The sequence below is a fragment of the Prionailurus bengalensis genome, chromosome D1, assembly GCF_016509475.1.
Source record: "Prionailurus bengalensis isolate Pbe53 chromosome D1, Fcat_Pben_1.1_paternal_pri, whole genome shotgun sequence".
In the NCBI taxonomy this organism is placed as follows: Eukaryota; Metazoa; Chordata; class Mammalia; order Carnivora; family Felidae; genus Prionailurus; species Prionailurus bengalensis.
Genome location: NC_057346.1, coordinates 19,751,443 through 20,038,888, shown reverse-complemented (window position 1 = coordinate 20,038,888; position 287,446 = coordinate 19,751,443). Strand labels below are relative to the sequence as shown.

Here is a 287,446-nt window from a genome sequence, read left to right as displayed (position 1 = left end):
TTAGTAACTTGGTTATAATCCGCTTAATCATCTTGATAAACTCACAGGATTGTAGGTGATGTGAATTTAAATTCTGCTTTGTGAGGTTCGGAACTCGCTATTTACTAATTTAACACAGTAAGCATCCCAATTTTGAAATAAGCCAGAAAGGAACTGGTGGTGGTCTCCGAGGGCATTAAACCCCAGGGCACTGCGGCGTTAGCATTTCTGGCGGGGACTCTGCCTTTAATGGACACAATCTATGCCCACGCACATTCTTTACTTTTGTCTCTGACGGCTCATCCGTCGTGATGGCACCCTGCCTTCCCGGGGGAGGGCACCGAGGTTTAACTACAGCAGAGTTTCTGAACAAGCGGATGAAAAGAAAACAAATGACTAATACCTACGGCAGAAAGTCACTTCTCTGATAACAGCCACTCCCACGTGATCGGAAACAAACAACAAAAATGCTAGTAGCCGCTCCCCCAAATACTGTGTGGAGTAAGGAAGGCAGTGTAATATATTTCAAGTGGTCGGCCAACCGATGTCCTTAAATTGAAAATCTATCCAATAAAGTCAATAAAAATGAACATGGGTGAATGTCTCTAGAGACCAATAGGGATGAGTGGGCTCCTGGAATCTCTCACAATGTTCTTAGTAACACTAGCATGTTAAACGTGCCCTCGGGTGTCATCCTTACTCTACTAACGGGGGGCGGGAATCTCTACACCACCTGTCAAAGAAAGTCTGCCCTCAGCTTAATATTTCCAGTGTGTTCTCCAAAACAGCCTGGGAAATTTGAGGGGAAATGAAATGCTGAGTTTTGCTCCTTTTTTTTTTTTTTAACATTTATTTATTTTTTGAGAGACAGAGCACGAGCAGGGGAGGGGCAGAGAGAGAGGGAGACACAGAATGCAAAGCAGGCTCCAGGCTCTGAGCTGTCGGCACAGAGCCCGATGTGGGGCTCGAGCCCACAAGCCATGAGATCATGACCCGAGCCCAAGTCGGATGCTTAACTGACTGAGCCACCCAGGTGCCCCACTCAGTTTTGCTTTTTACCAAGCCTCTCTTTACCCACTGTCTCTCTTGGTTCTTCAGTACTGCTCTAAGCCCTCCACCTGATTCTTGTATTAGTAATCAGAAATAATACCTATGAAAGCATTTGAGGGGAAGATCCTATAACACCACAGCACGATAAAAATGCAGATTATTACTGAATCCATTTCTTGCTTTTAGACAGTTTTGAGTATTACAGGGTAAGAATTCCTCATTGTGTGTGTGGGGGGGCACCTGGGTGGCTCAGTTGGTTAAGAGTGTGACTCCGGCTCAGGTCATGATCTCCTGGCACGTGAGTTCGAGCCCCACCTCGGGCTCTGTGCTGACAGCTCGGAGCCTGGAGCCTGCTTCGGATTCTGTGTCTCTCTCTCTGCCACTTCCCTGCTTGCACTCTGTCTCTCTCTCTCTCATAAATTAGCATTAAAATAAATTAAAAAAAAATTCCTCATTGTGCCTGTCTCCTGCCTGGTGATTTCTGGTATGAGGTGGTTTATTAGAATATGGGATCTTTGGTGAAGGCTTTCATTCCCAGGTGATGCAGAAGACACCTACAGGCCTTGATGAATGAAAACATTTCTGTTTCCCGGGACACATGCTGCGGCATATAGGCTACAGTGACCCTGCCGCCCAGAGCAAAGTGCGATCAATGTTTGTGCGTTGCAAAGGCACAGTATCCTTGAAAAAAATGTGTGTTACTTTCCTAAAATGTATAACCTTACATACATATTTACTCTGGCCTCCATTTAGTCCGTATCGAGATTGTTATAGCTTTAATTTTTGCTATCAGCCCTGATCACCTATCTAGATAACCGATAATTAGAGGATCAGGCTTTGGTTAGGAGAGCTTTCATTCAGTTCAATTTCTGGCTCTGCCACTTAGAAACGACATACACCTACACGACTCTCAAAGCCTTGCTTCCTTATCTGCAAAATGGGGATAATAGTGCCTAAGAGGCTCTCGTAAGGATAAATGAGATAGTATATATAAAGCAAATAGTTCTACAAATGGTAGCTAATTACATTTAAGTATTCTTATTAAATACATATACTAGGTATGGTACCGCTGCCCCCTGACTTTTTTTTTTTTTTTTTTTTTTTTAACATATAAGGTTTCAGAGGCCCCAGGACTGAAGAGGCTATTTCTAATGCTCTAGGAATTACATTGATCTCTTTCTTTGCCATTGCCGAGTTTCCTATGGCTAGTTGTGGAGTGGGGTTTAAGGATTATCACGTGGAGATCCTCTCTCTCTCTCCACTCTCGATTCATTCACTGTAGTCAATGCCGCTCCAATTTCCATTAAGTAAAAGGTTTTCTCTAATCCATATACATTGAACTATGGCTTGACTTTGGTGAGGTACAGGAGAGTAATTGCTTTGAGGAGGTTCTGGGAACATCAAAACAGAAGAGTGGGGCTCAAGCGATTTGTCAGGCAGCTTTTAAAATTGTTGCTTATAACAGCAAGAGGAAAGAGATGTTTCATGGTTTTAAGGCACGGCTTTGACTAATTGTTTTTGAACTACAGTTCCCAGAATACCGTCTACCTCGCAAAAATGAAAGCCTGCTTGAATTTCATAGGAGAGCCTGGGATCGATTTGTCTGTTTCACGGCTAGCAAACTACCCAGGGCCAAGCAACAACTGCACACAGGAAAGGTTTCTAGGACTAAAGTGAAAAAGGCCAATAACTAACCTGAATAATATTTTTGAGGCATTATTTGGCTAAATGCTTCAGTTCTGTTTTCCTTTGTAGTGGAGAACTGGCCCTCCTAATGTTCAGTGCACGGAGCACTACACCGCCAAACAATTACTAGGGCTAAAAGCCATTCTAACCCCGGGGATGACAGTCTGTCATTAAAGATTTCGAAATGAAATCAGTCTACAAAAACCAGCAATCTTCATGGATCTCTGAATCAGAAGACGAGGGCCCTGACCATAATTTTGATTTCTATAAGTAGTGGTCTTTATTTTGAAATATATTGAGTGGCATTTACATTGGCCTGGGGTAAAGAGCAAGGGAGAAAAGTCTGCTTCCTGAGCACTGGCCTCAAAAGAAGAAAAACTCAACACTGGGGAAATGAGGTCACTTAATGGATCCTTGCTTTGGTTTCTCCGTTGTAAAAGCACCGACAAGAATGCCTATCTGCCGCAAAGATCTGTCCTTTCCAATGCCCTCGTTTCTGGAGGAAAAAAACCCCCAAAGAACTACCATTTATTACCTAGGAGACTCTGACTCTCTTAACATCAGAGCTAGGATAAAAACACGGCTTAAGGCACAGAGACTGTGTGAGTTTTCCACTCTACCACTCAGCCGATGTAATCAATGTATATAATGACAATCCCTTTAAGCGTCGTGGGCAGCCTTTAAAATGGGGATCAGGGGCGCCTGGGTGGCTCAGTCGGTTAAGCGGCCGACTTCGGCTCAGGTCATGATCTGGCGGTCAGTGAGTTCAAGCCCCGCATTGGGCTCTGTGCTGACAGCTCAGAGCCTGGAGCCTGTTTCAGATTCTGTGTCTCCCTCTCTCTGACCCTCCGCTGTTCATGCTCTGTCTCTCTCTGTCTCAAAAATAAATAAACGTTAGGGGCGCCTGGGTGGCGCAGTCGGTTAGGCGTCCGACTTCAGCCAGGTCACAATCTCGCGGTCCGTGAGTTCGAGCCCCGTGTCGGGCTCTGAGCTGATGGCTCGGAGCCTGGAGCCTGTTTCCGATTCTGTGTCTCCTTCTCTCTCTGCCCCTCCCCCGTTCATGCTCTGTCTCTCTCTGTCCCAAAAATAAATAAACGTTGAAAAAAAATAAAATAAAATAAATAAATAAATAAACGTTAAAAAAATTAAAAAAAAAATGGGGATCATTGTAGCATCTCCTAACAGGGCTGCATACAGATTAAATGAGACAATATGCATAAAGTGTTTAGTGCAGGGATGGGCTCATGATAAACATCCTATAAATGCTGGCTATTGTTACGAGAACCTTAATAGTGACCTTTGGTTTCTCTTCTTCCTTCAGTCACCATGTCTAATGTGTCAACAGGCCCTGTCAACTCATGTTCTCATTCTCTCTCTAAATTACCTATGCAGTAAATGAATAAAGGATTGCTAAGAAGGATACACATCCACGGAAGGGTACATACTGGTTCTCTCTGAGGAGGCACGTGGGGGAATGGGTTTGAGAAGGGGAATTAGGACACTTTATCTGTAACATTTTAGGTCTTTAAAAAAATATACGACACACATATGGCAAGAAGGGTTAATCTGTAGATTAGGATTCTTGTCATATTTTTAAAAATATTTTGAGAGAGAGGGAGAGAGAGAGGAAGAGAGAATCCCAAGCAGGCTTCACAACGTGGGCCTTGATCTCAGGCATCATGAGATCATGACCTGAGCTGAAATTAAGAGTCGGATGCTTAACTGACTGAGCCGCCCAGGCCCCCCAGAATTTTGTCGAAATTTAAATCAACATCAAGAACAAAACCACAAGTATCCTCCCACAGCACTATGATGTTCAACAAGTTACTTGATCTCTGTTCACCTCATTTTCCTTATCCATAAAATGGGAATAGCAGCATTTTCTTGCAGGATGGCAATGCAGAATTAAATTACAGATGGGCCTTTAAAAAGAGATACTGTTGTCATGGCTATAAATTGTTACTATTTGGTAGTCTCTTTGTCCATCATGAGTTTACCCTCTAATTCACGATGCACCTGCTTATGGTATAATCTTCCTTACACATGGCTTCATCTCCCAGGTGTCCCCAAGAGCCTGTATTCTCTCCCCGTGGTGTACCCAACCCAGGCCACGCAGGGGTGGCTGGCTGGCTGATGCCTCCCTGAGCCCCTCTCTCTCCCCCAGCGCCGTGGCTGCACCTTGGTCACAGCACTTACTGCTTAGAAGCAAATGCACTTGATTCTGCAGGATGTCCGTAGAGAAAGAAATAAGGAAGGAAAGCAGAAAGGAAGAAAAAGACTCAGGACTGGGCCCTCACTGTGGCTCCCGCAGGTGCCCTTGTTAGGACGGTGTTGCTGGGGCTGGTTGTTGGGTTCCATGTTCAATGCCCGGTCTGGGGGGTGGGCTGGTTGCATTCACTGTGGTCCCTATAATCAGGGCCCTGTGCCGTCCTCTTTCTCTATGCTCCTCTGGGACCAAGCGGGGCTTTAACGTGTCACGTGTTCATTCTAATTCTGTTGTTGTCAAATTTTACCTTCTTTCCAAAACCCTGCCTGCCCAAGTTCTAGGCCTTCTATAAACTTTGTTCAATATATTTTACCCATTTAGGGGCGCCTGGGTGGCTCAGTCGGTTGAGCGTCCGACTTCGGCTCAGGTCATGATCTCACAGCTCGTGAGTTCGAGCCCCGCGTCGGGCTCTGCGTTGACAGCTCAGAGCCTGGAGCCTGTTTTGGATTCTGTGTCCTCCTCTCTCTCTGCCCCTAACCCACTCACATTCTGTCTTTCTCTCAAAAATAAACAAACACTAAAAAATTTTTTTTAATATATTTTATCCATTTAGAAAAAAAAACCCTGATACCTATATAACTTACAAAGCACTTCATTCTACACACTCTGTGTATATTGATTGACTTTCACCTCAAAACTCCGTGAAGGGACTATTGTCCCATTTCAGTGATGATGGAACTGAGGCACAGGGAGATTAAGTGAACTTGGCCAAGTCACACAGCTAGTAAGTGGCAGAATCTGAACCCAGACTGTTCGTTTTGGACTATATACTTCATCACCCTGTGAAAACCTCTTTTCTAACCAGTAGCTTTTAACTTCTTCCATACTGTGTTAGAAAATTGGTATTTTTCTTTAAAACTGAGTACTGTACTCATTTATATTCTCTTAAATTATTTGGTAGCTCCCACATAGCATTATGTTAATACCCCACAAATACAGTTTTCTAGAAATTAAATCCTTATACGATTATATAAGCCCCGGGAGGTAGCTAGGATTCTACTCCCAGAATGTATTTACTGACATTGATAGCCGTCCTGGGAGATATAGGCAGGCCAGATCAGTTTGACCCGTGAGAAAAATGAGTCGCAAAAGAGTTAAATGATTTATTCCAAATTATAGCAGTGCGTGGACTAAATCAAGACCACCTGGTTCCACGTCCTGGTGCTTTCCTACATAACAGGCTTCCTGGAATTTCTCCAAGGTCAGGTCGTAGCAGTGGAGGCACTTGGAATATGGACAGGAAATAAGGAGTGCATAGCCCTTATTAATACCCGTCCTTGTCTTTTGCATATTTTTTAGTTAAAAAACAACCAACCGACCAAACATGGCAAAAACTGGCTTCGAGCTGTCCTTAGTTGCTTGGGACCAGTGCCAGACACATTACAAGGTGTTCGTGACTCTAGCCTGTCCTTACTGTTGCTTGTAATTATTTAACAATACATTTCAGAACCCACTGGTATCTTACACAAGCCAATTCCTTACCTGGAATATATGCCATCGTTCTGGGTATGGAGGTTCTCCTTGCCGTCCTTCTGGGCTGCTCTTCTGCTTGCTTCCTCTTCTGTCTCACTCAGGCTTTCCAGTTGAGGGCTTTCCTCCTCCAGGCTGTCAGGCTCCATATTGTCCTGGGTTGGATTTCCAAGTCCAGACTGGGACTTGCTCTCTTGAGTGAAGCTTTCTGAATCGGATTCCAAGGAGTCTTTTGAAATCAGGTGTAAGTCTTTCTTAAAAGGTGGCTCTGTGGACTGGACTTTTAAGCTGGTGTGGTGGACAGGAGACCGAACTGAGAGCTTGGGAATTAATTTACTATGACTCATCTTGAAAAAATAGACTTACGAATATGAATACAAATGTTCTCGATAGGAGCAGTTGGCTTGAATATTTAAAGCTGCGGTTCACCCAAGCATCACCTAAAAAACAATGAAGTTTATGTCACTTGGCGACTCCTGAAAGCTCTTTAATTCCAGGGTTACTCAAACGTTTAAGTTGAGTAGAACTCCGTTATGTTATCTGCAGCCTTTTTGTACCCTTTTGTGGGAGGAAGGTCTATTAGAAAAACTGTTGTGTTTTTCTCTCTACGGAAACACATCTGATGTGGAGCTCATAAATAGCCTGAGTAATCAAATTTCCTTCCTGTGCCTTCCAAGGGCCTGTTACAGACACGCCTGGACAAAAGCTAAATGATTAATTATTTCGAATGCCCAGGGCACCAATACAAATATGCCAGGTTCAGGAGTATTCATGAATAGAACAAAACAGGTTCAGGGTCTACCTTTTGAAAAGTAGAGGAGAAAAAAAAAGGGAAGAATGTGTTTTGGAACTGTAAAGAGGGAAGGCTTTTGTGCGTAGACCTATATTGGCCGGTCTTGCCATTTAGGAGACATGTTGGTACCCAGCTTGCTACTGGGTAGGAATGTGTAACTTAGGTGGCCATCACATGGAGGTCAACCTCCGGTCAGTATATATACCTAAAAAAGCAATGATTAGAACCGTTTAACAAAATATTTGGAGGCTTTGTGCATTCGGCCACTAAGCGACTCCTAGCAGAGGCTGGACATCTACCTACCTGAGAGGGACGTTGTCCCGGAGAATGTTGGGTGGGTGGGAGATTGGCCTGAGTAACAGCGAGGGTCCCTTCTAACTCTCTTAAGTGTGTGGTTCCAGGCGAGCCTTCCCTGTCTCAAAGGGCCGTCATAAAGACCCATGAGACGGTTTATGGAAAGGGGTGCTCTGAGTTCATATCAGATTGAAAGGAGATGATGATTTTGGATTGTGCTCCCTTTCATCTCCACCTAGCATTCCTATTTTGCTCTGTCTTCTTTCTCCCCGCCTTTGTGCCATTTTTTTCCCCCTGTAGGTCAGGTAACAGAAACTTTACCATCAGAGATTCCTGTAACATTTTTTTTTTTTAACGTTTATTTATTTTTGAGAGAGAGAGAGAGACACAGCATGAATGGGGGAGGGGCAGAGAGAGAGGGAAACACAGAATCGGAAGCAGGCTCCAGGCTCTGAGCCATCAGCCCAGAGGCCGACGCGGGGCTCGAACTCGCAGACCGCGAGATCATGACCCGAGCCGAAGTCGGACGCTCAAGCGACTGAGCCACCCCGGCGCCCCTCCTGTAACATTTTTAAGGGCTCTTGTTATTTTGGCTGACCGCTAGCTTTAATTAAATAAATGAACTTATTCGGATTCTTTGCACTGCAATCACGTGGAATCTGGTTGCTAACGTTGTCAGCTCCTTAGAGGAAAATACCTTAACAAACAAAACGGACAAAAGGCAGCTTTCAGATTTAAATACATTATGAAGTGGTTTTCTTTTTAATTCAAAACCCCCCAAGGGGGTAGACCTAATATATTATCAGTTTAACTGTACAGACTAGTTTGCTGTATCAGCTCATTTTAAAAATACATAGTGTGCCTTACCTTGTTAGCTCAATATTGATAAGCAGATTAACTGTTGCTCTTCAGGGTGTTTTTATTTTTATTTTTTAAAGTTTTTTTTTAAGGTTTGTTTATTTTTGAGAGAGACACAGAGTGCTAGCAGGGAGGAGCGGAGAGAGAGAAAGAGACAGATTCAGAATCTGAAACAGGCTCCAGGCTCTGAGCTGTCAGCACAGAGCCCGAGGCGGGGCTTGAACTCATGAACCTGAGCTGAAGTCGGAGGCTTACCTGACAGAGCTACCCAGGGGCCCCTCGGGTGTTTTTAGAAAGCAGCAAATCCACCAAGGACTAACATTTTAATGGAAAATTTGTATAAACATCTGTTAAGAGTTTGACTGAACGGAGTTTAAGCCTCTGTACTTGGGATCTTATAGACAAAGCTTAAAATAATCATTCTGTTTCAATTTGGAATGGCTCATGAAATCCTTCAGTCCCCTCAGTAGTTCTTAAATGAAATAGGCTAAGGTTTCTGAGATTTAACGAATAAAAAAATAATGTCCGTGGAAGAAGATAATTTTGTTGTTAATGAAATCTGGGATAGTGGGGAGAGAGCAAAGCCAAACATCACCAGGCTTTGGTGGAGGCCTGATCTCATAAAGGCGTGAGATTAAAGAGGGGAAACTGGTATCTTGAATAAATGAGCACACGGGCATTTTAAACGTAATGAAAGTGGCTCCCTAGTGGCACAGTTGTTTTTCACTGAATTTCTGACCTAGAGAGGCTGACAAATCTCGTTACAAAGTAAACAAGACAGGCTGGGATGTCGCCATTGGTATCCAGGCGCTGAGACTCGGCCAGTTCCCTAGGGTTCTCTTCAAGACCTTGAGTCTCACATACAGGGAGGAAGGAATTTCCTTCTGTAGGTGAAAGGGAACTCTGCGTGTTCTGGCTAAGAGGAAAAGTAGAAAGTTGTCCTCTTGTGGAACAGCCTGGAAACTGCCCCTACGGGGCGGCCGGTTTGTTTTCTGTATTTGCCTTCCCCCCCCCTCCCCCCCCCCACTGATGGACAAGACTGGGCAGCAAAGGCGGTTTAAGATCAGGGAAGTGACGGGTCGTGCCCTGCACGGGTCTTAGTCAACAGAGGACAGGGCTGCTCTGGGAGTCGGGAACCGAAGCATTTCCAGGGGCCCTTGTCCCTGCCTCGTCACGGTCCCCCTTCCCGCCTGGACCCCAAATGCTGTCTAGCACGGGCTCCTTAGGTGTCTCCTGGTCCTGATCCAGTTTCCTCTGGAGGTTTCCTGCTGTCCCCGTCCCCACCAACCCCCCCCAAGTCTCAGCTCTTCTCATTTCCCTCCCGGGCACGCGCACCCCGCCCCCCTTCAGGAGGCAACCGCTTGTCACCTGCCCAGCGCTCCTCGGAGACCGTGACCCCCGCAGCCCGCATTCTCCAGTGCCGCCACCAGCCGGCCTCCCTCCCGCCGCCCGGCCCCGCCCGCCCGGCCCCGCCCCGCCCGCGTCGCAGGTGCTGCCCTGGAGACCGCAGCCAACAAGACCCAAGCCCCGAGCACAGCTAGCGAGGTGCCGGGGGCGGGGCCAGCGCCGGGGGCGGGGCCAGCGCCGGGGGGCGGGGCCAGCGCCGGGGCCGGGGCCAGCGCCGGGGCCGGGCGCTCGCGCGGTGGCGCCCCCCCTCGCTCTTGCAGAGAAGGATGGACCAGTTGTGATGACTGCGTTCAAATGCAATAGAGCAATGCAGAGAGGGATCTTAAAAATGTTGAGGAAGAAAACCCCCCAAAATACGTACTGTGTGATCTTGTTTATAAAGTTAAAAAGAGGAAAAACTAAACTGTGCTATATTTATGGATGCACAGTTTGTGTCGAAAACTAAAAAAAAAAAAAGTAGTGATTCTCATAAAGTTAGGATTGTGGTTAGCTCTGGCAAGCAGGCTGGGGGGGGGGGCGTGTTGGCGTGAGAGACAATGGCTTAATAAGCAGCACGGCAATACTCTGTTCTTCACAAATTCCTAAGAATTAGCACATACAAGGAAAGCCATAAAGTGCATTATAATACCAGCGATACTTTGTGTATGAGTGACACTTCCCAGGGTTTGCAAAGTGCTTTTCCGTGTATCATCTGCTCAGAATTAAGCTGTCAACCTGACCATCACCAAAACACAAAGAAAAAGGAGAAAGATAAGGCAAAAAAATCATCAATATAGATAGGTTAGCAACGCCGGAGTGATTTTCATCCTTCCCCACCCCCACTCCGTCCATCCCTTCTCCCTACTGTTTTTTTTTTTAAATTAATTTATTTATTTTGAGAGAAAACACAAGCAGGGGAGGGACATTAAGAGAGGGAGGGAGGGAGAGATAAAAAGAGAGAGGGAGGGAGGGAGAGAATCCCAAGCAAGCTCCACACCATCAGCACAGGGCTCAACTCGGGGCTCAAACTCATGAGCTGTGAGATCATGACCTGAGCTGAAATCAGTAAAATCCTCCACTAGTTCTCCCCTCCTGGACCAACTTCTACTCAGTTACATGACCTTGGTGAGCTTCCTCTCCTACAGGAAGAATTTTCAGACAGTCCCCTGACACTGTCCTCATGACCCTTGGACCCGGGTAGTTCTCAATCCTGGGCGGTATTGTCCTCCCGGGGACATCAGTGGTGTCTGGAGACATTTTTTATGGTCATGACTTCCAGGAGTGCTTCTGGCATCTACTGGCTGGAGGCCAGGGATGCAGCCAAACAACCTGCCAACAAGTAGGGCGGTCTCCACCACCAAAAAACCACTTAGTTCAAAATGTAAATAGGGCTGAGGTTGACAAACCCCATGCTAGACTAATGGCCCTTGGTCTGTGGCCCCATGGTACCCAAGTGCATGGTTTTGTCCTTATACATGTCCTTATGTAGGTATGGTAGTGTATTCCTTATTAGTCACTTGTTAATGATTCTGTCACCTCCTTACTACAGGGTAAGCTCCTGGAGAGCGAGGACTAGCATTGTGCATGACACTTAGTAGATGCTCAATAAATGCTGAAAATCCCCAATACCTTGATAATTTAGCCCTTGCATGGAGGGTAGATAAGCTCTTTTAATAGAGATATACTCTTATTTGGCACATAACTAGGATGATTACGTCACTTGTTATTTAAGCCCAGGATGCACTCAAGAATAAAAAATATAGGCTATTAATAAATAGCAACTGAAATTTTCACGGGTAGCTGGAAAGTGCCGTCATTCTAGGCATAACTCTAACAAGGTTAATTGTCTGGTTCCATCGCCTATATGTTAAATTAGAAGCAGCACGTTAGAGATCGATAATGAAAGGCACCCAGAGGACAGAGATGGGACACTACCAGCAAGTGAAGAGACCAGAGTATTACAAAAATAAGACATGTTCAGGAAAACAAAGCAACGTGCAGTCATTTGGTGTAGACACCCGGGAAACTTGTAGCTGAAAACCCTGTGTGCCAGTCAGGGGATGATAGCAAGTACACGATTAATTTCCATAATGATTATTTATTTTTACAGTGTCAACATTTTTATTTTCCATTCGTATTTAAATTCATAACAAACCCACAAATTTGTAAAAGTATGCAATGAAAAAAATGGTGTGACTGAGCATGGAAGTGATCACTCTTTTTGCCGTTAATAGATACTTAGACATAAGTTATTAAGAACAGAAAGTTCAGTCGAGAAACCGAAACCCAAAGAGCAAGGGACTTGGCCAAGTCTCAGGCTTTGATAATACAACTTGAAAAACAGCCTAAATTCTCTTCCACATTCTAGCACACACATATTCCGTTTCCATGGCTAGTTGGTAAGTTCCTTGGTATTGGAGATCTAGCTTCTAGCCCAGGCAGTTTGTCTCTGATTAGCTGTGTGACCTTGTGTGGGAATTAGACCATTAGGTCCCATAGTCCTCATCTGGGAGATGGAAAGGGTTAGATGAACTGTGGTTTTCACACTGTGCTCTTTGGTACCCTGTGGTTCCCTGGGGAGGGCAAGAGGGCAGCTGTCCGTTTACCAGCCTCTCCCAGTAGAACAGCTCTGTTTTTAATCACTTTTTAAAAAATTATTTATTTTTTAATTTACATCCAAGTTAGCATCTAGTGCAACAATGATTTCAGGAGTAGATTCCTTAGTGCCCCTTCCCCATTTAGCCCCTCCCCCCTCCAGCAACCCTCTGTTTGTTCTCCATATTTAAGAGTTTCTTTTTTTTTTTTCAACGTTTATTTATTTTTGGGACAGAGAGAGACAGAGCATGAACGGGGGAGGGGCAGAGAGAGAGAGGGAGACACAGAATCTGAAACAGGCTCCAGGTTCCGAGCCATCAGCCCAGAGCCTGACGCGGGGCTCGAACTCACGGACCGCGAGATCGTGACCTGGCTGAAGTCGGACGCTTTAACCGACTGCGCCACCCAGGCGCCCCCATATTTAAGAGTTTCTTATGTTTCGTCCCCCTCCCTGTTTTTATATTATTTTTGTTTCCCTTTCCTTATGTTCCTCTGTTTTGTCTCTTAAAGTCCTCATATGAGTGAAGTCATATGATATTTGTCTTTCTCTGACTAATTTCGCTTAGCCTAATACCTTCCAGTTCCATCCATGTAGTCGCAAATGGCAAGATTTCATTCTCTTTGATTGCTGAGTAATACTCCATTGTGTGTGTGTGTGTGTTTGTGTATATATGTACATATATGTGTGTATATATACACATATATATATACATATATATACACACACACTTATACACCACATATTTTTTATCCATTCATCCATTGATGGACATTTGGGCTCTTTCCATACTTTGGCTATTGTGGATAGTGCTGCTATAAACGTTGGGGTGCATGTGCCCCTTCGATGGATGCTGTTATCCTTTGGGTAAATACCTAATAGCGCCATTGCTGGGTCATAGGGTAGTTCTATTTTTAATTTTTTGAGGAACTTCCATACTGTTTTCCAGAGTGGCTGCCCCAGTTTGCATTCCCACCAGCAGTGCAAAAGGGATCCTCTTTCTCCGCAGCCTCGCCAGCATCTGTTGTTGCCTCAGTTGTTAATGTCAGCCATTCGGACAGGTGTGAGGTGGTATCTCATTGTGGTTTTGATTTGTATTTCCCTGATGATGAGTGATGTGGAGCATTTTTTCATCTGTCGGTTGGCCATCTCAATGTCTTCTTTGGAGAAGTATCTATTGCTGTCTTTTGTCCGTTTCTTCACTGGATGATTGCTTTTTTGGGTGTTGAGTTTGATAAGTTCTTTATAGATTTTGGATACTAACCCTTTATCTGATATGTCGTTTGCAAATATCTTCTCCCGTTCTGTAGGTTGCTTTGCAGTTTTGCTGATTGTTTCCTTCGCTGTGCAAAAGCTTTTTATCTTGGTGAGGTCCCAATAGTTCATTTCTGCTTTGGTTTCCCTTGCCTCTGGAGACATGTTGAGTAAGAAATTTCTGCGGCCAAGGTCAAAGAGGTTTTTGCCTGCTTTCTCCTCGAGGATTTTGATGGCTTCCTGTCTTACATTTAGGTCTTTCATCCAGTTTGAGTTTACTTTTGTGTGTTGTGTAAGAAAGTGGTCCAGGTTCATTTTTCTGCATGTTGCTGTCCAGTTTTCCCAGCATCACTTGCTGAAGAGACTGTCTTGATTCCATTGGATATTCTTTCCTGCTTTGTCAAAGATTAGCTGGCTGTACGTGTGTGGGTCCATTTCTGGGTTCTCAATTCTATTCCATGGATCTGAGTGTCTGTTTTTGTGCCACATAACTATTAACTCTTAAAAACTCATAGAGTAGATCAGTTAAGTAAATGCTGAGTAGAAAGGTAAAAATCATGCAATATATTTTAGAAAGAAAAGATTTTTTTCCCAAAAATATTCAAATGTTTTCTTCTTTTTTTATTTGAGAGAGAGAGAGAGAGAGAGAGAGAGAATCCTAAGCAGGCTCCGTGCTCAGTGTGGAGCCTGACATGGGGCTTGATCTCACGACCTTGGGATCATTAACTGAGCCAGAAATCGAGACTCGGATGCTCAACTGAGCCACCAAGTTGCCCCTGAAATGTTTAAAATTTCAGGGGACAAACTCTCAATTATCCACCCCCTCCCCCCCGCCCCCACAAAGCATTTCTTTAGAATAACCAGTCTTGAGAATTTTAGAAGACTGAGATTGTAATCAATGTATGTTTATATAGACCATGCAGTTCCACAGACAGAAGTACAAGTAACCCTAACCCTGTTCCAGAAGACTGAGTTGAGTGCTGGGGCCCACCAGAGTGGAAGAGGGGGATTCTGCCTGGCTGGAATCAGAGGCTTTAGGAATGAGATGATCCCATAGGATGGCTCTTATGAATATAAGTAACAAGTCATTAACATCTGTCTTTTTTTCTTTTTTTTTTTTTTCTTAAAAAGAATTTTAAAATGTTTATATTATGGACATTTAAAAATATATACAACAGTAGAGAGGAAAGTATGAGAGGATACATGAAGGCCCTTCTCCAGCTTCAGCAAAGACCAACATGTGATCAGTCTTGTTTCTAAACATACTGTGCTCAACTCCCACTAAATTATTTAAAGGCGAATCCCAGCTGTCATATGGTTTCTCTGTGAAGTACTTAAGGATGTATCTGTAAGAGATCATTTTTAAGTAACTGCAATAGAATTATCACATGTAAAATAAAATTAGTGACTCTTTAATATTGTTTGTACTGAGTCAGTATCTTCTAGGTATCCTTTTCGGGTTGGTACGTTTGAATCAGGATTCAAACAAGTTATACAAAGTGGTTTTTGAAATAACAGCTTTGAGATATAATTCACATAACACACAGTTCACCCTCTAAAAATACATAATTCAGGGGCACCCGGGTGGCTCAGTCGGTTAAGCGTCTGACTTCGGCCCGGGTCACGATCTCACAGTTTGTGAGTTCAAGCCCCACGTCGGGCTCTGTGCTGACGGCCCGGAGCCTGGAGCCTGCTTCAGATTCTGTGTCTCCCTCTCTCTCTCTCTCTCTGCACCTCCCCAGCTCATGCTCGCACCCTGTCTCTGTCAAAAATAAATAAACTTAAAAAAATAACTTTAAAAATACATAATTCAGGGGCGCCTGGGTGGCTCAGTCGGTTGGGCGTCCACCTCTTTGATTTCCACTCAGGTCATCATCTCATGGTCACGAGATCGAGCCCTGCGTCAGGCTCTGCACTGAGCATGGAGCCTGCTTTGGGTTCTCTCCCCAACCCTGCCATCTCAGCCCCTCTCCCTTGCTCACACACTCTCTAAGATAAAAAAAAAACAAAAAAACAACTACACAATTCATTAGTTTTTTGGCATATTCACAGAGTCTTGCAACCATCCCAACCGTCTAATTCCGGAATGTCTCAAAGCCCCACACGCATTGATCCCTCCTCATTCCCCAGATCCTGCCAGTGGCAACCACTAATCTACTTTGTCTCTATGGATTTACCTCTTCTGGTCATTTCATATACATGGAGTCAGACAATATGTGGTGTGTGTGTGTGTGTGTGTGTGTGTGAGAGAGAGAGAGAGAGAGAGACTGGCTTCTTTCACTTAGCTTCATGTTTTCAAGTTTATCCATGTTGCAGTTTGTATCAGTATTTCATTCTTTTTTATGGCCACATCATATTCTACTGCGTGAATATGCCACATTTCCTTCATCCATTCATCAGCTGATGGACACTCGTACTGTTGCTATGTTTCTACTATTACGGACAAGGCTGCTATGAACATTCATGGGCAAGTTTTGTGTGGATGTATGTTTTCACTTCTGATGGGTATGTGCCTGGGGGTGGGAGTTGTAGTTCATATGGTAACTCTCTGCTTCACTTTTTTTTTTTCTTTTTAGATTCTTATATTAACCTTGTGTATTTAGTAATATACATATTGTACTCTACATAACTTGGTTTTCTTCCTAAAATTATCTTTTTTTTTCAATATATGAAATTTATTGTCAAATTGGTTTCCATACAACACCCAGTGCTCATCCCAAAAGGTGCCCTCCTCAATACCCATCACCCACCCTCCCCTCCCTCCCACCCCCCATCAACCCTCAGTTTGTTCTCAGTTTTTAAGAGTCTCTTATGCTTTGGCCCTTTCCCACTCTAACCTCTTTTTTTTTTTTTTTCCTTCCCCTCCTCCATGGGTTTCTGTTGAGTTTCTCAGGATCCACATAAGAGTGAAAACATATGGTGTCTGTCTTTCTCTGTATGGCTTATTTCACTTAGCATCACACTCTCCAGTTCCATCCACATTGCTACAAAGGGCCATATTTCGTTCTTTCTCATTGCCATGTAGTACTCCATTGTGTATATAAACCACAATTTCTTTATCCATTCATCAGTTGATGGACATTTAGGCTCTCTCCATAATTTGGCTATTGTTGAGAGTGCCACTATAAACATTGGGGTACAAGTGCCCCTATGCATCAGTACTCCTGTATCCCTTGGGTAAATTCCTAGCAGTGCTATTGCTGGGTCATAGGGTAGGTCTATTTTTAATTTTCTGAGGAACCTCCACACTGCTTTCCAGAGTGGCTGCACCAATTTGCATTCCCACCAACAGTGCAAGAGGGTTCCCGTTTCTCCACATCCTCACCAGCATCTGTAGTCTCCCGATTTGTTCATTTTGGCCACTCTGATGGGCGTGAGGTGATATCTGAGTGTGGTTTTGATTTGTATTTCCCTGATAAGGAGCGACATTGAGCATCTTTTCATGTGCCTGTTGGCCATCCGGATGTCTTTAGAGAAGTGTCTATTCATGTTTTCTGCCCATTTCTTCACTGGGTTATTTGTTTTTCGGGTGTGGAGTTTGGTGAGCTCTTTATAGATTTTGGATACTAGCCCTTTGTCCGATATGTCATTTGCAAATATCTTTTCCCATTCCGTTGGTTGCCTTTTAGTTTTGTTGGTTGTTTCCTTTGCTGTGCAGAAGCTTTTTATCTTCATAAGGTCCCAGTAATTCATTTTTGCTTTTAATTCCCTTGCCTTTGGGGATATGTCGAGTAAGAGATTGCTACGGCTGAGGTCAGAGAGGTCTTTTCCTGCTTTCTCCTCTAGGGTTTTGATGGTTTCCTGTCTCACATTCAGGTCCTTTATCCATTTGGAGTTTATTTTTGTGAATGGTGTGAGAAAGTGGTCTAGTTTCAACCTTCTGCATGTTGCTGTCCAGTTCTCCCAGCACCATTTGTTAAAGAGACTGTCTTTTTTCCATTGGATGTTCTTTGCTGCTTTGTCAAAGATTAGTTGGCATACATTTGTGGGTAAGTTCTGGGGTTTCTGTTCTATTCCATTGGTCTATGTGTCTGTTTTTGTGCCAATACCACGCTGTCTTGATGATGACAGCTTTGTAGTAGAGGCTAAAGTCTGGGATTGTGATGCCTCCTGCTTTGGTCTTCTTCTTCAAAATTCCTTTGGCTATTCGGGGCCTTTTGTGGTTCCATATGGATTTTAGGATTGCTTGTTCTAGCTTCGAGAAGAATGCTGGTGCAATTTTGATTGGGATTGCATTGAATGTGTAGATAGCTTTGGGTCGTATTGACATTTTGACAATATTTATTCTTCCAATCCATGAGCAGGGAATGTCTTTCCATTTCTTTATATCTTCTTCAATTACCTTCATAAGCTTTCTATAGTTATCAGCATACAGATCTTTTACATCTTTGGTTAGATTTATTCCTAGGTATCTGCTTCACTTTTTGAGGAGCCGCCAGATTGTTTTTCCAAAGGGGTTGAACCATTAATTCCTACCAATTATCTATGAAGATTCCCATTTCCCTATATTCTTTCCAGAACTTGTTATTGCTTTTTTTTTTTTTAATCATAGCCATCCTTGCGGGTATGAAGTTCTGACTCATTGTAGTTTTGACTAGCATGTCCCTAATGACTAATGATGTTGAGCATCTTTTCATGTGTTTATGGCCATTTTTATTACACAGGGACTGTAATGATGTATTTCAAATTTCGTATGAAAGATCTGATGTCTGAGCAGTCTCTAAAAGTGACGAATAAGTTTAAGTGTCACGAGTTCATGAATTTCAACGTATTTAACATGTTACAGGTGATCAATGAATTTTTAAAGGATTATTATGAACTCATGGGTTTTAATGTATTTAATCCTTTACAACTTTTTCTCTTTTTGATGCTTGAATTGTTTCATTTTGAGCCAGTGGAAGTCCCTGAAGGGCATGCACAGGTTGGTTTCTGTGTCCTTCAACACAGCCCTGGAAGAGTCCTTGCTTTCTAGTACAAAACGTTCCAGGCTTGTCTTCATACATTTCTCGCTCCAACCTGAAATTAGCCATTTCTGCAAGGAACCTTGGGTCATTTTAGTGAGAATGCTATGTAGAGACCACAATCTGGGCACTAAGGATGCTTATTGGTGCTGGAATGGTTATGGTCTCCAGGTCTGTTCAGTGGAAGAGGCTAGGAAATACACTTTTGTTTCTTTTTTTTAAGAGAAAGATGCGAGTGCGTGCTTTTGTTTCCAATTTAGACGTAAGAACACAAGGCTTTTACTGAACTTCCTTGATTTGATGTTTATGTCTCTTTCATGCTGAGAGTCTTAGGGCAGCCATATTAACATAATTAGTTTACATGCTTCATCCTACACAATGTGTATTATACTTTCAAAGTGGCTATGCTAATACTGTGACTAACAATAGGGCTACTGAAAGTAATTTAAATTTTTAAGAATTTTTAAATTACATTTATTTTTGAGAGACAGAGTGAGACAGAGTGAGAGTGGGGGAGGGGCAGAGAGAGAGAGGGAGACACAGAACCCCGCGCGGGGCTCGAACTCAGAACCTGTGAGATCATGACCTGAGCCGAAGTCAGACGCCTAACCGACTGAGCCACCCAGGCGCCCCTGAAAGCAATTTAAATTTTATTTGCAGTTCTTCTTGTCATTGGGATTTATCCTGATGATATATGCGCTCAAACGTCTGTGTTTGATTTTATTTTTTTTTGAGAGAGAGAGAGTGTGCACAAGTGAGTGACGGGCAGAGAGAGCGAGAGAAACAGAGCTCACCTGAAGCGGGGCTGGAGCTCACTGGAAGCCAGGCTTGTACTCACCCGATGTGGGACTTGAATTCAAAACCATGAGATCGTGACCTGACTGGAAGTCAGATGCTTAATGACTGAGCCACCCAGGTGCCCCAAATGTCTGTGTTTTAAAGTAACCTGAGCTAATCCCTCTCTGTGTTGCAGTTTTTGTAAGGAAATTAATTTTTAACTTTGATTTATTTTTGAATTTTTTAATGTTTGTTTATTTTTGAGAGTGAGAGAGACAGGGCATGTGTGGGGGAGGGGCAGAGAGAGAGGGAGACACACAATCCAAAGCAGGCTCCAGGCTCTGAGCTGTCAGCACAGAGCCGGACGCGGGGCTCGAACTCACAGACTGCGAGATCATGACCTGAGCCGAAGTCGGCGGCTTAACCGACTGAGCCACCCAGGCGCCCCTTGATTTAATTTTTAAAATGATTAGGTAAGTCCTTTATGTAGTTCCAAAGTCAAAACTATAAAACCAGATGCATTTATAGAAGTCTAGCTTCTATCCCCATCCCTTGACTCAGTCCTCTCTTAGGTCATAGAGGTGATGATTTTTGTCAGTTTTTGGCTTAGTTATATTTAAAAAAACGTAATGCAATATGTACACGTTTCTAACCTCTCCCCTTTCTTAGATTAATGGGATATATATCTTCCGCACTTTGCTCTTTTTTCGTTCAATAATGCATCCTGGAGATGACTCTGTAGACCTATACAGTGAACTACCTCATTATTCCTTGGTATAGTTGTGTAATACTCCACTGTCTGCCCCAATCACCCCCTACTGATATATACTTGAGTTATTACAGATGGTACTGCAATGAGTCGTTGTGATGTTGTGATATAATACGAAATATATAAGGGTGTCTGAGTGGCTCAGTCAGTTAAGTGTCCTGACTCTTGATTACGGCTCAGGTCATGGATTCCACGATTTGCGTGGTTCACGCAGAGCCTGCTTGCGATTCTCTCTTTGCCCCTGCCCCACGGGTGCACATGTATGTGCTTGTGCTCGTGTGTGCATGCTCTCTCTCTCTCTCTCTCTCTCTCTCTCTCTCTTTCAAATCTTTAAAAAAAAGAAATATATATTTGGTAGGCATCCTGATACCCGGCACAGAGCTCCCAAACCGCTTGTCCTTTCCTGATCGAGAAGGGTGATAGGAGCTTCGTTTATTATAATGTTTGGTCTTTGTCTCAGGTTTCTGAAACAAGAGCTGCTGAAACCCTTGGAATATTCTGAGTGATAAGTGTGAGAGGAGTATCTTTTGTTATTTATAATAAACCCCTTGCAGCCATATCGGAGTTTATGCTGATGAGGTGACTCCTGGTGGACCCTCAGATAGCTTTAGGATGGCAGCTGGTTGCCATAGGAACCAACCAGGTGCAAGGAACTTTGGGCCCCAACTCCGGAGAGGGAGGGGCTGGAGAATGAGTTAATCACCAATGGCCAATGACTTAGTCACGCCCACTTAATGGAACTTCAATAAAAACCCCTAATAGATGGTGCTCAGGGAGCTTCTGGATTGGTGAATGCATCCATGTGCCAGAAGAATGATGCAACCCAACTCCACCGGGACTGAAGCTTCTGTGCCTGGGAATCTGTGGTGTATAGCTGGTCAGTCAGAAGTACTGGTGGCCTAGAACTTACGATTAGCATCTGAAGTGGGGGACAGTACTGTGGGACTGAGCCCTAAACCTGTGGGGCTGCGCTAACTCCAGATAGTGTCAGAATTGAATTGAATTGAATTGAATTGAATTGAAGGATAACCAGTTAGCATTTAGAGAGTTGGAAAATTGGTTGGTGTGGAGGAAAAAAGCCACACATTTGTTGTCAGAAGGCTTGTGAGTAATAAACAGTTCATAAACCTTGTGCATGAGTCAAATTATGCTTTTGCCATTTACCTTTGGGTTTGATTCCTGAAAGTGGGATTATTGGATCGAAAGTAAGTACTAATGTAATTTTGCTAGATTTTGACAAATTCCCCTTCAATAGAGGCTCTATTATTTTCCATTCCCACCAGCAACAGAAGAGAGAACTTGTTTCTCTACAGCCTGGCCAACAAAGCATGCTGTGAAATGCTTGAATTTTTGCCAATATAATAGACAAGAAATAGTATTTCAGTGATGTTTTACTTTTGCATTTCCTTTATGTGTGGTTTTTATACATTTAAGAACAATTTGCCCTTTTTTCCTGTCTTGTGTGTGCAAATTTTTTTCCCACTTTGTCATTTGTTATTTACATTTTTTTTTTGTCCACCAGAAGGCATTATGTAGTCAAATGTAGTCAAATTTATCAATCTTTTGTGCCTCTCCACCCCCCCCCCCCCACTTCTGGATTTTGAGTCCTTATGAGGGAACTTTATCCCAACTGCAGGTTATGGAACGATCAACCTATGTTTTCTTCTAGTGTTTCTGTGCTTTCATTTTGTACATTTCAGTGTTGCGTCCATTTGGTTTTTATTTCTCATCGATGGTGTGAGCCACGCTTCTAATTTTACTTTCTTCCGTATGGATGCCCAGTTAGTAAAATGTGTATCTCTTCCTATCGATTTGACATACTACCTTTATCACGTATAACATTTTTATTTGATAGTCAATATTAAAACATATTCTCATAATTGCTACCGATTTCTTATGAGCTGACCAAGATCATCGATAGTCTCCAGTACCACTGAGTCTTTCTGCGTGCCTGTCTTCAATAGCTGTTCCTTTGTGCCCTGTTAGCTTTGAAGTTAAAATTCTACATGTTCAGTTGTCGGGTGTGCCCAGGAAGGACACCGAGACTCTGTGGTCTCCATGCCGTTGTCTCAGACTCACACAAGCAGAAGACAATCTAAAGTAGAGGAGAGGGGAGCCTGGGCCCCTCAGTCGGTTAAGTGCCTGACTCTCGATTTTGGCTCAGGTTATGATCTCACAGTTCTTGAGTTTGAACCCCAAGTCGGGCTCCACACTGACAGTGTGGATCCTGCTTGGGATTCTCTCTCTCTGCCCCTCTCCTGCTCACTCCCTCTCTCTCAAAAATAAATAAACTTAAAAAAAAAAAAGAAGAGGAGAAAAATACTGACATTTGTTACGTATTTATTATGTGTCTAATACTGGGCTAGACATTTTTGCCGGTATTATCTCATTTCATTTAATCCTTACACTAATCCTCTGTGAGGAGAATTGTTATCCTCACATCACAGATGAGGAAATTGAAGATCCAATAGGTTATTCGTGACCAAAACCAACTAACCACAATTTGGGAATAAGGAATTAGAGGGAGGCAAAAGAGGGAGAGCAGTTTCTCATTTTAAAGAGAAATATTCGGGGGCGCCTGGGTGGCGCAGTCGGTTAAGTGTCCGACTTCAGCCAGGTCACGATCTCACGGTCCGTGAGTTCGAGCCCCGCGTCGGGCTCTGGGCTGACGGCTCAGAGCCTGGAGCCTGTTTCCGATTCTGTGTCTCCCTCTCTCTGACCCTCCCCCGTTCATGCTCTGTCTCTCTCTGTCTCAAAAATAAATGTTAAAAAAAAAAATTAAAAAAAAAAAGTAATAAAGAGAAATATTCGTTTGTTTTATGTTTGTCTCCAGTAAAGGGGGTAATTCCATTAAAAAATTTGGTCTGGATAACTGAGGCTTAGCCTTCCTCAAACGACGTTGGAAATCCCAGAGTTCAGTATTTTTCCAAAGAGATACAATTTTTATTTCACGGATGAGGACCCAATTCAAAAGACATGTTCTGTGTTAGTGAAAAATTGTGACCCACTGTTTCGTGGGATTTGCAGAAGACCTGGCAGAATTTTCTTTGTTTAAATGTCTATATATGGTGGTCTCACAAAGTTAGATCTTTCTACAGTTAGGCAACATATCTCTCCCCACCCCACCCTTTTTTTTTTTTTTTTTTTTAGGTAAACTGTGAGACATTTGGGGAGAATACGTTTTTGCTGCCTTGCTTTCGGTTTGCCTCTATCTAAAAATCAGATGTAGAGCAGAAAAGGTAGGAAAGAATTCACATATTCACCAGGTCTAGAGTAATGATCTGTGATGACACATTTGCTCATGAATGCATCACAGGAAGGAAAAAAGCTCTCTCTTCGAAGGTGTGGCGCTGTAAAAATAGAACTACATTTCATCTAGATCAAAACCCCATTATAAATATAGCAAATTACCATGACCTCAACCAGAGGAAGTAACAAGAGATTATGTTGTTAGGTTAAATTAGTGGACTTGTGAATGATGGGCAATTCAATTTTCAGTTCAATAGTATAATCTTGCTCTCTCTTCCGTTTACCTAATAATAGATGGTACAAATGATGCTTGGAGCCAGAAAATTTGGTTTGAGGTTTTTGTTTTTGGTGGGGTTTTTTTGTTTGTTTGTTTGTTAGTCATTTTTGAGAAAGTAATAGAAGCATCCTTTTGACTTAGTTCCCCCAAATGAAGAAGTTCATCTTTTAGTTCCCCAAGATGAAGAAGGATCATTAAATGGAAATGTCTCCATTGTTCTTTAGCTCCATCTCCCGACGAGCAAGAAGATGTGAGCATGAAGTCCTCTGTTGGTCATTTCAGTTCTGTGTAAGGAGAGGAGCAGGGTCCTGTTTTGGTCTCTTTAGGAATCAAGATATCAAGGTTCCAATCCCCACCGTCTTACTAATCAGTTGTGTGGTCTTTGATGACCGCGGAAACCTTTCTGGGCCTCAGAAAGCTGTTCTGAGGCCTCGTCTATCATACAAAAGAAAGCTCTAGATCAGTGTTTTTCCAAATCGTGTTACTTACACTAACGTTTCGAAAAACAGTTGTTTTGTACATCAAAAGATGCCCCATTTTGGAGCTGAAAGTAATTTAAAATCCAGTTCACCTCGGGGCGCCTGGGTGGCTCAGTCGGTTGAGCGGCCGACTTCGGCTCAGGTCATGATCTCGCGGTCTGTGAGTTCGAGTCCCGCGTCGGGCTCTGTGCTGGCAGCTCAGAGCCTGGAGCCTGTTTCGGATTCTGTGTCTCCCTCTCTCTGACCCTCCCCCATTCATGCTCTGTCTCTCTCTGTCTCAAATAAACATTAAAAAAAATTTTTTTTTTAATAAAAAAAAAATCCAGTTCACCTGGTTAAAATAACACTATGGGGCTTTCTATCTTGAGAAGTTCTGAAATATTTAGCAGCTAAACAAAATCATCAAAGAGTCCCTGTCATTTTGTTCCTTTTCTAAATTGGCATCCTCACCACGTTGGCTCAGATTCCTTGACGGGCTCACAATGGCCATAGCCATTCCAAGCATCGCTCACAGTTAAGACAACGTTTGGGGGTGAAGAAGATCCTTTCATTCTGAGCATCTCTTTTTATCATTAAGAAACAGCTTTCCCAGAAGCCTGCTAGGAGCTTCCAGATAAGTCCCAATGGCCAGCCTTGTTTTATGTATCCAAGTAGAAACTGACCACCAACAAAGGGAATGGGACCGTGACTGGTTCGGACCAATCATAAATTTCTCTTTTTGGCTGGGGGTGAGTTTCACCTACCCCAAAGCACAGGACTACATAATAACGTGGGGTAGGTACTGGAACAAAATCACAGATCCGTTAGTAAGGAGGAAGACTTTGGCAAAAGGTCACTGGGTGGGCAACCATCATGAATTGCTCTAGATGGTTAAGTTTGAGCTTTGCTGGGTTAAATAAAACTTAAGAGATTCCTTTATGAGAGGGCTTGTCAGAGCCTTTGCTATGCTAATAGGCATCACCTCTGTGGGGGAGTTAAAGTATTTGGCTTTTTTTTTTTTTTAAGTTTGAGAGAGAGAGAGAGAGTGTGCGCACATGTGTGTGAGCGGGAGAGGGGCAGAGAGAGAGAGAGAGAATTCCAAGCAGGCTTCACACTGTCAATGCAGAGCCCAACGTGGCTTGCAAGCTTTGAGATCATGACCTGAGCTGAAACCAAGAGTCAGATGCTTAACCAACCGAGCCACCCCAGCGCCCCGTGTTCAGCATTTTTCAAACTTATTTGAGCCCAGAAATCTTTAATTTTCCTGTCTTCCCTCTGCTATTTGCCAAATCTAAATTAAGAAACTTCCCTTGAGCTAGGCACTGTACAGATTGGATGCTCTTTGTCCACAGAATGTGTTTGGCCTTTGTGTTGGGGTGTAGCTGTACATCTAGGACTAGATGTCTCATAAGGTCCCTCTGCTTCCAGAATATAATATTTTGAAATATTATTCCTAGTTCAGCTTTAATGATAGTACATCTTCTTTAGCTATGCTTTGGAAGATTCTGGTTTATGCTACAACAGGGCACCTTCCCCTACTGGAATCACTCAGGGAGCTTTAAAAACTTGCAAATCCCGGGGCGCCTGGGTGGCTCAGTCGGTTAAGCGTCCGACTTCAGCACAGGTCGTGATCTTGCGGTCCGTGGGTTCGAGCCCCGCGTCGGGCTCTGTGCTGACAGCTCGGAGCCTGGAGCCTTTTTCGGATTCTGTGTCTCCCTCCTTCTCCGACCCTCCCCTGTTCATGCTCTCTCTCTGTCTCAAAAATAAATAAATGTTAAACAAAAATAAAAAAAAAACACAAAACTCGCAAATCCCAAAGCTCTGTCTTTGGGATTGCCGTGACCAGTCTTTGAGGACAAACCTGGGAGTCCCTGTTTTATGAAATCCTCTCAGGTGATTCTGACGATTGGCTAAGTCTGCTTACCTCTGCTCTGCATGGTGCTGTAATGTTGGCACCTTAGTTTGGTCTCTTGCTTCAAAGGCACCAGGGCAACAGAAACAGTCCCAGCCACCTTAGCACCAAGAGGGAATCCAGATCATGGAGGACTTGAAGGGGTGGGTCTGGGGTTTCTGGGGGTTGCTCATGGCCACTGCGGGTCTCCCAGCGTGCTCACAGGCAGCAGGCGTGACCTTCCCACCAGTTGTCTTCAATTTGGTCTTGGAACTGGCGTGGGCAGCTGTAAATAAATGCCCTTTGGCTTTTGCTGCCCACTCTTAAAAAACAAAACTGTGTGTAAGTGGACCTGGGAAGTTCAAACCAGTGTTGTTCAAGGGTCAAGTGTATGCATACTTCCTCATATATTTCCTAGCTCTGTCTACTGAGATGACTTGAGAACGATGATAGCCCCAAAGCAATGAGTACACCTTGCCCCTATGTTTTGGCTTCTACATATCCCTTTCCACTGAAAGGAACCAGGGATCCTTGGAGAAATGGCTCCTTAAAGGGCTGAGGCAGGAAAAGTTTAAGATGAGCGTGGAATATTTTGTACCAGAAAGGAAGAAAGTGCTCACAGGCTGAGGATAAGAAGGACACAAAAGCCTGTTTTCACAATTTGATCACCCAGTTAGCAAGACATTAATTTGAGGGTAACATTATAACCCAGTGAATGAGAGACTAGTAACAGATTGTGACTCCTTGGATAACAGGAAACTGTGAGTCCATACAGATATAAATAAATGAGTGGCTTGGAAGGGGATGAGGAATAGGTATCTACATATTTTTAAAGCATCTCTGCACAAAATATTAGTTTACATGGGAGGAAAGAGTAACTTTGCAGTGGGGAGGTCTGGCTGACACCGCCTTAATCAAGTGATCAAAGTAAACATCATCAATAAAGGGGTGAATAAAATGCAGCAAGAGAAACAAAACCTCACTTCTGTGACAGTCCTGTCAAAGTTTCATAACCTGAAGCTAATCACGAAAAAACAATCAGACAAAGGCAAACTAAGGGATAGTTTGCAAAATAAACTAGCCCACAATCTTCGAAAGTATCTCAAAACATCACGAACGTGAAGGAAAGATTGAGGAACTGTTCTAAACTTGAACGAGACTAAAATGAAACAAGTGGTTCTCAACTGGATCCTCTGGATCCTCTGGACAATTGGAGAGACTTGAGTCTGAAGACTGTTAGTAGAAATCCATCAATGTTAATTTTGTGATTTTTGTTAGTTACCTTGTAGTTACAGGGGCAGTGTCCTTGCTTGTAGGATATATACACGCAAGTGTTTGGGGTGTGGTAGGCAGCATGTCAACTGACTCTCAAATGGTTCAGAAAGAAAAATGCTGTTTTATTTTTACACCTTTCAGTAATTTTATCATTCTTAGAAAATTTTTTTGGGGGCTCCTGTACGGTTCAGTCAGAGGGCATGCACCTCTTAATCTCGAGGTCCTGAATTTGAGCCCCACGTTGGGTGAACAGATTACTTAGTTTTTCTTTTTTATCAAGAAAAAAAAATCACAGCTGTATCTGGTTCTGTAACAAATTATAAACTCATATGAGTGTGTGTGATAGGGTGGGGAGATATTATTTTAGAATTAGTTTATTCAGGTCCAAATAATGAGAAATGTCATAAGTGAATGCTTATTCAGCGTTTGCTATATCTTAAATAAACTGATGGGGGGGGGTGGGGAAGACATGTCCCTTTCCCATAGTAAAATAAAAGGAGGAAATACAACTTGGACCATAACCACTAGAAAAACATTCAGCTTTTTATTAAATAATTTTTTAAAGCATTAATTAGGTCATAGTAAGTTAAACTCGTTGTTGTTGTTGTTGTTGTTTTGGTACATGTTTTTGTAATGAAATGTCCTGGTGAAAACTTGGCCAGATCCGCTCTTGTGATTTAGCAAGAAAACCTTCGAAAATCGAATCTTTGGGCCCGCCTTGAACTAAAGCTACATCTTCTTAAAGCCCTTCTTGAAAGTAAGCTCCTAGGATTGGAGACCTTCTTTAGGTCCTTTCCATCCCAAAGTTTGTTATTTGGCGATCAGAAGGAAAGATTTATTAAAAAAAAAAAATTTTTTTTTTTTTTTAAAGTAGTTCTGCTCAAGCCCAGCATCTAAAAACTCCTTTTCCCTTCATGGTAAGATGCTAGCTGGCCCAATCAACCCTGATCTCCAAGACTTAAGAGTCTCCTCCTTCTCTGAAGTAGTGTCAGGCATGATAGGTTTTTTCTCTTCTTTTTTCTTTTCTTTCTTTTCTTTTCTTTTCTTTTCTTTTCTTTTCTTTTCTTTTCCTCTTCTCTTCTCTTTCTTTTTTTTTTTGTTTTTAAACTATGAAGCTTTGTGTCCATGGTCTGGTTCTCATTTCACAGCCCTGAATCCAGGGCAGTGTGCCACGGGAGGCTACCATGTTGCATTGCACTCAAAGTATATTTTTTCTTGTGACCCTAATTATGCTCCTTCCCATAGGCTGCTCCACTGTGAGGCCTGCAGCTGCACCGAAATCAGTATTTGCTGTTGCAAAGAACGTTACACGATGCTCAATATTTGCTTGTTGCAAAGAACGTTACACGATGCTCTCTGGTATATGAGCGGGCTCTCCTTTGAATTTCGAACTCCGTGAATCGTCCTTCCGCTTTGTTTTTGCTTCAGAGTACAACCGTGTGATGTAGTTCATGTAGCTCTTCGAGTGGAAAGCTGAAAGAAAAGCAGGTCAAAGATGAACATTCCTTTTGAACAACAGTGCACCCGTTCGTTTGGGACACGTTGACTGCACGTGGTCTGGCTAGGTCCATATGTTAATGTCTTAAACATCAAATCAGAAATCGATGGATGCATATCCTATAAATGGTCTGAATGCATTGCCAGAGCCTGATTTTTAAAAAGTCTTACGTAAACAATACGCTAACCACCCTGAAATAAAATATGTAGACATTTCTGCTGTAAAACCCAACAAATAAAAACACACGTTGCATTTGGTAAATTTTATACTGAAAGTCACAGGGCTTACGGGCAACAGGACCACTCAAAGCCCGTTAACTATACACAGAGGCTGGAGACAGCTCCAGAGGATGCTTTTTAAGTGAGCGAAAACAGCGAAGTTGAAATGTCAGGTCTGAGGGAGCCAAGGGAAGGAGGATGGATGTAGAGGTTGGAGCCCAGGGGGAAGTACCACCTCCCACCTCTGTGGCAAGCCCCTGGGATTGGACCTTTCTGGGGAGGGAGCCCTGAGTGAAAGTACTCATTTTCTTAAGTTGAGATGCAAAAGGCTTTCCTGAGCTCAGGGCATTTTTTTCTCCTGCTAAAAGTTACAATTCAACACCCACTGTTCTAGTGCCCCTCACTTGGGAAAATTGGCAGAGGAAACAATCCAACTTACGCCTCATCCTGACGTTATTCTCCTACTGGCGGGTCGAGTACACAGACATTGACGTTATAGAAACACATGCGATACAACAGACTTTCTGCACCTCACACACACTTCCCCTCACACCCCCAGTTCTCACAGTCTGCCCTCTTGTTCCCCCCTCCCAGCCAGTCAGCGATTCTTCCCACTTCACACCCTACTGGGTCAAAGCAAAAAAAGGGCAGAGGTGTTGTGAAAGACCGGCTTCCTACAAAAACCTCAATAAAACCATTAGAAACTAGCAGCAAAGCTCTTCTGCATGTCTTGCAACTCTTGGCAGGGGGAGGAAGTTAATTTGCATGGAGGAAACAAAACGGTTGGAAGCTATAAGATTCTTTACCGTAGCGCTGGTTGCTGTCTACTGGATTTTTGTCAAACACACACACACACACACACAATCTCCTTTTAGACCCTTCCTTTCACTCTTTGGAAACATATTTTGCTTGGGAACCTGCAATGGAGTGCTCCAAAAGCCCCCAAACATTTCTGCTTGAATCAGTTAAGCCTTGTGTTCATTTATTCAACACACATTTGTCAAACACTCCATTCGCATCAGGCCCTGTGTTAGAATCTGCGGACACACTGAGATCAACCCAGCTGTTCACCACCCAAAGGAGATCTGTGGTGGCTAAATCAACACATCAAAAATGACCAGTTGGTGCGGGAAGTGCTGGACTGTCAAGGTGTCTGTGAGATACCCCTCAGCACAAGAGGGACATACAATCTACGGGTGTGTCTGGGTGTGACAGTCAGGACACAGAGATGGCTTCCCAAAGGAACTTAATGGTCTCTACTTTTCATTTTGGAAGATGCACTTGTGTGCTACACAAGACGATTTAGGTGATTGACTTTCTAGTGCTAAAAATCAGACTTGGCGTTTCACCCTCCTCCTTCAAGACAACAAATTATTTTTCAAGTTTTAGGTCATGTAGGTGACTCACTTTGGTCCTTTTTCTCTTGGGATGATGTTTCTTCATTATTTGACCTCGATTTGTAACTTTCCAGCGTGTGTTCTGAAATTTCATTCTCTGCAAGAAAAGAAAACTGTGTTGTTAGTTTCTAATGTCACACATCACCTATGTGTAGAGATGTATTTTGAATAAGATGATCCTTCTGTCTACACAATAGTGGACTTACCCCTGCCCCTCCCATACATCATGCCCTCATTCATTTAGAGAATTGTTTTTGTTCTTTGCTATGATTCCTGCAGGCACTGTGCTAGGCAGTGTAAGAGTTGTGGAAATCAAATGACCACAGATTAGAATCAAGTATTGTTCTTTGAGATGGAATGATTCCAGGAGGCCTTAACGAACCCTGGGGGTGAAGCATTAACGGGGGGACTCTGCAACTATACGATGACATTTGCCTGTTGCGCAGGTACAGCCGAAAAGCCAGGCTTTGTCTCTAGGTCTAATTATGATGAACGTTGGCCCAGCTGAATATATATAGAGAGTGACATCAAACCGGAAGTTGTACTTTTAAGAGGGTGAGAGCCATTCAAAGAGGTAGTGTATTTTGCCTTGGGACATAATGAGTTCTCTGCTACTGGGGATGTTGGAGCCACATGTCGCTAAATGATCCCGGGCCAGCAGCGCCGTAATGCAAGTCACATGTGTAATTTTATAAATTTTCTAATGGCCATGTTGAAAAAGCAAAAAGAAGTAGGTAAGATGAATAATTATTAACAATTTATATTTTATTTACCTAGTAGATCTAATATGTTATTATTAGAAATGTATTTGTGTGTGTGTTGAGTTTTCTTTTTTTTTTTTTTTTAACTTTCTTTTAATGTTTGTTTATTTTTGAGAGAGAGAGAGAGAGAGAGAGTGAACAGGCAAGGGGTAGAGAGAAAGGGAGACACAGAATGTGAAGCAGGCTCCAGGCTCCGAGCTGTCAGCACAGAGCCCGACGCGGGGCTCGAACTCACGAACCGCGAGATCATGACCTGAGCCGAAGTCGGACGCTTAACCGACTGAGCCACCCACCCAGGCGCCCCCGTGTTGGGTTTTCAAAGTGGGGTGTATATGTTATCCTTGCAGCACATCTGGAAAGCAACTGGCAACATTTTAAGTGCTCAATAGCCATGTTGTGTCTACTCTGTTGGGCAACACAGGTCTAAATAATCACTCAGAATTAAAGAGGGGATATCACCCTGGTACACATTTATAGAAGGAACTGAGTAGATAGTTACTCTGGATAACTTCTGAAGTCCTTCCAGCCCTGATATGTGTTGAATCTATGCATTTCAATAGGCTGAATTATATATATATATTACATGCTGGCTGAATTATATATATATTACATATATACATAATATATATAATAATCTTTATGTAATACTATTATATATGATACTATTATACTATTATATATGATACTTTTATAATATTGTATGTACTATTATAGTATATATAATAGTATTATAATAGCATATATAATACTATTATAATGTTATATATATATATATATATATATATATATATATATATATATATATGTTTTCCCCCATTGATAACTTTTAAACCAGAATGCTTAGCAAAAATTACTAACATATTATGGTTGAGGGAGGCTGACTGCATTATTTCAAAGTAAGAACACAACTGGGACACCTGGGTGGCTCAGTCCGTTAAGCATCTGACTTTGGCTCAGGTCGTGATCTCGCGGTTCGTGGGTTTCGAGCCCCGCATCGAGCTCTGTGCTGACAGCTCGGGGCCGGAGCCTGCTTCGGATTCCGTGTCTCCCTCTCTCTCTGCCCCCGCCCCTCTTGCGTGCATGCTCCCTCACGCACTCTCTCTTTCTCTCAAAAATAAACAAGCATTAAAAAAAATTTTTTTTTTGAAACAAAAACAAAGTAAGAGCACAACCAAGACAGTATACATTCAACCTTTGATTGACCGTCCCTAGAATATGAACTCCTTGAGAGCAGGGGTCTTGTTGACAGAGGTATCCCCAGTGCCTCAACCGCGCCCGGCGCATGATAGGTACTCCATGAATAGAGGGCATGAATGAATGCGTTTTCCACCTGGCGTACTTTTGCGAATGGCAGCTTTTATAATTTAATGTCAATCCCCGGAGCTACTCTATTTTCTCTTGGTTATACGCTCTTTGATTAGAGCCCCTGGAGATTGCACATCCCGTGTTTACTACGAAACAGACCATGGCGTATTTGCGTGACAACACTTCCCAAACAGATGGCTGAAGTATCTAACAGAAAAGCTTTAAGTTGGCAGAATTTCCTTTTGGCTAGCCAACCGTTTCTGCGTCTTGCAGCCCCCCCCACCCGCTCCCCCGCCGCTCACCTTTTTTCCATATCACGTGTGCTTTCCGAAGCTTCATTATGAAGAGCTGGACGATGATGAAGAGGATGAAGATGAGAAAGGAGACCAGGGTGAGCAGCAGAATGCCATTTTTCCTCCTTATCACCCCCACGTACTGAAGATTTGTTTCTGTAAGGCAAACGAGAGGAATTCAGCTCAAGGTCGGTTTGCTTCCGTCCCTGAGGAATTTGCAGGCTGCTTCCCAAATGTCAGATAGGCGGATAGGCCACTCAGACAAAAAGACGGAGGACTTTAACCTGAAGAGAAAGAGATTCATACTATTTATTCTCCAGAAACAAGCCAACAGGCAGACAGACAAACAAGGCCATTCTGTGAGGCGATTGGAAAAACGCTCTTATGTGCTGTAGGTAGTGAAGCTGTGATTTTTCATTTCTAGAGAACGCAGGCAAGAATATTGACTTAGATTAGAGTCGGGGGATTTAAGTGAGCTGTAAGGAATGAGTTTTTTTAGCAACATGTGGTTAAGCAGCAAGAGAGGTTGTTAAGGAGTGTGGAAAGCCATGCAAATGCAGCGAACATTCATGAATGTTGGCTTGGTTAAAGGTGGTCCTCCATGAAGGCATTCGGAGATCAACGAGGTGAGGTCTTGAAGATCTTTCTAAACCTCACACTCGGATTCGGCCGGCTCTGATTTTGCCCGAATGTCCTGCCCCCTCTAACAACAAGCAGTTCAGGAGCACCAGCTCCGTGTGGAGCTGCTTGGAGCTCATTAGACACAATCTCTGTGCTTTAGGGCATAGTTCTCTCTCTGTAGAAACAAATAAATTAATGAAACAGAAGTCAGAGTGCGCTTTATGGGAGGTTTGAGGGTCCTGTTCTGCCCCGTAGACTGTGGGAGCCGCAGAGGTCTTGTGAACACAGGTGTGAAGCATGCAGAGGGGTGTTTCGATAATAGAGTCTTAAAAATGATCACAACTCCAGCGAGTCACAAGACTTTGTGCAGGAGACGATGAGAGTCTGGACCAGGGAGGTGGCAGTGATAGTAGACAAAAATCTGGAAGGGAAGACTCAAAAGTCCTTGGAGACGGACTGATTTTGTGTGTGTGTATGTGTGTGTGTGTGTGTGTGTGTGTGTACACACGTAGGAGTGAAGGATGACACCAAGGTGTGGGGCTTGTGTGATGGTTTGGACAAGCTGATTTTATGGGAAAAGATGCTGTTCGGTTTTTAGTGATGTTGAGTTTGAAGAGATGGCAGAAAATCCAGCCATGGGATACGTAGGAGGTGGAATGCAATAGGGATTCATTCTCCAGAGAATGTTCTGGAAGCATAGGTATGGAAACCTTCTGCGTAGTGGCAATAGGAACAATCCTGGGGAGGGGTAAACCCTTTAAGAATTAAGGGAGGAATCAAGAATAGAGAAGTAAAGTCAGAAGTATATCCACATATAAGAAGCCAGAGGAGGAAGGGAGGTTAGCGCATGGACACAGAGAAGGACTGATTAGCAAAGAGTGACAGGACCAGGCAGAGTATGTCAGGGAAGCCAGGGAGACCCTAAGTCAAGGAACAAGGGAGGGATTAACCAATAAAAAGGTCAAGGAAAGTAGGGACAGAAAAAGGCCATTGGATTTATTGGTTCAGAGGTTAAAATGTCAAGTGTTTATTCTAAATGCTGTAGGGGACACTTACCAGTGGTTAAGTCAGGATCTTGAGCGGTTTGGTTTTTCTCTTCCTTGTCAATCTCTGTTGTATTAGAATCTTCCACTACTGCAACTAAGTTGAAAGAAGTTAAGACATGATATATACATCTGACTCTCTGTGAATAGCGTGTATATACACATACTAATCCCCAAACAGCAAAGCATCTTTGGGAACCAAATTAAGTAGTCCGACTTAAAAACAAACAAACAAAACAAACAAAACACAAGACTATTTCTGAACTACTGACTTTTTCCAAAAATAGTTGCAAACGGCCAGGCTCATTTTGCTTTATTTTTTAAAGATACATGTTTACCGAACACTGTGCTAAGCCTGAAACTGAGCATTTGGTATGTTTCTCACGGCAGCTCTGAACAGAGGCTTGGAGAAGCTAAGTAAATTGTCACGCAGCAAAGAAGTGACAGAGCCTATCCGGAAATTCAGAATGCAAAATTTAAACCGTTCTTTTATACTTCCCACCTGAACCAGGCCTGTGAGCGAGAAGGTCTTTAGAAAGGTGCAAGATAACAACAGAACACTGAAGGGTGACATCCCGAGCTTTATGGAAGGATAAGCTAGCAGCCTGGAAAGCAATGCTTTTTATGTTGAAAAATAGGCTCCCTTGTCATTCAAACCTGTACTGGCCCCTCCCCCTTAGAAGCAGGGTGTTCTGTGATGGTTTTGCTAGGTGAGAGAAGTCATAGAAAGAAGAGATCTCTTCTTCTGATTTTGTTGCTCGTCCTGCCTATTCCCACCTCCCCGCCTCCCCCTCCCAACCTAGTCTCTTGCTTTTTTAGCCCATTGCACAGCGCCACTGTGTGGATCCCACGGGGAATGAGACCACCCATTCTACTGAAAATGGCTATTATTAACTGTAATACAATCATAGGAATTGAAAGCTGAAAGGAAATTTAGAAACCATATTAAATCTTCGGTTCTATATGAAAAAGCAGAGCAGAAAATTGGGTTGTTTAGTAGCTCCGTAAGCCAATTTAAAGACAAGTCGATTCTAAACACGTTTAAAAAAATTGGATTATTAAAGCAAGTGACGTGACCGCTCCACTTCAGGTTATTTTCAATTTCCATCGCCCTTCAAAAAACCGTACGGTACATATTGCTTCTATCGGTGTTTAGAAACCCCAAACATTGACTTTTTAAATATTATTCCAGATAAAAGTTGTAGAAAAATACGATCTGATACTCAACCATGAACATACATGCTAATGATACGAAAACATTTATCCCATCAAATGAAATTATTAGAGACACACTATTTGAAATAGGAAGAGGACACGTAGGAATTTCTGCCCTTTCTGGCTGAGGCTGTTTTGCTCAAAACATCATAGCAAATGAATGTATTCATACACGTATATATTCGCACTGCGTTTTCTGAGTACCTCCTAGTGCCAGATACTACGCTAGTAAAATACAAAGATAAACACGTGATTATTCCCCCCAGTTAACCCCCCAATGGGTTCACTGTCTAAAAAGTTGGTTATAATTCATTCAGGCTTTTTAAATTCTGCGTTTAGGGTTCAATCCTGTCATCAAAAACTATCTGAGTTCTTGACAACCAAGTAACTGAGGTGTTTTCAAAGGTGATTTTGTTCTTCTGTGACGAAGAGCAGCAAATCTCCAGATCCTGTTTCTTTGCCCTTTGCTGAAATCAAGTCTTTATTTTGTGTTTAGTCTGTTCTGGATGAGAAAACAATGAAACGAGTCTCTCCATAAATGAATACAACCTTGCCCTTTACCATAGAGGAAATTCAAAGGTCACTATTGCGTGCGTGTGTGTGTGTGTGTGTGTGTGTGTGTGTGTGTGTGTGTGTGTGTGTTTATCAAGCAACATAGCACTGAATTTACAAGGCATTAGTGACCCTAACCCCCCCCCCCCCCACTAAGGGAACATTCTACCACAAAGCTGGAACCAGCAGAGGGGGTCCTGCATAGTCTTATTAAAATTTTTTAAAAATCTGAAAATTGAGAATTGGAAAAGTGACCTTCCCGAGGAGGCTTTTTTTGTTTTTTTGTTTTGGTCTTAAGTTGTAATGGGTTGACACTTACCAGTGCTAGTGGGCTGCTGAGGGTCTGCAGACGATGGAGAGTTTTTCTCCAGGGCATCTGAAGCTGTCTCTCGATCAGTAACTAGGAAAGGGGAAAAACAGAATTCTGCAACCACGGAGAGCAGTTTTACCCACATTGTGCTCAGTACAGTAGGTTGGAGAATGTATTTGGCTGCTACCTGCTCGTGGAGGTTTTTGCAGAAACCTCAGCGCTACGTATTCTGCAGCTCTTGCTCTGGTCTTTGAATCTGTATCCTGCTGGCTGCCCATCTGCTAGGCTGCCTGGCTTAGAAGTGCAGCATGCTGGACTTGGAGTGGTACATTTGGCAATAATAGGCAGAGGGTATTCGCTGTCTTTCTCTCTCTTTCCATCTACTTGCCTGCCCCTCTGTCTGTCTATGCATTCACCTATCTCCCTCCTTATTTATTAGTTAGGTGGCCTTGGAGTCCGTCACGGAGTGGGTCGAATTCCAATGCCGTTGACTTGGCTTGTGCTGAGTGAGTTTGAGCAAGATGCCTAATCTCTTGAACGCTCAATTTTTTCTTACCTGTGTAATGGAAATGCTAAGCTTTGCCCTTGGGGGGGTTTTTTGTGTGTACGTGAGAATTAATGAGTTCATTCATACAACACGTTCAGCCCAACGCTTTGCTGTTTATAAAACATAATGCTTACAGTATAACATAAAACGATGTTTAGGGATGTCTCCAGACATTCAGTGTAGCGCGGATTTGACCCCTGAGCAGTCCTGCAACCAGTGGGTGTATAGGAAAGGTGCCTGAAATTTTATAAATAGGGATACGTGACGGGTAGGTAATGTCTTTTTGGAATCTGTGAGTGCTTCTCAGCTTTTTATTTAATGGCTTTGAACGTTTCTTTTTTAAAAAATTTTTTTTTCTCAACGTTTTTATTTATTTTTGGGACAGAGAGAGACAGAGCATGAACGGGGAGGGGCAGAGAGAGAGGGAGACACAGAATCGGAAACAGGCTCCAGGCTCTGAGCCATCAGCCCAGAGCCTGACGCGGGGCTCGAACTCACGGACCGCGAGATCGTGACCTGGCTGAAGTCGGACGCTTAACCGACTGTGCCACCCAGGCGCCCCATGAACGTTTCTTTTCTTAAACATGTAAAACTTTTGGAAACGATACAAATGCCAGAGTTGCATGCGAGAGCTCCGAGAAGAGGAAGAACCACCGCTAAGGAAACAATAGAGAAATAGTAATTTAGACTGTCAGGCTAAGATGAACTCTGTGACCACAAAGATGTCAGGGAAAATTGAAAAGACAGCTGCTAGCAATGAAAGGAGAGAAAAAGCTTGAAAGCTAGTAGGATGGAAATCCTGGAGGCAAATGATGAGACGAGTAGATGGGAAATATTGGGGGCACATAGAAAAATTATCAAGAATGATCAAGATCTTCTGGAATAATGTATATGATACTGTGTGGATTCAGATAATTATATATTTTTGTACAGAACAGGAGATATACACACACCCATGAGTTTGTATTTACTTTGATTTGTTCTCCCAGTCAACAAGCTAGTGAGTAGATTCAGTTAGACCAAATGTTAATTTGATTAAATGGGTACTGGTGCTTTATGATTTCTGTCCCTGCTTGGTTAGAATGTTATAGACTTGTGCTATTCAATACAGCATACACGGGCTACACTATTTAAGTTTAAATTAATGAGAGTTAATATTAAAAATTTACTCAGTTGCACCGGCCACATTTCCGTTTTGAAAAACCTGTACCCACCCCTGTGAGCTTGACAGCTTCTAAATACTAAGACTTCGATGAAATCAGTGACGATATTCATGAATGGGATTTTGATGCCGAAATGTGTCAACATTTGAAAATTCTGTATAAATCAATATATTGATATTTTCCAAATGACCAAGGCATGATGCTACAAATCATGCCTGGCTAAAAGATTTATCCAAAGTGCAAATCTGTTCAAAGAATTTAATGTAACAAGGGCACGAAAAGTTCATTGATAGGGTTCCAGAGTCCACATAGCAATTAACCTTTAAGAAGTCACCTCTTGTTGAGTTTTAGTATAGTATCAAAGAAGAATATCCACAATTATCTGAAAAGTTATTAATATCATCTTCCCTTTCCCAACTACGTATTTGTGGGAGGCTGTATTTTTGTATATATCTCAAGCAAAACAACATATCGCAAGAGAAAAAAACGCTGAAATTATGAGAACCTAATTCTATGAAACCAGATACCAAAGAGATTTTCAAGATGAAAAACAATGCCATTTTCCTCGCTAACATTTTGGCGTTGCAAAATACAGGTTTTTTTTTTTTTTTTATACAAGTGTGTCATTTCTATGTATATGTAGTGGATTCATTTTTTAAATAAGTCAACTTTTTTTAGTTTTAATTTCTAATGCGTAAGTATGGACAGGTACGATTCACATAAGTAAAAATTCTTTGGGGTCCTCAAATATTTGTAGGAGCATCGAGGGTTCCTGCAATCGGTGAGTGTGAGAACTGTCGCTCAAGTTTTTTGTTTTATCTAACCTCCAGATAAGTAACAGGAAATCAAGATTCCTCATTGGGAATACTAAAAAGATGAAGTAAATCATTGTGAAGGTGGCCTGATCTATTCCTGTCCTGTTTTCCTTCTCCAAGCATTGCGTTGTGAGTTTTTCAAAGGAAGACGTTACTCATTCCAGTACCTTCCCCCCCTCCAGATATGGTGCTTGCCTGATGTTCATTTTCTCAAGTCCTACGATGCAGTGTGGGGATGAAGGGGGTCAGAATCCTTACTTGTAAAATTATTTTATCTTATTTTATTAAAAAATGTTTTTTTTAATGTTTGTTTATTTTTGAGAGAGAGAGAGAGAGAGCACAAGCAGGAAAGGGGCAGAGAGAGAGAGGGAGACACAGAATCCAAAGCAGACTCCAGGCTCTGAACTGTCAGCACAGAGCCTGACGCAGGACTCGAACACACAGATTGCAAGATCGTGACCTGAGCTGAAGTCCGAGGCTTAACGGACTGAGCCACCCAGACGTCCCCTTGTAAGTGTGTTTTAAAGCATTCTCACTAATCCACCTTGTAAAACTCATGGGATGAACAAAATGGGTGTAGTATCTGTACGTCCATGCAGTAGCTTGCCACAGGGGAAAGTCATAAACACATGGAAGCCACCAACAGCTGATACTGGAATTACTCTTTGAATACTTAATGAAGATCTGGCAGTGGGGGCTAAACAGTCGACCGTTAGGTCATAGATAAAAGTCAAGTCGTGTCCCATTACTGTTAAGAAGCATTGGATGGCTAGGATTTTGAGTCGTAGAGAACTACGGCCATAATGGAAGAGAAAGAAACTGTGATTTCCCCTCAAGAGTAAAGTTTTGTAGGTGGCCCGAACAATAGCTGAAGAAGTCAACATAGATTTTTTTTCGACATGGTTGGTTCTCTTATTTAAGACCCTGAATGACTTTCAGAAGCGGCCCCTAATAACCCCCCCCCTCCCACGCATGCGCTGTGCTCCACTGACAGCAGAGGCTGGAGGGGGAGGAGTCATCAGGAGGTAGGAATGTTTGCGTCAGATTATAGTACCCAGCCGTGTCTGCGGGGGCTTAAGTCTTCTAAATGCAGCTTCCTCAAGACTTGCTACTTTTGGTTTGACGAGAAAGTGACTGGTGGAAAACCTGTGGTAGTGAGGGGGGGACCTGTTAGCCACAGCACGGCACCCCCACCCCCCACGGGGCAGCATGGCAGTTTTCCCACCATGGTGTTCTCCTTCACCAGCGCCTTTCATTAGCAGTAATTTCCCAAAGAGCTTTTTCAGCAAACGCGTCCTCATCCAACAGCTTCCTCCTTCCCTAGTGTGAGTGGATCCTTGTACTTCAGAAATTCTTCTGACACTGAGAGGTACTTTATACAACAACGAAGGTCAGAGTCTTGTGATTCATGCTACCTCTTACTAGATACTTCTTGACTCAAAAATTTTCTAGAGTTTTGAAATCACTTTTTTTTTTTTTGCATTTGATGAAGGAATGCATTTTTCCACTGGAAAAATGGAGGCGACTCCTCTTCACAGTTACGATGTGACGTTTCGTTTGTTATTTGTTCTGCTCGGAATGTTAACCTGGTTAAACTAAAATCCGCAGAACGGTCATAACAAAAGAAATCTAAAGAGTAACCATGACTTAGTTTGACTGTGTGAGTGTTTTATATTAACGTAAAATGATATGGACAAGTTTAGACTTATTTCAACGGCAATTATCTCCTTTTGGGTATGCTTCAGATAACCTCTTCAAAATCATGAGTGCAATCAAACGATTCAAGGCCAAGTTATGTCAGCGGTTATTATCAAAAAGCAGGCATGATGCTGTTTGCATATGGCGCTCTGCTAGGCTTTGTGCACAACTGGGGTTCCCAACGTTGGGACGGTCGCATTCTGACGCCCAGCTGGAGAAATTTCAATCATTAAAGGAATCTGCTGTTAAGGAGAGCTTTGTTGACTGCGATCTCACTCTGAAGGACTTTTCCCATTCCATTTAATTTTGTTCAAAAGTGTACTATGAAAGTAAATTGAAAATGATTAAAAGCAATCATTCATCCCTCTTACCCATATCTTCAAATCGGAATGGTGCCACCAGTTTTCTTCCTTGTAGACCTTTGTGTCGGATAATGCAGTCCACTGTTGAGTTTTTGCTGTACGTGTGGACTCTGAGGATGCTGCTGCTGTTACATTTCTTCCCATCGGTTTCAAACTCATGGTGGGTTTCACCTATGGAGCGAGTTAAAGAGGTGTTTGAAGTTGTGGCTACTTAATACCATTGGGTGGTTTGGTTCCCTCAGAGACCAATTGGCCTTGACCTCTTGGCAAAGCTGTTAGACTTCTAACCTCATTCTGACTTCAGCCAACTCCCTTGTACCTACGTGGCCCTAGTCACAGAGGGGAGCAGGTGAATAGCAATGAATAGGTTTCTGTAAACCCATCACTACTGGGGGAAAAAAAATCCAAAGCTTATCGTGGTTACAACAAGGGCAGCCCGATGTTGTCAAACACAAAGACCCACGACTTTACTCAGTTTGGACGAATGAGGCAAATTAATGGAGAGGTCTTGGAATGATGTAGAATTGGCATTGGAATGAATCTCTCTATGATTAAATAAAATTGAATGTAACCTGTGTTACAACGTACACAGACCGTAAACAGGTCCCAATTGTGACAGTTTGTTATCCTGCTTAGTCAATTGAACGCTGCTTCAGTCTAATCAAAGTTCAGATTCTTTGGTACCATATGATATTTTTATCTGTCACTGAGGGTACTGCACTTTATAAGTGTTCCAATATACAAGCGTTGTGGTAAATGTATTTTCAATTTTGTGTCTGCTACACAAGTCATGCTGAGGTAATAGCTGTTTTCCTGTTTTATGAAATTTTGTTGAATTTTAAGAAGCCATAATAACTCTATTTTAGGTTTCTACTTTTTTTTTGTTGTTTTTTTTTAAATTTTTTTTTCAACGTTTTTTATTTTATTTTTGGGACAGACAGAGACAGAGCATGAACGGGGAAGGGGCAGAGAGAGAGGGAGTCACAGAATCGGAAACAGGCTCCAGGCTCCGAGCCATCAGCCCAGAGTCTGACGCGGGGCTCGAACTCACAGACCGCGAGATCGTGACCTGGCTGAAGTCGGACGCTTAACCAATTGCGCCACCCAGGCGCCCCTCTACTTTGTTTTAAGCACAAACAGGCAATCATATTATTTGTGATGGGTTTTCAAGATGAAGCCATAGTATCGATTGGTTATAAAGATAATTTGGAAAAGAACTGATGGGTTAATGAATGTTGTTTTCTGGCACTTGGTGCCACCAGAGGGCGCCAGAGGATTGAAGACTTCCTTGGAAATGTAAGTAGGAAGGAAAACAAAGGAGGAAAGAACCATCTCCCCTACTTACCGTAGAGCTCTATGTCGTTCCCTAAAATCCAAGTTATCTGCGGAGGGGGCTTACTTCTCACGGTGGAGCATGTAAGCGTAACGTGTTCTTTTCCATTTTGCATTCTGGTAACTGAAGCTTCCAGGATTGGTGTGGAAGGAGTTGCTGGAAGAAAATTGTTTTTTTTTTTTTTTCATGCTTAATTAGCTGGTCTACGTATCCCAGTAAAGCACGGAGTCTGATCATCTGTAGGGATGATTGTAGCGTATGGTCTCAATAATGGGATTTTTTTTTTTTTTTTGCTCGACCTTTTCCAGAATACTGTTAAAGGGCTTTTATGTACTTGTAACGCTACCTTGGCTGTAGTCACATTGTTTGTTACCCAGTGTATGATTAGTCCCCGAAAATCCCCAATGTTTCAATGGCAATTTTTGCCTTTGACAAATGACTGTATTTGATTAGTGACATGAAAGGAGTTGGTTTATGGCTGTTTCCGTTCTAAACTTTCACGAGTGTATGATTCACGCCAAGGTAAGTTAGTTCCGTCCCCTCCTTACATCAAAAGGTGCATTTCTTTCTTTCTTTTTTTTTTTTTTTAATTTTTTTTTAACATTTATTTATTTTTGAGACAGAGAGAGACAGAGCACGAACGGGGCAGGGTCAGAGAGAGGGAGACACAGAATCTGAAACAGGCTCCAGGCTCTGAGCAGTCAGCACAGAGCCCGACGCGGGGCTCGAACTCACGGACCGCGAGATCGTGACCTGAGCTGAAGTCGGCCGCTTAACCGACTGAGCCACCCAGGCGCCCCAAAAGGTGCATTTCTTTTATAAAGGACCCATTTGTCCTTTTTCTTCCTACTCCTGTCTTGGGAATGGAATTCACCCTTGAACAGTGTGGCGATTAGGGGCACTGACACCTCCCTCAACCCCTGCGCAGTCAAAAATCTCTGTATAACTTTTGGCTCCCCCCAAACTTAACTAAAAGCCTGCTGTTGATGGGAAGCCTTACCGATAACAGGAACACCTGGTTAGCACGTTTTTGTATGTTCTACGTATTTTATAGTGTATTCTTACAGTAAAATAAGCTGGAGAAAAGAAACTGTGAAGAAAATCATAAGGAAGAGAAAATACATTTATAGGACTGGACTGTATTTATTGGCAAAAATCCACGCGTAAGTGGAGCGGCACAATTCAAGCCTGTGTGGTTCAAGGGGCAAGTGTGATTTTTAGTTAGGCTAACTTCTTCCTCTTTCCCGTTCTACTTCACACTTTGGTCCAGAACCCTACTCTTCCGCATTTATTTGCTGATTTGTCTGCCATCGAAACATGGTAAAGTCAGCCCCGAGTATGCAGCATTGGATGCCGGCAGTACACATATGAAAAAATTAGCTATTTGAGGAGCTCACAGTCCGGTGATAGACTCAGCCCCTAAACTGTCAGTTGAAAGATCATGTATTAAGTGCAGCGAGAGAAGTACGCGTGGAGAGTTCTAAGACCCCAGAAGAGCACGCAAGCAGCGTGAGCCAGAGTGCCACGAGGGGTGGCCAGTAAGGTGGGTGAGTCACATTGGTTCTTAAAACCCGAAGGGAGCTATTCCTTCCCAGGTACTTTGTTACCCCGCAGGCACCACGCTGTATTAATTCAACCGAAGTCTAAGAAATCCACTTGTGGGATATGTGGAATTATGCCACTTAGAGATCGACAGAAAGCAGTGTTTCGAATTGATCTGTTCCATCACAAAAATCGGAAAAGTAAAGACAGTAAGACTCAGGCTGAACACAGCTGACCGTCCACAGAACCGGGCAGGTCCCCGGGCGATCTGGACGCTGTTACTTCCTATCCTCGTCTCCCAACCCACCTCTCACTGGCAGAGAGGGACTGGTTTGGGCAGAGGATGCGAGCCGTTGCCCAGTGCAGTCACCTCTGAATTCATCCCATCTTAGGCTATGCAGTCGTGAGGTTCTACTTTTTTTTTTTTTTTTTTTTACACACTGCTTTGCCTGTCTAAACTAGCATGCCAACTCCTGGCGGGCACGGATTGTGTCTAATCCCTCGTTGATTCCCAGGAGCTTAGTACAGTGCCTGGCACACAGTCGTGGCTCATCAAATATTAATTCTCCTTCCTTTTAATTTCCCCAGAGAGGAAACTTCGCTGATGCCAGAGACACGTTTCACAAAGTCACATTTTAATCTAGAGCTCGCCGGTCAACATGTTCCTTTCTGCTTCCTTTTGACAAAGGATGGCAGAGGTCCCCTGGGAAATGCCTTGCTACAGGCGCTGTTTCTAAACTCAGATGTTAAGCGTAAGCATGATGTATCCTGTTCAGAGGCCCGTCGCTCACCCTGCTGGGTGTGCTGGCTGTCAACCACCTACCTGTCACGATCACTTTTACTTCCTTTGTTCTCACGGAGCTGCCGTATCGTAAACACTTGTACACGCCTTCATCTTGCTGGCTGACATTAAGCACGCGGATGGAGAGCTGATGGGCGGAGTGATTCAGAAGCTGGTATTTGGGATTTTTTAAAGCTGGACCAGAAGGTAAAGGAAGTGTTAGGAAGCAAACTAGCAGATGCATACAGACTCTCTGCCCATTGGCTCTTCACGGGAATGGCCTTTGAATTTCACACGTGGACGGAGCAAATGTCACATCTTTGATTGAGCTGCCTTCCAAATTTCTGGTGTTACCAGCTGGATGCCTCTCAACAGCTCCACGTTCGTTTAGGAAACAAAATATTTTGCTACTGGGATCTGTGAGATAAACCGGTCGCTTTATTTGCACGTGTATGAAATTAACTGACATTAACCCTGTGCTGGCGAAGGGTTCAGGCTGCAGGAGGATTACATCCCCCCCCCCTTTTTTTTACATTATGAAAAATGCCCCATTGTAATTACCTCCTCGAAATCTGATTGATTTGAGGCTGTCTTGTCACAAAGGATGTGAAGAATGGAAGATCAGTGCACGGCTAGTCATTACGCCCGTTGGCTGCTTTATCTTTTTATGTTTTTTAAGGGCTTTTAAAAAAAATTTTTTTTTTTAACGTTTATTTATTTTTGAGAGAGAGAGAGAGAGAGAGCATGAACGGGGGAGGAGCAGAGAGAGAGGGAGACACAGAATCGGAAGCAGGCTCCAGGCTCTGAGCCGTCAGCCCAGAGCCCCACGCGGGGCTCAAACTCACGGACCGCGAGATCGTGACCCGAGCTGAAGTCGGACGCTTAACCGACTGCGCCACCCAGGCGCCCCATTAAGGGCTTTATTTTTGAGTAATCTCTACACACAACGTGGGCTCGAGCTCATAACCCGGGATCGAGAGTTGCATGCTCCATCAACGGAGCCAGCCAGGCGCCCCTTTTGTTTTTAATGTTTTAGAAGTTGGTTATTATTTGAAGTTTCCTAAAGATTTTAGCAAGTGGTTTTTGTTTTTATTTTTGTTCTGTTTGGTTTGATTCTATACTGACCTGGGATGTCTATCTCAGACCATAGGTCCCTTAGCAAATCAGAGGCTCCTGAAATGAGTGGGTTTGTCTTCCTTCCCTTCCTTCCCCTCCTTCTCCACCGCCCCCCCCCCCTTGCTCTCCCTGCTTTCTTTCTAGATTTGTAACACAAACAAACCTAAAATAGTTGTGCTTTGAATGGCTGCCCAAGGAAGGTTGTCTCTCATCTGAAATAATGGTTGTATGTCCTGGGACACTACTGTTACCCGGGCTAGAACCCCTGAATTGTCAGCCTCAGCACTGTTGACTTTGGAGTCCATAATTCCTGGTTGTGGGGGCCCTCCTGTACATTATAAGATGTTTAGCAACAACCCGGGCCTTTCTACTCACTAGATGCCAGTGCCCCTGCCTGTCCCCAATTACAACAACCAGAATTCTTTCCAGACATTGCCCTATGTCCCCTGGAAGGCAAGAATGACCCCCAGTTGAGCATCACCGAGTTCAATCAAGGTACTCTGCTAGAAACTGGGGAGTGCCCATCTTATCCTGGTTTGCCAAAAACCAAGCCAAAACAAGAGAAAGCGTGATTTAACGGCAATTATCTCTACCCAAAGTTTTTCTCTCAAAACTTGTAACAACCAATATCTACTTTATTGGAATCTACTATTGATAGTTGATTTAGTTTGAAATATGTGGTTATTTTACATTGAACATAGCAATATTTAAAGATTTTTTTAATGTTTATTTTTGAGAGAGAGAGAGAGAGAGGGAGAGAGACCGCATGAGTGGGGGAGGGGCGGAGAGAGAGGGAGCCACAGAATCCGAACCAGGCTCCAGGCTCTGAGCTGCCAGCACAGAGCCCGACACGGGGCTCAAACTCCCGTACTGTGAGGTCATGATCTGAGCCAAAGTCCGATGCTTAACCAACTGAGCCACGCAGGCGCCCCGAACACAGCAATATTTAAAAAATGTTTCATAGCTGCAGAGAAGAATAGCATGGCCCCTGTGCAAGGATGACCTGCAAATTCGTGAAGCATTCCATATTTTTCTGGGTGTTGTATGGAAACCAATTTGACAATAAATTTCATATTTAAAAAAAATTTTTTTAAATGTTTCATAGCATATTAAGTTTTTTAGGGGCTCTGCTTTTACAAGGCAGAATGCAATTTGCTGTTTTGGAGACTTTTCCAAGTATTTGGCAGCTGAGAATATTAAATGGAGACATGCAATGGTCTCATTATCTAGGGGAGGGTTTAGTAAAATTCTGCCCAAAGAGATGAACTAAATAGACTTTTAAGAACACCTTTCCTTGGGGCACCTGGGTGGCTCGGTTTGTGAAGCGTCTGACTCTTGATTTCAGCTCAAGTCATGATCTCACAGTCCGTGAGTTCGAGCCCCGAGTGGGGCTCTGCGCTGACAGTGTGGAGCCTGCTTGGGATTCTCTCTCTCCCCTCTCTGTCTCTCTGCCCCTCCCCTGCTTCCCGGCTTTCTCTCTCTCTCTCTCTCTCTCTCTCTCAAAATGAATACATAAACATTAAAAAAATCCCTTAAGAAAAAAACAACAACATTGTGACTCTGTGCGGTGATGGATGCTAATTAGATTTACTGTGGCAATTGCTCTGAAATATATACATAATACTAGATCATTGTACACATCAATACAGGGTGACATGTCCGCTGTATCTCAATAAAACTGGGCGGGGGAGGGGGTTGCGGGGAAGAATCCCCTTCCGTCTCAGGCATCCAGGGCTCATTGTGTGCTTGTGAAAAGGAGGAATGACTGTCCTCCTTTCCAAAGCGGCATGTCCTGTCAGTTGCTCGGCGACCTTGCTTTTGTGCTGAGGCCAGCAGAAGAGGAGATATTGGGAAGGGAGTTTTGTGATGTGACTTTGAGCTGCTCAGATGGAAAACGAAGCAGCTGGCTCCAGACGGGGGGGCGACGGTGTTAGCTGCCGGGGGACAAAGGGCCTCTAGTCAGTCTCCTGCCTGCCTGTCATGGCACTGCGGAGAGTGAAAAAGCGAGGTGGGGGTCAGGTGCGGGCATGGAAACGTGCTTTGTAATTTGAGCCCCCTTTACCAATCATTCTGGGGGGGCTTTCCATTTCAGACTTCCTGTCAAAAAAAGCAGCCGTGTGTAAAATGGTAGGCTGCTGGGTGTGATCCCCGCGTAATCGTAGGTGGGCCAAGCCCATCGTTGGGGTGACTCATGCTGGTTTCTATCCCCCACCAGCTTGTCTGTCTGGAAAATCCCTCAGGTTGCGATCTGGTGGCGATTGTTTTTTTTGTTTGTTTGTTTTTTTGTTTTTTTCACTTACCAGGATGCTCATTGAAAAAAATGGTGAACCCTGATGGGGCCAGCCACTGCAGGGATGTGGTCTTCCCCTGAGAAACGACACACTTGAGAGTGAGCGTCTGGCCTTCCTCCACGGTGACCGTTTCTGTGTGGTTGGTCAGAAGGGCTTCTGCAGAGGAAGAGATGTGGAGACAGTCAGGCTGGCAATGGGGCAAGGCACTCCCAAGCTGAGGCAGGGTCAACGCAACCTCCTCCTCAGCACAGCCTCCTTCGTTCATTCAGTCATTCATTACGTACTTTTTTTTTTTCCCAATAAACATTTTGAAAATTATTTATTTATTTATTTTGAGAGAGAGAGAGCAAGCGGGGTTGGGGCAGAGAGCGAGAATCCCAAGCAGGCTCCACGCTGTCCGCGCAGAGCCCGATGTGGGGCTCGATCTCACAGACCGTGAGATCATGATCTGAGCCGAAATCAAGAGTCGGTCGCTCAACCAACTGAGCCCCCCGGGCCCCTCTCATTACATACTTCTTATAGAAACAAAACCTAAGTCAGTACAAAGGAGACAGCACTGTAGGTAGCGACAGTAGGATGTGTCCTGAAGGGGTGCGATTTTGATAGGAAATAAAGGAAAACGTTGAACAACATCCATCGGGCGCCTGCTCTCTGTCGTAGCCCAGAAACTCAGCCAGGCCACGTCAAACCTATATTTAATTTAACTTTCGAAATAATCCTATAAAGAGCGAGTTACTTCGCTGGCTCTACAGATGGAGGGAGTAGAGGCTGATGGTCACACAGGTCCTGGAGCTGGGATCTGGACCCATGTCTGTGGTCCTCCAAGTCCACGGTCATGTAACTAGGTCAGACTGTCTCCATGATGAGACCAGAAAACTCAGCCTCTCTGGCCTCCGTTTATGAAGCAAGCTCCTTCTGGCTTGAAGTATAAGCAGTGTGTCTGGAATTCTAAGCGGCGCTCTTGTGAGTTAGGAAGCTGCCCTTCACAGGAGCAGGGAGGCCCCCCCTGCAAAAGAGCTGCTGTGCCGGAGGAATGATGTTCTAAGATCTCTTCCAATTTAATTTTCCACAGCAGCACTTTCTCCAGGCAAACACGAGAGACTAGTTTCCCGAATCGCAGCCCCCAGAGAATGGTAAACAATTGGTCGTAAACAGCTGCAAATGTATCCTCCCAAAAAAAGGAAATTGATAAAAAAAAAAAATTATAATAATAAATTGGATTTACTGCTGATTTGGCTGCCATCGGTTCTTCAAGTTTTAAATAAAAAAAAAATTTTTTTTTTTTTTGTTTTTAAGGACAAGACAATTGTTAGCAATGAAAGTACAAAACACTTCCGTAGACAGAAGAATACCGTGGGGTTATAAATTATGAATAGCAAATGTAATGAGTTTTACTCCATCATCTGAAACCTTAAAAAAAAAAAAAAAGAGGGAAAGGAAAAAAGGAGTTTATTTCCTTGTGATAAATTTCAAGTATTAGGAAAAGTGCTTTGGAGAGCCCTGGGAATTAATTGGTGCAGACTTTTTAGTTTGTTCCATTTCTAGGTCATTAATTTCCAGCTGGCCCCTGGCAATAATAACCCAGAATTGTTGTATTGCATTTGTATTGACTTCCATGGGAAAAAAGTTTGCTCGCGTTCTAATGGAAAAATACCCATATCATCAGTCAATACTATAATGAACAATGAAGAGTCAATAAAAAGATACTGTGTTTTCCTAAGAGCGTTGAAGCATAAGCCCTGAATTCTGCTTAGGTTGGGTCATTTGGAAATATTTTCATCTATAAAGTCAACCCATAATTGAGTAATAGGGATAATATTAGTAGAGATGCTTTGAAATGACAATGGAACTAAGGTGAAGCAACTTCTGAGCCAAGAAATTGAATCTGAAACTGTCTACCTTCTATCGCTTCCATAATCATTCCATTATGATTCTCGCTTTACTTTCTAGTTCTTGTGTTAGCCTGCTTCCCACAGGTTGAAGTTTCTAGAGGGCAGTGACTATGTCATATTTCTCTAAAATTCATTCCTTACAGAAGCTATCACAGTGTGAGCTTGAAAAGTAATGGTTTATTGCCAGCTTTCATGATGGCACCATAATGCCGGCGATGGGCAGATGTCTTTGGTCTCCTGTTGTTAATAAGAATACTGAGAGACAGGAGGGAAGGCACTACGTTGAATCAATGATAGAATAAAAGACCGCTGTTAAGCAACATGCCCTGATTTCATCCTTCAGGCCAGAAATTGATACTTGGAAGTTTTGCCCAAGTTCTTATCTTTCAGTAAAGTGATGGTCTAGACAGGAAGCCTGTATTTGGGGGAAATAGAAGCAGTGATATGTATCGGCAGCCTGTTGATGAACGAATGGCTTCCATTTTAAAGCTATCTTTTTCTCGAGATGTATGCTTTTGAGTGAAATTGCGTTATTTGATTCTTACAATGTAAAAAATTATAATGAGGGGCGCCTGGGTAGCTCAATCAGTTAAGCGTCCGACTCTTGGTTTCAGCTCAGGTCATGATCTCTCGGTTCGTGGGTTCAATCCCCGCGTTGGGCTCCACGCTGTCATCCCTGCTTGGGATTCTCTCTCTCTCTCCTGTCTCCTCTCTCCTGTCTCCTGTATCCTCTCTCCTCTCTCTCTCTCTCTCTGCCCCCCCCCCACTCCACATACTCTCTCTCTCTCTCAAAATAAATAAATACATTAAAAAAAATTGTAATGAAATACAATACGACTTCTTAGCATATGCTATAAAGAATTGTATCTCCTAAGATCGGTTTACTCCCGTTGAGAATGTAATATCGGCCAACTGACCTACCACAACTATAAATGCCTGGGTTTCGGATGGAAAGGGCTGCGTTGGAGACATAGGCTGTTTTTGTGACTCTGCTCCAAGCCTTGCCTTTAGCTTGACCAGCTCATTTCTCTTGCACTGTTACCAGTGGGGGACCCCTTGTTTAGTTTTGAGACAGGAAGTCTTTGTAGAAAGGAAGAATGGCTCCAGTGAGAAGCCACAGGCCCACGCTGCTTCAGCTGCGGTGCTTAAAGATACTGTTCACTGTGTCAAGGGCCCGCCGAAGGGTAGAAGAGGAAGACACCTGTACCTGACTTTTCGTGGGACGCCTTCTGAGGGAAAGTTCCCCAGGATTCTCTCATTGCCACTGCACGCTGAGGGGGAACTCTTCTTTTACATTTTCTTTTTCATCTAAGTTTTGGAGTCCAACTTTCACCTTCTTTGTCAGAGGGATGGGGTGTGGGTTACCTTCTTTGCTCACCACTTCCTCCCCCGTAGGCTCTAAACATGTCTATGCTTGTGCACCCTTCCTTGGCCTTTCTTATGTAGATCCTGAGGGCTGCGTCCCCTTCCTAGTGCTCCCCAGCCGGGCCTCAGGGTTCCAGTCTGCAGGTGAGCGCGCCGCACGGCTCCACAGATACCGGGGAGCAAAGCTTGGCAGTGAATGGCTGTGGAGTTTCTCCTGGGAGCTCACCGCTTACTGTTAGTAGGTCGTGTCTACTGAGTGGATTATTGACTTCTGACCAGATCCATCCATCCATCCATGTGAGGCCACGTGTTACGAGGCTGCTAGTTGACTCTGGGCTCATAGATCGGGACTGGTTTATATATGGAAGTAGAACCTGTGACCTTCACCGTCGTCTCCACCCCCAACCTCACGAACTAATTGTCCTATCAGTGGAATGGCCACACACCAAAGCCTATGCGACCGGGCCTCAGGCAAAAGGGCAAGCATCAGTGACCGCCACCTACGCAGGCATCCACGGATAAGACCTGTGCAGTGCCTAAGATTCCTTGATGTCCCCCCAAGATTTTGGGAGTTGCCACGTCTGCTCTCCCCTTTACTAGGGGCTATCATGGAGATCGAAGAACGAATAAGATGTTCTTTCTTGTTCTTACCTTAGTAGGCCAATTATCGCGTGCGGCACATTTTAAAACTCCAGAACCGTGCACGTCTGTCCTGCAGGGACCCAGACTCATCACGCCCCATTGGAAATCATCATCTCTCGCGTCCCCCTATGCTCCAGACGCGTCCTACACAGATACGCCACCTGCTCTGTCCCAGCTCTTGCTTGTGTTAACTAATGTCGTCGCCAGCCACTGCCAGGTTCAGGGTCAAGAAGATACTTTACCTTCATGCTGTTCTGTCATCCTGGATACATTTCTTATCCCCGCCAGGACTCAACTCAGATTATCCGGCTTTTGTCGAACCTGCCTAATGAGTCTTTAGCCTCCTCCTTCCTCACAATGACCTGCCCTCTCCTCCAAGACCCTCAAAGGTTCTGAATGGACTCCTGTTATAGCACTTGGCACATTCCTTTATAGTTATTTAGTTACAAGTATGTCTCTGTGTGTAGATTACAGACTTCTCGTGGAAAGGTTGTTTGCCATTCATTCATTTTACAGTCCCAGGGCCTTACACAAAGGAAGATTTTAAGTATTAGCTGAGTCAGTGGCTACAAAGATGAAGAAATGTATATATTCATGACTAAACACTATAATAGGATATAAGCTTAGCTCTGTTATTGTTATGTTGCATAGAAAAGCTTGAGTTAAATTAACACCAGAGACACAGAATGAATTGTCTCAAATCAGAGCCCTATCTACACGACTATTATGCGGTAGTAGACAAAAAAGTGCTTCAATTTAGATCGTTATGAAAAATGCTTACTATCATTTTTTTGAGATATCATCAACAGAGAAAGTTACGAGGGTGACAATGAATCTGGCTCGGCCCAAATTAAATTATTTCCAATATGGCTTTCTTTTCTTTTTTTTTTTTTAAACGTTTATTTATTATTGAGAGACAGAGAGACACAGAGCATGAGCAGGAGAGGGGTAGAGACAGGGGGAGACACAGAATCCGAAACAGGCTCCACGCTCTGAGCTGTCAGCACAGAGCCCGACGCGGGGCTCGAACTCACAAACTGCAAGATCATGACCTGAGCCGAAGTCGGTCACTCAACCAACTGCGCCCCTCCAATATGGCTTTCAAGAAGACCTCTCAAAGTATCCACACACTTGGGAATTATCAACAGGTGTATCAACAGAACCTTATATTTGCAACTGTTCTTTGCTTCCTATATCCTACCCTCCACTAAGGACCAGAATAGCGGGAGTCTCATCATCCACAGTATAGGTGAATGGGATGAATTTTGAAAAATTGTTCGTTCTTGAACTGCGTTTTACCCATCCCAAAGGCTCTTTATGTGAGTGGTAGCCTTGAAAAGAGGGAGGCTCTGAGATTATGGGACTTTTCTTGTCTATAATTCTTGGCGGCCTTAGTTAGAAGTTGCCCTGGTGGAAGCAGGTGCAGTGATCTTCCCATAGTTCATAGCTAAAAACAGCCGGCAGTGTCCAGTGTTGCCAGAATTGATGATTTGCTGCCTTTTTTTGCCAACAGGAAAGCAACACGCCCAGCCCCTTTCCTATTTGGGACTCTGATGGGCCTGAGCAAGGTGAGGTCAGAGGGGACAGTTTGTGCTTAATACCATTAAGTCTAGATGCCTTCTGGGTGGCCCTTTGGGTGAGTTTCCAGGTTGGGATTTTTCAATTACACATCTTCCAAACTGTATAGATCAGTGGCTATCAAACTTTTGATCTACATTAGGAAACACTTTCTATCACAGCCTGGTAGAAAGACACACACACACACACACACACACACACACACACACACACTAAATGTTTCATTAGAAAATACATAAGTGCTGTGTAAGCTGATTGACTACCTGTGAAAACTTAGGCGGGTTATCTAACTTCTTTTAAACTCTCTATTCTCATGTAAATTAGGGATATTAAATGTTTGTTTATTTTTGGGAGCGTGCAAGTGGGGGAGGGGCAGAGAGAAGGGAACAGAGGATCTAAAGCAGGCTCTGCACTGACAGGCCGAGGGCAGGGAGCCCCATGTGGGGCTCGAACTCACGAACTGCAAGATCATGACCTGAGCCGAAGTCAGAGGCTCAACAGACTAAGCCACCCAGGTGCCCCAGGGATACTAATACCTCAGTATCTTTGCTAGGATTAGATGTAACTGATAAAAGTGCCCAGCACTGTGCACAATGAATAGCTTTTTCTACCGTCTTTATAAATAGTATTTGAATAATTTACATTCTAAAAAAGTTGTCTCAGGTTTACCTTAAGACGCGATTATTACTGCCTTTAAAAACTTTTTTTGGGGGCGCCTGGGTGGCTTAGTCGGTTAAGCGTCCGACTTCAGCTCAGGTCATGATCTCGCGGTCCGTGAGTTCGAGCCCCGTGTCGGGCTCTGGGCTGATGGCTCAGAGCCTGGAGCCTGCTTCCGATTCTGTGTCTCCCTCTCTCTCTGCCCCTCCCCCGTTCATGCTCTGTCTCTCTCTGTCTCAAAAATAAATAAACATTAAAAAAAAAATTTAAAATAAAAAAAAATAAATAAAAAAAAACAAAAACTTTTTTTTGTATGGTACTTTTCTGAGGCAATAACTTGAATCCTCAAAAAATTAAGGTCTCTTAAAGGCTTCAAACTTTGGAATAATTGAAAAAACATTCTAATTTTATCTATCTAAATGTACTTCTGAATGTATGAGCTGTTCTTTAAGCCACTTATTGAAGAAACTAATATTATTACCAATATTGAATTCATATTATGTGCCTCAGGGTAGAGGGACCAAAAAAGAAAGCACTTCATTTAATTGTATAAAGTAGGAAATTGAAGGACTATGTAAAATAGGAAATCGAGTTTTTTAAAATAATGTCATTCAGATGCAGTTGTATCGTGAATGTAGATTTAGGACAGGTGCGTTACCTGAAACATAACTACAGTTCAGCTCAATATTTGCAAACAAACACAGCCAGCAATACACTTCTGCATAGCTTCTTTTGCAAGAATTTGGTACAACTTGCAATCAGAGATTTAAAGACACCTATATCCTGCCTCCCGTTTGAGCAGGCTAAAAAGGTAACAAGAGTTTTAATTTTCATATTGCTACATTAGAATTAAGTGAGCATCAAAAATCAAAATGGGAAATCATAATAAAATGTAGAGTATAATAGGGGCACCTGGCTGGCTCAATCGGTTAAGTGCCCGACTTCCGCTCAGGTCACGATCTCGCCGTCAGTGAGTTCCAGCCCTGCGTCAGGCTTTGTACTGACAGCTCGGAGCCTGGAGCCTGCTTCGAATTCTGTGTCTCCCTCTCTCCCTGCCCCTCCCCCACTCATGCTCTGTCTCTCTCTCTCTCTCAAAAATAAAAACATAAAAAAATTAAAAGGTAAAGTATAACTGACTCCAAAAATAAGCAGGAACTTTTCACGAGGCTCATTAATATCTCGGAACTAATTAAGAGTTGTATAGCTAGCCTTTGCCATTTTCAAAGTGCTTTCACGTTTGAAATTTGATCCTTGTAAAAATGTGAGTTGGTTGGCCCAACATTTTTAATCATTCTTCGTTTCAAGATACAGAAATTGAGTTTTCTTTTATTAAATGTTTATTTATTTTTGAGAGAGAGAGCGCGAGCATGGGAGGGGCAAGGAGGGAGGGAGACACAGAATCCGAAGCAGGCTCCAGGCTCTGAGCTGTCAGCACAGAGCCCCACGCGGGACTTGAACCCACGGACCGCGAGATCATGACGAGCCAAAGTCAGACGCTTAGCGGACTGAGCCTCCCAGGCGCCCCCAGAAATTGAGTTTTTAGAGCAATTATCTGGCTAAGGCTCATTCAGTGAGGAAGTTTTTAAAATCCAAAACTGATGCCCTTTCAACTGGTCGACCCTTACAACACAGAGCCTAAGGAACCTGTTTGTTACATTTTGCCGTAACGCAGATCCCACAGAGACACATGCTACAGTGACCCTTTTCCATCTCGGTTAGCAATTGAACAACAGGTTAAATAAAGCAGTAACATCCCTCCCTGTGAGATCTTGGTGTCCCTTGGAAAGCATTAACATATTTACCTGGGTTGCCTTCTGTGGTAGGTCCGCTGTGAACGCAGCTGACTGATGGGTAGATTTGGTAACATACCAGGTCGACTGAGTGGCATAAAAAATGAGCTCTAAGGGCTTACCTTGTAAGGGGAAGCAAGCCAGCAAGCTGCAAAGTCTCCACCACATACTGTGCCGTGCTGTTGTCATACTTTGTCAACTTCCTCTAGATTCTGAAATAAATGGAGCAGAGTGGTTTCTTTTGAAGGGGGAGAGGCAGGAGCTTTGTGACCTCACGTGTCTCACCGCCCCCATTGGCTCTGGAAGCCCCCTCTTAGTTCGCTGCCCCCAAAATACCTCCAGGTGGAACATTTAGGGGACCACATGTGTCATCGCGATCGTGGAGAGGTGTGAGTGATGTGTTGGTGGCACAGATCACTCTGCCACACGTGGGAAGTACTGGTAAATCTACTAGTTGTGAGGCTTTTTGGGGGAGGAGGGGTGGGAGAGAGATTAAAATTTCCCCGTGTAGTGACGTAATCTTATTTTTACTTTTCTGGTGTATTGACGGTGATAGACGATTTATTTTATTTGTTTTTATTTATTTATGTTAATTTACATCCAAGTGAGTTAACATCTAGTGCAACAGTGATTTCAGGAGTAGATTCCTTAATGCCCCTCCCCCCTTTAGCCCATCCCCCCCTCCCACCACCCCTCCGGGAACCCTCTGTCTGTTCTCCATGCTGAACTTTTGTGAATATTTTGTTTCTAATTCTGACAATAATGTGTAATGGTCTTCAGGGGCTAGAATTCAGTCACGTTATTTGATCATTTAAAAAATCTTCATCCAGCCAGCCAGCCATCTCTACATCTATCCAGCCATCTATCTAGTATGTATTGTTCCAAGATATCGCATATAAAAGATAAATTCCTTGCTTTCAAGGAGAATATGATCTCGTAGGGGGTGACAACTGGCAAATGAACTATTTTAGTATTGAACTGTCATTAATTGGGCAAATTGAGATACGTTATTTCATTTTTTCCAGGACACACAGCCAAGTACTTATGGTTAGACTTATGGTTCGAAAATAGTCTAGTCTGCAATGTTTGACAAATTATAAAGGAAATAATATTTTCTGGTTTGAATTAAAATGAGTCTTGATGGGATGCCTGGCTGGTTCAGTTGACAGAATATGCGACTCTTGATCTTGGGGTCATGAGTTCAAGCCCCACGTTGGGTGTAGAAATTACTTTAAAAAGAATAAAATTTAAAACCAACAAACATGAGTGCTGCTATTCTGTAAATGTGTTGATACTTTGGGGAGGGAAAATTCTACCCACCGAAAATGTTTTTCAAATATTTAACCTATTTTAACGGGTAGAAACAGATTGAAAAGAGGAGAGAAAATTGTATTTTCTTGTAGGGCGTAACATGATATAATGGGATGTTTCTCGAATTGCATGATGATAAAAATGCCTTGGGCCTCTAGCCAAAAAAGGCAGTTTGCTAGGGTCAGCCCCAGACCGATTAAGTCAGATTCTCACTTGAATCAGGAGCTACCTGTGTGTTTAACAAGCTCTCCAGGGTATCGTAAGTCAAGTTTGAGCAACACTGACAGTGTTCTGGAACAGAAATCAAGACATGTGGGAGCTAGCCTTCACCCTGCTACTAGCCGGTGTGGCTAGGGTCCTAGACGATTCTCCATAAATTGCTTGTTGACTATATTGACATATATTGACTTGCTTATGGAAGCAGGGAATGGATAGGTTGCCTTGTACCATTTTTTATTTTATTCTTTTTAAAAATTTTATAGGGAGTACGGGCAGTGGAGGGGAGCAGAGGGAAAGTTGGCAGGCTCTGTGCTCAGCGCAGAACCCAATGCAGGGCTCGATCGCACGACCCTAGGATCACGACCTGAGCCGAAATCAAGAGTTGGACGCTCAACAGACTGAGCCACCCGGGTGCCCCTTATTATACCGTTTTTAAAATAGAGAATTAAGGAGTTTGCTAGAAGGGACAGTCAGTGGCAGAGCTGAGAAGACAAACCAAGACTTAAGTCTTTGGTCTGATTTTTATTTTTTTCCCACATGAAATTCTCTCCAGTTACTTCCAGTTTTTGTATTTGAGGCTGTGTGGTGTCTGAGCATCTGGTTTTCCTGTTGCTGCCATGTCCTTGCTTTAGGGTGATGCCTTATTTTTGTACCCTGTCTCCTACCCCCTTAGGAAAGCCCAAGGAACATGTGTAAGGCTCTCTGTGGACCTCCCATGGGAGGTGTGAATTGCTTATGGTTAGTTTCTCACATTTTCACCTGGAAAAGTGCTGTTCCTTACAGGATTTTCTAACACTTCCTGTCAAAGCACAGAGGGAAAGAAGTTTACTTCCGGTCTCGTGTCACATGGGCCACCATGGAACCAGCATCATGTCTGGACCTAGATACTGATTTTCCAGATCATGAACACACCGTCTAACATGAATGTGTGAGGAGGGCCAAAACCACTTTTACAGGAAACAAGTAAACATGTCATCATGGGACGTTTCATTTTAAGCCAGTGGAAAAAAAAAATCATGGTCCAGCTCTGAATTAAATTCAGGTAGAATTAATCACTCTGAAGGGTCACTCTGCTTCTCTCTTTCCCAGGGGTGGTTTTCTGTAATTTTCTCTGTTGGGTAAAAACGTATGGAAACATGGGTGAAAACAGAATGAACATAGGACTCAGGTGACCAGAGAATAAAATATCCTGACATTGAAACTAAAATTACAGTGTAGTCCAAAATATACTCATACACTACATTGAAGGCCATTCACACCCTGGCCCCAATCTACTTTTCAACCCCCTTTTCTACCTTGGCCCAAAATAATACTCCTAGAAAATTCTTGCTGTATTTCAGGCATACAATACATTTTTTTGTAGTCGTAGTCTTTTTTATTTTTTTATAATGTTTTTGAGGATACTAGCTTTATTTTTTTAGAGCGAGAGACAGAGAGAAAACACCAGTGGGGGAGGGGCAGAGAGGAGACAGAGGACCAGAAGTAGGCTGACAGTGGAGAGCCTGATGTGGGGCTCGAACTCCCAAACTGTGAGATCATGCCCTGAGCTGAGGTCAGACGCTTAACCAACGGAGTCACCCAGGTGCCCCTTTGTAGTCGTAGTCTTACTGGGTCAGAGTTCATACTGCCCTCTCTGCCGAAAATTGCCTTTGTTCTCTGGGGAGATTCTGGTTATCTTCCAAGGCCCAGATCAAATCAGGGAAGAGTAGTGATAGCGATTAAGAACATGGATTCTGGAGCCAAAGCCTCAGTTTCCTCACCTGTGAAATGGGTATAATGACAGCACCCACTCATATGGTTGCTGTAAGAATTAAATTAATGTACGTAGTGCCTGGCACATAGTTAGCCATTACTAGCCTCAGTACTCCTAGAAAGAAGTCACCTCTCCACTTTTCTTTGCCCCATAAGAGCTTTTCTTTTTCTTTGTTCTTATACTGGTTTTTATCATGACTTGCATCATGTGTCTTTGAATGCGCCTGTCTCCTTTGGTGGACTCCAAGCTTCCCGAAAACAGGGTTTGTTTCTCTCTACCTTGGTGTCCCTGAGGCCTGCTGGCATGGGTCCTTTCCCAGCAAAAAATGTTTTTAAAAATAGCCTTCTTGGGGCACCTGGGTGGCTCGGTTGGTTAAGCATCCGACTCTCGATTTCAGCTCAGGTCGTGATCTCACGATTCGTGGGATCGATCCCATGTTGGGCTCTGCACTGACCATGGAGCCTGCTTGAGAGTCTCTCTCTCCCTCTCTGCCCCTCCCCCACCCATGCCCTCTTTCTCAAAAAATAAACAACAAAAATAATAAAAATAGTTTTATTGAGGTGTAATTGACATAAGGAGCAGTATGTATTTGAGGTGTACAATTTGATAAATGTTCACGTGTGCATATGCCCGGTCAAGATAGCGAACATCCCCATTACACCTACAAGTTTCTTCCTGCGTGTTGTAACCCGCTCCCTTGTCCTCCCCCCCCCCCCATCACCTCCCACCTTGAAGCCGCCACAGATCTGCTTTCTGTCTCCATCAATTAGTTTTAATTTTCTAGAAGTTACATAAATGAGATCATACAGTGTGCACTTCCTTTTATCTTTTGCTCGGCATATTTTGAGGTTCATCTGTGATGTTAGCGTGTGTTGAGGGTTCATTCATTCTAGGGCTGAGAAGTGGCTCATTCTATAAATGTACCATGGTTTGTTTCCCTGTTCACCTGTGGCTGGATTTCAGGGTTGTTTGCCATAGTAGAGGTTTTTTTTTTTTGTTTTTATTTTTAAATTATTTTAAAGTTTCTTTATCTTGAGAGAAGAGAGAGAACAAGCAGAGAAGGGGCAGAGAGAGAGAGGGAGACAGAGAATCCCCAGCAGCCTCCGTACCGCCAGCACAGAGCCCAATTTGGGGCTCAAACTCACGAACCGCGACATCATGACCGAGCCGAAGCCAGGAGTTGGATGCTTGACCGACTGAGCCCCCCAGGTGCCCCATCATGGTGTAGTTTTTAAATAATTATTTAGAGTCACCCCAGAACTGATTCAATGTAATAGACAAAGAGAACCTAGTATATTCCCATATTTGCTTTTCATGATCTCATTCAGACCAAAAAGTTCAAGTTAGTTAAATTAAGTGCTGGTCCTCAGTTGGCACTTGGGGTGTATACTCTGACGTGCCCCCCAGATTCTCCCTTGATCCCCCAGCAGCTGAAGGGATGGGACATGCCAGCTGGGTCTGGGAATTGCTCTCGGTGGGATAGACCCATCTCACCCAACTTCCTCCCTCCAGCATGGGGCACTCAGGAAGGGACTTAGCGGTTCTGTCCTCTTTGTCCCAAGACGGAGCCGCTCCGAAGGGAAACATTCTAGCTCCTCACCTCTCTGCAGGATCCGGATCCGGAGAGGCCTTTGTCGTCCCAGTGTTTCACTCCAGTATCTTGCTTTGCTCGATCTTGCTTCCTTCACAAGTGTCCTCCCCAAAAGCATCTCCCATAAACCTGTGCGCACAAATCTCCTTGTCAACACCTGACCTGGGGAACCTGACCCCACGACAGCACTTGAAATAAATTGTCAAATGAGTGAGCGAATGAAAGGTCGGACTCTCCATCTGAGATGTTCTTTTTGCTCTCAAACCTCAAAGGATGTTTGACTTCTCATTCTTCTGGAGCATTAAGGGAGACCCCGCTTTATTTTTTTAACGTTTATTTTTGAGAGAGCAGGGGAGGGGCAGAAAGAGGGGGACAGAGGATCCAAAGTGGGCTCTGTACTGATGGGCTGACAGCAGCGAGCCTGATGCGGGGCTCGAACTCACCATCCGTGAGATGATGACCTAAGCTGAAGTTGGATGCTCAACCGACAGAGCCACCTGGGCGCCCCTAGGAGACCTTGCTTTAAATTGCACTGTGGGCGATGATGAGTGTATCTTTTTCACCCACCGGTGTGATATCTAACTTGTCACAGACCTTGACACACGTCACCATAGTCCAGTGGTCTGAGGTTTAAAATGGTCCGTGGGGGCAGTGCCGGAAGGCAGGCTGGTGACCCTGAGTGACACACAGTTGTGGTTTGCTCGGTTCTTTCCACCCCCTCGCCACCCCCACTTCACCCTGCAGCCCACAGGGGGTTCAGCAGAAGGTGGCTCTGGTGGCTGCTTAGCCGGGTGGAAGGAAAAGGTGAGGTTGGAGTGCGGTGGTCATGGGGTGACCTGTTATCTGTACTCTGATGGGACAGGGTCTGCTGGCCACCTTGCATGTGGGAGGCCTTGTGACTGACAGCCAGCGGGTCATTTTGATCTTCATTTAATGAAATCCTCCTACTGTGTTCCAGCACTAATAGGAAGTCACATTTCAGGGGGTGGGGGCGTGGGGACAGATTTTAGAGAAACAGACAGACATCTTCCCTTTCCTGCCATCGCCTTGGTCAACATCGGTTGTCAGAGGGAGGGGGAAAAAAAAACTGAAAAGGGAGACATTGATGAAGTGCGTGAAAGGTGGCCTGTTTAAAGGGTCAGAAGCAAGATGGGATTTCCCCACGTGTAAAAGCCACCGGGCTTTTTGTTGCAATTAGCAGAGGGCCTAAACTTTCTTGACATTTCACGGCTGCTGGGAGGAACCCATGGCCTTTCCCAAGGTCAAGGCCAGAAGTGGCCTCACCTGCGTTTCCCAGCAGATGCCTTGGGTGGGTAGTTCACACCTAAGTAGGGAGTCTACAGCTCTGTTGTAGACACGCAGGGTAGCTGCGGAGTTTCTCAAGTTGGGCAGCAGCCGTTGTAGTTGAGAGAAGGCTTTTTATAGCAGCAGCAGAGCTTAGTGGGATGGGGTGGGGGTGGGGTAGGAGGCAGGCAGACAGACCTGGACTGTCTCCTGGGCCCCGTCACTAGTGGCTGTGGAGCCCTGAATAATGTACTTGCTTCTTGGCGTCAGTTTCCTCATCTGTAAAATGGGAAGAATTATAGCATAAGGTGACTGTGTGGTATGACTCAGAGACGGTATCCCAAGTGCCTAGCACAGAGGCCCATAAAAGATCTTCCATCGGTCTGGAGACTGCAGGGGGCTGGGGCTATATTCCATGCCCCCAGGAACCACGGGAGGTTAGATGCAGCTGCAAGAGGAGGGAGTCTGCCAAGCCTTTGTTCTAAAGACTTCTGCCTAGAATTGAATCACGTGGATCATTTCTGGAAACACACACACGCATACACACACACACACAAAACCCAAGTAAGAGTTGATTTCACAAGGAAACTGTGGTTTGGGGGAATGCACCACCGAACAGCCAGTGTGCCAGCTTTGGGCCTCAGCTCACATCTCTCTCCCGGGACAAAGGAGTTCCCTGGGGGTCCTTGGTCCCACAAATGAGGGGATTGAATGAGAGCAGTGGTTCCCAAACGGTACTTCGAAGAAACTGCGTATCTGCTAGGTGCCTCCGGGCCGGGCAATATGTTCTTTAAAGTTTCTTTACAAAAAACGTTTTAAGCGATTAGTCCAGGCTTCGGAACCAGGTTGACTTGGCTCGAATGTCAGCTCTAACGTGTACTAGCCATGGGACTTTGGGTGAGTTACCGCACCTAAGACTCCGTTTCCTCCTCTGTAAACTGGAAATAACAGAAGATTGAAGAACGCTTACGTCTGGTCAGTACTTGGAAAAGTGTTAGGTACACATAACCACTCAACAAATGCTATCATTTTGCCAGCCTCTGAACACCACCAATCCATTAATTTGTTATGCCCGATAAACTAGTTTCTGGGCTGGATTCCTTGGGCTTCGAATCAAACCCAAAGATTTCACCGTGGTCTACGACAGGCGTTGGCGAACTTTTCCTATAAAGCACCGAGCAGCCTTAGGCTGTAAGCGAATGAGCATTGGCTGTGTGCCAATAAACTTTATTGATAGGCCCTGGAATTTGGATTTTATATAATTAGCATGGGTCATGAAATAATATTTCTCTTTTGATTTTTTTTAAGTTTATTTCTTTTGAGAGAGAGAGAGAGAGAGAGAGAGAGAGAGAGAGAGAATATCCCAAGCAGGCTCCATGCTGTTAGCAGAGCCCAGTATGGGGCTCGATCTCTCGAACCATGACATCGTGACCTGAGCCTAAATGAAGAGTTGGATGCTTACCTGACTGAGCCCCCCCTTCCCCCCCCACGCAGGGGCCTCTCATTCGATGCTTTTTAACCACTTAAACTTATAAAAACATTCTTGTTTCTCCCTACTTTCTGCCACGCTTACTAAGTTTTAAAGCTCTCTGACCCCTTGTGTTCGTTCTCACCCAGCTAACTCCTTTTTACTTGAGGGCACCTGCGATCCTTCTGTCTTCCTGGAGCCTCCTCAGTTAGCTCTTGACCATGACCAGCTTCTACTCAGCCTTAGCCAGGAGTTTCATTGCCAGCTTGCTGGGGGACCCCATACGTGACCTTATGTGACGTATGCCTTGCCCCACATCCCTCCCGGAGTTACTGTCGTATAACGCAGGTTTCTTCTTAGACAACATCAATCAACGTCTGTAATTATCTTGTTTATGTATTAAGGGTCTATCTCTCTGCTCCACAAGAGCAGGGATCTTTGCTACTGTAGCACCAGCCGGCCACCCTGCTCAGAACGTAGCATCTAATCAATATTGTGGAACGATGAATGAACCTATCGCCCCAGTGTCTTCGTTTCTTTCACACAGTGAGTTAATAATGCCTGATTTCATTACCTTGTAAAATTATGAGGCTCCAATGCCAACGTGTTTGTTTTTAAGACTATAAAGGGTGACACAAAAAAGGAAGGTGGTAAACCATTAAGGCAGCCTCTTCGTCAAACTCCAGAATTCAACCAACACACCCCCTTGCACCATTCTGACCGCGGAAGCCAATTTACGGGGATAACAGTAACGTGAGACTGGTATGCATGAGGCTACTTATAGTCCTTGCCCCCGATATTTTCCACAGATATGAAAACGGCTACATGTGTGATTTCACTTTTGGCTTTAGCAAAAGCAATTGTTTATTTATTAGCAAGTAGTGTCTTCTTCTTAGCATGTCCTGTTAGGCTTTTAATTTACCTAATTTTTTTAATGTTTATTTTTGAAAGAGAGTGAGTGTGAATGGGGGAGGAGGAGAGAGACACAGAGAGACAGACAGACAGAGAGAGAGAGAGAGAGAGAGAGAGAGAGAGAGAGAATCTGAAATAGGATCCAGGCCCTGAGCTGTCAGCACAGATCCCGATGCGGGGCTCGAACTCGTGGACTGTGAGATCGTGACCTAAGCCCAAGTCAGATGCTTAACCGACTGAGCCCCCCAGGCGCCCCTAGGCTTTTCATACTCATTATCCCATTTCATACAACCATGCCGTAAAAACTTATGTGCCCATTTCGCAGGGGCAAACAGTCCAAGGGATCTAGCAAGCAGCTAAGCCAGGATAGCAATAACCCAGCTCTGACCCCAGAATGAGGGCTTCCTCTGTGGTACAGCGTGCCGTTCTTCTCCAGTGATAGGCTGTGTTGATTCTCCTTCTCAACGTACGACTGGCACCCGGTGATCTATCTAAACCTGTTTCTTTTCATGGTCAGGAGCAAGCCATCTGGGTTTTACAGGTTGATTTCTGGCAAAATGAAGTATTCTGTTTCTTCAGGAGGAAGACTGTTTTTTAGTCTTTGAAGGAAAAAAAAAAGACATTTCGTTGATTGCAGCTTAAATCAATCCAGAGCATACGGATTCATTTTCTCTGGATGTGCAGGCAGCCTTTCCTTCCATCACAAGAGGGCAAAATGAGTTAGGGTGTCCGTCAAGCAGAGAACGACCGAGGACGAGCCACGAGGCTAAACACACCCGGTCTTTTGTTGTCCGATAGCAGCAGGAGCTGCTGTTTCCTCGGGCAGTAAACCGTGTCAGGGGAGTGGCTGGCTGTGTCCGTGAAAATCTGTGTTCGTGTCGGAGTATAAATTGGTACACGTGGCTTGTGGCTTGTTCTACATCAGCTTAATATATCCGTACCTCAAAAATGGGCTCTATTACGGCTTTGGGGAGTGTGGAACCTAGCTTGAGCTGGATTTCCCCTCTGTCTTACCAAATTCCTTTTTGATGTTTATTTATTTATTTTGTGTGTGTGTGTGAGAGAGAGAGGGAGAGAGAGAATCCCAAGGAGGCTCCACGCTATCAATGCAGAGCCTGACACGGGGCTTGAACTCCTGAACTATGAGATCATGACCTGGGATGAAATCAAGAGTCGGATGCTTAACTGACTGAGCCACTCAGGCGCCCCTCATTTACCCAAATTCTTAGTCTATGGATCATTCCTGGAGCACTTACGTCCTCAAAGTGAGCAGGGGTGAGGGGTGAAGGCTCGCCTGTGGGCAGTGGGAGCATTTTGGAGCTTGTTTTCTCGCTCCTGGGCGTCCCCTCTCCAGCCTGGGTGACTCGGAGAGCAGCCTCACCAGAGGGGACCAGAGAGACCCACAGTGCTGCTGGAGCGTCATCCCTCCATTTCCATCAGCAGCAAATGCCCCTCTGGCCCTCTGAGCGAAGGACCACACTCTTAATGGACATTGATGAAATAGTAATGACCACAGCAGCATCGAAAGACATGAAGGAAGAGAGACCACTCAGAATTTAATAGGAGACGGCTCTGGATTGACTGAGGACACAGCTCCTCTTTATTAAATCATCTATGAACCACTTCAACGGAGATGCTCGTGGAATGGAATGATCTAATTACAGCAGTATCCAGAGGAAGAACACACAGCCAGGAGAGCACGGATGCCACAGGTCGTTTACAAGGAACTTGGCGATACAATTTGGTGCGGGTTTCCTTTTTTAGAATTACAGACCTTTTTCTTCAAATAAATACACCCGAGTCACATAGAATAAAAACAAAACCAAACCCCCAGAAACCGAAAAAACAAAAACAAAAACAAAAACACCGCACACGATACAATAGCCTTATAAATGAGAGTGAAACGGATACACCTCCAGAAACAGCAGGTTGAGAATGGTCTATGCAGAACCAGAATGCTTTGGGATGGTGTTCCCATCTTGAGTGACAGAGAAAAGAACCAGCACACATTTCCCATTATACGATTGTATCCTGTACAAAGTCCAAGAATAGTTCAAAACAGCTATAAAATTCTGATTTTTGTGGGGGCCGTGGCAGCTAAGTGGTTTTGTGTAATACATTTCTAAGAGCTGATTGTGTATTAAGTCTGACTACTTCCTATTATTTTAAGCTTACATAGACTGAACACAACATTATATGTATTTAAAGATCACGTTATTTCCTCTGTATTTCACGGCAGTTCTTTCCTTCTCTTGAATTTTCTTTCTAGCTAGTTGCCTTTCCTAGGAAAAGTTCATAATGGTGAAGTGTTAAAGAGAAGTAAACCCAATTTGAATCCTACGTTTAAACAGGAAAAGCATCTGCCATCACCAAACAAAATATCCGCCCCCCCGCCATCACCTTTGTAAAGTGAATATTAACCTACGTAGATGTTAAATAGCTCTTTTCGCTACCCTCCAAGGCCAGGCTCATCATCCCTCCTGGCAAGGCACCCGGACTAAGCTAGCACCTCTCAGTTCTCATACGTGCAGGACTACAATTTAAATGCAAATAACCCTGTGCCTCATTATCTGAGAAGTTCGTGCAGACACAGTACAGTTGTGACTTTGCCTGTGAAAATAAAAGGAGGTTCATCTGTATTCGAACACACGCATTACTTAGAGTAGATTCCAAAGAGCAATTCATCACTGGTCTCAAATTAAACACTGGAGTTGCGGAGTGCCTAGGTTACGGAGGAATGCCTTCCTTTTTGCTACACAGGAGACGCTTTCCTACAAAGGCAAGGAGATAGGAACTTCTCTGACCATCGCTCTTCAGTGAGTACCCAGTGACACTGGTTAACTGGCCTTTAATAGGAACACAGCTAGTTGAGTGGAAAAGATACATTTATGGTAACGCTAAGCACAGCTGGATGACGATGTATATGCCTCCAAATACCACTGACGGGAAAATGACCACATCAGCTTGAAATGCGGGAAAATTATCCACAGTGATTTAGCAAACCGACCTCACTCCAGAAGATAGTATTTTTTGTTTTTTTTTATGTTCATTTTTTGCAAAATCATCTTCTAAATACAAGGTTATTCTAAAATAATTCTTTGGTTAAAGTATACTTCAAATAAAAAGTAGAAACTCCTCCAAGCCTTCCACTACAGGGTGAAAAATACCCCCCTCTTTTAGCCATCAGATGGCCATTTAATCAGCCATTCAGATTCTATGAATCTAAATGTAATGGAAAACACTGTATTCTAACTCCACACTGGGGTAAAGCTCCTAGCTACCGACGCAGCGATGGAGAAGAGGGCCTGGGAAAGTAAGACTCCCAGCTTGTGCATTAAAATGTGCCAATTATTCTAGTCCACAAGGAATAGACGTGGCATGTTAAAATCACCGAAACCCAAGTCCCATCTATGAATAAACCTGGGGCATTAGCCGATTGATGTGGCCCAGTAGGGCAAGCAGCAAACTGTTGCAGAGTTTCAGTCCCAGATTAAATCCTTCAGTTAATTTCATCTCTGTTCATTTCAGGTAACTTTCTACATTAAAACAAAACAAAACAAAACAAAAAAAACCTCTCTACCAGAAACATTTGATTCTTCCTCTCTTGCATGTCTGTCCTTCCTTCCTTCCTTCCTTCCTTCCTTCCTTCCTTCCTTCCTTCCTTCCTTCCTTCCTTCTCTCTCCTCCCTTCCAGGTTTTGTTCTTAATAAATATCAGCCTCAGATCCAAAAGAACCACGCTGAACTTCAGGTTGTAATATCAACCTAGGATTTGTGGATGAAAATGAAATCAGGTAATATACTTGTGCATTCCTCTTACTACACATAGATTCAACATGATTTTCAGAGAACTTCTCAGTTGGGAGTCCGAGTTTAGTTTTTTAAACAGGTATAGGTGAAAAGAGAATTTAATAGGAATTCCAACCATTCAGACCATTTTGATAAACAATCTAGAGGATTCAAGCAGAGGAATAAACTCTCCAATTCAGGGTTTTCCACCTAAATTATTCAGAAAATGATTTCAGATCTGTGCCTCCTGCTCACGTAGATGACAGCCTAAGACTCTGTCCATATTGTGCTAAGGACAATAGATTGTTGCCCAGCTAACCTGGCCTATCAGGTCATCTAGGACCAAGACAGCCAAGAGCGAGGGAGGGCATGGCCTATTCTAAACTTTGTTCAGTTCAAGTACAGACCCTGCCGAGAACACACCGCTAAAGCTTTCAAGGAAATCGGACGTGAAGTGTTCAAGCATTATTCTGAGCATTGCAAGTCCATGAAAATTTGTGGAGAATCTAATAAATGTGACAGATCTGGTTCAACAGTGGATTCATTTCATGACAGATAAAAGAACGAACAGCAGTGATGTTACATCGGCTGTAACGTGATTTTTCTCTTAAAGCCTTTTAAGAGAAAGGAGTATTTCCCCCATTATAAGGTTAAAACTTTTCGATTACTCAATGGTATCTGCCCAGAGTACTTTTTTTTTTTTTTTTTAATTTTTTTTTTTAACGTTTATTTATTTTTGGGACAGAGAGAGACAGAGCATGAACGGGGGAGGGGCAGAGAGAGAGGGAGACACAGAATCGGAAACAGGCTCCAGGCTCTGAGCCATCAGCCCAGAGCCTGACGCGGGGCTCGAACTCCCGGACCGCGAGATCGTGACCTGGCTGAAGTCGGACGCTTAACCGACTGCGCCACCCAGGCGCCCCTGCCCAGAGTACTTTTATACCCAGTAGCGGGATCAGTGTTTGTGCAGTGCTGGAAGAAATCAAGATTGTTTCTTAAAACGTAAAATTCATGACCTATGTGTCCAAGTGACTTAAAAAAGAAAGAAAAACCAACTGTAAGCCTCTTGCCGATTAACATACATAGCCAGCATCCTTGTACTTCTTTTTAGGAATCCTCAAATGCCAGTTTCAAACAGGAGCATAGATCTATTTTTACATACTGGGTTTTACGTCTATTTGGGTTTTGAAGCTTATTCAAGTGCTACGACGCCTATTGATTTGTTTTGCGCTAATGTTTCCTTTAAACGTCTGGGACTTTTGCACACATACTCTGTCTAGTGAACTACACTGTACCAGACCACTGTCTGTTGCCAACAGTCAGCTAGTCACACAATTAAATACACACCGATAGCTGATGTTTTGGTTTGATTGTCATTTATTTTTCTTTTCAATAGACTCCCTCTGAATTTGGGAAGCAAGGTATGAGGAGAAACCACAGGACATGGCTCTCCCACCTTTTCTTGAGTAGCCCTACCTACATATTTTAAGTTATAGAAAAACACACAAACAAATAAAAACGACAGCACAAACAGGGATCGTGACTGTCATCCTTTAAATTAGTTCCCTGACTTCAGTATACTTCCCTGGTATAACCGACCCATTGGTGGATGCTCTGCTATGTTTTTTTCAACGTTTACTTATTTTTGGGACAGAGAGAGACAGAGCATGAACGGGGGAGGGGCAGAGAGAGAGGGAGACACAGAACCGGAAACAGGCTCCAGGCTCCGAGCCATCAGCCCAGAGCCCGACGCGGGGCTCGAACTCGCGGACCGCGAGATCGTGACCTGGCTGAAGTCGGACGCTTAACCGACTGCGCCACCCAGGCGCCCCTGTTCTGCTATGTTTGACAGGTACCCTAAGTGTACAATGACCTGACCCTTGGAATGGTTTGTAAAGATGTCCATATTGCACAAGAATGAGCTGCTTGCTGACTCCAATAATGTATCGAATGTACATGCTTTCAAATCGTCGACATCCTTAACCAGTTACCACAGTCTAGACTCTATGGGCAAAGACAAGCAAATCATGGCCATTTGGAAGTGCTGTGACATGGAAAATTCCAGGTGACTTTATATTTTGCAAGTTCTTTGCTCCTACAGCTGCATACTTCACACGTTTATCTTCCTCCTGAGTCTCCAAAAGTGCTTTGTCTCCCGTTTCACAGAAGCAAGGGGGAAGGGCTGTAGCAAAAAGCTGTAGCCAGCTGTTCTAGAGACAGTGTGGTGGTACCGGGGTGGATGTGAGTCCTCAAGCAGGCGTCTTGAGCCAGCAGCACTGGTGGGTGGGTCACGTTGAGGGTAGAATTTGATGGGGAATCTAAGAATAACTCTGCAGGGGCATGTTTTCTAAGAACGGTCAAAGAATTCTTCAGCTTGGCTTTGCCTCACTGGAACATGGAGTTAAAAAGAAAATCCCATCACCAAAATGGCAGCTCAGTGTCCCTCCAGCTGGATTCTGGACTTACTCCCTCATCCTGAACCTTCCCTTAGCGCGAGCTGACCGCTCCCTTTGGGAGCGCTCTGACTCCTTGGCCATGCGTAGAAGGAAGGAAGAAACCCATCCTTTGCCGTAGCAGCTGCCTCGATTTGTGAAGACAATTCTCGAAAGCCTTGTTAGCCAGGTAAGCATCCAGAGAGAATGAATTTTATCCCTGAATCAAGTCTTTTTCTCCTTCACACAGTCTCATCATGAGAGCTTTAAAGCGTGAAAGGAAATATGCTAAATTATTCTGAGCTGTCCACTGAGAAGGTGGTGCAGACTTTCCCACTGTTACTAAACACACAGAAAGACCCTTCTCCCAAAGGCTTGCTAAAGCCTTTCCATCTCATTCACTGGTGTGGCTTATTCCTGTAGCAAGGTCTCTCTCCAGTTAAAGCCCCCAGTTGGTCCATGGGTAAGAGGAAGGATAGGTGGGTCTGTCAGCTGCCATATTCCAGTTTCTCCCAGTTCTTCACAGGAACAAAACCCCAGGTATGGGATCTGAAGTCAGAGTAGTAAAGATAGGGAAGAACAGAAAACAGAGGTTTAATGCTTTAACTTTTACCTAGACACAAAGATCTTCAGGTGGCCCATGAGAATAAAGAGTATTCATTGGGGCGCCTGGGTGGTTCAGTCGGTTAAGCATCTGACTTCGGCTCAGGTCATGATCTCATGGTCCGTGAGCTGGAGCCCTGCATCGGGCTCTGTGCCGACAGCTCAGAGCCTGGAGCCTGCTTCGGATTCTGTGTCTTCCCCTCTCTTTGACCCTCCCCCCGTTCATGTTCTGTCGCGCTCTGTCTCAAAAATAAGCAAACATTTAAAAAAATATATTCACGGGCATTAATAGGGGCTCGGTAGACCTGCGTCTCTTCGAAGAGTCAATAAAGACAAATGAGATGGACAAAGCTGACAAATTAGAGGGAAGAGTATTTACACTGCAAGGGGATTCATCGGAAGGCTTTATTAAATGGTGAGCTCCCTAGTGTAATTAAGTAATTGTTTATAGATTGCTTCTTGATTGTGTGGGAGGAAAGAAGACAATAATGCAGAAAGCTGAGGTGCCCAGAGTTGATTCTTAATTGCAAATCAAGCTAAAAATGCAGCTTGGACATTTCAGAAATAATATTTGGGCAATGAGAGAGAGGATGCTATTTTTAAAAATATTTCACCCAGTTTTGTCCTTTTTTTTTTTTTTTTTTGGCATGGGCACCTATAACATTCAAAGCGGAAGCTGCGCCATTCCTAAATTCAGCTCGAAACGTATTTTTGTGTGTCACCAGAGCTGCCGTTATACACAAAAGCAAAAATCTCTGCCCTCAAGCAGCTTACGGAGTCACGGGGAGACGTGGACGCATAAATAAGCTTTTAAAAACGGAGAAAAAGAATCGCAATTGAGTTTGGATCAGGTTCTCCGGGGGCAGATACAGGAAGCACGTAAGTCAGCCTGGAGGGAAGCGTGTGGGAGGGCGACTGACAGGAAAGCCTCTTGCACAGCCATGAGAAGGAAGAAGCCAGATGTGTTGGTCAGTCTCATGGGTTTTGTCTTGTGGCCTTGTTCCTGGTTTGCCCAACAGCCCGATCGTTTAAAAAAAATTTTTTTTTTTTTTTTTACATTTATTTATTTTTGAGAGACAGCACAAGTAGGGGACGGGCAGAGAGAGGGAGACACAGAATCCGAAGCAGGCTCCAGGCTCCGAGCTGACAGCACAGAGCCCGACGTGGGGCTCGAACTCACACACCGTGAGATCATGACCTGAGCCGAAGTCGGATGCTCAACTGACTGAGCCACCCAGGCGCCCCCAGCCTGATCGTTTTAAATCACTGCTTGCTTTGGCCTACCTGCCAGGCCCTCTCTTCTGGCTGAGGCTTCAGATGCTCCGTGTTGGTCCACTCCCCCCTCTTCATCCAATCCATGGCCCCCCGAGGGAAATCCAGACAGTCTGCTGATAATTCTTAGCTCCTTTCTAAATGTGCACTCTTAGCAACTAAAACCAGCTCAAACACATCTCTCTTCCACAAGGCCTCATAAAGTGCCTTACACAGAGCACCACTCAGGACATCTTGGTCGAGTGAATCAATATGTGCGTATTCCCAGCTCAGGATAAACTCGTGCTGCAAACAACTTAGCTACTGGCCAGTCATCGAACTGCTCTGAGACTACTTGGCACCACAGGCCTCCGAAATGTAAGTGTGAATTACCTTTCGGACCATTTGTACAAAGTCCTTGGAGTTCTGGGGTGACAGACCCTGGAGCTGGCAGGTACATGCTTCAAGGGAAGATGCGTGAGCCACAATCAGGATGTTATTTCCTGGAGAAGAGAAAAAAAAAAAAAAAAGGCAAGGGACTGGGAAGACCATTTCTATAAAGACCTATGTTAACTCCATAAATACTGGAAGACGAATGTTCCAGGGAGGGACAAACATTCTCAAGAATGAGACAATTTGGCTAAGCGATTGTTAAGGCAGCCTAACATCATTAAAAAACAAACAAACCAACCCTTTTAATCTTAAAATAATTATAGATGCACAGGAGGTTATAATTATGTATATATACAATATATAAATATTTACAATATATTAAGTTATATAATGTATATACATATATATGATTATACATGTATGACCTCTATATTGTGTAACGTGTACATACACAAACATATATTGTGTGTGTGTGTATCGTATATATACTATATACTAAACTGTATACTATATACACACACACATACGCACGCCAAGGAGGTCCCATATTCCGGTCATCCAGCCTCCTCCAGTGGTAACATCTTGCCTAGCCATGGTACCCTAGCTCAATCAGGATGTGGATGCTGATACAACCTACTTGGTTTATTTTGGTTCCACCAGGTTTAACCAACGATCTCCTGTGTAACTCTTCGTAACCTCCACAATCAAGATACAAATTATTCTGTGTCTGTAGGGCTCTCTGCCACTTCTAATAACAATTCTCAATGTCACCACTATAGAATTGGGTGAGCACTTCATACTTTCTGGCTGATAGAATATGCTGATGAGTATCTTTACAGTGGGTGCCTAGGAGTAGTAATGAAGTGAGTGGTTTATCAATGTTTAAAAAATTTTTATTTTTGAGAGACAGAGGGAGACACACACACAGAACCTGAAGCAGGCTCCAGGCTCTGAGCTGTCAGCACAGAGCCCGACACCGGGCTCGAGCTCATGAACCGTGAAATCATGACCTGAGCCGAAGTCAGACGCTTAACCGACTGAGCCACCCAGGCGCCCCGAAGAGAAGTAACTTAAAAAGGAATGGTAATGCGCAGACGCTTTTGTAATCCTTTTTTATCTAAAAATTTAGAGTGAATTGTCTTATGTATCACTTAATATTTGAGTTGAGTGTTTATAAGATTCAATAGGGAACATACTGGAATCTTCCAGAACACTACTTTTGGTCAGTGCTAGCAGTGACCGTGTATTGGCGAAGGTGTGTTTGTGCGTGGGTGCCTGTGCCCCTGGATCAAATTATAGGCAAAATAGTGTTATGCAGAATTGTAAACTATTTCATACAGTAACTAAGTCTGGTGTATTCCTATGGAATATGTGCCATTTTAGCTACTCAAGAGAAGATATTACAAATTTAACGTGAAAGTATCTACATGAAAGTCTAGAACTACTTTTCTTTCTCATTAAGCAAGTTAGAATATCTTGAATAGCTTATTAACCAGGATGGAGAAATGATCACATATTTAACATTTGTTTATTTATTTTGAGAGAGAGCACAAGTGGGGAAGGGGCAGAGAGAGAGAGAGAGAGAGAGAGAGAGAATCTCAAGCAGGCTCTGCACTGTCAGCACAGAGCCCGACGCGCAGGGCCTGAACTCACAAAACCGTGAGACCGTGACCTGAGCTGAAATCAAGAGTTGGACGCTTAACCAACTGAGCCACCCAGGCGCCCCTAAATGATCACATTTTAAAATATGGAGTCCAAAAGAATACCACCTACCTTTACTTTTACATTCACTTATTATTTCTTTTGTTACTTGGAAACTTCTACTAATATAAGTGTCATAGGATTCTGAAACCACTAATTTGCCGACTGGAATGTGAGGTCTGTAATAGAAAAATGAACAAAGGCAATGAAAACATTTTGATCCCAAGACAAAGCAACTGATATTATTCTAAACTTTTTCTTTCAACACCTTTCTGGAGTTCCATGTTTCTGTTCACCCATTTCCCTAGAAAGGATGGAGGTATAGGGAAGAGTATTTCCACTACATGGAAGTGGGGTCCAGACGTACACAATGCACAGAAATAAAGGCTGTGCATGTGTGGTGTTAGAGTGACCGGCTGCAAAATGAAACATTTTTCATTTGCAGATATCACTTGCAGGATAACTCGTAAGCAGTTTGACTAATCTTACCATCAGTGCTAGGTCACATTGCTAACGGGAAGCAGAGGTTAGATTGATTTCTTTCTTTCTTTCTTTCCTTCCTCCCCTTTCTTTTCTTTCTTTCCTTTCTTTTCTTTCTCTCCTTCCTTCCTTCCCCTCCCTTCCAACATGTTAACTGTTCTTTTCTTTTTCTTTCATGTTTTATTTATTTATTTTCTGAGAGAGAAAGAGAATGAGCAGGGGAGGGGCAGAGAGAGGACAGAGACAGAGAATCCCAAGCTGGTTCTTGGCTGTTAGTGCAGAGCCTGAGGCGGGGCTCGAACTCACCAACTGTGAGGTCATTCCCTGAGCGGAAACCCAGAGTCGGATGCTTAACCGACCGAGCCACCCAGGCGCCCCCCTCTCTTTCTCTATTTAGATCACTGGAGATTTCCTAAGCCTCTCTTCTGTAGCCTTACCCATGAGAAGCTGTAAGGATAGGTTTTATTTATTTTTACATTGTTTCCAGCTTTATTGGGATAGAATTGACACTTACCGTCATGAAAGTTTAAGGTGTAAAAGTGTTGATCGGATACCCTTACATACTACAAGACGATTTCCACCGTAGTGTTGCCTAGCACTTTCGTCACGTCACATAATCAGTTTCCTTTTTGTGGTGAGAACATTTATGTTCGACCATCTTGGCAACTTTCAAGTATGTAATACAGTATTATCAACTATAATCCCCACAGTGTGCATTAGATCCCCAGAACTTATCAACTAGAAGTTTGTACACTTTGGCCGACATCTCCCCATCCCTGCCCCCGCTCCCGTTTCTACCACATTCTACTCCTGTTTCTTGGAGTTTGGCTTTTTAGATTCCATAAACGAGTGATATCATGCGCAGATACCTCTTTGAGATCCTGTATTCATTTCCTTTGAATATTTGCCCAGAAGTGGGATTGCAGGATCCTACGGGAGTTCTATCTTTAATTTTTTAAGGAATCTCCGTATTGTTTCCCATAGTGGCTACGCTGACCTACATGTTCACCAACACTCAACAGCTCTTTTCTTTTTGATGACAGCCATTCTGACAGGTGTGAGGTGGTATCTCATTGTGGTTTTAAATTGCATTTCCCTATTGGAGAGTGTTATGCTAAGTGAAATAAGTCACACAGAGAAGGACAGATTCCATATGTTTTCACTCCTATGTGGATCTTGAGAAACTTAACAGAAGACCATGGCGGAGGGGAGGAAAAAAAAAATGGTTAGAGAGGGAGGGAGCCAAAACATAAGAGACTCCTAAAAACTGAGAACAAACTGAGGGTTTATGGGGGGTGGGAGGGAGGAGCGGGTGGGTGATGGGTATTGAGGGCACCTGTTGGGATGAGCACTGGGTGTTGTATGGAAACCAATTTGACAATAAGTTTCATAATAAAAATTGCATTTCCCTGACCACGTGATATCGAGCATCTTTTCATGTACTTGTTAGCCATTTGTATGTCATTTTTGGAAAAATATTGGTGAAGTTCTGCCCATTTTTAATCGGATTTTTTTGGTACCAGTTCTTCATATGTTTTAGGTATTAACCCCTTATCAGAGGTAGGATTTGTACGTATGCTCTCCTATTGTGTAGGTTGCTTTTTCATTTTTTAAATCCTTTTGCTTTGCAGGAGCTTCTTAGTTTGATGTAGTCTCACTTATAAATTTTGGCGACTGTTACTTGTGCTTTTCGTGTCCCATCCAAAAAATTGTTGCCAAGAGCAATGTCAAGGAGCTTTTTCCCTACGTTTCCTTCTGGAGGTTTTATGGTTTCAGTCGTTACGTTTTAAGTCTTTAATCCATTTTGAGTTAATTTTTGTGACTGCTGTATCTGCAGGCTGTTATACTATTTTCCCAACACCATTTATCGGAGAGACTATCCTTTCCTCACTGAGTATTCTCGCGTCCTTTATCAAATGTTAGTTGAACGTATTGGAGGGTTTATTTCTAGGCTATCAATTCTGTTCCATTGGTCTGTGCCTATTTTCATGCCAGTACCATACTGTTTGGATTACTATAGCTTTGTAGTATAATTTGAAGTCAGCAAGTGTGATGCTTCCAGCTTTGTTGTTTTTTGTTGGGTTTACTTTGGCTATTTACGATCTTTTGTGGTCTCATACAAATTTTAGGATTGTTTTTTCGATTTCTGTGGAAAACACCGTTGGGATTTTGATAGGGATTGCATTTAATATACAGATGGCTTAGGGTAGAATGGACATTTTAATATTATTAATTCTTCTCATCCATGAATATGGGATATCTTTCTATTTGTGTCCTCAGTTTCTTTCATTAGTCTTGCAGATTTCGGTATACAGATCTTTCACCTCTTTCGTTGAATTGATTTCTAAGTCTTTTATTGTGTTTGATGCTATTGTGAATGGGATTGCTTTATTTCTCCTTCAGGTGTGTTGTTGTTAGTGCATAGAAACACAAATGATTTCTGTACGTTGATTTTGTATCCTGCAACTTTACGGAGTTTGTTGACTAGCTCTGACAGCCTTATGGTAGTCTTTAGGATTTTCTATATATAAAATCATACGATCTGCAAACAAAGACATTTTTACTTCTGTGTTTCCAGTTTGGATGCCTTTTATTTCTTTTTCTTACCTGATTGCTTTGGATAGGCCTTTTCAGTACTTTGTTGAATATGAGTGGTAAGAATTGGCCTTGTTCCTGACGTTAGAGGAAAAGCTTTCAGTCTTTCGCCATTGGGTTCGATGTTAGCTGCAGGCGGGTTGTATATGGCCTTTATTATGTGGTGGTGTATTCCTTGTACACCCAATTTGTTGAGCATTTTTATTATGAAGGGATGGTATATTTTGTTAAATGATTTTTCTTCCTGAGGTGAACATACGATTTTACCTTTCATTCTATGTAGTGTATCCTATATGGATTTTTGTATGTTGGACCATCCTAGCACCTGAGGGATAAGTCCCAGTTGGTAATGCTGGCCTTGTAAAATGAGCCGGGGAGTTGAAAGGATAGGTTTTGCAAGCAGCTATTAGGTCCACTGGGCCTGTGAGCTTATAAAATCTTCACCAGTCTTTTCTTTCTTACTTTGAACACAGACCGTCCGCCTGGAACCGGGAAAAGCTCAGGGAACACAGAGACAAAGAGGAACCGAGTTTCTGTGCTTGAGGAGCCCTCAGTGTGTGGTCGGGGTGAGCCGGCTGTCGATGTAAATGGTAATTATGACGCATTGTACGAAGCCATATGAGGGCATGATCAGTGCAGGGCCCTCCCATCTTGGTGACCCTGCAGGTCTTCAATCTCGGCCACTTCTGCCGCTCCCCTCTCCGTTTACTACTTAGGGTTGCTAGCCTAGGAGACGTGTATCTTGTTTTCGAGTACAACTGTGTCATATTTTCTGTCTTATTTGATCTTTCACTGTTGGTGTTTAGTGGAGGGTTGATGGAGGTGGTAGTGAGTTATCCAAGTGAATTTGCGTGGCGTCTTGATCAGAATACATTACTGCTACCACTGCAAAGGTTTACTAAAATACTCCCACGTGTCAGGCTCTGTACAAAGTGCCTTACTTGCATTCATTGAGTATAGCCCTCCCAGCGACCCTTTGGCAAATCCCGTTCATGGTTGACAAGACAGGCTCAGAAAGTTTAGAGATGAGTTGCCTATACTTAACATCGTTAGCAACTCTTAGGGCCTGGATTTGAACCTGGGTCTGAGATTAATACTGGTAAACTTATCCTCCATTTTGGATGGCTTCTGAAAGTGCCTCCCTTCCCCCACCCTGCGAAGGTTGCCCTTCTGTGCACTTGGGTTTACTGTCCAGAGAGGAAGGATGCTATTCCATTTGAAGGAAACCTGCCCGCATCGAAATCCCATTCCCTCAGCAGGCATACTTCTCCTAGGAAACAACCTTCTGTGTCTCACCATACCCTGGGGATAGGGGGAGACATGAATCACCACTTTTAGGGATGCACCTCATTGTTCTGAGCAAGCTCTTTCTTCCATCATCACCTCTCATCTAGTTCCGTGGTCTCCCGGGAGCCCCAGACAGTGACAAAAGGTCACTTCGTGTGGTCTAGGAAGTCCTTTCCAGGGTGAGATCACATTGTAATGTGGGAGATTTGTGTAAGTAAAGAGCAGGTAGATGCTGGGATCGAGTTCCTCCTGGCTAATTTCCGCCTTTGTCTGTTCTTGCCTTGAAGTTGAGCCCATGAAAGGCTTACCACGTTTGAACTAGTTCTGATGGGGGTAGGACAGAGTCCACGCTTCCTCACCCCTGTCTACAAGCACGTGCCATGCCTCCAGCCACAACCGCAGGACTCACGGACTCCACTCAGAGTCAGGTAGGCCTCCAACCACCAGCTAGACCTGGAACCCAGGGAACCGGGTACTCGGGTAGCCTTCCTGGAATAGTATTCTTCCCAGTACGCGCTCTGTTCCACACTTTGATCTAGGCTATAGGGTGGACTTCTGCTTTGAGCCCCACACCAAAGTATGATTCGTTGCCCCTCTAACACTCCAGACTCATGCCCCATCCACACCTAGTCAGAGCCCTATTCTGAAGCCCTACCCAACTAGTGTATATTTTATTTTTCCTGCCTTGGTCCTTCTGGCCCAGCTCCCTAAGACTGGGGCTGCTTTTTACACCCAGCCCCCAGGCTCAGTCTTGGTGCCTGTGGATGATGCTTGGATGTTAGTCACCAGGCTGGTTTTCCTTAACCTGTTTCCGTCCCACCTCCTTCCTGTTCCAGAGTGACGGGGCTCTTTCTCTTTCAGTGGTGCCTTCTTGACTGATAATACCCTATCCGTCCTCGCCCCTATGCCCACCACATTTATTCAATCATTTAGGCATCACTACGTGCTTTAAAAGGCCTGCTCACTTGGCATGATTAATTTCAGAGGGAATTTAGAGGCCATGCCTCTCACGTGCTTTACTGTTGACTTTTACAGAGTTAGAGGCTTCATCTCTTTCTCTCCCCCTCATATACAAAAATGATCGGATGGAATTCTGATTTTCTGTAGGGGAAAAGAAAATCTGGAATAAGGATCACGTCCTGGCCCCCAAGATGGTGTGTGGGTCTGCGTGTGCATTGCAAGGCTCAGACAGGGTGATTCTGGAAACTCTGTAAAATCAGCTTGGGAGGAACTGCAGGATGCATTTAAGGGGAAACCTAAGACATAGACTTGCCCCAGGATGGCCTGGGAGGTGCTGCGTGGTGAGTGAGGAAAATCATTTCACCAATGTTGGCAATCACTCACCCTCTTTCCAGCCCGCAGGGATGAGGGCTGTTGGACAACAATTTATTGCATTTCCCCCAAAGGACAGAAAAACAGTTGCCACAGGGTAGACAGGACAAACTGTGAAGTACAGTTCAGCCTTGAGCAATACAGGTTTGAACTGCATGCGTTCACTCATACGCATGGAATTTTTTTTTTTAAATAAATACAGTACTGTCCCTTTATTTTCTTTGATTTTCTTAACATTGTCTTTTGTCTTCCTTAGAACATACAAAATATGTGTTAATTATTTAGGTTACCAGTAAGGCTTCCAGTCAACAGTACGGTGTGAGTAGTTGAGTTTTGGGGAGATCAAAAGCTCTACGTGGATTTGACTGTGTGGGGGTCAGCTCCCCCACCCCCTGTGTTGTTTAAGGGTCAACTGCCTATTAGTAGGGGATCTGATGGATTTAACTGTATTTTTGAGGAATGCTAATTCCGTTAAGCAAGTAGCACTTATTAATTAATTTAGGGGGTAACCTGAAGTTTCATTTACAGAAGAGGAAAATGGATATGGAAAAAAGGCATTTTCTCCTATCTTGGCCAGAAGTTCACATTGCTTCATTTGTGGTTGGGGTAGGTATTTGAAATGAAACGTCAAGGGACACCACAAGGAGGACATTTCTGCTTCAGTTGGTCACTTGCTTCCAATTCTGCCTTACGAAACATGAACTTAATTCCCCACCACAATGGTCGTGAATATCCCTTTCTCAGGGACATTTTACAAAATGCCTGAGTGGCGTTTTGATAGTTAATTGTTTACATGTGGATTATTCGTTTGTGATCAATCTGCAAACACTTCTTTTTACTCCCCGCACAGACTGGTCTAATGGCAAGAAGCAACGAACTAGGAATGGGGAAGACGGTAAAGCAGGTTATACAGTTCCTGACATGCAGAAAATGATCAATAGAGGTTAGTTGTTGTAATCATTGTTAGGTGTGGCCACTTAAACATATGACTTTAGGCAAGCTGCTGGGACTCTCTTATAGATTAGAGTGGCTTGCCTACACTCTGGGGGTCCAGCAATAATAAATGAAGATAAAGACAATTAGAAATACTTTGAAAGAGGACAATCCAAGGCAAGACCTTGTGATTTCCCTTATCACCCAACAAGCTTCTGGAACCACATCGTCACTAGCCGGTGCATAATCCTGGAGTGCAAAGTGGTTTTATTATTCCCTGAAAGAGATATAATAAAGTCCGGAAAGTCCAATGTGTGGGGCTTTCCTAAATATAAGGGAACTATATATATATATATTATATTATTATAATATAATATAATAATAATATAATATAATATAATATATAATATGTAACACATGTAATATATATGTATATATTATATATCATATATATGTATATATGTGTATATATCATATATATGATATATATATGATATATATGGATATATATGTATATATACACCATATATATGTATCTATATATATACACACATATACATATATATGTATATATGTATATATATATGTATCTATATATGTATCTATATATGTATATATATAGATACATATACATGATATGAATATCATATATATGTATATATACAGCATATATATGTATCTATATATATACACATATATATACACCATATATACATATATATGTACATACATATATATGTATATATGGTGTATATATATAGATATATATGATATGAACAACATATATATATGTTATATGTATAACCTTAAATACAAAGGGATGCTGGCTTTCTCCAGTTGTGGTTTTTCAAAATCAGAACTTGACTTCCACCAATATGGACAACTGCCCACAGGCTACATCTAGTCCTTCCTCTTCGTGGTTAGCCTGGCGTAGAAAAGTGCTTCCGCATCGACTCTGGGAGGTAGCAGCGCGGAGGGTTACCTGTAGGTTGTATCAACACTCAGGTTGGCTGCAGCTAACTCTGATGGAGGTATCCACGCAGGTAAGGTGTTCCCAGCAACCCATTTTGTCCACTCAAATAAGCCAGGCTCTACACGGATCTTCAAGTGATTTTCTTGTTGTAAACCTTAGAGGTAAAATGAAATGCAGATGAAGGCAATACCACTGTGTTCTCAGTGGAGAAGTAAATCAGAGGCCAAGTTGCTATAAAACTTCGGGTAAATCTGTTCTCTTTTACCCGTTGCTCTACACGGCGATAAGAAGGTGGAAAGCATGTGGGTTTGGACAAGGGTTTTTAATTTCCATGTGTGACAGACATTCGAGTTTAATACTCTGGCCACACCAACAGGATGTATGCTGGCTTTGAGTGGTCTCTGACTTAAGGAAAAGAACACAAGTCCTTCCCCCATATAATGTATACACTTCTGTGACTACAATTCCTTTTTCTAAGGTAAGTCCCAAGATTGCCTTACTAAGGAACCTAAGGGGTGCCTGGGTGGCTCATGGCTTGAGCATCCGACTCTTGATTTTGGCTCAGGTCATGACTCCAGGGTTGTGGGATCGAGCCCTGTGACTAGCCTGCTTAAGGTTCTCTCCTTCTCTCTCCCAGACTCTCTCTCTCTCAACAACAAACAAAATTTCAGAAAGTCTCGTAGCCTCCACTACTCTACAATAGCTTATACTGTATTTGAATATCATATAAATTACTCATTTTCTCTACCAGAAAATCCGATGTTGAATATTTGCAAGTGCCAGTGCACAAGTCTTGTGTTTTTTCAAAGGGTAATTACCCACAGAGTAGGACTGGTCCCTTTTCAACATTCTTTGTATTGCCTTTTGCCCAGTTTTTCTGTGCAAATTTAGTACATACGGTATTTTAATACACACATGCATTCTGGTTTACTTAAGGAAGTCTCAAAGATAGTGTAAATTCTTCATTGGCTTGGCTATTTCTGGCTCTTTTGTTTTTTTGGTATAAGTGAGTAGTTCCCCTCTGTTTCTACTACTCTTCCTTCCCGTGAAATGAGAATGGAGATCCCTGCAACTCAAGCATCCCGAGATTTTCGGGTGAAAGTTGTGTATCTTTATAGCAATGGTACTTTTAAAGTCATCCAATTAACTAAAGAAACAAGGATGATTAAGATTTGTAGACACTTAGGAGCATCGTTGCTACTATAAACGAGAAGCAACCAGAGCAGAGTGGGAAGAAATGATTTCACTGTTTCACTGCAAAAAAGGGATCACTCTGTAGGCTCCAAATGATTGCTAGACAACGATATTCTACAAGGCTACCGTTCATCCAAGAGGCTTTGCATTTTCAAGAGAAAAATTGTTTATCCTTTCATCTTATTTAGGCCGCCAGAGTATGATTTGGGGACTCTTTGCAAAGACCTCTTCCATAGGAATCCTGGCTAAAAATTCCAAAAATTTTTAAGTTTTTCTTTTCTTTGAGAGGAAAAGTACAAGTGAGAGAGAGGCAGAGAGCGAGAGGCACCGAATCCGAAGCAGGCTCTGAGCTGTCAGCACAGGGCTCGAACCCACAAACTGGGAGATCATGGCCTGAGCCGAAGTCAGATGCTTAACCGACTGAGCCACCCCTAAAAATTCCCAATGTGAAGCTCTCAATTGGCTCATGTCCCATGAGTCCAGGGTAATTTGGGTGTAGGGCTGCCTAGAGGCAGAAGGGTGGAGTTAGTCGACCTTTGTCGAGTCTAACCTTTCAAGATGTTGTACGCAGTCTGAACACAACGCAGAGATGGGGAGCAGTAGACGTGGTCGATAATGGTGTTGCTCTCTAATAAGGCTTCACCTGCAAAGGAAGGCAGACCGTTTGCTGGATTCACTCAGCCTCAGCTGGACCTCCGTGTGGGAGGGGGTGGCGGGCAGAGCCTGCGAACCCCTTTTTCAGCGGGGGCTCACACAGAGCCGGCGGTATCAGCCTCGTTTCTGGCCCATCCCTTCATCTGTGTTCCCATGAAAGAGCCCCAGTGGAAGACCCCCGCCTCGTCTTTTTCTCTGCTTCTCTCTGGTGCTAACGAGCAGCAACTTACCCATCTAGGAGAGACCCCGAAACCTGACCGTGCTCTGATTTGCCCCTTGTGATGTAAGCGAGATGGTTTCTATTGTGACCGTTAGGTCTTGTTTCACACTTATCCCGTGCTGAACAAGATCTCAACCTGTCATCGTCTTATTAGAGAACAGAGGTAGATCCCAACACCTGCTGCTTCCACACTTCCTCACAGAATACGCTTCTTTTCTCTACTGGATAAAGTCTAGATGCCTTAATATGGGGGGCAAGGTCTTCTGTAAACTTGTCTTTATCGGCGTCACCAACCTTCTCTCCTGTGTGGCTCACAAGCCATGTTCTAGAAAATGAGAGCTTTTTCCTAAGTACTTTTGATATTTCTCACATCTGTGACTTCGTTTTTCTCCCCTCTTGGGAACACACTTCCCAACTTCCCACTCTTTCTCTACCCAGCTGACTTCCCTTCTCTTTGTGTGTGTGTGTGTGTGTGTGTGTTTTAATGCTCCCATATTACTCTGTACACAGTTCTATTCCTGACGATACCAGACTGTATAGGTTTGTTCCCCTGAGGGCGGGGACTCTGCTTGCGTCCCTGGCACCTAGCAAAGGACCTCGCCCCAAGTGATCAGTGAATATGTTAAATGATTGAACAGGACGAGGCTGCTGTCTCTGCCTGGCAGGTATGGAACAGACCGGCAAAGAACGGACCGTCTTCAAAGGATCAGTTGGCCTGTCTACATCCAGCCACTCCAGGATTCTCCTCCCCTGCGCAGTAGACGCTGACCTTGCCCCATCACTGGGCCACACAGCCCTCAAGGGGTCACACCTGCTTCACTTTGGTAAACCGGCCTAGCGCCCAGCACAGTGTCCTGAACTTAATGGTTATGTAATAAATCCCTTCTGAATTGGAGAAATACACTACTTGTAGGAAAGTTGGAGGAAGCCCTGGGAAGTGTCCTGGCCTGCCCACTGGAACCAGTCTTTGGAAGGAGCAGCCAGGAGAGGCTGTGCAATCACCCCGGGACACTCACCCACCAGTCTTGCTTGCATACATCCAAACACGGTGATCGGAGCGTCTTTCTCATAGTCCCGGAAACCACCACTCCGCTGAGGTAAGCTATGAGGCATGTTCAGGTTGGTGCGTATGTAGCGGCCTGGAAAGAAAAGAAAAAAAAAATCAGACAAAAGACGACTTTCTGTTTTCCTCAGGACTTCTGTTGCTGCTCCCGACAGCCCTCCACTTCCATTCCTTGTTTGGCCAAAGACACCGAATTGAACTTTCTAGAAACTATTGAGGCTGACGCTTTTTCTGTGGTAGAGTCTTGGAATCCACCCCTCCGTTCTACTGACAGAAAACTACCTCTTGCCACGTCTGTGTGAAAGTAACAACCATACACTCTAAGGCAGGAGAATTCTGCGCTACACCAGCCTTCTTCTCTTAGACATGTCACTCAAAGGGAACTGGAACCAAAATGAGCCAGGGTGATTTAATGGAGGGAATTCTGGCCACAGAATCAGGACACCTGTCTCTGCCTCTGCCAAATGACCACGGGCGAGACATTTGTTTCTTTGGTCCCTGGTGTCCCAGTTTATGGAATAGGGGACAAGAACACTTACTTACCTCTTCGCTAACACTCAAGACAATTGGGAAGGACTTAGTTTGTAACACATTCTAGGCATTTCCTATGTAGCACGGGAACCAGGAAGGACTCCCGTCTAGACGAATGTAGCTTGACTGTGCCCCCTAGAGGCCATAAAGGGTACGCCGATGCTAAGCAGGCCAACGCAGCACTCACCTTTGGCATCAAAGCACTGGGATAGCCAGTACTTCCCAAACACAACATCCATCCTCTCACCGTGCCGACACACAAAGAGGCATCTCTTCTGAGGGCCAGGCTGGCTATTGACCCTCAGGGGCTGCAGAGCAAGAAAGGCCATTAGTGGGGGGGTGGGTGGGCGGGGAAAGCACAGAAGAAAACGGACACGTCCTGGAGCCAGGTGCCAGATGAGCAGAACTGAGCTCTAGGACAAGGGCCCCGCAACGATCTTGGATTAACGTTGGCAGGTCTGTAACACAGTGGGGGCAGGAAGACGCCTCCTACAGACCTCACAAGTTAGTCTGAGGCCCAGATGAGATGAATGGCACGCGTTCTGCAAAATCAGAAGGGCTGTGAAAATTGCCTCACCGTTGCGGTTGCCGGTGTGGGACTAGCATTTGGCCGGTAGGGGAACGGGCAGACCGCTTGGGCTACCGCTCAGAGGTACCTCCAGCCAGTACGTGCCTCTAGTCATCTAGCCCCCCCTCTACAGGGATACTTCATCAACTTCAGAGGGCGAGGACTGTTAATCACAACAGTGCCTGCCTCCCCTCTAACACATGGTGGGTAGACTGAATGGACGGTCTCCTCCAGCAACAACATTCTTCTCTGGCTATTCTAATCGTACTTTTGGCTCTCTTGTCTGGCTACACGCGCGTTGGTGTTCCCGCAAATGGTTCAGGGAGGTCAGCGGTGACGAAATAGGCCAGTCTAGTCAAAGGCGTGTCCAAATGACCTTGGGTTCTGGAAGTGCTGGGTGGATCCTTCCACATGTTTCTATATTCCTTCCTTCTGATGGTCAGCTATTCCCCGTTTGCTTCGTGTGGTCACCTTCATGTGGGCTGGTACTTTACACGTGCTGCCCGTTAGTTGCCCCGACAGGGTTAATAGGTGGGATAATGGCATGATCTTTCCTGTTTCTTCTCCTGCTCGTCCCTAATTCAGGCCCTGGGCTCCAGCCAATGTGATCTAGTCTCTTGATCCTCCACTTGCCTTTGCCTCTCTTGTTCCAAACGATCCCCACCCCCACACTCTCCATTTTGCAACATTTCTGGCATCTGTTGAGCACTCAGACATACATACAGGTGCCAGGCACTGTGCCGAGGGCCTTATTTTCTTTTTAATCTCACGATGGCCCGTGAAACAGAACTATTACGACTTTACGGGTAACATGTCCTTCCCTCTGTAGAACCTCTTCCTCTGCCAGCCTAGACCCAGATGCCGGTAGGTGCGATCAGTACCACCCACCCGACTCTCCCTGGCCTTAAATTCTGTGTGTCTTTTATAAAATTGTGCGTCGTCGCCCCCAAGAGACCTAGGACCCTTGGGGGCACCAAGGGCAAGCCCTCACACTCCGCAAAGACGTGCTCAGTGAATCCTGAAGTAGAGTCGAGGATGCGGCCCCAATGGTCAGCCTTACCTGCGTGGGCTGGCAGATGATAGTCAGGGGAGCCGTCTCCCCCAGGCCCTGGTCCTCATACTGCTGTCTGTCCACCACACCATCGCCAAATGAGAGGGCGTTGGAAGACGCCGTGTTCAGGATGGAGTGAGAACTGTAGGGGAAGATGAGGACGTCATTAGCACGTCACCCTTGGGCTCAAGGGGGAGCGTGGGAATTCGCGGGAAACACGCCCAGGGCGACGGGTGGGAAAGCCGAGGAGGCGACACCCCCTTTCGGGAGGGGAACAGCTTGTTCTCTACTTAGGTCTTGCAGTGGCTAAACTAGGGGAAGATGGATTTCTGTACTTGGAACAGATGTGTTCATCTCTCTGGGTAGGGATGGGGCCCTGAGTGCGTGCCAATCAGGATGCCACCGCCGCGGCGGGCGCCGAAGGCATGTTAAAGAATGAGTTTTCAATTTTGTGCCATTGTTTCCAGCTATTTTTCTGGCTCCAAAGAAGAAAACAATTCCTGTTGCCTTTAATCTTTTCCATGGCGATTTCCATCCGAACTGACAAACGAGAGGGAGGATTTGTACTGTCTCCACCAGTGTGCCTGTGGCTCTTAACTGACGGAGGAAACCCGATGGCCATCATCCTCTCTTCCACCTTCTTCGGTGGCCCCACCCCCTCCCCAACTCAGTAACACCTCCAACACGACGATTAAACACAGAATTCTCTCGGAGGAAGCCGTTCTCGCCAGATGTATGGAGCCGTGGGCCGAGAGCTCTCATTTCTGGGTTTTACACCGTAGCTACAGAAGCCCCAAAGAGGCCTCGCTGACAGCGAGGCAGCAAATTATGCCATGTTTGAGTTACTGTGATTAGTAAGTCCTCCAAAAGGCTTTATCTAATAAACACCGCAATTCAACTATGGTCGCAAGGCGAATCCAGTGAACATCTCTTTCTGCCTCACTGAGCGGCGTTCAAGGGAGAGCATTTGCATTTGAGATTTCTCGCTTCTTTGCGGCCAGGGTAGCCGTATGTTTCAATCTGCTCAAACCCGAGTCCTGGTCTGTACCTGTTGACCTACTCTGTTCAGGAATATTTCATTTTAACACAGCAGTATTCTTCGAATTTCATTTTGGAAAAGCCCTTTTTATAGTCAGCGATGTAACAAAGCTAACTGGCTGTTAGGAAAACAGTTTTTTTTTTTTTAAGGCTCTTAAGAATTTTAGGATCCCCTTCCAGTCTCTTTTTTTTTTTTTTTTGACTGTAAATAGACTCCTCCTACTGACAAAGGCTTCAGAAGCCTCACACCCTGCAAAAGTGGCCTTTCAGCCCTAGTGCATATCAGAATCGCCAGGAGAGCTTTAAAAAAAATACACGGCTGGGCCCGACTTGTCACAGATGGTGATTCAGCAGATCTGGGCGCGGAGGGGGGTGGGGGTGGGGGATGGGGGGGGTGGCGGGAAGCTGTCATCTAACAAAGCTGCATCAGCAAGTGTGATGTGCAGCCTGAGAGACCAACTGGAAAAATTAAGCAACTGTAGACCAAGAAAATCTAGTGCCATTCACAGTCGGAGAGACAGGCTGTTCTCCTTTGCAAACATCACAGTTAAAGAAAATTTGGTTTCGCTGTCTGATTCATCAAAGCTTCGGGGCCTGAGGTGTCTGGATAGACAGAATCGGCTTGATGTCCTGCTTGTACACGTCCCTTAATTTCTTTATTACAGCTGTGAAGACACTGGCAGAGTCCCTCCTCTCTCCAGCTCGGTTGGCAAGGAGAATGCCAACCTTCTTCTCAACTGTCACTGTAATCAAAGGACCGGGCTCACTTTGAGACAGTCTGGTGCTGTCACTTCCATTAAGACAACAGTCAGATGCTTTGTGCTGAGAGATTGCGTAGGGAGGAAGCTGAGCCTGATACCCAGGACATCTTCTCAAGGACCAGGGCCGGGTGCTGGCACTTTCCCAGACACAGCAGTCCTGTGCGTAAGCCCGGAAGGACCGGCCAGCCCCCACCCATAATTCAAAGGACACAGTGGGGCTTCACCAACTGACAAGTACTGAGAGACACTCAGAACCAGGCGAGATGCCCCTAATCAGGGTGGCAGGAAAAGATTTCCTCAGGGGCCACCCGGGTGGCTCAGTCGGTCGAGTGGCGGACTTCCCCTCGGGTCATGATCTCGCGGTTTGGGAGTTCGAGCCCCGCATCGGGCTCTGTGCTGACAGCGCAGAGCCTGCTTCAGGGCCTCTGTCTTCCTCTCTCTCTCTCTCTGCCCCTCTCCTGCTCACGCTTTCTCTCTCAAAAATAAACGTTAAAAAATAGATAAAAAATACTTTCTTATGAGTGACTTAGAACTGAGAAGAACCGGGCAGAAAGGGCGATGAAAGGTCACTCCTTGTGGCCTGAGTCCCCTCTGCGACCTGCCATCGGGTCAGCCGGGTCACTGAAGGAGCATCTCCTGTGGCTGTACCTCCTCAAGGCTAACTTTAGTTGGGGGAGAGAGAAGATCCGTCTTATCAGGAGCCTCCTTACATCATTTCTGCTTCTGGAGTTAAATAGGAAAGTACAGTTCTTCTATAGGATCACCTCGGGAAGAGACATTTGATTGGACAAGCATGTAAGAGAGGACTGGAAAACACGAGGTAGAAAAATCAGAAAGCTGACAGCTTTTTAGGTTCAGTGCTATTACGGGTGTGGCACTTATCCGTGTAAAGCTAAGTCCTTCACTGTGGTCTTTATAAGGCTCCTGTGAGGTAAATGCAATTATCCTCCCCGCCTTATAGAGTAACAGACGGGGGCTCAGAGAGGTGATGTAACTTGGCCAAGGTCACACATACAGCTTTTAAGTGGGAGTGTTAAGATTTGAACCCAAGACTCGCGGCCTAAAAACTCAAATTCTTGATTACGGGGTCCTGACACCTAACACGAGCCTTTCCCCACTCTCAGCAGCACTGGCTGCGGAAGCTGAGAGTTTCAGATACGGTTCCAGGGCAGTATCAGCGGTAGGGACCTCTCCAGAGAAAAGGAGGTGGCACGCGAACGTCCCTGTGGTCCGTGGACCCATGTTTCCGCCTGAGCTCCAATTTGGACAGCAGTGGGTCTGGAAACAGTACTCTGGAGTGGGTCAGCAGGCCTTCTCCCACCTACTCTGCTCCAACTTCTAGCCCGACTTTTTCTTTTTTTTTTTTAAAAAAAGGTCTGAGAGCTGTGCATCATATCATCTTAGTGTTCAGTGTATCCACGGATAATATGCTTCACTCGTTTTTCTAAGGGATAAAACGGTGACTGTGGAAACACAACGTAGATGTTCAGAAGCCTTTCTGAGAACGCAAACGTTTGGGGAACACGAGGCAGCTTTGACCTTCCGACTGTGCCCCGAAAAGCTGGATGTTCCCGGGCGGGGGGTGGAGGGGGGGGGGTGGACCAAAAGGAAGCGGAAGGAATTGCTGGGTAGAAGGAATTGCTGGGTAGGGGGTTGTTAAGGAGGAAGGTGTTCTCTCCCATCTTTGGGTTTGTGGTTTGCCTGCTTGCTGCTAACTGGGGGGAGAGAACCTTTTCTTTTCTCCCTCCGGGCAACGCACTCCCTGAAAGTGCCCCTCTCGCCTTCTCTTCCATGGCGGTAATAACAATGTTAGACGCACCACGCAGCTGGTGCTCAGAGCTTCCGGCTCTCAGCCACGCTGGCACAGAGCAAGAACAAGAGAGAGGAAAAACAAATCAGCATGCGCACCCTGGCGAGACGCCTGCATGTGCTAGGGAAGGGCTGGCTGGCTTTGAGCGTCTCCGATTAAGAAAGAGAAGGTGCCTCCTGTGCCCGTTTCATCTGCCGAGGCAAAGCTGGCCCTACAGCATGGGCCACGCTGACCGAGCGACCAGTTTGGTTTGGGGACAAACCAGTCGTGAGGGATGGGTGGAAAGTTCCCACTCTAGAGGACACTAGGGGCACCGCGTGTCTTTTTACGGTTCTGGCAGTTGCCCATTTCTTTAGACGGTCTCTCTCTCTAGGTGCTTATGCGCCACGTCGGAGGACTCGCTCAAGGCCACCTAGCAAGCGAGGGGCAGTTAGGTCTCCTGACCCTTGCAAAGCCTTCCACTGCCGGTCTGGCTGGCTTATTGGGAACCTACCCAGCGGTTCTGGGGAGTCAGACCACTCTTGAGCAACGGCCCAGGACAGAGCGGACAGGAGACCCAAAAGCACTGGGATGACCCACGCTTCACAGCCAGGGAGATGGACCCCCATGCGTGCCCCACCCCCCCCCACCCCCCCCAAGCTGCCTCAGTTGAGTCTCTGACCAGGAACTCCATCCCATCAAATGGGGCAGGCAGCGAGAAGCAGAGCAGACCCATCCCTCATTTTGCCATGCCCCAGGTCGGCCCTTCCCTGAGCGTCCTGAACCAACAGCTTTCCTCCCATCTCCTGAGCCCGTTTCCCCACCGCCTGCCCACAGCCCGTGGTGGTCTCCCAAGGCAGCAGGTGAAGGACGTGAGTCTGCGTACCCGTGAAATATCCAGGTGCTGCATTCGTCGGCCTTGGTGATGTAATTCTCCGGCAACAGTCCGGAGCAGCCCGTGGTTAAGGACGTGCCGTAGATCCAGCCCTCGCTGGTGCTGGTCTGCTCCATCGGAGACATGAAGACGAAATCCCCAGGGACCAGCTCTAGCTCGTCGTCATTCTGTGGGGTGTACGGGTAGATCACCTGGAGCGTCTGAGAGAGGAGGAGAGGGAGGAGTGAGGCCCAGTCTGAGCGCCTCCGGGGCACGTCTGCGTGTCCCGCTTCCAGATGTGGACGTTGCAGGCGCCCCTGGGGTCTGCAGGCTCTGAGTAGATTTGCACTCCGATCCGAAGGCATGTCTCCCCCCCGCCCCCCCCAGGGTATTGTAGATGTGTGCCTGGTCCTGCTGGATGGTTCCAGACTTCCCTTCAGGCAGGCCTTTCTTCCTTTCAGGATTCAAAATAGTTTTCTGAAATTTATCTGAAAGCCCGTAGGCGCTCTATTAAGCTGCTATACAAATGGGGTTGGACCTATCTCCCCTTTTCCATCTGCGGTAGGCACCCTAATAGACACCTTAAACCCCACTCATGGAAAGCCAGTCTTCCGTATGGGGGTTACAGAGGGTCTGGGTGCAGACACTCTCCTGTAGGAAGGCTTTGGGACTGACGCATTTCCCCTTCTAAGTCACTCTGGGGTTTAAACAAGGCAGTCTCTGCCTTCAAGGAGCTTTCTTTAAACCTACATTAAAAAAAAAAATTTTTTTTTTAATGTCTATTTTTGAGGGGGAGGGGAAGGGGCAGAGAGGCAGAGGGAGACACAGACTCCTAAAGCAGGCTCCAGGCTCCCAACAGTCGGCACAGAGCCCGACGCGGGGCTCGAACTCCCAAACCATGAGGTCATGACCTGAGCCAAAGTCCGATGCTTAACCAACTGAGCCACGCAGGCGCCCCTAAACCTACGTTTTCAACAAAGACCTTGAAAGAAAAATATCTTTCACAGCCATCAGCGTATACAGTACGTCTGTGTAACCAGCTTTCACCGGCAACCAGATGGAAACCACATGTTTCTTCTCTGGGCTCATAAAGAGCCTTCAGAGCCAACCAGAGGCCATACCGCTTGGCTGACGTACTTGGTGTTTTGCGTCCTTTCCCGGTAGACACAAACAGCATGGGCACGAAGATATTTTGGAAAAACATCTTCCTGATTCCTCATTAACAGCAAGGGTCCTCAATTGTGAGGAAGACATTTCTATCCTATTTATCTCACATGGGACACTGAGATGGAGATACTTTAACAGACTTTCCTGAAGTTCCAAAGTCATTATTGGCAGGCTAACCATTCTGCTTCCACCTTCAGGCTTTTAACTTGGGCCTCTGTTTTCTCATCGGTAACCTAATGCCTGGATTATAACAGTTAATGAGACCATCTAAGGAAACTCTTTAGGACGGAGCCTGTATCCAGAAGGCGCATCATGATGTCTGTTGAACCAGGACACCTGATCTCCCTTCTCGCCTGACCCCCCGGACTGTGTGCCCGTGAGCTAATCAGCTCTCTGTGTGTCTGTCAAGGTGACACATCGGAACATGTTTCATGGACCTTCCTTCTGGAAGTCTCTAAGGAAGGGCACTGGCAAAAAGGTGATTTTTTTTTTTCCTCAGAGAATGCAAATAAAAATGCACAGGACTCCGTGGTACCGCTGGATTCTGATTTTCCTTTCGCTTGGGGCCCCCGTTTCTTTCCCTATTTCTTTTCCAGTATCTTTCAGCTCCAGACCGTTGGCCCTGGTGGCCTCCTGCTCCTTCCCCTGTCCTCTGCCACGTTCGTGCTCAAACCACCATTTCCAAACTAGCCAGGGAGGTAGTTTCTGCTTCGTTGTGAAAACAGCTTGCGGAAAGAAAAGAAGAACTCTCTTAAGCTAGGTATGCGATGCTCCACCAAAAGGAACACTCCTTTTCCCGGAACAGGGTGGAGAGAGGCACCGAGTCATGGGGGAGCAAGTCGAAACTTCTCTTAGATCCTCAAGCACAGCATAGTTTTGACTAATTAATTATGCCTTTGGCCCAGAAGTGTCTTTCCTTCGAGAAACTCAAAGTGACTTCAGAAAACTCATTCCCCCTATCACTTGGCGGGGGCAGGGTGAGTATTCTGTCTCCAGGTTACCTCCAGGGAAATCGAGGCCCAGCAAAGGAGCATAGGAGACCTTGTGTCCTAGGACCTTGTGTGCTAGACCTTGTGTCCTAGGGTAGTTAGGCGACAAGGAGCTTCGATTTACTGAATAAGCAATACGATAATTAAGATATTGCAGCACATCTAAAATTATAACTCGTGCCCATGTCCCCACAGCCCATGCAAAAGCTCGTGCAAAAAGCCTACGTTTGAGAGATACCAGGAGACATGCCTAGTTTTGCACTACATCATACTCTTTTTCAAGTTTTTTTTTAAGTTTCTTTGTTTTGAGAGAGAGAGACGCAGCACGAGCGGGGGAGGCGCAGAGAGAGAGAATCCCAGGCAGGCTCTGTGCCATCAGCGCAGAGCCCGACGCAGGGCTCGAACCCACGAACCGCGAGATCAAGACCTGAGCCGAACGAAGCCAAGAGTTGGACGCTTAACCGAACAAGCCACCCAGGCGCCCCTATACTCTTTTATGTTTACCACTGACCTGCAAGAATTGTGGGGTCTATCTCGAGTTTGTGCCTCCCCTCGGGCAGGGCAGCTGCGACCCTACGTGGGGTAGGAGCCTAACACCCTTGCCTTTGAAGCTCTTTATGCTCCTAGCACAGCAGGAGCTGTGACACTTCTGTCTTGCACCCACCCGGGGCTACGTATTACGGCCCTTCCATCATCTTCTTTTGTAGCCTGCACGACAGCAACAGTCCGGCAAAATACTATCGCCGTTGTCCGCAGGAGACAACGTAGGACGGGAGCGTTCTAGAAGCTGTGAAAGTGAACCCAACAACTGCCGAAGGGATGGAGCCACGTGTGCTTTTTTGTCCTTCCTCAGGTTTCTGTCGCTCGGCATATAAACCGGGCACGGCCCAACGCAGTCCCTAACACGGAAAACTACGCGAAGCACAGACAGGCATTTGCAGGTCGGAATCAGAGGGAGAACCAGCAGAGGGAGGAGACCGAGGAGTTCTCCCGAGCATGGCTTGCTGCGTGCTCTTGTCCAAACCACTTTCCTTCTCTAGACCTCTGTTGCCTCAGTGGAACCGTGAACGGTCCTGGGGACAGAAGGCAGGCAAGAAAAGGTATGCAGGGGGGGCTCAGGGAAAGCCAGATGACCTCAGAGAGAGAGAGAGAGAGAGAGAGAGCTGTATCAGAAGGAACAGTAATAAATGAGCTTTTACAAATCAGAGATAAAAGCGGCCAAGTTATTTTTAGAAAATAATTCGTGTGGGCGCTTGCTGCCTCTTTCCCTCCGTGCCAAGTGCGCAGAATGTGGGTCAGGCAGAAAAGCAATTACCCTTTGATTTAACTGGAGGGCAGTGTTGATTAGAAGATATTCCTGGTAAAATTCCATTGCCACCTTCCCTCTCTGAGAAAGGTGACTTCTCACAGCCCATCTGCATGCAACCCTTGACTTCCTTTTTCTTTGTCCTTGTGGGGAGTCCGGTCAGCCACACCGCTCTCGTTATATTTAGGGCTCATCCTGAGCAATTCCAGGAGATGTCAGGATTCTTAAGCAAGATCAAGCCCCGTCTCCTTGGTGTGTCTTTCCAGAAACTTCCATCAAATGACTTGGAAGGAGGGCAGGACATTCTCGTCAGTGGGGTCAGACAAAGCTGCATGTCCCTGACGCTCGCAGGCCCCGTGGCCTGGCCCGGACCTCTGGTTCATGGGTCAGCTCTTCTCAACATTCCAAGACAGTGGCGAGATCAGCTGGTCTAGACCCTGAGATTTCATTCAACCGTGTTTCGTATTTTACAAGAGGGTAGGAGGATGGTTCAGTCAGCTGAGCGGCCGACTCTTGATTTTGGCTCAGGTCATGATTTCACGGTCGTGGGATCGAGCCCCACGTCGGGCTTCTCTCTCCCTCTGCCCCCCCCACCCCCACCCCCGCTCACACATGTGCGCTCTCTTTCAAAACAAACTTAAAAAAAAAAAGTCAACAGAGATATTAAGAGGCTAGATAACCTGCCAAAAATATCAGCCCTTTTACTGTTGAAAAACTGGAAGCAAATTCGATTTCATAAATGTATTTACACTAGATGACAAGTTTCTCATTAAACTGTGTGGTCTTTTTTTTTTTTTTTTTTTTTTTTTTTCAGATGGGCTGCTTGTTTGTATTGGTCAGAATCCCTGGGTTCTGGCTTCAGCTCTGGTCCTAAATTGCTAATTAGGTATGGACCAGCCACTTGCCACTCTCTTTGTCTCAGCTTTTCCTTAAAACAAAGGGCACTATTACTCTTCAGAGTAGCATAGGCTTGTCTTGGAAATCACTATCGATTCCCTCAAAAGAAGGATGCTAGGATTATGCCAACCTTCCCACATGCACTGGGAATCAGTGGTCCCACTCAGGCCTCCCAGGGGATGCACGTAATTGTCACAACATGTCGCCTCTGTTTTTTATTTCATGTGTCTGCTCTCTCTCCCCTGCTGGACTCAAACTCCTTGAGGACAGGACCACATTTAAAAATTCTAGGGGCGCCTGGGTGGCGCAGTCGGTTAAGCGTCCAACTTCAGCCAGGTCACGATCTCGCGGTCCGTGAGTTCGAGCCCCGCGTCAGGCTCTGGGCTGATGGCTCGGAGCCTGGAGCCTGTTTCCGATTCTGTGTCTCCCTCTCTCTCTGCCCCTCCCCCGTTCATGCTCTCTCTCTGTCCCCAAAATAAAATAAAAAACGTTGAAAAAAAAAATTCTAGTATATTTCTGGGAATGCAAGCTGGTACAGCCACTCTGGAAAACAGTATGGAGGTTCCTCAAAAAACTTAACATAGAACTACCCTACGACCCAGCAATTGCACTACTAGGCATTTATCCACGGGAAACAGGTGTGCTGTTTCGAAGGGACACATGCACCCCCATGTTTATAGCAGCACTATCAACAATGGCCAAAGTATAGAAAGAGCCCAAATGTCCGTCGATGGATGAATGGATAAAGAAGATGTGGGATATATACACAATGGAGTATTACTCGGCAATCCAAAAGAATGAAATCTTGCCATTTGCAACTACGTGGATGGAACTGGAGGGTATTACGCTAAGCGAAATTAGAGAAAGACAAAAATCCTATGACTTCACTCATATGAGGACGTTAAGAGACAAAACAGAGGAACATAAGGGAAGGGAAACGAAAGTAATATAAAAACAGGGAGGGGGACAAAACAGAAGAGACTCATAAATATGGAGAACAAACTGAGGGTTACGGGAGGGGTGGTGGGAGGGGAGATGGGCTAAAAGGGTCAGAGGCACTAAGGAATCTACTCCTGAAATCACTGTTGCACTATATGCTAATTTGGATGTAAATTTAAAAAAAATAAAATTAATAAAAAATAAAATTCTAGTATGTTCCATGGTAACTTACATGCCATAGATACTTAGCAAGTATCTGTTAATTATGTGTTCAGATATATATATATACATATATATATGTATATATATATATTTGTATTTCTGTGTCCTCCTTACCTAAGATCTGGATGAGGTCTTCTATTAACTCCATGAATTTATAGAATTAAAATCTTTTCCAACATACTTTTCTACTCTCCCTTTTCACTTCTGCATCATTCCAGTAAGGTTGGCAGGGCAGACAGGACAACGGGGCTATTACACAGATGAGTCACTTGGGACCCGGGGAGGAGGGCTGCGAGCTCAGAACTTCCCAAGGAAGCAGGCCGAGCCCGGAGGAAATTGTGGTCCGGTGCTCACTCCACTGCTTGCCTTTGGTTCCCATCTCCCCGTAGCAGGGAGCTGCCCATGCTCCCGGTTCTGGCCGCACCCCCTGTGCCTCCGGTAGGGTCAGGAGCCACAGTGAGACATTACCTCATGGTTGGCAAACCGGATATCTCGCGAGAATATGGTAGCCACCCAGTCACAGCCGAGTTTGACATCGATGTTCTGGGCTAGTTTCTCCAGGGTGGGTAAGTGGCTAGCTTGGAAGTGGTAAGCCAGGGTTACGTGCAGCTGCTTCTTGTGAGGTTCCACGTGTACTTCTGGAAACAAAGGAAGGGAACCGTTATTGGAACGTGGTCAGCAGAGCAACGGTGGAGGCTCCAGGAAGAACACGGAAGGATTGCCCTCATAAATCCCGCCTCCCATGTGACAAAGGAGGGCGTCCCGTGGCCGGACAAGAGCTGCTGCTGTCCTTCACAGCAGCGGAATAAGGGGACAGGCAGGTGCAACAGATCGCGAACAGCCTACAGTTCGAGAGGGAAAGGGCCACACCTGGCTCCCGACAAGGGAAGCGGAGAGGTCATTGTTTGGGTCGGCGTTGCCTCCTAGTAACACACGGAGGATCACCAGCCCGAGGAGACCGCGACCTCAAAGGATGAGCTAATTCACGCCAAAGCAGAGATCCTGCGACGGCGTGCGGGCCAGGGCCGATCACCGTCGTTTTGAAATCGTGTCTCTTGGCTTCTGGGCGGCTCCGACAGAGGAGCCAGGAGAAAAGATGGAATATTTTCAAGGTCCAAGACAGGGTTTTTCCAGGGTTTAAAACAGAATGATTCTCTGTTGTGGGGGCTGCCCCGTGCACTGTGGGGTCTGCGGCCCCATCCCCGGCCCCCACCCACTAGATTCCGGTAGTACAACCTCAGAAGTTGTGGCAACCAAAAACGACTCCAGACACGGCCACGTGTGCCCCGGGGGATAAAATCTCCCCGACTGAAGCCACTGCTTTAAAGTATACAACGGACTGGTGGGGTGCCTGGGTGACGCGGTTAAACGTCCGACTCTCGATTTCGGCTCAGGGTTCATGAGTTCTAGCCCTGCATCGGGCTCTGTGCGGATAGCGTGGAGCCTGCTTGGGATTCTGTCTCTCCTCCTCTCTGCCCCTCCCCTGCTTGTGCTTTCTCTCTCTCTCAAAATACATAAGTAAACTTAAAAAAATATATATATATATATACAGACTGTGCTTCTAAGACACTGTAAGAAACAAAACAAACAAAACGGTGAATTATGTTTCTCTTTTGTACATCTTTACATGGGGGAGATCCATCTACTGTCCAAGCTAGAACAGCGCAGAAGATACAACCAAAGGGAAGGTAGGGAATTTGCGAAGGTAGGGAATTAAGGGGCTTGTTCATGTCCCAGGGAGACAGATGTAGCAGTTGGATATTTTTCTGTTACACTACATCGTATTTTTTTTTGGGTGTAAGCCCCGTGAGGCAAGGTTTTCTGTGTCCTGTTTGCAATGAATCCCCAGTGCTCAGGACGTGATATAGGCTTTTAGGATTCGGTCAATGATCGAACATACATGCATGATGAATCTCCTTAAGCCACCCAGGACGGAGGAGGACAAGAAATCTACTTGCTGATGGACTCTGGGTCTGCAGAAAAGTCTAGAATATCGAGGCATAGGTTCTAGGGCCAAGACGGGATGGCCAGCCATCCACGTAAGGAGGCAAGAAGCTGGACCAGCTACCCAGGGCAGCGCCACCCGGTTCTCCCGGTCACCACCAGGGGGCCGCACAGGGGCAGAGATGGAGCGGCCGAGTTCTTAGACAGAGTGGCCAAGTGGAGAAGAGCTGGCCCTCCCTTGCCTACAAGGAAAGCAAGCAAGGGCCTCGCAGCCTCTCACTCATCATGCGCCTTAAGAGTCTGGCACAGCCCTGGCTGAGACCCGCTTTACACATTTGTGAAGGATTTGAGTTTTGTGGCCACACCACCAGTTTTGGGTCTTGTGGGAGTTTTAGTGGTTTTGGTAATAGCTACTGTAGAATGAAAAAGAGTCATTTTCCTGAAGTGGAGGGATAGGAACAGGAAACAATTTGCCTCTCTATTATGTCATTTCTCTGAAATATTAAGCCATGAAATGGCAGGCCCCAGCGAAGTCAGAAAGCAGAGCCTGGTCCTGGGAGAAGAAGGGGTGCCTGGGGAGGGGCTCTAAGGAGCCCCCCCCTTCCCTAAGTAGAAGAGGTATCTTAAGGGTCACAGCTCCTCTGAGAGGGGAGACCTCCCTGCAATCCTGCTCAGTGACGCTGAGCCTTCGCTACACTCTTTCTAGAATCCTGAGCCCTAACGGGGGCTTTTCTGGTAAAGAACACTAAGCAAAATGGCAGGTGAGTTATAGGTCAGAGGTTCGGAGACCAAGGGGCAAAGCAGGGGTTTTACTCAGGTCTCTCCCGTGTCCATCCCTCCTTGAAAGGGGCGGGGTGCGGGGGGTGCTGGCCAACTCTGGGCCTCCTCCAGTTTGCATGCGATGCTCAGATTCAGCTGTACCGTTCACGCCCAGCTCTGCTCTGCTGGGGGCTCTGCTCCACACAAGCCTCTGCACACACTTTGTTCCTTCCTGCCTGCAGGGCCCTTTCTCCACTGTAGGGATCCACATCGCCCAGCCCAGCATGCATTTCCTTTTTTGCGAAGGGGGAGCCACTGCATCCTATGATGGCCTTTCTCTTCTCAGAGCTCTCTGTGAGCACAGGTACTTGAACCTGTATCTCGGGCCTGGAGAAACCACTTGTCACGTTGCTTTCTTCACGGATGAACGCATCGCGGTCCCTAAGAAATACCCACTGATGGTGATTTCTCAAGGGAACCAGCAGAAACTGCCCCCTGCCAACTCTTTCCCCCAAGACCCCACTATCTGTCTGTCCCACTGCAGGTAAGGCTCACCTTGACCTAAGTGAGCTCGTCTGTACCTATAGGCAGACCGGAAAGCTCTGGCAACTTCTCCCACTTGTCCCCTCTTCGTGCTTCCTGCCTCTAAGTCAACACATATGCTGAGCATCTTTTAAGCTAATTCCTTTGGTGGGAAATCTCAGCTGACTTGAACTAAGACCTGCCATGGAAAGAGCAAGAAACAGCTTGAAGGGGTGACATTTCTGGACAGACTGTTGAAGCTTCGGGACCCCTCTAATGGGTTTCGGGGAGTTGCGGGACATGGGCCCGGTGGATCTATTATCTGACACTAAGTGGCTCCACTCTATTCTCTGTGCTGTGCTACCCCGCCGAGCACAGCCCTGGGTCCTCACGGAGTGAGCTGTGAGACCCCGACAGAGGCCTTCATGGCAGGGAGGCTGGCAGGGAAGGAAGGCTCATTAACTCTGAACTAGAGAGAGGCAGTGGTGCTACAGAGGATGCGCTTACGGCTTCAGTGTGAAACAGTGAGTTGTGAGCCTTCAACTTGGCTGTTGAGGGTCGACGCTGGACATTCTCCCAGGAGGCTTAGCAGAACAGGAGTCTGCTATTTTTAAGAGGGAGCCCACAGGTGCTGCAGGAAAGGGCTGTGCTCCGCGCATCCCTGCAGGGCCCTCCACCTGCCGGCCCCCGCCCAGCCGTCCATAACTCCCGATCCCTTTCCTTCCCCATTTTTGATGAACGGGACCCACGCCTGGCCTGGCAGCTGTCAGCTCACCGGTTTTGGACGCAGCCTCCGCGGCAAAGTCCGCGGCAAACTTCTTGAGGACCTCCGCGCTGTCTTCCTTCACGAAGAGGCCGATGAAGTTGGAGGAGGTATAGAGCTCCAGGGGCAGCGGGGCCGAGAACTTGCATTTCCAGCGACTGACCGTGGTCTGGAGGGCTTCCCCCAGGGCGTCCACCTTGCTGTCCTCACACTGGCAGGGGAAAACAAAACGCTCCATTCAGAGGGGGGCGGAGGTCTACCGCTACTGAACATTTGACATCCTCTGCCCCGGGGCTGGAGGCCGAGGACGCCATCCCTAAACCCTCGCTTCTGTCTGTGAGGACGGAGGAGAACTGCAGGCTCCCGGTTATCCGGACGTGGGCCGTCTAACTGGTAAATTCAGCTGGGGCCATGGGACCGACACTTGCCTCCCGCCCTGCCCTGCTGTGCCCCTGGGCGCAGCCTGGTCCAGCGGGAAGGAAGAATAGGGGAATGTGCCCGGAGAAAAAGGCATCTCAGGGTAAAGGATGTGCTTTCCCCTGCTCTCACATCATCTGTGACTTTTCTGTTCTCCTTGGATGATCAGAAGTTGACTCGGCTGCCAGTCTCACGCTAGCTCAGAGAGCTATGATATCATCTCCCCACCCGCTTGGAGCACTGGGGGGAAATGAGTATCTCTAACGTTCGGGATGCTTTTGAGAAAGATCCTGGAATGACTGGGCGGAAGTGATAATCATTATAATTCTCAGAGGGAACGGTAAGAAAGAAGGTGTGAGGCACACGGTTTTGTTTTGTTTTGTTTGTCTTCAAGAGGCAGAGACAATCTGGAAAAAAAATCCTTCAAAATACTTTTTGAAAATGTTGTCTAAAAGTGCTACCATTCTGCCTCATCTCGAATACACCTGGATAAGCCAATTCTGCTCTATCTCCACAGGGAACTAAAGTAGATGAAAAGTATTTATATTTATTACACGGAGGGGGATTTAATTTAGTCATTAAGTAAGCCCTGTGATAGCTAGGATTATGGAGGTTAGGTAACTATGGCGGGTCACAGGTATCTTTGCTGTCTCTAGAAAGATCTGGTGAGACAAAACTCGTGGCCAGAGGGTCTATGAGGCTAAAGTCCCCTCCCGTGTCTGTAGAGCACATTTCTTGTTCCTAGCTCCCTAATTTCTACTCTTACCCGTGGACCAGGGTGGAAATGCTTTAGTTTCAGTGTTGGGGCCGCCCATCCAGGTCCTGACTCAGTGGGTCAGGCTTGTCCCTAGAGTCCTGAGGAACAGCAATCATCATGAGGGTGCATCCGACCCGGGGTGCTCCTGGGCCCCGGCAGATGGGACCTTACTCATTCCTTAACGGTCCATCCAAGCCCAGGAGCCCGTGACTCCTTCGGCCAGCTCCCCAAGGCTGCTGACTCTGACTCCAGGTCCCAAGGCGCTGGCTGGGGTGTGGCAGCCAGGCTCCCCGGGCAGGGGCTGAGGGGCTGGGGGGCCGGGGCAGGGTCTGCGGCTCACCATGAAGAACTGGCAGAGGGTGATGTGGGGGAAGATGTTGTGGGCTTTGTTCTTCCCGCAGATCTGCTTCGACTGTTGCCAAAAGTCGGAGAGCTTCTGTGCTAAGGGGCCGGTGGGTCGGAGGTAGAGGACGTACTCCCGGGGCAGGGGGTCATCCAGGAAGGGGTCGCCGACGTGGGAGAACAACCTGCCAGAGAGGAGGGAGCCAAGCAGGACCCGCTTGAGAACAATGGAAGGGAAGGAAGACCCGAAAGGGACAGATCCGCCCTCCAAAGGCTCCATACCCCAGGCACTGTAAGGGGATGGGTTTTCGTTTTTGTGCTTTAAAAATCCATCCTGGGGCGCCTGGGTGGCTCAGTCGGTTAAGCCTCCGACTTCGGCTCAGGTCATGATCTCACGGCTCGTGAGTTCGAGTTCCACATTGGGCCCTGTGCTGACAGCTCAGAGCCTGGAGCCTGCTTCGGATTCTGTGTCTCCCTCTCTCTCTGCCCCTCCCCCACTCATGCTCTGTCTCTGTCTCTGTCTCTCTCTCAAAAATAAACATTAAAAAAAAAAATCCATCCCTACGATTAAACCCACATGCCTCCAGACAGGAGCGTAGGGACCTGCCCTGGGCAGTGATGTCCCGCAAGGTGTTTTTGTTTTGTTTTGTTTTGTTTAAATCGATTCACCCAGCACCCACGCACCTAAGGTGTATCTTTGAGTGAAGTCGGGGGACAGATACCGTGTTAGGGGCTGTATCGTGGAAATGCTTTGAATTTCTTTAAACAGCTTTAAGGAGAAGCACGCCCTGGAACCAAGACCCAGGAGGCCATGAGCTTGATAACCCTGTCACATGTCACATGGCTTGTCACATGGTCTTTTGCCCCCCACCCCCCGCCCGGTCCGTTAGAGAAAGGCTGCACATCCCTGCTCAACCACGTACACTTAGAGTTAATTATATGCTATTTTCCCTATTTATTTATTTCATACCAACCAGTCACATGCTGCCTGAACACTTCTCCCTCCTGTGGATGCCAAGGCTTTTTGTCTGGAAGAAGAAATCAAATTTCTATTGTTAGTATTTTTAGCCTCCGATCAGCCTTTCTCACTGCTGTGGCGACAGTGTGAAGGAGACGACATCAGAGCCTCCTCAATGGCGTGTGGGGGTGGGGGTGAGACCAGACACCTGCAGCAAGGACGCCCCCTCCCCCCAAGGGTCCTAGCGAGGCATATGGAAATTAGGACTTGTAATTAATTTCCATGTAATTAGCACTGGATTTGCATGCAGCCCGACAGCCATGCAGTCTATTTTCAGCAGTTTCCACATTAGAATTTTATTTTTGCTTCCCTAAAGGTTGCCTGTCTTGGTCCGTCCTCCTTCCTTTTCACCCACTCTCATTGACCCAGATCCCCGGCGGAGCAGTTTTGTGTTTGCAGCCCCTTGGCAAAGCGTGTTAGAAGCTGATGCCCACAAGGATGCTTGCTTTGGTCCAGTTCAGTGACCCCTCCCACCCATCTCCAGCCACCACCCACACCCTCAGGCTAGATCTATAATCTCCCCGCTATTTTAGACGCCTCTGGGGACAAAAGACAGGTTGAGTGTGGCCCAGAGCTCTGCCTCCATCACTCCCCCTGCTGGAGTCAAAACTCTATTACTGGACGGGGCGGTGTCACAGGAAGGTGACAGCGGTGAGGCCCTTGGGCACAAGCACGCGAGTAAGAGTGTCTCAAATCTCAGGTCTCTGAGAGCCAGCCAGTCCTGGCTTTGTCACCAGCTTTGCCTTGCATCCATTCGTTCTGCATTCATGCTTCCGTTTGCTCGAGAAATACTTCCTGAAGTGCAACGATTTTGTCAGCACTGTGCTAAGCTCCAGGAATACGGTGACAAAGAAGACTTCTACGGTCCCCACCCTCATGGAGATTTGGGTGGAGCGGGCATGAAAACCTTGACTGTACAGATACTTACATTGGTGGTGAGTGCAATGAAGGGAAAGCATGGGGAGCCCTAAGAACGTAGGACGGGAACACTGAACTTGGGCTGGTCAAGGGGTCAGGGAAGGCTTCACTGAGGAAGCATTTTGAGTGGGATCCAAATAGTGTAGACGCCTCTGGGCAGGGGTGGGTGGGTGGGAAGGTTGTGGTGGCAGCCACTTAGCATATCTGCTCCATAGGTGTGTACCTAAGGGGCCTTGAACTCTCATCTGACCCCACGGAGTTGATCGATAAGTGGCCGTTCCCATCCCTTGTAGTCTACAGATCCCGGTTCTTTGGAAGAGGGAGGAAAGGGAAGGGAATTCTAGCTTCAGTTGATACTCTCCAAACACCCTTCTTCCAACTGGCCACTAAAGCCAGCTTCTCTGTCCATCGCCTGGGCCCTCTGTGGAGCAACCAGAAGGGCTGGTGCTGTGAATCACAGGGGTCAGCCTGGAAGGACCTTCAGATCATCTGTGAGTGAGCCCAACTTCTTCACTTTACCCCGGGGGATCTCAGGTGAGGGCTCAAAGCAGCCTGTCCCTACCATTGGCTCTGTAGCTCGGTTCCACAGCCCAAAGATCAATTTAATACCTTCTCCCGTATGAAATTCTGAGCATAAACACCATATGATCAGGATTAGGATATCTACACAGCTAAGTAGAACAGCATTACAGAAGCAAGCCAGACAGCCCCCTCTGAACCCCTCAGAACAAAAGCTGGTACAGAAAAGGCTGGAAACCCAGGGACCCCCCTCCCCCCCCCCCACATACTCGCCCCAGACCTTAAGGTGCTTAATTGCTGCCACGTTGCCCACTTATTAGAGGCACACATCGTATGCTTTTTTTTTGGATGCAGAACCCACATACCCACGAAAGAATGCAAATCATGGTCTTTTAGGTTAGAATCTCTGAGGAATTAAATTCACCAAAAAAAGACCCATTGTTTCAAAAACCCGGGGAAGGAAAAACTCATTTGTGATACAATGTCCTATTTATATAAAAGATCCAATTTCTTTCTTTCTTTCTTTCTTTCTTTCTTTCTTTCTTTTCTTTCTTTCTTTCTTTTCTTTTCTTTTCTTTTCTTTTCTTTTTTTACAGGCCCTTCCCCCAGTGAAATATATCTGACTGAAATTTAATTCATTTTTCCTTAAGCACCAGGAGTATCATCTGGAAATGAGAGATCTAATTAAGTTATGGTCCCCATAACTCAAAAGACAGGTTTTGGAGAGGGCTCAAAGATATAATTGAGAAAGATAATGAAAGGTTTGGGTGACAAGGCTCCGATGAAAGGTTAAGAAAACCCAAATCTTTCTGAAGAAGACAGGTCTGAGAAATCTTCAATTTTATGGAAGGTTCTTGTATCTGATGTACCTTCTCTAGCAAGGGCCAAAGTAAAATAAGCTTTGGGGCACCTGGGTGGCTCAGTCAGTTAAGCGGCCGACTTCGGCTCAGGTCATGATCTCACAGTCCGTGAGTTCAAGCCCCGCGTCGGGCTCTGTGCTGACAGCTCAGAGCCTGGAGCCTGTTTCGGATTCTGTGTCTCCCTCTCTCTCTGCCCCTCCCCTATTCATGCTCTGTCTCTCTCTGTCTCAAAAATAAATAAACGTTAAAAAAAAAAAAATAAGCTTTGGCTAGAGCACAAAGGGCTCACGTTAGACACCAGAAAGAACTTTCTGGGGGGCGCCTGGGTGGCTCAGTTGGTTAAGCATCTGACTTCGGCTCAGGTCATGATCTTGCTGTTCATGAGCTCGAGCCGCGTGCCTGTGCTGACAGTTCAGAGCCTGGAGCCTGCCTCAGATTCTGTGTCTCCCCCTCTCTCTCTGGCCCTCCCTCGTTTGCACTGTCTCTCCCTCTCTCAAAAATAAATAAACATTAAAAAGAAAAACTTTCTGGAAGGAAGGTGTTGTGAAAGTGAGGTGCTCTGTTTTTTGTTGTTGTTGTTGTTGTTGGCGGCGGTGGGGGGGGGGAAGTAGAGAAAGTTTCTAGAAAGCCATTACCGATCTGAAACAGAGGAATGGGATTCTCTGGGCAGCGGGAGTAAAAGCACCACTTCCCTAGGGTCACAAGCCACAGGCAGGGCTCTGCTGCTCCTTCACACACTACCAGGCTGACAATGGTTTGGGTGGTGTTCCCAGAACTCTGCCCACAGAACAGACGGAACATGGGCAGTGGCACAGCACATCTCCCCGCTCCACCCTGCTGTACAAAGACTGTTGCTATAGAGCTCCCACCTCCACGGCCCATCGATGGGGCCAATGCCAAGAACAGCGGGGTGTGCGGGGTGGACCCCAAACACCAGGCTGAGCCTGTACAGCTGCTCCGCTCGGAGTGACTCAGAAGTTGGCAGACTGTCGGAGACCCTGGGCCGATCAAGGCGGAGTATCCCTTTAAACTCAAAGGCGAGTGGTCTAGCCATTGGATTATAGCAGCCGATTATTCAGATGGGATCTTTGTGGTTGGACTTGGCGGGACACGGGAAATGCTGCAGCTCTGTTACGTGAGAACACAAATGTCACCTCTGATCCTGGTCCTAACCTTGCCCATTATGTCTAGGGTTCATTTGTAGCAGAAGGTGGGGGGAAAAAAACCCCAAAAACCAACCAAACAAACAAACAAACAAAAAAACCAACTCAAACTCTGATGTCCTACTCATGGTGGTTTGAAAGAACAGCACCACTCAGATCAAAGCAATGGCTCACCGACAGATCAGGCAAGCGTCTGTGAGGACACTAGCCCACACGGGAGGAACCAGCAGCCCCCACTGATGGCCTTGCTTCGCTCTCGCTGGGATCCCTCCCACTGTCTGCCCTCAGCTCTCCTGAATTTTAGGTTCCAGGTTGGTCTGGCCCCAGGGCCACTGCTCGACCCCACCACCACGGTCACGGAGAGGCCCTCAAGTCTTAAAAGGGCTTGGGAAGGATATATTCCTTTCTGGTTTGCCTAAGACAAAGTGGCATTCTTCCCTCTGCGTCTTCCTCCCTTCCTTTCTTTCCTCTCGCCTTCGCTTCCTCCCCAGGAACTCTTACCAGGAAACCAAGCGAAAACCAAAACCCAAACCAGAAGTTTAGCTCAGAAAGCTACACTCTAATGGAGTTTGGCCCGGGTCCTTTTGGGAGACCATCGCCTCTGGGTCCTGTGGTTGGGTTCAGGCCTGCCTGTGTGGATTCAGGCCGGCCCCGTGTCCCAGTGCAGCATGATTCCTGCTCCCTCTCAGAACCACAGGTTTTGAGCTGGACTGGAATGTCCTGTTTAAGGGCCACCCTCGGCCGAACACCAGCCGTATGTCAGGCGCTGGGCATACAGAGAAGAGGAAAGGGAGTTTCTGGGGCTGGCGTTCTTAAATTGTAGGCCAAGCGACCCTAGGCAGTATAGTACAGATAAGTCTGTGCATGGTGAGCGCGAACAATTTCTGTTACGTTCCATGAGGACAGCTAGACCGAGAGTCCTCGGCAGACACCAGGTCTCGTTGTGGGAACCACATTCATAAAGCTTCTTCTGTTAGCCTGTGATTCCATATCTCTTTCTGTTCGTAAGCCAGACACTTCTTTTAGGCTACCCAGTGAGTTCCGATTCCCTACGGAGTACCGTCAGCTCCCAAATCACTCAATACTGGGATCAATAGTCAAGGCATCCCTGGCTCAGGTAGACAGGTTGGCTCAGACTCCCAGGTTCTCCAGGGTCATTCATCTTTTACGTGCCTTCAGAAGAGTTCTTCCCCTATTTTTCTGCACCTGACAAAACTCAGATATCTGACACCGGAATCTTTTAAAACACAAGAAGCAACACACATACTACTAGAAAAGGAAGGACATTCCCTCAAAGTAGTAAGAGCTTGATCCAAGCAAGCCGAGCTTTCCAATTACTTGAAGTTGTTCTGTCCTTGGCTTTGGATTGCTGGTCAGCACATCTTGCGGCCTCCAGATCGTGTACGCTCTTGCTTTGGTTCCCTGTGACCGAAAACTTCGTTATGTAGGGAAAGAGAAGACAGGAGGCCAAGCCTGTAATCCTGCAAGTGGATGAAACTCCCCATGCGACGAAAATTCTATCATTCCTTCATGTAGCTAAGTAATCTCAAATATTAGCAATATTTAATGCTCACTGTAGGATTAAAAAAAATAAGTTCTCAACCTCCAGGATACCAGTTGTTACATTTTCCACATCTAATACTTTGAATTCAATTAAAGGATGACCTAATTAACCAGATACCTTATTCTCTTTCCTCACAATTAGCTTAATGATCTGTGCTAGACTGGGGAGCGAGCAAACTTAGAGGGAACCCAACTTCTGTTTTTCCTGGTTGGAAAGTCCAGCCCTATCAAGGGGCCACTGGTTCCACTAAACAACGTTGAGGGATTCTGTTAGGGTGTATTTGAAAAACGGACATTGTTTTGTAGTGTGGTTTTAGGGAGAAATACCAGAGGCTTTTAGTGTGCTGGGTGGAGAATTGCCAGCTTAATGCGGACCTTCTTCGGACCTTCTTCATCAGAGAATTGGAGGCGGCTTAACGACTTGCCTGAGGCTGACAGCTATCCTGAGAATAGAGGCAAGCAGGTGACTCTGCACCCACAGCTTGCTCCAGCAGGAGGAAAACAGTCAACACAGTCAATAATGATTGGAGGCCTTCCTTGCACCGAGAGCTTCACAGACTTTAAACGCTCATGAAAAATGGTCAAGCTATATTGTCAAGAAGCCTCCTCTCTGGACCTGGGCAGCTCTCACCTGATAGGTCAGCTGTCCGGTCATTTCTGTGGTTGTCCCAATCCAGGGGCTGCTCCCACAGGCTGTGGCTAAGCTCTGAATCAGTGAAAGAAGTATACTGAACAGTTGACGCCCTGAGCCTAGAGCCCTGGGAAGCATTTCTGCTAACTGCCCCCAAGCTTCCTCTTCTCTGGAAACCCAGGGTGAAGTGGCCCCTACCCTTCTGGTTGGGAATGGTCGTGGACACCTGCTCCTGCCTCCTGGGTGCCTACCTGCTCCTGCCTACCAGAATGGGGTTTCTTGGTAGAAGAGGGAGGTGGAAATGTTGAGAATATTAGCACCTGTCTGCCTGTGCATTTACCTCTGCTCAATCAGCACAGTCCTCCCTCTTATCCTCCACATAAAAGTGAGTAAAACCAAACCTATCCTCTGAAGGAGCAAGTCTAGACATGAAGAAAGCTTTTAGGACTAAAAAAAAAAAATCAAAAAATGAAAAAAAAAACCCACAAAACCCCTACTAATCTCTAAAGGAGAAGTTCTCCCTACCTTATTATCTTTTTTCTATGCATCAGAAATGACTTGTTTCTTGGGCTTTTGCCTAATACCCACTTCCTCTCGGATTCCGACTTTCTCCTCTGGTGAAGGTTTGCTTCCACCTCAAACTATGATCAGCCTGCTTCTGCTTTCTCTTCTGTTAGGTTGGGTAGGGTTGTTTCAGCAATGAGGCATCGCCCACGTGCAGAGCAGAAAGGTGTGAGGACGGGTTGGACACAGAATATGGGGCAGACATGAGTCCAGACACTTCAGGGGCCAAGGATGGGAGATGCTTCCAGAGCAACCAACTTGATCCCCTGAACGTCTCATCCATCGCTGCCCACTAATCGATACTTCATTTTCGGACATAATTACCCTCTCAGCTACCAGTGGCCAATAAGACCCATACAAATTTGGTCCCAACTTTAACTGATGGTCAGAAGGCAAATGAATGTTGGGGAGCATTTGAGGAGCATCTAAGAACCACACAAGCCAAAGCAGAGATGGTTATTTTAGCCAAAACTTCTTGGCGGATGTAAAATCAAGGAGTGGCCAAATGCTGTTGCCCCAGTGGGTCCTTGCAGGAGCTGGGACGCGGGCACAGGTTCTCAGGTGCTTTTTCCCCAGAGGAAGTTGTTTCCCAACTTGATGCTTTAGTTTTTCGTCTTCAAAGAGAAAGTGATGAATGCCCACCCAGGGAGTTTGAGAAAGAAAGGTGTGACATCTGTAAAGTCTTACGAGGTCCTCAGAAGCCACCATAAGTACTAAACCATGATTCTGTGGTTACAAAGGATCTAGAAACTGGCTGGTCCATTCTTCCTTACGGCCAGACAAGGCTGTCCTTCCTTCGAGGTTGCACCTTTGAAGGAATCTTTCTCGTTCTCACAGATCTTCAGGGGAATCCGCCATGTCTCTTGATTATAGAAAGTAATGGCCCTTGAGCTCAGAAAGTTCTTCCGTGTGTTCAGACTCTTTCCAACTGTGCCCAAACTCATGCCACCTTTCCTGTACCTGGTAGGGTCGATCACTCTTTCCTACATAACAAAATAATGTATTCTGTCACTTTGGCCCAAGGAATCCCAGCTACTGTTTGTCACCAAAGGCCAGTAAGGGAGGCTTGCAAGAGGCTGGGCAGTTCAGTTTCACAACCTCACCTCCGAAGTCTCTTGACTCCTCCCTGTGAAGCTGGAGAAGGCCAGTGGAGAGGCCTGTCAATAAACATAAACCATAATGGTCCTACCCATTTCCTTTGGAGGAAATGAATCTAATGGAGAAAGATATATTGATCATAAAGACCCAATCTCGGAATCAGTCTCCTGGCGGTGAACCCTTTCAGTTAGCTGGGGCTAATGGCCTAGGCTTTCAGCTGCTGGGGACTGTTTGAGAGCTGTACATCTAACAATCGATGGGATCTCAAGCCTGCCAGGGGGCCGGGGACGCGACCACCAAAAGGCTGGCCAACAGGAAGGAAAGTGCTGTGGGCTTCTTTATAAGGCTAATCAGAGAAGGGGAGCGGGGGGAATGCTGAGCTGTTTGGGAGCCTTAAGGAGGCCTTCCAGTTGAAGAAACCCAACCTGTGGTGACACCCCTCTTTCTCTTCTATCAACAAGACTCTATTTTCCAACCCAGAAAGAGCCCATTAAGCCGCTCTCCGCAGGGGGTGGTTAGCAGGGAAAATGCTGCTTAGGTTCCCTGATGTGTTTATGTGGCAGGGCCCAGCGGTCCAGATGGAGAGGCCTTGTTTTGTTCTTGTGTAAAGGGGGCTGAAGCCCTGGCCTCTCTGGAGTTTGTAATTGGGAAACCAGCCATTAGACCATGGGTGGTGACATAATAAAACACATTGCTTTCTGCCTCTGTTATAAGTCTCCCTAGGATCCAGACAATAGCTTTCCTCCCCCCAAAATCGAAGACTTTTTGCACAGAGACACAAGTGGTATGCTCGTAGTATAAAACGAACTTTATAGTTCATTCTTGGGAGCTGACTAACTGTGGGACTATGGACAAGTTAATTATCTGAAGAATAATTTTCCCAGTCTCTTAGGTGGGGATAACAGCACCCACCTTGCAATGCAGAATGGCAATAAATATTGGTATCAGATCCTGTATCTGAAGAGTTCAGCACGGCGTCCGGCATCTACTAGGCACTCAAAAATAACACCTGCACGTACACCTCTCCATGGTATCTAACGATCTTCGCAATTTTCCCAGAATAAGTGTAAGTTCTGCACTAATGGGAATATTTCAAGACGGGGCATCGGAAGACGCGGATTCGTTCTCTGCTAAAAACATCCTCAAACCATCTAGCATGGTCTCGAGGAGTGTACGGGATTTGGGGCAAAAGGAAAGCTGTCTAGACACGGCCACAAGAAAAGGCGCGGAGGGGAAATCGGCCAGTGATGTGGAACTATTGTCACGGGAAGTCTACAGGAGAAGGGGACACAACCCAGGAGGCAGGGGACTTTAGGTCAGCTCAGGAGAGAAGTTGGAAGTCCCTGAGAGGCTCTGAGCATCAGTGGGGGGGCAGTTTTCACTCACTTATCCAAGGCAGACCTAGGCGGAGGGTGGGGGGTGGTCAATGATCATCATGCACTGGGGAGAGTCTGGCCAGGGTTCCCCCTTTTCCTCTAAGATCCTAAGTTACTGGTGCTCCCTGTGGGGCTGCAGAGACCCACTCCCCTCTCTCTCTCTGCCTGTGGTACTTCCCAAGAGAATGGGATCAAAGTTTCAAAAGTTCAACGCACTGCACCTGTTGAACCATAGTTATTCCCCCAAGAAACAGGATCAGAAGTTGCCTCTGTTTTGCTCAAGGACACACAGCCAGCCAGGGACACACCGATCCCAGAGACAGACTGAATGTATCATGAATGTTATAGTAACACTTGGCCCCGCCCCCTGCCTATAATAGGTGCTCGGTAAACACGGCGGTGATTTCTATTTTTATGACCAGCTCCCTCTCCAGAACGTCACCATTTCTGCATGTTTTCATACGCGCTTCCTCCCCTAAGACATACCTGCGAATGGAGTGTGGGTTAGTGCCCTATCTAGCTGCTTGGCTCGGTTTCACATTTAAGGCGGCAAGTCTCTTGTGTTCAGTCCAGAAGGTTCTGTTTTTAGGTTACGGGTTCTATAGAAAACCACGGAAATCAGGCACCCCTGGAGGGGGAGTGTCTGTTGTGTAGAGTCTCTGAGTCCCTGCAGAGGAGAGTCCAGCCGGTTGAAAGCAAAGGTGTCCAGCGGATAAAAGAGGGTGTGTCCCTGGGGGGCACTGGGGAAGGCGGGAGGTTAATCCAGAGCCATGGGCGGCCCCCGGACGCCTGTCAGGCTGGCAGCCCAGGCAGGAGTGCTTGGAGACGTGCGGAAGGCAGGATGTGCCCAGGAAAAGGATGGCACTTACTGATAAAAATGATGGGTAGCCCCAACGCCATGGTAATAGAGAAGCTTTTAAGACTTTTATGTAATCGTTCATGGATCCTCTAACAGCCCTGAGAAACAGGCCGATCATCACTGGTTTTGTTTTTGTTTTGTTTTTTTAAGTTTATTTTTGAGAAAGGGAGAGAGAGAATCCCAAGCAGGCTCCATGCTGTCAGCAGAGAGCCCGACGTGGGGCTCGATCCCACAAACCGTGAGGTCATGACCTGAGCCGAAATCAAGGGTCGGACGTTCAACCGACTGAGCCACCCGGTGCCCCGTTATTTTCGTTCACAGAAGAGGAGAAGGAGACGACGGAGAGGGGAAAGGATGTGTTCGGCTCACACAGGAGCCTAGGGTGGAGCTCGGAGGTCACCAGGACCTCAGGGGGTGAAGGAACAGGGCGGGTCTGGGCTCCAGCAATTGGCAAGTGGGATTTCAAACGCAGACAGGGGGCAGCGCCTTCCCTCACTACCAACCCCCCCCCCCCCCCCATATCTGGGTGAAACAGATGAAAACGAGGAGTCGTTTCGGGTTGCTGGGCTCATTTTTTCTCCTCCCGTTCCCACTACCTGTCTCCCCGAGCCCCTGGGATCAGCTAAACATACTTAAACACGGGTGGTTTTTAACACTTCTGAAATGGTTTCAGCTCAAAGCTACATAAGAGGCTCTGACTCAACACTGGTGGGTCAGGGGAAAGCACACAGACCAGATCCAGCCATTGTCATTGTCACCGTTCTGTGCCTCTCCACACGAGTGGCGTACTAGCTAACAGGTACCGAGCGTGTACGAGGAACCAGGCACTTTACTACACGTTGTAAATAGAAATGGTCTCCCTGGGTCCTTACTCAACCCTGTGAGGCTGGTGCCATCGTATCCCTCACTGAGCAGGTGGGGAAAGCGAGGCTTAGCGGGATTATGGAACTTGGTCCGGGTCCCTCTGCCGAAAAAAGGAAGGCGTGGCACTCAAGTGTGTGCTCAGCCACCGGGCCACTTGTCCCCCCGAGCGGATGGATGTCAGCACCAGCAGTGGCCTCTGTTTCTGGATCACGGTGAGGGGAAACACAGTGACAGTCTTCCACGGGAACTTTCTCTAAAACCCAACTCCTGACGGTTCACGCGTTTGCTCATTCAATGAAACGTTCCTTCAACAAGCACGTACTGTGGCAAGCTCTGGCACTGGGTTCGGGGCTGTGAACATCAGAATAGGAAAACATGGCCCATGCCCATCAGGGAGCTTGTCATAGGACCACTTCAGCAAATGGATGGAGGGGCGCCTGGGTGGCTGTCAGTTAAATGCTCGACTTCGGCTCAGGTCCTGATCTTGCGGTTTGTGGGTTCGAGCCCCGTGTCAGGTTCTGTGCTGACAGCTCAGCATCTGGAGGCTGCTTCGAATTCTGCCTCTCTCTTTCTCTCTCTCTGTGCCCCTCCCCGACTTGTAGGCTCCCTCTCTCCCTCAAAAATAAATACATAAATATTTTTTACAAACCCAAAGGGATGGGTATTTGGACAGAGAAGGAAGCGAACATTAATGGAGTACCTATTATATGCTGTGCAATTTACAGGTTATCTTACTTAATTCCTGAAGTCAGTTCGGCGAGGTGGATATTACTGCCTCCATCTTATACATGATGAAGCTATGGTGTAGAAAGATTAAGAACACTGTTGAAGGCCTACAGGTAGTGACAGTTCCGGGATCAAAACAGGTCTTATTTAATTTTTTATAAGAACATAATATTTAATTTCTTTCACAGACTGCTTCCTCGTGGGTACTTAGGCTAACACTAAGTGAATTGCTATATGCTAAACGTTCACATTTCCTGGAAGAAAGAAGCCATACATGTTGTCAGTTAGTGGCAGAGGCAGGGCTGGGAATCGTCAGGACAGAAGATCCAAATTATAGTTATCAAGAACAGGGACTCTGGGGGCGCCTGGGTGGCGCAGTCGGTTAAGCGTCCGACTTCAGCCAGGTCACGATCTCGCGGTCCGTGAGTTCGAGCCCCGCGTCAGGCTCTGGGCTGATGGCTCAGAGCCTGGAGCCTGTTCCCGATTCTGTGTCTCCCTCTCTCTCTGCCCCTCCCCCGTTCATGCTCTGTCTCTCTCTGTCCCAAAAATAAATAAACATTGAAAAAAAAAATTAAAAAAAAAAGAATAGGGACTCTGATTTTGATTATTTAATTTTTTCCCCCCAAATAACTTACCTGCATCCACAGGGTATGATACTGACACTTGTTTATGAAATAAATGATCATACCTATAATTACAATTGCCAATTGGCACACATGCATCGGGGCGACAGTCAGTTAAGCGTCCGACTTCGGCTCAGGTCATGATCTAACGGTCCGTGAGTCCGAGCCCCGTGTCGGGCTCCGGGCTGACAGCTCGGAGCCTGGAGCCTGCTTCGGATTCTGTGTCTCCCTCTCGCTCTGCTCCCCTCCCCTGCTCACACTGTCTCTTTTTTGTCTATTTTTATCCTTCAAAAATAAACAAACATCAGGAAAAAAACGGGGGTCCAATCAGTCTTATCAACTATTAAGTTATTTCATAGTGATGGCATCTAACCTTGTCCTGCAAGATGCCGATCAATTACTGGTTCACGGTTGCCCAGCACATGCGCAGCCCAACCTGAACTCCCCTCTGACTTCACTTGAGCTTTGTTTCCAACAAATTCCCATTTAGTGAGGTCAGAACAGGGGTTATTTTCAGACTCACGTGCCTGTCTGCACCCCGCCTACCCGCCCCTTGTCTCTCCCTCCACTGAACGGGGTCAGTTTCAAAAGGAGGGTATGTGGGGAAACAACAGTGAGTCCAGGATTTGAAGAATTCAGCTGAGGGTCTTCTACCGGGAGGACGGATCGTTACCACAGGATTCTTGGGTGCGCTTTGAAGGAGAACGTAAGGCAAAGGGTGACCGCGGAGTCTCACGGGGGTCCCAAGCGCGCGAGAGCCAGCGCCAGTCTCTCCCAGGTCGAATCCCATTCTGCCGACCGCTTGTTTCAAGAGATTTGTGGAGACCAAAATGCAAGCCAGCAAAAGAAGCGGGCAGTCCCGGGGCTCTGAATGAGGCGAGGACCAATAAGTTCTATACGCGCCGTGAAGGCGCAAAGAGGGGACTCGGAGCTAAGTGGATTGGCTGCTGTAGACACCTGCCGCCATCCGGGATCCAACAGAAACCATCCCTGTCCGATTCTTAAAGATCTTCCTCTCCGAGAACACGTATAAACGCCTCACTGTGCACACCAAGCCCTCCACGGACTCTGCCTCACCCTCAAGCACTCGGTTCCCCGACTCTTGTCTCTTAAACCTTTCTCCTGTTTGTTCCTTTTCCTGCAAGGTCAACTCTACCATCGGGTACCTGGCTACTGCTTACTAACCCTTGACACTCCCCATAGGTTTTCTCCCCTGCAGGAAGCGGTCTTTGGCCTGGCCCCGAACGCCCCGTACGTAACTATATCATGGCACCTTCCGCATTCTACTTAAGCGTCTGCGTTTCCCCACGAACTGTGAGCTACTTGAAGCAGAGACCATTTTTTAATTTTCTTTGTAGCCCAACAGCGGTCGTAGTATTTGGCACAGAGTATGTTTCAAATACATTTTGAAAAAACGTATTTATTTTTGGGAGAACGAGAGAAGAGAGTGAGCCGGGGAGGGGCAGAGGATCCAAAGGGGGTTGCACACTGCTAGCGACGAGCCCAATGTGGGGCTCGACCTCACGAACCGTGAGAGCATGACCTGAGCTGAAGTTGGACACTCAACCGACTGAGCCACCCAGGTACCCCTAAATACTTTTTTTTTTTTTTTTAAGCAGGAACTTCATGAAGATGTTAAAGATATCGATATCCAGCGTGGTGGATGGGCTTTAAGCTGACACCCTAGCAATCACTGCCTTCTGGTATTTGCTCCCTTGTATTACCCCCTCCCACAGCGTGCGGATGAGACCCAAGGCCTGCCCCTGTCCCAAAGAATACGACAAAGGTGCCGGGTGCCATTCCTGTGACCCCATGACGATGCACATGTAAGAATCCCCTTGGTTGCCTTGGGCTCCACGGTGAGGTCTGCCGCCCGGACCCTCCCCCTCCTCACCCAGGTCCCACTTCCCTCCTTGACTTCCTCCCCCCAGGTTGCCCCGGGCCCTACCTCAGCCCTCCACACACTACGACCTTTGAGAACAGCTCAGAACCACCCCTGATGTGAAGGCAGGGGAGCGTGCCAAGAGCCACACACACCCCTTTCCCTGGGTTCTAGGAATTAGACGCTGGAAATAAATGGTGTGCGGGGCGGGTGGGGCACGAGGAAGGAAAAGAAGGGGGTGCAGGAAAAGACTGCGTGTCTGTCACTGGCCTGGGCACCTTTGCTCATGTGACAATACCTTCTCCGGCTTCAGGGCAGGTCTTTGAGGTTTTTGTTTTTTTTTTTTTAACGTTTTATTTATTTTTGAGAGAGAGACAGAGCCCGACGCGGGGCTCGAACTCACGGACCGTGAGATCATGACCTGGATGCTCAACCGACCGAGCCACCCAGGCGCCCCGGAGGTATTTTTTAAAGCCAAGGAAGCTGAAACTTGCGGAGGGAGGCAGATATCGTTACGACCACACAAGAGTCCAATCTAGTCACTGGCTCCCGTAACTGAGACACCGTCCGGAGTGTCTGAAGCACCAAGTACGCCTGACTCATCTGTGGGTTAACTAACTGCATGGGTTTCGAGGCCGCAAGCGCTGACGAATCTCTCACATGGTTCATTCTTCCTGCCACCTTCAAATGTCAGCCCAGGCTGCAGTCAGCCTCGAGCCGTCTTACGCCAACACACGGTATTGCTCTGGCCCAAATGCCAGGCTCGATTCCTTCCGTCCTAACCGACCGATGCTTTTCCTTAACCAGCTCGGGAATTGTGCAGGAACACCTGTCTCCTGCGTCCGGCGCCGTCCGTGGTGACAGGGAGAGGGGCACCGCAATGGCTGGTTACAGACGATTCCTCCAATTATCTCCAAACCTGGGAAACGGACAATCAAATGCAACCAGGGAGGAAAAAACCAAAAGCCGATTATCACGAAGTACCCACGTTCAGACCCGGGTTGCCGTTAAACCACAGATGTACAAAAGTGCTTTCTGGTCTGTTTTCTTTTTTCTAAATATAAATCCCGTCTTAGAATCGTAGTGCCTTGAGCCTGAGTTGACAAAGGCTGAACTGACTGTCCCCAGCTCAGAAGAGGACCCTGGGAGGGAGAGATCAGGAGGTCAGGGTTGAGAACTACTTCGGCATCATTCAGCTGCGGAGGGCATGCCCTTCTTGGAGGAATGATCCTTGTTGACATTGTAGGCTCTTCCGAAGCTGGCTGGCAAAACCCCCTAGGTGCCAGACCATCACCATGAGCGGCCACACTCTGTAACCCTAGTTGCTTCCCCCCCACCCCCGACCCATAGCCCGATCCTCATTTGTCTTAAAAAAAAAATTATCAAATGTTCAGCCCCTTTCCACAGAAGGGTCAACTGATACCTAAAGTCATCTGCGTCTTTGATTTATTTTTAAATTATTTTTTAAATGTTTATTTTTGAGAGAGAGAGAGAGAAAGCACAAGCAGGGGAGGGGCAGAGAGAGAGGAAGACACAGAATCCAAAGCAGGCTCCAGGCTCTGAGCTGTCAGCACAGAGCCCGATGCAGGGCTCGAACTCAAAAACCATAAGATCGTGACCTGAGCCGAAGTCAGACGCCAAAACGACTGAGCCACCCAGGCACCCGTATCTGAGTCTTGTGGACAAGGTGGAACTCAAGAAGCTAGGAGGGGAGAAGACGCTGCATTTTCCTTATGCTTAGGTATTAAACTGTATGCACAGCATTAGAAAGAAGCCCCAAATGGAGTCCCTTTTGCTAATTCCCACCAAGGCTTTCCTGACAGTTCCAGCCTCTCCCAGCAAGGAAGTTTTAAACCAGTCTGGAATGCCCTGATCAGCACTACTGAGGTAATCAGCCTGATGAGACCCCCTTCTCCTAAGGGAAGGTGACTTGGCCTTGAACAATCCTTTCTTTTCTTTTGCTAATAAACCCAGGCCCGCGTCTGCCTAGAAACCCCTTTCAGTTTGTACAGCTCCTGGGTACCCCTCTCCACTGGCTGGATGGGACGCTGCCTGGTTCATGAATTGTTGAATAAATCTGATGAGATCTTTATTTTTTTTTCATGTTGATTTAATTTTGAGAGAGAGAGAAAGAGAGAGAGAGAGAGCACGAGCAGGGGAGGGGCAGAGAGAGAAGGAGACAGAATCCGAAGCAGGCTCCAGGCCCCGAACTGTCAGCACAGAGCCCCACGCGGGGCTCGAACTCACAAATCGCGAGATCGTGACCTGAGCCGAAGTCACTCAGGCACCCCATGATTAGATCTTTAACTTCACTCAGTGGAATGTTGTTTTCCAACAATGGCGATGTGCAGTTTGGGGTGACAGCGGGTATTAACTTCATTAAATACGCTTAAGAGCTTTGGGGCTTTGCTGGAGATGGTCCCTGTTGGACTGGGAAGGGGGCGACATTGTGCCGTCTTCCCCATTTTTATAGAGCAGGGGACTGAGGCTTAGAGAAGAAACATGACTTCCTTAAGGTCATGGGGAGTTGGTGCAGAGCTTAACGTAGAGCCCAGGACTTACATATCCTTGTCATGTACCCCTCCCTCCACCACAACCTAGATCTTCTTCCCCCCACTTCTGGACGGTGCAGCCCTCGGGCGGGGAAGGACGGAGGTCAGCTAAAATTAGGGTCCTAGCTCTGTCACCAGTGTGCCCCCGAGCAAGTCCCCTGACTCTCCAGAGACTGTGGAAAAATGCAAAGAGACTTAGATGGATGGGGGGGGGGGGGGCTTCCAGTTCTAACAGCCTGTGTGTGCTGTGGATACTCTTTTTCTAGCCACCGGGAGAGGACGCCGGGCTCTGTGCTTAACCATACCAGGCAGGGGCGCCTGGGTGGCTCAGTCGGTTAAGCGGCAGACTTCGGCCAGGGTCATGAGTTCGAGCCCTGCGTCAGGCTCTGAGCTCAGAGCCTGGACCCTGCCTCGGGTTCTGGGTCTCTCTCTCTCTCTCTCTGCCCCCGCCCTGCTTGCGTTCCCTCTCTCAACAATAAATAAGATTAAAAACAATTTTTGAAACCTCACCTTACCAGGCACAAAGGATAAAGGGGTAAAGCCGAGATGCCGGGTACGGGGCCGATGACGAGAGGTGGCCTGACCGTGAGGGGTGGCCTGCGAGGGAGGGAGGGTGCAGGTCCCGAGAGAGTCCTCGGTGGGAACTGACACCAGAAACCGAAGCCGGAGTCGCACCTACAACAGCCAATGCGACTGTAAAGCAGCCACACAGCAGCCACCTTAAAGTGCTCTCCTCTCTTGAGGTGGCAGCCCCAAGCCCCACTCTGCTTTGTCCCACCCCGGAGGCACCGTCTACTCTCCCCAAGCCCCTCAGGCTCGGTCTGACCCCTTCCGCTGCTTGCCCGTAGGCGACACTGGCCGGGTTCCCCTAATTCCTGTTCTGTGTTCAGCGGTTAAGACCCAAAGAGAATGATTCTTCAGGAAAGTGAGGTGCTATTTTTAGTTTATCAGCAAGGCAATTTCCTTAGGAAGAGAGGAAGCTTCTGGAGTGGCAGCGACATGCTCGAGGGACAGGCTCCACTATCCCCAGAGAAAGGCTTCTTCCCCTTGGACTTCGCTTTTCTCAGCAGTTGAGCACGCGGTTGGAATCCCCCCTCACTACCGTGTGTAAAACCGTCCCTCGAGAACGGGGGACATGCTCGCCACCAGCCACATGTTACCTGCCACTAAAACTTCAGTTCCTGGCCACACTAGCCACGTGGCAAGTGCCCGTGGATGCCATGTTGGCAGTGCAGACGTGAACATTCTCATCATCACAGAACATTTGACTCCAGGATGTAAGCTCCGCCGAGGCCAGGGACTTGGCCTTGGTCATTTCCGGATCTCAAGTACCTAGGCAGTGCCGGGCACATAACTAGCACTCAACCTGTTGCATGCATACATTGAATTCAGGGATAAGCAGGTTGGAAGAAGGTACCATTGGGCTAGGAATTCAAAATTACACAGCAGATTTCTAAGAGACTCTGCCTGCTCCCAGCGTTCCTTCTCTAAGAGGTTTCTGAGCGCCCATCGGTGCTCCCCAAGGAAGGACAGGAACACCACCACCGCTAAGAGAAGACGCAGTCAAATGTAATAGAAGAGGCAGAGGACGGGGAAAGGCAAGACCCAGGCTCTAGTCCAGATTGCATTCAGAAGGGCGAGTGGGGGAGAGTCAACCCCCTTGAGTCTCAGTCTCTTCAGCTATAAAAGGGGACTAATAATACTGTCTCCCAGGATTTGTTTGTAGGAAGGAAGGAGAGAACAGAAAGTGCTAGGGGAACTGTAAAGAGTTGGATGTTTGTATTATTAACCTTGACCTCAAGTTGCCTTTGAGCCTCATTGCCACGGCCTTTAAGAGTATTTGCCTTCTCCGAATGCCACCCCCCACCCCCGCCCCGCCTGGGGATCATTACTTCACCCCAACTAGCTTTGTACGGTAGACTGTTTTTCCTTCAGTGGATTCCGTGGTCTAGTATACACATTTCAAATATCGTGTGTTTATAAGTAATAATTCATTCTTTTCCCCCTTTGTTGTACTTTAGAGCTTGTTACAGTTTCAGGAACATAAAATTGTAGTTAGTTGAGGTTTGACTCTATAGAGACTGGGCTTTTTTTGGGTTGTAGCAATTGGTCCCACCCTGGATCAAAGCTCTAGGACCCCCATTCTTCATCTAGAAGCTTCTCACACTGGTCTAGGAGGAGGGATAGCAACGGTGGCTGTCATGTGGAGCTCAGTGACTGAAGACGGTATTCTAGGGGAAAGCAGAGCGCTGTCATTAGGCAAGATCATCCCAGACGACGATCCCAGGCTCCCAAGCCACTGCAGAAGGCCTGGGTGTGTGGCCCCGGATTTCATCCCCTTCATAATAAATACCACCTCCCCAGGGGAGAGCCGGGATTATAGCCAGGCAGCCACTGCCTGTGTGAGGCCCACGCCAGCACAACAATTCTGGCTGAGGATAAACAGAGGGCCCAATTAAAACACCTAATTACAGGGCAGGCTGGAACCAGGAGGGGGACTTTGTTGGTGGCCCTGAAGCCTGACGACAGACAGGCTCCCGGCATCTCCCCGATCGGCCACAGCCTGAAATGAGCTTCCATGGGGACAGATGGACTGAAGGACAGAGAAGGCAGAGAAGGAGCTTCTTAGTTCCGAGGGCTGTGGAGAATATTCTGCCAAGGAGCATCTAGGCAGCTTCCTGGAAGACGCTCCTGAGTGCAAGAGAATTAGGATTTTACATTTTGGGGGACCCTGTTGCCTCATCTATAGAATGGAGTATCTAATTCACAGGATTACGAAGAAATAAATGCTGTCGGGAGTAACTTCGAAACTTTCTGCCCTTGGCTAAATGCTGCAATAGATTATATACTTTCCCCCAAAGCGGGGGGAGGGGGGGCAGCAATGTTGTGAACAGCAGTGGCCCAAAACCTGGGCACAAAATACAATTCCCCCACCAACCTGGGGGTGCTCGTCCCTCTTGTCAGGCACAGAAATACGGCCGTTCAGTCAACTCTACCTCAATCGTGGCATACAGTCAGTGCTTAATGTATGTCTTTCTCAGCGTTACTCTATAAAATGGGTTTCTGCGCTTTCGTCCTAGGGTCTCAAAGCAGGTTTATACAGTTGTCTGTTAGTCCGACCTTCCTAAGAGGCTGACGAGAGGGACAGACATCTGTCTGTCTGATGGAGAATGGGGGGCTCTGTGTCCAAGTGACACGCCCCAGCCCCCCTAGAGCTGGGACGGGGACCGTAAAAGACAAGCATCAGGATCACCTCCTCTTGGACTCGCCCTCAAGGCGCTGTCGAAAGTGAACACTCCGGAAACGGAGAACCGAGTAACAAGCCCCAGGTAGAATTCGGATGGAGCCTGGGTTCTAAGCTTCTCTGGAATCATCTCACGGGGCTCTTTTGGCAAGGATGCTGCTTCTGCGCTATCAGAGGACGGATGGGTTGGGTCCCTCGCTCCATGGAGGGTGATACCATCGGTCTCACATACCACTGGCTGAGGGCAGGTCTTTGGGGCCTTCGAGGTTTAGGTGAAAGCCACAGCAACAATGGCGTGTGGCTGTAACTGAGGCTCTGTTGTGCCTGGGAGTGGAGAAAACACCTTGCCCCTGCCAACCAGCCTGAGCAGGAGGCCAGAAAGGGGGCCCTGCAAAGGAGCCCCATCTCAGCAGTGGGCATCCACCCTGGCAAGCGTGTTTCATCAGCAGACCGGCATTCTGACCGGGGGACGGGAGTCATACTAACAACTACGCTGAGCCCCAGGTCGTCAGAGGCTCTGGCTTTGAGCCCTGGCTCTGCTATTTAACCACGATTTGGGGGGAACCTCTTTGGGCCCTTCTATCTCATCCGTACAAGCAGAATGATAGTGAGGACTCCACGGAGCTCCTGTTACAGTGTAGAGACCGTGTGGCGTAGGGGTCAGACCCCTGGCCTCGAGAGACAGACTTGGATTTGAACCCTGGCCCGCCACTTACTCGTTAAACTTCACTGCAGAGGGCTAACCTCTAGTCTTCCTGCCTGGCACCAGGGGATGGTAGTAATACATCAGAGCTGTCTGGAGGCTTTCACGGACGGTGCCTGGTGCGCGGGGGGCACTCTGTAAAGTCTGGCCGTTAACGTTGCAGACCTAAGACGCAAAGCACAAATGCACATGCAAACGATCGTGGTTCTTTTCCAGGCTTTGGGCAAGCGTGGCCAACATGTGCAGCGCTTTGCAGAGCGTAAGTGCATAATGAGTATCTGCTCCGCGGTAATTACGGCAGCCTTAGCAGCAGCTTTGCTCTGGAATTCGGCTCAGAGATAAGTATCGTTTGCAGTTAACTACATTCCAGGCTGCCAGCCCTACAAATTAGACCGACTAAAGATATGCCGTGCATGATCGGGCTGCAGCCCAGGGGAGGGTTTCTGGTGACAGTGAAAGCCACAAGGGATCCGACCTCGGGATGGTCGATGTGTCAGCAAAGACTAGTCGTCCCACAGGGAGGAGAAACATACCGCCGTGTGGAGCTGGGGCGTGCGCTGTGCGGGGACCACTCTGGGACCAGGAGGACACGCAGCCGTCCCAGGCTGTCCGGCAGCAAAGAAAGCCGAGGGCAACCCCTCCCTGCTCTCTTCCCCGTGTCTCCATCCCTCAGTGCCAGCCAAGAACTTGGTGGGTGGCAAACGGGGTGCGCAAGTGACCCAGGGACCGGGGACCCGTGGCGTGGGGCTGCTGAGAAAGGGGCGGTAGCTCCTCACCTCCAGCCATCCTCCGACCTGCAGGATGGGAGTTCAGAGCTACGCACGGCCTTCCGGAATGAGGATTTCATCAGCTGCCAACCACTGCGTGTGAACGCTCTACCTTCTCTTATTTGCCACGTGCATTCCTTCAAGCACATTCTTCCCCCCATCTCCGCGATCTGGGGACTCACTGAGCAGATACCCTCTTCCCAGTTAACATGAAAGCCGTCAGGAAGTGCTTCTCATGAGTCACTCCTCGCACAAAGCTCTCTACCTTCCTGTGTCATGCAATCCTTACAACAAACAGCTCAGGACGATCATCCCTTAGACAAGTGAGGAAACAGACGCTCAGGGATGCTAGGGAGCTCGGCCAAGCCAATAGGATTTTATTTTATTTTTTAAAGCCTATTTATTTTTGAGAGAGAGAAAGAAAACACGAGTGGGGGAAGGGGAGAGACAAACAAGCAGACACACACACACACACACACACACATACACACACACACACAGAATCTGAAGCAGGCTCCAGGCTCTGAGCTGTCAGCACAGACCCTGACACGGGGCTGGAATTCACGAACCGTGAGATCATGACCTTAGCCGAAGTCGGACGCTCAACCGACCGAGCCACCTGGGTGCCCCTGTTGTTGTTTTTAAGTAAACCTCTATGCCCAACTCATGACCGGGGGGGATCAAGAGTCCCATGCTCTACTGACTGAGCCAGCCAGGGGCTCCAGTAGGCAGCTTTTAAATTATAGAGTCGGGATTTGAACCCGGGCAGTTGGTCTGTGTCTCTGTCCACTCCTGTGCTGTAAAGCCTAAGCCTGGCAGACTCCCTTTGTTCTTCCACACTGGGGAGTTCCAATGTTTTCATCACGTCTCTATAAAGAAACCTTTCTAACCTCTTGGTTGCCCCAGTGCCCTTCCCTGGACTTTCTCCAGCATTGGTTTTTATCTCTCAATGCGCAGGAGCCCAAACCACCCAGCTGCTGACCCTACTGTTTACACAGAGCTTGGCGATAGGTCATCTCACTTTGTTCTCCCAGCACTCCTGGTAGGGGCTCAGGCCAGCCAGGTCACAGAGCCAGGCTCAGCCCAGGACCCGTGCCTCCGGCACACCCTTCTCCCCTCCCAGCTAAGGCTGCTTCTAGGTGCCGGGCTCAGCACTGTCCCCCCAGGGTACCCTGCATGTCTAGAAGGAGAATAACATTCCCAAAGCTTACTGGCTGAGGTCCCAGGCCAACTCCACCCCTGAAGTCACTCTGGGTCCATTCCTTCCTTCCTTCCTTCATTCATTCTATTCTCAGTGCATAAGCTCTCGCTTGGATGATTTTAGAGGTTCTCTTGGCTGCGGTTTTTGTGCCCCTGCTTTCCATTCTCCAATTACCAGCCCCCCTCCCCCACCACAGAGGCCACAACAATCTTCCTAAAATATTAACCTGGATCATGCCATGGTCTCGCTGACCCTGAGCTCCCACTGGCTTTACCTACCTCTCCCGCTGCTCCCCCCGCACCTGTTACCTTTCTATGACGCAGCCCTGCTTCAGCCACCGGAACCCCGTGGTTGCCCGAAATACCCTGAAGCCCCCTCTGTCGAACCTTTGTCCACTTGGCTTTTTCTAGTGGGACTGTCCATACCTCCTCTTTTCTGTCTAGTGAACTTAAAATTAATCGAATGGAGTGACTCCCAGGTCCCTGCTCTTTCTTGCCAATGCTAATCAGAGAGAGGCAGCATCTTGTATCTCAGATAAGCCCTGCCTAAATGCAGGGCCTTAAATTTGTTCGCACTGAAGCACGTCAAGTCCTATCTTAGGAGTTCCTCCAATGGTCTACCCCCCTGGCAGGGCACTTCCCCTCCAAAAGAGCTCTGAGTCATCTACAGATATGCAAGTTTCACTCCGAACTTCCTTTTCCAGATCATTCACAAATATGTTAAAGAAGCCCCGTCATGGGGATGAAAAGTACATCACAGGCAACAAAGTCGATAATGTTGTACGTACGTCGCGTATGGTGACAGACGGTAATTACTACATTTGTTGTGCCGAGCATAACGGACAGGGTTGTCCAATGATTATGTTGTACACCTGAAACTAACATGGCCCTGGATGTCAATTCTATTTCAAGTTTTTAAAAAAGGATAATCTTGGGGCGCCTGGGTGGCTCAGTCGGTTGAGCGTCCCTCTGACTTCGGCTCAGGTCACGATCTCACAGTTCGTGGGTTCGAGCCCCGGGTCGGGCTCTGTGCTGACACCTCAGAGCCTGGAGCCTGCTTCGGATTCTGTGTCTCCCTCTCTCTCTCTCTCTCTCTCTCTCTCTGCCCCTCCCCCGCTCATGCTCTGTCTCTCTCTCTCTCTCTGTCAAAAATAAATAAACATAAAAAAAATTTTTTTTTAAAAGGTGAGAGAGGGAACGTTCATTCATCCATTCATCTATCCCACATGTGTTAAGCATCTGAGAAGGACTGGGTTTTGTGCCAGGCTCTGGGAAATTCAGCGATAGAGAAGACATAATTCCTGGCCTCAAGGAGCTCAGGTGGGACTGAAGACAATCGCGGTGCTCAGTGATGCATCTACACGGTCATTTACAGATTAACTTTGCCCCCAGAGGGGGCAGGACTTGAACTGGGCCTTGATGGATGAGTGGAATCTGCCATCCAGACGAGAAGGGAGAAGGACACAGTGTGGGAAAGAGGGAAGGGGCTTGGAGGTCCAAGGTGGCCAACAGTGGGCTAGGGGAGGGGGCACGGGAGGAGAGAGGCACCTTACCCTTGTTCACGTTCTCACATGTTTGTTTCCAAAAGACTGTGTCAATAATATTACCTTAGTGATAACATTCAATATGAAAAGGCATATGGACTATGGCCTTCCCTCTGCCAGTAGCCAGAAAAAGCTAGAGCCTCAATTAGAAAACTAATGAAAGAAAAGGAATTTATTCTGTCATCCTACGCTAACAACACTGCCATATTTCCATACATAGTTGTGGGATCGCGATGGTATCCCCCCAGCGACTGTAAGCTCCCCGAGAGCAGAGACTTTGTAATGATCTGCATTGACTCTCAAGAGCCTTCACTTCCTGGTACATAGTAAGCACCCCATGAATACTTCCTGCTGGTTGCCAGGAACCAGCGTAGGTCCTTGGGGTAGAAAAAGAGACTTAGATGCACTGCCTGCCATCCAAGTGAAGGGCTGAGTCTGCTCTACTGTGTTCTAGTTCCGTAGGAAGCCAGTTTTGGACTGGTAAGGAAATTGTTTCTGTTTTACAGGTTGGGGAAAAAAAGACATTGGGGCGCTTGGGTGGCTCAGTCAGTTAAGCATCCGACTTCGGCTCAGGTCATGATCTCGCGGTCCGTGGGTTCGAGCCCCGCGTCGGGCTCTGTGCTGACCGCTCGGAGCCTGGCGCCTGCTTCGGATTCTGTGTCTCCCTCTCTCTGTCCCTCCCCTGCTTGTGCTCTGTCTCTCTCTCTCTCTCTCAAAAATAAATAAAATGTTTAAAAAAATATTTAAAAAGCATGTCATATAAATAAATGAACAAATAAAAGGGAATAATGAAATAAAGTTGTTCTTAGACCTACAAAAGCTGAAAGAATTCATTGCCAGCATACCAGCAACTACAAGCAATGTTAAAGGTTGCAAAATAATTTTTTTTTTTTTTGCAAAATAATACTTTAGGTTATGTATGTAACTATTCTTATTGTCTCTTTAAATAATAGACTTTAAAAAATAATAATGTAGTTTGTACATAAATGTAAAATGCAGGGGGGCGCCTGGGTGGCTCAGTCGGTTAGGCATCTGACTTTGGCTCAGGTCATGATCTCACGGTTCATGAGTTTGAGCCCCGCACTGGGCTCTGTGTTGACAGCTCAGAGCCTGGAGCCTGCTTCGGATTCTGTGTCTCCCTCTCTCTCTGCCCCTCCCTCACTCAAGCTCTGTCTCTCCCTCTCAAAAAATAAATAAATGTAAAATAAAATAAAAAATAAAATAAAATAATAAAATAAAATAAATAAAAAGATCTTTCTACAAGCTAAGAGAGGAGTTCTCCAGTTGACAGGAAAGGCCCCAGCAGCCCTCCTGGGCAGGCTCACAGACACTGATCTCACAGCGTGCCTTCCTCTGGTTAGTCAGGCAGCCGGGTGTGCTGGGAGGGCAGGAGCACTGGCATCCCCTGTGGGGGCGAGCCCTCCGCCTCAGCTGCCTTCCCCAGGCGGTGCGACGCACCCATGCTCATACACACACACACACACACACACACACACACACACACACGCGCGCAGCCTGAGCTGTTAAAGTGACAGCACTCACATTTTCCATTTATTGGTGATTTCAAAACAGGAAGCCTCGGTGGGGAGCGGGGAGGAGTCGGCAAAGGGAGAGCTGCTGCAAAGGGGCCCAGGTGCATAGGCGGGACTCAGGCGGAGATGTCGCTGGCGCCGGTCTCCACGGACAGGAAAGGCCCCGGGCCCAGCCCAGCTCCTAAGCAGCATCGGTCTGGGGCCCGGCTGGGACTGTCCAGCGGGCCAGGCAGCAACAAAGACGCATCTCTCCCTGGGGCAGGGGTTTTCTGTGAGGAAGAAGGGAGCACCCTATGCCTTCCTGTCTGCCAATGCAGAGCCCCTTCTGAGGAAACCTCCTCGGGAGCCCTCCAGGACTGACTCCTGAGGGCCGCTGTCCCCGGCCCCTTAGGCCCTCTGCGACTTAACTCGGCCATGCCCCTTTGCAGTGGAATATTCTGTCTGATGCCCTGTCCCCACCCCACTCGAACATGCAATTCGCCAGGGTTTCTAGTCTCAGCTCCTTGCGGCACCTCGCGTTTTGCAGAGTTGTTTCATCACCAGCGTGTCCTTTTATCTTCAGGACAGCTCCCCGAGGTGGCAAACAGCATGCCCATTTAACAGAGGCGGAAGCTGGGAGCAAAGAGAGTAAGCCGCGTGTGCCGGCGTTCCAGAAGCAGACCTTCTGATCTCAGACTCTTCCTTTTCAAGGAAGTCCCAACTCCTATCTCCTACCTGCCTCTGAACCCAAGGTGTGTCGAAGATGGCCAGGGACGCCAGAACAGCCAGGGAGAAGAGTGAAGGTAAGAAGGGCTGAAAGGCGAGAGGGCATAAAGCGCACCCACGGGCTGGCGTGGCGAACAACCAGGCACAGCCTGGGCCGTGGGGGCACCAGCTTTACCCCGTCTCTCCTACGTCTATGTGCACCTAGAGCAAACCACACACGCACACACACACATCCTAGCTGGCCTGGCACCAGGAAGGGGGTAGGTCCACACACACACACACACACACACACACACACACACACACAAATCCTAGCTGGCCTGGCACCAGGAAGGGGGTAGGTCCATTTCCACAGTTTAATTGCCTGAGGGGCTTGGGGCTGATTTCCACAACTTACATTTCTGGAACTTTGCTTTCTCTGGCTCTCTGAGAGAAGGGGTTAAAAAAATCATCATTTCCCTCAGCAGTGACCTTGCAGAGGAAGCTGCATGCTGTGTTTCTGCCAGAGGGTGCTCTGGAGGGCAGAGGAGGGGTGTCCACAGGCTGTGGCCAGCCCAGGACAATAAAATCTGGTGATAGCATGACAGTGGCTGGAAGGAGACAGGAGGGGACAAAAAAAAAAAAAAAAAAGAGAGAGAGACCAGGCTGGATTTTTCCGCCAGGCTAGCGTTTCTGTCAGACCACAACCTCCTTTTCCTGGCGCCCTCCCCTTTCAGGTTTCACAGATTGAACAGCCGGGACCCATAAAAGGGGACATTGCGGGTCACAGGAAAAAGGATGGGTTAGACTCAGGGGAAGCCCTGGAATTTCCTTGCCTGGAGATCTTCAAGACTCAAATGAGAGTCTCCTGAACCCGGGAGGATTTCTTGCTCTTCTCCTTGGCCTCTTTCCCTTCCCCTGTCTGGAATGCTCTCCAAATCTCTTTCTCGAAGTCCCGCCCTTTTCTTAAAAGCCTCTCCTGACCCTTCCAGGCTTCAGGGCTCCCTGAGGCCAGAGACCATGACCCTAGAGCCTTGCTGACCGACAGTGAGAAAGCAGACGCCCGAGAGGACCCTGGGTCCCACCCAACTCTGAGGGTCTGTCATCACGGTCTTTGACGAGGGTGGGGAGCGCCTTCTCAAGGTTGTGCTCTCGCGTCTGACAGGAGAGGTTAAACTCCAGCTTGTGTGGGTGGCGAAAAGATCTGGGCCAGAGGGGAGGACGGTTGTCCTAGAAGAATTGGGTTGGGTCACACACCAAGGAATTGCTCAAGGCTGGTTTCGCCGGTCAGCAAAAGGGTCCAGGAAGCAGAACCCGTGGGAGGGAAAAGAAACTGGGCTGCTCACTCCAAAAGCCTGGCCACCCAAGTTCAGCAAGTTCACGTTCCTGGGGCCTTGTGGGAGGGAAGGGGAACAGCTGGGCTCCTTGCTATAGGTCTGTGCTTTTCCAAGCAAAGCGTCACGGAGCCTCATCATCCAAAGAGATCAACACGCCTACTGGGAGACTAACGAAGATCTCAAATCTGGAGTATTCGATTACTAACGCAGGTCCTGGGCACTGGGAGGTTGAAAAACCACCATACGAAAGGAGTTAGATCTGAAAGCAAGGGGCTTGATCTCTCACCACACACATCAGCTGAACTGTGCCGTGAACCTGATGTTTGTTTATTAGTAAACAACCAGCACCAGTGTGCTATTTTTGTGGTCGATTTCTTTGTTTGGGTTCATTTCCTTTTTGAAACATTTCATGAATACATTTGTACCACAATCAAATTCATGATTCTTAAAATTCACTAGGAGGCAAAACACAAAACAAAACAAAACAAAACTCAGAGCATGAAAATATTCTATGAAGGGAGAGTAAATGGAACAGATTTTTTTTTTCTGTGCAAGTTTCTTGTAGAAATCTGAATCCCGTCACTTTTCGTCCTTAAACTAACTGGAGGCTAAAGCCTATCTTTATTCCTTGATTTTTAATTGGAGAATACATTTCACCATTTTTAAGGTGAAAACAGTAAACGACTTAGAAGTACTTTTTTCTACCTCGTTGGAGTTTACTTTGGTGACTGAAAATCAAGGGTCTCAGGACGCTGTTTGCAAGTAAGTAGGAATCAAAATTTCTAACAACAAGCTTTTAAGTTAGGTCTCTTATCCCAAACCTCCTGTCTCATTTACACAATTATCTCCCACTAAAACAGGGCTTATGCTGAAAACGTGCGTGGGGGCACCTGGATGGCTCAGTCGGTTAAGCGTCGGACTCTTGATTTCGGCTCAGGTCGTGATCTCACGGTTCGTGGGTTCGAGCCCCGCATGAGGCTCTGTGCTGACAACGTGGCGCCTGCATGGGATTCTCTCTCTCTCTCTCTCTCTCTCTCTGTCTGGCCCTCCCCACTCGCTCTCAAAATAAATAAAAGTAAACTTAAGCCAGTGTGTCTAAATAGGGTCCTATCTCACTTTAAAAGGAATGCAGTTACATTTTTATAAAAAAATAAACATGCAAAGATGAATCTACTAATGCCACATCTGGCCTCATCCCCCCAGAGGCATCACCCCCCACTCTGCCTTCCACTTTGCTACCCCACTGCCCGCAGGAGCCAGCGCCCAGCTCGCCTGCCATGATGCTTCAGAGTCCACAGACCCTCGAGTAGGATGGTCTGTGTTCAGATCCTTGCCGTGTCATCGGGTGATTGCGGGCAAGTTACTCAAGCCCTCTAAGCATCGCTTAGCTCCCGTGTGAGATGGGGGCAGTCGTGGGACCTGCCTCTTCAGGTTGTTCTGGGCCTCAAACGAACTAAAACAAAGCACTTAGCACCCTGCCTGGCCCATACTGGACTCTCAGTGAACATTTTGTGGGCATTCTCATCCTGGAACAACAAATGATTCACGCTTCTCGGGGCCAAACGTCCTCTTTCAAATTACGTGCTGGTTCCTCGAGAAGACAGGTCAGGAAAGCCCGTCCCCTTTTTCTTCACCTGGGAAAATGAAGCTCCCACATCAGGAGTCCATTCAAATATCAGCTTTGCTAAAGTATTTTCTTTAAAAAAGATTTTTTTTTAATGTTTATTTTTGAGAGAGAGAGACAGACTGTGAATAGAGGAGGGGCAGAGAGAGAGGGAGACACAGAATCCAAAGCAGGCTCCAGGCTCCGAGCTGTCAGCCCAGAGCCCGATGCAGGGCTTGAACTCATGAAGAGTGAGATCATGACCCGAGCCAAAATCAGATGCTCAACCAAATGAGCCACCCAGGTGCCCCTGAAGTATTTTCTTGTAGCTGCCCATCCCCCACCCACTTTGAGGCTGGTCGGTAGCTCCTACTTAACTGAGCCATAATCGACCGAACCTATTATGTCTTTGGGTCTTGCTTTGCCACAAAATCTGGGACCATTTAGAACGCAGAACTGAACGTTGTTCCTCTTTGCACTATGGATGCCAAGCGCCCAAGCAGACACTCAATAAATATTTATTGAATGAATAAAACAAAATGGAATCAAATGACATCTGCATGGATGCCAGGATGTATAGAGCATATGGCTTTAGAGAAATGTAATCCATATTACATCTTTTCCAGAAACCAGTTATTTCGGGCTGGAAATGAATTTAACCAAACCAGATGTTGTGGAAGACAGGAGAAAAAGAGAAACTGGGAGAAAAATGAGGGGAATGGTTTCAGGGTTTTGCTCTCTTTCCAGGAAGGATGTGTTCTCCATCTTGTAGGTAAATGCCTTCGCAGCTTTATGGGAAAGGGCTACCCTTGAGCCACTGCCCAGCCCCAAACACAAGCATCCGTGCATCAAGACACATTGGTACAAAGCACGTGAAACACATCAATCCTCCAAATCAGGGAGGGAGCGGGGATGACACATTAGCCCTATTCTGGAAAGGAAACTTTTTGGAAGATGAGATTGTTGTTTAATTTTAGTACCGTACAGAACCACAGGAAGCAAAACTAGCTCTCCTGAAAATCAGGCGAGAGCAAGGCCTTCGGGTACGCTACCAAGAGTGGGAGGGGAGGCAGGACGGGAATGGGAAGGACATTGACCGAAGAGTTCATTGTACGCTAACCACCATCCTGGATACTTGACATAAAATATAATGCGCCAAAGAACCTTAGAGGTAGACAGTACCACCCCCACTCTCTTGATGGGGAAACTGAGTCTGAGCCAGGTTAAATGACCGAGGCAAGGTCGCACGCTCCCAAGTGGTTTTTTGCTCTGTCTTAAAACTCTTGCATCGACAATCACAGTGTGGATAGCTTTTCCCTAAATCCTCCGCTAGAGCCCATCCCTCCCTCCCTCTTCTGTTAATTTTCCTGAAACAAGGTGAGCTAAACGTATTCCTTTAAAACTGCCAGCGGCTCCCTTACATTCATAAAACAAAAACTCAAAGACGCCAACTCCATTCATGGTACATTCTTTATAGGCTCCGCTCCCTCCCGTAACTCGTCCTGCCTCTTCGTAGCCATCACACTTGACCGCGGTCCCCTTCCCGCCAGCTTCTTTGGCTCATGCCTGTCCAGTGTCGTTCCCTTTATCCCCACGAAAACCAATGCATCTTCTGCTGCACCTTCCCCTTCTTCCTCCCTGTGAACTCCTCCTCACACCCCACCGATCCGCCCCCACCCTCCATCTCACTTTCCTTCCTAGAAGCTACTGTAATCTGGCGCCTCGCCACTAAAACCGGCTCTAGAAACAGTGTGAAAAATAACGGGCCCTGTTTACTGAGCCTTTAGATGCTGATCTGAATACGGAACAATCACGCCCAAGTGTAGGCGAGGCTCCGTGTAAAATTCAGTGACTTGTCTAAGGTCACTCAGTAAGTAGCAGTGAGCATCTGGGTCACCAGGGTCTGGTCCACCGGGCTTTTCGCATTTCAGTCTCTCGTGACTTCTCATGAGCATTTCACGTCACTGACGCTCCCTTCACCGCTCTCTGTTTTTTACTGCCCTGACTCTACGCTTTTGGTTTTTCCTCGGATTTCCCTAGCTATACCTTCTCAGCTTCCTTTGTAAGCTCGACTCCTCTGCAGGCACTTTGGTTGCTGGTATGCCTCGAGAGACTCTGTGCGGTTTTCCTTTACACATTCTGTGCCTTCTCTGTAGGAGATCTGAGCCATTCGCTGGGCTAAAAGTCCCACCTCTCCATTCCAATGTTGCCCTAATCCCTAGGTACCATCACTTTCTCTTTCTTAACCTTTGGGCTTCCATCACATGTCCTGGAAGGTATAATCAGTACTTGAACATCTTGCTTGTACCGAAGCCTCGTGTATTCAAACACCAAACTCGCCTTGCCCCCTCCCAACCTGCTTCTTTCCAGATTCTTTTGGTTAATGCCACACCATCCACCCAACTTCCCAAGTTATAAGCTCCAGATCAACCTTGACTTCTCCGCCCTTGCTTCCTTCTCAGATGCAATTAATCGCTAAGTCCTGTCCAGGTCTGCCTCCGAAATCGCACACCTGTTCTCTCCAATCTGCTGTCCCCTCTCGGTGCTAACCCACCGTCACCCGTCTGACTACCGCAACGGTGTGTCTGTCCTAACAGATCTGTTCCTTCCAGCTTTGCCCTGTGCAGTGTATTCTCCAGTTATGCAGTAATCTCACCACTCTTCTGCTTACGACCTCGATAGCTCCCTATACCCTTTGGGATAAATCTCCAGAACCTTAACCTGGTAAATAAGCCTGTGTGATCTATTCCGGCCCCTCCCGGCCTTCCTTCAGGCCACTCCCCCTGCTCTTATGTGCCATTCACATTAGATTTCTTTCAGTTCCTTGAACATGCCTCATTTTCCCACCACTGAGCAAGCGGACGCGTACTTCTCTCTTCGGGAACATTCCCCTACGCTGGTATCTCGACTCACCTGTCATGTCTCAGCTTAAACCTTCTGGGTTTGCTTTCCCTGATACCTCAGACTAATCTCTCCGTTGTTTATTCTCATGACAGCCCGTATTTCTCTTTTCCAGTATTCACCCTGCTTATAATTCCTTATTTAATGTTTTTTCTTCCTCCTTCTCATGTATATGTATTTGACTGCTCTTCTCAGTGCCTGAGACCGACATGGCATGTGATAGATGCTCAGTAAAAACGAACAGCCTGGTGCAAACCCCCGGTGTGAAATCCTCCCGAGTCCCCCCCCCCCCCCCCCCGGCTTCTTCTATGCCCTCACAGCCCTTTGGTTTTCACTCAGCCTTGGTTAATATTTACTGTTTTACAGGTCTTCCTCCTCCATGAGTTTATTATGAGCTTCTTGAGGAAGAAGACCAGCTCTTCATCCTTCACGGTGCCAACGATGTTTGTTGAATTGAAGAAGAAAGAGCTAAAAGCCTAAGCCCTGTACAAGTCCCCAGACAAAAAGGTCAGAAACGTGGAAGGAGGCTGTGCTTTAGCAGATGTTAGCTTGTAACTGTCCACGTCAAACACTGGCCATACCAGTGAGATAAACAGAAATTAGGAAACACTCACGGCTCCCTCATCTTCCTCACGCCCAGTCCTCAAGCAGGAACCAAGGCATCCTGAGTGAGGCTGACTGCACTTCCTCTGCTCCATCCGCATGCTCTCCTGACTCGGGCCAGCCTGTTTCTCACCTGTCGAGTCCACTCTGGTTTCCCCTAGCCTTTCCTCCCTCTTGTACACCATCCTCATTGCTGGCAGGGTCATTATTCTAGAACTTAGATTTGACCGTATTACCTCTGCTTAAGCCTTCGGACTCCCTGTTAACTGAAAGATATCATCTTTTCCACATGGCATCCGAGGTGCTCCATGGTGGTCCCCAAATCCACCCTTCTAGACTCAACCCTGCCATTTTCCTCCCAGGCCCCCTACATCTCAACAACCCTGAACTCTCTCTCCCCCTCAATACGTTGTTTTCCTTCCTTGTCTTTGTGCATGCTGGGCCCCTCTGCCCGGGAAACTGCTCCCCCTTCTCCACTCATACATGTTCTCTACACATTTTTCTATATCCAGCCCAAATAGCTCTCTGTGCAACACAGTGGAGTTAATTGTTCCCACCAAGGCCTCATAGATCTGTTTGGGTAGCCATTAAGCTGTGTGTTCATTCACAGAACCCAAAGAACAGAGGACGATGTCTTTTACTTCTTTGATCTCCAACACCTATCCTATACCGGGTGCTCAAGAAATGTTGAATAAATAAAGGAATAAAGTCTAGGTCTTTGTGAGGCAGGTTGGTGGAACAGGACTTCCTATCTGTCTAGGCTTTTGTTTCTTCCCTTAACTACAAGACTGTGTATTTAGCCTCTCTTCATGACAAGCTGTTCTCGCTAGAGAAGAGTTATATTATTCTAGCTTTCAGTCACCCACTGGCTGATGGGTTATCCAATGGAAACTCTGTTGCCCGTCTACTATATGGATAAGAATTGCAAATGAAAGCAGCTTAGTGTGCTGAAAACAAGATCTTAAGTACATTCGAAGGGCAAATAAACAAATGGGGAATGTATGCCATTGGTATTATGTGTGATTGCTTTAATGTCATTTTGCTGATAATTTATGCAGATCCCCTTCTCTAGTCAACCCCTTAAGTGCAAATAATTGAGGGTTGTCAAAACATTTTCAATAACTCTGACCTTTGCACATATATGGTGAGTAAGAAGGTGTAGAAAAATTGCTGGCCTTCAAAAAGGGGAAAGGTTCACTCCTGAATTGCTTAAGAAATGACAAAATGAGTTCATATAAAGCTTGATAGGGAACAGGAAGTTAAAAAAAAAAACTGTGATAAGGAAAGAGAAATGCTGACCCAGAAAAGATGATCTGAAAATGCAGAGGGAAACTTTTTTGACACAGATGTAATATAAGATCATTGCTCTGAGGTGTTTTTTTTTTTTTTTTTTTAAGATAGGGCTATAAAAGTGAGAATTGAACTCATGATTCTGTAAGACAAGCATGTCTGATGAGCGGGGGGAAATGGTTATTCACTCTACTGGAATTGCTTTAATGGAAACTTCTTGATGAGAGCTGTGTCTTAAAATACTCATCCAGTGATGAGGAGTTATTTCAAGATGTGAAGTCAAGGAGGTGGTTGCAGTGAGGTTCATGTGTGAAGCACGCCATGTCTTCAGGAGGCCGAGTGGAGCCAGATGAACAGTGTGCCAACAACTGTTCCCACTGGCCTTTTTGGACAGCTGGTTCCCATCCCAGGGACATACTGGCAGCCATCAGCAACTAGTAAATCTATGAATGCCGCCCAAGCAAAAGGGCGGGGCGAGGCCTTGAGCTCCTTCCTTTCTCCTTGGTAATCCCCATCTGCCCAGCAGAGTCCTTCCCTCTGGCTCAGCCGTCCTAAACTCTTCTCCATTCTCGCTCTCTACTACGACAGTAGACAAGGCCCCCAGTAGACCTCCGGGCCTCCAGCCCGCTTTCTGTGCCCATGAAAACCAACAGCTTTTGAAGTGCAACTCTCAAGAGAGGAGAAATTAAATTTCAACTGTCCAATTCGGCCGTCCCTGTTCCGGTGCGTCATTCAAGACCCAGGTCAATGTCACCTCCTCTGATGCTTCTTCCAGTTCTCCCAGGCAGCAAGACACTACTTCTCCTGTGTTAATACGTTTCTGTACATGCCTCCACTTTCATAGACTCCTATCGCTACTATGGTGATCTGGTTGCACACCTTGGGTGCCCTTAAAGTCAAAGACTCCAAGTCTCCATTCCCCCAAGCCTAGCACAAGGCGTCTCAGTATGTGCTTGTGGAATGAATGTCCATATGAATATACTTCCGAATGAAGAGCAACCGTGGGCACATTTTGTCTGTTGACATCCTTTTGAAGACAAGAGCCAAACATGTTGAATGGCAGCCATTGCCCATGTGAAACTTGAATTTGGAGTGAGGTTTGGTGCAAGGTGCCTGAGCCACATAAACAAGCAAACTGGAGGGCTGGGATTGGTTTCCAGTAACTTATCAGTGACATACTTGGGGATGTGAACACTCCCCTTTCCAAAGTCAATACCCAGTCCTTGCCAGACATCTTCTCCTGAAGCACTTATTAAACGGGGCGCCACGGAGCTCCAGAAATAAAGGAGCTTGAAGAAAGCACTTTGCATTTATGATGGTTTGGATTAAAATTTAATTGGGACTGAGATGGACTGAGTGGGAAGCTAAGGTGAGTTTCCTAGTGCAAAGGGGAGCTCATTTTCTGTTTGTGTGAGGTTACCTATGTGTTCACCCCACCCCTACACTTGCTCCCCATATCCACAGTCCTTTCTCAATTCCTATTTAGCACAAGGCTTTGGGTCTCTAAAGAGAGGAAGGCCAATTATGTAACCCATGTGGGTGGGAGACATTGACCCTGATATGCCACAGGCCTTTAAAACCTTCTGTTTGATATGATGTAGGTACAGTGGTGGGTACACCATAATAGGTCAGAAATTTCAATACTATTCATTGGAAGAGATGGAAAGGTTTCACGGGCGGGAGAGAAGGAGGGAAGGTAGAATTCTAGCACTAATTTGAAGAGAAGGAGCCATTTGGGGAAACTAGAAGTTTAAAAATAGCTCACCTTTGGGGCACCTGGGTGGCTCAGTCAGTTAAGCGGCCGACTCTTGATCTCTGCTCAGGTCATGATCTCACAGTTTGCGAGATCAAGCCCTGTGTTGAGCTCTGCCCTGACAGCACGGAACCTGCTGGGGATTCGCTCTCTCTCTCTCTCTCTCTCTCCCTCTCTCTGCCCCTCCCCCACTTACTTGCAAGAGCTCTCTCTCAAAAAAACTTTAAAAAAATAGCTCAACTTTTTAGGTCTTATGGCTAATCCTTATCGAATGGCATCCAGAACGCTGTCAGACCCTTTGAATGGGCATAGGAAATTTCAGGGGAAGACTTCTAGGATAAAGTTGTTGGCATACCCAGGCAACCCTCACTTTAAGGCTATTTCAAATGGGCTTATCGGCTTATATAATTGAGGCTTGTAGGGAGCTGGAAGAGGGGTGGTGGGAAAACCATGATTTCATCTCCGTTATAAACACAGGAAATAAGTGTGCCACGAAAGGACTTCATAGGTTGTGTTTTACAAGCTGCGGGAAATGCCATGGGAGAACCTAAGCCTACCATATGGTGAGATGAAGTCCAGCCAGGAGCAAAATTCCTGAGTCTCAGTTAAGATATTGATACCTAAAATGTGAAGAGTAGAAAGGGAAGCCTGGGGAAGCCTGGCTGGCTCAGTGGGTAGAGCCTGTGATTCTTGATCTTGGGGTTGTGAGTTCGAACCCCATGTTGGATGTAGGAAAAAACAAAAAAAGGGAGGTCCAGATAGCCCCTGTCTAAATGTTTGAAAGTAATAAATCAAGTGAACAAACTGGTCAATTAAATAGGTCTTACCCTCCGACTTGACAAATATCCCTTCATAACGGCCCGATTAGATTTCTCAAGCTGCTTGGCATTCTGTGCAGGAGATAGCAGCCAACAACCCCGGATTCCTCTCTACCTGTGGTGTGCCCCCATCCACATTACACTCTGCCCCTGGCTTCTTTGGGTACCAAGAGGGGCCCCACATGCACGTGGATGGACACCCCAGGAGTATGTCAAAGCTCTGTCTGTACCTCCATGAATAGCTGCACCTTGGTCATCCTTAGGGTTAGAAGTATCTGTCCTCAGGAGGCCAGACATGAGGAAGAAACCCAAGAACCGGGCTCTCAGTCATTTGGGTCTCCAATACCCCATATGTAGCATTTTTGTCGGGAGCGGCGAGGGGATACCTGGGAGGACACGGGCTCCAGGCAAGCAAATCTCCGTGAACCTAAGGAGTCTTCATCTATACTAAAGGGCATGGCCATAAGAAGCCCAGAATGGAGACTTCGGGTCAAGAGCAGGTCCAGGTACAAAAGCTTCGTGAACGAGTCACGTGAGAGAGAACAAAGGGAAATGAACTAGGAAGAGTGACATCCCTACGTTGTACAGGCTGTGCGTGACTGCAGATCCTTCCGTAGAACTATCGGTGGGCAGAAGTAGCGACAGGGTCACGGTTGGGGGTGTGGGGGAGAGGAAAGGGCCAGATACGGACCGAGGGGTGAGTAAGGAATCAGATACATGTATCGCAACGCGCTGGAGAGATAAGTTCTGTGGCACAGCGTTGGTAATGCATTTCGTGACGGGTGAGCGACAGAATCTGCCTCAGGATGGGCCTCTCTGGGGGAGCCTGAGGGGCCAGCCTGCGGCAGAAATGGAACCAGAGATGACACTTGTGTCCACCTGGCAGCCGCTTCCAGAGACAGGGGTGAGCTGGGCACCGGTGACATCACAAAGACAGATGTGCTCAAGAGGAAGCGTTCCAGTCCTTCTGGGTATCCTCTGAGATAAGTAACCAGGAACTCAGGCCAATTACTCTGGGGCCTCCGTACCCTCATCCCGATCCGGTCAGCCACGCAGTGCCAGGCTCCGTTCTGTCAGGAAGGGGTCTCGCTGTAAGTAGGGAGGGCAAGGGTAGACACCCAGGCCCTATTTTTAAAGAAGACTGTTTATTCTGGAATTTTCCAGACACATACAAAAGCGGAGGGTATTGTATGACAACCCCACCCCGACCCCTTCAACGATTAACCACGGTCAACGTTTTGTCAAACCGTTGGTCTATTCCCCGGCTTTCTCCCCCGCTGGAATATTATTTTATTTTGTTCTACTTTAAATGTTTGCCCATCTATTTTTGAGAGAGAGAGAGAGAGAGAGAGAGAGAGAGAGCGCACAAGCAGGGGAGGGGCAGAGAGAGAGAGAGACGGAGACACAGAATCAGAAGCAGGCTCCCAGCTCCACCCTGTCAGCACGGATCCCAACGTGGGGCTCAAACCCCCAAACCGTGAGATCATGACCTGAGCTTAAGTCAGATACTTAACCGACTGAGCCACCCAGGGGCCACCCCCCGCCCCCCCGCCAATATTTTAAAAACAACCCAGACACCAGTATGCATCGCTAATGACTGTTTTTGTCTTTAACACAATCACTGTGCTATTATCGTACCTAACATTCACTATCATTCCCTAATATCACTGAATGTCACATCCACATTTATGTTTCCCTAATCGCCTCCTAAATGTCTTTTTACATTTAGTTTGTTTGAACAGGAGTCAGACAAGGTCCTGGCCATATTTTAGCAGAATGGAAAGCCCCACTTTTTTTTTTTTTTTTTTTAGTGTTTATTTATTTTTGAGAGAAGAGCGTGAACGAGTGGGGGGCAGAAAGAGAGGGAGACACAGAATCTGAAGCAGGCCCCAGGCTCCGAGCTGTCAGCACAGAGCCCGACGCGGGGCTTGAACCCACGAACCGTGAGATCAAGACCTGAGCCGAAGTCAGAGGCTTAACCGACTGAGCCAGCCAGGCGCCCCGGAAAGCCCTTCTCTGTGGTTTTATGAACTAGAATCCCTCATACACCTTATCCCGAAAACCATTCAGCACCTCAGCTGAACAGAGCCGTAAGGTCAAAACTGATGAGCCTTCATCTTGAGAGTTCTGGACTCTCCGGAAAGATGTCCCCAGTGGGCGCTCGCAGGCAGCTGAGCCCTGGCTGCCTTTGAACAGCTCACTCTGCAGTCCGAGTGTGAGAACCACTGTCCAAAGCTTCCGAGCACTTGCAGGATTTGGGGCACGGAGCATCAGCAGACGTTCGGTGAGAGTGTGCTCCCGCGTGCTCTGGTACCGCCTTCCGCTTTTCAGGATTTGCTCTTTCTAGTTAAAGGGCAAAAGCAAGCCACATGGGGTGCCCCAAAGAGCCAAAAACAAGGACTGGGGACAATTCTCACTCTGCTTCGCCTGACTGTGTGGCCATGAACGCAAGCCTCTCACCCATCAGTCTCTTCATTTCTGAAATGAGAGGGAGGGACTCTGAAATCCCGAAGACACTCCAGCTCTATCATCCTGCAATCCTCAACTCAGAAGGCACCAAGCGGCCTCTAGATTTCTGGCACTGAGATAGACGGGAGGAGTATGCAGATGCCTCTTCTCTTAGACTATCAACTCTTCAACGTTTTTTATTTATTTTTGGGACAGAGAGAGACAGAGCATGAACGGGGGAGGGGCAGAGAGAGAGGGAGACACAGAACCGGAAACAGGCTCCAGGCTCCGAGCCATCAGCCCAGAGCCCGACGCGGGGCTCGAACTCACGGACCGCAAGATCGTGACCTGGCTGAAGTCGGACGCTTAACCGACTGCGCCACCCAGGCGCCCCAGACTATCAACTCTTTATGGGCAGGGGCTGTGTCTTATTCTGGCATTACCGGATTCCAGCAAAGTGCCACGCACGTAGTCAGCACTCAATCGATGATGTCGTTGAGTGAAAAACAATCCAACGACCAATTACTGAATATTCACGATGAGCCTGACGTTGCGCGGGGCTAGGGTTCACAAATATCTCCCTGGAGAGGCTAATGTTTCGAGGGGGAGCCGTTCAGTGGAGAAGGAAAGTTATCTAACTAACGGAAGGGGTTGTGGGCCGGAAGGGCTCAGACCCAGAATATACACATCGCGCCGGTCGCCCCCATATACGGGTTTCCGGCTCCTCACACTGAACGAACCCCACCGAATCCAACAGGAGCACAGTAGAGAGTGGTCCCAGCAAAAAGGAAGCGCAGAAAGCCGTCTGTGCCAATTGACGGAGGGGAACACCTGCCAAGCAGCACCCAGAGCCCTTTTAAGGGTCAGTCTTCCCAAAGGGAGGCCCACAGGAACGATGCAGATCGCTAAACACTCCATCAGTGAACCCAAGGATTCTCGCGTCCTCCTGAAAACTGAGGACAGATTCACACAGGACAACTGTGTAGTTCCTGTTCGCCACGAGCGAAAACTACCAGGCAGGAGTGGGTCCCGACTGCGAGGTGAGGGCTGGGAGCCCTTGGCACAGGGAACGGGCCTCGCTGGGAGAGGAGGGTGAAGAAGAGACTATTCCAAGTCCCTCCGGGTCCTTACGTAGGACAAGGATTTCTTGAATTCACAAAGCTGGCGCTGGTAAGGTTTGAAATCATGATCCAGCAGTAAGGTCCTCAAAACCAGGTCCACGTCTGGGAGACAGCGGCTTTATGTGCTACCTAAGCACCAACATGAACCTACTGCCTAGAAAAGACCTCCAGGAAGCTTTCCAGTAAAACAAAACCCAAGTCCCTTTCAAAACATTGACCAGGCTCTGTGGATTCCAGGCAGTGGCATCACCGACCTTTCTCGCCTGGTCCGCATCCCAGGGGCCTCTCCTCACACCGTCCAGCCAGCATGCTGTGCAGAATGGTTAACTCCTGACGTTGGGACCGGGAGTCCCCGACGGTGTCACTAAAGTGTGATTTTAGAACCAAAGAGATCTTCAGAGATCATCTAATCTAGCCCCTCCACCATTTCACAGACAACTTCCTTCCTGAGTCTCTCCCGCAACCCTAGAGGACGCGGGAAGTTCTCTCTACAGGAAGCAAAGGTGCCCTGTCTTTCTGGCCGGGAAGAGTTTGCCATTCTAGCCAGTTAACAGCCAGCTCTGGCTCACCGCTGCCCTGTGATTGGGACTCTGGAAGTTTCTGTGCACCTCAGCACACGCAGTGGGAAAAATAAAGAACTTTGCCAACAGATACCACGAAAAACACTCGACCCTGGACGCAGGCAGGTGGGAGGACCCAGCAGGTTGGAGTTTAAAATCAGATACACACGGCCCCCAGCAGAGACTACGGCTGCCAATTGAGACTCAGAAGTTTGGCGAGGAAAAGCTGGAGGGGAGGAAATAAATAAATAAATAAATAAACTAACAACTTGTTAACAATTTGCAGTCAACATTAAAAAAATAAATAAATAAAGGATCCTGGGATTGGAGAACAAGAGGAAATATTTCACTGAGAAATCAAAACAGAGCCAGTGTGAGAATCCCTTCCACCAGAAAGCTCAAAGCTGTTTATGAATGTGAAATTGATTATGACTTTCCCCCATGGGAGCCAGGGCGGACAGAATATGGCCTCTATTTTACGTAGCAGGGAGACAAAGTCACAGCACAGCCTCCGCTCCCCTTTGTTCTGTTCTAGAAGGAATAGCCGGACGAGTCCGAAATTCCTTAACAAGTACAATTTTTGTGTTTCAAAGAGGTCGTTCATATTCTCCCTGGAGCGGATACATATTCTAAAGAAGAAAGGGGGGTACAGGAAGAATCTAAGCTCGTATTTGCATAGATACATGCCAGAAGGGTACCCAAGAAAATGAGTAAGGCTGGTGTCTCGTGGGGGCGCCTGGCTGGCGCGGTCGGTTACGTGTCTGACTCCTGGTTTGGGCTCAGGTCGTGATCTCACAGCTCGTGGGTTCCAGCCCCGCACTGGGCTCCACGCTGTTAGCACAGAGCCTGCTTGGAATTCTCGCTCACTCCTTCCCCTGTTCCCTCCCTCTCTCAAAATAAATACACAAACTTAAAAAAAAGAAAGAGCGGTTTCTTGTGGCAGGGCTGGGGACAAAAGGATGGACGGGCACAGGAGCGAGCCTGGCCACGCGTAACTTCTTCGGTCACTTTGCTTTTTGAATGACGAGGACACTCCCTTCGTTAAATAATAAGGTTAAGTGCAAATGTATTTGACACAGAGAGAAAACCAGCAATGCACGGACAGACACCCAGCTTTCCTTTCGAGTAGGCTACATTTTGGGGGGCTGGAGTATATAGCACACGGCTCCTACGTTACCTACAGATGAGGTAGGGAGAGGGGCAGTATGTCCTGCTCGAGGTCACCCGGAAGGCCACGGGAGATGGCCACTCTCCACAGCCTTGCCTGCCGGCCACAGTGGGCACTGGGCGCTCTCCGAAATGGTGGCTGCCCAACACCCACGTTTAACGAGGGTGAGAAACTCAGGTCATTCAGCGGCTTTGCTTCCTTTCTTACTGTTCGGTACTCCTCATGGCAACCAGAATGATTGTATTAAAAGGCACACTTGAGGGGCGCCTGGGTGGCTCAGTCGGTTGGGCGGCCGACTACAGCTCAGGTCACGATCTCGCGGTCCGTGAGTTTGAGCCCCACTTCGGGCTCTGTGCTGACAGCTCGGAGCCTGGAGCCCGCTTGGGGTTCTGGGTGTCTCTCTCTCTGTCCCTCCCCTGCTCACGCTCTGCCTCCACCTGTAATGCCTTGCCCCTTTCTTCTACCTGGAGGATTCCTGCTCATGCTTTGAAATCAAATGCCGTCGCCTCTAGCTCGGGCTTAGCCCCAGCCCCTTCATGGCACACGGTTCTCCGGACGTCCCGTTACTGCACTTCCCACCCGCCTGGGCGACTTTACGTGGCAATAATCCATTTCTGTCTGCCTCCCAGTGAACTGTGAAATCCTACGAGGTGGCGCCCATGGTTGTCCTTTGTGCCACAGTGGTGGCCCCAGAATGTGATGTTTGCTGCGCAGCAGAGACCCTAGCAGCCCCTTTCGCGCGCCTGCCTCCATTCTAAGTACTCCGCGATGCTCACCATTATAACCCGAGGCAGTGGGTACCAGCGTCAGCGCGACCCTACAGATGCGGAAACCGAGGCACGGCCACATCAAAAAGTTACGAGGCCAGTAGGTGGCAGAGCCAGATTTTGAGTCCAGGAAATCTGCCTCGAGGGCCCTAATTTTAACCAGGATGCCATAATGCCTCTAAGGAAATAAATGAATAAAGTAACTGGAAGTCACTGGACTCCTCCTAAGGCCAAGGTCCTCTGGGTTTCAATCCCCAGCAGCCACACTGGGGATCGGGGCGAGGAGGGCACCTGCGAAGTCAACCCAGCCTTTCGGCGGCAGGGGCTCAAAATGGTACAGGCCCGGCCGGAACCAAAGAGCCCAGCGCTCTGGTTACTTTTCCAAGCTGACATGTCCTCACCCACCAGAACCAGAAAATCCACTCAGAGTTTCCCATACCCACCCCCCAGGGCCACCCTGCATCCTTCCCATTATAAGGAAACTTGAGATTCTGAGGTTTCTTCCTGATGAGCCAGCTCCAAACACAATGCACATGGAAAAAGAGGCAAGATTTACCACCAACTCTCCACGCCAGTGGTCAGTGGTTTCTGCCTATGCACTTCAGGATTCTTTCTTGGGACTGGGCTGACGGATCTGTGTGGCCATGAAGGCCTGTCTGGGGCCCCCACCCCACTCAGCTGCTGATGGTGCGGCGCCTTCAGGGTGAGGCTGGCCTGTATACCATCGATGCCTCACAGCCCAGATAACCAATATGGTCGGAAGCCCCAAAATGCTGCCTCAAGGGCCTGTACTCTCACTCAGAGCTGCTCAGAGCTGCCCTCGGGGAAGAAGAGTTGGATCCGGTGAGTAAGACTGCTGGTAAGCAGTCAGAATATGAGGAGAAACCAACACCCCCCAGGGTAACAGAGAGATGGGAGAACGAGTCTCCAGGGGGCGAGCACAGAGGAAGGTCGGACTCCAGCTTGGGGACAAAGGCCGTGGGCTGGACCCCACCATTCCCTAACTGAGAGCCTCGCGGTAAGTTATTTACCGTATTGGAGCCACATCTGCAAAAGAGGTTAACAGCTTCCTCATGTGTTGTGAGGAACAAACGAAATATTATATACAAAAGGCCTTTGTAATCTAAACAGTGGTTTCCAAGCCTCATTAATTGTCAGGATTGCCAAGGATTTTTTTTTTTTTTCCCTCTTAAATTACAGATTTCTGGATCCTTCTCAAACCTACTGAGTTACATTCTCCAGAGGAAGCGTCCAGGAATCTGTATTTTCAAAGACCCCCCCGCCCCGGCCCCGGATGCTTCTGAAGCACAACCACAATTATACAGCGCCGTACAAAGGTTGGTGTTGCTGCGATTCTGTGGAGAGATAGCAGGTCTGAGTACTATGCTAAGAGGGAACCCTCTAGAGCTGCCTGACTTCCAAGTGGAGGATTTCCAAGGGGTGTCACTTCACGACGGAGGTCCAGGGAAGAAGTCCGATAAATTTAGGGAATCCGTGAACTTGGGGAGTGCAGCTCTCCATGGAGGTATAGATGGTTCCTTCTGCCTCCAAACGTTCTCCTGGCAAGAGAACAGCCCCCTAAATACACAGAGACACGCAGACAGTGCCCCTCTGTCTCAGAACCTGCAGAAGCTGTAAGTTCCAGAGGGATACCCACAGTAGAAGCCAACCGTCAAGTGTTTGAGGCTATCCAGGAGTACAAGGGAGAACCAGGCGGGCACCTGTCCCTGCTGAGGGGAGCGCCCGATGCCGAAGCGAAAGTCCCGCATAGCCAGGAAGCGAGAGCAGAAGCCCTGGGACCTGGAGCCCGCCGGGCCCCCCACCAGGACCAGCGATGAGCAAACCACTACCCTCTCTTGTGCCTCCGGCTTTCATCTGTGAAGCGTGGACACAACTTGTCCGCTACAGGAAGCTTCCGTGAGCATCAAACGAAATAACGGATGTGAAGGGTCGCGGAGCATTACGAAAAGCCGTGCAAATGCAACACAACGCAACGTTTCTGTTCTTCCAAAGAGGCAGGACTACCACACCCTCCCACAAACACGAAACTTTCTCCAAAGGACCAGAAGTCTGTGCAACCGATTCGTTCGATACCAAGTAGCCTCTGTGAGTCTCATGCTTTGCCTCCCCGAGGAAAAGAAGCCTCACTCCCCTAAGAGACCGCCCCAAAGAAGCGCGTGGCTTGCTTCTGGATCTCCCCCACCGCGGGACCCCAGTGCAGGTGGAGCGCGCTAACCGACGTGGGAGGGGAGGGGTGCTGCAACCTCAAAGAGGTTATGTTAGGTGACTTCGCAAAGAAGGGTTAAAAGTGAAAAAGATCCTGGAAGGCTTTTCAAAACCACTAAGTAACAAATGTAGCTCCCACCTCCCACCCACGCACCACTGGAAATAACTTTAAATAATGCATCTGAGAATGTCTGCAGAACAGGCAGTCTGGATTAAGGCCTTTTGAAGGGATGGCGTTCCAACAAGGATACTTTCAGGCGCATCGTCTTGAGAGCCACTGAATTCTCAGGCAGGTTCACCCTGACAAGTATCTTTAGGCAAGCCTGGCGACAGAGCTGAGATCTTGGCGTGCTGACTCTCCCCGACGTGGAAAAAGAGGGCTGGGAGCCCTCCCGGCCACCGCGTTACCCCAACTCTTACCCCGACAGTGTTGTGTGGAAGGCTCGCCTACTCCGTGTGACCAGAATTCCATAAAGAGCCTGGCTGGTCGCTGGGATGTTGTAGAAACGCGGCCATCGCCATTTGCTCTCTTTAACAAGCATCGATCGAACCCCTACCTTGTGCGCCGGGCGCTGTTCTGGCCCTTGGGGATGCAGCGGGGAACAAAACACACGCAAATCTTCGCCCTCGCGCAGCCTGTGTTGTTGGACAGAGGGCGGACAAGAAATACGTAGATAGACGCCCGTGCCTTCCAGCAAGTATTTTGGACAGGAGTAAGGAGGGAACGGTGGGAGGGAATCCCTGTTCTCTGCAGGGTGGTCAAAGATCACGGGTGAATCCGGGAGGGAGCGAAGCATGCGGCCATCTGCGGGAAGAGCCTTCCTGGCAGAGATCAGCGGGCGCAAAATGCTCCCGCCAGTGGCACACTGAATGCACTCCAGCAACAAGCAGCAGGGCCTGAGGCTTCCGTTGACTGAGCAAGGAAGGTGACGGGAGAGAAGATTCACAGGTAGCAAGGGAACACCCCCGGGAAGGACTTGCAGCCTTCAGATTTTTACCTTGACCGTGATGGAGAAAACATGGGGGGCATTTGGGGCGGCGGAGTAGTACAATCTCTCCTACGCTTTAGAAGGATCTCCGTGACCGAGGTGCCTATTTGCACCCTAAGGAGATGCTGAGCATGGAGGCTGGAAAACACGAGAGGGGCCTGGGCTGGGGACGGAATGGAGGGGCTGTCAGCCCATGGCTGGTATTCGAAGCCAGGAGTCTGGATGAGACAGAAGAGAAGAGGTGCGTGTCTCGGCCGGGGGGCCCTCCAACTCTCACAGCGAGCGGACAGAAGCCTGCACAGGGGTCAGGGCAGAAGCAGCCAATGGGGGGTAGGGGCACTCAGAACTGACTCCCGGCTGCCCCGGGTCTGCCGCAAGCGTCTCTCTCTCAAAATAAACAAAGGTTAAAAAAAAAAAAAGTTTTTTTCATGTTTAGTTATTGTTGAGAGACAGAGCATGAGCGGGGGAGGGGCAGAGAGAGAGCGAGACACGGAATCCGAAGCAGGCTCCAGGCTCCGAGCTGTCAGCGCAGAGCCCGACGTGGGGCTCAGACTCACGAACCACAAGATGATGACCTGAGCCGAAGTCGGACGCTCCACCGACGGAGCCACCCAGGCGCCCCAGAAGATTAATTCTTCTTCAAGACTCCGTTCTTAATGCTTTAGGTTGTGCAAGAAGAGAAACAGCTAGAATGATCTCTCTAGCTGCTAACGCTGTCACTGCCTTTGCTTACAGGCTCCCTGGCTCATACGATGGGATAGATGCTGGGTTCTGATGAGCTAATGCATGCTACAAGTCTTTTGCTCTCAGAGACTTACTTGGAGGAGGTGGAGGGAGAAGGAAGTCCTTTTAAGACTTTTAAAGACTTTTTAATCCTTTTAAGTCCTTTTAAGTCCTTTTAAAGACTTTCAGGTGAGGGGCGCCTGGGTGGCTCAGTCGGTGAAGTATCCGACTTGGGCTCAGGTGATGATCTCACATCACAGCCCGTGGGTTTGAGCCCCGTGTCAGGATCTGTGCTGATAGCTCAGAGCCTGGAGCTTGCTTCGGATTCTGGGTCTCTCTCTCTCTCTGCCCCTCCCGTGTCTCTGTGTCTCTCTCAAAAATAAACATTAAAAAAATTAAAAAAAAAAAAAAAGACTTTCAGGTCCTTGAAAGCTTCCTCAGTGGTTTCTTTTCTGCCACCAACGTCACTAAAGTGACTCTCAGATTCCCACATACTCCAGAAAGTTTCCCGGGTCAATTTAGCACAGACACAGGCTCGTGGACATTAGTGCGCATCTAAACCAAGCCCCTGAGGAGGACAACGAAGCTCAGAGAGAGGAATGACTTTCTGTCCCTCCCCATGATTAGCTGTGTGGTCTCGGGCAGTTACTTTCAACCTCAGTGCGCTAGTTAAGGCATCTGGAAAATGGGCAATAACAAGAACACCCGCCATCTTGGGTTCTGATGAGAATTAAGATGGTCGTGCCGTGCACGATTCTTGGAACGGTGGCTGGCACGTGCTACGTGCTCAACAGTGTCATTCTTAATTTCTATCGCACAAGTCCCTCAGAGGGTTTGTGTTGGAGGAGCAGGGTCATAAGGCAGTCCGACCTGACACAAACCCTGACACGGAACCTTATCCTTCCCTCCACAAAAGGCCCAACTACGGTGAGTGAGCTTTTGATCTCTGCCCCTCTGTGATCGCTTTATCCACTCTAACCGAAAAGATTTTCTTTATCCCACACTACGAATTAAAAAGGACTATTATCGGGGCGCCCGGGTGGCTCAGTCGGTCGAGCGGCCGACTTCGGCTCAGGTCACGATCTCGCGGTCCGTGAGTTCGAGCCCCGCGTCGGGCTCTGGGCTGACGGCTCGGAGCCTGGAGCCTGTTTCGGATTCTGCGTCTCCCTCTGTCTGACCCTCCCCCATTCATGCTCTGTCTCTCTCTGTCTCAAAAATAAGTCAACATTAAAAAAAAAAAATTAAAAAATAAAATAAATAAAAAGGACTATTATCAAGGGTCTGAGGAGCGTTTTGCTATTTGCTTTTACATAGATCATACTCAAGCCTCACACAGTCCCCTGAGGCAGCTCAACTATCCCATTTCCCAGGTCAGGAGGGTTCAATCTCGTGCCCAAGGTCACAGGGCTGTAGGTGGCAGAGCTGGGAGTCAAACAAGTCCCTGGGACCCCAGAGCCTCTCTCCTTCCACAAGCCCGCCCAGCACTGAATGGCGACACCAGGTACAAAGGGGTCAGTGATCCGCCCACAATGTGAGGCTCTCGGGCCTTGTTAGGTTGTTTTGAAACAAGCAAAGCTGGTCCGCCTGACTAGATTCTGTTTTTTATTTATTTTTAAAAGGCTGTGAGCTTTGTACTTATTTTTTTAATGTCTTATTGATTTTTAAGAGAAAGAGAGAGAGCGAGCGAGCACGTGAGCAGGGGAGGGGCAGAGAGAGGGAGGGAGAGAGAGGATCTGAAGCGGGCTCTGCACCGAGAGCCCGACGCAGGACTCGAACCCACGCACTGCAAGATCGTAACCCGAGCCAACGTCAGACACTTAACCGACGGAGGCACCCAGGAGCCCCCTGCGCTGCATTTTAAAGCCCTGACTAGGCAGGCACGTATGCGTCTCCTGTCTCGGAGAGGTCTGAGACCCAGGTGAGAAACCCGCTTGCAGCTGTATTCATTCTCACCGCCCAGCTCACAGGGAGGGGCCGGGCTGTCGCGGGTAGGAGGGGAAGGGAACAGGAAATCATTTGCTGGTGGTTGACCAGGCCCGCTGTGACTTCTCTGAGTTACAGAAGTGCCACCAACAGTCACAGCAGCTCCTGAGAACCACGAGCATCTTGGGGTCAGCCAGAAGGCACCTGTGGTGACAGCACGGGGTGTGGCAGTGGAAAATAACACAATCTCCAAGGGCCCGTTTCCCGCTTTGTGAACACCAGAGTGCTAGAAATGCTAATTTTAACCGCCATGCCCCCCAGCCCCCTCCGAGGGCGACCGACATTTATAGAAGCGTCTTTGCTATTTGTAGGGTTTCTCCCTCTACTGATCTGGAGCCACAGCCGTGCCCAATGCACATGGTGGAGGCCACAGGGTCCAGACGGCCTGGATGGGGGTGAGGCCACCCCATCCCCACCCCATCTCCGCTGCGCTGCTGCTCCCGAGATATCTCGCTCCCCTGCTAGATTCTAATGGGATTATCTCGTTGGGCTACAGCGTCCAATCACTTCTCTAGGGGTGAAGGGGGGCGGGGGGGACCCGACAGTCCCACTGTCAGCCAGCCTCGGGTATGGCAGCTCCAGGGCCAGACAATGAGGATCCGGAAGGTAGGCCTTCCCAGGAAGCGGAAGAGACAAGTTCCGCGTCTCTGGGCCTCCCCCGTCTTATGCTAAGACTCCAGGGAGTCTGGCTGTTATTTGCAGATCATTCTGGGACCCGGGGGACAGGGGTGTCTGCCATATGGAGGCAGGCCATAGGGGAACTCCAGGAGATGGGGCTGGTCCCAAGAAGAGCCCCGATCCTGAGCTGCTGGCGAAGGTTGCACAGTTTGGGACGCGGGAGCCTCAGCTGTGCTATGGGAAAATGAGGCAGGAGGGGGAGGGAAGGAGAGGAAGCTGTAATGGCCAGGACCCCACCACCACACGGCATTTCTGCGTCTACAGAGGGCCACTGTGACAGCAACAGGAGACCCCACCTCCGGGTCCCCTCTGCACGGTCCCCATGCCGCTAACCCCCATGCGGAGAGGTGAGGGAGTACCGGCGTGGAGAACAGGGAAAGAAGCCTTTGCCATCTCCCCCACCCTTGGAACATTTTCAAAAGAGAGGAAAATGGAGTTTTGACTACAGTTCAAGGGGCTGAACTCCACGACCCCTAGTCTTCGAGGGAGGGGCGCCGTCTCTGTCACAGATGGTCCCGCGGCTGGGGGGTGGGGAGCCACCCTCTCTTTGTGGTTTGCAGAACCTGGCAATGGCTAGGAAGCCATATGTTGTGTTCTGAGACTCCAGCATAAACTTCTGCTGGATGTTTGGATTCGGGTTGTTTAATTATTCCCTGTTTGGGGAGAGAGAGAAAAAAAGGGGGGGGTGTGTCCATGTGTGGGCTTCGAAGGGGGTGGGGACGAGGAGGGACAGCCCTTGCCGTGACGGGCTTTCTGAGCAGGGTTTCGCCAGCAAGGTCCGCGGTGTCCTCTAGGGAGCCGATGGGGTAAACGGCCCTAAAGATAATAGTTCAGCTGATACGACACCAGTCACGGGGGGGGGTCTACTGAACCACAAGCTGTCTGGGGGATCGCTGCGGAGCTTAATAAAGCAGCCCGTGTGCCCGCTTCATTCTTAACAGACACTGACAGGAGCGCTCCGATCGGTCCCAGAGATGGCAGCGACGCAAAGTCTTTCCAGATGAAAAAAAAAAAAAAAAAAAAAAAATCACACCCCCAACTGCCAATCAGCGATGAGAAATACCATTTCTTGCATGTTAACTGATCTCCCAAGCACCACTTTCAATCATCAGAATTCTGTCATAGAGCTGCTATTATTCTACATACCCACTTTCCAGATGAGCAAAGGAGAAGGTAAGTCATCTGTACGAGGTTATGCCCGCAGCGTGTGGGATCTGCGCTCGAACTCAGGTTTGCCTGCTACCTCTGCTCTTGGCTACTATCCTACCCTGCCGTCCCATCACCAGCTGGCAATTTCCATGCTGGACTCCGGCAGCTGGCACAGCCTCACTTGTGACCCAAGGCTAGAGGAGGAAGCACACTTATGAAGGGTTTAAGCTTCATTCCTACCGGCCATTAAGATCTCCAGTGTTAGGGGCGCCTGGGTGGCTCGGCTGGTCAAGCATCCAACTCTTGATCTTGGCTCAGGTCACGATCTCGTGGTTCATGAGTTTGAGACCCGAGTTGTGCTCTGCACTGACAGTGCGGAGCCTGCTTGGGATTCTCTCTCTCTCTCCCTCTCCCTCTGCCCCTCCCCTACTTGTGCACTCTCTCTCTCTCTTTCAAAATAAATAAACATTAATATATATATATATATATATATATATATATATATATATATAAGAAAGTCTGGGGAATAATAAAGTTTAAGAAAGAAAAAGATCTCTGGTTTTATTGATGAGGAAACAGAGCGTCACAAGTAATTTGTTCAAAGGCACACAACAAAGCCACAGCCCAGCCAGGAATCAGCAATTCAATCAGGAGTTCGATCCTGTTTTCTCCATTTTATCGCCCGGTCTCTGGACCAGGTGCCTGGAGGAAGGGGTCTGCCTCTCTATCGCTTCACACAGTAAAGCCAAGGTAGGAAAGGAAGCTCAGATTTTCTTAAATGTTGCGTAAATATGTTTAGCTGGGATCTTGGAAAAGACTTGAACCTGAAGCCCGCTGGGTTGCAACTTCAGGGAGGCAGATTTGCGAAGAACTTCCTAATCATCAAACATGTCGACGAAAGAATGGGTTGCTTTGTGGGGTGGACAGCTCCACAATGATGGAGAAGTTCAAGCACAATCTTGGTGAACCCCTGGTGATCCTGGAGAGGAAATCCAGTGACCAACTGGTATTTTAGCTGTCCAGTATTTGACCACCAGTCTTAGGGAGCATCCCATATAAGTGAGAGGGGAGCCCCAGTAGGGAAGCCAATGGGGCAGGTGTTCTCTCCTTCAGCTTCCCGCCAGAAAATACCCAGGTGTGTGACCTAGACTTAGCCACTCAACTGCTCCCATCAAGGTCTTGGAACCTTAAAAGAGTGACCCAAAATGCAGGGGTGGTGGCCACGATCCTTGGTTCCTGTTTTCAGAGCCTGGCTATCCAACTTCCAGGTCAGATACATGAGTTACCTAAAATCTTCTAGGTTAGCCAGATGTGGTTTCTGACATGGGATACGAGCACCTAATGCAAAACTAGATTTAGATCAGGTCACCACGCTGGCCACACAGGTCCGGTGCAACAGTAAAAATACAGATTCCAAGTTCCCAGGTTCAATGGAACCCACTCAATCAGAAGCTTCAGAGGTGTATTGGAAAAATCTACTTATTTTAAAGCTCCCCAGATGATTCTGAAATGTAGCCAGATTTAGAAGAGGCTGGAATAAATAATCTCTATAGTTCCCAAATGAAAGTACTAGGATTCTTGAAAAACTCTTACCAAGAACTTGGGCATGACTCTCAGAACAATGAAAGGGGTCTATTCAGTGGATTCTTGAACAATGCAAGGGTTAGGGGCACTGACCCCTGCACAGAAATCTCACATGTAACTTTTGACTATCCACAAGCTTAACTACTAATAACCTACTGTGGACTGGAAGTCTTACTAATAACAGACACATATTGTGTCTATGCGTTATGATTAACCCATATTTTGTATGTTATATGTGTTCCTTTCTGCATTAAAAAAATTTTTTTAATGTTTATTGATTTTTGAGAAAGAGAGATACAGAGTGAGAGAGAGAGAGAGAGAGAGACAGAGACAGAGAGTGAGCAGGGAAGGGCAGAGAGAGAGAGAGGGAGACACAAAATCTGAGGCAGGCTCCAGGCTCTGAGCTGTCAGCACAGAGCCTGATGCGGGGCTTGAACTCACGAACTGTTAGATCATGACCTGAGCCGAAGTCACAGGCTCAACCAACTGAGCCACCCAGGTGCCCCCTCCATTCTGCAGTCTTACAATAAAGCTAAAGAAAACATTCACAAGATACACTTATAATGCTGTACTGTAAACAATCTGTGTATAAGCAGACCCACCCAGTTCAAAGCTGCATTGTTCAAGGGTCAACTGTAGTTACATTTGCTAACAAGAAGGATATCTCCCTGGATCATAACCTTCACTCCCTAGAGGCTAAAGCTCAGAGATCCCTTCCATTTCCACAGGACATTCCTTTCCAAAGGCTTTCACATCTACAGATCTTTACCACTGCCTACCATTGTCCTATCCCTTCCTCAGGAGGATAAGATCTGTGTGTTTGTGCACATGTGTTCGATCCTACGATGTCTGTGCACCCCAGACATCTGTGTCTTCTGTGCACCCCAAGGAAAACCCCAGCCCCATTCTGAGCCTTAACGTTCCTGCCTGAAGTGAGGAACCCCAACACCAAGCTACTCTGTCTTGGTCCCACCGCCTAAGAAGGACAAAGGAAGGCTGAGAGGTTGGCACATCGTCACCCCTGGCTTCTGGTTATGAAGGCTCAGAAAGTTGGCATTTAAAATTTTTTTTTTCAACGTTTTTATTTATTTTTGGGACAGAGAGAGACAGAGCATGAACGGGGGAGGGGCAGAGAGAGAGGGAGACACAGAATCGGAAACAGGCTCCAGGCTCTGAGCCATCAGCCCAGAGCCCGACGCGGGGCTCGAACTCACGGACCGCAAGATCGTGACCTGGCTGAAGTCGGACGCTTAACCGACTGCGCCACCCAGGCGCCCCCAGAAAGTTGGCATTTTAGAGCAGGAAGACGAACATCCAACTTCCTGCGGCTCACCATTGCTCATTCATCCTGAAGCAACATCCCCATTTCTGCTGGAAACAACTGCTTTTCAGAAGCTGTGCTTGAGGCTATTGATACTTTACATATTTCATGGGCTTCTTGTGCATGCGTGCGTGTGTGCGTGTGTGTGTGCGTGTGTGTTTATTTTTTTAACACCATAGGTAGGAAGGGATGTGCAAAGCACATAGCCCCCTCCCTTTGCATCCCAGCACTTAGATTTAGACAAGGTACTTTCTGGCACCTTCTGGAAATTCTGTAGCCTCCCTTGGTAGCCTTCCTGGTACTCAACAAGGCTAGAGAATGCAAGAGACTTGGGCCAAGTGGATCCCAGCAGTGACAAACCATCACTCGGGGGCAGGATGGAAGGAGGCGTGGGAGCCTCTGGGTCCATTCAGCCTGCTGAGAAAGCCCATCTCGTGTGACCACCCCCACCCCCTTCTCTGGAGGATGCTTCCAGGTCCACCGTGGGCATGTATCTGCCAAGGCGGCCCCTCAGGAAAGTCACCCAACCTCCTACTTCCTCACCCTAGAGCTTGAGATCAGCCACCATCCTCAACAGGACCTTGAGGACAACTTGGCCATCTGGTTTCTGTACAAGCTGCATCCATACAGTGCACATAAATTTATCTTCCAGAGCCTTCCAAATGTACACAGCTGAATTCTACTGCTGACTTTGGCACTTGCTCCTGGTATCTGAGAAGAACAGATTCAATTAAAAAGGAAGTAACAGATGCTGCAAATCACTCCCTCATTTTGAGAGAAGGTTTTTTTTTTTTTTTCTTTTGCAAATGGCCCGAATTACTTGATGATGAACAGCAATGCAGCAAAAAAAAAAAAAAAAAAAAAAAAAAAAAAAGCTGGCATGACAACTTCCAGCTTGGCTTCAAGCCAAGGGGAAGCTGTGGGTTCTTCCTCCTAGGTGGTCTTTATGCCCTGGCACATTCTTTTGTCTGGCCTGGGTATTGTGCAGAGAACTTGGTCGAAGGTAGGGGATGGACAAGATGAACTCAGCGTGCCTTCCTAGCCTTGGGATTCTTTGCTCTTACCCCCTTGTTTTCACAGTGTCCTCGCGAGGGCTATGTGTGGACATCAGAGACAGAATTAGTATCCCTATTTTAGAGGTGGGAGAAGAAAGGCCCCAGGAAAGGAAGGTATTTCCCCAAACGTAAACACAGGAAACCAGTGCTGTCAGGCAGGAAACCTCGGTCCTTTTCCCACGTGCATCTATGCTCAGTACACAGAGTGACGTAGCAATGAGGCCGAGGCCAGACTGAAGTGCCCCAGAGCAAGCTCAAGAGAATCACACATGTAGGTATTCCCGTGTCCTCAAAAGCCACTTGACGGTTGGTTGCCAATGCTCTGCCTTCCCCGCCTGCCATTCAGACCTGCTCAGCAATTGCACGTCCTGGCCTGAGCTCAGCTCCTGGCCGCCTGTGACTCCGGAGGCCATCTTGTCATCGATGACTTGCGATAGAACCCCCCTAGCTGGAGACTCAGGTGAGGAAAAAGAAAGGAGTTGGATTTTTGCTTGGAATCCTGTTGCCTCTCCTCTTTTTTCCTCCCCTAAGTCCTGGAACACTAAAAGGATTAAGAATCCCAGGGTTTAGACAGAAGATGGGGTGCCCCCCACCAAGAAAAAAAAATGACCTCTGCTGAAGAGAGTTTGGGAGCCTGGAACAGCAAGGCTGAGAAGCTTCCTTGCCAGAGATTTTGAAGAGGAAGGATGGGGCTCCCTTTGGGGGAACTGGCTGAGGGGATCCTGCCTGGATCCAGAGGCACAAAGTCAGGAGTGCTCACACTTTTTTCCCCATGAATCTTGCCTCCGACAGTCCTCAAGCGACAGGGCTCCCACAATTCCTAACCCCAGGATTTTACCGGTGACCTTAGTGTCTGAGACAAGAGTCAACGGCCTGTCAGTGAAAGGCGTGATTTGAAAATTAGGATTGTTCCAGAAGACTCGAGATATGCTTAGCTATTCCCGTGACCTCTCCACCACCTCCCCTCCCCACCTCCCAAAGCCTACGCCTTGGGCTTCCTTTCCCTGTGGAACAAGAACACAAAAACTCTAGGGAGGCGGTGGGCAGCATGGGCAATAATGGCCTCATCTCCACAGCTACCAGGACACTCCCAAACTTGCTCTGCCTCATGGTCCTGAGCCTTCTCTAAAGCACATCTATTTGTGTCTTCTAACTTGACTTCCGTTGGGCTCATCTCCCTTCGTGGTGGGGAGCTGGAAGGCCAGGCCTTCCATCATCTTAAAACCATGACTGAGAATACACTTTCAATCCCAGGAGAAAGAACGAATGAACGAACGAATGAATGAACCCAAACAAAAAATGGCTTAGAGCCCTAGCTTCTGAGACGCTGATAATCTCTTCCCGGTCTCTAGGAGAATGAACCAGGTGGGGACTTTACAAAGGTGGGGACTTTACAAAGGGGACTTTACAACACCCTTAGACTAGACAAGGCCACCGAAGGTATCAGGTCCTGATGATTTGAAACGTTTCTGCTGATCACAGGCCCACACCTGGAAAGAGTTAACCATCAGCTGCCGGGGATATTTTCCTGGTCTTTAACAAGGGGATCAAAGTAGCAGGACACATGTGCATTGAATCTCTAATTTTTCCACCACCCACACATGTTCCCCTTCTGATTTACTGAAGTTCATGCTCACTTATCAGGCAATACACTTGGTGGCTTCCACTGGGGCCGACCCACAAGTGATGAAATCGCAGGTCTTCCCCAAATCCTTCACTCCGGAAATCCCTCCTACAACGAGGCTACTTTTTACAAAGTCGACATAAAAGGTGGGGATGGGGACAGGCGGGTGAAATTTCAAGTGTGAATGAGTTTCTCACGGTTAAGTTGGCTGGCTCTTGGGGAGACATGAGAATGCTCCCCGAATTAAGGAAGGTGACGTGTTGAACACTTACACCCCAGACACCAAGCTAGATGCATCACCTACCTGTTCTCCTTTCCTACCCAACAACTACGACAGAGGGATTATTCACATTCTGCTCATTCAGGCCCAGAGTGGGGGCTTGTCCCACGTCCCATGGCTCCTGGAACATAAAGCCAGGACTCAAACAAACACCAAACTTGGAGATGTTCTGATTCTAAAACCGGTGTAAGCCTTCTGAGAGACACAAGTGAATAAATTTGACAATAAAATGGACAACAAAATTTGTTGGAAGAATAAACATATAGGTTACCAAACATCAGAGTAAAATGAACTGTGAAATGATTTAGGGAAACACCCCAGAGGAGGGTCCTGCGTCTCACATCTGAGGCCCTCTCTCCTTTGTAGGAGGAGGAAGATGAGAACCTTGGAGATAATTTCTCTGGATCCTTTTCCTTTATAGAGAATATGGAGGCTTCAGAGGATCCAGAGACAGATCTAGAGCCCAGGTTTCCAGATTCTTGGCTCAGTGCTTCTCGACTAGTATTATTTTAAGCCAGGAGAAGAGATGGCCAAAGAGGGAATCCATTATGGTAGTTCCACATCGTAAGGATTATTATGTAGGAGTTTAGCTGTTTATTTCCACTGAGGGAGACAAAGGGGACCATAAGCTTTAACTGCAGCCTGAGATTCAGGGTTCCTCTTCACTCAACAAAATATATTGATCAAGCATTGTGCTTAGACATTATAAAAACTAAATAAAATAAAATAAAATAAAATAAAATAAAATAAAAACAAAAATAAAAAGATAAACTAGCAGGGACCACACAGCTTGGTGAGAAAGAGGTTCATTCAAATAATGATCTTTTATCATGGTAAGGTTATACCAAGGTATGGACAAGGTGCTTAGACAGCCCCGAGGAGGAAGATGTAAATTAGCTCTCTTGCAAGAGATGGTTTCAGAGAGAAGGAAGAGAGGACATCAAGCGGAGAAGGCACGGGCTAGCAAAAGCCTCTACTCCGCATCAGGGGCAAGCAAGTCTTAGAAAAGCCTACATGGGGCACCTGGGTGGCTCAGTCGGTGAAGCGTCTGACTTCAGCTCAGGTCATGATCTCACGGTTTGTGAGTTCAAGCCCCGCATCAGGCTCTGTGCTGACAGCTCAGAGCCTGGAGCCTGCTTAGGATTCTGTGTGTGTCTCTCTCTGCCCCTCCCCTGCTCATGCTCTGTCTCTCTCTCTCTCTCTCTCTCTCAAAAATAAATAAACAATTAAAAAAAAAAAAGCCTACAAAGGAGAGTCTTCTCTTAGGTTAGGAGCAGAAAAGTCTCATCTGCCTGCTGGCTTACAAGAATGTGGGTAGATCAGTTGGTCCCAGATATTTGCACGGAGAGCAGGGGCCAGTGGGATGAAGGTGATTATTATGGAATTAACTTTTAATTTTCTCCATTAAGATCTTATTCTAAAATCCCCAGCTCCAACTATCACCATTAGTTCATAAAAGAAGGGACTTGTCTTTTAACTTTCAATTTTCATTTTGGGGAAAGAGAGAGAGAGAGACAGAGACAGAGCGCAAGTTGGGGAGGGGCAGAGACAGAAGGAGACACAGGCCCCAGGCTCTGAGCTGTCAGCACAGACGTGGGGCTTGAACCCGTGAACTGTGGGATCATGACCTGAGCCAAAGTCGGACGCTTAACCGACTAAGCCACCCAGGCCCCCCAAGGACGTTGTAATACCAAAACAATAGGAAGGGTACCATCACAAAGGGCTCTTCTACCTGAGGAAGGTCATCTGGGAACTTTCCACCAGTATTCTTGTTTGTTATTTCACTCTGTACTAATGACAAGGCTGATTGGGGACCAAAATCGTGACGGAAGGATATCACCCGTCAGCCCTGCTACAGGGAGACAGCTTTAAAGGGAGAGGCAACCCATATTCTTTTACCCGGAATGGTGCAAACTCCTGCTTGGCATACTTAAGACAATCGACAGGTATGTGCAGCTGAAATGCTCCATCGTTTAGCCCCTTTTCCGGTACATGAACCAAGCTGTTAAGTTAGATTTGTGTACATATGTGACTTCTCAGTACTCCGTCCGGCCAAGGGCTTCTAGAACCATCCCATCCACAGAGTGCTTCTGAAAGAACTCCACTCCTTTAAATTCCAGCATCAGGAGAGCAAAGAGCCTTCTGAAGGCTGTCCCCAAAACAGCCCCTCCCCACCCAACGCACTCAAGAGGACCAGTAATTCCCAAGGGAATCTTGTATCCAGGGTACCGGAGTGAAATGCACAACGTACACTCTATCTTAACGACCCAAGTTGTTGGCAGCAAAGCCACTTGTCCGGACCCTTAGGGGGGGAACTTTCCCACAGGCGGCCAGATGTGCAAACAAGACCTTTGAATGCCTTTGCGTGCTCAGACGACAGAAGTGACCAGAAGGGTGTAGCCGAGGAGAGGGTTCTCAGACCTATTGTTTCCAACTTTGCTCGGAAGGGGAGCAAACAGCCCCCTTCCAAACAGCCCACACTTCCTAAAGTCCCCTAGCCCTAGATCTGAATCGGGGGGGAGGGGGGTGGCATTGATACCTAAGCTTCGACAAATAAGGTGGAACGTTTTCATCTTCTTCCTTCACGGCCAATATTTGGCCTCCTCAGGAATGGCCATCAGGACATTCGGTGGCCTGATATGCAGACCCGGTCGGGCCAAATGTGTGCCCTCGGGCCTCGGCTTGACTTTGCGGAGTTGAATGCCATCCCCGGGATCACAGGATTGCAGCTAGTTGACGGCTTCCCTCACAAAAGAGGGATATCAGCCTTTTAGGACTGCGGCTGAGCAAGGGGAGTACAACGTCCTGCGACACCGAGTGGTAAGGATGGGAAGGTCAGAAGGAAGCCCATGGCAGTTGCTTTCTTTCTCACCTCACCCGCCCACAGGGCCGCTCAGCCTCCCCCGTCAACTAACCACATGAGGTAGCTGGGGAAAGGGGATGCCCCACTGGGTTGGTGAGGTTCAAGGTCATTGGTGAAGAAGGCCATGGGCCACCAGCACATTCCGGATGTTAGGTCTTTGGAAAACAGCCTATCTTCATTAGGACGGGAAAGCAGGCCTTGCTTCTATGTTTTCCATGAGGAATCACCGTGGCCTATAAAGGGAAGGGAGGTCACTGCCCCCCCGCCTCCCCACCACAGTGGACTGTGGGCTTTTGGATGGTCAGTGGTGAAGAGAATTTTAGGCTGTGCCAGCTGCAACCTCAAAGCCACTCCCCTTTGAGAGTCACGAATTGGGTGGGCAGCTAGCTGGGCAGTCTGTGTCCATGGGAACAGTTGCTCTCCCCGCAGGGCCAGGGGGCCGGGACCTGGCCAAAACATATCATGTTGGCCAGGTTAGTACCTGTTCCCTCCCACTAGCTCAGTAACTAGGTTTCGAGCCCTCACACAAATTCTTCTTTCACCATAGATTTTTCATCTGGGTGACTATTTCCCCCTTCCTTCTAACCCTCCAAATAAAGACAACATAAGAGGCCTGATTATTTCTACCCGCTGCCGTCTCTAGAAAGCGTAGCCCTTAAAGAAACCCTGGAATAAAGTTCTCTATTTAAAAACAGACAGGGGCACCTGGGTGGCTCCGTTGGTTAAGCGGCCCGACTCTTGATATCGGCTCAGGTCGTGATCTCAAGGTTGTGAGATTGAGCCCCATGTCGGGCTCTGCACTCAGCGTGGAGCCTGCTTGAGATTCTCTCTCCCTCTCTCTGCTCCTCCCCTGCTTGCTCTCCTTCCCTCTCTCTCAAAATAAATAAATAAACTTTAAAAAAAAAGAATTAAAAATAAACAAACAATGTAAACAATTGTTTTCGGAGACATCAATCCATAATCCCTCTGGAGAAAGTGGCCTCTTAAATCAGGTACCGGCCTTAGAATCGGGCAATTTTCTTATGATCGGCTGCAACCAAATCCTCCCCATCCCCTGTGCCGGGTCCCTGTGGAAACTGTTCTCGTACTCGCTGGCCTGTCTGACCTTTCACAAGGTGACCCTCCACCAAGGTCAAGAACAGCAGTGGTTTTCTAAGCTGAAACCCATGAACTTCTTCCAGCCACCTTCTCAAAGGAAGATACTGGGAGATTGCGATTCAGAGGCTCCATATTTGGCCAGATGAGAATGTGCAACTCTCAGGTTTCAAGCTCCCCAAGCCAAAGACTCAGCCCCCGTGTAAAATGTCAACCGGCTCTGGTCTCTCTTGAGTTCACACCATAGCCTAGGAACCACTCGGTGCTGTTGGCAAAACACTGCTCTGGTCGCTCTGGGGCCTGTAAGCCGCAGGCCCCTTGAGCACGGCAGGCTGGTTTTGGAGTCCAAGTGAGTCATTCTTGAGGTCACGACTGTTGGCCTGTAGGGGACAGTGGCCCCCGACCCAAGAGATCTTCATGTCCAACAAGACAGGAACAACCACTCTGAAGCCAGTAGGGCTCAAGCCAAGGATGCCAGGTCTCTAGAGAGCACCTGTCAGGGCCCGTGCCATTGCCAATGTCTCTCCTATCCTAGGAAAATGAGCTTTTCTGTCAACCCCCAAACCAGTCCAGGTGAGGGTCCAAGTCCTCATTCTCTTAGAACCTCAGTCAGTCATTTCCTGTGTCCTGGGAGGCAGGACGCTTGCCCTCACAAAACGAGGGGCTCAAAAGTACAATAAAACAATACTTTATATTTATGCCAAAACTCTTGGACTCTCACATGGCCCCACTTATTCTCCAGGCCTAAAAGTCTCTATTCAGACAGCATTTAACCTTCTTTTTGAGATCAATCAACCGGCCAAGTTTCAAAACTTCGTCTATGACTCTCAGCCGGGCAGATTTGTCTGCATTTTTCAAGAGGATAAGCATCATTTGACTGATAGTGGTTTTGAAAAGTAGAAAGAAGGAATTTCAAAGGAAGAGGTGGCGTATCTGCAACCGATCCAGTTCCGCAACTTGTAGGTGGGCACCTGCTCCGGGCCACACTCAGGAAAAGGAGGATGAAGAAGATATTTCAGTAATGAACCAGACACAGCACCCATCTCCAGGGAGTATGGGATGTTTTTAAAGAATGAGCGAATAAATGAACAGATGAATGACGAATGAATGCAAAATCAGGATTAACGGTAAGTTTTACAGCAATTCCCCACCTTCATTTAATTGCATCAAGACGGCCCAAAGAGGGGGGCGCCGGGGTGGCTCAGTCGGTTGGGCGTCCGACTTTGGCTCAGGTCATGATCTCGCGGTTTGTGGGTTCAAGCCCCGTGTCGGGCTCTGTGCTACCAGCTCAGAGCCTGGAATCTGCTTCAGTTTCTGTGTTTCCCTCTCTCTCTGTCCCTTCCCCTCCCCTGCTCACGTTTTCTCTCTCTCTCTCTCTCTCTCTCTCTCTCTCTCTCTCTCTCACACACACACACACACACACACACACTATAAGGCGAATATACATCTTTCCAGAGTTAAAATCTGATGGCTCTTCTTCCTGCTTAATGTTTTATCTCTTCCCCAAAACCCCGAACACATCTTTGGTTTCTAGAATCTTTTGCAATTCGGGTTTCTCTGAAGTCTCTAATCTGAATGATGAAGGCAAGGAGCCTTCATGCCTTTTGGAGGTCAAGTCCTAGATTTTATTTTCTGTGATGATATTCTCTGCCTTCCCTTACATACTTCCAACAGATCTTTATTTTCGACTCTTACATCCCTCTCCATGCTGAGGTCGTTAGTGTTTTGGATGGCACGTTGCCTTGAACACAAATGTGTCAGACTTGGATTCATTATTAAGGCGAGTAATTCCATTTTCTAAGGAACAAGTACCACTTCTCACACCGGTGTTTGCTGATGCCTCTGTTCAGACACTCGAGTAGTTGCCAGCTACGTGTTAGAACAAGGGGAGACACTGCTTCTGCCCTCACGGAGACTGTAGTCTCCCCTGGGCATCAAGGGTAAAATTGGGAAGCTGTCGGGGCGCCTGGGTGGCTCAGTTGGTTAAGCATCCAACTTGAGTTCAGGGCTCGTGAGTTTGAGCCCCACACCTGGCTCTGTGCTGACAGCTTGGGGGCTGAAGCCTGCTTCAGATTCTGTCTCTCTCTCTCTCTGCCCCTCCCCTGCTCATGCTCTGTCTCTCTCTCTCTCTCTCTCTCAAAAATAAATAAACATTAAAAAAAATTAAAAAAAAAAAAAAGGAAGCCGCTGAGTGGCAGCACAGGGCCTCGTAAGGGAGGCCAACATATGCCCTGGGGGTTCCAAACATATACCATTTCGGGGGAGACAGTTTGCTGTGGGCAAAAGCTGCCAGGGAAGGTTTTGAGATGGGGGCGGGGACACCTCCAGGGGAAAGTCAAAAGGAAAGAACTGGTCCTATTCTCCACCCTCCATCCCTTCTACCCTGAACACGCCTTAGTTTCTCATGAGAAGCACCGGGCTGGAGAGCGGGTGCCAAAGTGCCATGGATGCACCATATAGATGCACCCCCGTGCCTTTGCATAAACCTCTCCCCTCCGCGTGGCTCAGGGCCTCGAGATGAGCGTCAAAAGGAAGAACACGCTTCTCGTGCAAAGCCCACAGATGTCGGAAACTGTGAGTGTTACCCAAAAAGCAGCTCGCAAAGGCTCCCATCCCCATCAGGCGACCGGCGGAACTTGCCAAGACTTCATTTTGTTATTTCCACGCTATAGAATTCCTCCCACTGCCTTTTACACTGGAACAGTTTTGCTTTTTGCACCTCGTGTTCGTTACTCTGGGGGCGACTTCAGGCCACGGCACACAATAAAAAGACCAAAGAACATTTCCCAGTCTTTCTGTTTCCTTGCGATCCCCCGACAACCAGATTTGCAAATGCCCTCGGACAAAGAAGCCAAGAAATTCAAAGCAGATGGGGCTGAATCACACGACCTTGCAAATTAGTACAGGCCCCTGGGCCGGACAGGATTAGAATGTTGGGGGCTGGGAATTAATTGTTAATATAAAACAGAAATAATCAGCCAGGGCCCGAATGTGCCTTTTTGTGATGCAACAAGACGGGTCTGTTTTAAAATGCGGGACACGGCGTCTTCCGAGCTCTGAGCGCATACAGACTGAGACCCGAATCTCCCCGGGCTTGCCCCCATGGCACAAAGTTCATCATCCGGGGGCAAGCGTGCCCTTAACCGCAGGCGAGGTTTTCCCTCCCGGGTCGGCGATATGCTTCCAGACTACCTCCCGAACTGCCAACGTCAAGACCAGAAGTAAAACACGAGGGCGGGTGAGATGAACCCATTGAAAAAAAAACCCTCTAAGTTGAAAAAAAAAAAATCAAATGAGAAAAAATGCTAGGTGGACGCTCAAGTGGAAAAGTTTAACAAGAAATCCTCAAGTTGGTGAAGCGTTGACAGAAAAAAAAAGGCACTCACCACCTGCAGCTCTGGTCAGGGCCCCCACCGAGGAGGAGACGACGCTCTCGGTCTGACATCAGCCACCCAGCAGTGGGGATGTCACGCTTCGTTCCAAGTCTTGAGGACTCGGGTCTCAAACCAGGTCTGTGGAGAAGAACTTCTGGGTCTGCCACCGAGTCGGCAGGGACTGACCGCTTCCTCACGCAAGAGGCAGGGCTGCTCCCTGAGGGGGACGATGGCTTCTCGAGCTTCTTCTCCTGGCCTTCCGGGCTCCCTCTCATCCCCACACCTGGCTCCTCGCACCACACACCTGCCCACCAAACGGGGCCAGGTGAATAGAGGCCCTGATTGGCTCCACCACCACCGGCCTGTGGGTACCACTGTCGATTCCCTGACCCTGACCGAGTTTTCGAAGGAAATCATACCAGTCCCAGAGAACCTCAGCGATCACAGAACACTGAAAGATCTCGCGCCATAATCCTGGATAATCACTTACAGATCGTTCCCGGAAGAGATCTAGCGCAGAGAGACCGGAGGACGTGCTACGCCCACACGGTGAGGGCCGGGCCGGGCCAAGGTTCGACCCCAAGTCTGTGGCCCCACGTGCGTGCTCTTTTGAGGTGTGAGTTCTTCGAGATCGGGAGGTCGTGTTGTTTCCCCCCTTAGATGCTGGAGGCGGGCTCTCAGGCTACGTCTGATGCGTGGCAAAGTGGAAAGAGTACGTGCCCTGGAGGGAAAGCGGGGGTCCTGATCCTGGCTCTGCCGCTGGCTGGGAAACGTTAGCTGGGAGACGTTGAGCAAATTACCTACCACTGTGAGCTCCTCGGTCTTCCCCTCCGTCAAGTGGGATGAAAACCCAGCTCACGGTGCTGTGAGGATTACAGGAAATAACTTCTGTAGAGCAGGCACCTGATAGATAACCGGTTCCCTTCCCAGCAATCCCTTCACCTCCCTCGCCCAGGACCAAGAGACCGCGAACCAATCCCGGTAACGTGGTGTGCGCTTATACGCGCAACTTTGGGTTAAGGTGAACGTCAATGACAGCACGGAAGCGAGGAGATTTCCAAAGGGGTGGGGTAATCCCAAAGGCCAGGTGTAACGAGAGCAGACGATGGAGGACTGTGGGAGCTCTACGGGCGGGAGGTCAACTTTACGTTCTGGCCTATGCAGCGGCATGGGAGCCTCCACAACACGGCGCCCATGGTGCCCCAGGGCTTCGTGTCTGGTATCCTCAAGGCTGGTGCCTTCCTAACACTGACTCTGGGCTGGTGCATCCATTTGTCTCCATGTTAGCTCTAGGCTATCCTGTCTTCTGTAGTCTCATCCCGCGCTGCAAGGTAGGGAGAAAATGTACAAATCAAATAGTCAGATGGGGTTACTTGGGAACAACTTTTGTCAGAGCCCAGGTGAGGGGCATGGAACATTCTGGAAGGTGGAGAGCAACAAGAGGTAAAAAAAAAAAAAAAAAAGAAAGAAAGAAAGAAATTAATGGCTGGTGTGAACTGCAGCAAAAGCTCTCATGACTCCCGGGGCACGGGTCGGGGGAGGGGAGGTCATCTGCAATGCTGACAACTTCTCATCTGGTGGGACACAGGGGAATCCCAACCCTCAGAGATGAGGTCTGCCAGGTGGGCTGGGAAGAGGGTGGGGATCATGTGGAGGAGACCGAGCTCCGCCGTTGCTGTGAGACCATAGCCGTGGCTCGACTACTCTGGTTTCCTCATCAGTAGAATGTGGGGGGTTGGACTGGGCTGGCTTTGGAATCAGACGAACCCCGGGGCTCCAATTCAGGCTCCAACCGCTTACTTGTTACGTACCTTTGGGCAAGTTTCTTTGTGTCTAGGCTCTGGTGCTCTCATTTGTCAGATAGGGATGAGAGACCATGTCTCCAGAAGCTGGTGGAGGCTGGAGGATTAAGGGAGGAGGTATTTAAATATATACCCTCTTGTACAGTGACAGGTCCACGAAGCTCACAGAACGGGAGCTGCTCGCCCAGTAACTACTAGTCTCTTAATTCTACCTCTAAGTTGCTGTAAACTCCTCTACCGATGGTGCAATACGTTGAGTCAATTCCCAATGATCTTCCATGGCTACCCTGCCCTCCCTCGTCCTCAGTTATCAAGGCACTGAAGTGCTCTATGCTGTGGCCACAAATGGATGGTTCAATTGGGACAAGAAAATGGCAACAAGTGTGGGGCAGCATCGTGGCGGAAAAAGGACCCACAACCGGGAGGCGGCGGACAGGGGTTTGATTTCTACCCAACTCGGTGACGAGCTCTACCGCAGAGGGCCGTGGTTAAAATTTTCTTCATATTTCTGTGCTTCATCTCCTAGGCGGGAATAATCCTGTGTAAAAGCGCTTTGTGGACTGAGAAGTGCAATTGACCTACTAGCGGTCAGTTGCATGCAATGATTCCTGATGATCGATTTGAAAAAAACTATCTGAGTTTGACATTGAAGCTTAAATGTTTTGAGAGCTGTAACCCAGTGCCCCTTAGCAGTCCAACGGCACTTCAAGCAAACCCTAATCTCCAAAATGGAATGACTATTGTGTAGATGGTGGAGGTATTCCCCAAAAGAGCTGAGTTGGGTTTTTCTTTGCCATCCACACATCTCTCCAGTGACCCGCTGGAATTACCAATTACTGGTGGCCTGATCTGTACTTGAAAAACAATACGATCAACCACGCTCTTATTTTAACAGCTAGCACAGGGCAGGGCAGGAGGAACCCCCACCCACGCTTGTTCTCAACGCACATCGTGTTGCAACTGATGTGAAAACAAGATAAGCGGAACCGTCTGTCTGTCAACAGACACGGGCCTTCCCTAGTGCCGGGCTGCTTTCTGCGTGTTCTGCACAGATGAGAGCCAGAGGCCATGTGGTCACCTGCAGTGTTGCCCTGATACAGCTGTGGGGCGAACCATGGCCCAAGGAAAGGGGGCAGCAGTCCAGACGCACAGGCAGCGCACTCGCTTTTTGCCTTTAGCTGTGTTTTTTGAATTTTTTAAATGTTTATTTATTTTTAGAGAGAGAGAGAGACTGAGTGCAAGTGGGGGAGGGGCAGAGAGAGAGAGAGAGAGAGAGGGAGGGGGAGAGACAGAATCTGAAGCAGGCTCCCAGTCTCCGAGCTGTCAGCACAGAGCCCGATGTGGGGCTCAAACCCACGAACGGTGAGATCATGACCTGAGCCGAAGTCGGATGCTTAACTGACTGAGCCACCCAGGCGCCCCACCCCCCCGCCTTGAGCTGTCTATTTTAAAGTATATGTGTAGTGGCATAATGCCCTGCAGAAATCATCATTAAGGTTAAAATCCTACCTGCTTAAAACTGAGGAATTAAAAACTGTTTGCTCATCAGCATAAGCTCAACGTGTCTGTTCGTTAACTTCCCCAAAGCTCTATACTATGGGAAGCTTTAAGCGATGTCTTTGAAGACTTCATTGTATTCGTTTTTTTATATACACAGCAAAGCATTTTTTATAGGTTCCGAACGGTCAGTCGTGTAATTAACTTTATTTCAGTTACAGAGACCGAACCTTGCTACCTTTCCTTTTTCTTTCTCCCCTCGGCTTGAAAGCTTCTTTGTAAGCCCCGTTTGATGTGGCTGGGATGCGGGTACCGATGAACTGGGGCTAAAGTGCTACAAGGCAGTTTTTTTTTCTGTCTTTCCTGAGCATCATGGGACCTCCAGGGAGAGAGACACAGTGCAGAGAGGGGTCCAAACAACATGCCCAAGGGCGGAGAGGACCATAACGCATAAAACATGACATGCATAAACGCTTATGAGTAGTGGAAAAAAAAGATCTTTTTAAAAGAACAAGAAAGAAACCACAAGGTCTCTTCGAGCTACTGAAATGGCAACAGCATCAGACACTTATCAGCACCCACCATCTCTGGGTGTCCTCTCTCTGAGAACAATGGAGTGCCTACCATAGGATCCAAGGAGACAGTCCCCAGGTGTCATCACCACAGGTAGAGAAGACTCGACACGTTTGCACAGGACGACCGGGGTGCACGTGCTCTCTGGCCTGCTGGCCCTAGGTTCAGGAACCACTACCCCTCCGCAGGCTCCTGGCAGAGAGTATCAGAGCTTCCAGCTCCTTCCAAGCATCTACGCAACTGAGAGATGACCTGAGTGGAAGGAATGAATGCCACTTTTCTGTTTTAGTGCAGACTAGGTGTGAATGGCATGCCTTGGGATACCCCAAATTGAGCCCATGCAAAGGGCCAAGCTCTATGCCAGGAGTTGGGACCTCAAAACCAATATGGCACACTTAGCTTTGACATCCAAGAAAATGTTCACGGCTCTTCCTTCCCCGTGCTTACAATGGCTTCTGCCAGGCTTCTGCCATTTCCATATCAGCGTGTTAGTTTTTGCCAGATCTGCATCGGCACTCTACTGTAGTAAGGTATTTTTCTCTCAAATAACTCATTTACTGGGGCGCCTGGGTGGCTCAGTCGGTTAAGCGTCTGACTTCAACTCGGGTCATGGTCTCACAGTTCATGAGTTCGAGCCCCGCGTCGGGCTCTGTGCTGACAGCTCAGAGCCTGGAGCCGGCTTCGGATTCTGGGTCTCCCTCTCTCTCTCTCTCTGCCCCTTCCCCGCTCACACTCTGTCTCTCTGTCCCTCTCTCTCTCTCTCTCTCTCTCTCACAAAAATAAACAAACATTAAAAAAAAATTAATAAAATAACTCATTTGCTTCAACTCAACCACATCTTAAAGAAAATTCCATATGACCTCCATGAATAGAAAACAAGCACCACTCGCCATAAACAGAAAATATCCAGTAACTAAAAAAAAAAAAAAAAAAAGCAAAAACCCCAGAAACCAGGAAACACAATTTATTTTACAAAATTCCAGTTGCACACTCTGGGCCGACAGTGCTCTGAGCCTCAGGCCCGGAGCTCCCGGTGAGAAAGACGAACAAGTTATTAGATTGACCTGTTCTGAGCAGTGACCCTCCCCCCACCCCCACCAGCCTTGTAATCAGAATCCAAAAAGGAATCATTGTTCACCGTGTGATTCGTTGCTTCTTCATGTTATGTCTGCATATCACCCAAATCAGACCCCGTGGTCCACACATGCCATCTGTGTTTCCTAATCTACTTTGGGACTGGGTGTCGGCCGTTGCACCCGCAGGGCCCAGGGCGCTGTGCAGGGAACACTGTGGGCATTGCACACATATTTGTGAAATGAATCAGTGCGTGCATTTTAGCTTCCTTTATTCCCGCCATACCTATTGGCTTGTTTTGCCCCCAAGTGACCCGCACCCACTCACAAACCTCCATGTCCTTTTCCATTTTGTGCCCTTTATGGAATGTTTTTCCTTCTCCCCCACTCTCCACCAACTGATTAACTCTCTACTCTTCCAGTCTTCGGCTGTCTCATCACCCCTTCCTGGCTTTTCCTTACCACTTTGGGTTGAGGATAGAAATCTCTTCCTCAGGGGCGCCTGGGTGGCTCAGGCGGTTAAGCGTCCGACTTCGGCGCGGGTCATGATCTCGCACGCGCGCGCGCGTGGCTCACGGGTTCGAGCCCCGCGTGGGGGCCTGTGCTGACAGCTCAGAGCCTGGAGCCTGCTTCAGATTCTGTGTGTTTCTCTCTCTCTCTGCCCCTCCCCAGCTCACGTACGCATCCTCTGTCTCTCTCAAAAATAAATAAACATTAAAGAAATTTTTTTTCAGTATGCCCACTCCAGGGGTCCCTTGCTTATTGGGATTATCACATGATAATCACCAAATGCTTATCTTTCTCTTCCTATCAGTCTCTAAACCGCCTGAGGGGAGGAAATGTCTTCTATCTCTGGTGTTGAAGCATCTCGGACTATTTCCCCACAAGCTCTGCACCAATCTCTGCCCTCCCCTTCTCTGAGGCTCTTGCAGACTACGTCTTTGCCTAGAATGTCTTCAACAATACGCACACTTCCATGTTCCTGCTCTCAGGAGCCCCGTTCCCCAAGCCAGCTGTGACATCCCTTTGCCCCTTGTCCCCGCAGTCCCCCCCCCTTACATCCCTTTTACTGTAGGATTCACCCCCAGTCAGTGCAATTCTGTTTCCGTATGATTTGCCACGCTGTGTCAGCTTCTCGTTTTTGTGTCCCCAAGGCCCAGAGAGTGCCTGGCATACAGCCAGTAATCACTAAATAGCTTTTGAAGGTATGAAATATCTAGTAGGAAAACAGTTTTCTATTCACCTCTCTCCTCTCATCAGTTCTAAAACTCCCGAAAGTCACAGTCAGTAAGAGCATAACAATACTAAATTTATTGCTGACATTATAGAGTGCTTCCTATTTGCCACGTGCTTTATTAGCAGTCTCTCCCTTAATTATCCCCATAACCTCGCGAGGGGCGTACGTCTGTTGAGGCAAATTTGCAGGTGAGGAGGAACTCTGGGGTTAGGGAGGTTAAGTCACTTGACCCTGGTCACCTAAGTGACAGGGCCAAGGAATGGACCCAGGCCGGAAAAACTCCAGCGATCTTAACTACGAGCCTGGCCCAGTCTAGGACCTGATTCTGTCTGACCTACTGCCCTCCCTCAAGGTCAGGAGCCAAATCCTGAGCAGACAGACCTGAGCCTGCTGTGGGTAGCTCTGAGTGTGCCCTTTGCGAGTACAATCGGGGTCACCTGGCAGGCCCTGCCCACGGCACACGGCTTTGCCACAAAACGGCCACCAGGCTTCCAGGCTTCCGCAGCAGAAGGCCCCTCAGGGCGGCCTTTTCCTCGATTCCAAAGGTGTCTCTTTTCTTCATTTGTAAAGTAACCCACAAGTTGACATTTAGGGATTCTCTTGCAAATGGCAAGGGTTACCGCAAGGAGCGAGGGAGGCACTCTGGCGTCTTTGAAATAACGCGGAAAACACCCTTTAAATAAAGATGTTTAAACTTCAGCTTGACGGAGGAGCGAGGTGGGAGTCCAGCCGTACCCCAGGGGGAGGAAGAGTCTTAGTCCTGTTTTTAATAACTGCGTTCTCTGAGCAAGAGAAAGAGGCTGGTCTTTCTTCACCCACGGTCCTGTGTCAAGAACGTGTGAGGTAACAAAGGCTGGTTTCCTCCGGTTTGAGAAATGCTGCTCGGCTGCACACGTTTTCTTGTCCAGAACACGGTGACTTTGTCTCACAAAAACTAGCTTCAAACATGGTACGAATTTGGGCGGGGGGGGGGGGGGGGGGAGGGGGAGAGAAAAAAATTAGAGCCACCTCATAAAAGCTCTTTCCTGCTTCTTGATGACGTTAACAGATTCTCTGTAGGAAAGGTCCGGCCCCGGCACCGGGCAGAAGACACAGCCATGTGGTTTTGTTTTTCCAGTGATGAGCCTCTCAGGAGAAACACTTGTTTTGGAAAGAGAGGCATATGTATATCTGGACAACAAGTGAACCGTGACCTCGGATCCTGGGTTCCTTTTCTCTTGCTGGAAATAAGCACGGTCCGGGGTGGGGGTGGGGGGGGGGAGTCCTGGCCGGGGGGAGGGCTCCGGAAGACCTGGGGTCTGGTTCTGGCTTTGCCACTCATTTGTTTTATGACCTTGAACAAATCACTTAAGCGCTCTGAGCTGCAGCCTTTCCCAGACGTGAAGGGATCAGGCCCCATTATCAAGAAGTTTCCTTTCGGCTCTGGAACTCTAGGCTATTATGTAGTATATCATACACAGCAAGACGACACGTGTGGCCCACTCTAGCGGGTCACACCCTCAGGCGAATCCTCTCGCAGTAGCCGCAACGGATATGCTGGGGAGCTAGCATCCCACCCTCAGCCACCCTTCCTTGCACCTAAGGCACAAAGACGGGAAGGAAGGGGACGAGGATGAGTTCCCGGGGGAGGCAAGGCTCGACGCGGCTCTCACTGGCGTGTATTTAAACCTAAGCAGCTGCCGGGCCACGCAAACTGTCGGCGGATCAGGAGTCTGGGTCTCAGCCAGGGACGCCGGGGGCAGTGGCCGTCTGACTGCCATGACCCCATGTGCGGATCGACGGCCGCCCTACCTGATGGGCTTAAGCGATAGGTGCCAACGGCTTCCTGTTTTACGTGTTCTTCTTCCCGCTGACCTCTAGAGAGCTAACGCAATTAAACCACAGAGCCCTCATAAACCTTGAGAGTGCCCTTCTGCCTTTTTAGCACTTGAGAAAATAATCAGATGTGAAGTAAGCTAGCAATAAGAACTGTCATTTGTGGAGAGCTAACTGTGTGCGAGGCACCATGCTAAGTACTTGTGTGTATTATTCTACACGACAGTGCTGTGAAATGGACGTTATCACCTCCGTTTTACGGAAGATGCGACCGAGGCCCTTAATCTCACTCTGCGATTCAGGACGCACAAATTTGCGTGGGTTTCAAGGGGCTGTCGGAAGGAATAAAGGTGGCATGCAACCAAATGGCCCAGGTTTCCAAAAACAGGGGACCGGTTCCAGAGTAGTTGCGTCTAATGGCATACTAGAAACACACGAGAAATCGCATTAGAGTAATTAGCGGCACAGAAAAATATCCACAACAAATCGCTAGGTAAGAATCCCCACAATTTATAGGTAATTATATATAATATGTGTGCTATGGTATTTTTCTATATTTCCCCAAATGTACGCAATATGCGTATATTAATTTTTAAATTGGCCGGGGGGGGGAGGGGCTTCTTCAAGGCCCATCAGATATAAGCAAGAGCCCATCCCCATCCCACTTAGTGTCCGGATCCTAGACAAGGTGTTTTAGACAAAGGTCATCGCCCCAATCAGACGGAAGAGGTCCCCTCAGCTACTCGTCTTATTCCTGAGGCATAGAGCACCTGAGTGAGGGACTGAGAAGGGAGTTTAAGGCAGATGAACAGTCCTCTCTCTATGGGTGTGGCTCCTGAGGTACAAGTTGGCCCCGATCACCATGCCCCAAAGGAGTCCAGCAGAGAATCCACAATGAAGCCACCTAATAAAACAAAACGAAATTCATGACCACTGTCTCTGCTCGGTGGTTTTTATTGCGATCATCATCAGTAAGGGTAGCAGCAGGAGTTACTTAAGTTGAGGGGTCAGTGTCTGGATAGGGAGATGAGACAGGGCACAGCTGGCTTCACGACTCGGAAAATTCTCTCAGCTTGGGGCCCTGGGAGCACCAGGAAAGCGGTCACGGAAGTGCGGCAAGACTCTGGGGTGTGGGGGAAAGAACGTGGGCCTTGTCTTCTGGCCGCCACGAGTTGGAATCTCGATCCCATTTACCAGCCGAGGGGTACTGGGCAAATCGTTAACCTTCTCATCCGTCAAGTGGGTTTCAAGGGGCCGTCGAAAGGGATAAAGGTAGCATGGGAAAAACACAGCATTAGCAGGGGACACACAACGGGGGCCTGATGTCTCTCTCCCAGCCCTTTCCTCATGCGTCCTTTTCCCAGAACACACCTGTTCTCCACCACCGTCAAGTTCTAAAATCTTCCCCCCTTGGCGGGAGCGTAGCAAGACCCCCCTAACTTGACACCTGGTGTCACGAGGGGTCCAGCTCAAATAGGAGGCTGGGTCAAAGGGCCAAGGCATTCAGTCAGCCACCACTGCCCCATGGGACTGAGGCAGGGTCCCACAGGTGGCAAAATGCCATTTGATGCATTCCTGGAGATCCCCTGCCCTTATCGTATTTGTGAGACCCTCCAAAAGCATCTAAGGTGATGCTATCAAAACCATCTACCGTTTGTGTGGCTTAGGGTAAACTTACAACTTTTCATACTCATGGTACCTCACCTCCCTGGAGGTATAGAAAAATAGGAAAGAGCTTTGTTTCAGTACAAAAGAGAGCTCACTCAGAGACTGGTTGATTTGTCTGAGATCAGCTGGCATGCGAGAGTGGAGGTGGGGGAGGAAGGAAGGGGATTTAAGGGAAAGGAGGAAGTCAGTGGCTGGGCTGGTTATTCCAATGGGGACGGCGAGAGGAGACAGAATATTCTGTTCTCTGCTCTCCCCCTCAAGTTCACCACCCCGAGCTCTATTCATGTGCCCAGATGGCCTTTCCTTCAAGGTCACATTCTTTCCCTGCACATCACGGCCAAGGGCCCACTCGCCCTACACAGATCCAGCCTCCAAATATGGTTTCGAGTCGTTCGCCTAACCTTTAAGACCCTTTCAACCTTTCTTATAAAGCAGTCCACGGCAGCCCTAGGCTCAAGCTAAAAGCGACAGCTGCCGCCAGTCCTGAGCCCCGACGCAGGGCCCCGGCCTTCCTCACAGAACCGGACGTGACTCCCGCTGTTTCTGCACCAGGCCGCGGGTGGGCCAGTCTTCGACCTACTCTCCCTCCGTGGGCGCTCCCCTCTGCCTTGACCTGACTCAGCCCTCATGGAGAAAAAAAAGTCTGCTTCTCCCGGATCCATTCCGGCGTCACCTGGCAGGCCTTTCTGCTGGGCACTTAACCGGCCCCAGACATCGTGCTCCCCTCAAAACTCCAAGCCGCTTAAGGCTGAAGATGGGTTCAGATTTAATCCCAGAGGGCTTTTCTGAGTGGCCTGGGATGAAACCTGCGTTTGTCGGCCTTTATTCTCCACCAGCAGAGAAAGGAGACGCGCCTGAGGGTCTGGAGGCAGCGTCGCACCGGGGCGAGCGCACCAGCTTGGGCGCCGGGCAGGCCTGGCTTCAGCGGCCAGCTTTCAATAAATCCGGTTCCTCCTACACGCCGGAGCACTCACAGGAGGAAACGTGCAGGGGGAAAGACCACCCCGGGGGTAGAAGAGGAGGGAGCGGACAAAGATAGACACATTGGCGAGCCATACAATATTCTGGAACACGCGCTCTGGCAAAGTCTTCCGGCAAACAGTAGGATCAGGGTGATGCGGGGGACGGTCAAGGTCTTTGCTCTCAGGAAGCTGCATCCTGGCGGAAGAGTAGGCAGAGAAGAAGCGAGCAAGGAAACAAGATCGGTAGGAGTCATCCTCCCGCCGTGGCGCACAAGTGGGCTTTCAGCCTCGCCCATTTCCTTGTTCTGAGGCGGCAGGAACACTGGCCGCACGCTCAGCGTGAATCCCTCCCCTCGCCGGGACGGGAGGAGCCGTTTCAGATCTGGGGCACACGAACGTGTCTTTACATCCTGGGCAAGGTCACAGCACGATGAGATGTCGATGAGCCAGGAAAGTTAAGGCATGAGCGATCCAGACGAATGATTTTCCAGGCAAATGAGGATTGCTGGCCTCTGCGTGGAACCCTTGTCGAAATCTTTAAAAAAGGAACACGAGGCCTGCATCACTCGCCTTCCTGTCCATTTTGCCACACGCAGGAAACGGCGCCCAATGTTTTCAGTTCTCAACTTGTTCGTATCTTGGGGCATCTGGGTGGCTCAGTCAGTGACGCACGCGTCTGACTCGTGGTTTCAGTTCAGGCCATGATCTTGGGGTTGGGGGGTTCGAGCCCCATGTTGGCCTCTGCGCTGACAGCACAGAGCCTGCTGGGGATTCTCTCTCTCTCTCTCTCTCTCTCTCTGTCTCCCTTTCTCTCTGCCCCTCCCCTGCTCGTGCTCGCTCTCTCTCTCAAAAATAAATAAATAAACTTCAAAAACATGAAAATTGTTCATATCTCCTCCTTCTTAATAGGTCGCCTCCTTGGGGAAGCTCTGCACCACTCAGTGAGACCAATAGCCACCTTCTCCACAGCTCCGGTGTCTGTAACTCCGCACGGCACTTACGTGATATACCATCATCCCTGACTTTGTCCCTCACAAAGAATCCCCGGCCAGGGCTCTGCTCCATTTGATTTTGAGTCCCCAACGCCTGCTGTCATGGAGGACACACAGCAGGGACCCAGTAAATGTTTATTCACCAGATCACTTCTTGTCGGTCAATCTTGTTCGTAGATGCGCTGGCCATGAACACGGACCGCAGGACGCTCTCTGTCGGTTGGTTTAACGATCCAAACGCCCCCGTCTTACCTTATTCTTCGGTGACTTTCCCATTTCTCCTGGAAGGACTTGTGCTGTATCTGGTGTCTTCCCAAGAGCTCCTGGTCAGGTGAGGTTTTGAGCCCAAATGAAATCTACATGAAAACCTGATAATTCCCTTAGCATGATGAGCACTGAGTAATGTACAGAAGTGTTGAATCACTATACTGTACGCCCAAAATTAACAATAACTGTAGGCTAATCATACTGAAATTTAATACAATTAGGGGCGCCTGGGTGGCTCAGTCGGTTAAGCGTCCGACTTCGGCTCAGGTCACGATCTCACGGTCCGTGGGTTCGAGCCCCGCGTCGGGCTCTGGGCTGACCGCTCAGAGCCTGGAGCCTGTTTCCGATTCTGTGTCTCCCTCTCTCTCTGCCCCTCCCCCGTTCGTGCTCTGTCTCTCTCTGTCTCAAAAATAAATAAACGTTAAAAAAATTTTTTTAAAACGATCAATAGTTTCCACTTGATCTAACCACCGATTTGTAAGAACTACCAGGGAAAAGATGTTCCATTGACATCCTGGGCCTGCCGTCAGCATAATCCAAACTATGGGAAGCTACAGACACGCGACCTAGTTTTGTCAACCAAAACATTACAAGTGAAAAGTAAGAGAAAGGCAAGAAGAGAGAGAAGCCGTACTGAAAGACACATCTGTCCTTTAAAGTATGGGCCTTGGGGCGCCTGGGTGGCGCAGTCGGTTAAGCGTCCGACTTCAGCCAGGTCACAATCTCGCGGTCCGTGAGTTCGAGCCCCGCGTCGGGCTCTGGGCTGATGGCTCGGAGCCTGGAGCTTGTTTCCGATTCTGTGTCTCCCTCTCTCTCTGCCCCTCCCCCGTTCATGCTCTGTCTCTCTCTGTCCCAAAAATAAATAAACGTTGAAAAAAAAATTAAAATAAAATAAAATAAAATAAAGTATGGGCCTTATTTGAATCCGGGTTCACTCACAAAACAATTACTTAAAAAAAGCAAAACAACTATAAGTCAACAGAAGATATGTGATCGCGGATGACATGTCTGATATTACATCATTCTTTATTTTTCAGGTGTGATAATGACCCTGTGGTTATATTTTAAAAAGAGCTGTAACCTTAAAGAGATACATACAGGAATATTTACAGACGAAATGACATGATGTCTAGGATTTAACGTCAAGAACTGGAGAACGGTCAAGACACGGGCGTGGAAGCGTATGGTAGAGGACATTCAGACCAAGCAGGAAGTGCTCGATTTCAATGTACTATTCTTACCACTCTTGTAAAAGTTGGAAATTTTCCATTAAATTAAAAAAAATTTTTTTTAAGTGTTTATTTTTGAGAGAGAGAGAGAGAGAGAGAGAGAGAGAGAGAGAGAGACAGCGAGCAGGGGAGGGGAGAGAGAGAGCGGGAGACACAGAATTTGAAGCAGGCTCCAGGCTCCAAGCTGTCAGCACAGAGCCCCGTGCAGGGCTCGAACCCACGAACCGTGAGATCATGACCCGAGCTGAAGGCGGTCAGGACCGAGCCGCTCAGACGCCCCTCCATTAAATTTCTTAAAAAATCGCTTTGAACACTACCAGAGGACTCTGATGAATTCTACGGAGCAGGTTGCCATGACAATGCTGCACAGGGTACCAGCCCTTCCTGGCAGGTGGGGCAGGCTGTAGGCAGTCAGAGCTGGGCTCTTCCTCTCGCCCCCAGGGGAGAATGAGGAGAGCCAGCCCCCGGAGACCTGATTACCGTCTTCCTCAGAGAAGCTCCTGGTTAGACAGAGATGTGTATCTCGGCTTCTGGGAGCCAATGGAGGGAAGAAGAAGTATGTCTTCTAATATGGTAAAATAAGCTCTCAGGAAAGGCAGGCTGAAAAGAATCCGGAATCGGGAGTCAGAAGTCTTGGATTCCCTCCTTGCCCCACAACCGGGGCCAGTTAACTTCTCAGCGCCTCCGTGTTCTCATCTATAAAATGGGAATATGGCTACCATTCGTATCAGAGAACTGGTGTGTCGATAAGATGAGACCTCATTCGGGGAGGCGAGAGGCAGCATGGTGCGGTGGGTCGGGCGCTTGGGTCCGAACCGTGGCTCCGTTGTACCATCCACACAGTCAAGTACTCAATACGTGAAAACTGCTACAATTAATTATTTACGGAAAAGCAATTTGTTCAAGGCTTCAAAGTGAGTCAGCAGGGTACTACTCAGGAGGAGAATCCGCACTCGGCTGTCCTCCGACTACCCTTTGAGCCTCTCTCATGGCTCGATGTGGGCAGCTGATTCACAACCGGTCGCTTTTTCGACAGCGCAGGCAAGACGGAGACGGGAAGATGGGCCATTCCTGTTCCGACAGCTGGGCCACCCCGGGTGGCAGTGATGAATCAGCCTTGCTCCCGGCCTTGCATACTCAGCCCACAAGGCTTCCCAAGCAGAAGAGAGCATCAGGGATGCCCTGACCAAGTGGAGGTTGTGTGATGGCAACCGATGACGGCCTGTCTCTCTGTGCCCTCGTCCCCCGCAGCACTCAGCAACCTCCCAGGCTCTTCCCAGCTTCTGAGTACAAGCATATTTTTTTTTCCAACTCCCGGGATCAAGCTGGCAAGAGGGACACACGTGTGTGCATGCGTTACGTGTTAAACCCGGGCCCATTACCCCAGCGGGACGGTGCACTGTGTCTGTGCCAGAGCAGAACAAGAGGAAACAGGACACCCAAACAATGGGCGACAACAGCCTCACTTTCCTGGGCCCTGCTCTGTGTAGAGGTGTCCCCAGAGGACCTCCCTGCACACGTGGCTTCAGAGTGGAGGATTCAGCTGGAGTTTCCCAGGACCTGTGTTCCGAATCTCACCAGTATCTATCTATCTGTATCCAAACACAAAGCCCAAGACGTACCAGGAGGCAAAAACTCCACTCCCTTTGTGAGTGACTGTTTGTTCGACTGGGGAGTCTGGCTGGGAAAAGAGAAGGGTAACAGCTGAGGGTGTGGTTACAGATGTTGAATGTATTGCTGTTTTTTTTTTTTAATTTTTTTTAATGTTTATTTATTTTTGACAGAAAGAGAGAGACAGAGCATGAGCGGGGAAGGGGCAGACAGAGAGGGAGACACAGAATCCGAAGCGGGCTCCAGGCTCCGAGCTGTCAGCGCAGAGCCCGACGCGGGGCTCAAACTCACGGACCGCGAGATCGTGACCTGAGCTGAAGTCAGACACTCAACCGACTGAGCCACCCAGGCGCCCCGTGGTTTTTTTGTTTTTTTTTTTTTAATTTTACAATGTCTTGGATTTTACTATAAGAATCTTTAGGCTTGCTCCCGTCTTGTATAAGAAGACAAGTGGAACACTTGATTCGTGCATTCTATTATGCTTTTAAATAACTACTCTAATGAACGACCCATTAATTACCATGAATGAACAAGATCGAAATGAAAGCAAATAGGTATACATGAAATAATCTCTAGCCAAACTTCATTTCTTATGGAGTAGCACCTAATCTAAGTTTTATTTTGCTAAATTAAAAAAAAAAAAGAGCTTCGCTGTCTTATTTTGGGTGTGGAAAAGTCTTGGGTCTTGCTTTGCAGAACACATTTTCCTGGGACAGGCTGCTCATAGCATTTGGCTTTGACAAAGCAGCTTTGACATTTAAAAAGCCCTTAACTAACTGCTTGCAATTTATCAGGAAGAAAAAGGTGATTCGCCTCTTAAGCATTGTTTATCCTGCTTATGGTATGGAAAAAAAAAAGAGGGAGAGAGAAGGCTCTAGATCCCCTTTCAAATCGGTTATACACAGAGCAGGGAATGAGCATTTGCTTGGAAGCAAGCAAGCCTGTTTTCGAGTCTTAACCAGTAAGTTGCTGTATTACGTTGAGAAAGTCATTTTCCCACCTAGAAGCGTTTGGAATGTCATTCCCAGCTCACCGGGTTTTCACAATAAAGCATGAGGTTCAGGAGGTGTCATGTGAAAGCTGAGGGTCCAAATCCTATAGATCGGGGGTCAGCCAACTACAGCTCACGGTCAAATCCAGCCTGCCACCTACTTTTATATACAACCCACAAGCGAAGAATGAGGCTTACATTTTTAAATGGTTGGGAAAGAAAACAAAAACTCGAAAGAAGAATATTGGGTGACAGGTGAAAGTAACATGAAATTCAAGTTTCAGTAGCCACACATAAACTTTTATCAGAACACAGCCAAGCTCATTTGTTTACATATCATCTGTCTGCTTCTGTGTGACGACGGCGAAGTTAAGTAGTTGCCACAGAGACCATGTGGTCTGTTGAATCTAAAATTTTTTTTTTTTAATTTTTTTTTCAACGTTTTTTATTTATTTTGGGGACAGAGAGAGACAGAGCATGAACAGGGGCAGAGAGAGAGGGAGACACAGAATCTGAAACAGGCTCCAGGCTCTGAGCCATCAGCCCAGAGCCCGACGCGGGGCTCGAACTCACGGACCGCGAGATCGTGACCTGGCTGAAGTCGGACGCTTAACCGACTGCGCCACCCAGGCGCCCCTGAATCTAAAATATTTATTCTCTGATTCTTCATCAAGTTTGCTGACCCTCGCTATAGGTCAGTAGGTCTCCAGCTTTAACATACATACGATGACCTAGGGATCTTATTAAAACATAGCTTCTGGGGCGCCTGGGTGGCTCAGTCAGTTAAGCGTCCGACTTCAGCTCAGGTCATGATCTCGCGGTCCGTGAGTTCGAGCCCCACATCAGGCTCTGTGCAGACAGCTCAGGGCCTGGAGTCCGCTTTGGATTCTGGGTCTCCCTCTCTCTCTGCCCCTCCCCAGCTCACACTCTGTCCCTCTCTCAAAAAGTAAACAGGAAAAAAATAAATAAATAAAAAATAAAACGTAGCTTCTAATTTAGTAGGTGTGGGGCGGAGCTCAGGCGCTGCATTTCTAACAAGCCCCAGGGCGCTGCCAGAGCTTGGACTGGGGACCACAATTTGAGTGGCAAGGCGAGGCTCTATCAGAAAAATCTGGTTATGCCATGAACCTGCTCAACGTCCTTTGATGCCTTTCCAGAACCTTCAAAATAAACTTGGACTTCTTACTCCTATGTGATTCTTGCCAGTCTGTCCGGTTTCGTTGCCCCCCCCCCCCCGCCATGCATCTCCTGCATATACCTGAACACACACTCCCAAGTGTGCACACTCCCACGTGTGCCTTCTGCTCCCTGATGCACTGGGCTTGCTCATCCATGTGCTGAAGCACACACTGGTCTCTTCATCTGGAGCATTCTCTCCTCTCCCCACCCCTCCCCCCTGCCCCAGACACGACCAATTGTCCAGCGTCTTGTCCTTCACGCTTCAACTCAAGTTTTGAAAGGAGCCTTTCCAGATTCCCTGAGGCTGAGTTGAGTGGCCCTTTAGTGAGGTCCCTTAGTGTTTCGTGGCCCTCGTCACAGCCTGAATCACACGCCCCATGACCTGTGTCCTTAAAGCAGACGTCACTTCACTTATTCCTGCATGCAGGGGTATAACATACGTTATTTGGAATGGGACAAATGAAATGTCCAGGGTCACCTAGCAAATCAAGTGAAGAGCTGGGACCACAGCCTACACCTTCGGGTTCCGGGCGTGTGTTTTCTTTTCCCCCGAGCCACACCTCAGAAACAGATATGCTCTGTTGCGACCGATGGGGGAATTTGTTTTATAGCATTCCTAACAGAAATAAAGCCTGTGCTCTGAAACCCTTAGAGTGTTTGGGGAGGGCAGCTTCTTCCCGTGGCTGGCCACTCTGTAGGGTACCGAGAACTTCCGAGCCCAGGGAGCAGCTCCTGAAGACCTATCTCTGGAACTCTGGGCAGCAGGTCCTGGCAACAGCACCAGCAGGCTCGGCACCCAGAGCAGGGTGTCCATCGTCCCGGGGCGGGAGGGGGGCCAGGACTTATGCAAAGTGCTCAAAGGGCTCAGTGAGAAGGCCTGGGAAACAGATACCTGAGGCTTCAGGCATGCCCCTTCTTACTTCTTGTGGCTTCTACTTGCCGGTCGGTTACCTGAACCCAGAGGAATGTGGATCAGCCAGCCAGACATAGGCTGAGGGCAGCCACAGTGGAAAGAAGGGTGGGGACCCCTGTCAGCCAGCTGATCAAGAGGCCTGGGGAAGGAGGGGTGGGCGGTGGGAAGGGACAGTGTGTGGAGCGCGCCCCAGCCTGAGTATGACCCCGCTTGCTGAATGTGGCATCTTCCCCACCCCTCCTCCACCTGGCCTAAAATTCCCATCCTTAAATTCACAGGGCTATTCTCTCCAGACGGCCATGGAGGGTTGCTGTGGACTGAACTGAATGGTGTCCCCCCAGAATGCATATGTTGAAGTCCAACCCCTTCACGTGATGGTATTTGAAAATGGGGACTTTGCGAGGCAACTGGGGTTAGATAAGGGCATGAGGGTGGAACACAGATCTGCTAGGATTCGTGTCCTTATAAGAATGACTCACCTAAGAAAGGCCATGTGAAGACACAGTGAGAAGGGAGTGGTGTGCAAACCGGGAGGAGGGCCCTCATCGGACCCCCTCACCCTCCCAGATCTTGATCTTGGACCTCCAGCCTCCACAACTGTGAGAAAATAACTGACTGTGGTTGAATCTGCCCAATCTGTGGCACTTTTTCAGGGCAGCCCGAGCTGACTATGACCGCAACCTTCCTTCATGGGTAATTTGATCAATTTCAGTTTCCTCCAATGAACCGTTATTAAGCTCATGAAGGCAGCAGGGGCCAGTGCAGCTTGGCTTGCCATCGTCTCTCCAGCACACAGTAGGGGGACACAGAAATAATAAATGTTAATAAAGGAATGAACGTATGGAGTGTTTGCTAGGGACTGGGCACCGCGCAAAGTGCTAGGGAAACAGGAGAAACTAAGACACCATCACTCCAAGGAGACACGGTCTAGTCTACGAGATGGATGTAAACCAACCCTGATGATGTGATGGGCCAAGTGCCCCAACAGAGACATCTAATGTGCCGGGGTAACACGCAGGTGTGCATGCGCACACACAGGTACCTGCCAGAGGCTTGAGTGTGTGCTCTGCTTCAAGATGGGAGTGGACAGAGCTGGACGCAGACGTGGGAAATGAGTAATGCGATCCGAGAAATTTTCTCAAAGGGCAGCATATTTGAAAAGGGCATAGATGATTTCACTCGAGAGAAAAGTGCACCCAGGAAAAAAGGCACTTGTTGATTCACTGATTCATTAACGAACTTGAGCCCGCGCGGGGGGTGTTAAAATTGTGGGAAACTGAGCAAAGCTAGCTGAGTGCGACAAAGGGTACTAGGGCGGAGGGGAAGGAGAGGAAGAGGGGGCTGGAAAGACAGGCAGCAAGAAGCCTCACTGATACCTGATACCTGGGAAACACACACACACACACACACACACACACACACACACACAGAAGGGAGCTAAGGGAGGAGAAATGAGACATTTCAGCAGCAGAGGAACGTTGGACTGTGGGTATCTTGAAACATTCAAATGAAATCTTCAAATGGTCTTCAGGGGGAGGCAGAAAGGGAAAGGCTCCAAAGACAGACTAATGTGGGGATGTTGGAATAGTCACTTACAAGCTGGAAAAAGCCTTTAATTGCTGTGCCTGGCTTTTCGCATTTGTAAAATGGAAACACTACCTACTAATCCCCTCAAGATGGAGAAGAGAGTAAAACACACACACACACACACACAGTAGGATCACAACAAATGTAAGATCTTACTAGCTAACTGTCTCTAATTAAGAACCTCCAAAAAAGCTCCCAACACGCTGAAGTTTCAAGGCGCTTCTCTGAAAGCTTGGAGGAAACCCGGCTGCCTCGAAGCACGTCATACCTTCTTGTTTGGTGATTATCCACCACTTCTGTATCTGTCTGTCCCTTTCCTAATCTCCGGGATTCACAGGGGCCAGGAATGCATCCTGTTTGTCTGGGGCCCGTGGACCTACATGGTCCTCAGCTCGTCAGAGGCGCTCCTTGAAACTTTGGATAATTAATTGCACAGATGGGCAAAGCAGACGTAAACCGTCTTACCCAAAGCATGTTCTAGAACTTTGACCTCACAGCCCATTGACTTCTTGAGACGACACGGTTGCAGACCAAACAGAGCAAAGACTCTGATCTCATCCGGGGACAGACGCATTCCTCTCCGAATTCCCACCAAATGGGAACGGCCACCCAACACTGAGCAGCCCATGTCACCTCCCTCTCAGAAGCGGCATCCACACTTTCGCAAGGAGAAGCAGACGCAACACTCAAAACAACTCTTAAAACACCTTCCTGCAATGTGGGCTATAAACACAGGAAACAGCAGCTGGCTGAGCCACCAGTAACGTTTATTTGCCAGTCAGGGTGCTAGAGCTCCGTGTGTGAGTTTAAAGCCGTCATCCAGGACCCAAAATAAGCGAGTAAAGCAGAAATTGAGGCACCCTGACTATAGGTCTAATGGTAAGGGCTTTGGAGTCAGAAACGCTAGGGTTAGAAGCCCAGCTCTCTGCCCCTTACTCAATGCATGTTAAATAACCTTTTGAGCCTCCATTTGCTCATTTGCAAATGGGTCTATTAATACGAACTGCAGAGGTGTTCACTGAGGAGTAACTGACACAGTGTTTGGAAGGGGCTGAGGCTGGCCACTGGCGCACAAAAGATGATTATGAATGGTCTTTCCCATCATGCTCCTTGGTATCTGCCCGAAGGAGCCGAAAATTTATGCTACACAAAAGCCTGCCCATGGAAGTTCACAGCAGCTTTATTCAGAACTGCCAAAACTTGGAAGGTACCCAGATGTCCTTTATCAGGTGAATGGACGAATAAACTGGTGATCCAGATCATGGGATATTATTCAGGGCTAGAACGCAGGGAGCTAGCAAGCCGTGAAGACATGGCCGGACACTAAATGTACATTATGAAGTGAAAGGAGTCCATCTGTGAAGGCTCCGTACTGTATGGTTCCAAATGTGTGACGTATTAGAAAAGGCAAAACCATGGAGTGGTTGCAGGAGGGGCAAGGCTAGGAGTTGGAGGGGTTAGCGGGGTGCAGGGAGAGGATGAACAGCTAACAGGTAGAGCACAGAGAGGCTCTGGAGAGCACTGCAAATACTCTGTATGATACTTTTTTTTTTTTTTTAACGTTTATTTATTTTTGAGACAGAGACAGAGCACGAACGGGGGAGGGGCAGAGAGAGAGGGAGACACAGAATCGGAAACAGGCTCCAGGCTCTGAGCTGTCAGCCCAGAGCCCGACGCGGGGCTCGAACTCACGAACCGCGAGATCATGACCTGAGCTGAAGTCGGACACTCAACCGACTGAGCCACCCAGGCGCCCCTCTGTATGATACTTTAATGACAGATACGTGTCAGTCTACATTTATCCAAATCCGTAATAAATATAACGACAGTGAACCCTAAGGTAAACTACAGGCTTTGGGTTGACTGTCATGTGTCAATGTAGATTCATCAGATGTAACACACATACCACTCGGGTGAGCCAATACTGATGATGGGAGAGGATGTGCGTGGGGGGGGGGGCAGGGACAAATGGGAAATCTCTATACCTTCCACCCCATTTTGCTATGAACCTAAAACGGCTTGAAAAGATAGTCTTTAAAAATGACACCTATCTCCAACAGCTCGGAGGACCTACTATAAATTCACCCGACAACGTCCAGATCTTTGAAAGCACCACGGACCCCGAAGCACAGCTATTTGCTAGCCCCTGTGCTGTTCCATATCACCTTCCTCCTCTCTCTGTTTCTGGGCATGGGGTAGAGTGCAATGAACGTTGAACGTATCTGATCACTTCTTGGTCCTCCCTATTCGACCGGGAGCACCAAGACGGCAGGGGCCGTTCCTGAAGCATGTTTTTCCCTTTTGCTCCTAGCAGGATGCAAGCCCGATAATTGCATGTTGAAACAAACAAACACACAAAACAGCCCCATGAACAGGAAATTGGAGCAGAGGAGAAAGCGGCGCCCTGGACCCGGACATAGAGCTCTACAATGGTACTCCCGATGTTCTGGCAAGAGTCCAGCAGTGAGCTGAGAAAGGCTGAAGAAACATGATAATACTTCCTCCTTCATGGTGATCTTCTTCTTTTTCTTTTAAAGAAGAAAACTCCCTCTGTAAAAAAAGGCAATTCCAGAGCAAAGAAAACCAAACAAGGAAAGAACGTTCGATTCTTTAGCCAAAAGTGTTGCAATATACATTCTCTCCGTCATCAAAAACTGCAGTGACAACAGAAAGAACATCAGCCCTTCTGGAATTTTTCTATTGCAAGGAGTTCAAGGCTGATTTAAGCCTATTTCTTTTACTTTCTTAAAAACATTTTGTATTTTATTAAATTTTTTTGATGTTTATTTTTGAGAGAGAGAGACAGCACGTGAGCAGGGGAAGGGGCAGAAAGAGAGAGGGAGATACAGAATCCAAAGTAGGCTCCAGGCTCTGAGCTGTCAGCACAGAGCCCGACACGGGGCTCAAACTCATAAACCATGAGATCAAGACCTGAGCCCAAGTCGGATGCTTAAGGGACTGAGCCACCCAGGTGCCCCAAGGCTATTTCTTTCCTAGCTGAAAATTCCAGCCTCCTAAGTCTATAAAAAACTCAAAGCCATCTTCCTTCCCGTTCTGTCCGACTTACAAGTTCTTTCTCTTCCTAGTGTTAGGGCTGCTTCTCTGCCCTGGCGTGGTTACGTTGAACTTGTACATCTGCTCTGCATCTTGCTCACTGCTGCTTCTCGGAGCCTCTGCCCATTCCCTCTGTCCCAAGGGGATCACATGCCCAGAGCCGAGAGACATGAGTGAATACGTGCCCAGCAAGGGAGTGCTCAATGCTCACTCCTTCTGAGGTCCTTGCCCAACTCCCTGAGCTCAGCACCACAACGTCCCTTCAGCCCGGGGGGTGTGGATAATCCATTCCTAACCAACCCTGGGCGGGGCTGCTCCAGAAGGTGACAACTTCCAAAAAGAAAGGGGATGTTCAGAGAATCCCAGAGACTTGGCATGGAGACTCTTTAAAGACAGGGGGCTCGGAGGTCATGTCCACATCCCGCTAGCTCTTCCTAGCTCTTGGCTGTTGAGTATCTCAGGGAGTCAGTAAGCTTCCTCCGTGGGCTCTCTATCTGTATGCTCGCAGTTCTGGGACTGCCTCATTGTACCCTGTACTAGCTTTGTGTGCATTTCACTTTCGTAGGCTTCTTCTCTTTTGTTCCCCCCCCCCCATATTTTAAATAGGGGAAATGATCTGTTGTACTGTCAGAACTGTGGAGACAATCTTGCATGTGAGGGCACCTACCCAGAAGGATACCTTCAGATTTCACATCCTTCCCCACAGACCTCAGGTCCAGGCTGGGTCCCCACCGGGACTTCAGACGTGTTCTCCACCCCGGAACACCTGAGTCCTTCTGAGGAGGCTGATAAGAAAGCTCAGTCACTCATAACCGGAGAGAGAAAACACGACCTCCGGAGGCAGAACACATCACGGTTGGGCCATCGGTTTCCAAACTGTGTTTCTGGTGACCTGGACACTGCCCACCCCCAGCAACAGAACTTCCCAGCGAGGTCCACAAAATAAGCAGCCTCTTTTCCTATGTCAGCACTCTAGCCAGCTATCAGAGGAGAGAACCTTCCTCTGTCTCTTATCACATGATATTGCAGTCATCTGCTTGAGTCTTTCTTGCCCAAGACCTTGAGGGCTCCCTGCGCTCAGAGACAGGGTCTTCCTCGTATTTCTATGTCTAGCGCGCAGCACAAGTCCGGGCTGCCTGGCACAAAGTCGTTGCTCGGCACATTTTTTGTTGAATCAACAGGATCTTCTTTCTGCCCTGCCTCAACATCTCCCATATATCCCTGTAAATCACATTTAGCCCCACACGACCTGTCTCCCAGGTCAACTCGGAAACGCACTGGCCAGATCCCCACCATGCGAGAGACGGACGGGAGAAATTAAAAAGAGATTCAAATGAGACTCGCCCCCTTATCTTCCACATCTTTCGGAGCCAGCTGCCGAGGGAACAGCAACCCTCCTTGTTGCTGCAAGGTCCCCCGAGAGTCCTGCCATTTGAAAGCCTTCACCAATCGCGCATGATACAGGCCATCTTGTTCGAGTGGTTTCCCTGGCGTCCCTCCTCCCCCGCTGGCCCGCCTCAGGGCTGGCAGCCGCAGGCCATAATAACAACACAAACACACTTGTCACCCCCCCACCCCCCGCCACGGCTTGGTGGATGAAGTGACACCCAGGGGTCCGTGGCGTCTGAAGCAACCAGATGGCAAAGGGGCATGTATGGCCGCGGTCCGTTCAGCCTCACAGTTGAGAGGCTGTGACCTTACGTTTGGAGGAAGAGAAGAACTTCAAACGTTCTCCTCAATCCTGACTTGCGAAGGTGCCGAAGGTCTGAGCGAGGTCCGAGGTCCCTACGGGGCTCATTGTGATGATGTGTTGATTTTGAAGACCTACCTAAAAGCGGACTCCCCCGGGGGCCCCTGTCATCATCACCACACCGCTGACGTGCCAAGGAGTCTTCCTGATAAGGAGAGCCACTCTGTGTACTTGTGAGCGGGCCGAAGGCAGCAGTGGTGTGGTCAGGGTCCAGCACTGAGAAGAACCACTCCACGTGCCTCGACCAGCACCCCCCCCACACATCGCGCTGCCCCCCGCCCCGCAACGTGTATCCGATCAACCTAATGCTACTGAAATTAGCCCTAGGCCCCAGGTCTTTAAGACGTTGGGAAGCGAACTTAGAAACTCACCGAAGATTTACAGTGGCTCATTAACTTATACCCAGAGTCCCCTCCTGTGCCCCACGCGATGCTGTGATTCCAGAGCTACTGATCTGAACCACCACATCTACCATTTACTGATGAGTCAGGCTCTGCACCATTTCGTGTGTATTCGCTCATTCAAACGAGGACCAGGCAAACCATTAGGTTCTCTGCCCGAAGAGCCCCTCATGGAGGCCACGGGAACAGCATCCTTCCTGTTTCTACTGTGGAGGCCGGAGAAGTGGCCGGCAGGGAACGTGGTGTTCTGTAAATTCTTCAGTACAATCCTGTGCCTGTCTTCTCAAAGTCCGGAGCTGAGATGGGTAGTGCGCGCACACACACACACACACACACATACACACACCCCCTTTCAGAAAGAGTGATAATGTCACTGTAACTCTGTACAACATCAGTAGACAGCCAACCACATTGCAATTATTTGAGCACAGCAACAGATTAAACCAGTGACCCCAGTTCTGTGTAATCTAAGGCCATCACATCATTTCTCCGGACCTCAAGTTTGCTTCCTTCTACTCATCACACTTTGCGAAGCACAGCCACAATCAACACGGTGGGTGTGGGTGAGGAACTCAGACCTGGGAGTCTGGCTGCCTGGAGTTTGCTTCTTGGATCTACCACTTACTAGCTGTGTGGTCTTGGGCCACTTACAAATTGCTGGGCCTCAGTTTTCTCATCTATAAAATGGGGATAATAACAGTTCCTATCTCATAAGGCTGGTATGTGGAATAAACAAAACAATGTACACATAAAATTTTAAAATACTGCCTGGCACACAGTAGGCGCTCAGCGAAGGTTAGCGAGGAGCACTCAAGGCTCCCGTTGGAATGATGAGGGTTGACAAGACGGCAGATGGGTTAGCAACCGGGAAGGCAAATGAGGAGCACCTGCTAGACCCCCATTCTGTGCCAAACATCATGAACTACGAGGACAGGCAGAGCAAGTGTGTAACACTTGGTAACCACATGCCGTGGTAGACAAGACAATGGTCCCCAAAGACGCCCATGTCCTAATCCTCTGAACCTATGAATATGTTCCCTTACCAGGCAAAAGGGACTTTGCAGATGTGCCTAAGTTAAGCATCTTGAGCTGGAGCGATGCGGTCCTTAGGTCTTTCTAGAGGGAGGCAGGAGAGGAAGAGACAGAGGGAAGCAGAAGTGGGTGTGGTCATTCTGTTGATGGAAGAAGGGGCCATGAGCCAGGGAATGCAGGCAGGCTCTGGGAAGCTGGAAAAGTCAAGGGAACCAGTTCCCTCCGAGAGGGACAGCACAGCGCTGTGGATATCTTGGTGTTAGCCCATAATACCCATTTTGGACTTCTGATCTCCTGACTGTAAGAGAATGAATTCGTGTTGTTTTAAGTCCCCCCATCTGCGACAGAAGCAATAGGAAATTATACGACACGTGGCTTTGGTCACATGTACTGTGTTTCACAAAACGTCTTGTTGTTCCCAAAAGCCCCTTGGCTAACTCATTATGACTCACATCCCTACTTCCCAAAAGGGGGTGCAGTGAAAATTTAAGCATCCAGAAGGAAGCGTTGACTTTGACGGAACTGGCCTCTCGTGTGGCTGCTCGCGTTCCTTGCTCAGCGTTTGCCTCTCTGAAACATCGGAGCTTGCTTAGGGAAGACTAGAACAGCCTACCAGATGTCACACAAAACCAACAGTTCACAGACTTTCTGGAAGAGCCTCAAAGTCCCAGGACCCAACCACTGATAGGTACTATCGCATCATGTGTGCATGACTTTTTGTCATTTTTCATTACATTTTCATTACATATGTATAACTGTGTACACACATTGCCTCATTTTGATTCATCCAACCTATCAAAATACTTGATCAAAACCACATCCTCAGGGACACCTGGGTGGCTCAGTCTGCTAAGTGTCCGACTTCAGCTCAGGTCACGATCCCACAGTCCATGAGTTCGAGCCCCGCCATGAGCTCTGTGCTGACAGCTCGGGGCCTGGAGCCTGCTTGGGATTCTGTGTCTCCCTCGCTCTCTGCCCCTTCCCCACTCGCACTCTGTCTCTCAAAAATGAATAAATGTTGGGGCGCCTGGGTGGCGCAGTCGGTTAAGCGTCCGACTTCAGCCAGGTCACGATCTCACGGTCCGTGAGTTCGAGCCCCGCGTCAGGCTCTGGGCTGATGGCTCAGAGCCTGGAGCCTGTTTCCGATTTTGTCTCTCCCTCTCTCTCTGCCCCTCCCCCGTTCATGCTCTGTCTCTCTCTGTCCCAAAAATAAATAAACGTTGGGAAAAAAAAAATGAATAAATGTTAAAAAAAAAAAATTAAAAAAGTAAATACACATCTTCAGAAAGTGACAGATCCAGAATCTGAAGCTAGTCTTTTTGTCTCTAAAGCCGGCCTTCCTTCCCCCCAGAGCGGAAGGCAATATTTGTTCTTACCCTCCAGGATGGGTGGCCGAGACACCTAAGGGTCCCAGAGGTGGCCATTCCAACTGGCCAGAGACAAATTAGCTCCCTCTTCCAGAGGCCAAGATGTAAGCACATAGCAGGCAGAAGGAGGGGAGCAAAGGGAAGGAAAGAGCAGAGAACCTGTATGAAAGGGTTGATCAAGGGACTAGCCCAGTCCATTCCTCCAGGAAATGGAGGCGAAAAGCCTTGTTAGAAATCTCCCTCTTGGAGGCAGAGCCTGGACTCAGGGAAGTCGCCTGATGTATATAAAAAAGAAACTGTTCTGGCCTGGGAGTCAGGAGGCCTAAGGTCCACTTCTGTCATAGCCCAGCTGTCGGTCTTGAAAAAGTCACTTCGTTTGTTTGTCTCATTTTACTTTTACGTAAAAAGAGGAAGTTGGGCTGGAGAAGGTTCACCGGCAATTCTCACTACGCATTGAACTTCTTCACCCCAAAGCAAACCCTACCATCCATCATACGGGACTCTCCAGCCAGGAGCAAGAGATTATCATCACGAGGTTAAATACTAGGCACAGTCTGGGAGGTCAAAACTAACGAACGTCTCTTGGACACCTGTGTCGACCTACACCTTCTGTTATCTGTAGCTTTCACAAAGTATTGTGTTCACGACGCTGCTCATTTTCACATTCTTTGGCGACCCATGAAGAACCACCGCTCGCCAAACCACCGAAACTTAAAACTGTATCTTCTGTTCTCTACGTCGTCCATGCCTACCGACTCTGAGAAATTCAACGTAAAACCTACTATGTAAACTATAACTTCCTTTTCTTTGGAGTAAAAGCACTCTCTCCAACCTTGATTCAGGTGCCCCCATCTCAAGGTCTTCTCTTGGCTCCCTCTCCCTCTTCTTTCCTCCAGCATTTCCTTCCTGAGCACCCAATAGAGCCGTCATCCGTTCAGGGGCCACACATCCCCGCTCGTCTCCGGGTTGTAGGGGAGGGCAGGCAGACCCATGTGTGCGAACCAGCTTGCAATGACTTAGAAGACTGGACAACACCTTCTCTTGGGGACACGGAGGCTGCTCCAGTCCCTGACCACTGGCCACCTCATGAGTCTTGATGTCTTACAGACGGAGCACAGATCCCCAGCCTTCCTCGAAGAGCTATTTCTGATGCAGAGATGGTAGTAACAGGTGCTTACTGGAGAGAGGAAATTACAGAAAATGAGCTGAGCGCATGGCAGGCTGAGATCTCACCATCCGGAGGCCAAAGAGAGGAGGAACTGAGAAGGTTTCTCACTGCTTTAGCCACAGTCCTTAGGGCATTGGCGGCCATGCAGTAACCACCGGGAAAGACTGAAATGAATGAAGGGTCACTCCAGCAAGGAGAATCAGGTGACCTTGGCCTGGTTTCCAGTGAGGACAGGTGAGTTCAGATATGGATGGGTGGAGGCAGGGTTCTGAGATATGGATGGAGGAGCAGGTGAAATCTCTAGTGGTGAGGGAATCCAAAGGGGAGATGATTCTTACATCAGAGATTCCAGATAATCTGTCCATTCACGGTTAGATCTCGGTCAGTGGCCTCAATTCCAGAAAGAAGACTCCAGCCGTCCGAGGAAAGCGTTCTCAGAGAGCAGGGCGGCATCCCAGGGGTCTGATCCTCAGGAAGTCTGGGGATGCTGGGGAGGATTGCCAGAAACCCCACAGAGGGGCTTTGGAATCTTCGTCTGGGAACACCTCCTCCACAACCAACAACTTTACTCATTTTGGAAGTGCAGAGGGAATGGAACATTTTGTGGACCTCAATCTTTTTCATGAAAGTCTCTTCTCCCCTGTCCTCTTCCAGGACACCTGTCATTTCGTTCTTTTCCTGCCTCTTGAACCATTCCTCTTAGCCTCCTTCACCTTCTTTCTTCCCTACCCACCAGCTGGTCCCCGCAATTCTATCCTTGGGGGTTGGCTCCTTTCCTTTTCTTTGCTCTCTGCCTGTTCTTCACACCTGCCTTCTGCTCCCATCAGTTCCCAGCCCGACCTCCCCTCGGAGCTCCAGATCCCTCTTTCCTGATCTATGTGTTCACAGCACCTCTAACGTGTCCCAGAGTACGTCATCGCATCCTCTGGGTCACCCAACCTTCTGTGTGTCCTAACTTGGTTGGTAATGTTTCCACCTTTCCAATTTGCCAAGCTCAAAATCTCCGGCTACCTTTCCGCTGCCCCTCCTCCTCGCATCCAGTGGATCATAAATCCTGTCGATTCCATTTCAAAAATATCTCTAGAACCTGGCTCTTGTGATCTCAATCCGAGTCCTATGAATCGTCCACTGGGACCATTACAGGCACCTTCCAACTGGATTCCATGTGTAGTGCTGCTCTGCTCTGTTCCATTCTTTCCACCGCCTTCTCGCTTTAAGACTTTATTTCCCACAACCTCCAGAAAGCAATCCGGCCCCAGCGCATTTTTCCACCTCCCCTCTCACTACTTCTCTGTCTCCTTCCCACCAATCCCAGCCCCGGGGTGCCTTGCTCTGAAGCCAAGCTGTTCCCTCTGACTGAAATGCGTCCTCTCCTCCTGCCCAAAAAAACCTCTACTCGTTATTTAAGGTCTGCCTTAATGATCACCTCCTCTGCTTTCCTCAAAACCTTCTTCAGTTACGCTAATTGTTTTTTTCTGTGGTCCCACAGGGCTTATTTCAAAGCTCAACCACAGCACTAATCATATTGCTATATCACAATTAGTGTTTCCACGTCTTTCTCTCTCGAGGAAGGCTGAGCTCTTGGAGAAGAAAGACAACCGTCACATCCCTAACAAGTTCCTGGCCTACAGGAGGCACTCAGTAAATGCCAGTGGAAGAGTGAATGGAATAACATCCAACCTCAACTCAGGCCCAGCTATGGGCCAGCCGTGTCTTTTGGTAGCCAAAATGTCTCCTTCTCTTTCCAAACTAGATAGTAACAGCGGGGGGAGAAGGCGGGAGAGTCATGAGCAGTGAGTCAAGAAACTCAAGTTTAAATTAAAATCTTATCTTCCCTTGTGGTAAAATACGAAATCATTCAAACGGTCTACTCATCTTCCCAAACTCCCCCCCTGTCACACTGAAGGGTGCTGCGGCCATTCTATTCACACCTTGAGTTTACCTCAGGTCTTCCTGTCTGGTTACAGCACCCTCTTCCTCTCACATACACACTGCGTCTATCTCTTGCAGCGCATGGACCACATTTTATCATAATTTTCTATCTTCCGCACTAGACTGCCAGTTCCTTGAGGGCAGAGATTATATATAATGATCCTCTGTACTCCCGACTCCTGTTATCACAGGTTATCACAGTTGCCCATAAATACGTAATAAAGTGCATATACAGTTAAAAAACAAAATTGGGGGGCGCCTGGGTGGCGCAGTCGGTTAAGCGTCCGACTTCAGCCAGGTCACGATCTCGCGGTCCGGGAGTTCGAGCCCCGCGTCGGGCTCTGGGCTGATGGCTCAGAGCCTGGAGCCTGTTTCCGATTCTGTGTCTCCCTCTCTCTCTGCCCCTCCCCCGTTCATGCTCTGTCTCTCTCTGTCCCAAAAATAAATTAAAAATGTAAAAAAAAAAAAACAAAAACAAAATTGGCACTGGGGCGCCCGGGTGGCTCAGTCCGTCAAGCCTCCGACTTCGGCTCAGGTCACGATCGCACGGTTCGGGGGTTCGAGCCCCGCATCGGGCTCTCTGCTGTTAGCACAAAGCCCGCTTCGGATCCTCTGTGCCTCTCTCTCTGCTCCTCCCCCACCTCCCAAAAAGAAAATAAACATTTTTTTTTAATTAAAAAAAAACTAAAAAAAAAAAAAATCTTTTTGACGGGCATTACGAAACACTTGATGGAGATAACACCTGCAATGTTACGCTGTTTTTTTGTTTGTTTTTTTTAAGTTTTATTGAAGTAGAGTTGACACAATGTTGTATTAATTTCGGGTGTACAGCATAGGGATTTGGCAAGACGATATGTAACGCTGTGCTCACAGCAAGTGTGGCTACCGTCAGTCACCAGAAAGCTCTATTACGGTACCACTGACGTACTCCCTACGCCGGGCCCTTCATTCCTGTGACTTATTCATTCCACACCTGGATGCCTAGATCTCCCCCTCCCCTTCACCCGTGTTGCCCACTCCCCCACCTTCGGCAACCATCCGTTTTGTCTTCTGTATTTGGGGGCCTGTTTCTGCCTTTTGTTGGTTTGTTGATTCATTTGTTCTGTTTTTTAGATTCCACCTATAGGTAAAACCGTATGGTATTTGTCCGGGCTTTCCCTTCCCCTGTCTTGTTCTTCAAGATTTCATTCGTTAAGAGGCCGGGCAAAGTAGGCATCGTGCCCCTCTCTTCCCTGCTTGCCTCGCAGAGAGTAAAGTTCAATAAGCCTGGAGGGAGAAGGGACCAGAAAAGAAAAGAGAGAGGAGAGAAGAAGGGAGGCCGGGAGGGCAGGGAAGGGACAGGCCAGGGAAGAGACGCCGGACGTATTTGTGATTGAACTAGTTCTCCAGGGTGGGTGCGATCTGCTTAGGCAGAAAGCAAAGAAATGACGGGTCCCCGCAGTCGATTCAAGGACAGGATGGTTACGGTCCGACGCACGAGACACCACTAGTTCAGAATTCGGCTGCTCCGTACGGTTCTGAGTGTGTTTGTCTGTGTTTAAATAGACTGGATACATGAGCGGCCATCGGAGGCACATTTCTTCCCTGCCCTGTAAGCGTTTCCTACCCGAGATAAGAGACCAAACATTTGGAGAGGGAAGGCTCACTATAAATATTTTGGAACGGGGCACAGCCAACACGGAAGCGGGATTCTAAACAAGCTGGCTACCTGATTCCGAGAGAAGGTTTATCCAGCTAAACCCGAAGAGAAGTCTGAACCATTCGGCTGCCTCTGGCCATCTGTGCTGTCCGCGTCCCCTTGGCATTTTCCGGGCTGCTGTGAGCTGCTCTGGTGGTGTTCCTTTCAGCTTCCCGCTGTGGGTGGCGACGGCCCTCGTCCCTGGCGGGGTTCATTGCCACGGCTGCTTTATGTACAAGAGCGTTCACGCTTCCACTGGGGCAGCCGAACACAACGGGAACTGTTGTTACACCAACAGCTGGTGACTTCCAGAAGGGGAGATGCCCCTTTGATTAAAAAGGTGCCCGTGGGCAATTTGTTTCCCCCAGGGGCTGGGCTCCAGGCACCAACCTCCTCTCTCAGGTAACCAGCACTTTCCTTGTGTTTTTGCAAGAGAGCACATCATGTGCCAATTTGAAAATTACACTATTGTGTACTACTTAAATGACGCCCCCCCTCCCCGCTCGTGGTAATTACCTCCTATCATTCTTTCTTCCCGTTTGTTTACTCTCCAGAATTTCAGTTGTCAGTCCTGAACCGTTTTCTCTGAAGGGAGAAGAGAAGAATTTGACGGCAAAGCACCGGAAAAAATAAAACAGACACGGAGAAGCCAAATGCTCTGGAACAGACAAGCACACAAGAGGCGGTGGAAACATCCTCGTGCTGTCCAGAGACACCTGCCCGTGTCACCCTCGCGTCACCAGAACGCCTGAGGTGTGGTTGACTTCGACCCCTTTTGCAGTTGGCAAGTCTGAGGCCCGGAGAAGGAAAAGGCTGGGTGTGAAGCCACATGGCCACAAAATGAGAGCAGAGCGAGAGTGCAAAGCCAGGGTCTGCCAGAAAGGTAAACTGAGTGTGCTTTATGCGACCACTGGGCTACCAGTGGGGTGTGAGCGGAGTACAGAGCCTTCAGACTATCACCCAGGCCCAGAAGGATGCACAGGAGGGTCACTGTGGAGGATGGCAGTCAGCTAGAGAGAGTTCCAGGCTGCCTCTCACAGCCGACTTCAGAGGGCCAGGTGGTGGAACTTGGCATTCATCTTCCCCTCCTGAGAACCACGCGGAGTTTACTGGGATGCTGCGCACATAGTAAGAGCTCAGGCGATTTCTGGATGTTCGTCTGAGGCATTCGTGAATAGGCCTCCTCCCCATAAACAGTAGGTGGCAAGGAACACGCCTGCAAAGTCGCCAGGAAAGTGGGGGGGCTGTTGGCCAGAGGGACCAACAAGACAGGAGCTCTCCTATCACATGACCCTGAGCACCTGACAGAAGGTCTGCCACACCTATGCACCCACCCTCCAGGGACGTTGTCCCATAAGCCTCTGGGTGACACCCAGTGCCCCCTGGGAAATTCCTCCAATGAAGAAGACAAGAGCTGTCGGTCCCGGTGGGGACCACAAGTGTCTCGCTCTCCAGAGGCCACCCAGTTCCGCCGGGACTGTGCCCATCACAGTGCAGAGAAACCGTTCTTGAATGAGCTTTTCTCTGCCCCTCTCTCCAGGGCTACAGTCTGATTCCATTTGAGACGAATCAGAAGCCAACCATATGGCACTCCTACAAATCCCGAACCCGGGCCACTTATGATAGCCAGCAGCTCGGGCAGCACTGGCTCGCCTCCAGATCTGCTTCTGCTCCGCCTGGCCCCCCTCAGGGCGCTCTACGGACAGAGGTGCAGGGAGAACAGAACCCGAGTACCGAGGAATGGCATAGGCTCTACCCCCGACTCACTTCTTTCGGCCCACGGCTCAGTGAGGCGGGAGGAGATGAAACGCGGTGGCCACAAAGGAGCCGTGGAGGATAAGATCACCGCTGGAGTGGCCGTGACGCCTGTGTCTGCACCCAAGGCTCACTGAATGCCACATGCGCCGGGACTGTTGGCACGGAATGGCACCCTCAGCCTTTCCAACAGCCCTTCAAGGTACGTGTGTTATTGTCAACATTTTACAGACGAGGTGACGGAAGCATTGCACGCTGGACGGCCGGCCCCCAGGTCTCCCGGCTGTCTGAACGGCCACGGTTGACACGTCGGTGTATGAGGCAGATGATGATGGGGTCTGTCCAGTTCCCGGCTGCCCAAGTAGAGGGGCGCCCTGTCACAAGCACACACGCGTCGGGTGCCTGCGGGGATCAGGGGGACGCCGACACCTCCACCACCACTGTCACCGGCCAGAGTGGAGATGGCAGGGGACCCAGGACTCCCTAGGTTTATTGCTTCTCTGAAAAGGCAAGCCTTTAGCTCTGAGAACTAATTAGTGCCCACCGCGTGAAAAGCAGCCAGAGTTTGGGGCAGCGGAGGGCAGGGGGCAGGTGGTGACAAAAACCAGGGGACAGAGTCCCGAAGCATGGTGCTCTTCGCTCTTTGTGGCACTGAATCTCCTGAACCTCAGTGTTCTCATGAAACCACCCAATGTCTGAGACTTGAGAGTGATTACGTATATAAAGCTGCCCGGTCATCTCTAAGGTGGTCGAAAAATCGAAGGTAATATTATTAGGGCGTCACGGAACTTCCACAGAAAGTGGAACCCAAGGGGTTATAATTACGTTAGCAGCAAATTCAAAGACCTCAAGACCTACCAGCGACAACAGGAGATGAACTACTGATTCACGCAACATCACGGAAGAATCTCAAAAATATGAGGCCGAAGGGAAGAAGCCAGGCAGGGATAAGAGTATATACACTGTAGGATTCTGCGTCCGTGCAGGTCTAGAAGATGCAAGCTAATCTGCAGTGACAGAAAGCAGACCAGTTCCCCAGGGATAGGGTGGAGAAGAAACTGACTGGAAAGAGGCGCAAGGGAACTTTCAGGGGTGACAGGCAAGTGCTGCGTCTTACGGCGGTGATTCCACGGGGGTGTTCACATGCCAAAGCTGATCAATCCTTCGATAGATTTCATTTCAGGTACATAAATTTTACCTCAATAAAATTAAAAATAAAAATGCGTGGCGAAGTCCCCTCCCTTTGGGGCCACCTGAGTGGCTCGGTCGGTGAAGCGTTCGGCTCTTGATCGCAGGGTGGTTGAGTTCGAGCCCCGTGTCGGGCTCTGTGCTGACAGCTCAGAGCCTGGAGCCTGCTTCGGATTGCATCTCCCTCTCTCTGCCCCTCCCCCACTCGTACTCTGTTCTCTCTCTCAAAAGTAAGTAAGTAAATAAATAAATAAATAAAACGAGCCTTTAATCGTGTGCTTTACCTCACAAGACTGCCATGCTAATCAAGAGGGCAATTTGGTGCCCGTGAGAGTAATTTTTTCAACTGCAAAATAACACACAGACGTAGAGGAGTGTCGGATGAATGCGCGGTCTAGCCGGGTAGCTTCGAGAATTCTTTGCGTCGCCCACCTATGAGAAAGATCCTCTCACCCCCAGGTGGGTCGGGGTTTGTCTTCTCTCTCTCCCCAAGGTCCCTGCCCAGAAGTGGCCACAACTCAGGGATGCTGAGTTAACCAAGCACTTTCAGAGGATCTAAGGTCAACCGCCAGGTAAGCTAGAGAAGGCCGGAGAAACTGGATACTTTAATTCATGGGCTCTGCAAGGTGCCTCTCAGTTGCACGCACAGCCAGCTCTGAGGGTGTTTTCTCTTTGCGCAGCGAGGCATAGCGAATGCAGCTTACCGTCCCAAGGAAAGTTCCTTCTTCTACTGTCCTGCTCTTCCACTAGGCATCATTCAAATATGCTTCATAGGAGAAAAGGTCGACCTAACGGCACATGACCATCTTGCTGGAGACCTCAACCAGCAAGCACCTTACCTCCGTTTCTTCCAACCCAACACAACAATACCATAATCCTATCTGTCTGGCGTCCACATTATATTTTTAAGTAATTCGAGATCCTTTCCTGCCCGTGACTCGTCTTGTCTTCACAAAGCCCCGTGAGTTACACAGGCTAGGTGTTGCTGTGCCCGGAAGCTGATCGGGATATTGAGGAAAATGGAAAACCTAAAAGCTTTCTGTGTCAGAAGCGGGACCTGCACAGGGGCCCCGGATCCCCTGCCCACCCCCCCCACCCCGCCCCACCCCGCCCCACCCCATCCTTTTGCAAGACTGTATCTTTCCATCCTTAGCAAACATTAGAGTCATTTGCTAGAGACAGACTTCTAGCCACCAGCAGCCTCAAACAAACCCAAGACTCCTCAAATTCAATGGTTTGGTGAAGCTCCCACAGTTGGCCTCAAGCTGCAGAAGAGATAAGAGATAAGAGCCCCACCCCCCCTCCCCCCCCACCAACCACAGAGGCCAGGAGCTGATGGTATGAAATCAAGTAGCAAAGCAACAAACCCCATCAGAGCGCCTGTCCCGCCGCCTTCTCTCCTGACCCCTAGGCACCCTCCTCCTTGGCTCGGCAGGCTCTTCTCTATCCTTCCCACTAAACCTGCTCTAGCCTTGACCAAGCTGGACCTTTATTTTTAGAACTTCTGGAACAGAAACTTTTAGAAGAGCTAATAGGCATAAAAAGGAAAAGGAAAAAGAAAAAGGAAAAGAAAAAAAAAAAAAAAAAAAAGGAAGGCATTGGCCATTTTGGCCCCTTGAAGTCTTCCTTCCTGAGGCCTTCCTAACACCTCCTTACGTTGTGCACTCCCTCCCTCCCTCCCTCCCTCTCTCTCTCTCTCTCTCCCTCCCTCTCTCTCTCTCTCTCTCTCTCTCTCTCTCTCTCTCACACACACACACACACACGCACGCACACACGCGCACACACGCACAGACACTGGAAAAATCGCTACTTCTTAATCCTCCATTTGGCAGGTCTTTCTACAGCAGTGTCGATGGACCGAAGGTAATAGGGTGGGATGGAAAAATCCTAGCGCAGCTCCAGGGAAGTGATGAGCTAGAAGGAACATACCCTGAGGTCACCCTGCTGGCTCAGCACTCCTCTCTCTTGTAGGCACCTAATAAGCATGCGCTAATTAATCCTGTTCCCCCCAGAGGGAGCCAGTGAGGCCCCGAGGAGTTAAGTGACTTACCCAAGACCACAGCACAGGCTGGAATAGGACCTGGGCCTTGCTGGCCTGAGCTCTCTGCCCACCCACCCAGAGCTCCGTGGAAGGTCCCTTTCTGCTGCTGCAAGGCAGCAGACCCAGGGACACCCACAGGGAAACCAGAGCTGTCGGCCTGGGCCACCACCATTCTCTCCAAAGGGCCGCGTTCCAGACACTGGTCTCATCCCTTCCTGAGGCATCACAGCCAAGTCTCCCAGAGCCCAGGAAACCATCACTGCTCCCTCCTGCTTGCGATGTCATCGTGCTGCTGCCTCCAGCCTTAAGGCCCGAGAAAGAGGCTTCTCAGAAGCTAAGCCCGATGCCCCAGCTCTCTTTCTTCTTGGCCTGGCAGCCTGGGGAGAGTAAAACCAGGTCAGGTGACAGCCATGGGCTCTGCCCCCACCCCACCCCCCCAGGCAGGGAATCTGATGGGGAGACAGAATGGCAAAGCCAACCTCCTTCCAGCCCAGGCTGCCTCATGAGGACCCACTTGGCCCCCCTTTCAGCAAAGAGAGGCAGGCAGTGCTAGTCATAATAATAATAATAGCTGTGATCGGCTGAAGAATGGCTCCCCAAAAGATAGACAATCTGTATCCCTGGAACTGTAAACATTGCCTGATGGCAAAAATTAAAAAAAAAAAAAGCTTTTGCGGATGTGATTAAGGATCCTGAGATGGGAAGGCTATCCTGAATTACCTGGAGGGGCCCTAAAAGCAATCACAAGGTCCTTATAGGAAAGGGGCAGAGGGAGACTCGAGCCACAAAGAACGGCGATGTGGCCGCGCAGGCAGAGATAAGAGTGATGCACCCACAAGCCAAAACCTGCCAGCAGCCACAAAGGCTTGGGTGAGGCAAGGGAATGGATTCTCCCCTGGAACCTTCCAGAGGAGGCATGGCCCTGCTGATACTTTGATTGCAGCCAGTGACACAGATTTAGGGCTTCTCGCCTCCAGAACTAGGAGAAAATCAATTTCCGTTGGCTCCAGCCTGCGAATTTGTGGTTATTTGTTATAGCAGCCACAGAAACTAATACAGGAGCTGACATTTAATAATTACCCACTAGGCTCCAGGGCACTGCCCTAAGCGTTTTACCCGCATTAAGGCATTACATACTGGCTCTGGATGTGAGGTCAGGCAGACATACTCCGGGTTTGCAGGCCAGCTTTATTGCTTAGTGTTGTGACTTTAAGCAAGTTACGTAACTTCTGTAAACCTGTCTCCGAATGCGCAAAACAGGCGTACGAATTACCTTTCTCATCGCGTTGCTGGAAGGATACGTGGTTACTTAACGTCAAGTGCTTAGAACAGTACACAGTAAGTCCTCAATAAATGCTAGCTATTAGGAGATCTCAGGAATTCGGCCAGCCACAATTAGACCATCATCCTCATCTGTCAGGACATGGGCAAGGCCTCCTGGACCCAGTGCAGGAGAAAAGACGCCGCTGGCAAGTGGGTTTGAAGAGCCAACAGGACAGTCTGAGTGCAGTTAAGCATTTCTTGCCTTAATTAAGCAATTTAGGTCCTTACTGCTGGCCTCGCTTCCAAAAAGGCAGATGCCCAAGACGGCGCTCATTGTGCAGCGTTGCCCAGCTGATTTTCCAGCCCCTACCTCCCGTGCTTAAGGAGAGGGAGGCACACACATCACCCATAGTAAGGACCTAAGTGGCAACATAACATCCACGCCTGACGCAGCCCTGCAGAACCCACCACACTTTCTCCCTGTAACGCTGGCATCGGGAAGCGGAGTCCCACAGCTTTGGAAGTCAACCCCCGGCAAACACCTGAGTCCACCTCCTGAGTTTCCAAGGCCACTCCAACCAGTCCCAGCCGGGCGGGGTGGAACGATAAAACCAGGGGTCTGCTTTGGTTACGAGATTGCAGCCAAGTTAGTAAAGAACAGAGGAAGCAAGATCCGCCCAGGGGCTGGGGAAGGGTAACCTAGACTTACCAACCGAAGAAAAGGGAGGAGAAAAATTTTTTTTTCCTTAACTTGGCCCTTTCCGATAAAGTTTGCCCAACTCTCCCGTTTAGGTGATGTCATTCAAAGAAGCAGCGCCTCCACAGGATGGCAGGCCTTGTGTCCCCACCTAAGAAATCTGCCCTCCAGAAATTAACCAAGGGAGAAGGGGCCTGGCCCGGCCACCCGGCCTTGGCTTCCTCCTAGGCAGGGTTCCAGCCCCACGGGCTTAGTCGACAGGCTTAAGGCCCCTGCTGCTGCTGCCGCCTCGTGCAAGCAATCGGCCGGGCCTCTTCCCGGCGGACTGCAGGAACAGCCACCTGCGCTCCCTCGGCCCTTCCCTACCCCACCCTCCAAGGGGAAGAAGGATGAGGGAGGACAGCTCCCCTCCTTACTCTCGGGCACCCACAGATTTCCGCGCTGCCGTCACCACTGACGAGAACCCAGGTCCCCAGGAGGAATCGCTTCTCCTTCCTATTCCATCCTCCCTATCAATGAACACGCAGCAACACCCACGTCCCCGCTCCTCCTACTCCGCAGGGAGACCGACCCGGGGAGCGACATCCGGAGCTGGAAGGCACCGCAGTAAGCGCGCCGGCCCCTCCGCCCCGCCGGTGCCTTCGCCTTTTCCCAGCCACCGGAGGAGCCTACGCCAGCCCAGCGTTCGGGATGGGCTCCTCGGCGGGGCCCCGCCTCCCCGGGGGCCCGGCGCTGCAGACCTCGGGGAGCCCGCCACGGACGGGCTCATCCCACCGCGGGGGCCGGCCGCAGGGCACGGCACCTGGGACCCGACCCCGTAGGCGTGCCTCACCTTGGGCGCCGCAAGCAGGCGCCCCCGCCCGCTCCCGCGCCGGGAGGGGCCGAGTCCCGGGCCGCCCGCGCGCCCGTGCTGCCCCAGCAGGTGGTGGGCAGCGGGGGAGCGCGCCGCCCGTCCGGCAGGCGCGGGGAGGCGAGCCGGAGCGAAGCCGAGGGCCGGCCGCGTGGGGCGCGAGGGGCGCGAGCCCCGCCACTTACGCGCGGGCTCTGGGGAAGCCCATGGAGAGCAGCACGTCCAGCGCCGATCCATGCTTGATGGTGCCCGGGCGCTGCTGGCGGCTCCTCCGCGGGGTGACTTTGCTGTACAGCTCCTCTCTCGCAGCCATGCCGAGCGGGCCGGGGTGGCCGTACTGAGCCATGGCTCAGCGGCCAGCCATCGCCGGGGAAGGCGCCCGAGCCCGAGCGTCCGGGAGGGAGCAGGGGAGGGGGCTCGGGGACCCGGCGCCGGGCGGGAGGCGGCGGCGGCGGCGGAGGCGGCGCTCGGAGCTTCCCCAGAGTCGAGACTGACGCTTCCTGGTGAGGCCACCGGAGCCGGAGCGGCCCGCGGGCTGCTGGGGCCGGACCAGCCGTCAGCTGCTCGGGCCCCTGGGTGCCCCCCCAGCGCGGCGCCGGCAGCAGCCCTCTCTCCTCCGCCCCCTTCCTTCTCCGCTCCCAGCAGTCCGGGAATTTGCAATGAGTAATTTTTGAATGGATCAAAAAGGAAAAAGGAGCCCGGTGGGCCGGCCCTGCCTTGCCAGTACCGGGGCCCCGCCCCTCTCTTAAAGCCACAGCGCCGCCCGAGGCTGCTCCGGGCCGGGCGCGGGCTGCCGCGTCCGGGTGCGGCCAAGGCGGCGGATTCGAACCAAAGAGGGCCGCCCGTGTGCGTGGGTTCCGGGGAGTCGCTCCCCAGGCCCCAGTCTTCTCCATGACTTGCACATAGAGCCAGCTGGGCCTCCAGATACCAGCTCGGGCCGTGTCAACTTTCATGTGGTTCCTGCGGTTGTAGATGGGTTAATAATGGAAATTGGGCCAACTGATGGATGGTATTAATGAACCAGAAGGCCAAGCCCTGTAGGCCCAGATAAAAGGTTTTGCTTCCGAAAGACCCTACAAAATCCAGAGGATTGTCGTGGCCACTGGAGACCAAGTTCCCAGCAGGTGGCCAAGTGGCCACACTGAAGACCTACCGTGCTCTCCAGTTCTGAAATAGTGACTTCAGGGACCTCAGGCTCTCGGGGCCTGGGAGGGGAGAGGGAGAGGACTGAGTGGGAAGACGAAGAGAAAGGGGAAGATGAAAGGAGGAAGGAGGACAGGGAAAGTGGGAAGTGGAGGGGGAGGTGGAGGGAGAAGGAACAGAGAAAGAACACTTTCTAATTATAAAAGGTGTTCAGGCTGGAAATGGGTGGCTTTTCGTTAGGGAATGAGCACCCTGTCAATGAAAGGATTCAAGGAAAGAGTAGCTGATCATTGCTCAGTGGTGACATGTAAGTGAATGTGTATCATAGGTTGGATAAAACTACTCTCACCTCAAAGAAGGTGGGAGTCTTCTTTAAAAATAAATTTATTTATTTAGAGAGAGAGAGAGAGAGAAAGGGCACAAGTGAGCGAGTGGCAGACAGAGAGAGAATCCCACCAGGGGCAGAGAGAGAAGGAGAGAGACAAGCAGGGCTCACCCAATGTGGGACTCCAACTCACAAACCATGAGATCATGACCTGAGCCAAAAGTCAGACACTTGAACGACTGAGCCCCCCAGGCGCCCAAAGGTGGGAGTCCTAACCATACCCACCCCACCCCATCCCCCACACCCTGAACTTGGCTTGGGGGTTAAAGCTCTTTCATTTGGAGACAAACTTATCGTCCTCCGTCAAGGACAAGAGCCCCACTTGATTTCATGGAAAAGGCACAGAGTAAAACCCTAGCTGCTCTTTTTCTGCGCAATTACGAACCTAACATTTATTGGACTATTTTATGTCAGTCCTTGTGCTATGCATACGAAATGAATTGACTCTTCGGATGTTTATGACCCTATGGGGTGTGTACAATGGTTATCCCAGTTTACAGATGACAAAACTCAGCTCAGCAAAGTTGAGGAAGATCATAATGCTGGTAAGGGCATAATGAAACCTTTTATCCACTGTGGCGGCTGGATAAATTGCTTCTGCCCTCCACAGCCCCCTGCCCTTATCTGTGTGCATCCTAGTAACCTAGCCTTACACGCATGAGGGTTCTCCAAAAATATCAGCTCCTTTCCCTGCCTGGAGTGTGTGTGTGTGTGGGGGGGGGGGTGACCAGCGCTCGCGAAACCGTTTTTTGCTGCTGCTTTGTAAGACGTCTAAAGCTTTCGGCAGGGGAAATGACACAGCTTAATTCTCTTGGGCCAGAACTGCTTTTCTAAAGAATGTCCAGTGGTGCAGGAAGTGGGGAGATAAAGACTACTGGGGCTCCGTCAACAATGTGCATAATTCTGCCTTCTGCCTGTGTAAGGGGTGCGGGAGAGTTCATACTTCCCAGGGTGAGAGCTTCTGCCAGAGCAGAGGAAGTGTCCCAAAGCCTTGCAGAGCACTTGCTCAGAGCACGGAGCAAAAAGACAGGACCGGGCTGAGAAAATCATACCTAACAGACTAGCCTCCTGGTGGTGGGGGTGGGGGAGGGATCAGTAAAGGATGCTGGACCTTACCCAATATTCTGAATTTCTTCCAAATACCTGGGCTGAGAGGCGAATGATCTGGAGGCTAGTCAGGAGATAATAATGTCTGTGGAAGCATTTTGTAAACCAGAAGCGTAACAAACGAATAATATATAATATTACAAATATATACAAATATTACAATACAAACAAATAGTAACTCAAGTGTATTGAGAACTTACTATCTGCCAGTGTTCTTCTTCGTTTCTTACATATATAACTTACTCATTTAATCCCTCGACAAGACATTGAAATAGGAACTGCCATATTATCACTGGCCACTTTACACATGAAGATGTGGAAGCAGACAGAGGTCAAGTATCTTGTCCAAGGTCACATGGCCAATAAATGGTAGAGCCAGGATTTGAACTCTTAAAACTCGTCCAAACGACCCCTTACTGCCATCGTTATGATGGTGAAGAGACGTCAACCATTGAAATAACCTCATTACCTTTCTGACTCGTCCAATGCCCCCTGGCACAAAATTGCTGGGTGTCTGTTTCTCCAGCAAAATCGAATTGTCTTGCTCCCTGCCTGTAGGCAGACTGTGCGAGGAAATGTTGGGTATAAACATAGTTGTAGGTAGCCTGGAAAAATCACTATGGAAAACCAGACTCCTTAGATGGGAACTGTTTTGTCTGGAGCACTTTGACAGAAATCCCAGACTCGTTTCCTCGCCCTTCTTCAGCACGGTTCCAGCGCTCCTTATATTTAGGACTGATGTCATTTGTCTGCACAGGACAGAGGGCTGGCAATGAGGGTGCATCGTGTTTCGGTTGTGTTAACTTTGAAAAGCTAGGGGAAGCTTTATATGTGTCCATATCATTATGTTAACTGTACTCCCAAGTTCAGAAGCCCGTCTTATGTCTTTTTCTTCTTCTCTCTGTCCTTGAGGAACGGTCAAGTGACTGCAGACTGTTTCCAGTCCCGAGGGTTGGAAATGTTGCTTTGGCAACTGAAGGCAGTTTTTGAATCACTGGGAATGATTTTAGCCCCCAGACTTCAAGGGGATTCCTCTTGGCCAGAAGACTTTGAAACTGTGTGGTAAGGAAAGAAAGGAGAGGACGGGAGGGCTCCAGAGCTGGGAATCAGGATGCCGAGGTGTTGGCTGTGACTTTGATATGTTCTCTGCCCGTCTCGGGGCTTCAGCTTCCTCACCTGCCAAATGAGCGTGTTGGCTTAGGCTGGGGATCCCTTGGACTTTGCCCAGGGACCCTCAGGGACCCTTGAGGGACAGGGGTGGTTGGGGTTATTAACTGAAGGTTGTGTGGGTGAAGCATGACATCCTCTTCTCAGAGTGGGTACACTTGGTCAGCTTTGGATCACGGGCGTTTCTTGTAAGGTTTTCTGTGGGAAGATCGTGGAGAGGATCAAAAAACATCTTGAAACCCACTAAACTAGCTGATATTTAATGCCCGGTCTAGTTCAGAGAGACCATAACTTCCCCGTAAAAGGCAAAGTACAGAGGCATGGAGTGGAATTGTTACAAGGGGAGGAGGTTACTGGGAAGAGGGGTGGGCTGGGAGAATGTTCCACACAAGTAGCATGGTAGAGAAACAGACTTTCCCACTAGGAGAAATGCTAATTATGTGACGGGACAGAATGCTACCATGTGAATCACACACATTGCATTATAAATGTATCAAACCAATATGTTCTTTACCTTAAATTTACACGGCGTTGTGTGTTGATTACGCCTCCATGAAAGAAAAGAAAAACTAAAATTAAAAAAGTCATAAAAAAAAAAAAAAAAAAAAAAAAAAAAAAAAGGGGCGCCTGGGTGGCGCAGTCGGTTAAGCGTCCGACTTCAGCCAGGTCACGATCTCGCGGTCCGTGAGTTCGAGCCCCGCGTCGGGCTCTGGGCTGATGGCTCAGAGCCTGGAACCTGTTTCCGATTCTGTGTCTCCCTCTCTCTCTGCCCCTCCCCCGTTCATGCTCTGTCTCTCTCTGTCCCAAAAATAAATAAACGTTGAAAAAAAAAAAAAAAAAAAGTCATGTCACAGGGCGCCTGGGTGGCTCAGTAGGTTAAGGCGTCCGACTCTTGATCTTGGTGCAGGTCATGATCTCACAGTTTCCTGAGTTCAAGCCCCACGTTGGGCTCTGTGCTGACCCTGTGGAGCCTGCTTGGGATTCCCTCTCTCCCTCTCTCCCTGCCCCTGCCCTACTGTGCTCTCTAAATAAATAAATAAATAGGTCCTGTCGGTCCTACCCTGTCCGGAGGCACAAGAACAGATGCAAAGAGTTAGAGATTGGTGACTATTTCACAGTATTGTATTTGTCCTTAGGACTTAGTTCAGGCACATTCAAAGTCTGTGGTAGTATTTCTACAATTCCTGCTGGGTTGTTTAATCTTCAAAGCCATACATACGCACAGTAGGAAACACTAAGGCAGAAACACAATTTGGAACATCATGCCCACCGACGAAAAGCTTCTATTTTTCTCACACATTGGACAAATTAAGACCCCTCCCTCCACTGCAAAAGGAAGAAAGAGAGAGAGGGGGGAGTCTAATTTCTTTTTTATTTTTGCCCACTTCTGAACCAAGCTGCCAGCGTGCCCTTCTGGAATCCTCCTAGGAGACACTCCATGGTCCGTGTTTCCTCCTTGCAAAGGCCTCATCCCAAATGTCACTGCCCCAGGGTTTGTGAAAAAAAGGCTTTCCCTCTTCTCGTACAACTTCCTTTTTGTAAAAGCAGCAAAAGGGGAAATCTTATTTCTAAGAAATAGAATAAAGCTAAATAGCTATAAAAACCTAGGTAAGAGGCCAAAAGAAAAAAAAAAAACAAACAAAAAACAAACCCCCATACCCCAGCTTCCCCTTGATTTAAAAGAGTGGGGAGGCGCTTGACTGGCTGAGTCAGTAGAACATGCCACTGGGATCTCAGAGTTGTGGGTTCGAGCCCCATGTCGGGGGCTCGGGGTACTTAAAAATAACATTTTACAAAAATAAATAAGAGAGTGGAAACAATAGTCATGGACCAAGATACTTGGAAAAGTAGTGTTTAACCATTAAAAAATTCAAGTGAGCTTAGGTTGCAAGATAAAATTTTTGAGTATTTGTTTGTAAAAATGTAAGTTTGCTTTAAAAGTCTATAAAAGAGGGGCGCCTGGGTGGCTCAGTCGGTTGAGCGTCCGACTTCAGCTCAGGTCATGATCTCACGGTACGTGAGTTCGAGCCCCGCATCGGGCTCTGTGCTGACAGCTCAGAGCCTGGAGCCTGCTTCCGATTCTGTGTCTCCCTCTCTCTCTGCCCCTCCCCTGCTCATGCTCTGTCTCTCTCTGTCTCAGAAATAAATAAAAACATTTTAAAAAATCAATCAATCAATCAAAGTCTATAAAAGACATTTTCATGAATCTTTGTGGGACTGTGTACATGGCTTTAGATATATTTTTCCAGCTCATGCATAATATATATTTTTATGTTTATTGATTTATTTTGAGAGAAAGAGAGAGAAAGCGAGAAAGCTCATGGGAGAGGGGCAGAGAGAGGGAGAGAGAGAATCCCAAACAGGCTCCACACTGTCAGTGCGGAGCCGGACGCCGGGCTTGATCCCACAGACCATGAGATCCCACAGACCTGAGCCGAAATCCAGAGTCAGAGGCTTAACCCAGAACCCCTAGCGTACTGTTAAGTAGAAACAACAGGCCTCAAATGGAGTCACTTTTGCCGAACCCCACCAAGATTTAATACCTAACCCAATAGCAATTTCAGTGTCTCTCAAGAGTGGAATTTTAAAGCAATCAGTCGGGGAATATGCTGATCAGCAGTGGTGAGGTGATCCGCCTAAGACCGCTGCCTTCCCCCTAAGGGAAGGTGACCTGACCTTGAATTTTCTTTTCTTTTCTCTTGCTAATTAACCCCCGGGTCCCATCCCGGTTCTCCCTATAAAATCCTTCCATTTTGCACAGCTCCTGGGTGCTCCTCTCTCCTTGCTAGATGGCATCCTGCCTGGTTCCTAAATTGTTAAATAAAGCCGATTCGATCTTCGCATTTACTCAGTTGAATTTTGTTCTTTTAATAGTACAATATAAACATACATGACTTGTGACCTATACACGTAGGGAAAATTTTGTTATGCCAAGCAAGCCGTAGGTAGGGTCACACCCTGGCCAGCAAGATTTCTTACATCTTCATTCTGGGAATGAAAATATTAAAAGTTCCACTTCCTGCCAACCCCCCGCCCCCCACCCCCACCCCGCCTGCCCCATCTCTCCCCAAACCACCCTAGAAGGGGGTTAGTTACACCTTAGGACAAGTCCCATTCTAGGATAGGGTTATAGCTTGGAAAAGTAGGAAAATTAATTTACTTCCCTTTCCTCATCTTTAGGATGGAAACAGCAACACTTCCCTCACAGGGTTTTTGTGACAATTAAGTGAATCAAGAGGATGAAAGGCCCCGGGTGCCTGGCTGGCTGGCTCAGTGGGTGGGGCATGTGACTCTTGGTCTCAGGTTTGTGGGTTTGAGCCCTGCACTGGGTGTGGAGATCGCTTAAAAGTAAAATCTTAAAAAAAAAAAAAAAAAGAAAAAGAGGGGCGCCTGGGTGGCTTGGTCGGTTAAGCGTCCGACTTCGGCTCAGGTCACGATCTCGTGGTTCATGGGTTCGAGCCCCGCGTCGGGCTCTGTGCTGACAGCTCAGAGCCTGGAGCCTGTTTCAGATTCTGTGTCTCCCTCTCTCTCTGCCCCTCCCCTGTTCATGCTCTGTCTCTGTGTCAAAAATAAATAAACGTTTAAAAAAAAATTAAAAAAAGAAAGAAAGGAAAGAAAAGAAAGTACCAAGCAAGGTGCCACATGCTGAGGGCTTAATGTTGTTGAGACCTTAATAAAACTGTTTTTTTTTCCCCTGTGTTCTACCCACCTTCCCATTCTCATGACGTGTAGTTTCTGCATTTAATGCATTTAATCAATGTTTAGGTCTGCAGGATTATTTATTTATTTGAGAGAGAGAGAGTGTGTGCGCGAGCAGGGGAGGGGGCAGAGAGACACAGAAATCTTTTTTTTTTTTTTAATGTTTATTTTTGAGAGAGAGAGAGAGAGCGAGCCAGCAGGGGAGGGACAGAGGAGAAAGACACAGAATCTGAAGCAGGCTCCAGGCTCTGAACCGTCAGCACAGAGCCTGATGCGGGGCTCGAACCCACAACCTGCAGAATTAGATTCATCGCAATCGATGGTCCAGATGCCTCAATTTTAGCCATTTAGCTGGTCTCTGTTATCAGTTCGTTTTTATTTTTTTCAGTCCTCTGTCTTTATTAAAGAGAATGAGAAAGAGACTGTACCTGGCAACCGAGGAGCGAAGTACTGGGCGGAAACATGGGCTCAGGCCCTGGGGATTGAAGGGCAGACTGATGCCCCCCTCCCCGGGAGGGGCCAAGGAGACCACCAGTTCCTGGCAGCAGCCGAAGAGATTCAGGAGGATGAGCTTTCAGGCCCCAGGGCAGTCAGCTGGTGCTGCCGGGGGTGCAGGGTAAGTTGGGCTGGTTGGTTTGATTGGCCTGGCATTTCCCTGAGGCCGCGCCGCCTGGTCTCCTAATGCCTCCACTGGTCCTCATCCGGTGGTTCCGTGCCTTCCAGGCCCGCCTCACGGACCTCGCCAGCATCAGGTGACTCACCGTGGTCATTCACGCCGTCCGTGTCCCGCTTGCTCTCAGTTTCTTGCTCTCAAGAAACCCACGGTGCCTCAGTTGCAAGGGGGAACAGCGAGGGAAGCAAAGTGGCCGAGGCTCCTAGACCGAGGTTACGGGTCAGGTGAATCCAGCTTTCAGATGGATTTGGCCTTGATTTTTATTTGGTTTGCAATACGATCTGGGGATGGGGTGGAGTAGAAGGTAGCAGGGAATTAGCTCTTCCCTGAGGGTAGCAGACAGACCGGGGTTGGAGTCCCGGCTCCAGCACTTACCAGCTGTTTGACCTTGGCCAAGTCACTGAACCTTTCTGAGCCTCAGTTTCCTCATCACGCCTGGAGGCAGCAAACGGCTATCAGTTCATTTCTAATGGTTTAATAATCACCCACAAACCCTTCACCTAAAGCACAGGTTAGGACCTTGATAATGACCCCTGTCTTACCAGATGACCACGCCTTCTTCCAACAAGCCCGTCCCCCCCAGCCCATGCCCCAGGCTCTTTACCCTGTGTTTTTTCGTCATTTCCTTGTTTTCCTTCTCATTTAACCTCATTGAACCTATACGTGTGCCTGGAAATATATACTTAAAATGTTTTAGATGTTGTAATATCACAAAAAGGTATCACGCCATTTGAAATCTTTTGGAGCGCGCTGTCTTTTGTTCGGTAGCATATGCCTAAGGCTCAGCCGCCCTGGCGAATGTCGGGTAGTTCATCGGTTTGACTGCTGTGTAATTGTCCACTCTCCTGTTCGCTCATGTTCGGATTATTTACGAGCCTTTGCTTTTATGACTCAGCCACTACGAACATCGTTTACATGCCTCCAGCTGTATGTGTAGGGGGGTTACTCTTGGGTATGTCCCTAGAAGAATTGCTGGGTCATCTTCAACTTAGAAGGTACCGCCAGGATGTTTCCCAGAGGAGGTAGGAGACAGGGAAACTGAGGGTCTCCACGAAACTCTGCTTTCTGCTCCTTTTCCTGTGTCTCGTCTTGCTAGGACCTGCACCCCCACCCCACGCCGCACACGTGTCATACTGCGCACAGTGCGGGTGCTCCGTGTGAGGGACGAGGAGTGAATGATTTCTCTAGAAGAGATAACATCTGAGGAAGGACCAGGTGAGAAGGACCTGTCGTATGTGTACTCCAGACCACCTGCACGGCACAGCCCCATGCCGAGACCCCCCCGGCTCAAGCAATGACACCTGGGCCCTCATCTTTGATCTATCCGGCCCCTGGATGCCCGAGAGGACATGTACACCAGACTGCCGTCCTCGATAAAACCCCCAGACTCCAGACATAGACGAGAGTCCCTCCCTTCCTTTCTGAGTCTCCCAGACGCTCTGTCTGTACCTGCACTCTCTCTGCACCATCAGTAAACTTTGCTTTCACCTCCTGCTGGCTTGTGTTGATCTCTATCCTGCTGGCAGCCAGGGACCCTCTTGGCTGGCCCCGTGGGACCCCCTTTAGGTCCTTCAACCTGGCCCGCTAGCATCAGTTACACCAACTTCTATTCCCACCAGCAGCAGATAAGAGATCTCTTTGAGGGGCGCCTGGGTGGCTCAGTCTGTTAGGCATCCGACTCTTGGTTTCAGCTCAGGTCCTGATCTCTTGGTTCGTGGGTTCAAGCCCCACATCCGGTCTGCGCTGACAGTGCGGAGCCTGCTTGGGATTCTCTCTCTCCCCCTCTCTCTGTCCCTCCCCTGCTCGTGCTCTGTCTCTCTCTCTCAAAATAAATAATAAACTGAAAAAAACAAAACAAAAAGGAGGGATCTTTTTGCATTGTAGCTGCGTATAGCTGTGCAATTATTATGTATTCTAGATATTCTACAAGCTACTCGAGGAAGAGGTAATGTTGTTAGGGAGATCAAGAGTATGGGGTTTATGTTTGACTTCTACTTTCTTCCTTATTAGCCGTGTGACCTTGAACAAATTCATTCATTCAACAATTATCCACTGAACATCTACTATGTGCTGAAGACACAGAAATAAACAAGATAAAGTCCTGGTTCCCAAGGAGCCTACATTCCAGGGGGCGGGGGGCGGGGGGGATAGTAAATGAGTAGATGTGCTGAAGAGTGACTGAGTGGGGAGCTACTTTAGCCCAAGTAGGTAGGGAAGGTCACCTATGTGAAGGTGACCTCACAGCTCAGATCTCAATGACAGGAAGGAGGCAGCCCAACGAAGATGTGGACGGAGGGAGTTGGAGGCAGAGGGCACAGCAAATGCCGAGGCTCTCAGGGGACCATGCTCAGAGGAACATAAGGAAAGGTAGGAAGGTGAAAGCACAGTGGTGTGGAGAGTTAAGACAGGCAGGGGGTGTGACAGGGCCAGCTCCGGTAGCTGGGCACAGCCCATTGTCCAATCCTTGGGAGTTAGACCATTGGCAGCTGGAAGTCGGCCGTGGTGGGTGTATTTCCAATACTACCTGGCAAGCGCTTCCTCGGGGCCTCCCCACGGGCCCTGAGCGTGAGTAGTTACCGAACAGATGCAGTTAAGAGGTGAGACGGAGTCGTAACCTCTCAGAACCTAACCTCAAGGGCTTGCCTTGAGAATGAAATGAGTTGGTATACAGAAACCCCAGGGTGCATGCCGAGCGCTGTTTAAAGAGACTTACCTGCAGAGTGGGAGAGAGCCAAAGCATAAGAGACTCTTAAAAACTGAGAACAAACTGAGGGCTGATGGGGGGGTGGGAGGGAGGGGAGGGGAGGGGAGGTGATGAGCATTGCAGAGGGCATCTTTTGGGATGAGCACTGGGTGTTGTATGGAAACCAATTTGACAATAAATTTCATATATTAAAAAAATAAATAAATAAATACAGAGACTTACCTGCTTCTGACAATTTCCAAGCTCCTTCCCCAGCCTCTCTGCCCTCCAACACTCTGTTCATGATGATCCTTGGAGGACAAAGAACAAACATGTTGAGTGCTGGCTTTAAGCTAAGACTCACCTATTATTACTTCAGACCATCAGCAACACTGACAGACAGACATCTATCTATATGGGCAATTGACCGATCACCCTATTACGGCTCAGGGAGGTCATGTAACTTGCCCAAGGTCACATAGCCGCTAAGTGTTGGGCCCGGCAGACATCTGAATCTCGCTCTAGGATCTGCTACAATTACCCTTAAGTGGTTCATATCAATTAAAATCGTAATTGAAACTAGAGAGAAAGTAGATTTGTAGTCAATAGATCATGTATCTCCATGACCCCCGTGACTGATGGAACCTACGGGTCCAGGCTGTTTGGTGAAGATTTGTAAGATCTGCTATCGAAGTAACCTTTACGCCAAGTCGTCAAGTGACTAACAAGCAAGTGACAAAATCCTTCCTTCCTCCTTCTTTCTTCCCTTCTACGGTAATTAGATACCTACTCTATCTAGACATGGGGTTCCAAGACACTGATGGCTTCAAGGTACCCCACGTTTAGAGGGAGACAGGCATCCCCAGCCCATGCCCACACAGGATGATTGAGAGACATATGGCCTTTGTATGTGGTATTTTCGCTGCTGGGGAATATCCTTCCTTCTCGTCTCTTTCTCCCCAGCCCCACCCTCTTCCCACCACCCCAGTCCTTACTTAGTTAACTTCTTCTTCTTCTTCTTCTTCTTCTTTTTTATACCTACTCATTTTTGAAAGAGAGAGAGAGAGAGAGAGAGAGAGCATGCAAAGGCCATTTGAAGCTGTGCATGGGAGAAGTACGGGGTTTTGGGGGGATGAAGGAGATTCAGAGACTGGTGCAGGGTTAGAGAATGTACGTGACTGCAGAACCAGACAATTTTACGGGTGAGATTTCCCTAACTGCTGTCTTCCCAGCGTTGACCCCCTATTGAGAAATCCATCATTGTCTGCTGATTCGGTTAGCAGTCCAAAGCCACTTAGAGTCCAAGCTGCTATGGTCTGAATGTTTGTCCCCCATCAAATTAGTATGTTGAAATCCTAAGCCCCAACGTGATGGTGTTAGGAAGTGGGGCCTCTGGGGGGGGTGATTAGGTCAAGAGGGTGGAGCCTCCGTGAATGGGATTAACCCCAGAAAGCTCCCTCTCCCCTTCTACCATGTGAGGACACAGAGAGACGTCCGCAACCCCAAAGAGGGCCCTTACCACACCATGGGGGCACTCTGACCTCAGACTTTCAGCCTCCAGAACTGTAAGAAATAAGTTACTGTCGTGTATAAGCCACCCAGTCTGGGGTATTATGTTATAGCAGCCGAACAGGCTAAGACACAAGGACAAATCAAAGCTGAATTTCAAAATATTGAAGGTTTCATTCATTTCATTCATTCCTTAAGGTTCAGCTGAGGTCCTGAAGTTTTCCCAAGCCCTAGCTGCTAAGAACACTCAGAGCACTCTTTAAACCCTAAGATCTCATGGATAATTTACAACATACTGCCTTTCGTTTTTCTTTTACTTCTTCATTCTCTCTTTTAAATGTAAATGCTTCTTAGAAAAATTATAGGAGCAATACAATCAGGTATTTTTATCATACAGTTCATGCCAAAGAAATGAAGAAGAAAAAGCAATCACTTCCGTGGAAGCGATCTGCGGAAATATTTTAACACGTTTTCTACTGTTTTGAGTACACTTGATAATCAGTGCTCTGGCCTACTTAAATTATTTCTAAATGACTTCAGAGGAGGGATCACACACTATCTCTACATCACCTTTTACCTTTCACGGAGCCCCTTAAATGTTCGTTCATGATGGAGACGATCCTCAATGGATTATGGGCTCCCAGCTAGTTGGGACCACAGGGCATGTGACGGAGGAGCGTGGTGATGTAGGTTTGCTTGAAAGCTTGTGGGTGGTGTGAAAAGTCCAGAAGAGAAGACGACCAAGCCAGCCTTGTCATCTTCACACACGCGTGGTTCTCTAGAGCGGAGACCCCCAGTGTCGTCTAATATCCCAGAGGGATGCTGGATCCCCCTCTGGTGTGGGTGGCCAGACTACCACTGGAAAAATAACAAAACAAGCACCAGGTCGTCCTTTCTCTCTCCTCCCTCTGGGTCTTACAAAAGACTCGGCAAAATTGACGCTTGATCTCGGTAGGGATCTAATTGTTAGTTTCCTGTGGCTGCTGTGACACGTGATCACAAATTGGATGTTTTAGAACAAGAAATCTATTCTCTCTCAGTTCTGGAGGCCAGAGCCCTAAATCAAGGCCCCTCGGCTGAAATCAAGCTGTCAGCAGGGCTGAGCTTCCTCTGGAGGTTCGAGGGGGAAAATCCCCTTCCTGCCTCTTCTGGCTTCTGGTGGCGCTGGCATTGGCTTGTGGCCCCGTCATTCCATTCTTTAAGGCAGCATCTTCAAATCTCTCTCCGCTCTGTCTTCATATCAGCTTCTACCCGTGTGGCTGGCTGAACTCTCTTTTTGCCTCTTCCTGATAAGAACCCTTGAGATTGCATGTAGGGCCCACCCAGATAATCCAGGATACTTTCTCTCTCTCAAAACCCTTAATTTCATTACATCTGCAAAACCTCTATTTTCCATATATATATATATATATATATATTTTTTTTTTGAGAGAGAGAGAGAGAGAGAGGACACGAGTGAGGGGCAGAGAGAGAGAAAGGGAGAGAGAGAGAGAGAGAAGTGGGGCTCACATGAAGTGGGGATTGAGCCCACCCAAAGCAAGGCTAGAGGTCACCGATGTGAGACTCGAATTCACGAACCATGAGATCAGTTCCTAACCTGAGCCGAAGTCAGATGCTTAATGACCGAGCCACACAGACGCCCTAACCCTATTTTCCTTATAAAGAAACATTTACACTTCCCAGAGATTGGGACCTGAGATCTGTTTTGGGAGGGGGGGGGGACATTATTTAGCCAACTGTACTAGTATTCCTCGGAGCAGTTAGCTTTGAGGCTGAATGGACTTCATGGTTCAGAAGAAGCTTCTTCGACCTCATGATCTGGGTTAAGGGGTGGAGATAGATTGTGGAGAGGGGCAGGAAATGAGTAAGCAGCTCATACTTTCCCAGTCCCTTTAGAAAAAGCTACTTGCTTCAATTTATTCTGTTCTCTCTGCCTGGAACCCTTCCTTCCCTTGACCTCCTCTAAGAGGCCTTGCCCGACCTCACCTCCCTTCCTTGCCCATACCGCGTGGAGGAAATCTACAACCCCCTTGTCCTCCGTGCCCCCTTTATTATTGCGCAAGCACAACGAAAGGCATGTCGTATACTTAATGCTTCCCTCCAGAGTAGAATGTAAGCTCCCTAAAACTCCATGTGTCTTACCCAGAGCTGTGCCCTCAGTAGGTGCTTAATAAATGTCTGCTGAGCTGACTTGAATTGTATTCCACCTGAGATGAGAGGCATCCTGATAGCGCATGTGCAATTGCATTGTCTCGCTTCTCTGACTTTGGAACTGAGGCCAAGAGACTCTCTCTTCCACTCCACAGCCCTACCCTGGCTGGCCTGGCTCAGAGCCCTGGTCAAAATCTGCCTCCCCCTGCCTCGGTTTCCTTGGTGAGTAGACAGATCTTCATCCCTAGTTCAGCTCGCTGCTACCGAGAGTGCTGTGAGTAGACCAGAAGTCCGTCTCCTTAAAGCAGCCTTTGCGGAAAGGTCTAAGGGGCACACACCGGCAGTGGTGCACCTGTGACAGGAAGCTGGTAGAGGCCATAGAAGGGAAAATGACCCTTCTCGAATGGGCTGGCCCGCACCAGGAAGAGAGGTGATATTTAAGCAAATCTCCGATGTTCGGTGGGAAGAATGGCTTGGGAAACATGTGTCTCTAAATGACAGTGACTCTGTGCTTTCAGGCCCTGACCTCTACTTTAATCGTTGTCCTCCCACCAGGCTTAAGGATGGGTGCTCTCCGTGCCCAATGTCCAGCGGGAGCATGAACGAAACCTCCAGATCACTCCTAGAAGTTTCTTTACGGCCTGTTCTCTGCTCCTTAGTTGGAAGCTCCTGTAAAGGGAAGTCAAGAGAGGAGGAAAAATCTAAGTCCAAATCAGTCCCTTAGTTAGAGACTTTAATTAAAGAGCTGGGGACTGAGTTTTTTCTTGAACTTCAATTATCTATGCTGCTTCTACCTACCCAAAATGTCTCACTCTTGTTCCCACTTAGTGATTACATAGCTCTTTACAATTTTCTAGCACTGTCAGGCATGGTGTCTTGTTTCATTATTATCCCTCTAAGACAACAACATGCTATGAAGAAGTTACACTGGATACATTTTTCTTAGGGACAAACAAAAACCAAAAAAACAAGACCAAAGCTCAGAAAAATTATGTGATATACCCACAGTAATACAGTGATGCAGGAGAGCAAATCAGTATTTAAACTCAGGTTTTTCAGAAATGGAAGCCGTTGTAGTAATGTTCTCTCTTTCTTGGCTGGGTCCAAAAATGTCTTCTGACTTGGTATTTTCACAGGGTTCTGGCAAGTTCCTTAAGGCAGTGGAGACAAATATCTCTGGTGAGGCCAGGGGAAGGCTTGGATCACCCCTCAGCTTTTGAAAGGTGTCAAAATGGAAATTCTCTCGGGAAGAAGGGTTAATGGGCCTCTGGAGTCATGCTGTATTGCTGTTAGCTCTGATAATGTCTGGGTAATACCAGGCATGGGTAGAAGAGGCCTAGAAATGATTGATTTCAAATTGCAACCCAAAAGTGCAGGTAAGAGCACATGCCGTGCATAGACTTTGATTGCTAAGTACCACTGCCCACCTAAAGGAACCAGGGCTCCATGGAGAGATGTTAATTCCGGGTCAGAGGCAGACGGAGGACAACATCTTGCGCCACAAAGTAGGGGACTGCCCCAAGATCGATGGGATTATTGAACAGGATTCTGGAGCCAGTTTGAAGGAACTCTCACAGCCAAATCCAATTTGATCATTCCTCTTCCTGCCCCCAAATGATGATATTGGATTATAGGAGGCTATAGAATGAAAAAAAATCCATGCATCCATAGTGATATTTTAAAAGATAAAGAAAGATATCCCTATCAAAATAACACCAGCATTCTTCACAGAGCGAGAACAAACAATCCTAAAATTTGCATGGAACCAGAAAAGACCCTGAAGAGCCAAAACAATCTTGAAAAAGGAAACCAAAGCTGGAGGGCATCACAATCCCGGACTTCAAGATGTATTACAAAGCTGTAATCATCAAGACAGTATGGTATTGGCACAAAAACAGACACTCAGATCAATGGAACAGAACAGAGAACCCAGAAATGGACCCACAGATGTATGGCCAAAGCAGGAAAGAATATCCAATGGAATAAAGACAGTCTCTTCAGCAACTGGTGCTGGGAAAACTGGACAGCAACATGCAGAAAAATGAACCTGGAACACTTCTTACACCATACACAAAAATGAACTCAAAATGGATGAAAGACCTAAACATAAGACAGGAAGCCATCAAAATCCTCGAGGAGAAAGCAGGCAAACACCTCTTTGATCTTGGCCACAGCAACTTCTTACTCAACACGTCTCTGGACGCAAGGGAAACAAAAGCAAAAGCGAACTACTGGGACCTCATCAAAATGAAAAGCTTCTGCACAGCGAGGGAAACAATCAGCAACACTGAAAGGCAACCGACAGAACGGGAGAAGATATTTGCAAACGGCATATCAGATAAAGGGTTAGCATCCAAAACCTGTGAAGAACTTACCAAACTCAACACCCAGAAAACAAATCATCCAGTGAAGAAATGGGCAAAAGACACGAATAGACACTTCTCCAAAGAAGACATCCGGATGGCAAACAGGCACATGAAAAAATGCTCAACGTCACTCATCAGCAGGGAAATACAAATCAAAACCACAGTGAGACACCACCTCACACCTGTCAGAATGGCACAGCTAGAGATGAAATTGGAGATACAGGTCTTCCTAAGCAGCAAGAGCCCCAAAGCCTCAGGACCATTCTTGCTGCTTGGCTTCTTGTTCACGGACTTTTCCTCTTTCACGTCACAATTCAGGCTTCTCATAAATCCACAGATTTGGCTAGTCATCACTAGTTAAGAGCATCAACATGGTTGGCCTTTGAAATCTAACTAAAGTGGTTTTTCTTTTTAAAAAAAAAATTTTTTTTAAACGTTTATTTATTTTTGAGACAGAGAGAGACAGAGCATGAGCAGGGGAGGGGCAGAGAGAGAGGGAGACACAGAATCGGAAACAGGCTCCAGGCTCTGAGCTGTCAGCACAGAGCCCGACGCGGGGCTCGAACTCACGGACCGTGAGACCATGACCTGAGCCAAAGTCGGACGCTTAACCGACCGAGCCACCCAGGCACCCCAAAGTGGTTTTTCTTCAGGATGCTCACAGACAAAGCAAATTTTTCTGTAAGTGAGGGCTCTTGAGACCATCCCCAGGGAAGTGCTATTCCCTGAAATGGGGTTGCCTCACTCCCACATTGGCCTTATTAAACACCACCCAACTCTCTCTCATTAAAGCTAGTGCTTTGGAACTTTTCTCTAGAGAAAAGAATGTTCTAGATATTTGTAATTCTATTTTTGGTCCCCTCTATTTTCAGGAACGTCACCATCCCTCACCTCCTGTGACTAATACATGTTGTCTGTCCCTCAGAGCCGATCCACTTCCCCATTTAGAAAGTAGCTGCTGGTGAAGTCACCAACAAGTGCTTCTCTGAGCACATGTGGCAAAAGTTCTGGGAGACTGAGTGATAACTTGACGGGATTGCTGAATGGCCACTCGGCAAAGTGGGGCTAGTGTTGGGGCTTGCTTCTCTATTGGTCTGTTTTGAGCAATAATCACTCATTCACTTGTTTAGGATGAGTAAGAGTCCATGATGGATGAATAACAACTTGTTGATTTCACTTCCTGTGAGCGTCTTCTGCATAGAGGTCTGACTGGTAGAGGGACGCATCCCAGAAATGGTGTGGGCAAACAGAGCATAGACAGGCAAAGTGGGTAGCTTCCCAAGATGTACTGCTATTCTGGGGCAGTGTTCCTTCCTGTATGTTTGCGTGCAATATCAATTTTGCTCTTTATTTTATAGTCATATCTCCTTTATGGGCTGGGAAAATCTCTATAACAAAGGGTAGTGGAAGGAGACTAAAGTTGACTCATCACCGACTGCACACCAGGTTGATGACATGGGCTGGTTAATTTCATCCTTACACATCCCTGTAAATAAGGTTTTCCTGTCTTCATTTTACGGACGAGAACAGTAAACACAGAGAGTTAGGGGATTAAACCTAAAACACAACGGTGAGAAAGACCAGATGCTCCAATTCATGCTCTGTCTGCCGTCGCCAGTAACTTACGGTCAACTGTAGCAGTTGCCTGACAGGTAATGGCCCGCAGATTTTGAATTGCTAATTTCCTTTCATCCCCAAACGCACATCTGAGCCATCTTCTCCTCGTGACCAGTCAACATCTACTCTTGGTGAAATGATCTTCCGTAAAATCTATAGGGAAGAAGAGGCATTTTCAAGCCAGATATTAATGAGGCCCATGTTGCTGCTTGCCTCCATTACTCTGAAAAATGCATTTGAATCGCTCCATTATTGTACCCATCAACGAAATCACCAATTTCAGTAATTCTCCATCCTCCTGAAGTCGGTAGATATTAAGATGTCCCCAATTTTCTTAAGAAATGTGGTGCAAGTGGGGCGCCTGGGTGGCTCCGTCGGTTGAGCGTCCGACTTCGTCTCAGGTCATGATCGTGCGGTTCATGAGTTCGAGTTCCGCGTCGGGCTCTGTGCTGACAGCTCAGAGCCTGGAGCCTACTTCGGATGCTGTGTCTCCCTCTCTCTCTGCCCCTCCCCTGCTCATGCTCTGCCTCTCACTCTCTCTCTCAAAACTAAATAAACATTAAAAAAATTTTTTTTAATAAAAAACAAGAAAAATGTAGACGTTACACATTAGTTCTGAGAATAACAATAACAACGAACACCCCTATGCTAAAAACAACCGTTGGGCACGTTCGGGAGACCACACGGAATTTAAAAGTGTGACCTTTGCAATCAAACATCTGAACTTTTTCTTCATAAGTAGGCTTGCCACCCGGCACAGAGCCCGGTGCGGGGCCTGCCCTCGGGACCCTGACATCAAGACCTGGGCCGAAATCAAGAGTCAGATGTTTAACTGACTGAGCCACTCTTCTATTTAGAGTAACCGTGCTATTCGCGTTTCAGCTCGGAAAGTAACCTCAGCTCCACGAACTCCAGTTTTGCGTGAGCAAGACAGAGACCAAAGCGTACTAGCTTCGTGAGTCTCTCGCGATTATTTTATTCCGGGGTGAAGGTCAATGGCTCACGGGCTTACAAACAACACAGATGCTGTCAAACAGCAGTGGGGACGGGGTGAAGAACGTACACAGGCGAGTGGGGAAGAGAGTGAGGTAGGAGAGGACACTGGCGGGGTGGACGGGGAAGGCCTGGGAGTTCTGACCTGAATATGCAGCAGGAGGCAGATATGCCGGAGAGGGGCAGGGGTGCCCGGCTTCCATGGAGAGGCGCTGAGCCCAAGTTCCCGCGCTGTGACTTCTCGCTCGTTCACCATTCATCTGTCGTTCATCGTAGGCAAGTCTGGATCTCGCGGTCCTGGTCTGCAAAAAGCAACCAACGAGAAACTACCTCGAGGGCTGTGAAGGTTAACGTCAGGCGGCGTGTCGAGGTGCATCGCAGACTGGGACATCCCATAAAAGGGGAGTCAACACAACACTCCTCCTGTACTGACAAAAATACCGTGACTTTCATGTATTCGCTCACTGGTGTTTTGCTTTTTTTTTTTTTTTTTTTTTATGTTCATATATTTCTTTTGCGAGGGAGGGTGGAGAGGTGCAGAGGGAGGGAGAGAGAGAATCCTGGCACTGACAGGGCCACGCCTGACGTGGGGCTCGATCCCACAGACTGGGAGGTCACGACCTGAGCCCAAAGCCAGCGTTGGATGTTTAAACGGTTCTCGCATTAATTACACCCCCAGGGCTTTGGGAAGCCTGACGCCCTTGCTGCGATTTGACGGGTGAGGACATCGGGAATCACCTTTACGACACGCCTGTCTCCACTGCTGGAGGGAAGCCCCTCAAGGGCAAGGATATGGGCTGTGGATGTTCGCGGAGGCTCTTTTATCCTCTAAGCCGCTCCTCGTGGCTGAGGCCCCTACAAACTCTCAGGAGACGAGAGCACACACCGTAAAAATGAAGGCCAGACGGACACGGCCAGGCTGCGTTCTTCCCCAAGAAACGTACAGTGGGAAAGATGCGTTGCTAGGCCCCAGGGCAAGGTATACAGCCACCTGTTCACGGGGTGACCGAATTTTCTGGACCCGACATCAACTGACAAGAAGACACGATACATCGAGCCAGACTACCTCTGGCGGGCGTATGGTTGGCAGATGGTTGCTGTAGACAGAGGAGTCGTGGCTTTGCAATGGGATCGGGTCCAGCTCACTTGCTGCCTTCCGGGAATGCCGGGATTAGACTGGGAGGGAGGACAGGAAGAGAGGGAACGAAACAAACAGGTTCGGGCAAACACAGAGTCGGGGGCCCATCCACCTGCAAATTCCCCAGTTTTCCTGCTCTTACTCTCACTGGTTAGAACCCCGGGGAGGATGGTTCTCGGTGGATTACTCATCCCCGAATGAAAGCTGGTGCCCGTCTGGCAGGAATGGTCTCTAAGAAATGAAAATAAGGAAGTTTCTCAAAACGAGTGGCGGCTTCAAATCTCCCGGGCCCATCAGAGGGGACAGAAGTTAGTGCCGGAAGCCCCCGAGTTGTTGTCTCTTGCTGGTAGTCGGAGGGGGTTGAGAAGCCTTGCTGTGTTCAGAAGGCAGGGATGGAGGGAGCCCGTAGGGAGGAGAAGGAAGGAGGGAGACACAGCGGCACTGGCTCCTTCAACTGCTTCCTTTTGTTCTGGTGGCTCTTCCACTCCTAGAATCTGTGGTAGGATGTGAAGTGGAAAGTGTTTTGTGGTCACAGAACTGCACAGCTGTGGGGGGTGGCGTGGCCCAGTGGACACTCTGGAGAGACATAGCTAGCCGAGGACGGGAGGAGGGTGGGGAAGAGCCCAGGGGGTGGTGTTTGAAGACAATTCTCCTCCCCCCCTCCCCCGCATCCGGTCTGCTTATTTGTCTCCAAGTCCAAGGGTTTCAGATCAGTGCCTACGGTTTGGTGTCCTGGGGCTGAGTCACTGGGTTTAACGTGCGGTTTGGGTTCTCGGCTTTCATGCAGGGTGGCCTTGGATAAGTCACGTAGCCCCTGGGCCTCAGATCCTTCCCCTGCGAAGTGGAGACGATACCATTTAGAGCATAAAGTTGTTGAAAATAAATGAAATGTCTTGAGGGGCCCCTGGGGGGCTCAGTCGGCTAAGCATCTGACTTCGGCTCAGGTCGTGATCTCAGGGCTCGTGGGTTCGAACCCCGCGTCGGGCTCTGTGCTCACAGCTCAGAGCCTGGAGCCGGCATCCCATTCTGTGGCGCCCTCTCTCTCTGCCCCTCCCCTGCTCATGCGCTCTCTGTCTCTCTCTCTCTCAAAAATACATAAACATTAACAAAGTTTTGAAAATAAATGAAACGCCTTGCAAACCGAAATGCACATGCATGTAAGCTACTCTTGGGGTTTTCTAGAAATGGCTAGAAGGCATGATGGTGCAAGAGGGCTCCAGAAGGGCAGCCTCTGGTGCAACAAACCCAGTGAGTACGTGTCGCTCCGCCCTCTGCCGCTCACCGGCGTTTTCCAGCCGTTTCCCTTTTATGGGCATCACGTTCTCCACCGGGGGTCCGCCTGTGCCAGCTGTCGGCCTGCGGTCCCACTCATGTCCCTACTTGTCCCTGCAAGCCCCCTCCTCCCACCCTCTCCTTACCTGGCTGCAGAAATACCGGGAAGAAAATGCAATGACTGCTCTTTGATGGCATCCTTCAAGAGGGGCTGAATGGAGAGAAGGAAGGCACGAAGGAAGGCGGGGTGGTTCGCCATTTATTTATGCCGCCCACAGCCTCTGCTCTGCTCGCCCCAGTAAATACCATCCCCAGCGCCTCCTCGGATCACGCCTCGCCCGGTGGCTCCTCGTCCCTCATAGCACCTGAGCTATGCAACCACAGAGACGATCAAAAGGAAGAAGCGATGGCCACTGCGTGAGCGTTTGAACCCCATGGGGCAGTTTACAGTCATTCTGCATTCGTGATGTCACATGAGACCCCCAGCAAGCCTCCTGCTATTGTCACCCCCGTCGGATAGGTGGGGGACTGTGGTCCAATGAGGTGAACGGATTGACCTACAGGCACGCAGCCTGTCAGTGCCAGGACTGGGGCTCACCCCCGGGGACCCCTGACTTTTCCCCTCTTCTATGCCTGTCTTAGGAGTGGAGTGGTAAGTGTTGAGGGGATGGGGGGGGGCGGACAGGAGGGGACAATTCCCTGATGAAACTTGCACCTTAACAGAACTGGAATAAGAATGATATACAATATAGTGGGAGAGTTCTACACGAACCACCCCTCCACCAACGTCCAACCCAAGCGCTGTCTCGTTTCTCAAGAGAATCCAGAGTCACACGTTTGGAAGCATCATAAGCAGTTCTCAGTGCCTCGTGCGCGTGAGGAGATGTCTACAAACTATCTGAAGGGAACGAAGGTGTCCGGCTTTCACACTTGGCCCGTCCAGAGTGTGAGGTGTGCCGAGGCACGCGGGTCCTGAATGTGCTAGCGCCTTCCCTTCTCCCGGAGGGAAGGACGGAATTGGAAAATGTCACCGGGTGACTTAGAATCCAATAGAGCAAACGTGAGCTCAGCCATCCGCCTAGGAGTCCACTTAAAATGGGGTTTTTGCACCTGTACTAAGGCAACCGGAATGTGACCCGGATCCAAGCAAGAGCATCGAACATTAGTAATGTTAAAAGGGCTGTTATGTCAATTAAATTGGGAATGGACTTGTAAATAATAGCGTACTAATTCAGGGTGGTCTTTTGAGAGGGTACGCAAAAGGGAGCCCAAACGGCAAAAATTAGCGTCCCCTGAGCCCTCTTTGGAAGCCAGGACATCTAGATCTCTAGGACAAATACTTTACTCACCTGGATCTCTGGCTTAGCCCCTTTCAGCTGCTGACAGACACCATAGACTAGGGGGCTTAGACACATCAGAAATGTATTTCTCACAGTTCTGGAGGCCAGGATGTCCAAGATCAAGGTGAGAGCGTATTCAGTGTCTGATGAGAGCCCGCTTCTTGGTTCCTACATGGCTATTTTCTTGCTGTGCCCTCATACAGCAGAAGAGGTGAGGGAGCTTTCTGGGTCTCTTGTAAAAGGTCACTAATCCCAGGGGAGCCTGGGCGGCTCATTCGGTTGAGCATCTGACTTCAGTTCAGGTCACGGATCTCACGGTTCCTGAGTTCGCGCCCCATGATTCTGTGTCTCCTTCTCTTTCTCTCCCCCTTCCCTGCTCTCTCTCTCTCTCTCTCAAAAATAAAAACATTAAATTTTTTTCAAAAATAAACAAATAAATGGGCACTAATCCCATTCATGAGGGCTTCGTCCTTATGATCTAATCGCCCCCAAAGGCCCCACCCCCAGATCCCATCACAGTGAGAATTAGGTTTCAACATGTGAATTGGGGGAGGGGATGAAGGACAGATATTCAGTTTATAACAATCTCCAAACCTGTTCTTTTTTTTTTTCTATTTTTTTTCTATTTTTTTTTAACATTTTTTATTTATTTTTGGGACACAGAGAGACAGCATGAACAGGGGAGGGGCAGAGAGAGAGGGAGACACAGAATCGGAAACAGGCTCCAGGCTCTAAGCCATCAGCCCAGAGCCCGACGCGGGGCTCGAACTCACCGACCGCAAGATCGTGACCTGGCTGAAGTCGGACGCTTAACCGATTGCGCCACCCAGACGCCCCCCTATTCTTTTTTTTTTAATGTTTATTTATTATTGAGAGAGAGAGACACACACACACACACACACACACAGAGCATGAGCAAGGGAGGGGCAGAGAGAGGGAGACACAGAATCCGAGGCAGGCTCCAGGCTCCCAGCTGTCAGCACAGAGCCCGACGCGGGGCTCGAACTCACCAACTGCGAGATCATGACCTGAGCCGAAGTCGGATGCTCAACCGACTGAGCCACCCAGGTGCCCCTCTCACTCTGAAATCTTAACAGGGGATGTACTCCTGTCCTTCCCAAACTAAAAGACCCTTTATTTTTATTTATTTTTAATTCTATTTTAGAGAAAGAGAGCACACATGAGCAGAGAGATGGGCAGAGAGAGAGAGAGAGAGAGAGAGAATCTCAAGCAGGTTCCATGCTCAGTGCAGAGCCTGATGCAGGGCTCGATCCCATGACCCTGGGATCGGGACCTGAGCCAAAATCGAGAGTAGGACGCTCAACCGACTGAGTCACCAAGGTGCCCCTAAACACCCTTTAAAAGGGTTCTTTACTGCCTTCAGGATGAAATCAAATTCCTTTGCATGATATTCAAGGCCCACCTCACCGTGGCCTGTGTTTTCCTCCACGACATGTCGTGCGGCCATTGCCACCAACACACGTGTTCTTTGCCCCAATTCAACACAACGGTGAGTGAAGCGATGACCCTGCTTTGCAGACGCGCACTGGTGCTCTGGAAGGAAGGCTGGCAGACAGGTGATTACGGCGCGGACGGATGAGTGCTCTTATGCGAAGGGCTGGGTTTTAAGGGGAACCTACAGGAAGGACACTTGGGCCAGATTTAGGAGCTCAGGGAGGACTTCCCAGAGGGAGTGATATCTAAGTCTATCGCTAGGTGATGATAACAGATCAAGAGGGTAAGGAAGAGTGTCTCGAGCAAGCAGAACGAGATGTGTACATGCAGGGGGCAAGCAAGGTCAGAGAGTTCCGGAACCAAAGCAAGAAGGTGTGGTTGGAGATGGGGCTGGAGGTGGCCGGGGGGCCAGAGAGTGCTAAGGCCTTCTAAGCCCTGCCAAGGAACCAGACTATGCCCTGAAGCCTATGGGACACAAGGGAAGGGTTGATTTATTTATTTTTAAAGTTTATTTTGAAAAAAAAAAAAAAAAGTTAGAGAGGGAGGGAGCCAAACCATAAGAGACTCTTAAAAACTGAGACTAAACTGAGGGTTGATGGAGGGAGGGGAAAGTGGGTGATGGGCATTGAGGGGGGCACCTGTTGGGATGAGCACTGGGTGTTGTATGGAAACCATTTTGACAATCAATTTCATATTAAAAAGAAATAAAGTTTATTTTGAGAGAGAGAGAGAGAGAGAGAGGGAGAGGGAGAGAATCCCATGCAGGCTCCACGCCGTCAGCACAGAGCCTGACATGGGGCTCAAACTCACGAACCATGAGATCATGACCTGAGCCGAAATCAAGAGTCAGACCCTCAACCGACTGAGCCACCCGGGCACCGCCCCCCCCTCCCCACCCCAGTGAAGGGTTTTAAGCTTAACCTGAAGTGAACAAGGAATTGAAGAGAGAGAGTCGGTGGAGGGAGAGAGAGGGAGGTTTTGAGAAGAGATCTCGCTGCTCAGTCGGTAAAAAATCGTTAAAAGAACCACGCTGCTCAGTCAGTAAACAATCACACAAAGCTCTCTGTTAAACCTAGTAGGGAATATCCAGAAAAGAACAGCCAAAGCTTTCCCTTAAGCATCTCACGGTCTAGAAAGAGAGGTAAGATAAAAATGAAAACAAAACAGAAACAAAAACAGAACAAACAAAACCCACAACCGGGCAGAAGAGTGAAACCGTTAACAGAGGTAAAATCCAATGTTAGCTGAATTCAAGAAAGAGAGTAAATCCTCCTTCTATTTGTGCTCTGTCTCTTTCTCTCAAAAAGAAATAAATGTAAAAAAAAATTTCAAGAAAAAGGGGGGGGGGCGCCTGGGTGGCTCAGTCGGTGAAGCGTCCGACTTCGGCTTGGGTCATGATCTCACGGTTCCTGAGTTCCAGCCCCGCATCGGGCTCTGAGCTGACAGCTCGGAGCCTGGAGCCTGCTGGGGAGTCTGTGTCTCCTTCTATCTCTGCCCCTCCCCCACTTGTGCTCTGTCTCTCAAAAATAAATAAATGTCAAAAAAAAAATTTAAAAAAAGAAAGAGTAAATGGATTTAGTTGGAACATTATTAAAGGTCTCACGAGGATTGTTGAAGCTGCGTTGAAGGGCAGGAGGGATTTCAGTCCGCAGCGATGGGGAGTGCTAGGAGCTGAGTGTCCAGGCTGATCAAAAGGCCACCGGAGTGGGAAGTAGGGGGAGGGAGCAGGGGGTAGCCGCCTCAGACTATTTCCCTCCCTGACGGGGAGTGGAATAGCGAAAGATAAACCTGGTGGATGGAAGCCTGAGGACTAAGGGTCCCAAATGCCAGGCCATGGAATTTGGACTTCACCGAGGAAGTAATGGAGAGCGCTAACAGTTTTTAAGATCCAAAGAATCATGTTAAGAACTTGAAGATTAATTGGCGGGGGCATCTGCATACCGGTCGGCTGGGGGCTGGAGATGTAGTCTCCGTGCTCTGAAAATTCCACAGTAATTTTCAAAGTTGGTATTTTATCCTAATGAGAATCTTTGTAAAAAATGTTTATTTAGAAAAGAGTGGGAGGGGAGGGACAGAGAGTGACAGGGAGGGGGAGACAGAGAATCCCAAGCTGTTGGCGCAGAGCCCAGCACGGGCCTCGAACACACACACCGTGAGATCATGACCTGAGCCGAAATCAAGAGTGGGACGCTCCACCGACCGAGCCACCCAGGGCCCCCGATATCCTAATGAGAATCAAGGTATCGTAGTATTCTGGAGTATTTGAATGACCGCACCGTAGAACAGAATTCTGCCACTCAAGTTCAATGTCCATGCCTTCGCAGGAAGTGTTGCCTGAACATCTACTATGTGCCAGGCATTGTTCTAAGCACCGGGTATGTAACCGTAGACAAAACTAAGGTCTTCCTCTGCAAATTTGAACACTAACTGGATATTTGTCAATATTAAGAAATTATTGGGGTTTTCTTAAGGCATAATAATGGTAGGTGGTTATGTTTTAAAATATTTAAACACTAAATTTATATTAATTTATATTAAATTATATATTTATATTAAATATATATTTAATTTATATTAAATACTAAAGTATTTATATATGAATTTACCTGATGTCTAGAAATAGCTTCAAAAGTATCCAGTGTGTGTGTGGGGGGGTCAGGGTGGGGGAAAGTGGGTGAGGATACACACGGAATAAGATTGTCCAGGATTTGATGGTTGTGGTGGTTGGGCAAAGGGTGCAAAGAGACTTGTTATGCTATTCTCCTTACTTTTGTGTATGCTTAATATTTTTCCCAGAAGGAAGGAAAGGAAAGGAAAGGAAAGGAAAGGAAAGGAAAGGAAAGGAAAAGAAAGAAAAAAGAAAAACAGAAAAGACAAGACAAGAGGTCTGCCCTTATGGAGTTTACTGTCTAGTGTATGAACCTGTGGTCATGATGGCGTTGATGCCAATTTAAGGCAAGTGAAGCAGGTTACATAAAGGGGAGCGAGGAGACATTGACCTGGCACAGGGAAGTGCGGGCATCCTGGATTCTAAAGAACTAGCTGGATACCCGGAGCCTCTTGAAAGTAGAAGTTTCCTGAACATTCTTTTTGTCTACATTTTCACTTGCAACTATGCATTAGCAACTAAAGAAGAAAGCATTAAGATTTTCATTTTTGGGGGCGCCTGGGTGGCGCAGTCGGTTAAGCGCCCGACTTCAGCCAGGTCACGATCTCGCGGTCTGTGAGTTCGAGCCCCGCGTCGGGCTCTGGGCTGATGGCTCAGAGCCTGGAGCCTGTTTCCGATTCTGTGTCTCCCTCTCTCTCTGCCCCTCCCCCGTTCGTGCTCTGTCTCTCTGTCCCAAAAATAAAATAAAAAAAAAAAAAAAAAAGATTTTCATTTTTGAATTATCGGGTACACTATTAAAAAATCATCCGGTGACAGTTTCAGAAGTGATTATTCTTTTAATATTTTTTTCAGTTTATTTTTTTATTTTGAGAGACAGAGAGAGGGAGGGAGGAAGGGAGGGAGAGCACAAGCAGAAGAGAGAGAATCCTAAGCAGGCTCTGTGATGTCAGCACAGAGCCTGACGTGGGGACTCAAACTCATGAACCTGGAGACCATGACCTGAGCTGAGATCAAGAGTCTGATGCTTCACCAACCGAGCTGCCCAGGCACCCCCAAGAAGTGATTATTCTTTTTTTTTTTAATTTTTTTTAACGTTTTTTAATTTATTTTTGAGACAGAGAGAGACAGAGCATGAACGGGGGAGGGGCAGAGAGAGAGGGAGACACAGAATCAGAAGCAGGTTCCAGGCTCTGAGCCATCAGCCCAGAGCCCGACGCGGGGCTCGAACTCACGGACCGCGAGATCGTGACCTGAGCTGAAGTCGGACGCTTAACCGACTGAGCCACCCAGGCGCCCCAAGAAGTGATTACTCTTAAACAATGTGACAGTAACTCAAAGTTACTTTCAGTAAAACAATACACTGCATTAAAATGAATGTTTCATTAGTTTTGCATGTCTATTTAATTTAAGGTAAAATGTTTTAATTTTACTGTATACGAACTACAGGTAAAAATATTCACAATTAATTTTATGTTGGCATCTATTTAAATTGAAATAAATATATTTAAATAATAATAAATACATTAAGTCATAATAAGAATGAATTACATCAACACTGAAAGACCATAGGATTGTCCTCCCTCTGATGCAAAGTCAGCATCCTTTCAGGGATATAGAGAGATTGATCATAGTGTTACAAAAACCCAAGTGAGGACATTGAATAGGTTGTTGGTGATGCAGTTGCAAATGAGAAATGAAATTCCAGAGCTAGTTTGGAGGTAAATCTACACCTTGTAGAGGATCAGAAATGACTTCGATACAGGGAGTGAATGAAAAATGTTTGAGTCGCAAAGACAAAGACAGTGCCATTCTCAGAAACCGGATCCTCGAGAAGAGAAACTTAATTGGGGGCAGGAGGAGAGGGCTTTGTGAAATTAGTTTTGAATGTGTTGCATCTGAAAAGCCAGCGTGGTAGCAAGCTGGAAAGACAAAGTGGAGCTTGAAAGGCATTGATCTCTCTCTTCAGAACTAGAAGACACATCACCCGCACTTGATTACGTTTGGGACCAGGTGTCCCTGCACTCCTCACGCCGCAGATCGGGCTGAGTGTGAACCCCGCAAGCAAGGCCGGTTCCCAGTCAGCCCAAACAAAGCCCTAAACTGGAAGGCTAGGGGGCCAGCAGAGCCTGTGGTTAGGACCACGTGTGGGGTGGGGCAGAACACCCCAGGGCTCCCCCTTACCCTGCTCCAAGCCAGAGGGAGTTGCTGGCATTGACTTTCAGCCATCCGTTCTGTGAGTTGTCACTTGAAGGCAATTGTATCTACCTCCTGTTTTTGGTTCAGATTACAAATGGTAAACAACCAAAAAAAAAAATTTTTTTTTTTTCCGGTTTGGAAATCAAAGACCATCTGTTTCTCATTCTATTTTCCCTCTCCTCTGGCTTTCTTTCATTCTCCCCCTCTCCCTCTCCCTCTCCCCCACCCTAAGAGCACACAGCTCAGCTGGGAGCATGGTGACCTTATTTGACTATCTTTGCTTTAATGAGAATGTTGGGTTTGTCATTGGGCTTAACACTAGAACATGCCGTGTTCCCACTCCAAATAGGTGTCTCAGATTGTTTACTTACAAATCGTCTTTTGCATGAAAATGAAGTTTCTCTATTTAATCTAAGGAATAAATACATCTAAACAAAGTAAAGTAATAATAAACTCAGGTCTGATGAAACCAAGGGTCGTTTTGGTGAAGACAATGGCCACATTCCTTAATGTCTGGTTAACAGACTCCTTTATAGTTTACCCAAGGATGATAGTTGACTTTTAAATCAGTTAAGGATAAAAATGAAATCTTGAACTGGGCAAATTGGCGACCACTGTATCGCCTGGATTGCTTCTCTCCTGGGATTCGAGAGTGGGCGGGCGGTTTTCAGCCGGCTCTATTTTCCTGTAGCCTGGTGTTACAGGTCCCTCTTGTGTTGGTTATTAACATCGTCTTGTTTCCATCGCCAGAACCATGAGAACACAATGAATGTGCCACTCGGTTCATCGGCTTATCGCATCCCATGTCCTCCCCGTCATCGCCACCATCATTTCTATCACCACCACCAGCATCAGCGGTCATCACCGTCCGCATAACGGGAACACAGCGCAGGGCAGCTCTAAACCGTGTGCTTTGGAACCAGACAGATCTGAATTTGAATTCCTTCCTCCCCGCTTGGGCGAGTGGCTTCCGCTCTTAGTTGTCAGTTTCTGCGTTAAGTGGAGGTCGTGATGACGCGCACATCACTGCTTTCAGGAGCAACTAGGATAAAGTGTGTAAGGTGTCTGACGTCCAGGCTCAAAACACATTACTCCCTTTCTCATTCATTTCTCCTTTCCCTAAGGAAGATGGACATTCTCGCCAGGAAATAGCTGCGATGTAATTGAGACAGATCAGATGTAATGGGAACTAATCAAAGGATTGAGTCATCTTTAAGTTGCCTACACAATAACAAAGCAACCAAACTTAAAAATGAAAGCTTCGGGGCGCCTGGGTGGCTCAGTCGGCTGAGCATCCAACTTCGGCGCAGGTCACGATCTCGCGGTCTGTGAGTTCAAGCCCCGCGTCGGGCTCTGGGCTGACGGCTCAGAGCCTGGAGCCTGCTTCCGATTCTGTGTCTCCCTCTCTCTCTGCCCCTCCCCTGCTCATGCTCTCTGTCTCAAAAATAAATTAAAAAAAATTTAAAAAGTGAAAGCTTTGTCCGTGATGTTGTTTTCGTTCCCTGTTATATCCAGAAGGGGACCCTTTGCTCACTTCCTGGTTTCCCAACCCCCCCCTGCCTTCACTGTCACTACTCGCTAAGGCAGAAGGACTTACCGTTTTTCCTGCCTGTTTCTTCTGTCCTATAGCCTTGCTCGCAGCAAGGCCTCGCGTCAGAATACAAACACAGTGTCTTGAGCTTAGTCAGGAGAGCTGTGTGTACCAAATATTCACCAAGGCATTACCGCTTATACATAATTACGCTCCTGCTCAAATAAAGGATTTCTCCTTCTTCCGAATGCGTGCAGAACTCATGCAAATAACTCAGCCCTCAGCATACACCATTTTGTTGTTTTATACTGTTTGCTTTAAAATTTTTTTTTTTTCAACGTTTTATTTTATTTTCGGGACAGAGAGAGACAGAGCATGAACGGGGGAGGGGCAGAGAGAGAGGGAGACACAGAATCGGAAACAGGCTCCAGGCTCCGAGCCATCAGCCCAGAGCCTGACGCGGGGCTCGAACTCACGGACCGCGAGATCGTGACCTGGCTGAAGTCGGACGCTTAACCGACTGCGCCACCCAGGCGCCCCTATACTGTTTGCTTTAATGTATGCATCTCTAGGATCCTTGGGGCTGTCTCAGTTCCTCCCTGAATTTCTACAGACAAGCATGGGCTTCACCTCAAAGTCAGCTCTGATAAATATTTATAGAATTAAATCGAATTACGTATCTTGTTTGCCCAAGGATACTGCAAATATTTCAAAAGCAAATATTTCAACTATTATTCTCTGCTTCTTTGTACCCCCTTTCCTCTCCTCTTCCCCCACCAGGATACTCAAAAAATAAGCTATAAAAAATGATCAATATTATTTGGTCATATTTATGATAAGTGATAGGACATAGCTGAAGCCCAATGCTGCAAGGAACCTTCACAAACATCCAGTTCCGGGCCTGAATTCTGTGACGACAGTCCTGCCAAAGGTCATCTTTTTTTTTTTTTTTTTTTTTTTTTTTTTTTTTGCCAGGGCAACTCTGGTGCTTGGGAATGTCGGAAAGTTTTCTCTCTGTTGAGCTACACTTTGTCTCCCTTTATCTTTCATCTTGGATCTAAAATCCAGCCATTGGAAGAAACCAGAACACTCTCTTCTTAAATGTTTATTTCTCTTCGAGAGACAGAGAGAGAAATAGTGCGGGGTGGAGGGACAGAGAGGGGACAGAGGATCCGAAGCGGGCTCTGTACTGACAGCAGAGAGCCCGATGTGAGGCTCGAATCCACGAACCACGAGATCATGACCTGAGCCGAAGTCGGACGCTCGACCGACCGAGCCACCCAGGTGCCCCGAAAGCAAAACACTTCTAAGCCCACTTGCCACATGACAGCCCATCACAGATTCAAAGATAGCTCTTGAATCTGTTTTTCTACGATGAAAACTTCAGTCCGTTACGTGACTTAATTTCTCTGGCCTCTAGTTCTCTCTCTCTGATTTTTTCACTCGGTGCTTCATTTGGACTAATTACAATTAGCATTATCTTTAATTGAGAACTTACTCTGTGTCAGGCATTGCGAGGAATTGCTTGTGAATGTCGTCTCTTGTAATTCTCCCAAACTCATGAGGTGGGTGGTGTTACCACAGGTAAGCACCCTGAGGCTTACTGGGGATAAGCAACTTGCCCGAACAGTAGACGGCAGAGCTGGGTTTGAATCTAGAAATGCCTGGTTCCCAGGTCCACAGTCACTTGTACTATACTATGCTGCCTCCCCAAGATGAATTGGTTCAGTCTGCTCAGCCCTGAGTTCATTTTTCATCTGGACTGGATTTTTTTTTTGTGTGTGCCTATTTTCCCCAAATTCCATTTCTTTTCTTATTTCCACTGTGAAAGAAATCTACCTCCCTCGCAGTGTTGATTTTTTTTCCCCTCTAGATGTTCTTCTTGATCCTTCCAGGTTTTTAAAAAAATTTTTTTAATGTTTTTATTTACTTTTGAGACAGAGAGAGACAGAGCATGAGCAGGGGAGGGGCAGAGAGAGAGAGAATCGGAAGCAGGCTCCAGGCTCTGAGCTGTCAGCACAGAGCCCGACACGGGGCTCGAACTCACGGACTGTGAGATCACGACCTGAGCCGAAGTCGGCCGCCCAACCGACTGAGCCACCCGGGCGCCCCGATCTTTTCCAGTTTAAGGCCATTTCCTTTTTTGCTCTCCATCTTAAATTAAAAAAAAAAAAATCCTGTTTTTAGGATTGCATGGTGACACGTCTAAAGTATCAAGGTCATGTCCAGACACATGACCTGTTACCGTCACTGTCACATGGCATACCAGGCATAAACATGTCTACACGGTAACTGCCATGCTTTCTTGTCCACACAGCCCGCGCCTAAGATTGGTTGGGCTGATGTTCCGGTTGCCCCGGCAACATGGCCGAAGAAACAGAAAAAGTGAGAAGGTGTCTGCCAGGCTAGGGGAGTCTGCCGGGACACTACTCACGAGTTCCTGGAAGAAGTACAGATCCCAGGTCCTGGTGGCCAAATGCTGGGGGGGAAACTATGTTGTGGTGAACGAGGCAAAAACCAAACTAAACCAAGGCGATGCCAAAGCCGTATGTGATGCCAAGGGTTATTACCCAATGATGAGGTGAGAAAATGAGACTTAAGCTCTAAATTCAGGAAGGCTGGGAATGGGATATACAGTGGGGAAGGGTGAGAGGTTCAGAGAAGAGACTATGGACAGGGAGAGGGGCCCCTTTCTGGGACAGAGGGGGACTCAGAGTCAGATCTGATTATCTAAAGGCATTGGGTATGTCCCAATAGAAATAGGGGAACCGACGCTGTTTTCTGTTTACTGGTTTGACCTGTTTTTAGTCATAGACCTTTTTTTCTTTCTTCCAGGACTATCCTGAAATGCCTACTCAAGGAGTTCATGTTTGCAACCAACTGCTTCATCGGGCAGAAAGGGTACTTACGTGTTGCCAGGATGGAGGCTGAGCTCTGTGACCTCTCCCCTGGGAGGGATGGTAGGTTATGAAGTTCATCCCTGGGTCACCAGCTCTGAAACATGGGGAAGTTGTAAGCTTTACTTTTTCTTGCTTTTTTTTTTTTTAAAGTTTATTTATTTATTTTGAGAGAGACAGAGATAGCACAAACAGGGGAGGTGCAGCGAGAGGGGGAGAGAGGGGGAAGCCCAAGCAGGCTCCTCGATGCCAGTGCAGGGCCAGACGCAGGGCTCAAACTTCCCAAACTGTGAGATCATGACCTGAGTCGACACCAAGAGTCAGACACTTAATTGACTGAGCCACCCAGGGGCCCTGTTTCTTGCTATCTAAAATCGTGACATCTTGGACCCACACCTGTGTATTTTAAGTGACACATAGGTGCCAAACATTCAGATTTAACGGAGAATTTGAGATGAGGTATAGGAAAAGAGTGAGGTGGGGGAGGGAGAGAGGAAGATTAAAAAAAATTTTTTTTAATGTTTATTTTTGAAGGAGAGAGAGAGCAGGGGTGGGACAGAGAGAGAGGGAGACACAGAATCCGAAGCAGGTTCCAGGCTCTGAGCCATCAGCACAGAGCCTGATGCAGGGCTTGAACTCACAAGCTACGAGATCATGACCTGAGCCGAAGTCGGACACTTGACCGACTGTCACCCAGGAGCCCCAAGATAGATTTTTTCTTTTTAATGTTTATTTTTGAGAGAGAAACTGTAAGCAGGGGAGTGGCAGGGGTGGGTACACAGAGGATCTGAAGTGGGTCCTGCGCTGACAGCAGAGAGCCTGACGCGGGGCTCGAACTCACAAACTGTGAGATCATGACCTGAGCCGAAGTCGGTCCCTTAACCAAATGAGCAACTGAGCCAGGCAGGCGCCCCGAGAAAGATTTTCTGATTCATCAAATTATCAAATAAATATAATATTTTTAACATGGTAAAATATACATAATGTGAAAGTTACATGACATAAAAATTTGGGAAGTTTTTAACCATTTTAAAGTGTACCGTTCAGGGGCACCTGGGTGGTTCAGTTGGTTGAGCTTCTGACTCTTGGTTCCGCTTCAGGTCATGATCTTGAGGCTTCCTGAGTTCAAGCCCCACATCCGGCTCTGCGGTGACAGCCCGGAGTCTGCTTGGGATTCTCTCTCTCACCCTCCCTCTCTGCCCCTCCCTCACTTGCGCTCTGTGTCTCTCAAAATAAATAAACTTAAAAAAAAATAGAGCCTACAGTTCAGTGACATAAAACAGTCACATTGTTGTGTAACAACCACTACCCCCACCTTTAGTTTGTTTTCATCTTCCCAAGTGGGACCTCTGTACCCGTTAATGTAAAGAATAACTCCCCCCGCCCCAGCCCCTGGCTGTTCTACTTTCTATCTCTCTGAGTTTGACGTTCTCTGTACCGCATATGAACAGATCATACAGTATTTGTCTTTTTGTGACTGGCTTATTTCACTTAGCATAACGTCCTCAAGGTTCATCCATGGTATAGCAGGTGTCAGGATTTCCTTCCTTTTAAAGGAAGAAACGCACGCACCCCTTTTCATTTGTGCGTTCATCCACACCTTTCGGAGGCTTTTTTGAGGTTCGGCGTGGGCCCTGCGTCCCTAGAGGCTGGCTCACATTCCTGGAGGAGCAGGTCTCTGCCTTCCTGCGCACACTGCCGCCAGTCTGTTGGAGGCAGGAATCAAAAAGAACAGTCTGTTTGCCAAGGGAATGTGTCTGTGCAGAAACATAGAACTCCCCACAACTGCTGCACTGAGAGAAAATCCCAGCAGCTGCCAACCCACCAAGCCTGCTCACAGCTTTCCCCCTGCACTCCCTTCCGCTGCCGATAACAGCCCTATGGTTATTCCACATCACAGTTAAAGGATTATTCGGGAAAAGAAGAGCACAGGCCTGGAACCGCCATCAGATCTAAGAGCTCATTTGTACTTGGCCAGGAGATGCGAAGTATTGGCTCCAGTGACCTCAGGGAGTTGAAAGCCACGGGGTGAAATTTTCATGATGTTTACGTTTTCTAAGAGATTTTATCCAGGACTTGTAACTGAGGAAACCGGCCACAAGTATAAACCCAGATACATTAACATTCAATGCTAAGGAAAACTAATGAAGCCCAGAGCAAATATTTATTGTATATCTATTATATTCCGAGGACCGTGCTAGATGACGTAGGAAAGTTAGAGCTGCTTTTATGGGGACCCGATTTTTCTTTTTAGCCTCTACTGAGTTCAAAAAAACGAATACTGGTGTTTCATTTGGGTTCTTGATGGATCCTGGTGCTGTGATCTGTTATTGCACTCAGGATTAGAACCAGTTGATGTGCATGGGGCTTAATGTTTTTTTTTAATAAATGTATTTATGTATTTATTTACTTACTCATACGCATTCATCAAACATATTTTGGTCTCCGTTTGCATTTTTTTTTTTTTGTGGCAAGAATATTGAGCATGAGATCTACCCTCTTACATTTTTAAACGTATTGTACGGTGTCATTAACTGTAGGTACAATGCCGTACAGCAATCTCTAGAATGTATCCATCTTGCGTGATTGAAACTATAGCCACTGGACAGAGGCTCGCCGTTTCCCACTCTCCCTGGTCCCTGCAACCACCATTCTACTCCTTGTTTCTATGGATTTGACTATTTATTTATTTATTTATTTATTTATTTATTTATGAGAGAGAGAGCGCACATAAGTGGGGCAGGGGCAGAGAGAGAGAGAGAGAGAGAGAGAGAGAGAGAGAGAGAGAGAATCCTAAGCAGGCTCTATGCTGTCAGCCCAGAGCCCGATGCGGGGCTCAAGCTCACAAACCATGAGATCATGACCTGGGCCAAAATCAAGAGTCGGATGCTTAACTGACTCAGCCACCCAGGCACCCCTGGGTTTGACTATTTTCGATACTTCACGTAAGTGGAATCATGTAGTATTTGTCCTTCTGTGTCTAGTCTGTTTCACTTACATGTCCTTTAGGGTCCTTCATGTTGTTGCATATGGCAGGATTCTATCTAATATCTATCTATCTGTCTATGTATGTATGTATGTATGTATGTATGTATGTATCTGCCTACCTACCCATCCATCCATCCATCCATCCATCCATCCATCCATCCATCTACCTATCTTAAAAGTTTTTAATTCCAGTTTAACATACAGTGTTATATTAGTTTCAGGTGTTCAATATAGTGACTCACCACTTCCATATATCACCTGGTGCTCATCACAACAGATGCCCTCCTTACTCCCCGTCTCCCCACTCACCTCCTCGCTGGGAACCATCAGATTATTCTCTATAACTAAGAGTCCGTTTCTTGGTTTGTGTCTCTCTCATTTTTCCCCTTTGCTTGTTTGTTTTATTTCTTAAATTCCACGTATGAGTGAAATCATATGGTATTTGTCCTTCTCTGACTTTATTTCGCTTAGCATGATACCGTCCAGCTCCATCCACGTTGATGCAAATGGCCGAGACTTCATTCTTTCTTATGGCTGAATACTATTCCATTGTTTATATATACCACATCTTCGTTTTCCATTCATCAGTCGATGCACACTTAGGCTGCTTCTGTATCTCGGCTATTATAAATAATGCTGCTATTAACATAGGGGTGCATGTATCCCTTTGGAATTAGTGTTCTTGTATTCTTTGGGTAAATATCCAGTAATGCCATTGCCGGATTGCAGGCTAGTTCTGTTTTTCACTTGTTGAGGCAGGATTTATAAAAGCCACTGTCCTGAGATCCATTAGGGAAGCCCTACTTCTTTCCAGAGGAGGAGCTCTCACTTCTGGCTCCTTCCTTAGTCCTGTGATCTTTCTGTCACTCTGTGCTTTAGCCAGATGGGCAGGAAAGCTGGAGTCGGCCCCGTGTTGCATATTCTAGGGAAAGGAAGAGCTTGGGTGCTATGGTTGGCAGTGCGTATTCGCGCCTGGTTCATTTTCGATCTTTCCACCAGTGAGAATTGCTGTAGCCCATGGCTTCACTGGTTGGCCAGTTACATAAGAGCCTTCCTTGAAAAGACAAACGTTAGATTTTTCCTGAAGACAGTACCATCCAAACCCACACGGGGAAAAATATTTCCCCCCGGTAGGCAAGGCTCTGCGTTTGTCCTTCTGTTCTTAAACCCTCGTCCCTGTTACGATACCAAAAGCATTCGGATTTTTTTTTTTCTGCTTCAGTGGAGAGGCCTGGCAACGTCACAGAAGGATGACCCTAGCTTTTAATGGTTCTCTGTCTCTATTTCTCAGGGAACGGCCCTTAAAAGTGCTCTAGCTTCAGAGCCTCACTTGGATGGAGGTGAGTGGCCATGGAGGGTGCTGCCAGTTCCTCTCCCTTCTCCCTGTTTCAGGAAGAGGTAGAAATGGGGCAGTGAAGCAGGGTCTCCTCAGACAAGTTTTTATTCGGGGTTCCCTTTGGGAAGTGTTTTGAGAGAAGCTGGGCTTTAGGAAAAGCCGGAACAGCGTCCAGCTTCCTGCAGCAAGATAAGAATAAATGGTCTCGGATACGGACACGGAGGGACGTGGCTGGAGAACTAGCGGTTGATCTCTAGGGGCTGGTCTACATGAGGGGCTGAGGAGCCCCCTGAGGAAGGACTTACCCCGAGGGAGAAGGGCGGCGGGCTGGCAGACAGAAGTCAACGCCATGTCCGCCGGGGCGGAGAGGAGAGGGTGCCACTCAAAGTGTCCTCTCCCTGCCCTTGGATTCTATATCCATGAGGAGAGGGCAGGGGAGGACAGGGCCTGCAGAATAACAGTTTTATCAAAGACTCTGAAAATATCCACGGCATAAGTGTCTTGGAGCCCTTGCAAAGACAGTAACCAGGTGAGCAAAGTTTTCTCGTCCTGTCGTGGCATTGCTGGCGGCATCTTCGTTCAGAACCTTCCGCCAACTGTCAAGCCAGCGGTCTTTCCATCACCCCATGCTGCCTCTTAAAACCACCCTTAAACCTCAGGTCCTTTTTATTTTCCTCATCGGGGGGACATGTGTGGAAGGGGAAGGCTTTTCTTCCTTAAGCCCTTTGTCCTTCTGCCATACATGCTCCCAGGCTCTTCCCTTTGCGGCCTGGACAGTAGTCTTGTGGTAGTCATGCGTAGGCCCCTGGAGATCTTTACAGAGCAGCATGACTTCCCCGGGGCTGCGGCTACTCAGTCTTGAAATCCCATCACCACATCCATGTAGGGACTGCTCCTGCCAGTGGCGAGTGGCAGGGCTACTAAGGCAGATCTCTTCCCAAAAGGCCTAGAATTCTTGCATCTTCTGACTTTGGCCCAAGGCCTCCCAGTTGGTCTTCTTGAAACATCCGTTAACCGCGTGGCAATTTAGGGGGCGCCTGGGTGGCTCCGTAGGCTAAGCGCCCGACCTGGGCTCAGGTCGCGATCTCGTAGTTCATGGGTTCAAGCCCCATGTCGGGCTCCGTGCTGACAGCCCTGAACCCGCTTCTGATCCTCTGTCTCCCTCTCTTTCTGGCCCTACCCCACTTGCCCTTGTGCTCTCTCTCAAAAATAAATAAATAAACATTTATGTAAAAAAACCCCACATGACTGCCTAACAATTTAGGATGCTTCTACCCAACCTTTTCTCCCACTCTCTTCCTTCAATCATGGTCTGACAGTGTTCCCCAGCCTCCTCCGGCTCCAACCCTATTTCCATCACGAGTGTGGACTAACTCAGTTCTATTCTACCTGGACCTGAGATCATTAGCGTAGGTCAGCTATGATTCTCGGACCATAGACTGAATCTCCATTGTTCCTCTCTCTGGACCCGAGGCCTCCGATGACAAGTAATCTCTTGGGGAGAGGACACAACCTCTACCGATAGCGATTCTTACCTTGTAGGTGCGTCAGGAGTGTATGCTGAGATGGTAATTTCATTTTTGTCAGAAACGTTGACTGTCTTCATTCTAAGCAGGGAGACAGGCCCTCCATATTCATCTGCCTGAAGAGAGGTGGGTGTTGTAGAATCGGCTTTTAGAGGCTGCTTGAGAACATCCCCTCATCCCGTCCTTTGGGAAAATCTCAACCCATTATGCTAGGCGTCTCTGGGGGAGAGAAGCAATATTTTGGAGAAGGGAGAGCAGGAAAGAGATTTCTCAAGCTCAAAGGAGGGAAAGCGGTCCATGGGTTTTGCTAGAGTGGGGACATGAGATCTGGCTTATTTAGGGGGCAGCTGTAAAGAATTCAGAGTGGAGTAGGGATGGCTCTGTGAGCTCTGAGAGGCACTAGGGTTCCAAGATGGTCCTAGTGAGTGGGGGAGGGAAAGAGAGAGGGAGACACAGAATCCCAAGCAGGCTCCAGGCTCCGAGCTGTCAGCACAGAGCCCGACGCGGGGCTCGAACCCACGAACCGCGAGATCATGACGTGAGCTGAAGTCGGACGCTTAACCGGCTGAGCCACCCAGACGCCCCCTACACCTTTTTTGACATAAACAGTTGCATAGTCTTTTTTCTGTACTTTTCCCCCTTCATATTACATCTTCAAACTCTCTCCATGGCCATGCTATAGGCCCACCTTATTCTTTTAAAAAGTTAGATAGTATTTTATTATATTGCTGTATCAGGTTGTATATGTGTTTCCAGATTTTGACACTAACTAAAGATTCTGCAGTTAATATTCTTCTACCCACATAGCTGGGCACACATATATCTGAGGGGTCAATCCTAGAATTGAAATTGCTACGTCAGGGATATATGTCTTTTAAATCTTGATAGATATTGCTAATTTCTTTCCAAACAAACTATATCAAATTACACCCTCAGCAACAATGTGGAAATGCTCATACCTTTGCCAATAATAGATGTTAGCCAGTTTTTTAAAAATCTTTGCCAATCTGAAAAATAAAACATGAAATCTCATAGCTTTCCTTTGCATTTATTTGAAAAGGTAATAATAACAATACAAACAACAGGTAGCAGTTAAATAAGCACTTTCTGAATACTTTGTACACATTTAAACATCTTTTTAAATACTTACAAGGCATTTGTATTTATTTTTCAAATCGTATTCTTGTCGTCTGTCCATTTTCTATTAAGGACATTGGACTTTGTATGGAATGTGAATTGAAAATACTTTTCCCCCAGCTGTCATTTGTTTTTCAACTTTATGGCACTTTTTTTTTTTAAATTTTTTTTTTCAACGTTTATTTATTTGGGACAGAGAGAGACAGAGCATGAACGGGGGAGGGGCAGAGAGAGAGGGAGACACAGAATCGGAAACAGGCTCCAGGCTCCTAGCCATCAGCCCAGAGCCTGACGCGGGGCTCGAACTCATGGACCGAGAGATCGTGACCTGGCTGAAGTCGGATGCTTAACCGACTGCGCCACCCAGGCGCCCCATCTTTATGGCACTTTTAAAATGTAGATTTTACATTTATTTATCTATTACTTTAAAATGTTTTACTTTAAAAAAGGCAAGGACTGCTGGTTTCTGGTTCTGCATGTGCAAGTAAAAAGCTAAACAGACTGAAAAATCAACAACTTTTCTGGGATCTGTAAGAGAGCTGAGGACACAGGGCAAACCACAACCCCCAAGTTGGTAGAGACGGTCGGATGAATACAGAATCACAGCTTCCCAGGGTGGAGACTCGTGAGTGGAAACCATCTTGGAAACCAGTGCGGGGGTAAGAGAACCTGAGCTGTTATTGACAAATCGTTGGAGGTTCTGTGTGGGCAAGTCTGAGAATGAAAACTTCGGGGAGACCCAGTCATAGGGGGACCCCCACAATATCGTGAGATTTTCCTCCAAGAGCTTGACCAGGTTCCTGCAGTAAATTTTGGAGAAAAATCCTTAAGCGCTTCTTGCAGGGAGAGGGGAAAAGAACTATTCTGAGGGGCGCCTGGGTGGCTCAGTCGGTTGAGCGTCTAATTTCAGCTCAGGTCGTGATATCGTAGTCAGTGGGTTCGAGCCCCGCATCGGGCTCTGTGCTGACAGCGCAGAGCCTGGAGCCTGCTTCGGATTCTGTGTCTCCCCGTCTCTCTACCTCTCCCCAACTCAGGCTCTGTCTGTCTCTCTCAAAAATGAATAAACGTTAAAAAAATTTTTTTTAAAGAAAGTAAGGGTGGCTCTATTTCAGACAGAGCAACTTCAAAATAAGGAAAGTTATCAGGGATTTTAAAAAAGGCATTACATAATGATAAAGGGATCACATCTTAAAAAATTTTTTTTAATGTTTATTTATTTTTGAGAGAGAGAGAGCACACATGAGCATGCTTGAGAGGGGAGGGGCAGGGAGAAAGGGGGGCAGAGGGTCTGAACCACGCTCTGTGCTGACATCAGACAGCCCAATGTGGGGCTTGAACTCGTGAACTGCAAGATCATGACCTGAGCCAAAGTTGGACCGTAACCGACTGAGCCACCCAGACTCCCCAAGGCATCAGATCTTTACTGTGTATGTGCCTAGTAACAGAGCATCAAACTACATGAAGCAAAAACTGATAGAAGGAATAGATGAATTCACTGTCACAGTGACTCATGGGACTTCACATGGGATGACACAGGGGACTTCAACACCCCCCCTATCAGAAGTGGACTGATCCAGCAGGCAGAAGACAACTAAGGACAGAGTTGAAATCAACAATATGGTCAATCATCTGGATACAATTGACGTTTGTAGACTACTTCATCCAACAACAGCAAATCACATTCTTCTCAAGCTCGCATGTGACATTCACGGAGATAGAACACATTCTGGGCCATGAAACAGAACTTAACAAATTTAAAACAATAGAAATCATGTAGCGTCTGCTCTCAGACCATAATGGGTTTAAACCCATTACGTCAGTACCAGAAAGACAACTAGAAAAATCTCAAACTATGTGAACATTATACAACACCCTTCTAAATAATACATGGGTCAAAGAAGAACTTTCCAAAGAAATTGAAATAGATGTTTACATCAAAATGTGTGAGACGCAACAAAAGCAGTGCTTATAGGGAAATGTATAGCATTAACTACATTTATTAGAAGAGAAGATCTAAAATCAATAAGTTTGCACCTTGGGAAACTGGACAAGGAAGAGCAAATTAAATCCAAAGTAGGCGGAAGAAAAGAAATGATAAGAACTAAAGCAAAAGTTAATGAAATTGAAAACAGGAAATCAGTAGAGAAAATCAATGACACTAAAAACTGGTCCCTTGAAAATATCAATAAAATCAATAAGCCCCTAGCCAGAGTGTCTAAGAAAGAAAGAGAACATAGATTACTGAGATTAGGAATGACAGAGGAGACAGCACTACAGAGACCACGGACACTAAAAGGATGATAAAGGAATGCTGTGAGCAACCGCATGCGCACAAATTTGAAAATCTAGATGAAATGGACCAATTCTTCGAAAGACACGGGTACCAAAACCCACAGAAGAAGAGACAGACGAACTGAATAGGCCCATATCCATTCAAGACATTGAGCCAATAATTAATAATCTCCCCAGACAGTACGCACCAGGTTCAGACAGGTTCACTTATGAATTCTTCCACACATTTAAGGAAGAAATTACACCGAGTCTCCAGTTTCTTTCCGAGGATAGAAGCTGAACTCTTCTCACCCGCATACCAAACCGGACAAAGACTTCAGAAGAAAACTACAGACCGGTATCTCTCATGAACACAGTTGTAAAAATCCTCCGTAAAATATTAGCAAGTCAAAACCTACAGTGTGTAAAAAAGATTATACACCAAGACCAGATGGGGTTTATCCCAGGTATGCAAAGCGGACACCATATTAAAAAATCAGTTAATGTGCTCCATCACATCCACAGGCTCAGAAAGAAAAAACACACGATCATATCAACAGATACAGAAAAAAGCATTTGACAAAAACCCAAGACCCATTCATGATAAAAGCTGTCAGGAAACGAGGAATAGAGGGGGACTTCCTCAACTCGATAAAGAATATCTAAAGAATATCTAGCCACGTGGGTGGCTTAGTCGGTTCAGTGGCCGACACTCGATTTCGGCTCAGGTCACGATCTCGCTGTTCCTGAGCTCTGTGCTGACAGCGTGGGGCCTGCTTGGGATTCTGTCTTCCTCTCTCTCTGCTTTCCCTCCCCTGCTCGCTCTCTATCGCCGTCTCCAAAAATAAATAAAAAATAAACTTCAAAAAAAAAAAAAAGAATATCTGCCAAAAACTATAGCTATCATACTTCACAGTAAGAAACCTGGAGCTTTCCCATGAAGGTCAAGTACAAGGCAAGGACGTCCCCTCTCGCTACTTCCTGTTCTCATACTGCAGACTATCTCGCAACCCAGGACCTGCAGGGACGCCCAGGGAGCAGGCGACAGGAAGCACACAGTGTTTTTACATTTATTTTGCCATAAAGCTTCCCTCTGGTCCCCGCCAAGAGTGACTCACATGTTCTGTAGCAGTTGTACTCAGAGTGTATTTTGTAGGTTTTTTGGGAATGTCATTTCTCAAGTAAATCATTTTTCTTGCGTGTCACACAATCATCTGCCCGTCATAGGTTGGAATTTTTTTTTTTAAATGTCACTCAACACAGTTTGAGGGACACTGCTCTGTAGTGTGCCCCGTGAAAGGCTACTTGTATACGGCACCCACCTTTGGCATTTCCTCTGATGCCTCTACTGCAACTTAAATTCCTTTTTTTGTAAAACTGTGGGAGAGTTAACCCCCCACGGGGTGATCTCCGACCAATGGGAGACCAGAGGTTGGTGGAAGCTGGGCAGACTGGTTCCCTCACTGTCTTCTCCAGACAGCCTTCCTGGACGAATGCCGCATGCGCCAAGTAAACACCCCCTCAAAGATCTGCTCTGCCTCTTTGTGGTGGTCATGAACAGGAGCCAGCATGCTGATACATTGCCTTACACCTTTCCTGGTCTCATTTTCCTTTTACCACAATTTTCCTGCCCTGTATTTGTGTCTCACAAAGCATCAGGCTCTGGTTTCTAGAAGACCCCTCACTAAACACTGCTATGGATAGGTCATAGTGACCAAGCAGCTTTCAGAATGATTTTCTCATATGTAAATAAACCTAGAGAGAGAGGACCCTATATCTGTATGAAGTAAGTTATTTTTTTTTAGAGAGAGAGAGAGAGAGAGAGAGAGAGAGAGAGAGCGCGAGCACCAGGTGGGGAGAGGGGCAGAGGGCAAGAGAGAATCTTAAGCAGGCTCCACACTCAGCATGGAGCCCGACGTGGGGCTTGATCTCATGACCATGAGATCATGACCTGAGCTGAAATCAAGAGTCAATGCTTAACCAACTGAGCCACCCAGGTGCCCCATCTTTTTTTTTGGTTGTTTTTAAGTTCAGTGCAGGGCTTGAAGTCACGACCCCGAGATCAAGACCTGAGCTGATTCCAAGAGTCAGACACTTAACCAACTGAGCCACCCAGGTGCCCCAAGACCATAGATCTTTATACATACATCCTTATATAAGCGTATGCAAAGATATATATCTTGAGAATATATAATCCGAATTCTAAGCACCATGGTAGGACTTTTGAGGACTGTTGACCCTCATTCATTCATTCGTCACGTTTTGAGGGCCTGCCATATGCTGGGTTTGACAGAAGCTGATAGGCGTCCGAATAAAACCTGACCCGTGTGCTCAAGGAGACCATCCTTCAGGATGCAGGCAAGCCCAAGGCAGAAACACTGCCGGGAAGGAAGTGTGGTACAAAGACACACGTGTGTGACGGGGCAACCGACGGGCTCCAGACTCCACAGGATGGGATGATGGTCAGAGGGCACCCCTCGGAGCTGCATTGTAAATGATTTCAAGTAAGCGGTGGGGGGCGGGGTGCCACGGGAGATGGGCGCACTCCAGGCAAAGGGGCATCCGGGTACAGAAGTGCGGGAAGTGGGCCAGGCCCTGGCACATTCAGGCGGGCACCCGAGAGTCATTTGGTGCGACTGGCGCTCAGGTACGAGGTGGCGAGGGGCAGAGGCGTGGAGGGCTGAGGCTGAATGAAATCCAGCCAGTCAGCCAGCCGGCGTGCAGGTCAAGAAAGGCCCCGAGAGCCTGCCCGGGAAGCCTGAAAATTTCTTCTGAAGGTGACGGGGACAACGGATGGATATCAAGGTAGGGCTGGTGTCAAGAGTTTAAAAATGCGTCTTCAAAGTCTATGACACTGTTGTGACTTTGCAAAATTAGTATTCGTTACGTGGAGTCCCGGGGTCTTGGATGGCGTGCTGCAGTTTGAAAACAGACCACGAGGGAACCTGAGATATTTATCACTCACAGGTCCTGGAAAAAGCACGCAGCTCGCCTGGAGGGAGGTCGAGGCAGCGTGTAGGCGGAGAGGACGGCAGGACCCGGAAGCGTGCCTTTGTTAAGATCTGTGAAGGGAGTGCTTTGGGGTTCCCGAGCTACGGTCGGATTGGTCAGTTCAAAAAAGCGTGGGCCGTTGGTAAGTTTCAGGGCCACCCGAGGGGAAGGCCCTGGGAATCTGGGGGGACTTGCTCACCAGGGCCGCTGGGCGGCTCACATCAGAAACTCGCACTTTGGGGGCGCCTGGGTAGCTCTTGATTTTGGTTGGCTCGGGTCATGATCTCACGTTTCAGGAGATCGAACCCCGCGTTGAGCTCTGTGCTGAACGCGGTGAGCCCGCTTGGGATTCTGTCTCCCTCTCTTTCTCTCCGCCCGTTCCCCACTCATTCCCTCTCTCTCTTTCAAAATAAATCAACTTAAAAAAAAGAAAAACAACGACACCACCTCCACCTGCTCGTCTTCCTGAGGGCTGCTATCTAGGACATCCGGTTGCATGAGGGACTAGTGTCAAAGGCCCCACAGGCCACGGGGCCAAGCAAAACGGATGCTGAGGCAGCACCATCACCGAGGACTTCAGCTCAACTCTTTTTTTTTTTTAATGTTTATTTTTTGAGAGACAGAGAAAGAGAGAGACAGAGCATGAGCAGGGGAGGGGCAGAGAGAGAGGGAGACACAGAATCCGAAGCAGGCTCCAGGCTCCGAGCTGTCAGCACAGGGCCCGAGCGGGGCTCGAACTCACGAGCTGTGAGACCATGACCCGAGTCGAAGTCAGACGCTCAACCGACCGAGCCACCCAGACGCCCCCGGCACAGCTCAACTCTTGACAGATGCTCGTCCTTGCAAAACATGAAGTGTAATTCTCCTCGTGAACGTGGACCCAGCTTAGTGACTCACTTGTATTGAAGAGAAAGCGGTGGAAATGACACCAAATGACTTTTGAGGCTCGGTTGGAAGAGACAAGACTGCTTCCAACAGCTCTCTCCGAGGCTCTTGACTTTGGAGCCCCGCGCTGCCCCGCAGCTGGCACACGGGAGGGCCCACAAGCAGAGACCGTGTGAAAAGGGAGAGGGCTGCTCAGGGAGCCCCAGCCGCTGGGATCTTCCCAGTCAGGGGAGTCAGCAAGGCTTCAGGTGATGTCCTGGCCCCAGCTGTGGTCCGACTGCAACCCTGGCGGGACCCCGGTGACATCCGTGGAGCTGAACCCCGTCCAACTCCAGGACCATGAGCGATAATAATCACGGGTCATCGCTACCATTTTTAGCCACTCTGTTATGTTGTTTACTGCCTGGGAGAGAGGCAGAGAAGAGGACAGCCGTGTGGGAGAGAAATGCTGAGCCAAGAGATGCCAGAAACGACCTGTGGGGGCTCCTGGGAGTCCTCCCAAGACTGCAGGAATGCCTGCTCTGTGCTGTATCTACGGGGTCATTGAAAATCTATTTTGATCCAAGAAAAATCAGCCACTGGTGCCCCCAGGGTCCAAATCAGCTTGGCGAGTCGGGATGGATTGTAGTTTTGTGACTGGCCCCCCCTGCTCTCCTGGAACCTCCAGTTCAGAAATTGGGTCTCGTCCTGATAGTTCAGGGCTAGTCTGCATTTGCTGAAAATGGGGAATTATCCCCGATCGGCAGGTGCCTTGGCCCAGGCTTTGTGTGTGTGTCTCTCTCAGCCTCCCTCTTTCCCTCTGGCCGTGGGTGCCTTTTATAGAAGCTGTGGCCCCAGATGGTGGCCACGGCTTCTCCAGCTGCCCTTTCCTGCTAGTGAGCCTGACTCTGGCCCCCTCCCCTCTGTTTTCCCACAGGGCTTGGACACCCTCTGCCCCTTCCCAAACTAGGAACAGTACTGGTCTTGTGCACAGTAGCACTCAGTAAATATTCATTAAATAAATCATGTTTTTGATAGAAGTTATGTCTGTTTTGGCCCTAAGAATAATTTTGTTGTTGTTGCGCCCGACTCGTGGTTTTGGCTCCGGTCGTGATCTCGTGGTTCCTGAGATCGAGCCCCGCGTCAGGCGCTGAGCTGACGGCCTGAAGCCTGCTTAGGATTCTCTATCCCGCACTCTCTGCCCCTCCCCCATTCACACGGTCACTCTCTCTCTCCCCCCTCAAAATAAATAAACACTTTTAAAAAAAGAATAGTTTTCTGTTGTTGAGCTTGGAAAACAAAAGGACATTTGAAGATGCACGCATCTTGACAACAGGTTGAATTCTATCCACTGAAGTACAATCGCTTATTCTTTGCTGACACTTGATAAGTTAACTGTTACTTAACAGTTAAGGGGAGGGGATGATGAGCTTACCCTAGTAGGACAGGACACCGAGACTCAGGAAAACTTCTCGTGATGCATTAGTTTGATTGAAATGCATACTGAAAGTTGTAAGATCATATGAGTTGTAAAGAAACATAGATCGGGGGCGTCTAGGTGGCTCAGTTGCTTAAGCATCCGACTGTTGGTTTCGGCTCAGGTCATGATCTCACGGTTCGTGAGTTTGAGCCCCGAGTCCCGCTCTGTGCTGACAGCACAGAGTCTGCTCGGGATTCTCTCTCTCTGCCCCTCCCCTGCTTTCTCTCTCTCTCTCTCTCTCTCTCTCTCTCTCTCTCTCTCTCAAAAAAAAAAAAAAAAAAGGAAAACAAAAAGAAACACAGATCATTTAGAACAAACTATGACTAATGGGTACTTACCTGGTCATTTGAGTACTTTTGGTGATGGAGAACTAATTATCCTCTAAGTTAACTCATAAACATTAGGAACATTTTGGGGGCTGGGCAAAAAGAAACCACCCCAAAAATATGTCCACCCATTGGCTTGCAAATAAATCCACTTCTATGTGATGTCAGATATATGCCCTTGAGTTTTCCATTTTGGGTGAAATGCCCCCAGTTTCTTTGGCAGTATTGACTAATGATTTAGAGCAGGGTGTCTGCAATGAGGCTTAGGGCCAATAATTGATTTAGCCCGGCGGCTGGCAATCTTCTCCTAAGAAGGGTCAGAGTAGTAACCACTTTAGACTCTGCGGGCCGTACAATCTCTGTTGCAATGACTTAGTCCTGCAATTGTAGCATGAAAGGAGCCACAGGCAATACCGCTGTGTTCCAATAAAACTTTATTAACAAGAACAGGGGCAGGCTGGGATTTGGGCAGCAGTGTATTGATTTAGCCTGATTTAGCCATTTCTCTCATGTTTTCTAGGCCCTCCTATGTTTGATCAACTCTCTTGTCCCTCTACCCGCTCTTAAAATGCGGCCTCCGGATTTAAGGAGGACGCTCGCGATGAGGGTGGTCCACACATAGTCCAATAGGCTTCTTGCTTTTCCTGTGAACATCGATCCGGGAAGACAGCACCGCGCTGTGGGTTAATGCACAAGTACCACCTCCGCCACGTGCTAGCTGTGTGCCCTTGAGCTGTTCTTCATCTTGTTCTGCACCTTGGCTTCTGCATCCTTAAAATCAAGAGTCCCACCTACCCCGCGGAATCGCTCTGAAGAACTGGAATAAAGCACGTAATGTCCATAGCATAGTGCCGGGCGCTTAGAAAGCAGCTATACGTATTAGCCGTTATCAAGGCTGGTGCGCCGTTCAATTCTGTTGTGACTGAGCCCAGACTGAAGGAAGGAGCAGGAAAATTCCACTCTGTTTAAAATTAGGTTGCGGCAGTCAGCTTCTGCCCCGTTCACTCCGCTGCCCATTCCACCCTCTGCGCTGCCACCTGTTACCCAATTAACACCCTATTATGCTGAACACCTGTGCGGAAGCCATTAGGGGGCTCCTTTCCAGCACTCTCCCTGCCACCTCGCTAACCCAGACCCCCTGCACCCACCATCAGGGCTCATAGGTGTTTGCTTGCAGGAAGGCTTTCGGGCTTGCCGAGCTTTCCCCGGGACAAGACATTAATGTGGTAATTAATGCAAATGTCTTTGCAGTAGCTACTCTCGTGGGTCCTAATCAGAAGAGAGGAGCTTCAACATTTCCTTAACTTTGAAAATCCGTGTGTGTGTGTGTGTGTGTGTGTGATTGGGAGTGGGCAGGGCGGGAGCACGTTGGGTGAGGGAAGGAGACAAGCAGAGGAGCCAGTAAGAAACATAGAAAGGACAAGGAGAGGGCGGAGGGAGGAAACCAGCTCCCTAATCTGTACCAGGCAGTGAAAAGCTCAGTGATACCGGCTTTTGAAATCTCTCCCTCTCCCCCATCCCTGCCCCATAAGGTCACACCGTTCCCATAACATGGGGTAACCAGCTACTTCCTAAGGAACGCCCACATACCTCATACAGTGCTGGATACTCTATAGTGGAGGTACTTGTCTTTGTTGACCCACATCTGCATACTGTTGGTGTCCAAGACTTGCACGGGCTCCCCCACTCAGCCGGTGTGCTGGCCAAAGTTTGCCGAACAAGATGGACTCACACGGTCGTTGTGGAACCTCATGGGTGGTGGGGAGCTCGGAGAAGGGCTTCTTAAGTAGAGTGTGCATGCATACGACTCACCTGGGGCCCTCGTTAAAAGGTAGATTCTGATTCAGTGCCTCTGGGCTGGTAACTGGTAGGGAGCTCCCGGGTGATATCCATGCTGCTGGGCTGCACCTGGAGGGCGAGATTATAGGCCATCCTGAGTCAGTCTGAAGGATTGCTGCTTCCGGTTTCAGAAGCCCGTACAGACCAGTATCAGTAGGCCCAGGGCTTGTATGTGTGTTGAGCACTGAGTCCTGAGTCCGACTTCGAACCTTCCCCACTGGTCTATGGTCATTGACTCTGACTATGAACCGGTTTTTGATCTTTGTCTTATCTCAGTGAGTCTACTTTATATCCGACAAATCTGAAACCCCACGCTGAGGGGTAGCTACGTTTCCTTCGGGCGGTAACCGCAATTGTTCTGAGTTGAAATTGAACAGGAAATGAAGTCAAAAGACCGGAATTGAGTCAACAGAGACTCTGATATTAACTAGCAAAGCTAGACCCTTCCTGGACCTCAATTTTATCATCTGTAAAATAGGACAACATACTACATCACCTATCTTGAAGGCTTACAGACAAAGAGAACAATCCCTAAAACCATGAATGGAGATACTACATGGGAGAGAGCCCTACAAATAGTGTTATTTTGAGGCAAAATGCACGGATGCCTCATGTCTGCAGAATTAAACCAGAGAACAAGAATTCACGTAGTGGTCTTTGCAAGTCAAGGATGAGGACAGAGTCTGGGCATCCCGTACAAGTCCGGAAGATTTATGCCAACCAAGATCTAACTATCTCTGATCTAACTATCTGGGACTATAGTCTGACAAGAAAGATGCAGTTATGGGGACCCTGGGACAGAACAATTAACATAAGATATGTCTTGGAAAATCTGAACTTTTGATTTCTCTGTAACCACAGCACCTCTGCTCATGCGTACCTTTCCCTGACATCAGATGAGGCATAGAATTCCCACAACTTTTGATGTTTATTTATTTTTGACAGAGAGAGAGAGAGAGAGAGAGAGAGAGAGAGAGAGAGACAGAGCATGAGTGGGGGAGGGGCAGAGAGAGAGGGAGACCCAGAATTCAAAGCAGGCTCCAGGCTCTGAGCTGTCAGCACAGAGCCCGACGCAGGGCCCGAACTCACGGGCTACAAGATCATGACCTGAGCCCAAGTCGGATGCTCAACCGACTGAGCCACCCAGGCACCCCTAATTCCCACAACTTTTGAATCCACTCCAAGAAACTCAGTCAAGGTTATGGAACTCTAGGGAACTGCAAATTTCTGAGGCTGCCTGGCTCCGCGTGGCTGTTCTGTGAGTCAGATCATGGAATCTGTGAATCTGAGAGCTGGAAGGTTCCTTCAAGATGGTCCTGTCCGAGCCCCTCATTTTCCAGATGAGGAGTAGGCATGGCCGGCCAAGACCACACTGCTTGTTGGTGGAGAGCCAGGGCTGGGATTCATGGCTGGGGCCTGAGCAGGGCGCCTTCTTCCACACCAGGTTGTCATTGTTTAGGAACTTAGGAAAACCCAGCAGGAGGGGCTTCCCTCTGCGGGGTGGACTGTGTCGAAGTGAATGGCTTGTTTTCAGGACCACCCAGGCACTCAGGGCAATGCGTCACTTCCTACTGAGAAGTTTGTGGTATTATTATCAGGAAGGCCGATCAATCGGGTGCTCTGGGGAGCGAGGTGAGGATGGGGAAGGTTAATGCAAGGATTTCTGGCAAAGGGGCCATCCACAAGCCCACATTGGTTTCTTGTCTGTGGCAGGGCTGTGGCCATCTCCTTGTCGCTGTAAATGTTAGTGGTAGTCGTGAGTTCTTTGTCAGATGGTAATAATGATCGGAGAATTGTGATGGCCCTTTTTTGTTTTTTAAAGTTTATTTACAGAGAGAGAGAGAGAGAGAGAGAGAGAGAGAGAGAGGGAACACGCAAGCAGGGGAGGAGCAGAGAGAGAGGGAGAGAAGGATCCCAAGCAGGCTTCACACTGTCAGCACAGAGCCTGATGCGGGGCTGAAAGTCACGAACCATGAGATCATGACCTGAGCTGAAACCAAGAGTCAATTGACTCAGGCAATTGATGGAGCCACCCAGGCGCCCCAGCACTTTTGACTTTCCTAAACATTTCCGTAGGATTCCTGCGTTTTTACAGTTCTGGGTCTGCTATGAACTGACTGTATGACCCTAGGACGGTGATTTCACCTTCCTGAGTTTCAGGTTTATCACTTTTACAGTGTAGACTCGACCTATTGCCAGGATCGTGAATTAAGTCCCCCCTCCTTTTAATAAGACCCTAGAAACAAGCAGGAAACTGATGTATAGCAAGACAAGGACAAGAGAAAGTGTGTTTACAAGGTAGGGCTGACGAATCCGCGTTCTGTTAGCCCCAGGGCTCCAGAACCCAGGTGGCAATGAACCCAACGGCCCCTCCCCCGCCCCCACGCTTTTTTTTTTTTTTTCTCCTGGTGAGCAGCTCAGGGTACTTTTTAGCTTTGTCTTCTTGATTTTATATTCATGCCAGAATGTCAGTCTGAATTGGAGGCCACAGAAAGGAGAAAAGGCTCTGTTCTGCGGGACTTTCGCCTGGCTGTGAGCGTTCAAAAGGGACCCCCATCGGCTCCAAATTTCTCAGATTCTGCCATTCACACAGAAGGTCATGTGTGGTACGGACACCATGTCTCATGCGTGAGGACAGCCACACAGTGAGGTAGCCCCGAAGTTTGCTGCTCATTAGCATCTCTTCAGGAGCTTTTAGAAATCCTGATTCCCGGTCTGCACTCTGCCACTCAGTAGATCAGCACGGCTGGGCCAGAGCCCAGGCATCAGGGTTTGCTAAAGACTCAGGGAGATTTCAACGTGCATCGAGTTTGTGACTCACCGAGATGGGGGAACACCCATGTTCAGGAAGCAAAGCCGGACGGGATCCTCGGCCTTGTGTGGATTGATTTTTTTGATTGATTTTTTTTTTTTTTACGGAGGATGATAGAGGAGGGAAAAAGCTGCAAAAGGTACCCGTTGGAGAAATGAGAATGAGGAAGATGGTCAGATGGGAGAAGGTACAAAGGAGGAGGGAGGGAAGGGGAAACAGCAGGAGGGAAAAGGAGGGGGAGGACTCCAAAGGTGTCTGTTGCAAGAACTTGGGATGTGAAGAAGGTGTAGGAGGGTGAGGAGCAGAGCGTCTCTGAGGGACAAGGTGCAATGTGGGTGTGGAAACAGCCTGTGCATGGTAGGGATCTCCTGGGGTTATTTGCATGTCTGGGGACTCATTCTTCGGAACAAATTCAAAGGAGGGAATCCTTTCTCAAACACTTCAGTCCCCCAGAAGGAATTTATACAGCAGGTACAACGTATCCACTTACTGTCAGACGAGTAAGATGTTAAGCTTTCGGTCGGTTTGACTGTGCCCTCCCTGGGGCTGTGTTGTCTAAGCCTAGAGAGCAAATGAGGAGGCCGGTGCTTGGAGGCCCATCGGCGTCAGCTCTTCTGATGGAAACCTTAAAGAAGGGGTCGTTAGGTGCTCTGGGGAGAGTACGCGAGGTTGCACAGGCTCTCTTCCCAAATGGTTCAGCATCCGTGAGGATGACGGGCTGTGGAGCCAGGCGGGCAACCCCCTTGAATGGGCTCGTTGGCTCTCTGATGGCTCCCAAGACCCTCTGTTGGAATTGTCCACCTGTCTGTGTCCTCCACGGACCGCACGCCTGTGCAGGGGGCAAGGGGGGGGCAGGGGGACGTTGCCCTTCTTGCTCCCCACGGACCCGGCAGGACCCAGCACGTGCCTGGCGTTCCATAGCCGCTGAATGCCTGTCTGTCGAATGAATGAATCCTGCTTCTCCAGATGATAGCTGAATACCCTGGGTTGGGTTACTCACCCTCTCTGAGCGCTAGTGGTCTTTCTCTGAAAAATGAGGATAATAATACATGCCTCAGGGCAATGTGTGTGTGTGGGGGGGGTGGGGGAGTGGCAATTCGATGCACTTCACAAAAAGTGCCTTTCGCGAGTGTGGCCTCGAGCAGGTCTCGCGTGGATCTTTGTCCCGGTTCTTGTCCCACTAGTAGCCGTGGAATTTCTCCGCCACCCCTTTCCCTGCAAACCCACAAGTTCGCACGAGCCCTACTACTACTGGGATTGCAAACATTTTCCTTTTAATCCGAATCACAGTGCACATGTGGACCGAGCTTGTGTATGAGTTTTCCAAACATAGAAACATGGTACAGAAGGTCAGTTTCCTACCGTGGTCTGTGCGATGTTGTCACGTGCCAATGCTGGTAAGCGCTTTATGTTCTTTAGGTGCTCATTCATGTTTCAGTTTTCAAGTGCTAACACTGTCCATCCAAAAGAACCAACTCAGAAAGAGGTTTTTATGTCAGTGTAGGGCTGTGGGAGACTGGTTTGTGGACACTATGACATATTTACATTCGAGGAGGGCCACTGGGCTCGTGGCCACCTTGGTTCTGGAGCTCTGGCCAACAGAACATGGATTCGTCAGCCAAACCTTGTAAACACCCTCTCTCTTGTTCTTGTCTTGCTATACATCAGTTTCCTGCTTGTTTCTAGGGTCTGATTACATTTTTTTTTTTGCATTTATTTATGATTGAAAGAGAGAGATGGAGCGTGAGCAAGGGAGGGGCAGAGAGAGAGGGAGACACAGAATCTGAAGCAGGCTCCAGGTGCTGAGCTGTCAGCACAGAGCCCGATGCTGGGCTCGAACCCACGGACCGTCAGATCAGAAGACCAAGATATTCTGTAGAACTTACAGGCGCCTTTCCAGAGAAAAAAGTGGAAGCTTAGTGAGCCCCCCTCTCCTTGTTTCTTCAGGCTAAGCAGTAACCCTTTTTCTGCTTCACCCATTAAGTAATGATTCCTTTTTCTTTCCATATCTCTTTTTGCCTTCTATTCCTTCCTTCCTTTTTTTTAAATTACGACTTTTAAATAAATTATGAGTTTTAAATAAAGTTTGGAAACACTGGACTAGGAGAATCTTTGCAGTTCTAACATTCTGTGGTTCGGATTACCCCTCATGTTAGTGTTGAGCAGTAGTAAAACCCTAAGAGATTTGACAGTCCATAGAGTCCTGATAATTCAACAGAGCAGGAAACTTTCACCCCTTCCTTCAGACCCTGTTTGCTACTGAGGTCCTCCAGGAAGAAGGATATAGATGGCTAGATGTTGGCATTATAACTTTTCTATTGTACTTCTTGTATATTACTTATTTCCCCTCCAATGTCATCTCCTCGAAAATAACCAGCTTCACCTGTAATTACATAGAGGAACTTAGTTTTTTTTTTTTTAAAGACTGAATGTAATGGTATCTTCATACACCAAGGGCAAGACAAGACCCCTAGACTAAGGGGTACCAGGAATCTGTTTCTGCTTCTGTCTTATATAGGCTTGTATTAGGGTCTGCTAAAACTTGGGACCCCTGTGTCTAGTCCAGATCATAATTTGATTATTTAAATCACAATGAGGACATCAAAATATAATGCCAAGAAATGCCTCTACATTCTGTGCACCATTCCTGCCCTCTTTCTGCAGGTGGATGTCTTTGATCACCCAAATGGCTCAGGGCCCCAGAATAGGTGCAATTTACTTGGTCTTTGAAGGCAGATGACAGATGAGATGGGTGTTATATTTGCAGCCACGTCCCTGCCATTATAACCAGGGTCCACCTGGAGGGAGGGAAGTGTCGCGACCCCTTTTATTGGGCTTCTCAGTGCAGAAATTGTAGGATAGTTGTGCTATTCAAACGTAAGTCTCTTACATAATTTGAAGCAGATTTTACAGGGACACCACATCCCAACCAGCTTTTTAAAAACGTCGTTTGGGCACGGAGACATTTTTCTTCCCGATTCTTTAACAAAAGCTCCAGAAAACACATTCGTGTCATTTCTGGGCAAAGATGCACTCTTCACAGGAAATTTGCAAACATGATATGTTCTTGTCCTTGTTGCAAAGCTACAGCTTCTCTTCTGGGAAGCATTCACAGATCTTTCTAGTACTGTACTTATGAACGATAGACAATCGTTAGAGTCTGTTAACCTGGACTAATTCCCATAAGAATGTACAACTGTCATACGATGATATCGGTGAGTCTTCAAGGCTTCCTTCTAGTTGGTTTTTCATGGTAATAGAGGGCGTGATCGCGTAGGGTGCTGGGTCTTAATTCAACACGACCGGTATCCCTAAAGAAGGTGAAATTTGGATGCAGACCTGTGGGTCCATGGAGGAAAGGCCATGTGAGGACACAGTAAGTAAGAAGACAGACATCTGCAAGCCAAGGAGGACGGCTCGGAAGCAACTAACCCCGATGACACTTCGATCTTCGATGCCTGGTCTCTAGCACTGCGAGAAGTCCATTGTGGTTGCTCAAGCCACCCAGTTTGTGGTCTTTTGTCATGGTGGCCCCGGCCGACTGAGACAGTCTCTAACATGTTCTTAGGCTGTTAGATTTTTTTTAAATTATAAAAATAAAGCGATCACATGGTAAAGTGTTAAAGACTAGATTGAAACGAATTTACCGGGGATTCATACCTATTCAACAAACTACAGATAAGAAAATGTGACTCATAGGGCTTGCCTGCATTGTAGTGATCAGAGGTGGCCCTGTGGCCGAGTAGAAAACACCCAGGTCTTGTAGACATGCAGATCCTGGTCAGAATCCTATATCCGCACTTACCACCCGGGTGGTTTCCGAACGTTATGCTTTTCGTTTGCGCGTCGGGGGAAAATAGTATTTGTGGGCAAAGGCTCCATGAAAATAAAGATTGTAAAGGTGAAACGTGTAACTCTCTTTCTGGCCAAAGAACGTGCTTAACAATCATTGGACATAGCGGCCATGGCAAAGACAGCATCCTCAACTGATTCTGGCCGATACCTCCTCGCTAGGATATTCATGAAGCTCTTGGTCAGGGGAATGGCTGGGAAATGTCTTGTTTCGATTTTGGCCGAAGGTCTCTCACCCTCCCCCGCCTTTTTGTGATCATCCTCTGAATTTCCTCCGTGTGCCGCCCAACAGTACCCATCACACGTTTAGCATCATGTCTGGACACACCAATTGCAAAGGGTCTTGGTTATTTACCGTGGAACTGCTTCAAGTTCACCCCCTGGATTTGCATTTCTCTAGACGTTTCTGCCCTTCTCGTTGCATCCCAACCCTCTGAGGATGTGAAGTCGGGGGATTTTTAGATTGTTTGACATTTGGCAGGGGAAGAACAACTTCCCGGCTCAATTATTCGTGAGAGATTTTCATCCTACGACGAGAAACTCTTTGCCCCGCCTCTGCTGCCTATATATCCCTCTTAAATATCTGTCCCTCTGAAGCAGCTGGGCTTCAGAAATTTAATTTCTCGTTAGTGTCTTGTGGTCTAACTATCTCATGGGCGCATATGTGCAGAGGACACGTGGACATGAATTGTCTCTCCAGGAGTCAGGGTGGGTTTCTGCTGTCCCTTTCATGCTCGCTGCTAAAGACTCTAGTTACTTGCACACTTACTTCTTCCCTGCTAATAAATCCCTTCTGTCCAAGGCAGAAATGTGCACAGCCTCAGATAAGGTAATCACTTTTCCAACCTCTCCTGCAGGTGTTAGTGGCTGGGTAACACAGTTCTGGGCAACAAATTATATAAGTGGAAATCTTTCCTATAAAGTATTTGCTTTCTATGGGGAAAAAGGATAGACATTATGCATCTCCTTCCCGACTTGAGAATTGCTGGCATGCCTGCAGCTGGTACATTCATCTTGCCGCCCAGAAGCACTGGGCACGAGAGAGAGAGAGAGAGAGAGAGAGAGAGAGAGAGAGAAGAGAGAGAGACAAGGGTCCCAGAGAATTTGACCCTGACATCACTAAGCTCCTGAACCAGTGCTGACAGCTACTCCCCTTCAGATTTTTGTTGTCAGGAAATTGAACCTATGCTTTTATTTCACCATTAAAATATGAGTTTCCTGTTATTTGCAGGTGAATACTTCCTGCACAAGATTCCTCCTCTCTTCTGGCCCCCCAAATGATTTACTAAATCATCAAGAATTTACAAGTTGGATGTAAATGGCATATATATATTATATACATTATTATAATTGTAATATATTATATATATAAAAATATATATATACGTGTTACCCAATTATGTTTCTTGGAATAGCATTATATTATGAAATGTGGGGGCACCTGGGTGGCTCTGTCAGTTAAGCATCAGACTCTTGGTTTCGGCTCAAGTCATGATCTCATGATTCATGAGTTCAAGCTCTGCACCTGCTCCGTGCTGGCAGTGCAGAGCCTGCTTGGGATTTTCTCTCTCCCTCTCTCTCTGCCCCTCTCCTGCTTGCGCACATGATCTCTCTCTCTCCCAAAATAAATAAACTTTAAAATATACATATTATGAAATGTTGATAGGTATTCCATAATGCAAGGGTTTGATAGCCGAGTAAGTCTGGAACACTGAGATCAACAAGGTTTAATGGGTTTTCTTGACAAAAAAGTCTTCTTTCTCTTCTTCTTTAAAATTAGCACCTCGGGGTGCCTTGGGGGGCTCAGTCTCTGTTGAGCATCTGACTTCATCTCAGGTCATGATGTCATAGTCCGTGAGCTGGAGCCCTGCGTCGGGCTCTGGGCTGACAGCTCAGGGCCTGGAGCCGGCTTCAGATTCTGTCTCCCTCTCTCTCTGCCCCTCTCCCACTCGTGCGCTGTCTTTCTCTCTCCCCCAAATAAACAAACATCAAAAAATAAAATAAAATGAACACCTCAATGTTCTTTTTGAATCTGCAAAAGAAGCACATAGTTTAGAATATTTCCCGAATTCATTTGACCATACAGCCCACATGGGTTACCTATTGCTGGGCAACAAATCACCCACAACGTCACAGCTGCAACCCGTGAGCCTTTATCATCTCGCGCGTTCTGTGGGTCTGGGATCCGAGAGGGGCTTAGTCATGTTGTCCTGTCCCAGGGTCTCTCACGGGCTGCAAGCCTGGTGTCGGCCAGGACCACAGTCGTCCATGGCTAGGCTGATGGCTTGCTCGTGTGGCCGACGACAGGCCTGTGGACTCCCACATCTCAGCCCGGTCACGTGATTGCTGGCAGGCGATGATTTTTTGCCACGTGGGCCTTTGCACAGGGCAGCTGGCTTCCCCCAGGGTGAGCGATGAGAAGAAGACAGAGGCCAAGATGGAAGAAGACACAGTGGTTTTTTTTTTTTTAAGTTACTTTTTATTGTGGGGAAAATATATAACATAAATGTACTGTTTTAACCATTTTATTTATTTAAAAAAATTTTTTTAACGTTTATTTATTTTTGAGACAGAGAGAGACCGAGCATGAACGGGGGAGGGGCAGAGAGAGAGGGAGACACAGAACCGGAAGCAGGCTCCAGGCTCTGAGCCATCAGCCCAGAGCCCGACGCGGGGCTTGAACTCACGGACCGCGAGATCGTGACCTGGCTGAAGTCGGACGCTTAACCGACTGCGCCACCCAGGCGCCCCAACGTTTATTTATTTTTGAGACAGAGAGAGACAGAGCATGAACCGGGGAGGGGCAGAGAGAGAGGGAGACACAGAACCGGAAGCAGGCTCCAGGCTCTGAGCCATCAGCCCAGAGCCCGACGCGGGGCTCGAACTCACGGTCCGTGAGATCGTGACCTGAGCAGATGTCGGACGCTCAACCGACTGAGCCACCCAGGCGCCCCTGTTTTAACCATTTTAAATGTACAGTTCAGTGGCTTACAATTTTTTTTAAATGTTTATTTATTTTTGAGAGAGAGAGAGAGAGAGAGAGAGGCAAAGCATGAGCAGGGGAGGGGCAGAGAGAGGGAGACACAGAACAAGAAGCAGCCTCTAGGCTCCTAGCTGTCAGCACAGGGCCCCACATGGGGCTTGAACCGTGAGATCATGACCTGAGCCGAAGTCGGACGCTTAACCGACTGAGTCACCCGGGCGCCCCACCATATTCTACTTGATAGAGGCCAGTCAATAAGTCAAGCCTGCCCTCAGTGGGGAGGGGATTGCATAGGATGTGAATACCCAACGTAGCAATCATTGGGGTCATTCCAGAGACTGTCTACCACAAAAACACCTTTCTTTCATTACAGAACATCTACTAACACTTCAGGAGACAATACTGTTCTGTCACTCATAATTTGAGAAACCATGGAGCAGGGACACCCTAGGCAGCCCCAGAAGGACCATAGCATTAGCTTTTTGGTTTCCTCATTGCCCTCCCCAAATCAGCTAGCCAGGGTGACCGGAAATGGTGGGCAGTGGACAAAAACGATGACAGCTTTGTTGGAGGGACCAATGGCAAGCGACACATAAGAAGAGTATTGATTGGGAAAAAAAAAACAAACCCAACTCAACAAATATTCACCAAGGGCCAGCTAGCTGCCTAGCATTTTGCCAGGTGCCAGGCTTATCGGGGACACATTCATTCATCCATAAGCGAGTCTCAGTATGCTGAGAAGCCCAATAAGGCAGGTGAGGCCACACAGAGACGTCACCTTGCTAAAGTGGCCTGTGAAGACCGTTGTAACAGAAGGGCGTGGGGAAAATGTTAGGGGCAAGGAAAGTATCTCAGCGAGAGACACTTTTCCAACACCCCGGGGTAGGAAGTAATCTGTGTGCAGAAAAGAGCCTATTAACCTGGCTGAAGCGGGGAGCCTATAGAAGAACGGAGGCTGTGTGGAGGCCGTCAGAGAGGCTTGAAAGCCTCGCACACATTGATATTCTAAGCGGAGGGAGCCGGCTCAGTCCAAGGCTCCGGGGACCTGACCTCCCCAGGCACGAAGCAGGACATCTCCTTTGACTGTCAGAATAACAGATAACCTGGGCCACCTGTCCTGTTTCAAATGAATGCTTGAAACATTTCATTAGTTTCTATATTTAGCAAGGTGCTACAGGTCTGTAGTTAAAAATCAAATGATTCGAAAAAGCTTATGTCAAAAGACCAGCTCTGACTCGAAAGAAAGAAAGAAAGAAAGAAAGACCATCCGCTCCCCACAAGCAGCTCATTGTATTCGGTCAGCTGATCCTTAGGTTATTTCCATCCCTATTTCTAAGTAATATGCTTATACAGCTATTTCTTTTATATCGTAGCTATTTATTATTATTTACTTCTCTTAATTTTGACAGAATTCCCCTGGAAACCCCCTATAGTCAGTTTCGTCCCTAAAAGACATTTTTGCTGGATATGGAACTCTGGGTTTACTAGTGCCTTCTGAAGTGTTTACGTAGTTTGGACTGCCTTATAGCCATCAGGGCAAACGCTGCACCTGCGTGGTTTGTTCATGTAGTTTTCTCTCTTCCAGAAACTTCTTCCACCTGTTCTTACAGGATGACTCCTTTTTTAAATTATCTTGAATGGGGATACTGGAGCCATTCTCTAAAGAATTTTAAGCACTGAAGTCTGGAAAATGTGAATGAGGTCTTTGAGCCCCCTATGTGAGATGGTGATCATTAGAAAGGAGGACAGGTGGGGCGCCTGGGTGGCTCAGTCGGTTAAGCGTCTGACTTCGGCTCAGGTCATGATCTCACAGTTCACGAGTTCGAGCCCCGTGTTGGGTTCTGTGCCGACAGCTCAGAGCCTGGAGCCTGCTTTGGATTCTGCGTCTCTGTCTGTCTCTGCCCCTTCCCCGCTTGTGCTCTTTCTCTCTCTCAAAACCAAATAAACATTAAAAAAAATAAATAGAAAAGGGGAGAGGAGAAGGGAATGGTACTTGGGAAGTGGACAATGGGGAGAAGCCAAGGAAAATATTCAGGATTAGAACCTCAGAATCGGTGTAGAATCCTGGCAATAATCTGGGCAGAGATCAGTACACCGAATCTATTTTGTTCCCGTCTGGGGTCTTCTGTGAAATACTCTGGGGCTTGGTCTGTCCATCCACTTGACATCGTCAAGATTCAGTAGCATCACTTGGAGAATATGGGATTTGGGCCAGATGACAGGTGCCATCCCTCTTCCAAAACTTCCTGCAGTTCTAGAATTCCAACAGAGCATTATATAACTCTAGGAGGGAAAGGTCATTTTCACATTATTGTAAATTAATTCAATGAGCTTTCTCAGAAACTGGCATATCCCGACACTGAAGAGAGAGGAGTTTTGATTAGAAAGCAGTATTAGAGTGTGTGATTTGGAAACATGGCGGGGGGTGGGGGTGGGGTAGGTGATAGGAGAGGTTAGACTGAGGATGAAGCCCCACAAGAGGGCGCTGGTGAGGTTCTGTTAGCTTCATCTGCTCCAAGAGAAGGTCAAGTAACGTGGGTAATGTCATCCAGCTAGCAGGGGAGGTAGTCTGAATTTTAACCCCAGTTTGCCAAATTCCAAAGGGTAGTAGAGAAGGGCTTTGGGGGAGTGAAAGTTAAGGCGGAAGGAGTCCCTTTGTCTCTTCTCCAAATTGGAGTAGGAGGAAGCACAGTGCCTTGTTTTTTCCTTCGTGTGCACCCAGAGAGGGCCCTGGGTCCTTTCCTGGGCTCTGCTCTCCCGGCTTAGGACAAGGAGGTGATTTCCCAAGATGCTCTCAGGACGACTTGGGACTTTTTCTGCAGGCAGTCATTTTCTGCTAAGACAAAGCATTTGAGGGAGAATAGCAGATGTACTCAGGTTTTCTGAAATGGGGGGTTTTAGGGAAAGCTGACCACATACGATGGTTAGGCGTCTCTTGCCCTAGGGTGATGCTTTGGTTCTTAGCGTGCATGGACAGTCAGCTGTGATATTACCTGAAACGGCAAAACGCTAAGTCCAGAGACCGAGTAAGTCCTCACCAGCCCCTCATTCAGACAAGCCTGCGACTGGATGGTCAAGGTCTACGAATATACTGACCACTGGGTTCACGCCTCACACCTGCATCAGGTGCTGGTTGGTGACAGAAGAGTGGTGGGGACCGTGGCCTTGGACACCCATCCCCAGCCGAATGGGAAGATCTTCTTTGCATCTGCCTGGAAAGAAACAGTTCACACCACTGGGTGGCAGTATAGCGTTCCTCTTTGTTTCTCCTAAGTAGCTGTATTTTCCGGGACCTAAGGAATTCTATTCCCTCTGATCAACCCAACTGCCCTTTCCTGCCTTCGTCCCCCTCTTGCCTTATATCCATGTCTCTACACATAATGAGCCTCAGCTGTGTGTGTGTGTGTGTGTGTGTGTGTGTGATAGTGCATCAGAATGATGAACGTTAGGATCCACCCTGTCCCGTCCCTCCCTGATTCACATTGTCTTTCTATATCTCTGCAAATGCTCCATTAGGTCTTTGTTTTATTAACAGAGGTTTATAATAATCAGAGAGAGAGAGAGACAGGACAAGCCTAAACATAATACCGTAGGGGAAATTCATTTCTAGGCTGAGATGTAAAATGCTTCTGGTCACAATATTTGTTGGGGGCAAATATTTAAAAGAGAAACTAAGATGTTATTTGGAAGATAAGCTCGCGATGCTTGCCAAGGGCCAGCAGGCAGAGGTAGCACAGGTGGAGCCTCAGGAAGTTATGTGTAGAGCTGCTCTGCCATCTGGTGGACAGAGATGCACCTGCAGTTTGTAATCTGTAGTCTCCGGTTCCCAGACTTTGAGATTTTTATGAGTTATGAAACAAGAAACAAAAAAATCAAGCAAAAAAAAAAAATCCCTACCCACAAAAATGCTGAATAAATAAAGCCAAGACATGGTTGCCAACTTTTTATTTTTCCAAGTAATATTTAAAAAAAATCTAGCATCTGTGGTTACTATTATCTTAGTTAAAATTTTTTTCTTAAAGTTTATTTATTTTGAGAGAGAGAGATGGCGGAGGGTGCGAGCAGGGGACAGGCAGAGAGAGATGGAGAGAGAGAATCCCAAGCAGGCTCCAGGCTATCAGCACAGAGACTGACGTAGGGCTCGAACCCACGAACTGCGACATCATGACCTGAGCCAAAAATCAAGAGCTGAATGCTCAACTGACTGAGCCACCCAGGTGCCCCAGTATCATCTTACTTTTAAAGAGGAATAACCCCCACCCTCCCCCCAAAAAGGTGTTTTCACCTTCTCAAAAACAAAAGACAGCCCTTTAATTAAATATTTAGATTAATGGAAAGATCATTACATTTTCTGGTTTTGTTTTATAATTCTGTTACAAAGGGGTGAAATTTTTATCAAGCTTCAGCACTGTCTAAGGATTGATGTTTGGGAATCATCAGTCCAAAACACTTCATACAATTACTTAAAATTTTTTTTAACATTTATTCATTTTTAAGAGACAGAGACAGAGCACGAGTGGGGGAAGGCAGAGAGAGAGAGAGGGAGACATAGAATCCAAGGCAGGCTCCAGGCTCTGAGCTGTCAGCACAGAGCCCGACGTGGGGCTCGAACCCATGAACTGTGAGATCATGACCTGAGCTGAAGTCAGATGCTTAACCCACGGAGCCACCCAGGAGCCCCTCATATAATTACTTTAAATCATTTATAGTAAGTAAATAGGATTATCACGGAAATCTTTTCACATAGACACTTGGAGTTAACCACCATATTCATAATTGTCTTTAGTGGCTATTTTTTTTTTTTTCTTTTCAGGGGAAAGCGCAAATGCAGTCCCCACTGCCACAAATTACACGGTCGAGTTTCCCACATTTGGGGGAATCGCAGGGGTCAGCACATCCGCAGTGCAATGGATAAGCCTGGCCCTGGGAAAATCGCCTTCGTGATTAGGGTGTCTCCCCTGCCAGGTAAGTATTTTAGTGGCTATCTTTAACGAAACAAACAAAACAAAATTGTCCTCATTTCAGTTTCTGAGTCTTTGAGATTCCTTTGGGTTTCTTCCATTGGTTCTATCTTTTCATGGTTTAGGAATAAATTGCCTGAATCTGATAGTATCGCGGTTGCTTAGTGGTGGTAACATGTTGCTTCTCTGACGCACTTGTGTCTAAATTTTGATTGTGAAAATAATCTTTCAATACCTACCGTTATGTGTGTATTTATTTTATGAAGCTCATAATGTGCTGTTAGGCACAGCGCATGTTATAAAGCATCCACAGAACACAAAATGTTAAAAAAAAAAACCCCACGAAATAAAAAATTCAAGCAGAAGTTCCCATTCCACCTCCAAACCCTCCCATGCTCCCCAATCTCCATCCGCTCCGTGTGTACTGTTCTCTCGTCACTCCTCTGCTCAAAACGCGTCCATAGCTTCCCTGTGTGGAGATCTGATTCTGCAACATGGCATTTCAAACCTTCTACAACCTTCTACTGAAATCAGTGAACTAAATAAGCATTTGTCCAGCCCTCTCAGGTCCAGTCCTGACCCACCAACCCTCTCCCCTCCCGTTGGGCACGTCTTCCTTCAAGATTCGTTTCAACTGCCCCCTCTGCTGGGAAGGGACTTCCGGAGCCCCAAAACACCTCTTGGGATCTCTCCTTTGACTTTGGATGGAGTTTTTGGCCAACACTGTTGCTTAAGGAAAAGCAGGCACAAGTAGAGAAGAAAAATGAAGCATAACAGTGGGAAAAGAGGCAATAAGATAATCTTCGTTGGGGTAGAAAATGTTTGTTCGCTTTGAAGTTGCAAGAAAATCCATGGAAAAATTGTTAGAGATAATAGTAAAGGGACTGTATACCGAATATATATATATAATCCAGTGATCTTCATATACACCTGTGATAATTATTTAAAACTGTAAGATAATCTCGATCACACTACAATGCCCAAACTGAACTATCTCGGAATAAAATTGATAAGCAGCGTGCAAGACCCATTTGAAAACAACAATGACATTTTTACTGAAAGAGAATACTTAAGATGTGGATTCTGTACCGGGTTTCTGGGGTTTGAGACCCAACCATGTGACCTTGGGCAAGTAATTAGCCTTCCTGTACCTGTTGTACAATAAAGATTTTGACTAGGGGCGCCTGGGTGGCTCCGTCAGTTGAGTGTCTGACTTCGGCTCGGGTCATGATCTCGTGGTTCATGAGTTCAAGCCCAGCGTCGGGCTCTGTGCTGACAGCTCAGAGCCTGGAACCTGCTTCGGATTCTGTGACTCCCCCTCTCTCTGCCCCTCCCCTGCTCATGCTCCCTTGCTCTCTGTCTCTGTGTCTCAAAAATAAATAAACATAAAAAAAAAAAAAGAATTGGACTTACTTTTGTTCTTGGTTCCTGAGAAGAAGACTCAAAATGCTTGGAATTCTTTCTCTTTTTTAAGTTTATTTAGAGAGAGAGAGAAAGTGCGTGCTCAAGTGAGGTGGAGATGGCAGAGAGAAAGGGAGAGAGAGAATCCAACAGGCTCCACACCCAGCCCAGCATGGAGCCTGATGGGGCCCATGCGACCATGACCTGAGCTGAAATCAAGAGTCAGATGCTCAACTGACTGAGCCACCCACGTGACCCAATCCTTGGAATTTTCTAAGCTTTGTTATTCCTGGTGGTCCCTTGGACCACACCTGAATTTATGCGAATGAGATGGCTGGGGGTGGGGGGGGCTGGTCCTGCTGGAAAGACCACCGTGTGATGAGTACCACATGACTTCTTCTGGGGAGGAAAGGGGACTGAAGATGTAGCTCAGTCTTATCACCAATGGTTCGGTAAATCATGCCTACGTAGTGAAACCCCAGTGAAAAGCTCAGTGGAGTTTCGTGGCTGGTGGACACACTGTTGGGCCAGGCTCCCCAAACCTCGCCCTCTGGTCTCTTTATTTGATTGGTCCTGATCCTTCATAATGAAACTGCGATCATAGATACAGTGTGTTCCTGAGTTCTGTGAGTCCTTCCAATGGATTATGAGACCTAAGGAGATCAGGAAACTCCCTGAATTTGTATCCAGTTGGCCACAAGTGCAGGTGACCTGGGGCCCCCAACTTGGGGCTGGCATTTCAAGTGAGGGCCGCCGTCTTTCTGGGGGCTGGGCCTGTGGGGTCTTCAACAACTCAGGGTAGTCGGTATCAGAATTGAATGGGTGCTGACTTGCGTAGCTGGAGGAGGGGGCCCCCTGAACAGAGACAGGAGAAAAAGGAGGCACTACTATTGGAAACAGATGAAGAGCTCAGTGGTAGCCGTGATTTGAGTCGCCAGAGAAATACTCAGCTGGGTAGAATCCAAGGGAGAGCTGGAGCAGGGCTGGGGTCTGATCCGGGCCATGACTCAGGGATGCCTGCAGCATCTGGGTGTGTGGACAGTGCCCTATCCTGGAAGCAAGAGGAGGGAGGGGAACAGCGACTGACCTAGTTGACAAGGTCTGCCTGGCTCTGCTGAGCACTTCTACCGGGATTGTGTTTCAGGAACATCGAGAGAATCACGTAAGACCACGCGATGAAGTACATTTCGCACTGCCATACGCCTGGGGGTGTGGCTTCTGTTATTGAGACCGAGTTAACGAATAAGAGAAGAATCTGCAGAAGGCTGTGTGGGGAGAGGGGACTTTCAAAGACGCTGACTGGAAAAGCCTTGATTGACACAGGGCTCCAACGTGCAGCGTCACCAGGGCCACTGAGAGGCTCCCTGGCCAGTGCTCTAGGTCCCGTCTCCCAGAAAGATTTATCAAGTGCTTACTGTGCGCTCGACCCTGCAGTACACTGGGCACACAGAGATGGGCAGGCCACTGTCCTTCCTCTTGTGGGAGCTGGTGGGTTAGTGCCCAGGGCACGGGAACCAGTTGCTGTAAAATACACGTGCTCCCGGCCAGAGTGTTCACTAAGTGCTCCCAGCCCACAGAGGAGGGACTTGTAACTTGTCCCGAGGTGGGGGAGGTGGTGACATCTGAGATGGGTCTTGAAGTTTGAGTTGGTGTTACCAAGTGAAGGGAGAGGTCAGCAGGAAGGCACTCCCGGGAGAGGAAGAAGGTGCAGAGAAGCACAAAAGTATACGTGACCCTGGCACGCTCAGGATAGGAAGCAATTGGAATGGCTACATTGTAGTGTGGTGTGGTATGGGGGTGGGTGTGTATGCGGCTGGCTGGTGGAAGATGAAGCCCGAAAGGTAGTTTGAGGTAAGCACGGGAAAGGCCTTATGATTCTACGGGTCTTAGAAACTTCTGGGAGTTTTGAGTTTGAATACATTTTGTTTTCTTTAGAGAGAGAGACAGCGCACGCGCGCAGGGGAGAGGGGCAGAGAGGGAGAGAGGAATCCCAAGCAGGCTCCATGCTCAGCACAGAGCCCGACGTGGGGCTCAAACCCACGACCCTGGGATCAGGACCTGAGCCAAAAGCAAGAGTCGGACACTCAACAGATTGAGCCGCCCGGGCGCCCGTGAGCACGTGTATCCAGGAACCTGACTCAGGGAACGGATACAGAGAGCCTGCCATTTGGACTCAAGGAAGGCACGGGTTCATCTCCACGTTCAAACTCCCTCAGGATAAACTCACCTGTTACAGTGGAACGGGGTCTCAGGATACAAACCCAGGTGCGCCAAGCGTATCAGATTTCTTAATTTCCTTTAAATCAGATTGCCTCCGACTCGAGAATCTCCAATCGGCTCGCTGGCAGGAAATTACACCTCAGTCGTTACTGGAGTCCCTCGCTCCAGGAACATGCAAAGGTCCAAAGGTCACCCAGTGCTCAACACTGGGGAGGCCTTTCTGGTTGATGGCTGGCTGCCCAGTGGCTGGAGTCTCTGTGAGTGTGTCCCTTGCTGACCCGTGTTCGTCCCTGCTGTCGCCACACTGCAGGCGGAACACAGGGAGAGCTTACAAGACTTTCGACCTCCCTGTCTGAAGTCCAAGTGCGTTAGGTATTCTGCAGAGGAGGCACATTAAGAGAAGCATCCAATACAGAGTCGGAGATCAAAGACGGCTTCTTGGAGGAAAGAAAGAAGGCTTCTTTCTGCCAAAGCATTCTGAATCATTTGTTCTTCTCCTTCTGGTGAACCTTCTAGTTAGATAATGTTTTCACTTTTGTCCTCCTCATCCTGCCCCACCTGTTCTGGTCCTTCTAGAATGGCCTTGCTCGTCATCTTGCTCTCTTTCCTGCAGATACCGTAACTACGCAAGCAAGGCAAAACTGTACAATTTCCAACAGTAAGACGTGTTAGGAAGCGCTGAGGAAGGAGCGTAAAAATAGGTCCTTGTTTTTAAGGCTCTCTGAGTATATGACCTTCTTCTTATTGGTCTTAGGTATCCATCTGCCTAGAGGTAGATCGGGAGTCTTCTACAAGGAACGCGAAGAAGAAAAAGGGAATGCGGGAGGAAGAAGAGAAAGGGTTGACTCCCCCTTTTCATTTTCTCCCTCCCTTCTGAGGCTGAGACATCCAAGACTTCGAGTCTTTGCGTGCCCCATGGGGTCCAGCAAGCCACCCCCTGCCTCCCCACACTCCTTTGGATGCTGCTGCAGAGCAGAGCTGGGAGGCAGGCAGGAGACAGAGCAACCTGAGGGCACAGGCATTCAGTTTTTCATATAGAGATGCAGTATTCTCCAGAGGGACGATTTCGATTGCCGTACTGAGTTCCACTAAATCTAGGTAGACTCGCCTTCCTTCTAAACCATTGGGTTGGGGCTGATGAGGAACACTGGATCTGGTAAGACACGAAATAAATAAGCTTCATCTTCTCTCACAGGTGACTGTATCGTGAGTAGATCTCCAACCTCGTATGCCATACAGAGGAGGGTTATGGGATAGAGGGAGGGAATTTTAGAGGCTGTAGCAAAAAGGCAGAGACAAGGAAGTTTGGGGGGATGTTTGGAGGATAGTGTGCAACCCAGTTTGGTGGAAATGTTGGGCATATATTGGGCCACGATGGAATGTAGATCCAGAAATTTGGGGCTAATTTGCACCCTGGAGGGAGAATCTGTAGCTGTATCAGCGAGCAATGAGCATTAGTCATCAAAGAAACTTAGAAGAGGGGAGGTTATTATGGGACAACTGCCCACCTATTAGGCTGAATATTTGGACATCATTGATGTATAAAAACATGTTCTTACATGGTTCCACCTAACATTGAAGGCAACTATCTTGAGTTCCCATGACAATAAGGCTAATCTTCATTTGTTGGCTCAGGATCCACCAGGAGGAACCTCCTGATGGACGAATCTTCATTAAACTGATTCTTTGGAGCCTTAAAACTTTTAAGAGTTCATGATTCCATACTATGAGGCGAATTCATGTAATTCTCAGACACTCAATTTCAAGAAGAAAGATACACATTATTTATTTTGTAAGTAAGAGATGTTTAAGTAAGGAATCGGTAATGGAGGGACTAAGGGTAGACTGCCTCAAAATGTACCACTTTGGCAGAGTGATTATTTAAAAAAAATTTTTTTTAATGTTTATTTTTGAGAGAGAGAGAAAGAGACAGAATGCGAGTGGTGGAGGGGGCAGAGAGAGAGAGGGAGACACAGAATCTGGAGCAGGCTCCAGGCTCTGAGCTGTCAGCACAGAGCCCAATGCGGGACTCGTACTCACGAACCAGGAGATCAGGACCCTAGCGGAAGTCAGATGTCCAACTGACTGAGCCACCCAGGTGCCCCTGGCATAGTGAGTATTTTAAATCAAAGTTACTTAGTAAACAGCTGGTGCAGAACACTCATACCCTCCTCTGTCTCCCCGCGTCTAAAGAGGAAAAACATCTTCCATTTGAAAGATACCCTCCCCTTACTAAGAAGTTAAAAAGACATCCTTATCACCAGAGACAAAGACTTTAAAGCTGAGAAAGGTGTGGAAACAAACGTTGTTACTTTTTTTTCTTTTGTAATTTACTAACTCGGCCCAAATTCCACTTCATAATTCCTTGCTAATTAAAGCTCCCAAACATCTATTTTCTTTATCCTGTCAATTACTCACCAATTTGTTATCTCTTTGTCCGAAAAGCGTAACAACTGCTTCGGTGTTTCTTTGGGTCTCAATTGCATTATTAGGCCTCCACGTGCACTGAATAAAACCTAGTTTTTCCTCCTCCTATTCATGTGTCTCGTGTAGATTTAATTCTTAGTCCATCTGGAAGACCTCATCTGAGTTTCATTCCAGCCAAATATTGGAACTGTGGTATACTGTGTGCTTGTAATAATTACAGTCTCTAGGTGATGATGTTGTGGAAGAAGGTTCCAAAATGAAGTGAGCGTTGCAAAGAGAGTCATTCAAAACAGGGTCTGGAGGATACTGAAGCCGCGCCTATGCACCTGTCCTGTTGCAATTCTCAGCGCGAGGTGAATAATTACAGTCTCTAGGTGATGATGTTGTGGAAGAAGGTTCCAAAATGAAGTGAGCGTTGCAAAGAGAGTCATTCAAAACAGGGTCTGGAGGATACTGAAGCCGCGCCTATGCACCTGTCCTGTTGCAATTCTCAGCGCGAGGTGAACTTTTGACTTTAATCAATTACATCTTGTCAATTGCACGCCCACCACCTCCTGGAACACAGATTCCGGTTCCGGTTCTGTCTTCACTCGTAGCTGAGGGGAGCCTTCTGTCTTCACCCATTCTGAGTGGGAGAGCCAGGTTTCAGGTTCTCGGTGAGTACGGTTACGGGAAATAATTCTTCTAAGGGGACTTCCGATAGCTTCCTGCTGGAACTCCTGCCGGATGTAGGTTTGAGGAACATGGCCCTTCATGCTGTAAAATTTTGGTCCCGTCGGACACATTATCTGAGATGAGTTATAACTCCATTCGCCAAAACGGGACAGTTTTGATATCCCCAAATTAGTTAATTTGTGTGCATAACTGGAAAAGCGTTAGAAGACCAAACAAAATGAGGGGGAAGCTTATTTTAATTGGTATCTGGAGGCCTCCAAAAGAAACACTGCGTGGGAAGTTTTACTTTCCTTTGGGTGGTTAATTCCAAACTCGAGGAAGCTGATTCAGACCTTCCCGGGAGCCTCTCAAATTTAGAAACGTTGGCTGAAGCCTCTCAACCCCTTCCTCCTCCTCCTCCCCACCTCTCACCATTGTTCCTACCCTGTCTCTACTACCTTCTTCTCTGTAGTCTTCCTTACCGGAACACCCCTTCTCCTCCTGAGACCCTGACAGCCTTCCGATCCTACAGGACCCGAAGCTCTGCTTGACACCCCATTTAAGGTTAAACATGAGGAGGTAGGGGTGCCCAAACTTCCTTCACTCCCTGGTTAAAAGCCGGGGCTGCCCAAATTCCTTGACTTCCTGGTCAAAAGCTCAACTATGCCATAGCTAAACAATTTCCCAAAGACCCTCGTAAATGTGTTGAGGAATTTAACATTGTGATCCAAACACATAAGCCCAGTTTCTGTGATATATGTTAACTAATTATAAAGCTAGTTGGTGAAGGCCAGGCTAGAAACTGGATGCAACAAACTGACTGCTATAACCCACTAACAAGACCTCTCCAAGCGCAGAGCCACTGATGGAACAGACGCCCCTAAACTGGGAAAAAGACTGTAAAACTATTCCTAAGACTTTTCCCAAATCTTTTTTTTTTTTTAATGTTTATTTATTTTTGAGACAGAGAGAGACACAGCATGAGCAGGGAAGGGGCAGAGAGAGAGGGAGACACAGAATGGGAAGCAGGCTCCAGGCCCTGAGCTGTCAGCACAGAGCCTGACGCGGGGCTTGAACTCACGAACTGTGAGATCATGAACTGAGCCGAAGTCGGACGCTTAACTGACTGAGCCACCCAGGCGCCCCTTTCCCCAAATCTTTTGATTGGGAAGATTCAGTAAGGTATTCAAAGGCCTGATGAATCTGATTGTAACTGACTAGAGACAGTCCTTGCCAAAACTCTGGCCTTCTGCCATCCATACAGCCAGCTATACCGTTTTATTTTTGAGAGTGTGAGCAGGAGAGGACAGAGGGCGAGAGAATCTCCGGCAGGCTCCATGCCACGACCCTACGATCATGACTCGAGCTGCAAACAATAGTTGGCACTTAACCAACGGAACCACCCAGGCACCCCCTATACTATTTTTAATTATACCTTTGCTGATGGCTTAGACGAAGAACTATTGTTACTTGTTAAGCAGACAATGCAAACTCCTGATCTCATTAACCTTGCTAATCCAGGAGTATTACTGGAGCTGGGTTCTTGCACCTGAAACGGGCCTGGACCCAGAAGTCAACAGCACAGTCAAGGCTTTACTGGGGCTACAGCTAGAGCTGAAAGGAGACACAACACCAACACGGAGTAAACTAACCTCCACAAACACAGGCGAGGCGCCACTTAGTTAAAGTTCCTGCTCAGGTGCGCATGGCCATTTCCACTGGCTTTCACTATGCTAATGAGGGAAAAGAAAAAAAAGGTGCCCCATCCTGATTGGTTGAAAGAACTTCGTCCTGATTGGTCAATATTGGCAGGGAACTCTGGCAGCTCATTGGTGCTTTTTGGAGCCAGGGTCCTCTGTTTTTAAGTCCAGCTTGTAGAAGAGCCCAACTTCGATCCGCCTCGTAATCGAAGGGGTTACGCGAGAGCAGCCAACACGAGGCACACTGGGTGCATAATGAGTTTCACTGGCGCGGTCCCACTGTTCCTGTCCCACTGGCTTGAAATAACCAAAATAACCAAAACAGTGAAAAGAAAGCCACGCACATCATTAGCCTTCAACCTGCAACAGCTAACTGTAAATCAAAGCAAACCCCTATTTCAGGGCTCTGCTGCGACTCCAAAGGGTACCTGTTATGACCGCAAAAAGTCTGGGCGTTTTTAAAAAATTTAAAAGGACTGTCTGAAACTAAAAAGATTGGCCCAAGGCAAGGATAGTCAGTCTCCTGAATCTGTCTCTTTTTTTAATGTTTATTTTTGAGAGAGAGAGAGAGAGAGAATGCGCTCGTGAGGGGGTGGGGGCAGACAGAGAGAGGGGGAGACACACAAGTGGAAGCAGGCTCCAGGCTCTGAGCTGTCAGCACACAGCCGACCTGGGGCTGGAACCCGTGATATCATGATGTGATCTGAAGTCGGATGCTTAACCCAGGCACCCCAATCTCCTCAATCTCTTAAGGAAAGGGTCCCTTTCAGCCATTCTCCCCAATAGGGCTGCTACGAAGATTTACAGGGGATTTCCCCTTTCTTCCAGACCCATTCTTTGGGACGAATTGACCTAACGTTAGGAGGAGGGATACGTAGGCCCTGATGGAGACAAGAGCAACATTATCGTTTAAAACCTAACCAGCCTCTCCCATCCCCTTTCTGGAGAGTACTCAAACTCTGGAAATGGTTTGGGTTCTTACGGCCGTATGACTTCCCCATCCGGTTCCGACTGGGACCTAGTCAGGGACATTATCTGTTCCTGATGTTCCCTTTGGCTCCTATGCATATATTGGGTCCAAATTTTCTTAAAGCCCATCAGGATGTTTGTCTTTTCCCAAAAGGGGTAAATGTTTTTGAATACCAACTCCCCAAATCCAAAACTTTAAGAAAATCTTGGCACCCTAATATCGATCCCTGTTTTTTCTGTAAAATACTGTATCACTGAACCCCTCATGGCTTTTATTCATGAGACTCTTTGGTCCAAGAAATGCCACCTATATTGGGTGTATTTATTCTGTACTGCCCACTAAAATCCAAATGGGTCAAAGAAAGCCTGTGCCCAGTATCAAACAATACCCTTTAAATGCTGAGGTAATCCAAGGAATCAAGCCTATCATTGATGGTTATTCACAGGTTATTCTGTGAGTGGCCCCTGTAACACTCACATCCTCCCAATCCATGAGCCACATGGACGCAGGAATGTGATTTGTACAGGCTCTTAGGGCAATTAATACTGTATTTTCTTAAAAAGCTACAGTACCACAAAGTTAATTACTGAGCACAGGCTTACCTGTGCTACCGCTTTGGGTTTCTTAGTTTAGAGAAATTAAACATATTTGGGTCTTTTAGTAAACATAATGAACATTTTATGCCACGTTGAGAAAGCATGTATTTATACATTTGCCAGTCCACCATTGCTTACTTCCTTTTTCTTCAAATTTTTTTTAACGTTTATTTTTGAGAGAGAGCGAGAGAGCGAGCGAGCATGAACAGGGGAGGGGCAGAGAGAGAGGGAGACACAGAAACCCAAGCAGGCCCCAGGCTCTGAGCTGTCAGCACAGAGACCAGCACGGGGGTCGAACTCATGAAATGCGAGATCGTGACCTGAGCCAGAGTCGGACTCAGCCACCCAGGCGCCCCACAATTGCTTGCTTCTTAGTTTTTGCTGGGAATTAAGGATTCCAAAGGTGAAGAATTCTAATTGACATGTGTAAAAAAAATAAAACTACCAAAAACAATAAGCATGAAAGGAAACGTACTGCATCTGAAAACATCCAAGGACACGGGATGTGTGTTTTTGATAAAACAAGTTACGAGGGGATTGAAATGCATTTTGTTGGGGGAAAATGAAAGCGATTTTGTCCTAAAGTCCTATTTTGGAAATGAGAAGAACGAGGGACCAACTAAAACGGACATAGGAAGGTGTAGAAAGTTGGGGGAAAAGGAGGTTTATACTGTATGGTCAAAGCTGTCTAAGATTGGATTGACTTATGTATAGGGTTAAAAAAAATTAGCTCAATAGTGCACTGATACCAAATTAGTGTTTGGGTTCTTTCTGTTAAAACAACAACATTTTCTTAGATTGTCGGTCTGTTCTCCATAAGAAATTGTAAACAAAATTTCTTCAGCCTGAATGTAATCTGCCTGGGAAACAAAGATCCTGGGTTTTGTCTTCTGTGTTTTTGTTTTTTCATCACGTATTTAATTACTTAGAAAAACTGAGACTTCTCTATTCAAAAAGAGCGGAGACTTCTGGAGCTACATAATTTTATATATACGTCCTGGAACTCTTTTTTTTTTTTTTTTAAGTGTATTTTATTTTGAGAGGGACCGAGACAGCATTAGTAGGGGAGGGGCAGAGAGGGAGGGAGACAGAAAATCTCAAGCAGGTTCCGCACTGTCGGCGCAGAGCCTGATGCGGGGCTCGAACTCATGGATCTGTGAGATCATGACCTGAGCCCAAACCTAGAGTCAGACGCTTAACAAACTGAGCCATCCAGGTGCCCCTGCCCTTGACATCTTTTTGTCACTTTGGTTAAGTAAATAAGTATTGTTATAAAATTTTCCGTGATCTTATTTAGCCAAGCGTCCAAGCCTTTTGATGTTTTTGACAAACTTCCCAAGTTGAAGTCTTGGGGAGTGAAGTCATTTCAATCTGGAAGAAACTTTGGGATTTTTTTTCCAGAGGGCCCTTGGAACATTCCAAAGGATCTATTGAACTACTTAGGCTTATTTACTATGTTAAATCATATTGTCAAATAAGTAATACTAAACCTTTTTAATATTGTATTTACATAGGTGTCTGTTAATGTAAGTGTCCCAAAATTTATATGAAATTCCTAAAATTCTGATAGACATTCAATAAGAATCTGTTCTCCTTGTAGCAGATGCCTGATGCACCTGACCCCTGCTTCCTTGGATCTACAGGTGATAAAAGGGGACATACTTCAGTTTTGCAAAAGCTGAATGAAATCCATAGAGAATAACCATACTTTGGTAGAACAGTCTTCCCATGGTGTGTTCCTAGGAAATGAAGACATTGAACGTCACAGCCTTCAACCCAGAGACCTGGTTTATTAGAAAAGACCCCTCCACAAAGACTTCCTCTAGCCTTGCCAGAAGGGACCATATCAGGTATTGCTAACCAGTCCTTGCACTGCAAACTAGAAGGCATTGACTCATGGATCCATGTTTCTCATAAAAAAAAAAAAAAAGCCCCTCATTTCTCCAGGGGCACCTGGCTGGCTTAGTCACAACAACTCTTGATCTCAGTGTCATGAGTTCGAGCCCCAAGTTGGGTGTAGAGTTTACTACAAAAATAATAATAATAGAAAAGGTTCCAAAATCCAACTGGATTACTAAGCCAGTGTAGACCTTAAACTGACCATACCCTGGAAAAAGAAGCAGACATTTGAGTAGAATGCCTTCCCGAGTCACGACCAGGCCAGTACAATAACTCTTTCATATCTGTCAGACACTTAGTGGAAACTCAAAAACTACTGAGATCTTTGGTCTACAGTTTCTCTGTGGGGGACTTCTTACATGTTTCTGTTTTATATTCAGTAGGACTTCTGCACTGGTGATCACCAAATCCCAAAGCTTTCTGTATACCTATTGTTCCCTTCTTTTGTTTTTCCCTTCTTTACCTAGATCTCCAGCATTATGAAGGCTATTCATCTTGGGGCGTCTGCGTGGCTCAGTTGGTTAAACATCCATCTTCGACTTAGGTCATGATCTTGCAGTTTGTGGGTTCGAGCCCCGCGATGGGCTCTGTGCTGCCAGCTCCGAGCCTGGAGCCTGCTTTGGATTCTGTGTCTCCCTCTCTCTCTCTCTCTGCCCCTCCCCTGCTCCCACTCTGTCTGTCTCTCTCCTAAAAATAAATAAATCTTAAAAATTTTTTTAAAATCCTATCAGTTTTTCTCCCTCTTCTTTTCTCCTCCCAAACCTGGAAGGATAATGTTTTGTTCAAATGTCCCCATCCTCAGCCTCATCTGGCTGCCTATTCAATAGATGGGTTTGCCATCAATTCCCCACTGAAAGTTTTGCAAAAAAATAATAGCCCAATACTTGTGCCTATCTCTAATTTTTAAAAGTATTCCCAACTTCACTGTAACTTTTTAAAATTAATTAATTATTTAATTTACATCCAAGTTAGCATATAGTGCAACGATGATTTCAGGAGTAGATTCCTTAGTGCCCCTTACCCATTTAGCCCATCCCTCCTCCCACCACCCCTCCAGCAGCCCTCTGTTTTCCATACTTAAGAGTCTCTTATGGGGGCGCCTGGGTGGCGCAGTCGGTTAAGCGTCCGACTTCAGCCAGGTCACGATCTCGCGGTCCGTGAGTTCGAGCCCCGCGTCGGGCTCTGGGCTCATGGCTCAGAGCCTGGAGCCTGTTTCCGATTCTGTGTCTCCCTCTCTCTCTGCCCCTCCCCCGTTCATGCTCTGTCTCTCTCTGTCCCCCAAAAAATAAATAAACGTTGAAAAAAAAACTCTCTTATGTTTTGTCCCCCTCCTTGTTTTTATGTTATTTTTGTTTCCCTTCCCTTATGTTCATCTGTTTTGTCTCTTAAAATTCTCATATGAGTGAAGTCCTATATTTGTCTTTCTCTGACTGACTGATTTAACTTAGCATAAGTTCCATCCTGCAGTTCCATCCATGTAGTTGCAAATGGCAAGATTTCATTCTTTTTGATTGCCGAGTAATACTTCATTGTATATATATACCACATCTTCTTTATCCGTTCATCCGTCGAGCATTTGGGCTCTTTCCATACTTTGGCTATTGTTGATATCGCTGCTGTAAACATTGGGGTGCATGCGCCCCTTTGAAACAGCATACCTGTATCCCTTGGATAAATACTTAGTGCAATTGCTGGGTTGTAAGGTAGTTTGATTTTTAATTAAAAACATTTTTTTAACATTTTATTTTATTTTTTGAGAGACAGAGGCAGAGCATGAGTAGGGGGTGCGGGGCAGAGAGAGAAGAAGACACAGAATCAGAAGCAGGTTCCAGGCTCTGAGCTGTCAGCACAGGGACCGATGTGGGGCTCGAACCCACAAACACGAGATCATGACCTGGGCCAAAGTCGGATGCTCAACCGACTGAGCCACCCAGGCACCCCTCTGTTTTAATTTTTTGAGGAACCTCCATACTGTTTTCCAGAGTAGCTGCCCCACTTTGCATTCCCACCAGCAGTGTGAAAGGGATCCTCTTTCTCCGCATCCTCGCCAACATCTGTTGTTGCCTGAGTTGTTCATGTGAGCCATTCTGACGGGTGTGAGGTGGTATCTCATTGTGGGTTTGATTTGTATTTCCCTGGTGATGAGTGATGTTGAGCATTTTTTCCTCTGTCGGTTGGCCATCTGGATGTCTTCTTTGGAGAAGTGTCTATTCATGGCTTTAGCCCATTTCTTCACTGGATGATTTGTTTTTTGGGTGTTGAGTTTGATAAGTTCTTTACAGATTCTGGATACTAACCCTTTATCTGATATGTCGTTTGCAAATATCTTTTCCCATTCTGTCCGTTGCCTTTTAGTTTTGCTGATTGTTTCCTTTGCTGTGCAGAAGCTTTTTATTTTGATGAGGTCCTGATAGTTCATTTTTGTGTTTGTTTCCCTTGCCTCTGGAGACATGTCGAGTAAGAAGTTGCGGCCTAAGTCAAAGAGGTGTTTGCCTGCTTTCTCTGCTAGGATTTTGATGGCTTCCTATCTTACGTTTAGATCTTTCATCCGTTGTGAGTTTCTTTTTGTGTCTGGTGTAAGAAAGTGGTCCAGGTTCATTCTTCTGCATGTCGCTGTCCAGTTTTCCCAGCACCACTTGCTGAAGAGACTGTCTTTATTTCATTGGATATTCATTCCTGCTTTGTCAGAGATTAGTTGGCCATACATTTGTGCGTTCATTTCTGGGTTCTCGATTCAGTTCCATGGATCTGAGTGGCTGTTTTTGTGCCGTACCATACTGTCTTGATGATTACAGCTTTGTAATACATGTTAAAGTCCCGGGTTGTGATGCCTCCTGCTTTGGTTTTCTTTTTCAAGATTGCTTTGGCTATTCGGGGTCTTTTCTGATTCCACACAAATTTTAGGATTGTTTGTTCTCGCTCTGTGAAGAATGCTGGTGTTATTTTGATAGGGATTGCTCACTGTAACTTTTGATAAGAGGCCTTCTGCTATACCCACCAAGTCCAAGTTTTCAGCCCCCAAACTCTCATCCCATGCTTTATCTGGATACCATTCACCATGTCCACCTTCCCCCCTATAACAAACTCCTGGAAGGGGGGTTTCCCGGCTCTTACTTGTACTTGCAGTGCAAGTTCAGGGACCCACCTTTCCTAAGAAGAATTCACCAGTCTGGAAGACTTCCTTTTATTTTTATTTTTATTACTTACAAATTTTTAAAAAACGTTTTATTTATTTTTGAGAAAGAGACAGAGTCTGATCGGGGGAGGGGCAGAGAGAGACAGAGAGACACAGAATCTGAAGCGGGCTGCAGGCTCTGAGCTGTCAGCACAGAGCCTGCTGTGGGGCTCGAACCCGTGAACCGCA

At 47.7% G+C, this 287,446-nt stretch overlaps 3 protein-coding genes, 1 non-coding gene and 1 pseudogene across 8 annotated transcripts in view; 1 reads left to right on the top strand and 4 right to left on the bottom strand.

The window, feature by feature from the left end:
• The window catches only part of JHY (junctional cadherin complex regulator), a 60,663-nt gene extending 50,808 nt beyond the window's left edge, over positions 1-9,855 (bottom strand). For 2 of the 3 annotated variants that reach the window (XM_043579657.1, XM_043579659.1), the window contains exons 1-2: positions 9,136-9,400; positions 6,464-6,891 (exon numbers count right to left, since the gene is read on the bottom strand). In XM_043579657.1, coding sequence (XP_043435592.1) covers positions 6,464-6,798 — 335 coding nt within the window. In that variant the 5' untranslated portion in view covers positions 6,799-6,891; positions 9,136-9,400. Of the gene's footprint in view, positions 1-6,463; positions 6,892-9,135; positions 9,401-9,764 lie in introns of those variants that run through there. The other variant, XM_043579658.1, reaches the window with a different exon arrangement.
• Positions 9,856-27,811: 17,956 nt separating this feature from the next.
• Positions 27,812-44,991, bottom strand: CRTAM (cytotoxic and regulatory T cell molecule). 2 transcript variants are annotated; one of them, XM_043579655.1, is made up of 9 exons: positions 44,783-44,991; positions 42,430-42,573; positions 41,094-41,255; positions 36,509-36,589; positions 34,436-34,519; positions 32,768-32,914; positions 30,410-30,496; positions 28,614-28,759; positions 27,812-28,576 (listed from the first exon to the last, which is right to left on the bottom strand). In XM_043579655.1, exons 1-8 carry the CDS (start codon positions 44,982-44,984, stop codon positions 28,629-28,631), a joined length of 1,038 nt encoding a protein of 345 aa, XP_043435590.1. In that variant the 5' UTR covers positions 44,985-44,991; the 3' UTR covers positions 27,812-28,576; positions 28,614-28,628. The 2 variants fall into 2 exon arrangements, with proteins under 2 accessions (XP_043435590.1, XP_043435591.1); XM_043579656.1 differs by lacking the exons at positions 41,094-41,255; positions 42,430-42,573; positions 44,783-44,991 and having other exon boundaries at positions 36,509-36,737.
• A 1,797-nt stretch (positions 44,992-46,788) lies between these two features.
• On the top strand, positions 46,789-46,889 carry LOC122484542 (annotated as a pseudogene).
• A 23,343-nt stretch (positions 46,890-70,232) lies between these two features.
• UBASH3B (ubiquitin associated and SH3 domain containing B) lies at positions 70,233-207,591 on the bottom strand. Of its 2 annotated transcripts, none has more exons than XM_043579653.1 (14): positions 207,105-207,591; positions 104,119-104,172; positions 103,143-103,329; positions 101,641-101,839; positions 98,109-98,278; positions 92,133-92,341; positions 87,668-87,800; positions 86,227-86,347; positions 85,462-85,584; positions 84,122-84,214; positions 82,387-82,531; positions 74,850-74,956; positions 73,077-73,186; positions 70,233-71,378 (listed from the first exon to the last, which is right to left on the bottom strand). In XM_043579653.1, exons 1-14 carry the CDS (start codon positions 207,263-207,265, stop codon positions 71,241-71,243), a joined length of 1,950 nt encoding a protein of 649 aa, XP_043435588.1. In that variant the 5' UTR covers positions 207,266-207,591; the 3' UTR covers positions 70,233-71,240. The 2 variants fall into 2 exon arrangements, with proteins under 2 accessions (XP_043435588.1, XP_043435589.1); XM_043579654.1 differs by having other exon boundaries at positions 104,115-104,172; positions 207,105-207,264.
• Positions 207,592-272,065: 64,474 nt separating this feature from the next.
• On the bottom strand, positions 272,066-272,227 carry LOC122484608. Its single transcript, XR_006297664.1, has one exon. It is a non-coding gene; the product is annotated as a U1 spliceosomal RNA (small nuclear RNA).
• Between the last annotated feature and the right edge of the window lie 15,219 nt (positions 272,228-287,446).

What these genes read in the sequence shown, in the direction of transcription:
- UBASH3B (XM_043579653.1), bottom strand. Translation starts at nt 207,265, where the DNA reads ATGGCTCAGTACGGCCACCCCGGCCCGCTCGGCATGGCTGCGAGAGAG. An exon ending in TCCGGTTTGCCAACCATGAG is followed by an intron (nt 92,342 to 98,108) that starts GTAATGTCTCAC and finishes CTCCTCTCTCAG; the next exon opens with ACGCTCCAGGTGATCTACCC. An exon ending in CCAGTGCTTTGATGCCAAAG is followed by an intron (nt 85,585 to 86,226) that starts GTGAGTGCTGCG and finishes TTTTCTTTCCAG; the next exon opens with GCCGCTACATACGCACCAAC.
- CRTAM (XM_043579655.1), bottom strand. Translation starts at nt 44,984, where the DNA reads ATGCATCTGCTAGTTTGCTTCCTAACACTTCCTTTACCTTCTGGTCCA. An exon ending in AGATCCTGACTTAACCACTG is followed by an intron (nt 32,915 to 34,435) that starts GTAAGTGTCCCC and finishes TTTGCCTTACAG; the next exon opens with AAACAAATCTTCAGTACGTG. An exon ending in CCAAGAGAAAAAGGACCAAA is followed by an intron (nt 28,760 to 30,409) that starts GTGAGTCACCTA and finishes CTTTTCTTTCAG; the next exon opens with CTTTCCACTCGAAGAGCTAC.